A 288358-nucleotide genomic window follows, 5' to 3' on the forward strand; every position below is an offset into this window, starting at 1 on the left:
ACACAGTGTGCAACCAACAGACACGAGAAAGTTTACCTATGATTATTATCATTTTGGCTGTAGTTCATGGCAAATATAAGGTATGGATGGAAGGCTGTTTGTTAGACATCAAAGTATTTCCCTTTGACAACTTCAAAGACACTTGTAATTTCATAGTTTTGTTCATATGTTTATGTCAACCCCATATGAGTAGACTAAGACATAGCCCACCAGTAAAATAATGATTTTATTTAAATCCTATGAGTAAGGTCCCTAGAATTCCAATAAAGAACCATTTTTTCTTCTCCTGGATGGAGAAGCAAGTCTAGACAATGTACAGACTAAAGTTAACCTTTTTATGAACAAGAAGTTTCAATTAAAACTCAAAGACATTTTGTGTTCTTCTTATCACACAATAATCTAGAATATGTTCTTTGCTTCACTGACATATTTCAAAAGTGCTCACAGGGAAACATGAGGATAAGAAACTGTGAGAGCCTAACTAAATCAAACTGTTTAATTCTTTTACTTCAAGCTCAGGAAACCAATTTATTAATTAACTATATATACTGAAAATGGCTACTTCTTCGGTGTAGCTTCTTTTAGGGGTAACTTTTGTTTACTGTACATTGACAAAATAATTATGAATGTGATATGAACTAAGATAATCAAGACAGTTTTCCAGATTTCATTTTGTAATACTCAAGTATTCATACACCTTCATGCAGGAAAAATCCATGTATAGATAGCAAATATGTACATCTCCTACTGCAAAAAATATTTATGTACTACAATAAGAAAGGATCAAGTAATGTTTAAAAGTACATCAAAGACTACACAATATATTTAAGAACTGAGATTTTAATTATTAAAAAAAAAATTCAAGATTTTATTTCAGTAACCGACATAACTGAAATAAAAATATATGAATAGCAAATAACCTAAAGTATTCTTTACCTTTCTTCCTCATAATTGTTTGATAGGTTGTACTGGATGGAAAGGTGATAAAAAACCTGAATCAATTTCTTGGGTGATACTATTCTATGTAGTTACTGAGTGATCTCTGAAGTAGGTTTTGTTGGAATGTACTGTCATTTATATTTATCTATGTAGCTGAAGAAAAGATAGAGCATCTAAACTATTAATTGTTCACATCAAATGATCAATTTAAATATTAATGCAGATTTTAAAATTACTAACATTTATAATATGGCAAGGAAATGATGCAATTCTACTCAAATTAGGCTATATACCTGCATTGACCTAATCAACCAGGAGGTATTAAATGAAGAAGAGATAGCATACTGTCTACGTATTTATTGATTAAAACTATTTTATATGCACATATCCTCATCTTTTAGAGCTTGTAACTAGACATTAAGTAGCCAGTATTCACTACTGATGATTTCATATATATCGCCATAAGAGATGCATTTCTACAGCCTCAGAAATGATGAAAGTTTCATCTGTCCTATTCTACATGAAGATTTTTAGGCTTTTCTTCCTGCTGCCCTTCTCAGCAGATCAGTTCCTGGATAAAAATGAGCTGTCTCTTCTGTTTGCTTTAGAATGGTTTTTGTCTTTTTTTATCACTGAATACTGAGAGCAAAGTTGAGGCACCAAAGAGTTTTCAGTCCAGCTGTTGTGGAATAAATCAATATTTAAAATGCACAGTAGTGATTTTTTTTTTCCTTTGAAAGTAGGACTTGGTGCCCTGAATTCTTGTAGTGTTAAAGTCAGAACTTTATCAACATTAAACACAAACCCTAATATTAGTTTATACTCAGAAACACTATTTCACAGAAAAACTAAACAAAACAGTAACATACTTCACTCATAAAGTAAATATAACAGTAATAAAATTGTTAATTAATGTTTGAGTTTTATGTTTCTCTGGAGAAATTTTCAAGCTGTAATATTTTACAAATGAGGAATTAAAACATTCCAGCTTGAGGGAAATGATTCCTACAATCTTGTTTCTTGATTTCACAAAGAGTTAGTATACCGAACTTTTGACAGCTCATGAGTACATGGGTAAAGCTGGGCAATGCAAACATTACTGGGGGAAAATACAATCTTTTTCATCATTTTCCTAGGGATAAATCTTCTTCTAAAATATTACTTTCTAAGGTAGAGGTGATTTGCAGGTATTCTGTTTACTGCAAACATTTCATGCATGGGGATTCATGAGCTAGCCGTGATACGTAGTTTTGGCCCCATATCCCTCTCCCACGCTTCAGCATAAAGCTTTTAATTCTGTAATTATGTCCCAGATGTAGTGTACTGTGACACCCCTCCCAAGTGGGCAGATGTTCCTAAACAGATTTTTTTCTGTCGAGAAAAGAACCTCCCTTGGGTTTAGCACTGTCAGACTGCATTAAGAGCAGATTTAAAAGGTAAGAAGCAGATGTGTAGTGCTATTTCTGCTTGACACACTGTCCCTCTAGCCAACGTTTTCTACTGGTACAGCAACATTAAGCCAACAGGCTAATGAACGGAGCCTGCCGAATAAATCGTCAACCTGTAACCTTATCCAGTCTGCATGCAGTCTATTACGTCTCTACTCCTATGATTCGCATTTTTGCATTTACTGCTGCCGATGCATTTGTCGTTTCACTTTGTTTTGCTCCCAGTAATATACAGTGATCTCAGAACCAAAATACCAAGGTGAGGAGACCTGCACTGGAGAGAGGAGAAGGAGGCTGTGAGGGATAGTTCGTGACCTGCCGACTTACTTGCACGAGGAAGCATGAAGCATTTCTTTTCCTCTCTGCCTCTTGACACTGATGGCCCCAGCGCACAACTGCGTCACATGCAGGGGAGGGGGCGGCTTGGTGAGAGGGGCCGAGATAGACAGAAATTTGTACATACTGAGGACCTTGACAGCCTCACGGGCGGGATTTTTTTTCTTCCCTCCTACGTACAGTGTATATAAAAGAGCCCCGATTTCTCTCTGTGCCAGCTCTCAGGCTTTGCCATCCCAGATAACGGCAGGCATGGGACTCCGCAGAGAAATGGGCTGGGAAGGTGGGAGGTAAAGAGAGGCTTCCAAGTGACTTTTTCCTCTCTGGTTGCACTCGGTCACGGAGATCTCGGAGACTGAGGAAGTGCCACCTGCCTCCGCTGTGGCTGCTGCTGCCGCCGCCGCCGCTCCTCTCCGGGCTGTAGCTCGCTCTCCCGTTAATCAGACGAGAGCGTTGTCGCAGCCTCCCTCACCCACACTTCCCTCGCAAGTGCCCGTCTCCCCTGAGAGGTGTCTCTCATGTCTGCCTCTTTCTCCTCCCCTTTCCACTGATCTCCGTGCAATTCTCGTCAGCTCTGGACATCTCTCCCTCTCTCTCTTTCTCCCTTCCCTGCTGGGTGTCTCTACCTCCTCTTGGCTCCATCCATCCATCCTCCCTCTCTCTCTGCACGGGTGCGTGCGCGCATCTCTCTCCTCCCGGCGGCTGCCACCCCTCGCCCTACAAGCGCAGCGCTGCCCGGAGGAGCCGTCGCCGCCGCCGCCGCTGCCGGGAGCGGGGCCGCCCCGCGATCCCGCCACCGCCGCCGCCGCCTGGCCCTGCTTGGCCGCCGTGAGTCCCGCCTCAGCCCGCGCCCGTCCCCCGCCCGCCGCGGCACCATGTCCGGCTCCGGCAGGAAAGACTTCGACGTGAAGCACATCCTGCGCCTCCGCTGGAAACTGTTCAGCCACCCCTCGCCGGCGGGAGGCCCGGCGGGGGGCGGCTGCCTGCCGCCCGACAGCAGCTTCGAGCACTGGGGACCGAGCCAGAGCCGCCTGCTGAAGAGCCAGGAGAGAGGCAACGGCGTCTTCTGGAAGAAATCCGCCTCTTCCTCCTCGGCGGCCACCACGGCCAGCCCGCCCAACGGGACGCTGATATCCGCCGGCGGCCGGCCGGCCACGGGGCATGGGCCGGGACCGCCGCCACCTCGCACCGTCTTCTACGTGGAGTCCCTGGAGGAGGAGGAGGCGGAGGCGGTGCCCGGCGGGATGGAGGTGGCCTGCGAGCCCGAGAAGCCCCTGGCGCCGCCGGAGCGCGAGGAGGCACCGGGGGGCTGCGCGGATGGAGGCGGCCGAGCAACAGGTGACGGATGCGGACACAGGTAGGACCGCGGCGGCTTCAGCGCCACCTGCGCGGTCGGTCCGCGGGGGGTCATCGCCCCCTGGCCGTGGGGGCGGGCCTGCCACCGCGGGAGCATTGACGGGGCGGGGGCGCGGTCGGGCCGGGGTGCCGGCGTTGTGGCGGGAGGGTGCGGAGAGGTTGGGGGTGGAAGGGAAGTTCCTCCGTTTGAACTAGCAGGGTTTAGGGGTGGAGGGGCGCCCTGCGGCGCGGGAAGGGCAGCTAGGGGGCTGCCCGAAGGTCCCGGGAGAGACCGGCCAGCCTTATGGCCAAAGTGCCGCGGTCCAGGGATGCTGCCCCTGACCTTGCCCCTGCCCCGGCCTGCGACTGCCCCTGACCTGCCCCTGTCCCGGCTCCTAGGCTGTCCCTGCCCGCGAGGTGGCCCGAGAGCCTCTCCAAGCCGGTGCCCCGCGCTGGGGATCGTCACTACCCAACTTTCTCAGAAGTTCATTAAAAGACTAGCAGGGAGGTGATATTGTTCAGAGTATTGGGGGATGCCAGATGAAAGCTCAAAAGTAAAAACGTTCACTTTCCTGGAACTCGGTGACTAAACTGTGTTACAGCCTACATCAGAGAAAAATAAGAATTAGTTTTACGAATCATCAGCCGAGTGACACCTGAGAAGATGTAAGAGCAAGCAAGACACATCCAGCTTCTTGTGTTTCTGTTAATGTTGAATTGCTTTTCTTTGTCAATCCTGCCCTCCTCGCCCCCAGCTGAAAAAGAAATTAAAATCATTAGAAAAAGGAAATGTAGCTAACGTAGAGTTTTCAGAAACACTCTGATTCAGATAGTCCTGAGGGTAAAATGATTCATTGCTTTAACTCTGCTTGCCCCCACTTCCCCATGGTTAAAATTGCTTCAATTTAATTTCCCTTGTCTTTTTTTTCTTTTAAACTATAGAAAAAAAAAAGTACAGTTCTGTTTCTAAACAGAAATGAAAAAAATTATTTGTATTCTTTATATTGAAAGTAAAACATAAAATAATAAATATTTTATTAGATGGAGAGACAGCACTGTGCATATGTTTGGATTAATACGATTGTAGATAAACGTGCATGTACATGTAAATTTGAGTATTTTAAGTTTTTTCAGAGACCCCCCCAAAGCATATATTCTCTCCTTGAATTTCTTTATTGTTTTGTTAGTTAGCATAGTTTATTTCATAGCAGCTACCTAATTTAAACATGTGGAATAGCTGATAAGTGACTTAGAGTATATTTTTAAAGGAAAAACAATACGGAAGTTTTTATGAACATTGAAAATTATTTTGAGCAACAAGAAGGATTCTATACAAATTGTTATTGAGATACACTATAAAGACATAAAAAAACCCCGTAAAATATCCCTTCAAGGTTTTTGAACTGAATAGAAGAGTTTAAACCTAGTACAAATATAATTTCATTCTATGGACTTTATATCAGGTGTGTCACTGATCTGAGAATCTGTAGAGATCTGCATACTGGCAGAAGCTTACTGAGTTTTGATGGCACTACTTGATTTGTCCATAAAAGTTGACTTGCTAGAATGTGTGTACTCTGTGACAATATGTATCTGATTACTGCTCTTACTGCTTTTGATTTTAATAATCAATTTATTCCATGTTCTTCATTCATTGCTACTGAAATAACACGTCTAGACATCGTAGTTCTTTTGAAGGAACATGCTAAAATTTGTTCAGATTTAAAATAACTAAGGCAGGAGAGACAATTTTATTGTTAATGAAAGTACCTCCTTTCAAGAAACAGAAATGTTTAGGATAGTTTTAGAGTCTAAGGCTTGCTTTTCTGTTTCTCCATCATAGAACCTGTATGAACTTTGAATGCTGTGACAAGAAGCAGTCAAGTGCTGCAAAAGTGGCAGTGCTGTGCTTGAAAGTTCTGTGGGCCAACAATTTTCTACTGCCGTGTCAGGTTATGTCTCACTCCTTCTGTAGAGATTAGTCTTTTTATCAATGGTGCCAACTTCTTTATTTCACTGTGACTATAGAATATGTAAACTACTGTTCAGTCCTGAATGAAAGATACTATCATATACATAAACAGTTGAGTAGGCATATACCTGGATTTTTGGCACAGAGAGTGTAAAATTGATAAATCCTAAATTTCCATAGTATTTTGTCCTGGACATATTTAACAACTACTTTAATATTTTGGGACTGTTTGGAAAACAGTATTTTTCTTATGTGAAAATGTTGAGAATTCAACATTTGATTATGATCCAATATAGACCATGTCGACATTGTTTCAAATGTTGTGAACAACAAGTCTCTGGGCAATATGAGCTAGGTTCCCAGTGGTAGGTCAACCTGAGGAGCAGGTTGACAAATTGGCTTTGATTTTATGCTTATGAATAATAATTTTTTGTTATATCTACTATTGATATGTATGCACAAGAGAAAACTACTTTTTTTTTTGTTTTATTGTCTACTTGGGATCTTGATATTCTTGTACCCCAAAAGAGTCTTGATTGGTTTTTTGCTTGTCTGTTTTGGTTGTGTTTGTTTATTTTTGTTCTGTGTTGGTTTCTCTTTAATGTTTTGTTTGTTTGTTTTTATTTTTCCCAGTTGCTCCCCTCAGCTTGAATTTTGTACTGGAATCCTTTTTCAGCTCATCTTATATGCAGAATTCCTGGTTTTGGCAGGTTTTTTGCATTTTTAGTTATTGTTTTCACATTTGAGTTAAACACTAAGGTGAATGATCTTGAAATCTTAATTTTAATTTTAATATTCTATTAGATATTGTGGGATTTATTTAATGAGAGATTGTGGCTGCATAATAATAAGCACATTCTACTTTATTGATTTGGGGTTTTTGCATGTCAAAACCCCCAAATCATGTCAATTGTCATGTCAATTGTGCAGGTACATATATGCTCAAGGTTCTGTGGATAGTCCCGTTGGCATTAAGAAGACTGAAGGGTTAGACCATGCACATTAAAAAGTACTTGCCTAATTGTTCTATATTCCATATTGTATCCATAAAAACAAAAAAAATATTTTAGAGGTAGCAATTAGTGTTTAAACACTGTTTGATTGTTTGAAATTGCTTGAAAACATGCATATCAAATTCGTTAGAGGTGGTCTGACAAAATTGTCAATAGCTGCAGTGGATAATTAAACAGATTCTGTTTTGATCTTCATTTTCTAAGACAAAGCTGTTAGGAAAAAAATCTATAAAATTAATTTATAATTGAGATTTATAAATCATCCACAAAATGCTTGGAAAACACCTGTTTGAAGATTTGCTATATAGCCATCAGCTATCCTCTCAGTTTATAATGGAGACCTTACATGATCACAATGGCTTTTTTTATGTGACGTGTTAATTAACCCTCAACATGAATGGTATTCACCTAATAAGCAAAGAGTCAGTATTTTAATCCCTCCCTCCTCGGTGAATGGTAGCATGTTTTGCTTGATTTGCATTGTCCAAATCCTGTGAAGATGTAATTACTCAGGAGCCCTCAGCACTGTTTGCCACTACACTCAGTATGTGCTTCACAGACTAGTAGGTTTATCTTTACAACAACCCTATTTTACAATAGGGGGTAAACCAGAAAGAGAGATAAAAGTAAGAAATAATTAATTGACTGGTTTCAGAGAATATAGCATTTTTCTTCTACTACTTTCTATGTTGTCTGTTGTACCCATAAATTATGACACTTTCTGCAAACCAGTCCCAGACTCCTCTGGTTGTGTGCAGGAAGAATGGGGAACATAGGATTCAATTAACATTTTCTTTAAGAGACAGCTCCAAGAGGGGTGTGCTAAGATATACCTAATCCACATAAAGCAAGTACTGACAATGCAGAATTCTTTCATAAAACATGCAAGAATTTGAAAATACAGCTTCTGAAAGAAGATGGCAAATCCTTCCACCATTAACGACCATAAAGGAAGAAGTGAAAGGGCTGAGCACTGTGCCCTCCTCACACATCAGAGTCTCACACTCAAATCTTGCTTCACTAGAAAAAATCATGAGGAAAGCATCTTACGCTGTTTCTGTTGAGTTTGTCACCATGAAGTAAAAAATTCAGTGTTAGTGGGAATCCAGAAGGTTAATAAGTGAGAGCATGATTTTGTAATACAAACATTAACTGAGAAATTTAGTTTACAAGTCTCCATGGTCAAAACTATTTATTTAAATTAAATCATTATTTGATAAGAAATAATAACGATCAGGGTAGAATCAGAAACATAAAAATTTGTGTAAATGTGTAAAATATAGTATCAAAGCTTTTGTATAAGCAGTTCTTTTGTATTTTTCTGTTCTGAGCGCACAAATCCTGTTTTGATGGTTTTTGCCCATTAGTCTTTCCCACTTTCATGTCTTCCTTCTTTTCTCCTAGCAACCTGCAACTTTGTGGTTAGCATACTGCTGTATAAAGTTACGAATTTGAAACCTGTCAGGATAAGCAACAATCTCAATGCAGCTTTCTAATTTAATGAGAAAATATTTTGGTCAATTCAGAAAATGTAGATAAAATTATCATCAAAATTTGCAACTTAAGTACTTAATGTACTGTTACATATGTATCTAGACTCAAGAGAGGATTTCAGCCTCTGGTTTCTAAGTAAATGGGGCTTCCCATTTACAGCTTTGATCTTGGTACCTGAGCTTACAAAAATAGAGGAATCAAGATACCTTCCTTATGTCTTAGTCTATCCTGTGAGCTCTCACATCTTTAAATATTTTCACCAAAGATCATGGCTATGGCCTTTCTGAGGTGCTATCCAAATTGGAACCATGGCTTCTGCTGTGATAGCCAGATCCTAAAATTAAGTACTAAGAAGTAAAATTTATAGCTGCTTATGTTTTCCATTGACTTGGCTATCTCATATAGAAGGCTTTGTAAAGAATGTAGTTTAATGCTCAGGGTGGAATATAGATCACACAACTCCACATTTCTAGGTTATGGAATCAGAAGAGAATAAATAATTTCTTTTTTGATTTGATTATGAAACTTTTAACAATGGTTATTTAACTTTTATGCTTTTATATTTTTAATTTTCACAACAAAAGAGGCAGGGTTCCTACACAACACAGGCCACAGATTTGTCTCCTCCAAAGTTCTTATTCATTCTCAGAGGATCTATGTTCTGTGCATGGGATGCAAAAGAATCTGGTGATAAAAATAGTGCAAGATCACATAGCTAGAGACTGTATATATATGTGGATGGCATTAACTAAATTACATAGAAAATCTAGGTCTAGAATTTCCTCACTGTAAAGTTTGGCTTTGCTACTCCTAGAACATTTCTAAATCTGGGTGTTTAGCGGCTTTGTTTGGTGTTTTATTTTGGGTTTTTTTTCTAACAAAAGAAGCAGAAGAACACACAAGTAACTTTATGCGCTGTCATTTTTTTTGTCCACCACGTGGGTGCAGGACTGAAACTTGAGGATTCACTGTATACCCCATTGCCACTTAACTGATAGAATAATTGATAGCAATTTTTATGTGGACAATTACAATGATGATTACATACTCTCTCTGAAGAAAGACTAAGGAATTCAACAGTTGAAGGGATGGCAAGTCTTCGGAGTCTTCTGCTCCATTTAGGATTCTAGTGATAAGCAATGAGTCATGTATTTTCTACTTAGTATTACAGAACTTTCTTTTGTTACATCCTCTTTATGCTCTTTTTGTATTGAATTTGTGTCCTCCTGGATCTTATTCTAGCTTTTTTTCTCCTTTCCATAGTCTCAAAGGATTCCTGATTGCCTTATTCAAATTCTGGGTACCTCACCCAGTGTTACTAGATTTTACTGACTTCTCTTACCATCTGCCTTGTTGATTTACTCAGCAGGTTATTTACTGTCCATTCCTTCCCATATCTTGTCCTAGATCCTACCAGAAATAAAGTCAGATTTCTCCTAGTTCATTAACAGCTTCTTGGACTGCTCATTCTGTTTCTATTTCCTAATCTTTGAATTTCACTATCATTTATGCCTTCCTGTAACTCCTTTGTCAGTTTTAAAAGAATCACCTCAGCTCCCAGTTTTACTTTGTTCTCTGACCTGTTTCATCAGCTGCTGCCAGGTTGATGGTACTATTTGCTATATTTAATGGGTCAGCAAGACACTAGTTTGAGTAATTTGTTCAGTCCTTGATGGGGATTTATCTCATCTCCTTTCTTTCTTAGATGCAGAATAAGGTGAATTATCTTCCAGACGTGCCTATTTTTCTTCATTGAGTGTAACAGTAGTCTAAAGTGGCTAGTTGAGGTTTAAATGTTCAATTTAAATATTTAATATTTGATTAAATTTGAGAAAATGAACATCATTTGAAGTCTACATTGCAAATTCAAACCGTTCTAAAAGGATAGAATAAAAGGATAGCATTAATTGAATCTTGGTACATTTTCATAGTGTAGTAAAGATCATATCTATCTTAGTAAAGATCATATCTATTATCTCAATAAAAGTATGGATACTGCTCCAGAACATGGGCCCATTAAATGCACGAGAAAGCAAGACTTGACAGGTTTCTCGGTTGTTGTTATCCGTGTACTTTAAACAATGTTTTTTTTCTTCTGGACTTTTCAGAAATACTTGCACTGTTTTGCAGGAATATTTCCAAACAATTCAACATGAAGAAAAGATTTGGCAGTGGAAATATCAGTCGCATAGAGAGTGATTAGATCAGTAAAATACCTCTAAAAGTATGGTTCTCTTAAGGGTAACATCAAAGACCATTAGAAAAGGGAAATGCTGTTCGTCCTTTTCATAGTAAAAGTGAAAGCAAGTAGAGAGAAGAATAGCTTATCTTTGGAAAATGCAATTGATACTGAATCTTTATAGATAAGCCTCCAAAAATACTGTTGGCTTGAATATATTTTTTTTCCCCCCTTGATAAAACCAGTTCTGGAATAATAATACTAGAGACATATGTAAGTCTATATGTGTACAAATAAATATGTATTATCTGCATTTCTCTCTTTATATAAACATCATTTCATATATATATATATATATGGAATGCATAACCTACCATTCTTTCTTTTTCTAACTATATCAGTCAGGTTTTCTGGTTTACTATGTCTTATCAACATTAAAATATTCAACCTTTTGTAACATGTTTGTTTGTCTGTCATGGGTTTTTTCCTCCCTCTCACTCTAACCATATGGAAAAAGCATCATTGTTTTGACCTTGGTATCTTTTTGCTGCTATTTAGTGTTGCTTTGTGCAAAACTCATAGGGGAACATAAAACCAAATCAAATAAGGGATCACAAAAGATCCTTTCATCTGAATGGGTAAAATCATGCATGCCCTCTTTGCAGAATGTGGTCCTAGCCCTATTTGGGCTCTTAATTCTTTCTAGTGATTCTTCGGTGCTGTGATTCATACCTATAAATAGAATGCAGAAATATGTAAAGAGACTTTCTGTTCTTAGATAGACTTCTGACTGGCTATGGAGATCTAAGTTCTTTTTATTTTCTAGACCAGTCAGGTGCATCACTAATCAGCTTTCAGACTGATCTGGTTCCCCACTTTTTCTCATATTCCTTGTTATTTCTCTGCTTACAAATTGGAATCTGTAAAATTAGTATAAATCCATCCAATACTAATCTCCACATGCATTGCTATATTTTTATTCATGCAATCAAATTATGATAGTTTGTGAATGTCTGAAAGACTATTTTTACAAAGTTATTTATATTGTAGAATTTTATAGTACTAATCATGCTAAATGTAAACCTTCTGTATGTAGTGTGTAGTGTTTAGTGGCTCTATTTATGCAAGCTGAATTATCTTCTGCCAGTTATTTTGTCATGATTTTCATTATTAACTCGTCCACAAAGATAACCTACTTTTTTATCAATTATCTGAAGTTCAGAACAAAAATACCCCAAAATAAATACCACCTCCACTCCAAAGTAGCAATAGTAAGGACAACTCCAAAATATATGAGAAATTGGAAATAGAGAGGGAGAGAAGAGAAAGAAGGGGAGAAAGAAAGTAAACAATATGAAATAAACAAAAGAAAGTAAACAATATGAAATAAACAACCCAATATATTCAGCTAGTGAGAACAATTTTTTTTTTAATATTTTTAGTCTTTTGTTGATAGACAATGAGAACTTCAAACTACTGTACTATTCAGAAGATTTTTTTAATGGAAAAAGCTTCAATAAATTATTGTTAATCAACAATGCCTTCACCAACATATTTGATGAATTAATCCTCCTGAATTAAGTTTTTGACCCTCTTATTTTAATTTGAAGATTAATGACTTTTTTTTGAAAATATAATACTTTTTGAGAGGATTGAAATGTAGATGAAAGTGAATGCTTCTGTATACTGTTCGTCTGGTATGGAAATGGAATTTATGAAAACTGCTAAGAAAGGGATTGAAGAGGAAAGCCTCGTTCACATGCAAAATTAAGAACAGGAGTTGTATCAGTTGGAATGCGTCATATGTTTCTTTTGCCCGCAGTACTTTCATTCTAGTCAGTAAGGACTAAAGAATGAAATAAAGCATATGCTTCGTAAAAATAAAGATGAAAAAAGTCTTAGATGATTCACCCATATGTTACAGAAGGTAATTAGAATGCACAATAATCTTGGGGAAAAAAAATCCTCTGGAAAAATGAATATGGAATAGTATAACTTGATATCCTGTCATAAGAATAATCAGCAGAGGTATCAAGTAGGATCAAATGTCTAGATAGCATTCTGCAGAAGTGTTGCGCTTAGTACAAAGCAAGTCAAATATGAGTGAACTATTCCATACTGCTACTAAAATTTAATCGCGGGAGTAGATGAACAGATACATAACCTACAAAACAAGATTCCTATTCTCTATTCAGTTTTGGTAGAGCCTCAGCTTCATTATATTGTCTAGGACAATCAAGAAACATATGGATTGTTTCAAGAAATTCTGAGTAAAAAAAATCACTACCATTTTAGGAAACATGTTGTACCAAGAAAAGATTGTCATAGGAAAGAAACTTTATTTTATTTTACAAATACTGATATACAGGAACAGATTTCCTGGGAGGGGTATGGACTATTTGATATCTGGGATTATGAGAATAAGCTAGTCAAATATCTGTCAACCCTAACATGTTTAAGCATGACAGTCCTTTTGCCTTGAAGAAAGAAGCACATCAAATAGTCTCTCACAAAGTGTCAGTCAGTATCTTTCTGTGAAAAGGTTACCCATGCACATGCTGACAAAGATTAAAAAAAAACCTAACCTTTCATATGGCATGAAAAATTTTTAAAACAATCTTTGATTATATCTACTAGAATTTAAGTATCTCCTCTCTTTACATTTTATGGCTTCATCTTGCTCTTCCATTGGAGTACTGTGGTGTGCCAGATCTCATGACTATTCATAAACAAAATCAGTCCCCATCATGTTAGGCATTTGACATAAAGCACATATTCCTATCTTAAAAATCTTAGCATTTAAAGAAATTATGCTAATTGAAAGTAAATGCCAATACTATTACTTGTGGGGGGTTTGTTTTTGGGCAAATTTATAAACTGAAACTGGCTATTTTGAATCTGAGTCCTTAAAGGCATGACCCTATATCTTCATCAAATAAATGTTAGAGTAAAATATATTTATCCATAGTGCTCATAAAAAAATGAAGTTTAAGTGCATAATGAAAACTTGTGTGTTTGGTTCCTCAAACTCTTTTTAATTTTGTAAAATTTAGTGTGTTCTTTTTTGTGCACAATCGTCATTGTTATGTCCCCAGTTATCCCACTTAATGTCATATTTCTCATTACATTATCTTAAAAAGATTATGGAAATACAGTGAAGTTTATTGCTTCCAGATAGTAAATAAGATACAAAATAAAGACTTAAAAGTAGTTGTGTATAGTTTCCTAATAGCACTAAGTAATCTCTTGTGCCATCTCTCCCACCACCATGAAAGTTCTTAGGTCGATTTCAGGTGAAACTGTTTTCATGACAGGCTTCAAACATTACTAAAACTGAGAGCTGAAATAAGATCTTTTTATGTACTAGACTCTTAATCCTCTCATAAGAAGAGAGCACACAGCATTAAAGAGTGTAACTCACAGGATCAAACCTGGTTGTCTAATAAAGGAAATTGCTGTCTGAAATGTCCTGCTTCCTTTATAGTGGTGATTGGGAATTATGTAGCAAAAAGGAGGCAGAGAGTAATTAAGAAAAGAAGGAATGTGCCTTGTTTTATGAACTCTAATCCAAGAAGCTCAGTTCAGAAGGAGAAAATCATTGGAAGGTTTCTTTCCAAATTTCGGTGATTAAGAACTCATACAGATGTTTCTTAAGTCTTTGGTTTGGTGTTGAAATTAATTCCATTGTACCTGACAAGAACATTTGGAAAGTTTCAGTCCAAAAAAATCAAGATACAGAAAACTGAAAAATAGTGAGTTTAATTACTCTCAAAAATAGAACTTGGAAAGAACTTTTTTTTTTTTCCTTCTGCAGTCTAAGTGTTCTATTACAACAGAGATGTATCTAGGCATATGTTATTTTGCAAGGTGAAGTCAAATAACTTCTCTCTTCCCTTTTCATGTAGTCTAAACAGAGCCACCCTGTAATTCCTACAGATTACTGTACTGTAGGAAAAGCTCATTATACTTCAGGATTTGTATTTTGTTTTGCTTTTATATTAGCATATGAAAACAGCAGTTGAAAAAACAAACCCATCCAACAGATGGCTTGTGCATTCTGCTACAAGCAGATGATAGGTTCTCTGTCTAGTTTATGCAGATAACATTGTCTGGTAAAAGTTTTGAGGAAAGTACTATTATGGCAGCAAAATGTCAATATATCTTTTCTCTTTTTACATTAAACGATGCAAGAATCTTCATATTTCAACATATGCACAGTTGTATGTTTCTGTATATATAAATCTAGATAGATAAACATGAAACAATAATAATTTCCAGAAGTGTTGCTGCCTCTCTTTTCAAATGTCATGGTTTGATTATATGTTGCAAACTTTGCTGTTGGGGCCACAACACTGTAATAAAACTTATATGTCTGCATGTTTGAGCATATTGAAATGACAAGTAGATGAGTCTGACTTTCCTCAATGATTTGTACATACTTTTTAAAAAATATTTTTCGTTATTTATTGCAATTTTTTCGTGGAAAAACCCTACAAATAATTATATTGCCTTTTCTACCTTTCAATAAAAACACCACATTGGAGGAGACTCTGGTGGAGCTCAGAAAAGTACAGTTCCCCTTTGAGTGCAGGTGAAATCTAATTTTTCTAAGATTCTTTACTGTTACCGTAGCAGTCAATCCTTCTGTCAGAAATTGAATTCCAGCATCATATCAGAGTAAACAGCAGTTGTAATTACTCCTTTACCACTTTTGAAGAGATTTTTCTCTTCAGGAACAGAACACTGTCTGAAAACATATGTTAAAAAATGCACCAAACTTCTTGTCATGTACAGTAGACAAGTTTCAGACTATCAAAACTCAGTCTAAAGTTGATCTAACTTAAAGATTATTGATTTCTCAAGAACAGGTGTTGTTCCTGATGACTATTTCTGTAAATGTGTTGCATGCCTTGTCTTTGCTGTACAGTATTTCAGAAAATCTTGTAAGGTTATGTGCATTTTTGCCATAACCTTTGTTTCCCAATCCTTGATTTGCTTTATCTCATCCTAATTCATATAATAATGTCTGATTTTTAAGTTTTTTAAGTGAGTCCTTGCAACAAATTTCACATTCAAATGAATGTGTTTAATTGAGCTGAGTAGGACTTTTTATTTAGTAATTTGTAAACTTGTTCATGAAATCGTTCAGGTTCTGACTACATTATTAGAACTTTGGAAAATTATTACAGAATCACAGAACATGCTGAGTTGGAAGGGACCCACAAGGATCATGGTGTCCAACTCCTGGCCCTGCACAGGACCATCCCCAAGAGTCATACCAGATGCCCAAAAGTATCATCCAAGCACTTCTTGAACTCTGTCAGGCTTGGTGCTGTGACCACTTCCCTGGGGAACCTGTTCCAGCACCCAACCGTCCTCTAGGTTAAGAACCTTTTTCTAATATCCAACCTAAACCTCCCCTGACACAACTTCAGGCTGTTCCCTTGGGTTCTATCACTGGTTACCTCAAAACCCCATCAAATGGTTCAAGAGATGGTTGCAACTTTAGTGGAAGAGGGAAAATATATTTTATTATTAATTCTGAGATCACAGATACTGTTTTGGGGAATTTGGCCACCACATGAATGTTTTTAAATTGTGTGGGTTTTTTTGAGCACATAAGTTGTTCCCTATGTATAGTTATCTCACTTCAGTAGTCTTTTGGTTTTTAAAGTCACCTATGTTTATGCATACTTGCTATGTGATTGAAAACAGGCAAGGATTTCAATAACAATAATAAGTTTTAGATGGATGGACTTTAGAGTGTTCCATGCCTTCTGAAGAAATATGCTCAATTAATCTTATATTAAAATTTATAATTTACTATTAATATAATATTTCAATTTTTTTTCACTACTGCTGATCATTAGTAAGAGAGTGTCAAAAGGGAATGAACCTTAGCAGTCTTATATAAGAAACACTGTTTTTGTTAAATGTTTATTAGGGGCAAAAAACCAGTATTATTCTTCTGCTAAACTTTTTGTTACATGCTGTGTATTGTCCCTGCTCTGTGACCTTTTAAAATGGCATTTAATTTTAAATCTCTAAATTGCATTAGAAATTAATTTCTGAGATTAAAACAGCAATACTTAGAATGACAATAAATAGTAAAGTTAGGAAAAATAGCAGGCAAGCAAGAGGAAGAGTACTAGATTTTTAATAAGCCTCTTCAGACTACCGTAACTTTTCTTACTATTACTTTTGTGTATTGGATTATCAGGTCCCAAACAATTCAACAACTTTTCCAAATTCTCTCTACTAAACCTGCAGGCAGTTGATTCCTTATGCATTCCCCATTAAATTGTATCTATCTCAACCCACAAGTTTTCTACATTTTGTGCTTCTGATTCTCTTCCTGATCCTGCTGCTAGGGGAGTGAGCGAGTAGCTGCATGGGGCTTGGTTGGTGGCTGAGTTTAAAACATGACAATGTAAAAAAAAAAAATTATTTATTAGGATAAGTATCTAAAACAATTATGTTCACACAAGTTTTGTAAATCATTTTTGAAAATGACAGCCTATATACCCCCACTAAAGTAATTTGTGGAAGGATAACAAAAGTCTCTGAAGAGATAACAGAAAATCTTTTTCTAATTTGACACAAAGAAGAAAAATTTTATTTTTAAGGAATCAAGCCTCACTAGTTCTGGAATTATTTGTTTGATCTTATTACATTTTTATGTTTCATGTATGCAGCAGAATTTTAACTTCTAATTAAAATGTTAACAGTCAAGTAATGCTTAAAAACTAACTTCCTGCTGTTGATTGTTAGAACTCTAATAGTTTAATTTGTGATAGACCATAAATTACTGTATAATAGGTTTTTTTAGCTGAAAGAATAGATTTAAGAAAATATAAAACAAAACAAATGGAAAAGATAGTTGTGAGAAGAATGTGAACTGTCATCATGGCAGTTTAATTCATTTTGCTTTATAGCTACATCAGTTTAGGAGCATTTGCAAGGAGAGTTATTGTATGTCAGAAGAGAAACAGTAATATTTTAAGATAGGTCAACTTTTTAACTTGCTACCATGTGCTCATATCCAAAGACTAAAAGCTCTAAATCTTAAGAGTTTCACTCTATTCAATAAAATAGAAGAATGAAAGATGTTAATTCTCTTATGGTATCCAATATTCTTGATATACATCTACGTTAGAATCCACATACCTGAAAAGCTATCTGAAAGAAGCTGTGCTTGGAAGGGATTCACTTTTTTCCAAGACTTGGTCTGGAATGAAACCTGAATTGTCTACAGATGATATTTTGTTGCTTAGAAGATTTTCAAGTATGAAGCAGAATATTCATTTTGGTAAAAGAAACTGAAACTTCAGTAATGTGTAAAGAAAAGGCATTTTGAGGTTCTCATGCTACAAGGGAAGTAGGATCAGAATTCTTGAGTGAGATCATCATTGAGGTAGAGTATCTCAATTCATTTTAGCCATTTACATTTAGATTACCAATTTTGGCATGTCTTCCTGTGCTCTGTAGTCAATGAAGAGAAATACGTGCTTGAAGCCATGGCTCAGCTAGCATATATCATATGGCTGCAGTAGTATGGATTGGATCGTCCTTAAGAAGTGCTTAGATTTCTCTGCTGCCCATTCTGTGTTTCCATAAAGATTCTCTATGAATAGAAAAATGGAGACTACACTGGGGCAAGGCAGATTCTGAATTCTAGCCTTCTAATTTGCTTTCATTACCAGGAAGGAAGCCCAAGCCTCATCATCTTATCTAAAATGATAGAAGGAATGAATTAAAAGAAAATAAACATTCCTTTAAAGGTAGAAGAATAATTTGTAGCTGTCTTTCATATATAGGTGGTGCTACTTCAAATTACAACTACTACTGCATAAAAGAACACATTAGGATAAAAACGTAACTCAGAAAGTTCTATGTAGAAGATGATAGAAAACAAGAATTACACAGTACATATAAAGAAAATTATAGAAGCTACTTTACAATGAAAATTCTATAAAGTAGAAAAGCTTATACAAAATGAAAATTTCAGAAGGTAAATACAATTTTTAAAGCTACTCTTGCAATTGAAAGTGTTATTTGCAGTCCAATGCACATTTTTTTACCTATGGAGAAGTAAAAAAACCCCAAAACTTTTTAACATTGCAGCATTGCTGAAACATCTGCATTCATGAATTTGAATTATTTTTAAGTGTGCTAAAGAGCTGGATTAAGAATTTCATATAGAGATACTGTTTAGAGATACTGGACAAACATTTTTGAGTTCGAACAGAATGTATTCAGATTGAGGCCCAACCATAGAGGGCCTAAATCTATTGACAGTTCTGCTACCAGTATTGACTAAAATGCATTTCATCTCTTGTGACCAGTAGTGCCTAATCAAATTTTGAGATTGACCAAGTCTAACTAATTGAAAGTTTTGAAAGAAAGTTTGTAACAATTTCATTTAGTTGGAACTCAAAAGTTTTTTTCTTTTTTCTTCTTCTTATTCATTGACCAGAAATAAATTTATCATAAATAAATGAGGAAAAAAAAGCATTAGAAAAGCATCCCTGTAAAGCACTAGAGCAATAAAATGTATATTTCTTTCCTTTCTGGTAAATACACTTGCTCTCTTTTAAACAGAACTTATCACAAGCTCAACTCTTGTCTTAATATTTTATAACCTTAAACCTTATAAAACTTTAACTCTGATATAAAAGTTTAATACATAGCAGAGGATAGTTGCTGAATAAGAATGTTTTGAAAGGAGTTCTTTAGCACAAAGAAAAAAGCACTGAAGTAATTTGTGAATATTTCATGTTATAAGAACCAGCTTCAATGTCAACCTTCATTTTTTTGACAAAAAAATACCGTCAAAAGGTTAGTTCTAACCTTTGGAAAAGGTTACTTTGGTAATACCAAGTAGGGAAGCATATGAAATGTTTGCAAGCCTTTGTGTTTTTAGTTTGCATGTTTCTGATGTCAATTAAAAATATCACTCAGGGATAAGTGCATTTCAGAATAAGCATTGTTAAAACCTTTATCCTCCAGAAAGTATTTTAAAGAAAAACAAATAGGGGAAAAACGATTAATATGTATTTCAGATGAAGTCTGCAAACCCCGTTTTATTGTGGGAGTTAAATAGTAGCAGTTGAACTAGTTTTCAATCAATTTGCTTGGCTTCGGTGGTCACACTAAAAATAAAACCCAAAGTCATGAATGAAAACAACAAATTTTACATCCACTTAGGGAGTCATGCCTGAGACCAAGAGTATTTGATCACTGCTGGATGAGGTAATCCATTTATGCCAAGTTCTGCCAGCTGCACGTAGGCTGCTTAAAGCTGTGTTTGGTCATCCTGTATTAATAATTTCCTGCTCAGCTAGTGTGATTGATGGCTATCCAATGTTTTTGTGTCCAGTCCGCAACTCAGAAATAGCTTCAAGGTGTGAAATGAGGGACATTTTGTTTTGGTCTGTCGTTTCTTTGCTTCCTCTCCATGCCCCAGTTTCTCTGTAGTTTACAGCACTGTCATATGCAGGTCACCTTACCTTACAAGGTGTGGCAAGCATCAGTGTAAAGGAGAGTTGTATTCCGAATAAAGGAAACATCTTCACAAAAGATCTTCCCTTCTTCCTTCCTTTTTTTCTCCCTTTTTTCTCCCTTTTTTCTTCTCATTCCATAGCACTGAGCTGCATTGCTGACATAGCCTTGTGGAAATACTACTTTATAAACTGCAAGCATAATAAAATTGCTGGTCATGACGAATGTCTGAAGTCAGTCTGTCCTATTAAGTCGATGTAATGGCTACAGTATGTACTGTGCTGTACTGAGGAATAAGACTATAGCTTTTGCGAGAACTATACTACCAGTTTTTCCCACAAGTAAATCAGACAACGACAAATTGTCGTCTTCTTTAGGAGTATTCATAAAGTCTCTACTGTGAATTTTTATGGAGGCAGAATTTGCCCAGATTGCTGGAACTTTGCACAGATTCTGTGTACTAGTTTTTCTGTTATTAAGGTCTGTTTCTAATTTCATTGCATACAAATATTCTTGGTGACTTGGAGAAAGTTTGATTCAATAAAATTATATAAAACTGCCTCTTTATTTTACATCTGTAAAGTGTGGAGTTGGAGGACATTACCAATAACTGACTTACTAAAGGAATACACAATATAGGAAAGACAGAAGGAGGGGTAAGATGCTTCCCAAGGTCTGTTCTGCGTTATCTTAAATCTATGGCATGTGGTTCAGTAGATGATTTTAAGACATATTTCTTTTACATACAATCAGTGTGGTGGAATGTTATGCATTCTAGAATATACATAGGCATATATGCAAAGAGATGAATTTTCCATTCTCATAGAAAAAAAGATACTGAAAAACTCTTTGAAAGAAACTGCCTGTATTTTAAATTTTGAGGAAAAGAATGGTCTTTATTAAGAGAATGTTAAAATAAAGAGGATTAAAATTAAATTACTATCAAATCACCTCTTTTGAGAAGTTAAAGACAAAAATTCCCTGACAGAGCATAGATCCCAACATCTGACTTTGAAAGTGGCTGCTAACATATATTAAAATACAGAAAGAGTATCCAGTCATATACTGTATTTATTAATACAGTATATTAATAATTGTATATTGTGGATAATTATAAAATTATCCACAATGAATCCAGAGTTTTCTTCTAAGTGGTAATAGCCAATTTTTAGTCCATTTAGAGTGTTTTATTTCCCATGCTTGGTGATTCTTCCCTCCTCTCCTTGATTCTGCATTTATCAACACTGAATTTAATCTACTTTTGATAACATTCAAATTTATTACTCGATCATTCAGAAGCATGAGATCTTTCTTGTACTGCTATGATCAGGTTAGATTTGATTATCATTAATAATTTAAATAAAATATTTTTCATACTCATTTTTCTTGGGTAAATAATTAACAACAAACCCAGCACACAGATAGTTCAGGGATGCCTCTGTGGAGATCTCTTCATTATGAAAAATGACCATACATTTCAATCCTTTTCCATTCCAATCTTTCAGCTGATTAATAATTCATTAAAGATCTTCCTCTTCTTTTAAAACAGAATGGGTTCTTTCAGAGGCTCTGAGAGGAGAACTTAACAAAAGTATTTTTGAAAACAAAGTGCATATCTTATATTCACATAGTTTCTGATCCCTTTACATTACTAAAACTTGTAATCTCTGATTTCCTCCATAGAAGCCAGTTTGATACTTCCAGATCTAACTTATGTGTTCATTTGCCTATGAATCATTTATAGATTTATTTATAAATAAATCTATATTTATATATAGATTTATATATATATTTAGATATATATAGATAAATATATATAGATAAATATATATATAGATTTATCTATATTTATATATAGGTTTATAAATTATATATATATATATCATTTATAAATTTATTTTGTTTTTATACCATATTCCTTTAACGGAGGTAAGACAATGACTAGTCCTCTTTTTAAAGTTGATGTTACACCTATAGCTTCTGTCCATTGTTCTGGTACCAAAGATGATTTAAGTAACAGCTTATACCAAAGCAGATTGCTGTATATTTCATAGAAAATTAGTGGATGAATAGAAAATTATCTAAGCAATTTATTGTTTTCTATTTCAAAAATTTATTCCAGTACATTTTCTGTCAGCAATTTCATTTTGTGACTACCTGTCAGATTTTGTTTCCAGTGAAAAGAAGACATCTAGTCAGAGAACCTACATGTATACCTCTGTGACTTAACTCTGTTGTAAATAGAAAATGAGATAGAATAGATGAAAAAAACAAAACAAAACCAAACTGAATGAAACGTGGAATTTTTCCATATTTTTTAAACCTTGATAAATGGCATATTTTTATGCAGTTTCTTTCCAGATATGATACATTCTTTCAGTCTGTGGTACTACAATATTTCTGCTATCAATTTCTTGTTCTTTGCTAGAACTATCATCTTTATTTCAAGGGAGTCTCAAAAAAATGGAACAGGCTTCCAAGCACATAAAACTAAAAGATTATTCTTTTTTAGAACCTTCATTCTGTCAGGCTTTTTAACATGCATCAAAAAATACCAATTCATAATAATAATAGAAAAATAGAATGGAAAGAAAGATTTTTTTTTTCATTTTTTGTCATCATAGTCACTATACAAGGCAAAGTGAGAGTTATGATAAAAACTTAATTTTTAGTAAAAAAAACCAAAGACTCATTTTTTTTAGAAATGCATACTTATGGAATTAATTATATTTACTTTCTGTTATCAGATGGCTAGAAGTGACTGTTAAAATCTCAGCAAATAGCCTTCTACCTTTGTAAGTACAAGGAGATAATGTGCCATCTCACACATAGATCACTTGATACTCAGTGAAGCTCATTTAAGCTACGAAAGTTTTACCATTTATTTAGAAAAAGGAAAGGATTATCTTCCTCATAATTTTACATTATTCATACAAAACAAAGCATCTTTTGGAAAGGAAGAGAAGAAGGGAGGAAAACAGGAGTAATTTAAATACCATTTAAATGTTCTCAGTATTTGGTTATCCTCCACGTGAAAGGTCTACTGAAGTATACTGGCTCTGAAGATAAAGACCAAAGTTCAGGAGACAGTCCAAGCCCAGGACATGAGACAGAAAATAAGCATGCCTGATACTGAGTAGGGTGAATGTCTAAACTCTCTGGGTTTGGGGATTTTTGTTTGGTTGTTTTGTGGTTTTGTTTTTTGTTAATTTCTAAATTACTTGGCAGAATAAAATCTGCTTTAATGCCAGAATTCTGATAAATACTACTATTGAACTACATTGCCTCTTGAGTATTCTGGAAGCTTCTAATTTTTCTTAAAAATGAAGAAAAGTGGTACAAGAAAGAGTTTCTCACTTTGAAGATATCACTTCAGCTAGTTTGTTTATTAATCTTTCAATGTCTATTTTTGTACAATAACTGATAAATAATTGCAGAAATACAAGAACTTGCAATATGATGATCAGTTAAACTGGTAATGAATTCTGCGCGCAAGATTTTCTTGTGATAATTTTAGCCAAATTAAACTTAAAAATAAATCTTCAATAAAAAGCAATCACCTACATTGGAATTTTATTTCTTATTTTGGGGAAGCTTGAATGTATCTCTGAATTACTTGTGAAAGATTGTCTTTATTCTTGAAAGGGTTTTTTTAATATTATTTGTGCTGACTAGAGTATTATAAAGGTCTTCATAAACATAATAGACTGGATTAAAAGCATAGTTGGGAATTATATAATCACATCTCATGTCTTGCTGACTTCTAAATGCACCTGCTAGGAAAAATTCAGAGTAACTTAAAGCATGTGGCTAACATGAAGCACAGGCAATCTCATTAATATAAACATTTTTTAGGTTAGTTATATACATATATGTGTGTATATATATACATATGCATATACATATACATATATATTCAATGATTTCTCAGCCTACTCACTGTTTCTTAGTTTAAAAGCATATGAATTGTTCATAGTGACTTGAACAATATTAACTTGGATGAGTCTGCACCACACTGTTCTGTGCTGCATAAGCAAACACACTTTGGATTGCTGAAGTGGATATAATTGGACTTTGTTTCTCAACTTGTTTAAAAAAAGGGCAATAACTTTTCTAATTGTCTGTAGTCTGGAGATATTCTTGTGTTTTGGACAGGCTCAGAAGCTGCAAGTAAAACCCACATTTCTTCCTCTCTCCTAAAGAATATTTGCTTGGTATTAATATTAATTACATATACCTTTCAAATCCATCGCTGAAAATAAATCAGAAACCAGAAAAGTGCTCTGTTTGCCTCTTTCTGAAATCTGTGTCTTCATCTAGGAAATATCTTCCAGAAAACTTAATGTTTAAGTCCCACCAATTTAAATAAGAATGTATTTGCTTTCCTTAAGATCTTACATTAATAATATCTTCATTTTGGTTTCTCTTCAGTACACAGGAAAAAACTAACACCTATCCATGATTTCTTCTAAATGAGATTCTTACAAAGCAGCAGTAACGTTTTTATTTTTGCAACTAAAGTAGCAAGTAAAATTTTACTTGCAACTTCTGACTGCTGAACCAAACAGAATTCAAAAAGCCAGTCCTCTTCCTTCAGGAAAGCTCTACAGAACAGTAGTGTAAAAAAGGGAACAAATAATTGATAGTTTAACTTTTTTTAATAGATACTAATGTTCAGAATGCTCTCTAAACAAAATAAGGATTCATTGGAGAGGCCTCATGAATATACAGGTTGGAGTCCTTATTCTAAAAACGACTAAGCTGTTAAAAATTACCAGTAGTTTTCAGTGTTGTCAGTGAGTAAGATAAAATGTTTGTGTGAGTTTGAGGACCAAAAGCATGGTTGATGTTCCTTATTCTGCTAAGCAGGGAAATGAAGGCAAAAGATTTTTCCCTCCCATGTGTCTTCCCACTGTGTTCACAAAGGAGCCTTCACAAAGGCTCTTAGCCTTGACTAAGCACACACCTAGCTTTAGGCATCTAATTGAGATATAAAAGTGAGGAATACGAGAACTGCCTGTAATGGTAGTAGAAAAATGAAAAGTATTCCAGGTAATCTAGTGCATTTGATGTCCATTAGAAGCAGCTAACTCAGTGTGATAAGTTAAGCCTTTCCTCATTAGCACCTTCAGCTTTGTGACTTCTTGAAAGAAGGACAAGAGAAAAGTAGGGGAGCATATGGTAGCATTATAAAAGAGTCAACCTCCATTTATGGAGGTCAGGGAAGACTGAGAAGTTGCTCCCAGCAGGCACTTCTTAGTTTGTTCACTCTAAGCAATTGCTCTCAGATCCGTATTAGGCCATGAAATGTTAGGGAAACACACTTGCATACTTCCATGAGTCCAAGATTAACCTAGAAAATTAGATTTGCTGTAGTAATAAATATCTTGTAGGCCTCTCTTGTCATCTTCCCTTTGTTCTGCCTTCAGATGAACCTATGAATACTAAAGGAAGATGCAAGTAGAATTCAATATCAGGCAAATTAAATGACATTTGGAAAGAGCTTTATTTTTATTCTGGACAAAAATCCAAATAGCTATGGATTTTTAAGTTCTAATTTAAGAACATAAATCTGCTGATCTTTAATGAGACTGTTACTGTAACTGACTGTTGAGATTTCAAATACTCTTTTGAAAAATGTGTGAGATTTTAGAAACTCAGGAACAATCATGTATTCCTCTAATAATTAAACTGAACAAATTTGGTGTGTCAGCCACATTTAACTGTGTGTCACACATGAGAAAGTGTTCCAAGGATTGACACTCTAAAAAGGTATTCTTGGATATGTACTAAAATGTTGCACTGGTTATTTCTTGTATAAACACGGACTGGCAAAAAAAAAAAGTATTTTTAAAGCAAGGAGGGGGTCTGTGGAAACTTAAATGTTACTGAGCTAATAAATCTAAACTAAGTGAATCTAAACTGCCACATATTGGAAATCCTTGAACAAGAGCTATCCATTAGTGTCTTAAAATTTCCTATTCATGGGTTGAGGCAAATGAACTCTCCCTTCCCTTCTACTGTTTTGTTTGCCTTAAGGATTGTTGATTGATCTATCAATCCACAAGTATTGCGGATACCTCCTTAGAATGAAATTTGTAAGTAAGCTTGTTATCCTTCAGCATTAAATGATAATTGCACACTGTTGTACTTAGCCAGCTAAATGTCAACATGATTCGTTGGTAAGGCATTGATCCATCTAAGTCTCTTCCAGCATCTCTGCTAAGAGACTTTAAAAATAGCAGCACTAATATTTCATTCAACAGCACAAAATACTTAAACTTTTATTGCTATTCTTTCATTTCATATGATTTTCTTTTAAGCAAGAGAATCTGCTTTACCATTCTGATACAGAGATTATACTTTAGAAATCCTGATTTATGTATCACTCCCATGAAATGATGAATGGGAAATCATAATATTGTCATGTGCTTGTTATATAAGACAGCTGATGGTTTCCGTGTCACCGTCTACCAACTATATACAAATAACTGTTGAGGATGACAGTTGTGGTACTCCCACTTAGCAGCTTTGGTGGGACCCTCTCAGCTTTAGCAGAATGTCTTAAAAGAACATTTGTGAGATGTGAGCAGTTAGGATAATATTTATCCACTGACTACCCTATATATATGGCTTTTTGATCCCTATACTCAGCAGTTTCCTTAGTTGATGAAATGGGGAATTCCTTTTTTCAGGCTTTACAGAAATCCCAATCTCAAGCTTATATTTAATTATTTATAACTCCTATTGCATAGTTGAGTGGATGTACTGATCTACTTCAATACTGTTGGGTTTTGTTAATCCTATTAAATGTATAATTAAGAGTGAGCTGTAGCAATGTAACTATTAAACTCAAGAAATGTAAAAAAAAAATTTTTTTTTCATTTAACAGTCAAAACAATACCTACTGGAGTTCCTTCTTTATGCAATTTTAAGTCTTTCTACTGGCTTTTCAGGAGCAGACTTTAAACGGGGGTTTGTTTTACTTTACTTCAGTTCCTGTAATGTATACATTTGAATGTGGTCGAGCGATTGAAATACATGTTATTAGAAGACAAACCAAATAGGGCGTGCAGAGAGCTGATCATCTCATCGCTAAAGTGAATGCCTGTAAATGTCCAGATGAATACCTCTCTAGGCTCCAATAACAGCTTAGTTCAGTTCCTCATGCATAGATATCTAGTGTCATTTGGCATGCTCTAAGATGTCTAAGATATGTTCCATGGGGTTGACAGATACTATGCTAGATGTAGATAAGACCATGCTTTATGTAATGCCATCTGAAGACTGGACAAGATACTTGAGAGCATCTTAATAAAGAGTGCCATAGAGTTATACCTTTATGTTCAAGGCATAAAGACTTTTGTCAATAAGGACTAATTTTAAATGTACAGACATATCTTGTTCTATATTCTACTTGGTGAACGTAGACTGTACTGTAATTTGGTTTTGTCTACTGTAATTTCCTTTTTGGAAAAAAACTCCACAGTTATGGGTCATATTATATTATGATTTATGCACACATAGCAGAACTACAGTAATGAAAATCCATGCTAATTACCAGTATTAGGTACAATGTTTCAACAGAGAAAGACAAGTTGTTAATGGTGATGGTGAGGAAAAAAAAAAAAAACTAAAAATATTTAAGATTCAAATAACACACCTGTTTCCATTTCTTATGTTCTTACCTATCTTCTGAAATGTAGAGTAGAGAAATGAATTAATTTTTGCTGTAGTTCTTTACATGTTCTAAGTTCTTCATCTTAAATTGGTTACTCCAATCTGACTGAAGTAATTCATTCTATATATTCATTTAAGACGCTTTGAGATTGAAAATCTAAGAAACAATTTTCGTAGGATCCTTTCACTTTCAAGAGACACTGTACAAAGGTTTATTTAATGAGAAATTCATTGGAAGGAGTACTGCCTCTTGAAGGGAGTACTGCCTCTTGAAAGGATTACTGCCTCTTCGAGAGTTTGAAAGCAGTGAAGAAGTGATAGATTTATAACAGTTAAATCAAGAAGGGACCATTACATTGGCTTAAGACACATAGAACACATACACAGAATTTCATTCGGGTACCTTTATGCTCAGTAAATGAACACTGATCTTATAAGATTGGGATCAAGAGATAAAACCTATCCTCCTATCACCAGTATTTGAAGAATAAATCATGTCTAACCAATCTCTTTGTTAGATTTACTTTCCCAATGAATTAAAACCCAGGAAAGATTTTGGTACTTAAGCATACTGATAAATGAACTAATGATATATGATGGAGGTATAATCAGCCTCTGTAAGTGTTCAACTGCTTAAAATCAATCGTAGAATAGTTTATTAAAGACTTGTTGTAAGCTGAAAAGACATTTATTACAGTTATGTCCTAAAGCCAGTTTGATTCACGTGCTTGAATAGTGAAATTTAAAAAAAAAAAAAAGCATACAAACTGCAGGTGAAAGTCAAAAGTGATTACAAAAATGATTGTAAAAATAAGTCTGATCTCCCATTGATTTTGAACCATTTGGAAGGAAAAAGGAAAAAAAAATTGAATTCTTGATGTTGAAACACAAGGCTCAGACACTCAAGCAAATTACCCGTGGGGACTGCTTTAATAATCACAGATGTGTATATCGCACAGCAAATGCAAGGTAATTTGAATTAACTTATTTCTCTTGTAACAAAGGGTAAGCTATTTCAGATATCTAGTTTCTCTGGTTAAGAATAGAATTTTTGGTCAGCTCATGTGTACTATCTTTTGGGACAGTTTGTTTAGCTAGAGAGAGAAACACTTATGATATCTCTGAATCTCATTCACTGAAAAGTTTTGAGTTTTGAGAATTACGCAGACATCTTTCAGTAATTGTCTACATGTGCTTAATTCTTCCTAGGCAGATGGATAAATAATTTTTCTAGATTTATTTAATTTTAATATTTACATCACTCTTAGCCTTCTTACTCCAGCTGCAGGAGGCATTGTGGTTGCAGACTTTGCAGCCTGCTGGGGGAATCAAGCCACCCTGACATCTACTGGAAAAGCAGCACAGTGAGCTGTAGGCAGTCCAAGAGACTCCTGGAATGCATGGAGGATAACTTCTTAAGCCAGGTAATAGACAGCTCTGCCAGGGAAGATGCAATACTGGACCTGATGGTCACCATTGCAATTGAGCTAATCAGTGATGTCAAGAATGGAGACAACCTGGACTGCAGTGTTCAACACTGGTGGAGCTTGGAGTCTTAAGGGATATGGGTCATGCAAAGAGCAAAGTCAAGACTCTTAGGAAAGCAAACTTCCATCTATTCAAGGAGTTAATCAATAGGACCCCTTGGGAAAGTGTCCTGAGGGGCAAGGGAACAGAACAGACCTGCCAGATCTTCAAGGACACTTTCCATGGAGCCTGAGTGTGGGATCCTCAGGCACAAGAAATTGGGCAAGGAAAGCAAGAGACTGTCATGGCTGAATCAAAATCTGCTGGTAAACTAGAGGGCAAGGAGCAAATGCACAGGCAGTGAAATCAGGGAAGAGTATAGGGATGTTGCTTGGTTGTGTAGGGATGGGGTCAGGAAGACAAGGCCCAGATGGGGTTGAATTTGTCAAAGGATTCAAAGAATAATAAGAAGGGCTTTTACAGGTATGTCAACCAGAAAAGGAAGGCTGGAGAAAGCATACCCATCCTGATAAACAAGGCTGGCAAACTGGTAACAACTCAACAACTTTTTTGCCTAAATCCTCACTGACAACACCTTTTCCCACACCTCTCATGTGGATTAATAGCAAGATGGGGACTGGGCGAGCAAAGTCCCTCACACTGTAAGAGAAGATCAGGTTTGTGAACAGTTGAGGAATGTAAACATACATAAGTGTATGATGAGATGCATCCCAGAGTCCTGAGGGAATTGGCTGATGTAGTTACCAAGCACCATAATATTCAAAAACTTATGCCAGTCAGGTGAAATTTCCAGGAACAAGGGAAACATTGCATCTTTTTTTAAACAGGGTAGAACAGAAGAGTCTAGGAACTGCTGAGCTATCAGCCTCACTTTTGTGCCTGGAAGAATCATGGAACAGATCCTCCTAGAAGCTATGCTAAGGCACATGGAGGACAGGACAGCCAGCATGACTTCACCAAGGGCAAGTCCTCCCTGACCAACCTAGTGGTCTTCTATGATGGAGTCACTACATCAGTGGACACAGGAAGAGCTGTGGATGTGATTTATGTGGAATTTGGCTGTCAGGCTTTTGACACGGTCCCCCATAACATCCTTCTCTCTGAATTGGAGAAATACGGATTTGATGTGTGGACTGTTTGGTGGATGAGGAATTGGTTGGATGATCAAATCCAGAGGGTAGTGGTCAGCAGCTCAGTGTCCAGATGGACATACTGACAAGTGATGTCCTCTGGGGGTCCGTACTGGAACCAGCACTGTTTAATATCTTCATCAACAACAGTGAGCTCAAGTGTGCCTTCAGCAAGGTTGCTGAAGACACCAGTCACAGTGGTGCAGTTAACGTGCGTGAGGGTTGGGATGCCATCCAGAGGAACCTAGACAAGCTCGAGAAGTAGGAATGGGAATCTCATGAAGTTCAACAAGGTCAAGTGCAAGGTGCTGCAGCTGGGTCAGGGCAGCCCCTGGTATCAATAGAGGCTGGGGGCTGAACAGATCAAGTTTGAAATCATTTGGTTATTGCTAAAATTCACGGGGGAATAAACATATCCAGAAAGTTGTCTCGGTCTCACACTTGAAATAGTCATGATGGTAGCTTCTGGGATTTGCTATGGTTTTGGCACTTAGGCTATCACAGGAGAATGGCAGGTCACCAAGCTGTCACCACACTGCTCGAGAAGTTGTGACTGGATCTGTTTCTATACTTTCACCTTGACACCATTTTTGGTAACTAGTGTCTCACTAATTAAGGGATGGGATGAATGGAGATGGCAGTATGAATTAGGACAGCTCTTTGTTTTGTTATCAGTAAAATGACACTGAATGGTTGTCGTTGGCTTTTCTGGCTCTAGATGCTTTTCAGCTGTACTAACATTTATATATTATGTATTCACATCTTTCAAATGCTAATAGAAAGGAATATTCAAACAATCCCCTAATAAGCATATTGTTTCTCCCTTCTAAGTTAGGATTAGATACAGTTGTAGCTAGACTGCCTAGACCTTTACGTTGTCAGTGTGAGGATTTGGGGAAATAAGCAGCAGGAATAAGAAAACTAATATATCTTCATAATATCTTTTAGGAAGAAAAGCAAATGGAAGAATTATTTACAGTTTAGCTCCTCATCTGCTATATATCATATATCTTCCTAGTACAGTTAATATAATGAACATTTCTCGTTTTCCTTGCTTGGCCAAATGCATCCAAATGATTAGCACTTGTGTTCACCAGAACCTCTCTGACTCACCCTGAAAATGCTCCCTCCCACCCTCATGTAATTACAAAGTGCACCAGGAAGACCAGGAATATGAGTGTCACCCCTGTCACCCGTTTTCTGAATTTGTCAGACTACTTAGTGTGCAGTTAAACTAATCTACCTAAGTGACATCTGCGTACAAATACTGTCTTGATACTGATGTTATTCGAGAGATATAAAGTCCTCAGCTTCCCCTAGCAAGCTCATGCCAGGTCTCCTAAGCAAGCTGCTATGAGTCATTTACTCTACCCTCACCTTCCATTAACCTTCACGACCTGCTGTCCAAGGACATTGCGAGTGGTGTATTTCTAAGGTGGTCCCTCCTGGTGCACAGCTAATGTGCGTGTATGTTTCCTTAGTAATCTCAGGTCAATTTAGCATTGTTCTGCTTGCTGATAGTATCATTGCACAAAGAAATGGGCTTCAGCAATACCGTGTGTGAGAAAATAAGGAAACAAGATTGGCAAAACAAATTAGTATCTTAATGTAACTTTTTTTGGGATCACAATAGCAGCCTTCCTCTGTTCCATGTCTTTTCTCATCTCTACACCCCAAGTCACATTACACACTAGTTTAGTTGTTTGGTGTTGTGAACATTCCACAAGAATTTATCCACAGCTGTCAAACTCACAACTATCATTATTTTTATTAGTCATCTTCCCTTCTAAAAAGTCAGCATCTTTCCCACAGGCTCATCTTTCTCCCTGCCTGACTGTGTACTTCTCAGGATTGTAAGCTGGTACTCAGTTGTTGTCTTCAGTAACACTGGGTTTCTATGTGCATTTGCCATTAACTGCATTGAAAGGAGCAAGAGCTCACCCTACTGAGCAGGACCCCAGACGCTGGAACCAGCTAGGAAGGGAAGAAGTGATAGAAAAATATGTGGTATTGTTATTGCCAAGCTAAAATCCTTCCACAGAGAAGCTCAAGAAGGAAAAGTGAATTTTTACTCAACATTTTTACAGTCCTAAGGTCACCCTTAAAATTTTACCCTCTCTTCCAATTTAATGTGCAGTTCTGCACATATGCATACATATATGTGTACACAGAAGTGTGATGCAGAGATATTCTTGCAGTGCAAGTGCAGTACAAACCATCTTGGCAAAAATTACTATCTACACCTGCATGAGGTCTGTACTGTTATGAATTATTTCTAAAGAAAGAAAAAATAAACCTAGAATTAGATTTTTTCTTTAGGAGTTCAGAGCACTCTGACAAAGCTATTTACCATAAAGTGAAAAACCTCTGCTGCAATTCTGACAGTAAATTTATTTCTCTGCTCATATGCTCTCTCATTCTGTAAAGCGAGTGAGGATGAAACTTATTTATCAAGAACATACTGAATTTTTGTAGTTACCTTTTCTTATTCATTTATATTTTTCAGCTTTGTTAACATCAGAGTGTTCTTATTTGTGGTGGTTTTTTTAATCCACATCTCTGAAATCTTTGGAAAAAGCAATCCTTTAATAAACATATAGGTTTTCTCCTTTTTAGGATACAGCTAGATAAATAAGTAAACAATCAATCTGTGGATCAACTGTTTTCTCAGTTCAGTGTATTTGCACAGGAATGATTCCTGCCATAACTGTAGTTAATGAACAAGTACCTCAAAGTCCTTGTTTTTATTGTTATTTTGGCCACTGGTAAGCACACTATTGCAACTATTAACTGTGGCCAAATCTATCAGAAGGAAAAGACAGTCTATATAGTTTTATGTAGTCAGCAATGAACTTCACAGAAGCTTAAACTTTTTTTTCTGAAAAAAATCAATTGCATTTTTGCTGTATTTTTGCTGCTGCTGTTGTTAGATCTATGCTGAATAACGATCATCAGTTAAGAATGCAGATATCAACCAGGAACTGTTTCATGTAGTATAAATGCAATTTTGCTTTAAAATAGGTTATAATTTTATAATTAGATCCTATTAACAAATGTACATAGTAATAAGTAATTTATGCTACTGCTTATCATCATCAAACTCATTACTTACAGAGTCTTTCATCCCTCTCCCTAACCAGCAATATAAAATTCTCCCAAAAGGCCCTCCTCATATATATTCCCTTTCCAAGCCTCACCACTGAAATTTTCCTACAGAAAAGTAATGAGATTAAACTTACAGGATACAATGAAAACAAGTTGTGGAGAACAACCTCCAGTTTTCAATTGCCATTTCATCCAAAGTAGTAATTTCTCAGGGTCAAAACATAATTTAGGTGTATGAAGTTCCCTGTGAAATAGCAATAGAGAACAGGGGAGAGTACAATGGGAAGGAAAAAAAATAATCTTTATTGAACATTTTTATAGAACTGCCTTTTAACTCAAACAGGTTATAGCCACAGGTTATCTTAAAATTTTACCTTACTTAACTATGAGAAGGGTCTTCACGAAACGTCTTACTGTGAAGGTGTATCTCATATCTTTGGGAGAAGGGAAATCAGGGACTGCTACCACAGGAAGGTGAATAGTGAGCAGAAGGAGACAGCTGATGTATTGTACAGCTCCACAGCATCTGAACACAGCAGATGGAGCCCAGGGCTGTTAGCTGGGAGACAGAGCCAGGATGCTTCCAGGGGATCAAGAATATAAGGAGATAAGGCCAGACACAGAACTAGAGATAAGGCTACAATATAGAGAGTAGTGGAGTTTTACTTTTAAAACAATTAAATTTCCTCTTCCACTGTTTTAAAATTATTTTCCCGCAAGCCTACAATATCAGCAATAACTCAGGAAACAAATCAAGCCTGTATGACCACCAGCCTCTGAAGACATTAAAAGGAAGAATGTTGCCTTCCAGTTTCAATTCCCCTGTGGAAATGGTCTTGAAGTGCTTGTGGGTCCTTCAATTTATATATAGTTAGAGACACTAGAAAACTGCAGTCAGGACTGTAGGCATATAAAGGACATTAAATATATCCATGAAAAATTCTGAGCAGGACTAAGAAAACAAGAATACATTCTTTTAAATATTGGGAAGAAACATACTTTGCTAATGTCAGAACTTGATAGGCAGGGCATACTGAAAATACAACAGTCTTATGCCTTATATATGTTGCATTTATAATTTTCCTTTCACTGAAATGCTACCTGATTTGGTTTTAATTTGTGAGATGTTAGTAATGAACTATTAAAAGTAAATAATAGCAGACATAGTAAAAATAGGTCTAATGTGTAACTAACGAGGTCTAGTAACAACTAAAAGTGAACTCCTTGATCAAATCTTTGAGTTAGTCTTAAAAAAAGAAATAAAAAAAGAATGTCAAAGTATATTTAGCAGTCTAAGGAAAAGTTTGTTTCTTCTAATGTTCAAAAAGGCCAACTACATGTTACAGGTGAACTAGTCTCATGTTAATCCTAGGAAGATAATAGGGAAGTTGATATGGTAAACACTACAAAAGAATTGATTAAAAACAAAAGAGCTTTATGGAATATAAGTTTTATCAAATGAATTCATTATGTTTGTTCAAAGCAAGAGATGGGTACAATGTAGAAGCACACTACTACATTTTGACACTTGAAAGGTTTTATATTAGTCTTTCATAAGATTCTAATTCAAAAGAAGAGTTGGGTTTTGTTTGTGGTTTTTTTGGGGTTTTTTTGTTTTTTTGTTTTTTTTTTTACCATACTTGCATTGAGTTAATTAATTTTCACCGCTCTAGACTTCACGCTGTCAAATATGCATAAATATACAATTGCTCTTAAAATATATAATTTTTTTTATTTAATTTTTAAATGATTCTTAAATTATGGAATCTTACATAATAATTACAGAGTAATACAGTCAGCATCAGTGCTAGTAATGGGATAATCCAAAGAGAATCTTTCGAATACAAGCTATTACAAGGTATACATGTTTATCTGCTAAGAATATAAAATATATTCATAAGATAGGAAATAGCATCCTAAAAGATAAAAATAATTTAAAGAGAGGATCAACAAATTTTTTTGAAAAGAAGAAAAAGATTAAGTAAGAAAATACATGGCAATGGTGAAATCATCACAAGAACTACACATCCTATGCTGGTTTGCACTTTGAAGAAAGTATGATCTGAAAACAAAACTAAGAAAAAACTATAAGGAAAAAAATAGAATAATCTGGTAATTAAGCTTTAGAGAAAGTTAATAAGAAGGGCAATGTGTAATATGTACACTGGAAGACTTTCTGGGTTTCAGAACTGATATTTGAGTTGTCTTATAAATCCTGAATCCTTTCTGAACAAGCAAAATATATAGGAATATTATTCACTTGAAGCATATGTGTGTTTCTACTAAAGTCAATTGCATTCTTCTGTGTGTTTTTCTAGTTGACTATAGGGAATTTCATACTAGGTTTCTGCATCATGCCCTTCTGCATCATGTAATGTGTTTGCATATGTCTTCATCTGTGCTGGGACTGTTGCTGTCAGGCATATTGGTAAATATGCATTTAATGACAGCCTACTGTACCTTTGACTTGGTTAAAGTGTTTCTTCTGGGGATATTAGTAACAGTTCGGACTCTTGAACACATTCAGGGTGGCGTAACCAAGGAGGCTGGTCTGAATGAGCTCCTGAGAAATGTGCATGTTAGATAAAGAAGATGTAGATTAATAAATGTTTGGAGATAATAGTATTTTTTTTATTTATTCTTTTTGCATATTGTGGCAATCTCTAATCCAATAAATGTATTAAGTGAAGGAGGAAACAACGTGAAAAGAACACATGCTTTTTTTGACCTTCCATCCTCCCCAACTCTCCACCCTCCCCAACACTGTTGACCTACAGTCTTTTTTTTAAAGAAAGCCAGGAATTTCTTTTGTAGAATTGCTTAAATAACATAGTTAGACTGACTGGTAGAGGTATGAGCTCTAAGATTTATTAATGTTATCCAGTTCTGTCTTTTCTCTAGAGAAACAAAATGTGGAAAGGGAAGGAAGAAAAAATAGAGGACAATTTAGATTCTCATTACACATTTACTGGGAGACCATAATTCTAATGAAAAACATGAGTTCCAAGCCACCTTAAAGGTTTTACTTCAGTGATTCATGAAAAATATTTAGCTAGGCTTACTTATTCTTACTTGGTTACAGTTAACTTTGTGAAATACAAGATTTACATGATAAGAAAGGATAGTTCTGTCATTGAAACATTATATTAATACATAGGAGATTTAAGTTCAGGTTTTGGCTTTACTTCAAGCTTTCCATGTAATTTTGTGGACAAGTCACTCAATCTCAAGGTTTCCATGTGATCTGTAATATAAAGATATTCTCATTTTTCTTTTTATTATGTTTGAAGGATGGTATTATTCTATCACCAAGTGCTATTATGCTCTTCAAGAATAGTTTTTTATGTACCAAATAGGGCAAAAGATGTAATTCTATATATTTGTAAACTCTTTACGTTTTGGTAAGCTGCACTATTACTTAAAAAATATGAGAGGCAAAAAAATTACTGGAAGAGGATAGTTGTGTAAGAAACAAGGAAATCTGATAGATTCTTTTCATATCAGAGGATTTCGGCTATGATGATCTGTTAGAACTTGTTTTAAAGAGAGGGAGAACTTGAATCCATAGGCTCATAGAATCATAAAATGGTTTGGGTTGGAAGGAACCTTAAAGGTCATGTAGTTCCAACTCCCCTGCCATGGGCAGGGACACCTTCTACAATATCAGATTGCTCAGAGCAATTTATTCTTGAGGAATAAATCTGCTTGGATTGAGAGAGATGCTTGCAAACATTGACTGCTTATAATTCCTTTTCATCATCTAAATTTTTGTTTCCTTTGTTAAAGGATTTTCTTTGTTAAAAAGATAAAAGACTGGTTTATCATTTTGGTTTACAAAACTGTTTTTTAATCTAAAAAGACACATTTCAATCAATGGGGGAACATGCTCCTCCAAAGAGCAGTGTTTAGCTCAATCTGATGAAGAGTGGTTCATAAAGACATGGAGTCAGACATTCATAGAGATCATGAAGAGAGGAGATGCAGCTCTGCTGAAGCATACCATTCAACATTTATGCCAAAGCATAATTGTATATTTAGACTATCCAATTAGGTGTTAAAACAGAACTTCGGATTATTTGCATTCTACCAAGGAATATTAGGATTTTGGAATGGTTAATTCTAAACAGTAAGCAAGCAATGTGAGGTAGTTTAAAAAAAATAAAAGAGAATAATAGAGAGATGATTCAGCTGGGCTGAAAAGTGAATACTAAAGACATATCCGTAGAAGGGCAAATAGGTCTGAAGAAAAATAATTGGGGAAAAAAGTGATTATGATTAAAAGAAATAATATATTTAAATATGTGCGGTATGTTAAGCAATAAATGTGTTTTCCCAATTTTGTAAAAGTAGTGGGATTAATTTTTTCTGTCAAAGATGTGCTTGCTATTGACAAGATGGTACAGAACAGCTTAAAGAGCTTTAAGAGATTAATTATGAATATGAGTTTGAATCCTTTAGAATACACAAATCCTCAGTACATGTAAAATGTATGCTCAAAACAAACATATTTTAAAAACACATAAAAAGCTCGGGGAAATTAACCCAGTCAACTGATGTCTAAGTCTTTATTTCTACAAGGCTTAAAAGTAGTGCAGGGAGGCTGGGGAAGGCAAACACTGTTTCAGGTCCTTGGTCTTGAAATGAAGCATCTCGAAATGTTATTGTAATTAATTTTTTTTCCTGCCAACATTAAGCTTGGCATTGTATACTTTAAAATCTCAAGACAAATTATAAAGGCAGAGTTGAGAAAATGCACTGTAGTAACAATTTCATTAAGAATCCTTCAACAATATGTTTAAGAAGGAGAACTTCTGTTGACTTAAGACAATCAAGTGATTATGGTTTGGAAATGTATAGTGAGCAAATGTGATATGAAGTACACTGAAATAGGCTTTGTACTCTTTGTCCGTTTGTAAAGTAGGAAAATTATGAATGGACAGCAATATAAGATCATTCCACAGAACAGATGCTGTTGGATTTTTGTTGAGATAAATATGATATCACCTATGCATAATACTACATATCAAGCTTAGGAATAAGCCACTGATGGAAATTCCTTCTACACAATCTTCTCTAAAGCCATAAGTAAGACATTTCAGTTACATGGTGTAACATAGTCAATAGTCAAAGTCAATGGCCAATGATGGCTAGAGAGGACTTCCAGTTCAGAATAGTGTGTAATCAAATCAATAAAAAGCTTTTGTGGTCTGGACAGCTATAGGTACAGAACCCAGGGTTCTGGGCCCAAGACCCAGATCTCCCACTGTCTGAACAGATTCCTTTTACCCTGAACCACTAAGACTGTTACTCTTAACAGTTGGACTCAACGGTCTTAAATGTCTTTTCCAACCTAAGTGATTCTGTGATTCTTCCCAAAGGCAAGTAGATGAATGTCTGGAATGGTTATGTGTCTCTTCATCACTGTTTTATATTGATGTTGGTCTGCAATCATGAGGCAATCTCCCTTATACTGTTATGCCTTTTCCAATCTTACAGCTGTAACACTCCAGTTTTAAGCCTCACACTTAATTGGGAATATTACTTACATTTAAGACTTTTAAGTTTGCTTACCAAACTTTTGAAAAACCTTTAGTTTGTCATTACCTCAAATTCATGTCTGGAGAAAATGCTATGTTTTCTCTAAGAAAATTTCTTTTGATTTAGTGAGAAAATGAGATATTTTGGCAAAAGATTTTACAGGGATAACCTATAACCAATGCAGAAATATTTCCCCAAACACCCAGCAAAAAGATCCAGTTCACAAAAGCACCCACCACAAAGCAATCAATTTTAGTAAAACACAACTTACTGGTTTTAAGTTACCCACAAGAGAAAGAAAAGAGTAAAGGAAGAAAAGAGAGTTAGAGAAAAGAAAGAAGTAAAGAAATAAAGAGAGGAGGAAAATCAGGTGCGCATATTAATTTCATTTCTGGAATTAGTAGGCATTCTGTAATGAATTCTAATTTAAGCTTATATCCCTTGGATTTTGTTCACCGTGCAGCAGATTTTACCTGGCATTATTTTCTTCCCAACTGTAGCCCTCTTCAACCAACCAAGGATGAACTGATGAAAGGTTACAGTATGTGCTATCTTGGTTCTTAAAATCTGCTGGGTCTCTAGTTTTACAGTTGAATCAGCCTGTTTTGTTGTACACATTTGCAAAATTTATGTAACAGGCAAGTCACTGCTAAGACAGTATTTCCAGGAATGAAGAGAAAGGGTAAATTTATGTTTGTTTCAGGCATTGACAGGGCATGGCAATAAACACCTGTTAAGATCATTAGGGGTCATTTGATATAACATGTTTCATCTGTGAATTACTATCCATTTAGGCAGCATAATAGAGCTTGATGAGGAGGTTGTATTTACTCTTTTTCTGTGTCTCCTAGGTTTAAAGGGTTTAAAGCTCTAAACTAGAGTATAATAATTTGGAGTTAGGAATTTAGCAATGAGAACTGGAATTGAATTAAGGTAAAACGTTAATCATAAAATATAAATATACTCTTTGGCTGCATTTGGTTCCAGGAGTAGAATATCTGTATGTTATCAAAACAGCATTAGGACAATAAGAACATTCTCATGCTAGGCAGGTTTGGAGTTGTTTTGTTTTTGGTTTTTTTTAATGGAAAGGATAAGGGTTAGATTTCAATTGAGTTTTTTTAATTGCTTTTTTCCACTTAACAGCAGTAGCTTGTATTTCCTTTTTTTTGTTTTTTAATTATAAAAGCTACTAGCAATTGAATGCACATCCATTTTGTCTGAGAGTGAAAATGTTTTGTGTATAATTCTTTTTTCATGCCAAAATCTTTAAATAGATTAAGTAACTGTATCATCCTTCTAAAATTAAGTAAAATCGATTTCCAAGGATACAAAATTAATTAATTTTAAAAGAAAAATGTACTTGATAGTAGTACAAAACCTTATGTACCCCAAAAGTTATCCTGCTAGATTTGCAATTCTGACACAGTGGAATTTTTTTTGTGTGTTGATATTACAGTTATGCAAAAATCTATTTGAAGTCTACCCTTTCAAAATTATTCCACAAATCTAAATGCAAAATATACCTGTGCTAATGAGTAAGCGCTGACAGGGAAAAGTGGATGTTGGACTGCAAAGAAAAACCTTACTAGATGGATTAACATTATGATTTCTGTTAAGATAGGAGTACTTCCTTTCCCTTTGCTAATTATTGTAGCATTCTCTTTTTCCCTTTCCTTCTTGGAGAACCTCCCTGGGTAAAGAATGACAGTGTGCTTGTAAAGAATTTTGAATGCTTCAAGTATCCGGCCATTTTTACCTATGACAAAGTAAATAAAATAATCTAAATCTTTTAATTATTTAAATGCTTTGATTTTTTAAAATATTTTTTCTATACATTGTATTATTGTTCTTTAACTTAGTTCCTTGGTTTAATGTACTTAAGCTGTTTGCTTGTGGGCTTTGAAGCTAGTTTGTCTGTAACTCAGAATAATCTGCCAGTATGTTTGAACACATGGACTTTCAAGAATACACAACACAACAAATGAGACAAATCCTTTTCCTTTCTGTAAAAGATCCTCCAAGAACTTTCAAAATACAATCCATCCAATCAATATACCAAACACCGTTGCTTCTCACCTCAAGCCATGCTGAAACACAAAAAAGGAATCAACTCAGTGGTCTTAAGTGCCTTTTCCAACCTAAGTGATTTTATGACTCTATGTTTCAACTATTGCAAGGCTTTGAAAACATGATAAATATATTATTCCAAATAAAATTAACACATATAGAAGTTTTAATATAATTATTAAATTCAGCAAAAATTATGGTAAGAGAATGATGGTGTAATTAAAGATAAATTAATGGCATTTCTTTCAATTTTTTTTTTTTTTTTTTTTACGAAAGCATCACATACTTGTTAGTTATTTGTTTCTGGGATCTTTCATTTAAAATGTTACTTGAAAATTATGTTAAAATATAAAGGCCAATTCAGTAGATAGCTTTTTGTTTTCTGTGTGATCTGTGATGAACTTAGGATTCATTGGGGATTAATAGCATCTGGCTTTGTCTGTATTGTAAACAATACAGACCAAGGCACAAACTCAAGCAGCCTCCTATCCACCTACGCCATTTAGCTGCAGGCAAATTTCATGATGTAGGTTTGTCCCAGTGTCTGGGCAGGATCTAAAAAATAGCACAGCCCAGGGATAGTTCCTGATACAGAAAATCAGCATGCTTTGGGGCAGAAAGATTTTAGCACAATGGGTATTAGCTATGCCAAGAACAGGTTCTGATACAGTTTTTTTACTAGTATGGATGAAGCTATTAAAATGTATTACATTTGGTTGCCTACATTAGATTATTTACATAAACCACGGCGTTTTGCTAAACTACAAACATGATCTGGTTAATTCTGACATTTATTGCTTCATTTTTTTCTTGACCAGGTAGTAGATTTTTGGAAATACCACTTCATATGCTGATGACGCAGTTTCTCCATTACTAAAATATAGTTAATAATACCAGCATTCTTTTAAGAACAGTAATGGTGACTGTGCAGAATATATCTAGATAATATTTGAGTTTAGTGGAAATATTAGACTGGTAAGTGTAAATTAGCATAAAGGGTCATATAAAGTCATGCTGTGCTACATTGGTGTTAACCTTTAATCCATTTTAGTTTCATGTGTAAGAAAACTAAAGCAGTCATTTGCTTTATTTATATGACCTTCCTAAATGTATCACATATGAAAATACATTGTAAGAAATTATTTTTTTCATTTTTCAATAATAGGTGAACAAAAATCTCTTGTTGAGAATAGTTTGACATAAAATCCAATCTTGATAATGCTACCATGAGTTCATTAGCTGAACTCTGCTGAACTGATGTACAGTGAGTGGATTACTGGTATCTTTCGACAACAAATGTCTTAACCATGCAATCCTTGAGACCCCTAATAGATCTTGAACTGCACCAGGAATTCAATAGACAAATGATGCAGTTTGCAATGCAGTCAGGTCACAATGCATCCTTGGAAGTTTTTTCTTTCCTTTTAAAGCATTGTTAAGAATAGCTTATTACAGCTATCCAGTCTAGAGGAGGTCAAAAAGCCATGCTCTGATTATCAACTGTGGTTGTAATTACTGTGCAAAATGCATGTGAAGTAGATGAACTTCACAGTGAATCACTTGAAGCTTCACAGATTATCACTGACCTTACTAAATTTCTCCTACATGTGTAACTCAATAATACTGCTAGCACTGTTAACAGTACTTGATAAAATTTTGCTTTCATTCCTTCTTTTTAATTGCACTGATAATTTTTTGTGTTAAATTAAAAATTAACATAATAATGTGCAATGGCAATGACAATTAAAAAACAAAGTGATATGCAAAAATTCTTGCTGAGCAAATTGTATAGTCTGTCTGTATGTATATATTCATATGTACGTACATGCAAATGTATATGTAAATATGAAAACTCACACATACCAAATATATATGTATTATGCACAAAAATATATAAACAGACATTTTTACAATTTATATAAAATTAAGAACAAATTCCTAGTAGATTAGAGTCAAAGGAGAACCCAGAGGAGAAAACGTTCAAACACACCAGACACACCAAGGTCTGCTCTCTCTTCATTCAATGTTTTTCTGAAGTGTGGAAAATGAAGGTAAAAGATTAGGTTTCTACTTTTCTTTTAAGAAAACGGAACCTGGAGTTTTCATGTCTGAAGACACCACCAAAGGACTGTAAGAACAGTCTTAATGCTGTATTTGTAAGTTTTCCTCTACTGCTTTATATGAAGAAATCTGGCTTAGCCTGAGGATTACTCATTATTTCCTAAGGGAGAAGCACACTTTTGTGGTCCTTTATCCACTAATAGCTGTTGACATATTTTTTTAGTAACTTTTTTGTGTGTCTTATGTTAAGACTCTTTGGACTGGTGAACTGAAACAAATTTCTTTGTGTATGAGAGAGAGGGGGTCTGTACCAGCAACTGGAGTGGCCTGTGACCTTGGTATGTCCAGCTACCATCAGCTGGGTAGAATGGGGTGTCTGAGCCCAGCTGCTGGAGACATCCACCTTGTCATCCAAGTTGGTGCCTTATCAGTGGTGGTGTTTTAAATAGGAAAGGTCTGTCCAGAAAGAATGACTAGTATTTTGCAATCTGTTGCAATTACATGCTATGATTGAGAGATTTCATATCATGCTAAATGAATCTCTCTTTTTGACAGTGAGAAGAAAAAATTATGCGAAGCACACAGGAAGAGCTTCAATGAAATATGAATCTTGGAAATCTGTGCCTGTCAATAGCATAATGCATACTTGACAGATGACCAAATACAACAGATGAGAAACCCCAAAATTAGCATGCATGCACATATCAACATTTTTAATTGAATCATAGCAAAACTTGGCAGAAATCAAAATCATTAGCAGGTATAGTTCATTAATAAAAGTCAGTCTCATACATAACTGTACCTAATTTCATGATATATAGTATGCAATGATTGCAGTCATCCAACAAAATTTTATTGATAGCTGGTTTAATATGGTCACACACAGCCTACAGAGGAGATATATGTTTGTTATCCTGTTTACTAGTAACTCTTGTTTTAGTTTCTGACTATTGAAATATAGTGATAATTAATATTCAGATTGTCAAAATAATTTGGAAATAGAGACATTGTACTCCACTGTAACATAAATCAAAAAGTACAGGTGTGCTGCTTTGGTCTTTCATTAGTGAGAAGTTAAAGATCTTCATCTACTAAAAAAAATGGGTTTAGTTTAGAATTTACTGATGTGGGGTAAAGTTTCTTGACTTTTGATTGAAAATGCCAGTGTTTTATTCATAAACTGTGAAAGAAATGCAGAATCAATAATTATTGTTAACATTGCTTCTTGTTGAAAGAAAATATTGCATAGCATAAAGTGGTAGACAATTTATCTTCCCTTTAGAATAAGATTACCAGAAACCTTTGTGTTTGTTTTACAGCACTCTTAATGAAAACTGGGACTTGCTTATAGGGATTGATCTATCTGCTATGTTGGGGTATGTAAGTTGCTCAGGTGTAGAAAGAAAGCTGACAATAAAACTCTTATAGTCTAGAGACATCTCTGGCCAAGAGACTCAGCTATAACATTGCCTAATTGTTACATTTTGCCCTTAAGATAATTTGATGTACTCCATTTATAAAACTTTTTAATGGAATTTGGATTTTTAAGTGACAGCTAAAAGAAATTAATTCCGCAATTAGGTCTCTGTAATTATACATTGTGTAAACTACTCATCTCAGGCAGCGATTTCAATAGTGAAAAATTGTTGCACCTATATCATTCTTAGAGATAGGCTAGTAATTATGGCATTAATGCCTTCTCTTTTGTCTTACAGCTGCCAAAAATATGGAAACATTCAGTCATGACTGGGAATGGCTTTTCAGCAAAATAATCTCAACCAAATAAATTTGTATGACAGCGGATAATGCTTGCAATAGCTAATGAATATTAGGTGTAGAATTGAATCAGTAATGAACATACCAGGGCAGTGCATGGGATTAGAAAGACATCTATACAAATCATAGAGCTATTTAAACTGTTTCAGGTGAGAGCAGTTACCTGTAGTTGGGGTTCATTTTTTTAATCTTTTTTTCCACCTTTTTTAAATTTTATTTTATTTTTTTAGCTCATGGCAGGTTTTCCTGTTAATTTACATCTTCTCTCTCCCTCAAACTTCTGATATGGAGGAATATTCTGGCAGCAAAAATGGTAGCAACAAACCCTGAAGAGCTAAACTTGCCAGGTCACTTTTACTGATGTGAGATTACCCTAGAGCTATTCAAATTTAGGACCAGAAATGAACAGTCCCAATGACTTTACAGGTTAAAAGATTTCTCAGAGATACCCTATGCTAACACACTCATCTGGGCTCTGTATGAAACATGGTGAGGCCAGACATGCAATAGGACTAGTTTTGTTTAGCCAATGTGAATTCATTGTTATAAATCCAGTTTTATAGTATTATTACTTCTGAAGCTTGACTGGTGTTAAAGTGATTGAAGAAAAATCTTAGTTGAGCCTTTGTATTGCCGTTCTATAGATTACTATGTTTTACTTGTTGAAAAAACAAATTTTGTGTAATTCTATGTATCTTGCATATGTGGAACATTTTTTCACTTTTTGAATATTTAATTTGTTTTAATTTGTTTAATTTGGTTTAATTTGACAATTTTGAAGGTGTACTAGAAAACACAGGTAAAGACAGCAAATATGTATATAACTTCTATTTGAACTGATGTAGTAAAAAAAATTCTAAATATGAATGCAAAAGACTGTAGTACCTACTTGGAGACATTCTTCATGATTTTTGGCTGTTTAAGCCCAAAAGGATGTTGGTTGTAGCTTGCTCGTGTCTGAGACATAGAAGACTGCTCTTTACAGTAGTCAGGATTTACTATACCTTCTGATTCATCTGAAGGAACACCACTAAATACATTCTTAGCGCTTTATTTGTCTAAGCAAGATTACTTTCATCAAAATAGGCTTTAAAATGTCATTTACTACTGCATTTGGGTAATGTCTACATTTTAGTTAAAAAAATAAGTTGCCTTTAATACTTTTATTTATTTATTTTTAAGCCACTCAGATGTTTGCTATGGTATTTGCATTTAATCTAAAGAATGACAAAGAAATCAATGAAAAATTTTCTTTCTTTTTAATCTCGAGTGCAGATGTAAACAGCGTTACAGATATTTTTATAGTAGGTTGATGAAAAGCACATTTCTAGTCTCTATTTTTATGTTAATCTTCCCATTTCCATTGAATATTAGATTGATCAATAAAGACTAATAAGTCGTAGTATTCAAATGCGCTGCTATGATTTATAACATTATTATAATAGAATATAATTAATATATTTTGATATCTGGTATTGTGATGAAGAGAACATTCATGACTTAAAATTGTACAAGATATAATTGCTCATTTTCAGATATTTTTCTTCTAACAAGTTATATAACTAGAGAAATAGGTAAAGATATATTCTACAATCAGTGGTCATTTTAAAATATCTTTCCAGAGAAATTAAGTCTGATGGATATCACATTATTTGTGTTGAATTAATAACCCACGATAAAACAATGTAATTGATTCCTGAGTGGTCTAAAAAGTTTGAGAAATTGTTCAACATTTCACTTTGGTAATCATCTTGATGCTGTTTGATAGCTTTTTAAACATTTCAAGGGTTCTTAAAGATGTAATATTTTTAATCCATTTCTTTTAATCCATGTGAACTTTAATCTTTTGTCTTTTCAATTATAGTTGAACTAGAATTTTGTTTCTATCCCAAAGTTAAAGAAATAAGTAAGGATAAAAAAATCTACTAATCTCAGGTTTTAACTACTATTAACTACAGCTACAGTATTCTATGTACACTGAGTTTGCTTCAGATAGTCAGGAAATGGAAGGCTCTGCAAATTTGTCCATATCCACTGAAATTAACTTGACATTTGAAGACACATTCAGAAAGCAAAAACAAGCACTTGCAATAAAAAAAATCAAGTAGACTTCAGGTTTGACTAGACAGGAACTTTTTGAGATGCAAACGGTGATAATATAGATTAGCCTGGTATATAACAAGTCTGACTAAAATAAATCTTATTCTAGTAATTAATTCTTAATTTCGAAGTGATATGGTGTTCACTGAATCTAGTTGGAAGTGCACGCTTAAAATTCTGCAGACCTGAGAAATTAAAGGATTACATATTTTGTTAGAGAAGCAGGTACTTTTAAAACATTTGACAAACTTATGAATAATCCATATGGATGAAAGATAAAATGTAGACAAGTAATCATTGCTAACTGTTTTAAAGGTGTTCCGAGACAGTAAGAGAATTTATGCAATTTATGTCCAGTCATCAAAGATATGCAAAAGATGTGAATAGCTTTTATCTCCTAATATATGACCTGCAGTTTGTTCCTCTTGTTCTCTATCTAAATAAAAAGTGGAAAAGAAAAAGAAAGAGAGTGGCCTCAAAAAAAATTGCTGTGATACAATAGCCTAATTAAAAAATCAGAAACATAAGCAGAAATCAGTGTTGTTACAAAATACTCCTGGGCATCCCTCTTCGCATATACCAGTGTTGCATTAAATTGAATGTAGATAGAAGCATTGGTCAGAAATCTAGACATTCCTTTTGTGATCCCTGGAGCTCAACTTCCAAAGGAGACTGTTGCTGCCGTGTTAAGTACTGAAATGCCTAACACTGAGTTCCTACGATTAAAAAAGATACTCAGGTTCGTTAAATGTTTAATGCAAAAGCCTAAGTACCACAAAGCAGAGATGCATCATACTGAGAGTCCTCATAAACTAGCCAGTTTAGGGCAGGTGAGGAGAAGAAATACCTTTCTTTAAATCTTGCTTTTTTTTCATATGTGCTTCTGGAAGTATCTTCATCTGTTTCGAAGTACCAGGCAAGACTGTCTCATATCTGTATCTCTTTAAAGAAGTTAAACATTCACATCTGTTTTAATACCTTTGTGTATGCCCTGTGCAAAATGCCTGATCACAAAGGTCTGGCTTCTCTGTGTTGTTTGCAGTTAATTATGTGGTCAGGGCACTCATGCTCTGCTCTTGATTATTCCTCCAGTGAAAGGTCTTACCTAATTTGGTAGTCTACTGACTAGTCTGTGAAGTAAAGGGAGTGAAAGTGTTTCATCTACTTCATCTTTCAAGAAAAAATAAAAGGCAGAGGGGTACAAAGAAATAGCTTTCCTTTAATGGACCAAAAAAAAATCTGAATTCTAGGTTTTGTTTTTATGTTTGTGTCATGCTTTGGATAAAAAATGTAAAACATCTTCAAATCACAAACAGTAACATGGAAAAGATAGATAGAATAGATAGTAAATAGTGGGGTTTTTTTCTATTCTATAACATAAGCACTAAGTATACCATAGACTGTCCTGTAATTCTCTGTAACTGTACATAATATTGAGGCTTTGACTGGAGGTTCCATACGTACAAGTTTGCAAATTAAGGTCAGTATTTAACTTGGATATGTGTGTACCAACCTTTTTATTTAATTCAGTCTAGCATATCACTCTTGTTACCTGATTTCAGCCTCTGTAGATAGTAATTTTACAAATACTGTGTTAAACAAAAGTAATATTAATGGCTATTAATATGCATACATATGAAAAATTCATTAGACCTTTTTCATATTGATCACAGGATGAAAAGCATGACTTGGGTATGTGGTGGGTTAATGAGTGGTGGCTGTTATGGAACAAGTAGTCCTTAATTGCTTGCTAGTTAAGTTCCTAGGGTTGTAGTGATCCTGCAGTGTAGAAGCTGAAACCATCAAATTTGTCTTAGTCAGGATTCACCAGATTGTCAATCTTAATTGCTGTTTTGGGGATTAGCAAATGAATTCAGACTTTAAAACAGCAGGGCAAAATAACCTACAGTTTATTTCTTTATTTCAGACATAACTTTCTGATATGCAGATTTGCAGATGCAGGCAGGCATGTCAGGGCCGTGAAATTCATGAATGTCACCAAAAGATATATGACACTCAATAGATCTGTAATGAATAACAGGAAGAGATTGTATGCTGCTTGCCACTGAATGCTGTGCAAGCTCCCTAAAAGCTTGTCTTGCAATAGGACATGGGTTGAATCATTCACACGGTTTACTGAAGGGCAGGGGTGCATGCATGTGTGTTGTGATCTCCCACCTCACCAAGTATAGTATTTGACTGAACCAGAATTTTAAGCCAAGAATTTTAAAGATTCAGCTTACTGTGGTCTTTGACATGATTTCCATTGCAGTCATAATGTGTTTCAAGCTCTGACATGCTACCTATGCTGTGGAATATCAGCATGTAATAAAATAACCCAGTGAAATTTTATGCATACTAAACACAATATTCATAAAATATTTACTTGTCCTTTTTTGAATGCCATCACCATCACTCACCTTTATGATTTCTGTTTACATAAAGTCCCTATATCATAAAGTAAATGCTGGAAGAAAATGTCTCCTAATAAAAGAGAGATCTGCGTTCTTGTATGTATTTGTGTACACGCTCTGAATGAGTAACTGTGTCAGCTAATTTACTTAGTTTATCCGTATAGATACGACCATTTGTCATGACAAAATAGTTAACACATGACACAGGCACCTCTCTTAGGCATAATTCAAGCCATCCATTCAGAAAATAGAGCACTGTTACAGAAGGATGTGCAAACATCTGTGGAATGGTCAGCTGGTGCTGGGATGGAAAAGCCTGTGTGCTGTCACACAATGGGAAGCATACCCTATAGCTTTTCTCTTCCCTCTTTTTTTTTTTTTTTTTGGTGGTTTTTTTTTTCCTTTTTTTTTTGTTGTTTTTGTTTTTGGGGTTTTTTGTTTTCTTTGTTTGTTTGGGGATTTTTTCTCCTTCTCTCTCTTAACCATCCCACTAGTAAATCCAGCACCGCTCTTTTATAACCCATGATTGCATTGTTCATAGAGTAGTATAGGACTAAGGTAGAAGAGAGCTCCTGTGTCAGTGACACTGGCACTGGTTGAATGGACTTTACAAAGTTGCATTTGTTGGAGAATTACACACTACTGATAAAGGAATTACAACCAGAGCTGTCTGAAATATATGAGACTTTTCCCTCCATGGTATATTAGAACTTTCCTGTATGGTGTTGGCTTCATCAGTTTCTGAATGTACAATCTTTAATGTCTGTATTTGTAAAAATCTCATTTTGTGTGGAAGTATGTGCATAAAGAATGGGTGGTGATAAAACCATAAGTTATTTTATGTGCATCACTTCTGCATTAAAATACTATTTGATCTCTATTGATAGATCTTTCAACTACTTATTGTACCTAAGTCTGAAACCATCCTCTAATTGTTCTGCCTAAGTCAGAGTTCAGAATTCCACTGTTCTATGTTTTTATCATGTATCCATATAGTATAGGAAGTAAAATATTTGACATTATTTTAATGATAGAGATCAGCAAATCAAGTCAATACATTTATCATAATAATTTTATAAATTGAAAAAATAAAACTGTCAGTGATTGTTACTTGTATGGCTGTTAAATGCTGTTAAGTCCCTATTATGAAAGACAGTTAATGTCTTTTAATTTTTAGCCTTTTGCCTTGATGTTCTTTCATATTCTATCCACTTATTTGACTTACAGAATCACAGAATAGATATGATTGGGAGGGACCTCTGGAGATCATCTAGTCCAACCCTCCTGCCAAGGCAGGGTCACCTAGAGCAGGTGACACAGGAACGTATCCAGGTGGGTTTTGAATGTCTCCAGAGAGCAAGACCCCATGACCTCCTGGGGCAGCCTGTTCCATTGCTCTGCCACCTTCAGTGTAGAGAAGTTCTTTCTCATGTTGAAAGAGGTGAAACTTCTTGTGTTTTAGTTTATGGCCGTTGCTCCTTGTCCTATCGCTGGGCACCACTGAAGTGAGTCTGGCACCATTCTCTTGGCACTTGCCTTTGAGATATTTATGTGTTGATGAGATCCCCTCTCAGTCTTCATTTCTTTAGACTAAACAGGCCCTTCTCCTTCAGTCTCTCCTTATAAGAGAGATACTCCAGACCCCTGGTCATCTATGTGGCCCTCCACTGGACCCTCTCCAGTAACTGCTTGTCTTTCTTGTACTGAGGAGCCCAGAACTGGACACAGACTTTAAGTCACACTCAGTGAAACTTTGAATATTATCTATGACTGAGTGAATTTGAATAATAATAAAAAAATCAGTGAATAAAGATTATAATATAAGAATCATTCTGAAATGCTCAGCAGAATTCTTCATTTATAAAATTCATCAAAGTCCATTCCTGTTAATTTTAATACTGCTGGTTTTTTCACTGTGAAATAGTATTAATCAACCATCAATTTAGCAGTTTCTAAAAACAAATACTTTGTTGTAACCAGATTCACCAGAACCTTATTTCTATTTTTGAGAAGCACATCTGATGCCAGACACGACCTGAGTCTCTTTGTAGTCCTGGAACGATAGTATTTCTGACTGCTCACATTTTTTTTTGCCTCTACAAGGGGTACAAATACAGATCACAGTGTTTGTTCACACTCCTCTTCAGGTTCAAGCTCAGTCCATTTTTTTATAACTGAGTTATAAGATTCCAGCATGGTGTTTGTCACCTGGGAAAAGGTGGCACTGGAGAATAAGGGAATTATTTAAATTATATAGGAGAACTATTTTGTCATCTTATATTTGACCACTTAAGTAATTCACAAAGACTCAGTGCAGTTCATTGTCTAGAATAAGCTGTTACATCTGGACAACTGGACATCAAGGAAACTGAAAGTCTATGCTTTATGTGAGTGTGAAGTCTGTGTCTACCAGCACCACTCAGTTCACAGTGGTATTCAATACATTGTCATAAATTTCTCGAGCTCTTATTTCCACTGTGGCAGTTACTTCTTGGTGTTCTTCCTGTACCCGTCTGCTTGTGGCTGCTTCTCAGCCAGAGGAATGAATAGTCATCATGAACACCTTACCTCTGCAAGAAGACAGGGAAATACATCTCCAACCTGTTGCATTTAACTACTCAGACCGGTAGTAGTATTCTCCTGTACAAGAGTCTTTGTCTCAGACTTCTGAGATGATAACTTCCGCTGTCTTCACTAAAATATGACCCAGCAGCTCTGCTTTCCTTCCCTCATGTCATTAATAACAGTAATTAATTCTAGAAAAAAATGGGGGAAGACTGAGGGAAGGGGCAACATTTGTCATGAATGTAACTGAACTCTGTAAGTAGTTGCTTTCAGAAAATGAGATTTTTTTAGTAATTGTCCATTAATTGAATTAATTTTATTTAATCTTTTGTTTTTACAACAGCAAAGTCAAAACCAAGACATTTTTAAAAGAACTGAAATCTAAAAAATCCAAGTATTTTGGGAGACTATGAAATCTTTATCTATGTTGGTTTATCACACTGACAATAGCGAGGTCAGTGCTTGGAGCTTAGGTTAGGTCATTATCTGGTGAAGGGTCATAGATAAGAAAAAATCCGAGTGTATTTTGAACTCAACCAAAACACATGCCTTGATTTGTGTATTACTAGTAACCTGGAAAAATCATACTGCAAACAAACTCTTCCTTCTCTAACTGTACTGCCTTTTTGTTGAACTGCCTTGCTGAGCCTTTTTTTCCTGTCAGCAACTAAATAGGGCATATATTTCTTCTCTCTAGAAGCAGTTTGGTGTAGTGCAGTTGTCCCTTCTCATTGTCCTTTCTGTGTTTCTGAAGGGCTGCTTGAACAATTTGTCTGAAATCACACAATAAACTGGTAGCTAATATTTTGTTTCTCAGGGCTGGTAATATTCTTAAGTTATACAGAAACACAGAACAACAGAGGATTCACATGTATTTTTCCTAGGCACACAGATGGCCTAGTGACTGAATTTTGCCTTATGGTGTCCAAAGAATGAGTTACATTACAATTATCTTGATCCACAAATTGCCTTTAGGAGAAAACATCATTGTAAAGGATACATTATGCAGATTTATCTATAGAACAAGAACAAGGGGTTTATAATGTGCACTGGACTCCATTTTTTCTTTTACATGGGAAAAGAATCCCTTAGACAGCGGCAATGCATCTCCGAGCTAACCACGTATAACTAAAAAGTCCTATTTGATATTCCCATTATATTTTTATCTGACACTTCTACCTGCTGAAATTCTAGGCAGAGCCTGTAGTTGCAGATATCATTGCAGGTAACAGAGTGAAAAATGTAGCTTTTGTTCACAAGCAGAATTTTAGCCTTCCTGTTACTGTAAGAAAACTTTTTTTTTTTTCAAGTGATCGCTAATGAGAGCCATGACTTTTGACAGTTCATCTTAGTTTGGTAATTGCAATTCCTCAGGCTATTGATTTCTAACCATTCAATAAGCAATTTTTAGAGAAAGAATTGTGTGGATTTTGTTCACTCATATATGGAATATTTCTTCTGGCTTTGCAAGTTATAAATAGCAAAGTAATTTTCACTGAAGAACTGGTTATGTTTTTTTCTTGACTATGTGTTTTGGATATGTACCCAGTAATATACACTAAATTACATTGAACAGGTTTTGAATAAGTTTGCGTGATCAATCCTGCGTAAGTGAAAACTGAAAAAAAAATTTAAATAAGAGCAGGATTTGATATTCCAGTAACAATGAAATGATATGATATTTTCTGATTAAAAAGTTCTTTATTTTTGGCCAGGACCTTCAGTGAAATGAAGGATGTGTTCCCATTGAGTATTTAAAATACCTAGGTACTCTGTAAAGTACTTTGCTATATACAGTGGTATGAATCTGTTGTTTTCTGCACCTCTATGAATATAATTTCCAGAACGGAAACATTTCTAAATCTAAGCCTCTGGTTACTCAGAGAAATGTAGTATAGTTTCAAATCATATTTCATACTACTTTTTTTTTTACTTTGATTTATTCAGGATACGGTTTAACTACTGATGTTTGTGTTGCTGTTTGCAAACATTTGCAGCTTAAGTGTGACAGTTTTACTAACTACTTAACAAGACCGATACAGGTAGCTAAATTTATATGTAAGGTCCTCTTTTTTTCTTGGCATTTTCTCTTTAACTCTATAGCGTTACTATAAGATAAAGGTTTTCATTTCTTTATTTTTGTTCAAATCAATGTGCTTTTTCTAGTAAAAGAGGAGCACTGTGGAGTCAGATGTTGTAGATTCTCTAAGTTTTTATTTCTATTTACACTATTTTAAAATCTGTAGAGGCTCAAAGACTGGATTTTCTCAACACCTTTGGGCTCTTTTTAAAACATTTCTCTTTTGAGGGCAAAAAGTTGTTCTTAATGTTGAAAATGAGTCTATACAAACTTGCTAAGGTGAATTGTTTCCTTTTTTTTTTTTAAAGACTCAGGGAATTTTCAGTCAAATTTGTGTCAGGAGTTGCTGCTAAATGCAATCAACAAGCATCTCACTGCATGTGTGGTCCAGTTTCCCTGCACCTAGGCAAAAACAATATATGCAAAAAGAAAATGTGATTTTCATATCTCTAATTGGCCCTAAGTACCTATACGTGCCTTTCACAAACTGGTAGAAAGTAAATGTTATTTGCTTTAAATAATCCCTACTTGAACAAGGTGCTATCTACATTTAAAGCATTGATTGTGCAGACAGAACTTTTGTGATAAACAGAGGTAGCTCCTGAATAGGATAAGGAGCAGGCTTTTAATCTGGCCTTTCTTAGAAAATAAATAAAAGATTAACTTATTGTCTTCTACTAAGCTTATTGGTTGCTATTTTTCAGGATAATAATTTAAAATATGCTGAGCCTTTGGGGGCTTGCTTTTGAGCAGTCATTTACTGACTTGGTAAGTGACAGATATACTGAGTTAGTAGAAAGTCTTGTTTATAAATGGCAAACAGGAAAGAGGGCAAAATTTGTGGCAAACACTATCTAACAATTCAAGAGCAAAATAGACTAAGCTCATTGCAGCCCAATCTCACTTCATAAGACTAGCATAAATTCAGTCAGGGTACTTCTCTTTTTCTGACCTGGAAAAGACAGCATTTTGAATAGCCAAAAAGAGTCAGGACTAGCATCCTATCTGTTCAAATGTAAACTGACTTAGACCTGCTTTCTGAATTAACAAACAATATGAACCCATTAAATCTGCTCATTCCTGTTATTTTCCTTTCTCAAAATTGCTGTTGTTGTCACTTCTAGATTCCCCAGGGGAGAGGAAGAAATGTGTCTGTTTAACCCTAGCAACCTCATTTATTAGGAACTGATTTATTTCTTGTAACTTACTTGTCATTCTAATTCTTCAGCAACAAAACTAAAGTTTGAGTAGGGCTACAATCAAAGTGAAGAGAAGGAAAGAAAGAAAGAAGGAAGGAAGGAAAGAAAGAAAGATAGAAAGAAAGAAAAAGAGAGAAAGAAGGAAAAAGAAAGAAAGAAAAGAAAGAAAAGAGGAAGAGAAAAGAAGCTGAAATACCTACCCACTACCCATTCTAATGAGCTTAGCTCTATCATTAGAGGTTTTTTTGGGAAAGCATTTGTTGATCAACCAAATATTTGAGAATAAATTTTGATTTATGATCAACATGTGTGGCACTCCAGATTAGATAGGAACACATAAACAGATTATACCACTCACAGAATCAATGTTTGTTTGATCGGTTAGGAGGAGATATCTGGCACAAAGCACTTAACAGTACAACAAGATTAACTATAACAGAATTAAGGAAATGTTTCTTTCTAAATCACCCCTTTGTAACTGTTTCTGTTGAGGAATCAGGTTTAATAACATTTTGCCAGTTCAGTTTCCTATAGAAAGGCTCACACATAACCTTTCCAGCATAAAAATTAATTTAAACCAATTGATGACTTTTCAGGATCTGACTTAATGTTATGAAAGTGAATTTACTTCTTTTAAATGAAGTTTAAATAAAGTGAAATTACTTAATTTTAAATGATGACTCATTATGTTGAATTAGTACCTGTATATGGCACTTAACAGCTGGTGGGATGAGATCCTAAAGTAACTGTGTCGGTTCCCTGTGAAATTATCTGCATGCCACCTTCAATTATGCAGGCTTCCAGATACTTTAAAGGAATGCTGTGAAGCCTAGAGATTACTGTGACAGAAAGATGGAGTAGTCTTTCCTCCTTAACCCTATTGAACCTCATACAATGACTGTAGGAGCGGAACACTTTTGGACAAAAAATAATTCAAAAGTAAATCACAAGCATATCTCAACATTTTTTTAAGTTTTTTTTTTTAATAACTGCATTTAATTTTAATAACTGACCTTTAAGAATTTAATTTTTTTCCAGCACCAGGAGTTTAGACTGCGTTTTCTTATGGGTCTTTCAATATCATTCTGCAAATATAGTACTTACTGAATTCAAACCTTATGTAATGAAACTGTTGTATTATTACTATAAATAATCAACATTTCTTATGTACTCCTTAATATTTATCTTTCAATAGAATATATATAGAATTAATTTGGTTTGAATTAATTTATAATATTGTTTCATATGGTGGACTAAAATATGTCTTCTATTGCTCTTCTATTGATTATGTAAACTGTTTTCTATATATCTAGTTGAAGAAAAAAAAATCAGCTTCATCTGTGAAATCCTTAATTTTCAGCACTACAAGTTACACATCTATTTATCTATCTATATAAAATCTTACAGCATTAATTTGAAACTATCTCATTGCTTATTTTTAAAAGTTGTTCTGAATAATTTGGAAATTTAGTACTAGCTAGACCTGACACTTTTTCTTATTTTCCACTACAGCACTGCACTGAGTAACTTTGAACTACAAATAGGTGGCTATATAAAGAAAAAAAATTACATTTTCACCTGTTTGTCTTTTCTTTTCTTCTTTTTTTTTTCTAATATAGACTTCATTATTTTTGCATGCTAAATTTACTTTCTATTAATGAGCCTTTCAGTTGAAAAGTAGCTATGTCATTTATTGTTGTGGAAATAATCACAATTCTTTACAAATTAAATCAATTAGAATTTTATTTTTCTTTCCCATGGGATGTAAAATGAATGTGAATTTGAGAAAGTACACTAGAGTAGACCCTCTTTGAAGCAGTGGAAAGATAGGATTGCTTTTTCCATTTCTCTCCCAATGCAGTAAGATTTTTGTACTTCTAGGGATGAGAACAGGGAAAGGATGCACTGATTACTTGTATCAGATTGTAGAAGCCTGTGATGAAGCCTGGTTACATCTTATCAATGGAGAGTTTCTCTTGTGGTTTACAGACTGTCGGGAGCCAGCCACTCCTTGCCACCCCACTGTGACATGGATTCGTGTAGCTCCGAGGAATTCTACCAGGCTGTTCACCATGCAGAGCAAACCTTCAGAAAGATGGAGAGCTACTTGAAGCAACAGCAGCTCTGTGACGTTATCCTGATTGCTGGGGACCGCAAGATACCTGCGCATAGGTAGGAAATAAGCATAAAATATGGAAGTTACAAAAGTAAATGTTTTGGGTATGTGTATTTGTTAGAACAGGGTCTTCTGTTGCCCCTTATACCTGCTTCTGTCTTGCTTTAGACATAGCTATAAGGGCTGCAAAAGGTGTATTTGAAGGTTGGGGTTTTGAAGGCGAGGGTTTTTTGTACATATTCCAAACGTTCAAGTAGCGCTCAACTAGCAGACTGATTGTGTGACAAACAATTCTCCCTGCTGTGATTCTGTTCATATGTGAGGACAATGGAAATTTCTGAAATGAAATGCTGTATAGGTACACTGAACACTGTGTAATTTCTAGTTTCTCAGACACTTATAGAGGAATACTGAAGGCTTTCTCCTATGACCTGTAATTTTCAATGAATTGAAAGACGTATTTACTTTTAATGATAATTATTGATATAAAAATATAATTACATTATCATTTATAAAATTCTATACGATTATCTGGTATTAAAGCAAACCAGTATATATGAAACTATGCTTGGTTTTAGATAAAAATTAGAGTTTAAAATGGTTACTCTTCACTGAGATTTTGGTCTTAGCGATAGGCTTTGATTTAACAAATGCAAATAAAAATCAAATCCTAGAGTTTAGATTAAAATACAGAGAATAATTCAGAATTTTCAGGTGAACAAGTATTTTTGCATCTGAACTGTGCATAAGGTTGCGAACCAAGGGTGATCTATTTCCTGCTTGTGTCCTGATTTCTCTGCTGAGATACCAAATTCAGAACAGGACTATGGTTTCCCAGCAGAAAATCGGAAAAACAGCCAGTGGATTCCTGAACTCATAAATTAATTTTCTGGTGTAGAGGGGTACTATGAGATCATCTTGGCAACTTGGACCTTACGAAGTTGCTTTTACCCGAAGTGAATAAAGACACAGAGACTATTCCTGTTTAACAAAAAACGTTGGATATTTTATGTTGCCATAACAATAAGTAAAAAAAAAAAAAAAAAAAGGTGCAGTATGCAAGACTGGAAAGCCAAAGTTATTGTCCAAATGGTAAAAAGTAAAACAAGACAGAAACCATTAAAATATTCAAATTACCACAATAATTATAATAAATGGAAGCATAACTCCACTTAACAAGCAGTAACAGATTGATCTAGGTAGATTGCAGCGCACATGGAATGGAGTCCCCTTCAGATTGGTAACTGTAATAGATACAGAAATATTTCTCTTCTTCTTTCAGCAATTTTCATTCTTAAGTCTTCGTTTCTAGTCTTCTATCTTCTAAGAGCTGTCATTTCTCCTGTTCCTCCCTTACCTGTGTGTATTCAGGTTTCCGTTAGGTCCTTAGTAATTTCTACCCAGCGACCTGGCACCTGATCCAGCTTCTGTGTTCCAGGCTTTTTGCCACTGTTAAATGTATTATGCATCTAGCACCTTATACACCCCTGGTAGCTGTGGTCTGGTGCTATTTTCATCTAAATCGCCAAGATCTTTCCTTTATGGGTATATCAAGTACAGATGTAATAACATTAAACTTTAGACCTTCTATCCATCTGCATTTATATTGTTCCTACAAGAGCTACAAGATTTGCCTTAAGGTGCCTACCATCGCAAAGAAAACTGTAGGCATAATAACCTAAGGTCTTCTAATTTGTGTCCAGTTTTACATTCCTATATATTACTGAAATAAATCTTTTTTTTTTTTCAGAAATAATGGGAATTTTATTGTTCCTTCTTAGCAGTTACCAGTCCAGTCTTTGCTTTTCACATTTTTCAACACATATAAGGTGAAAAAGTAGAGCAAAATAAATGACTGAATCTACATTCTTAAAATGACACAAAAATACTTATTAGATACATATAAATATTCCATAATTGGTATAATTCACCCTATTTAATATGGACAGTACAAAATATACATTTTTTACCAGTATACTTTTTGCCTATTTTTATTATTTTGGTAACCTGCATAGTTTGTAGAGTAGGAAACAGAGGAAAATATAAGTTGTTTGGTTTTGTTTTTAGTTAGTTTAGTTCAGTTCCCCCACTATTTCTAATACAGATATTCATACTTGTATGCCCACCTTTCAGCAGTAAATTTAATTTCACATTTGTCATTTCAATTGAACAGTATATGTAAATCAGTCTTGAGCTGGAAAAATACCCTAATAAGAAGACTGAACATGAAATAATAGCCAGAGTCTTATTTAGATTTTCTAATAATCCTTCAGAGACCTTTACATTTAATTTTCTGCTTCTCGGTGGTCTGCAGCTGAAAGTCCAAATCTTGAAGAACTGGAAAAGTCAACTGTTGAATTTCGTAGAGTTGATAAGACAAGATAAAATGAGGTGAAGGGTATTCTGAATTTTCTTTCTATTTTTATTTTTAACAATGTTTATTCTATGTTGTTTTAGACCCATGTGGCTGGACAAGCACAGGGAGCTGCTTATTTTTACTGTGGCTGTTAAAAAGCTAGAAATTACAGATTCAACCCTCCCTGCTCAAAGCAGGATCAACTACAAGGTTAGGTTAGACCATTGAGGTCATACCTGGTTAGTTTTTAATATCATCACTTGCAGAGGTTACTCTCTTCTTAGTTGTTCCAGTTTTTTATTATCCTCACTGTTTTTAGTGATCCAGCACATGGCGTCTAGGCACATTTGCTCCATGATCTTGGTGAGGCAAACCAGTCTATAGGTGTCTACGTCTTTCTTCTTGAGGATGGACATGGAAATTGACTTTTCCAGTCAATTTCAAACCTACAATTATCTGATCCATTAAAGATAAGAGAGAGTGGCCTTTCCGTGACATTGTAGATCTTCCTCTAGCACTGCGCCTTCAACTTATCCTCTCTGCTCTGAGGACTTATATATGTCCAATTCACTTAACTGCAGCCTAAGGACATCTTCCTGTGTTGTGAGTTATACCCTCCACAGAACCTGCCACTGGGAGGTTTTTTTGTTTTCCTTTTTCACCTACTTTCTTTTTACATTTGACTTTCCTCAGGAGTCACTTCAAAAGTCCAGGCTTGTAGTTTGCTCTTCATTTTACAAACTTTTCTCAGGATCCATTGTCTAAAATTTCATTGTCTCATGGTCACTGCAGCCAAGTTTGCCAACATATTTCACAGGTGCTTTCTTTTCTCTCTCCAGATCTGTCAGGAACAGATCCAGTAAAGTACCTCCTCTAATTAAAGAGATTCAGTAAAGTACCCCCTCTAATTAAAGATTTTGCGATTTAGGCTAGATAATACATACTTTACATTCCTTAGAACATATAAAAAACCTGCTTGCAGAGGACAATGCAAAACCGGTATTTGTGGTGTTTTTAAATGTGATACTTATAAAATCATAGAATTAACCGGGTTGGAAAGGACCTCTGAGATCATCAAGTCCAACCCTTGATCCACTACCACCGTGGTTACTAGACCATGGCACTAAGTGCCACATCCAGTCTCCTCTTAAAAACGTCCAGGGACGGAGAATCCACCACTTCCCTGGGCAGCCCATTCCAATGTCTGATTACCCTCTCTGTAAAGAATTTCTTCTTAATATCTAACCTAAACCTCCCCTGGCAGAGCTTAAGACCATGCCCTCTTGTCTTACTGATAGCTGCCTGGGAGAAGAGACCAACCCCCACCTGGCTACAACCTCCTTTCAGGTAGTTGTAGAGAGTGATGAGGTTTCCCCTGAGCCTCCTCTTCTCCAAGCTAAGCAGCCCCAGCTCCCTCAGCCTCTCCTCATAGGACTTGTGCTCGAGTCCCTTCACCAGCTTGTTGCTCTTCTCTGGACCTGCTCCAGCACCTCAATATCCTTCCTGAACTGAGGGGCCTGGAACTGGGCACAGTGCTTGAGTCCAGGCACAGTGCTTGACCTCACTAGTGCTGAGTCCAGGGCAAGAATCACTTCCCTGGTCCTGCTGGCCACACTGTTCCTGATCCAGGCCAGGATGCCACTGGCATCCTTGGCCACCTGGGCACACTGCTGGCTCCTGTTCAGCTTCCTGTCAATCCAAACTCCCAGGTCCTTTTCTGCCTGGCTGCTCTCCAGCCACTCTGTCCCCAGCCTGTAGCGCTGCAGGGGGTTGTTGTGGCCAAAGTGCAGGACCCAGCACTTGGTCTTGTTGAACCTCATCCCACTGGAATCAGACCATCTCTCCAGCTTGTCCAGGTCCCTCTGCAGAGCCCTCCTGCCTTCCAGCAGATACACCCCCCCAGCTTGGTATCACCTGCAAATTTGCTGATGGTGGACTCAATTCCCTCATCTAAATCATCAGTAAAGATATTAAACAGGACTGGGCCCAGCACTGATCCCTGGGGGACACCACTGGTAACCGGCTGCCAACTGGATGCAACCACCACTCTCTGGGCCCTGCCCTCCAACCAATTCCTAACCCAGCAGAGAGTGCCCCTGTCCAAGCCGTGGACTGCCAGCTTTTTCAGGAGTATGTTCTGGGAGATGATGTCAAAGGCTTTACTGAAGTCCAGGTAGACACATTCGCAGCCTTCCCCTCATCCACCAGGCAGGTCACCTGATCATAAGAGGAGATCAGGTTGGTCAGACAGGACCTACCCTTTCTAAACCTGTGCTGGCTGGGTCTGATCTCTTGTCCATCCTGTAGGTGTTGTGTGATTGCACTGAGGTTGATCTGCTCCATAACCTTACCAGGCACTGAGGTCAGGCTGATGGGCCTGTAGTTTCATGATAGGTAGGAATTTGGTAGAACATCCACTGTGTAAGTTTATAAAATCTTATCTTAGATAAAATGAATCCTCATTTTAAAATCCAATTAAAACATATTACAAGCCATAGCTTATACTGAATATGTAACAAATTAAGAAATACAAAAACCTCAAAATTATTGCCAAAAAGTAATGGTCTTCACATATTTTCACTACTTTTTAAGAGAATAACTTTAGAAAATGGATTAGATTTAATATACCACAATATATTACAATAAAAAAATTACTTTCAGAAAACCAGAGCCAAACTTTCTACATCTTTTAGCAACAAGTACAAATGTGATCTTTTTCTTCACTTTTCTTTGATTAAAACAAATTAAAACAAAACAATAGTGTAAAAATCAAGTACAGAAAAATGTTTTCTAGTTTGTTTTACATTTTTTCAGTTTTTTATTTTTTACATTTTTATTTCTCACAAAAGAAATACAAGAAAGTCAAATTATATATTACAACCGTGTTTTATTGTTTGGGTGTCTCAAACAGTTTTAATGTGCTTAAGCTTTTTGTTAACTCCTGAACATTACATTTGTCTAATCTAATATTCCATTAAACAGGTTGCAGATGTAATATTTTGCATGAAGGAATAGCAAAAGGAAGAACAAAAGAACCGTGTGTTGTAATAATGAGCAAGCAACCAAAAAGGGTACTGAGAAAGTAGGAAGACCTTTTTAGTAGGCATTTCAGAGGGAAAAGTAGCTGACATTTAAATAAATTTCAAAAATTAAGTAAACCTCATCTTTTTTTTGTTATATTGCTATAACATGTAAAAATAACAATTACATATAAAAATGTAAATACCTTAAAGGGAGAAAGAATGCTAAAATAGTAATTTCCTTTCATTTAAGCTGTTGTACTGTTAGCAATCCATCCTAATTTATTAGGATGAACGTGAACATGGAGTTTCTAGTTTCTCCACTCATTCTGGAGATACATGTATATATATTTTTCTCATTTTCTGTGACTGTCATTTATAATATAATATTTAAATCAATTATTAAAACACTTATATTAAAGCTAGAAAAAAGAAATAATTATTAACTAGAGATTGATGTAACTCGCCGATACCAATGTTCTTTGGCATCTCTCTTTCTCTCAACCTAGAGAACTATCCTTGAGGGACATCCCAACCCAAGGGAGGAATCTCCACTCACACACTCCAAGAAAGGCTATGTTACAAGAACCTGACAGTGTGAAAGTCCACTGGACCTTTACAGTATAAAGTGATTGACTGACTCTGGTGATTACCTCAACATCCAGATGTTAATTCAGGGTTGAAACCGGACTGGTTTCAACATTGCCAGGCCTGGGGATTGGAGCCACCTCAGCCCACCACTGGTATATTTGCAAATAGGTCGTTGTCTTGTTCACATTTGGGGGGGGGGAATATCCTGCTACAATGAGAAATCTGAGTTCTTATGCATTTTTATTCTTTCTGAAATTCAAGATAAGGGCTAAGAGGGACTCTTATCATGGTAGAAAAGGTAGTACAGAATTCTTAGACCATTGTCCCTTACATGTGAAACAAAGAAGTACTTTAGTAAGTCTACGGTTCTACAACTGGTTGGATGAAAAGTCAAACACAAATTTCAACACAAATTTAAAATTTTCATTACAAATATGGAAACAAGTTCAACTGGAGCTTTTTTTTTTTTTTTGAATGCTCAGTTCTAAAATAATACATCTTTTATTTACTATCACTCTGATAAATTTAATAAAAATCTTTCAACAAACTGCAATTAGTTTTGTCTTTTTCAGTTCTCTGAGTAGTGGTACCAACTGTTTCAATTTTGAATGCTACTATTAAAGAGACAAAGTTTAAAAAAGTATCAGTAAAATGAGATAAATTAATGGAGAAAGGCTGAAAGGCAAGGTGAAAAGATAAAGAAGCAGGAAGAGAAGGAAGGACAGTTTAGAGGCAGGAAGTGAAAGAAGAAAAATGCACATTAGTCCTAAGTATTGATTTGTTTTCTGGCAATAGTAGCAGATGCATGTGGAAAGCACACAGTAAAAGCAGTACAGCCAGTTTATTCCGAGATATCTGTAATTAAGATTTGGGGAACTTCCCACATCAAACATTGCATCTGAAATGTGTTGTTTAATACTGTCCATGAGTTTAAAAACAATTTATTGAAGTAATATGGTTGGAACAGAACAACAACAGCAGCAAAGATTCCTCCTACCAGAGGGAAAGCAGCAAGGCACTTTAGATAAGCCTTTAATATTAACTTTGATTGATAATCTTGATGTGGGGATTTGGGTTGGTGGCAAGTTGGGTATGAGTCAGCAGTACCCTGGCAACAAAGGGCCAACTGTTGGGGGTGCATAAGGCAAAGCATCACCAGCCAGTCAAGGGGGGTTATTGTCCTGCTCTACTCTGTGTTGGTGAGGCCTCAGCTCTGGTACTGTGTGCAGTTTTGGGAACCATGGTTATAGGGACATCACACTGTTAGAGTATGTCCAGAGGAGGATGACTTACAAAGAGTTGCTGATGTCACTTTGTTTGTTCAGCCTAGAGAAAAGGCTGTGGTGACCTCATCATAGTCTACAGCTTCCTTAAGGGGAGAGGGAGCAGAGGGGGAGATGCTGATCTCCTCTCTGGTGACCAGTGACAGAACATGAGGAAATGGAATGAATCTGGGTCAGAGGAAGTTCAGACTGGACATTACAAAAAGGTTCTTCACCAGGAAGATGGTGAGTTACTCCACCAGGCTTCTCAGGGAAGTGGGAGGAATTCAAGGAGCATCTGGATCATATGCTTAGTCTTATGGTTTATTTTTGTTTTAGTTTTAGGTAGTCCTGCAAGGAGCCTTATGGGTCCTTTCCAACTCGAGATATTTTATGATAGTATTAAACCAGAGTACTAATGGTATTACTTTATGGAGTGGAAGCAAGTGCAGTGACTGAACTGAACTTTGAAGGGTGAAAGAAACAAGGATGAGATGTCTGAAAAAGAAAGTAAAAAAGAAGTGTTCAGCTGCCTAATCTCTCCTGAGGTGCCTTGAGTGCACTGTCTGGCTTCCATCATGTGGTCCAGAGGGGGACAGGGTTTTTATGGGTCAGCACCAGCCTATGTTGATGAATTAGGTACTTTGAATTATCTGAAACTGGCTCTGACATCGATGTTTAGGGGATTGATTCCCCTTTCAAATTGATTGTTAAAAGAAAATAGAATGAGGGAGAGGCTAAATGATACAGAATACGAAAATAAAACAAACGAATTCAGATATATGACAGACTGACAAAGAAGGCCATATAAGAAGTACTTGGGTCAGGAAGATGTGACAACCCACCATCAAAAAAGGGACTGAAAATCACACACAAGGATTTGACCAAACCAAGTTCTATGGAGGAATAGGTTGTGAAGATAAAATCATATTGATGCTATATTGTGTAATTTTGTAAAAAGGAGTTCTAAAATAAAAGGATGACAAATGGACTTTAAAAAATCTAGATACTTAGGCAGTCACTTATTGTAATAACTTCACAGATCATTCTCTATACTTCCATCAAACCTAACATTTGTGTTTCTGAGATTTCTGCTGATAGTTCAAAGGAGGTAAAACTGGACTTTTCCTTCTCCCGTGAGCTTTTTCCCCTTTTTCATCGTGGAGTTACAGTGAATAAAGGAAATCATAAAGCCCACATATTGAGTATCACAATTGATTGTGTCATCTTTCTACAATCAAATATGTATGCTATGTCTGAATTGTGTGGGTATTCTGGAGAAAAACACTGAGCTCTGTTTTGTATTTGCATCATAATGGATCCTCATCAGCTCTTATCTTCATCCCTGTGACATTTTGCTTGTCTTGCCCGTTCTCAAATGTTGAGAAGTTAACAGCATAGAGTTTCAAATACTGGCTGCAGTTGCAGGTATCTTCAAAATTGACACAAGACCACAAACACACTGGCAAATGTGTTGTCAAATGTGGCAAATGTGATATATGCATTACTTGCAGTTTCTGAAGAAAACTAAAGCTCTGGTAGACATTGTGCATTTGTTGGAAGTGTTGATATTGGATTTGTGTAACATTCCTAAAAACATTGAGACAACATGAGAATATAATGGAATGTAACCTTGTGTTTCAGTTTGTAGAATAGAAGAGATAGACGCATTTACTGTATTTACACTTTAGTTTCTGGAAACAGTGAAAGAATTAAAAGAAGATGAATTAAAGAAAGAAGAGAACGTAAACTCGAAAGACATGGTCCTCAGGGAAAAGAGGGAACATCACTTAATGTAGATTACTGGTGTCACTTGTAGCTATGTGTTGTATAAAAAAATAAAATGGAAGGAAGCTGTTTGAATAAAGAGAAAAAGTAAACTTTCTTGTTTCAGGCTTAATCAATTCTCTTCAAAATTCAATCTGCCTCTCTAGTTGACTTCCTTGGAGATATTATTATTATTATTATTATTATTATTATTATTATTATTATGTAGTTGTTCTTTAAAAATTCCCTTTATGAATAGGCTAGTTTATAAAAGTTATTGTGATGGTCTTGGGGAAGAAAGTTTATCACATAGTTCTCTTCTATTCTCTCATAAATGGGTAAGCACACAGAACACTGTCAATATCAACAGTTATGATGAAAAGTATGAGAAAATTCTCATTAATTTAACTGTTACGTACTCATTGCTTCTTTACCCAATAAGTGTGGATTTCTGATATGATAATGAGCTAATCTGATGTTCCTGGATTATGAGCAAGATGATTGCACTATGATAATGGTTCTGAGTTAATACTTATTCTAAGACTGTCTCCTGTTTGTTAACTGCATAGGAACACCTTCTATTTACAAAATTTTGGAAAAAAATAACAATATTGAGAATTTTACCACATGACATTTTAATTTTCACTTCCTTTTTGACAGATACAATTGTGAAGTATGCATATATATATCTATGGACTCACATATATGCATTCACAAATTATTATTTTTTTGAATATGCGCTTTTTAGCTCTGAATTCTAAAGAAAATCGAATTTTCAATGAACGGTGGAATACTTCACAGAAAACATGTTTTTGAAAAGTCAGTTGGATGCATGTTACAATTAATGCATATTACTTAATGGTGCTTTTGTGTACCATTCAGATGGCTACTGTCTACTCTCTTTTTTTCTTGAAATCATTTCAAGGGCATGCATGGATACATCTTAGTATAGGTTCTGCAAGCCTTAAAATTTATGAAATCATGGAGCCTTCTCTATACATACAGAAAATGTTTGTCTGCTGCAAGAAGAGCTGTAAAGCAGATATCAGTAAAGAGCTATCAGTAGAGCTTTATTAGTAGTAAAGACACACAGTGTCAGCTGGTGTCCCCTGCAGAGCAGCAAATCACATCTTAAAGCAATGAGTCATGGAATCAATGATCAGTTATATTGATTACTATGAAACAAACCAGAAATATATCTGGCTGAATTTAGTTGTAAAGGCAGAAAAGTCCCTTAATCTGGAGAAAAGCTTTCTGGGTCCACAAATTCATTTACCTGCTATGAGTTTCAAGGATGAAAGTTTATTATGTATTCTCCCTGCCAGATCAGCAGTTAAAAAAGGTGACATCCTGAGACAGCTGACCTTTCTTGATGAATAGGTCAACATGCCTTTAAACCAAGATTTAGGGATGTTCAGAGCCTTCTGATCTACAAAAAGCAGCAGATCATTACAAATTCATTGATCTCTTTGATTTCTCACTTTTCATCTTCTATCTCAACACTGGAACACAATTAAGTTTTACAAAAGGTGTCACCTTTCAGAATTAAGTGTAATTAGCAAGTTCCTCTCACTTCAGTTCAACTTTTGGAGCACTTCCCAAGGTAAAAGTTAGTGTCTTGAAATCAGTTAACTGTTTCGTTGTAGTTATATTGATGAAGAAGCTGGTTCATTATTTCTGTTAACTATTGATTAACATAAAGTACTTAAAAAAAAGAATCCTTGTACATCAAGCTGCTACATCACAGAGCCTTTCTACTGAGTTAAGCCATCTTCTTTAATAGGTGGTACAAACTTCTAAGTAAAATGGGTAATGCTGAGGACCTGACATCTGTATTATTTCTTTTTCATCTTTTTTTTTTCACTTTGGACTGGATCTTGTCTGGTCCTGTAGACTGAATTCTCCTTTGCAACTGAAATCCGTTAGATGACTTTTTTGACTTTCCTCACACAAATTATGGAAAACCACACATTTTTATAGGAGTTTGTGAAAGAGATGTAAGCCTTCTGTTATTTATTTTCTGTTCTCCCTCTGTTGTTTGGTTTGGGTTTTTTTATATTTGACAATAAGATTATATAATAAATAATTCATGAACATAAATGATGTAAATTGAAATACAAGTTACTACTGATTGAAAATATTTCCACTGATCATTAACCGGTGTATTAAAAGTTCATTCGTCCATTACTTTTGATGCAGCAAATGGTTTCGGCTTTGCTTCTAGCAAGTGACAAAGTTGAAGACTCTAGTTGAATTTAAATGATGGTTAGTAAATCTGAAGCAACAGCTTAAGCAAAATGGTCTCAAATGGAAATCTCAATCACATACCTAAATTATATCTTTGCTGAGATTTTATTTCATAGAACATCACAATGTTCCATTTTTTTCTTTTCTATTTTTTTATTTTATTAAAGTATCTGTTAACAGTAAATAAAGTCACTTATTTATAAGTGTTCAAAAATTATTTGAAGAAGAGATTTAAAGATAATAAATAAATAAATATTTAATTAAAATAAAATGGAAACAATGAATAAACAAACAGAAGTAAATGTTCCTCAGTGATGAAAAAATAGGAGCTTCTGGTGGCAGCACCAAAGTATGGGGTTTTAGCAATTACATAAATATAAATGTGAACTGTTTATGAATTAGGATGTTTACTTCTAAAATTCATGATTGCTAGAGTTGAGAACTACACAAAAATTGATAAAACTACTATACCTAATTAGTCATTTCCTATCATTAGAGCCAAAGTAAAGGCCATATATATGTCTTCAAGCTGCCATACTTGCAGTAAAATATAGTAGCTTAAAGCACTGTAAAATTATTAAGCCAATTCAAACTTTCCTACTTTACTGTGCTGTTGGAATGAGCTAAGAGAGCAAAAGGAATCTTACTGTGCTGGCTGATAAACATTAACTCATTTATCTTTACTATTTCTTTTTTTTTAATTTATAATTTATTTCCCTTGAACAAAATAGTTAACAATATACTAAAGGCTAAATATTTTTCTTGGTTTCTAAGTTCTCCAGATGTGATTCTTGTGTCTTTTATTGTGTTTATATATTATAGTTTCAAATTAATCCAGAAATTTGACTCTTTTATGGAAGCATGTGGTACACTATTTATAGCTGTACCACATTTCTGTCTCAAGATCATCTGGGAATATTCACTCCTAACAAGATCAGAATTTCACTGTAGATGGTATTTAGAAGAATTCCTAAGCTTAAAGCCCCAGTAATTACAATCATACCTGATACTTCCTGTGTTTTGATTTATCTAAATCAGATACTTAAAGAGCAAGCCATGCACATTTTGTAGGTATTTTGAAATTATTTTCCTTGGAAATGTTTCTTAACAAAAACATTACATTACACAATGATTCCATTTTTTTTCTTTCGTGAATAACCTGTTAAGCTACCAGTAGTTTTATTGAAGATTGATAGATTGTCTAAAGTCACATGCTGGTTTTGAAGTTTATAAAAATAAGCCTTTAAGAACAATGAAGAGTACCTCTGGAGTATGAAATGTGTTGGTTTTGATACTGAGAGGTTATCTTGTTAACATTTGAGATATCTGCACGATTGGAAGATTATCAGAAAGACTGAGCACTAATTTCTGTGTCGGTTTTATAGTCATATGCCAAGTACCACTTGGTTTATATCACAGGAGGCAAAACCAAATTAGAATGAAATGTCATGCTGTATTTCGCTGCCTATATGCACTAATAATATTGCTCCTGGTAATTTATAACTATTCTGAAAATATGTTTTTTAAAAAGTTTACATATATATGAAATTTCTAATACATATATCAATGCAAATTATACCAGTTTCTAACTTTTTTGCAGACTTGTCCTCAGTTCTGTCTCTGACTATTTTGCTGCCATGTTTACAAGTGATGTTTGTGAAGCCAAGCAAGAAGAGATCAAAATGGAAGGCATAGACCCCAATGCACTGTGGGATCTTGTTCAGTTTGCATATACAGGTATTGTACTGCATACATTATCTTAATCATCCAAAGTGCTTCTTTATCATTTCTAGGGCTGAATTCAGATTATCTCTTATCTCCAAGTTGTTAAATATGTCAGACTTGGCAAATGCAATAGGACAGTCAAGAAAATTATATATTTTTCTTGGTTTTCAAATACTTAAAAAGATTGCCTCATGTGCACATAATTCAGATTACATAAGATCACTGAAGGAACTGCTGTATTTTTTTAAGAATAGCCCTATATTGCTGTCTTAATAAAATTTAAATTTAAACAATTGGATAAATTTTTTAAAGGAACTGGGTATTGTCACTTTCATTTCCTGTTATAGGGTAGTACTCTGTTGTATAATATAAACTTATGAATAACAGACAACTCAGAGTTAATAACTCAAAGCTTTCTTCTGAATAGCTTTTACATTTTAGTGCATTATAGATTTGGGCAACTTGTTATGCACAATGTAACCGAAGTGCATTAATAAGAGCACTAATGTTACAAAATAAAGTAATTAGAAAAGAGGAAATGCCAATAAGAAGATTTGTCTTTCCTTGACTTGAATCATATAAATATAAAATAGATGTTTTCTATTTGTTTCCTAAAAGACATCCTTATATTGTTTAAATTAACAGTAATTTATAATGATGATTCTATTGTATATTTGATTTAGCTTCAATTTTAAATGGATACCCCAATCCCTGCAGTTTTAGTTTTCTATAAATACACATATAATAATTTAATCACAAGTTGCTGTTTGCTTTGATATATTTAATCAGGATGTATGCTGTGTTTTCCATGACATAATAGCTTTACCATCTTAAGGGGAAACAGAAACTGCAAATAAATACAATTTAAGTTAAAAATGCTCTTTTTGAGAATAACATTTGACAAATACATGTTCTAGGAATGTCCAACAACCATTTATGTAGTACTCTACATGTTCAAAGGTTAGTACCTATTCCCTTCAGTTATAGTTTTGCCATTCAGGAATGTACATCATCCCAAGGGTTTCAAGCTAGGGATCCATGAAATGAAGAACATGTAAGTAGTTCTTAGGAAGCATAAGAAGGATACGATCTGATTCCTTGGTACGAGGCTAAAATCTATGGCAGAAGAATACTGGGGCAAAATCAAGAATACTTTGGCACAGAATACAAAAAGACCTTACTGGTAATGTTAAATCATTCTGTAAGAGGAAGGTAAAAGAAAGAGGAGGCAAGAGGAAGATGAGGGGCAGTGTTGTTCCCCTGGGAACTGTGGAAATATTAGAGTACTGCATGATTCTTGCACCTCAGTTTTCACCGAAAGATCTAATGGAAACATACAGCACAGGTGTTATTGGCAACAAAAGACAGCATGTAGGTTTAGATTAAGAAAAGAAGGAGATAAAGTAGAGAGAAAGAATAAAAAATTAACCATTTTCAATATGACTGAAGCTATCTCAGAACTTTATGGTTATCTCTGAGAACTTTTGAGACTGGATGAGGCAATGAAAAAGTAGAAAAAGTGAACTGCTTTCTACAAAAGATAAAGATTTTCAGCCACTTTACACTCCTTGATTTGTCTATGCCTTGTGATGTACTCTATTTTTTGAGGTGAATAACTTTTGGTGTTAGGTAAATAAGGATCAACCTTCACAAATGGATGAAAAAAGAACTCCTCAGCTAGCATGCTTCCCGTTTTCTAATTTGCCTCATGTGAATTTGTGTCTGCAATATTCTTTCATTTATACAGTCACACAAAGTCCAAACTATGTGAGAAATGGCAACCTTATGTGCTATTGTAACATCACTTTGAAGAATTAGAAACTTAAGGTGATAACCAAGGTGTCTAATTTCTGTCACTTGTAGTGGTAATACACTATTATCCTTTTTTTTTCCTAACCTCTTTTAGAGACCAAATAAGACTCAAAAAATATATTCGTAAGTTTACACTTGCAAATTTCACAAATACTTGCTGACAATAGAAGCGTGATGAGATTGAGGAAATGTGAAACTATTTTACATGTTAAAAGAGTACATTTATTGGATACCATGGACCATTCTGGTTTTGATTACTCTGTCTTGCATTTCTGTTCCATTGGGTTCTTTGTCCTGACTTATTCTGATTTATCCTTATTTATTCTTAGCTTGTGTCCTTATCTCTTGAAATTCATGTTGGTTTATTTCTTTCCCTATTCCTTTTCTCTGCATCAGATGTCTTAGCAGGCACCTAAATTTCCTAGCTACAATTACGCTAGTAAATTAAACAGTGCTAGGGAACGTTTGAAGGCACTGGAATACAATTATCTATATTGATCCTGGCAGTTTTAGCCAAATCCATCTAGCAATCTCTCTAACAAATGTTGGCTACAGCTTGGATACACAGGCTTATCATTAATGCTCATCAGAGCCTTGAAAAGTGCTATGGAGAATTCAGTGATAACTCACATGATCAGGTAATTCCTAGAAAATGGTCCCAAACTTATTCAGTTTATTGAAACTAAATACAGTTTTTGCTTCTCAGTTAATCATTCTATTTTCCCTTGACCTTACCAGATCAAAGTCATATTTTTTCCCTTCCCTTTCATTTCCATCGTTTCTCATGATGTATCTCATGATTTATCTACCGTCACAGTCAAAACAGTCCTGACTTGGAAAAATTAATTTATTGCAAATCAAATCAAAGTGGGAAAATAAGAAATAAGAAAAAAAATCTTAAAATACCTTACCCCACCCCTCCCATCTTCCCAGGCTCAACTTCACTCCCCATTTTCTCTACCTCCTCCCCTTCAGTGGCACACTGGGAACAGGGAATGGGGCCTGCGATCAGTTCATCACACACTCAAGGAGAGGACTCCTCACACTCTTCTCCTGTGCCCAGCATAGGGTTCTTCCCACAAGAGAAAGTCCTCCATGAACTTCTGCAATGTGATTCCTTCCCATGGGCTACAGTTCTTCACAAGCTCTGACATGGGTTCCTCCCATGGAGTGCAGTCCTACAGGAGCAGGCTGATCCAGCATGGATCCCCCTGTGGGTTCGCAGGTCCTGCCCCGACACCTGCTCCAGTGCAGCCTCCCTGTCTTCACAGGTCCACAGGTCCTGCCAGGAGCCTACTTCTGCACAGGCTTCCCATGGGGTCACAGCCTCCTTTAGGAATCTACCTGCTCTAACATGGGGTCCTCCATGGACTACAGGTGGATATCTGCTCCCTCCTTGATATCTGCCTCCACGAGTTGCAAGGGCACAACCTGCCTCACTATGGTCTTCACCCTGGACTCCACTGTAATCTCTGCTCTGATGCTTGCTGCACCTCCTCCCCCTCCTACATGTTGTTGGTGTATGCAGGGCTGTTTCACATATTCTCATTCCTCTTTTCTCTTGCTGCAATTTTCTTCTGCACAATAACTGTGTTTTCCTTCTTATATATATTATCCCAGAGGTGCTACCACCATCACTGATGGGCTCAGCCTTGGCCAGCAGTGAGTCCAACACGAAGTTTGCATTGACTCTGTCAGACATGGGGGAGACTTCCAGGAGCTTCTCAGAGAAACCACCCCTGTTGCTCCCTCACCACTACCTAAAACCTCACCACACAAACCTAATAAACCCTACAAAGTAAAGACTACATTTATTTTCAAGATGTCCTATTTTTTATGATAATGTGGTGCATGTTTATTATTAAGAGCAATCTCTTGTATCGATATTGAGCCTTTACAAAGCCTTAACAAGTAAAGAAATAACTAAATAATATCTCAATGGGAGACCAAGTAGGTAGGTAGCAACTTCGGCAAATGTAATTTAGAAAAACAAAACCAAACAAAACCTATCACAAAAAAGGGTGTATATTGCCTCTTTGCCAATTATGTGAAGTCAGGATATTACTTACTTTGCAAATGAAAACAAACATTTTAAACTCTAATCAACTTCAGGAAGAGCTTGCCATCTTTTAGAAATCATCATATTAAATAAAGCCAGTCATTTTTTGAGGCTATTTATAGGAGTAAAGTTGGATGAATGGTTAAATAAGATACAATGGGGGCTTTTTTTTCTGTTTTTTTTTTTTTTTGTTTTTTTTTTTTTTGCTTACTTGACTTCTTTTCCCACTCTTTTACTTCTTTTAAAATAGGTAGTATTTTTTGCACCTTTTTCCTTCTTTTTTTCTGCTTAAAGAAAATACTACTCTGTTAAATAAAGGAGGCACAGTACTTACTTACATTATGGAAGACTTTATACAATGGTAAATTGTCTTTCTTTTATCTCTTAAATATGTAGATGGCAGAGTCATGACACATTGATGCTGGACTGTGTTCAGTCATGTGTAAGCAAAGAGACTTCTAAATAATTGGCAAGATAGAGTTACATGGTGATCAGCAGAGCATCAAGTCCTGTATAGCCTTCATAAGAGCTGCTCCTGAGTGAAGGCAGCTGCCCATCTAAGAGTAGTAATAGGAAGATAGAAAATTAGACTGCCAAAAGCACTGATTTAAAGATAATAAAAGGTGTTGAAGTTTCTGTGAAGATTCAGCATGACTAATTATATAAAGTTAATGTGATAGATGTACCTATAAAACACAATTTGATTAAAGATTAAAATGTCTTTAAATATGTACTGGAAACTATGTTAGATCAACTTTGAGGTTCTTTTGGTGGTTTTATTTTTATAGACAACTTTTTTAAAAAATAATAAGATAGTGACTGCATATTATTTTGTCTGAAATAAGCACAAAGTTGTCTAACGACATAAGCTAAATTATAGTGTAATTACAACTTGTATAATTCAAATTATATATATGATGTAAATTTATTAGTAAAACACTCTATCAAAGTTATGTAGTTCTTGTAGTTTACATAGGTCCACAACGATAAATTGAAATTGGTTTCCCACTGTTTTTTTGTGAAGGAAATATTTGACCAGTAAAAAAATATGCAACTTCATTAATCTACCCACACTTTACTACATTTTCTTGGTTTATTCAAATAGACAAAGTATGTTTTGTCTGTGATATAACAGAATTATGACTTAATGGGAAAGAAAACTTCCTCATTTGCATGCCTGCTGCTTGTGAGCCAGCTGAGGTAATCTGAAGCTGACGCTTACATACAATGACTCTGCAGAAAGAGCGTTTCATTTCTCAAGCAACAAGATGATTGATAGCAAAAATTCTAGGATTGAGTATACTGGCTTACTGTCATGGGACACACGGATAGGTGTTCTTTGATCTTTTAGAGTTCAGTATAAGCAGTAATACAGAAGAGTGTTTCTTTACCTGATTTTCTTAAGTAATACTTCTTTCTTGGTCTTAAAACTTGGGGTTTCATCATGTGCAATTTTGCTCAAATAGTTCAGATATTAGTGGAACTAGGGATTGATATTCTGGTGTTTTGCTGCTACTGGTAACTCTGGGAGCCTTCCTTTGAAGTTACAACAGAGCTGTGAGGTTACTATAGATCTCCTCATACTGTATCAGGTTATCTAATTAGCATGCGTTCCCAACTGTGATCAGAAAGGTAGGCTGGTGCTTTCATACTATTACTGAAAGTGAAAAAGCAAAAACTATTTAAATAATAGAGAACTAAAAATCCTTGATTTATTGATCCATATCTGAAAAAAGAAAAAAAAAAGAGAATAGATCATACATGGAAAGGGTTCAAGCCCTACTGAATAGCTTTTAATTAGATTTTATTTGGAGGATTCTTTAATTAAAGTACTGTCAAGTGTTTTTGTCAGTGTTATAGCTAATAACACACACAGGGCAGACAGCAGGGGTGTGGCAAGAAAATGCCTGTAAGCACAAAGACCTTAAGTTCCTGCAGAACAGAAACTGTATTATTTAAACATCGCAGGGAGGTTTGTTTCTTGGGTTTACTTTGGGGATTTTTTTTTTTAATTCCTGAACTCAGTTGTCTGTATGAATAAACAGTGAGAAAAAGTCTTAGCATACTTTTGGCTTGTGCCAGTTAATAGTGTCATAGAGTCCAGAGGTTATCACAGCCACAGGATTGTTCTACAATGTGCTGTTTGAATGGAACTACTGTGGTTTGAGGGATGACAGCGTTTAGTGTATAACTAAGACCATTTCATTCCCATTAGTCTCAGTGATAAAGAGAAGTCCCAGAAAAGCTTAACTTGGTAGGTATAACATAAGGCTTATGATAAGACAAACAATCCCTGGCTTTTAGGTGCTGGTAACCTGTTTGCAGTGCTTCAGGCTACTCCCTCCTAGTAGATACTGATCACGTTGAGAATTGGAGTGACCCCTGATACTGTGTATGCTGTGGAAGTCCCTGCCTACCTCTATGACATGTTGAGTTTGTTCAACAGTTATTTCTTCTGTACCATCATGTTAGAGATGCCTGTAAACATGGACCATGTCTAAAGAGCACTTTTTGCAGGAGACTATTACCTGTTGCTGTCCCACTGCATTTGCTCTACCATGTACTTTATGGTTGACTTTGCACTTTCAGAGAATAAGCCCTTAAATTTCCATTCATTTCAGATGGGCGATCATTCGTTCCAGGAACTCTGGGATGAGTGATAAAAGAACAAATTAAGGTAATTGGATTGATCTGGAAGACTTTAGCCATTGTGTAATGGAGAGCACAGAAGAATGGTCATGAATCATATTAGATGCTGGTAGACCTTGAATAAACTTAATTTCTGGATATGGAGGATCCGTTGTAAAGTTCTCGTCTAGAAGCAGATACTTGTTATAAACTCCTTTTCAGAGGTCAATAAAGAGGGAGTTGCAAAGAGAGCTATCCAAAGAAGGCTTTTTTATCAGGGTTGCTCCAATTTGGGAAGTAGGAAGTGGAAGTAATCTCATGATCTTTAGAGCCATTGTTCTGATATGTGTCATGGATGTTCTGCATTGACTACCCTTCCAAGTTCATATGTACCTTTGCTCCAGTTGCATTTCTTACTAGTGCTAGAGCAATTTACAAGATTGACATTTTCAAATAGTTTCCTCATAAAATTCTTATTTATGCATCGGCAAAGCCTTATTGCAACACCAAGGATTATTACTGAATTGAACTCTCATCTATACTGTCTATGTGTACAGTGCCAGAATCTTTCAAAGTTTCTCAACGTAACTGTAGGACTAGATTGTCATCTTCTTTCATCTATGGATGCCAGCCTGCTTGGAATTAAATACCTTGCTTCACTGAATATCTTTCTGATACTAAAACAAACTGTGGACTTTCATGTAATTCAGTTCTGTAGGAAAAAACTTCAGAACTGCAGAAACTGACTGACTGCTTCTTTTTTTTTTTTTTTTTTTTTTTTTTTTTGAGCAGTCCCTACTCTGAGGATCTTGTTTCCACCTGGAGCAGTTGTTTTCCATTCCTGTCACTGAAACACCAAGTCCTTGCTCATTTCTGAAGTTATGCACTAAAACAAATTGTTATTGTTCCTCTTTTTTCCCAGGATACTTCATTAAGGGATAGAACTGGCAATTATGTATTAGGAAGCAGTTGTTCTCTCATTCTTTTGGCAATGTATATGAGAATTGCTTGGAAAAGAGCTCTGAACTGGATATCCATAAATTTTAAGTATTCAGAATGATCTTGAATATTATGGGGAGATAGCTAGTAACTGTGTGTCCTCGTACTGTGGTGCAATCTGCTGCTCCTGAGAAGTTGGTAAGAGTAAATTCAGGGAAGCCGTGAATATGGAGGGGGAGGACAGTTAACTGAGTGCACTGCAGGGTGCATTTTAAAGCTGTCCCTTGCTAGGTTCAAAGTTCTCAATCTCTAAAGAGAGATTAAACCGAGTACTGAACGTTAAATACAGACCCTGAGCGTTCCTTTGAGTGGAGTGCCATCCTTCTGTGTTGTCATCTGGCACATGCTAGGCTGTTGCCTAAATAGCATCACTGAAGTGATCAGACAGGCTGCTGTAGCATGGTATGCCTCTTAAACATGCTTCTCTCTGGAGATCCTGCAGTGGAGATGTGTACCTGTATCCACTCTGTTGAGCTCAGCTGCCTAGCTGTGTGTCCACAGTTCCAAAAGAAAGCAAAAGAAATCTTGAAAATTGCACTTGAAAAACACCTTTCAGGTGTTTTTCTGCTCCTGTCTCTGCATTGTAAAACACCTTCACTCCCTTTCTATTCCATGCCCATCTGACAGCATCTGTGCTGAAATGTACCCACAGAACAGGACATGACTGTAGTACTCACTTCTTCCGGAAGTGCAATCCAACCCAAAGCAACACATTAGGCTGTAAGGTGGAGTCATAAGCAAAAATCTTTTCTTGGCAATTGGTGCCTTCATTTCTGTAACATTTTGTTCTCTAAGTGTGGATTCAAACTTATCTTTGCTACCATAGCACAAGCTGCCAAATCATCACCTAAGAAGTTAAGAAGCTTATTCTGGCAGAGGTGAAGTGTTCCTGCTTCTGAGCTGGCTTCAGATCTGCAGAATAAAATACTGCTCCTTCAAACCTGAAAGCTGAGCTCCTTTGTCCTTGAGACATTTTTCCTTTTTTTAAATTTTTTTTTCCTACCAGAGGTCAAGACTTGATTGATTGTGTTCAGTGTAATAGAAAGACTGTACCTCTTCAAGATATACCCAGTATTTGGTACAATTCTTTTTGAATGAAACTTGCCCCACTTCTCAAGATGAAGTTTGCTTATGTTTACAAAAGTAAATTCCTGAAATGGTTTTCAATGTGTGCTGCATGATGAGCTGGACCTATATTCTGGAAGCAAACAGAAGTATTGAAGTCCATTGACTAAAAATACTTAAGGGAAGCTAAGGCCTTATGTATGAAATGAGCTTTTGGGAATACTTCTTGTCATCTCTCAGCCTATTTTGTGTATGAGTACAAGATTTGTGCTGTTTGAAATTTAGTTAGTAAATGCTGTTTAGATTTGTGTATTTTTTGAGGTAACTCTTATATTGTTTTTTTCCTTCGTTTGTTTTAACCTGTGAATTTGTATTCCTCTATTTACGTATAAAATTAAGGTTAAAATTTCCAAATACAATGACTGTGTAGTAGTTGAATTATTGTATTACTAATATAAAAACCATCTATGCAACTACAAACTAGCAATATTTAGCACATAATGCCAGCAATGTTATTCATATTTTAACGAGTTTTCTATAACCAATGGAAAAACATATCTTCAGTCTCATGGTGCTAACATATCTTTCTTCACAGTTGTCAAAAAGGTTTTATGAATATTAGACTCACAGCTAAATGATTTATTGTTTTTAGTTGTGTATATTTTACAGGTCACTAAGTTAAACTATAGAAAGTGAGATAAGGCACATGAATGGCAGTTCCTTCATGAGGAAAAAAATAACATCTTAATTTCTCTTTCTAAAAAGCTGATGTATATAAGTCAGTGGACAAATTTTCTTTGAAAACATGACATTTTAGTTATAAAACAGAGATGTTGTGGTTTGTTGGTTTTTGGTGGGTTTTTTTTTCACAAACCAGGAGATGAAAAGGATAATTTTGGGTAATTTACTTTTCTAATCTTTAGCCAGACATTTGCAAGAAGTTTCTTACTCAGGGTGGATTTTTATTTCTTAATACCATTTTCTTATTGCTCTGCAATCTTGTAAATTTCCATGTCATTTAAATACAGTGGACTTTTGGCAGTACTGACGAATGATCATGTGATTAGTCCACTTTAGTCCACTTACTTAAAGATATAACATGATTAAGGTGTAAATAATTATACAGTATTTTAAAAGAGTGATTCTACTCAATTTATAATAATTCCCATATTACTGTGATGGAGGCTTTTTAATTTTTGTCAACCTACATATATTTATGGCTCTGGAATAACTGATGAAATTATTTTATACATAATAATGCTTAAATATAAATTTAAAATTCATTTTACATTACAAATTTCATAATTTTGAATTTCATGCTTGGTAGTGAGGAGACTACCAAATAGCAACATAGCTGGCAATGTAATCGACCATTTAATCATAGTTGAAATTATATATCTGAATCAAGTGAATGCTTTTCTGAGCATGTAGTGACAGGACAGACACTTCAAACTGAAGCAGAGCAGGTTTAGATCAGATAATAGGAAGAAATTCTTTACTATGAAGTTGGTGAGGCACTGGAACAGGTTGCCCCATCCCTGGCAGTGTTCAAGTCCGGGCTGGATGGGGCTCTGAATAAGGATGGGGCTCTGAATAACTTGGTCTAATGAAAGGTGTCCCTGCCCATGGCAAGGGGGCTGGAACTAGATGATCTACAAGGTCACTTTCAACCCATACCATTCTATGATTCTAAATAAACACAACCTGTCTTCCTCACTTGCAACTGATGAATATGGTCTGCAGCAAATAATTAATGGAAAATTAAAAAAAGGTTGATCAGGAGAAACCTCTGCAAAGCGAATATATTATGTCCTGTTTTCTTTTCTGAAAACAACTTCACCTTTATGATAAGTATGGAAAATGATACAGTGTAGAGTTTATCTTTCAAGGCATAGGTCAAAATCAAAACCTTAACATTGCCTTTAGAAATCACCTGGAGACTAAAAGATGATCTGCTAAGGGAAAATACTTTTTGTAGCATTCTTCATTGACTGATATTCATGAATAGACATAAGAGGTGATTTTACACACTATGTCATTACCAGGAGTTGACAGTAACAGAGAGAACTGATCAAACCAAAGAGCATTTCATCACCTGAAACCTGATGATTTTGATGATTCAACTATTGTGTTTGGGAGCAGATGCACTGAATTCATATCAACAAATATAAATATCAGCAGTGTCTCAGTAAGTCAAATGAAGGTGCTCTTTTTGTAGCTGAAAACAAGAAATAGCCATCAGAGAGTGATTCATCTCATTCTGAAGTACATGACTAAAATAGGACAGGTGAAACACCTCATATTTCTCTCCATGGACTGTAAACGGAGTGATTAGCTCAGGTGGCTACCTGACAAGTATCTAAGACTTGGAAAGATTAATGATAAGCAATGGCAGAAAGGCCTATTACAGCAATATGAAGTATATTACCATTTTTTATAAACTTTTTCAAGTGTTCACTGGCATTTGATGCTTCTTCAAAAAAGTGATTTCTTGTAGTCATAATTGTAAGCAATTTATCTACTATGCAAAATCTGAATAAATATTATCTTGATACCATTTACTGCCTTTATTTTTAAAAAAATAACACCTAATAGAGAAGCTGCATTCCTACAACTGGTTAGTCTATGGAAATAATTCCATTCAGCAGCACTTCAGAACTGCAACACAATTGGTCAAGACACATGAAATAGGAAGGTAAAATTTTAAATATCGGATTACAAAGAATTAGTTCTAGCCTTTGTTTCTAATTCCTTGACACTTCCGATGACTTCACTGTTACACCCTTACTCACAGGTATCCTAATGTTGAATAGTGTTGCTATGAATGGATGTGTGTAATTACAAAAGAGAAAAAAAATTACTGTGCACATGAGGTAAAATGATATTATGATGTGTTAAAAATCTGGATGAAAATTTGTTGCTTATGCACAGAGCAAATGAGCAATACCTACTGAGTGGTCCCACCACAGGTCCCATCTATTGGTCAATAGCTGTGGAACACTGCCCTTATTAACATCATCCAAGGGTGGTCAGATGTGCAGTGATTCCTTAGAAATAAAAAGAGTTCTAAAGTGTAGTCAATTGTGTAGAAGATAGAATAAAAGCAAAATAAAAATTTAAAAAAATACCAAAACTGTCCCTGAACTTGGGAAAAGTTTTAACAAAAGAATAAGAATATCAGGGAATTTTTTTATATTATCTCTGCTTCACATTTGGTAATGAGGTAATAAAATTTATGCATTCATTATGAGAATGCATGTTAAAGACAGGCATTTTAATTTCTGCATAAGGAGCGCACATAAAATTTGTCACAAATAGAACTATAATTTACAATAACAATTCGAATACATAAAAGTTCTTTTGATTGTTTTTTCCTCATATTTTTTTCATCTTAATTAATTTAATACAAAAGAAGATTTAAGGCTCTGGTTAATTTGTTTTTCTCAGACTGACGCACTCATGTAAGCTACTTATTGCATAAAAATATGAGGGGGAGGTGAATTGAAGAAGCAATAATATTAATGCCCCCTTGAATATCCTATTAAGCATTTTTAAATAGATACTTGGATCTTCTAATTGCCAGTATGAAACTGTCTGAAGATTGTATATTCAGAGCTTCCTAACAGCTTTCTTTTTTCAAACTCTGACCATGCTAAACACTTGATATCCCAGAACAATTTGCATAAAAATGTCATAGCATTCTTCTGAAAAAGTGAATACAGCCCTTGTGAACAAATTTATGAAGGTATCTTGATGTTTAAAAAAGAAGATAAAAGACTTGGAAAATATTTAGATGGATTAAAAACTTATCTATGATTGAAACCTAAAGAATGAAGAATAATAAACCCTTTAACTCATATTGAGTGTACTTTTCTTGCTCTTATCATAGTAAATAGTAAGCAGTAAATTAGTATTTCTGAATTTATTTAAAAATAAATCAAGCTATAATACCTAGATACCCCAGAAACCATTGTATATTTACATCCTCTATTAATGTGTAAGGCAGAAATGTGTTCACACTCTTTCATAAAAATGTGAAGGATCTTCTTCAAAATAGCCATGTTGGTTGCATATGTAATTTATACAACAGATAATGATTTTTATTGATTTAAACTTAGTTTAATTCTACTATTTCCCAACTAGAAGCCTACAGGACTAGTCTACCTTAAAGTTAACAGAAAGTATCTTCAATTTGAAAACAAATAGACTGATTCCTTTGGGCTCTTCTCCTAAGGGTAGCTACATTCAGTGATAAAAAGCCGAACTATGGTAGCTATACCAGTACCTTTCCTCAAAATGATGGTCATTCTTTCAATACTTACATCACTTTACAAGTGAGATCTGGATCGGTTTTGTAGGACCAGAGACTTTATTGAGCTCATTGTTGAAAAATAAATAACACATAAGTAAAGGATATTGAGGACTCCTTTATTTTTAAAATTTTTTTCCATTTCTCAGTCCATCTACTTTTCACAGGTGTTTTGCAAATTTTTAATTTTCTTACTTTTGGTAGCGGGGTGATAACCTGAAAACAATATCTGATATATTCCACTTGACGCAGTGAAACCATCTTCGAGATAGTAGATTGTATGTTGAGCTAGTCATTACCTGCAAGCATGTAGCAAATGTGGGAGTGTCATTGCTAAATTTATTGGAGGTCACCCAAGAATCTACTGCTGAGTGTGCTTTCTGACCACATTGCATAAAGGTGTGGTGGACAGAAATTCTGAGAAACTGCCAGATAACATAAAGAGAAGCTCATGTGACATTAATAGAAGCATAAAAATAAGCAGAGGAAAACCACTGAAGTCAGGCTGTGCACTTGATCCAATGCAAAGGATTGCAAAAGGATGTATTATAACTACATCCAGTAAAATATAACTTCAGTTTCCATCATGTATTAAAAGCTCTAGATAAAGTGAAAGTAGAAAAGATCAGATGTGTAGTGTTAATGTTACTGTATTTTGAGTTTGGTATTGCAATATAAAGCAGCTTTTCAATGGCATACTGTTTAGAACTCCTTAGTGCCATGAGATAGAACTGTTAAGATTTGTAGGTGTTTTTTTTTTTTTTTTATGTGACAACAGATACAAAGTTTGTGTGGAGAAAAAAAGTTTATCTGAGTGTTGAACTATATCACTTTGAAGAGAAAGATCTATATACACTTAATCCTCTTATAGTTTGAGATGATTTGCCCAGTACAGCAAAATAAAATCAGAAGTGTTGTTTACAATTTATATTATAATTGCAGTTTTTTATTTTCCAGTACTTTTTTTTTCCAGTTCCATGAGTCATCCTTGTAATCTTTAATTTATGATTATTTAAGTTGTTAATGCAAGAGATTTATAAGATACTAATGAAAAAAAAAAAATTTTGGTTGGGAGGGAGCATTATAAGAAAAATTACATATTTCTCAATAAAAAAATAATTTTTAAAAGTTTATTTTATTCTATTTTACCTTTTATTTGTTAAAAAGTGCATCAATCTGCAAGGTAAAGATACTGACTGGTGAAATTACAGAATTAAGTACAATATAAGTATGATTTTATGGAAGATAAGTATTAGGCATGCATATATGTACTTTTCACTAATATAAATTATTTTAGAAGAATGATATGCTATGAGAAGCCTACCATATGTTTCTCAGATAAAATTAACCCCAAAGTCACATTACAAATAAGCAACATCAAGTTGGAAGATTGTAAGCCTTATTTGAAGATATGTGGTCACAGCACCAAGCCTGACAGAGTTCAAGAAGCATTTGAATGATACTCTTGGGCACATGGTTTGAGTCCTGGGGATGGTCCTGTGCAGGGCTAAGGGTTGGACTCGATAAACCTTGTGGATCCCTTCAAAATCAGCAGATTCTGTGATTTATGGGTTTATTCATACTATACTAGGAAGTTATTTCATTCTTTTCAGGGAAGTAAATTATTTTGAAGTTTACTCTGTGCCACTGAACATAATACAAGTTTTATCACCAACTTCAGTGAAGAAACACAACAAAAAACCCATCCACAACCTGGTTGATATTCCTAAGTCTTCTGTTCCATTCCACACTGTACAGTCTCTCTTTGTATGCCTATTATATAGTTGAATTAATAGAAGTTTAAAAAGAAATGTTTTTAATACTGTAATGTTCAGGTCCCTGAGATGTTCAGTCAGGGAGACTAATCCTTCTTTTCTTCACTTTTTCTGTAGATTTATTTATATTGAACTATGATTATTTTTAAAAATATCTTTTGATACTGCATGTTTTGTAAATACCAAGTAAATAAGTTTGCATGTGTTACCAACCCTTTTTTTTAGGCTGCCTGGAACTGAAAGAAGATACTATTGAAAATCTTCTAGCAGCTGCCTGCCTCCTCCAGCTTCCTCAAGTAGTAGAAGTTTGCTGCCATTTTCTAATGAAACTTTTGCACCCATCCAACTGTTTGGGAATACGAGCATTTGCTGATGCACAAGGATGCACAGAGCTTATGAAGGTGGCTCACAACTACACCATGGTAAGACAGTTTTGGAATATCTAAATTATAATCTTGTGAATCCTATATATCCTCTGTAAGTAAAAATACCTTTTTTGGTTTTGGCTTGAAATTATTCTGTACTTCCATGGAACTTTATTCATAAGTGGTCCTTTTGAAACCATAGAAATGGTGATTCCTATGAAGTTCTCATAACTTCACTTCCTAGTGAAGAATTAACCTTCTATGATGGATGAATACTTTTTAATCCCTTTCTTTCAGTTTAGCTTTAGGAAAGCTTTGTAATTGTCATTGTAACGCATAGGAACAATATCAAGAGAAGTTTTGTTGGGTCGTGGTTTTTTTTTTAATCAAGGATTATCCCTCCATTTAGTCATCTGTGAAGTAGATTAAGACAAAGAGTTCTAGAAATAAGGAATTTTATCTGATAATAGTTAAAATTTTTCAAGTTTTATCTGACAGTGCAGGTATGGTATTAATACTAAAAATTAATCAGAATCAATGAAGCAAAATATGCTACTTATTCAGAAATTAAATCATATTGGTAGCCATTTGATTCTTCATACTTTGACAAAATTAAAAACATCTGGCTCATGAAATTCAACTTGCAGAAATAGTCGATTACTTATCATTTCTGAGAAATAATGGTCCCTTAAGGTCTATACTGAAGTTATTATTGAAGTAATAGAGCACTTTCATTGAAGCTACTTCTCTTGTTCAGCAGTTATGTCCTTATTTTTTTTATTCTTTACAATAGCTAATAACATGTTGTATTTCACAGATTTAACTGTGTTCTTCTTACCACTACAGTTCAGGTAGTTATACCCGTCTTGCACTTCTTGAGCTTAGTTCTGTGGTTTCTCTGTATTTATTCATTTAAATTGTAGTTTTCCAGATCCAAGCTAGTCAGTTTAACCTTCATCTGTCAGTGGAGAGAAATAAGCTGTCAGAACATCATTCATCTGATCTACTTTGGAATGAGATTGCATTAGAATTGAACAGATACGTTTTGAAAGAATTCAATCTTTTTATCATTTTTTTATATTTATAGATTACTTTCATATTTTCAGATTTATTTTGGGTTTTTGTGAGTGAAAAGCAGTATAATGAAAAACATAAAAAATAGACAAAAACATTGATTTTTAAAAAATCTTGTTATTCTTTAAAACAACTTACTGAAATGTTTTTTTGGGTGAATGAAATTACTCATTATAATACATTTGAAGACTTGTGACTAATACATATCTGATGTATCACAAGGTCCACAAAGATCTGTGCCCATTTCTGAGATATTAGGCATATAATCTATTATTCTTTTTAATGCTCAGATCTAAAATCTGAATTATGTGTAATGAGAAAATCATCTACAAAAGATGGCAGATCCAAAATGAAGTCAGTTGTAATTAATAAGCAAACTGTGATTTAACTGCAATGGCATTTGCAAGCATGCACAGTAGTCATACGTTCTCTTTGCATGAAAAACAAATCCATCTAATCAGCAGTGAAATGACAATTTTTTCTGACCCAATGAAAACATAACTAACAGATAAGCTTCGTAGTGCATGACATTTTCATAAGGCATCGTGTTACTTCATTTAGGTGTGAGTCAGCTCACGTCTATTTGACTTACTGTTTTGTGTTAGAGGGTGCAGAAGACCAGTTGGGAGTGGGGAAAGAGTGCCTTACTACCTGTCTTGAGTACAGCACTCTCAATCGGGGGAATCTACATATGAGAAAAGTGGTTTCCTGCATAGCCAGGAAGAACTTCAACAGTGCAGGGAAGATACCTTGGGGAGGGTGATAGAGGAACAACAGAATCTTTGGATGTGAAGAAAGGATAGGGAAGTGACGAGCACAGGCAAAGAACAGATGCATAGTCTCTGAGGTGATAGAAACCATTATTTTTTCCTTCGGGCTCCAGGAAATTAGTGTAGACTGTGATGAGAGCAAACATTAAGTAGGGAAAGAGGGAGTTTGTTAACAAACTCCTCCTGTCTTATGCAAAGGATTTGAGGGGAAACCCTCTTTTAAAACAGGATGGAAAAATCACATTTCTTTTTTAAAAAGTTCTTGTTCTTTCAAAAGAAGTTTAAGGCCCCTTTTTTAAAACTTTTAAGGGTGCTTTCTTTAAGAGTTGCAAGTGATGTATCTCAAATTCTTGTTCTGTGAATCCTCTTCCAAGGTGTCATGACAAAAGCCTACTGTGAATAGGAAGTAATAGTACTTCCTTAACTGGCATACTGTGAATTGTTTGCTTGTAAAAATTTACCATTCTTTGAAAGCTGTAAAAAATAAATAGCTTAAGAAGTTTCTGCTATGCAAGCAGAGTAACATATTCATGAATGCAGCTTTCAAAGTTTCAGGGTTTCCGTTTTCAAAAGAGAAACTTATTTTTGTCTTTGAAAATGTGAAACATGAAATGCATGAATTGAATTTTCCTTGGCTTACTGTCTTAAATATTTACTTAAAGTATGTATCATATTAATTGTGGAATTGCCAGGAAATTAACATTTTTGATGTTAAAAGCACTTATTGGGAGAAAACTTGGATGAAGGGAGAGCTCTGACAGCATTTGAGAGGACTCTATCAGCTTTTTAACAGTAAAATAATACTATGATTATGAATGCAGTTTTCCAAATCATTAGAAAGATTGAGTTACTTTCAGGATATTTAGCACTGTATTACCAAAATATTTTAATAATATATCGGTTCATTTAATAGGGATTTATAACTTACTGACTTAATTGTCAGTTCTAGAATGCTAATCTTCATAACTTTTTTTAATAGAGTACAAACAACAAAGCTAAATGGAGTAGATATAAGGGTCCCCAAAGTAAAGAAAAATGAGGGTAATGTCTGAAATTGTCTGCTTTTCGTCTTGCTCTTTACATCTACTAATATGTGTACATTAAGTTTTGACCCCATTGTATGTCTCTTCAACATTGTAGCCAAGAACTGTCAAAACCAAAAATAATACTCTTTATTCCACTAACCATAATTTATTTCTATACAAATAGACCTGACCAGAAATAAAAGTGCTGTACCATAATGTTTTTTGAGATAAAAATACTCAAAGAAATAAAAGTTCTACACTGGTGGGAAATGGAGAGCAAGACAAAGTTTTTCAAATAATCTTGCAAAAATAGATTTATAGGTGTAGCTTATGCAATCAAATGTGTAATAATATTAATATATGACTCAAATCTCATCTTTGAATAATTTTACTTCATAATTAATTACATAGCTGAAAATAAATTCATTGATTCATTAAAAAAAGGAGCAATAAAACTATAGCTCTGTTATTGCATTGTACCTGGCAAATGTCTTACAGCTTTTCTCCACCAGTTCCTTTTAAGTAGAAAGTCATTCACAGTTGTCTTCACAATAGCATTTTAATGAAAATCAATATATTTTCATGGAAATAGTTTGCTTCATTGAATCTCCATAAATGTTTTAATTTTCATTTTTCAAAAGAAATTTCCTTGCCTAGTGTCCAACTTGATATAAGTTCTAAATTACACTGTTGTTCATTAAACAGAAAAAAGAAATTATATACATATATATATATATATATAGTCAACTTGCTTTGTGCTTTCGCATAACTTGTTACAAGGGCAAGACATTTGAGCTTGGAAATTTCTTTATATTGAAGAAGAAATAGCTTCTAAGGAGCAGATAACTGAAATTAAGAATCCTGTTGACTTCAGGAGATATATTGTTTCCAACACTAGTTTTCTGTCATATTGAATAGCTTCAATTTCCTTCAACCATGAAATCTGTGGAAGCAATGAATACAAATTGTTGTTGTCATAGTTGTCAGAGGTATGTCAAGAACTGATTCAAATGTGACAATTTTTTTTCAAAATGTAGTCATTGCTCATCATGAAGAAAGTATCTAATGGAAGTAAAAATTGTTCGCTGTACAGTTATATATCCCGTCCCATGAGCAGACTTGTAATATTCCCTGGTATTTACTGGGATATTTAGATTCAGTATCAAATATCAAATTATTATTTTGAAATTCAAAATCTAAGAGAGGAATATAAGAATAACAGTGAAAGAAAATCAGATAACATTTGAAAAATCTTTAGAAAATACACTTGCCATATAGCAAATTATGAGGTTGGTGGAAGAAAAGAGGAAGGTAGACTTCATAAAAAGTTAGTGAACAATTAAAGTTGGAGATTGCTATGTTTGCATTCCCTGTGCTTTTTAGAAATGGAACTTACATAACAATGTTTCAAATGAAAACACGAGGAGGAAGAAGTTAATAATAAGACCAAAAATGTAAATTTTCATTGGTTTCTTTTTTAGGCACATCAGATTTAATGTGGTTTGTTTTATTCCTGAGGTATGAAATTGTCCTACCAGTGTTTTATTGTGTGATTTTTAATTTTATTTTTTTTTTATTTTTAATGAATCTGCTAATTTAAATGGCAACAAATATCCATGTCTCTTGATTCAAGATTTCTATACTTCTTAATTACAATCTGGGTTATTACCAGCTTGTCAGTTTCTGAAAACTTTCAATCTACATCTCCATATGTCTGATAAGTTTAATTTTCTAATTTACTGCCAGTTACATGATAATAGAGTGAATTGCATGTGTGATGTCTTTTTTTTTTTTTAAAAAAAGGCAGCAAAATAGAACATATCAATTAGTTAAAGCAAATGATTTTTTTCTGGCAAGCATTTTTAGTGACAGATCTTTATTCTTCTAGTTAAAAGGGGTTTCATATATAGATAGTGCTTAGAAATTGAGAGTGTTACATTCCAAGATATGGTACCAGTTTCTTCATCTCATTATTATGCCATTTGATTGAAGCCTGACTGCTTCCAACAGAAACTTGAGATACTTCATAGATAGAACTATTAAATCTGTCAGTACTTCACCTCTCAGGAAACTTCACTTAAACCTCAGTGATCATTTTGCATCTTGAAACTGCAGTTTGAAAGTTGAAATGATAGAGCTTGTTCTACATTTTTATTTCATCATATTTCAAGACGAATTACTAAACACAAACTTGTAAAATCTTCGAATTACTTTGATACACTGAGCAGGAGAATGGCCATAAGTAAAAATTTCTGAATGATCTGAAGAACATAAATGAGTAAAGTGATTGATGTGTCTGTAACCCAATCATAATGTTAGCAATATAAAGGACCCTAACATATATTACAATTCCAAGCCTGGGAGATGCAGAATGTTTGCAAATGGTAGAAAGTGTTTAGCTTCTCATAGATGCAGTTCTGTGCTTCTCACTGCAAGGGTCATTAGTCCTAGCACAGCAAAACATTATTCAAACTAATTATAAGCCCTTAAGTAATCTCAGTGACATGTACTGACTCTATATGGACTCTTTAGCTTGCTGAGAATCCTGATTATACTGCAGATGGAGCAACTGTTTCATTTATGTGAAGTGTATGCCTTATGCAAATTTTGTAATGATCTTTTATGGTGAAGAGCTTCAGTGATCATGTTATTAGTTATGTTTATTATCTAAGTTACAAAATTTCATGGTTAAAGCTTGGTGGGGTGAGTGGGTAAGGAGGGATATATAAAAGCTTTACTATCCAGTTGCATTTACAATAGCTCATCCTGAGTATTTTGAAATATTGTAATGTTACTCCATATTCAAATTAAGGAAAATATTATTGAGATACTGATAGATGGTGATAACAGTCATTGAGCCGTGGTTGCACATTCCGACATCAGGGTTTATTTCAGTATTAATATGACTTTAACTAAGGTCGGATAGCAAGTGAGGCAAGAAAACTGCCTAGTATTGTAATTTAACAGTTCTTCAGTGTCATGGTAAGACTGGTATTCTCCAGTTTTTTAGTGTTCCCACTAAATCACTCCAAACCATGTGCCTCTTGTTCACTCCCCCCTTGTCCTCCCTCTCCCCCTGTGGTGGGCTGGAGAGGAGAATTGGAAACAGAAAAGGTAAAGATCACGGATTAAGAACAATTTGCTGCAGATGGTAATGAAATAAGACAATGAACAGAGGTAAACGATTCACATGCTCACCACAGGGAAAAACCTCAACAATACCTGACCCCTCCCACCACCATGCTACTCAATACAGAAGGGAATTCTTCCAAAATCCCCATGAAATGACTTGAGGTGTTATAGAATACCCTCAGGGTCCTAGCCACATGCCCTCTTCTGGCTACTGCAAAAATTGACCCTGTCCTGGCCAGAACTAGGACATTTAGCATATGATACTTAACTTTTTATTTACAGGGTCATCAGTTGATGACTATTTCCACTATTTAATATACCTGACCAGATGCTACTCAATAGACACTGATCAGATAACAGCTTTATTAACTTCATATTGTACTTTCTTTTGGCCACTTTGACCTCCTTATCATCACATTGGTAACATATGGATAAATATATAATGAGATGCATGGAAGGCTGACTGGATAGACAGACTCAGAGACTTGTGATCTGTAGTAAAAAGTCCAGCCAGTAAATAGTGATGTTCCTCACAAATTATTTCTGGGTCCAGTACTGTCTAGCAACTTTAATAATTATCTAGATGATAGTATGGAGTTCTCAGCAAGTTTGCAGATGTTATGAAACTAGCAGGGAGAGACAATCAATATGTTTGAAGACAAGGCTGCTATTTAGAAAGCATGCTAGAGCAATGGGCTGAAAGCATAAAATCATAGAATCACTAAAGTTGGAAATGACCTCCATGGAAATGACCTCCAGTCAAATCCAGTCTTTGACTGGATACCACCATACCAACTAAACCATATCACAAAGTGACAATGTACTTCTTTTTTGAACACTTCCAGGGATAGTGACTCCACCAGTTCATTGAGGAGCCTGTTCCAATGCTTAACCAGTGAAGAAATTTTTCCTAATATCCAACCTGAACCTTGAGGCTGTTTCCCTCCTCTTGTCCTATTGCTAGTTGCCTGGGAGAAACCGCCAAACCCACCTCAACATAAACTCCTTTCAGGTAGTTGCAGAGAGAAATAATGTCTCCCCTGAGCTTCCTTTTCACCAGGCTAAACCTCTCTCCAGAGCTTTCTTACCCTTCTACAATCCTGCCCAATTTTTTGTTGCCTGCAAACTGACTGAGGTTGCACTTGATTTCCTTGTCCAGATCATTAATAAAGGTATTAAACAGGACTGGTCCCATAACTGAGAAACATTGTGAAGTTCACTAAAGGGAAATGCAAAGTCCTGCTATCTGGGGACAAGTAACCCAATGCATTGGTACAGGCTGGGGAGCAACTGTTGAAGAAGCAGCTCTGCAGAAAAGGACGCCAAGTTGAATGTAAACAGCAATATACCATGGCAACGAGAAGACCATCAGCATCCTGGGGTGTATTAGTGAGAATGAAAAAATTGAAGAAGGTGATCCTTCCCTGTTTGGCACCCATGAGACCAAATACAAACTACTGTGTCTCCTTTGGTGTTTCTTAGTACAACAGAGACATGGATATATTGGAGTTAGTCCAGTGGAGGTCAGCATGCTAATTGGATGCTGGAACACAGAGCACCTGAGTGAAGTCTGGGGAAGCTGGGCCGATGAACCTGGTATACTGAGGGAGATGTTACTCTTCTCTGCATCTACATGACTGGGGGATACAGACAAGAAGGTGCCACACTGTTGTTGGAGGTGCAGATTGATAGGCAACAGACACAAATTAAACTACAGAAAATCCCAATTGGATTTTAAGATTTTTTTAAAAAACAATTGGAGTAGTTAAATGCTAGGCAAACAACAACGAATTGAATTTTTGGGATCTGTTCTTGACTGAATATGTTGCTGAGTACCCTGACCTAGCTGAAACATGTACTGAGCAGGGAGTATGACTAGATGAGGTTACTTTGAACTAAAATTATTCCATGAGGCTTTGATATATATTTCCTGTACATTTTCAGTTGTCTTAGGAATGAACTATGTATCCACGGATGACATGAAACAAAAGTTCAGATGCTTTTTATTTTTTTAGTTTTACATTTCAAGCACTGTGAAACAGATGGGTTTACCAGAGCTAGCATTTAATTGGCTTTTATTAGCAATAAGCTATTGGTAGCATGTTAGCAACAAGTTAACAGTAACACATTGAAATTTTAAAACATTCAGCAATTTTCTTATGCTTGTGGTAGTAGCTTGAAGCAAAAAGTTTAATTATATCTCTACTTAAAATGACTCCTAGATCTACATAGAATGATAATTAAAGAAAACAGATTCCTATTTAACCATTTAAATTCTGATTTTTAAAGTTGTTATTTTGACACTCCAGCTGCTTGTGTTTTTGTTTTTTTTTTTGTTTGGGGGGTTTTTTTGTTTGTTTTTTTTGGGAGGGTTTTGTTTTTGTTCAGTTGGTTGGTTTTGGAGGGGTTTTTTGTATGATCCTTTCCCTCTCTGGCATCCCTTGACAAGTAAAATTAAGTTGAAAATACTCCAAAGAAACCAAAATAATTGAAATAAATGATGTTACCAGAGATACAGAGATTAAAAAGAAAAGCATTTTGGATCTGACTGTATAAATTATGCCTGATGGGGAAGTATATATTTTGAGGTTTAAAACTTTCTGGTTTACCTTTTAAAAGCCATACTAGTGATACCCGAAAGTGAACGTCTTCAACGCTGCAAACACAAACAAAAGTCCTAAAATGCTTGCAACTTTCAAACAAACCACAAAATTTGATCTTTACATACAAAACTAAACTTAGACTAGGATATTTCTCTCCATAGGATGACTTTCTTAAAATATTTCAGTGTTGGGGTTTTTTTTAAATCATGACATTTAACTATTATGAGTATTATTATGACCCTTATTACCTATATCTTTTTCTTTTTTTCTTCTTCTTTTCTTCTTTAAGAAGAAATTTTTCTTCACAGATCACTTTTCTCACTCAGTATTTTTAAGATTCTTGTTTGAAAGTAATAATCAGTACTTGGTGCTTTTTTTTAAGTTCTCCTTAGTACAGCTGTGACATAGCACATTACAATACCACTCCATCAAGACACAGTAGGAGAAGAGGAACATAAGAGCATTTCAAGAACTAGCATATGGACAGCAAGATAATTAATAGAAAATAGAAAAGACAACTGCTGATAGTAAAATGCTGTGAAATCTACAGGAAAATAGTTAAGCAAATAGTCTATAGTGAATTAATCACAATTTGATGGCTTCTTAATCATCAGGAATTTCAATTTGGTTACCTAAATGCCACATTAAAAAGGTTGATATGGCAGAATGTTGTATTAATCCTAGAGAGTGCTGGTCTGAAAAGTAGCACTCTCAGATGAACAATCTTTTTACATGATTCACAAGACTCAACAGTTCCTCTGGTTTTAATTTGTTTTTCAAGTTTTTCTAGTTCCAGAAACCTAAATATTCACCAGTAATGTTAATATCCCATCAAACTAATATTTTCTATACTTCAGAGTGCTATCAGAAGTAGAATTGTGTATTAAGGGTGTTTTGATACATCTCTTCTTCATCATATCATTATTGTTTGTCTTTGAGATCAGCAGATGTACATCTCAATCTCTTAAGTGAAGAATATATCAATTTATAAATTCTACTTCATCTCACTGAACTGTAGGCAACAATAAATTACTGCCTTTAATAGGTTGCTCAGGACGAGCAAACTCTTAACCTAACAAACATTGGTGAGTACCTAAAATCAGCATGAGTCTGTCAGTACATACAGAACTTCAAACATCATATTGAAAAAGCCTCCAAAGACAGTGAATTTTGGAGGATTTTCTTGGCAGTCATGGAAAACAATGAAGATGAGAATCAAGGCAGCTGAATTTTGTAGCTGTAAATTCAAACCTTTGAGTCTGCATACTAGTGTAACATCAGATACCTGAATTTTTTGCATGTCTACTCTCTTATATGGATCTGAATCATGGGTCATCTACTGCCACCACCTGCGACTCCTAGAACGCTTCCATCAACGCTATCTCCGTACAATCCTAAACATCCACTGGTCACATCATGTGACCAATACATCTGTTCTAGAACAAGGAGCAATCACAAGCATTGAGGCCATGTTGCTGAGAACACAGCTGCGTTGGGCAGGGCACGTCTCCAGGATGAAGGACCACTGCTTCCCTAAGATCATACTCTATGGTGAACTTGCCACTGGCTGCTGCACGAGAGGAGCCCCAAAGAGGAGATACAAGGACTCCCTGAAAAAACATCTCAGCCTTTGCTATATTGATCAACATAACTGGTCTACTCTGGCCTCCAGAATAGAGCTCTGGAGACACACAATCTATAATGCTGCTGATGCCTTTGAGAAATCACACAGGATCACTCTCAAGGAGAAAAGACAATGCAGAAAGAATCGTGTCTTGCCGAATATACCACCTAAGGAGTCTTTCTGCTGTGCCTTTTGCAACTGAATGTGCCTATCTCGTATTGGCCTTTTTAGCCACCAGCGTGCTTGTAACAAATGTGGGTAGAGTCCTCCCCAAATCTTCGTTTGCAAAGCCCAGCCACGATGATGAAATTCAAACCTTTGAGTCTGCATACTAGTGTAACATCAAATACCTGAATTTTTTGCATGTCTCAGTACTGGGGATAAACTTTCTTTCTTTGTTTTCATGAAAGAGCATCCAAGTGTGGATGAATACAAAACCCTTCAAAAGTACTTAGATTGTGTATGTAGAAAATTAGAAGTTGAGGGCTGAATTCTCTGAAAATGTAGTATGTATTGAAGTTCCAATTCAGGGGTACCAAGAAAGCATGACATAACCTGTGAGTGTGTTTTCTGTCTGCTATTCCCAATACTTTAGGATTGAGAAGAGGTACTTTAGGGTAGAGAGGTAACTAGTGATTTCTGTGGGCTTCTCCAGTAACAAAGAATATAGCCTAACTGGAATATATAGCTGGCGGGAGGGGAAAAAGAGGTAACATTGGACAGGATGATTGAACTGATACTATCATGGGGAACTCTGTTAGGAAAAACAGAGGAAGGGAAGATACAGGAACGAGACATGGAAGAAAAGTGAATCTTAGGCTATGATTGAGAAAGTAAACGGAAGAGTATATGACCAGTAGAAATCTTACTCTCTAGAAACTCCATCACCAAGATTTTTGTTCCTAGTCATTGCTCTGCTTTCTGAAATCATCAGGGGCTCATATTCTTAAAATAGCTTAAGAATATTTGGTCTGATTTTATCTGGCAATAATGTTTTCATTATAAAGCAGGGCAGGTAGCTCATTTCTCTGTTGACTAAGTCATAAAGAATTTGGTGTCATTCAAAAGTAAAGACAATGAAATCTCAAAGAATAGTATCTTTTTTGATATGCCAGTACTGGGGGAAAAAAAGTTCACAATAGAGGTTAGCCCTACTCTTTCCTGAAACAGTATGAGAAATTGAAACTTTACAGTGTTCTGTCCATGTGCAGGGACCCTTCAATACAATAATGACAGATGTTAGAGAGTCATAATACAGAGATACTGGGGAAAAAAACGTCATCTGCAAGTATTTCTTCCTAAGTGGACCCAGGGGGACAGAAGAGTGCATGTTCTGACTTACACTGCCTATATTAAAAAAAATATTCATTGTTAATAGACAAGACTTTAGTCTTTCCATTTCATTGACATGTTACTCCATCCTGAGCCTTAAAGTATGCTGACTCACATTTAGAACACTTTTTGTGATATTGCAAACTTTCAAAAAGTTTTTCTGTCATGGGAACATCACAACCTTGTGCTAATAAGGAGTTGGGTGACTGGATATAATGAGCTGAGTTGGGTGACTGGATATAATGATGTGTAGCTGACAATACAAAGCAAAGATAGACTGTGGTAAGCCTTGGTACAGCAAGGAAGAGAAAAACAAAGCCTGAAGCTGACAGAAAGTTACATCATATCATCATGGATTGATTTTATTGGTGGCCTGTGTGACAGCTCCTCAGTAATAGAGACTGGGACCAGAGGAAGGCGGGTATTGTGCAGGCATCCAACATTGAGCTGCAGAAAGTGTTGCATTTCCCCAGGCTTCACTGTGCCAACTCACATTTAGGGCCAGCTTCAGTAGCTGGAAGTGTGTGTGGGTTGTATGTGTGGGAGCATGAAGTTTTTCCTGACACAGCTTACCCACTGGTTTGGTTCAGTTATTAAATTGAACTTTGCAGCATTACACTGTCTGGTGCTCTTTCTCCCTGCCTCCTCCTCATTGTCAACTGTTCATTATGTATTTCTTTCTTGGCACGAAGAAATAACATATCGTCTCATGTTGACTGGAAATCATCCTTACAAGAAATAATTTTTTTTTTTCTTTATGGAAATATATAATGTAAAAACTGTCACATTTTTATAACTCATTTAGACTTAAAGGTGTTAAAGACATCTGTATTAGGGAGGGGTTCGAACATACTGAATCTTGAAAACCATGACACCGTTGCAAGCTCAACAAAATTGATATTTATTACCAAGAGGTGACCAACAAAACAAACAAACTCAAAAGGGAGGAAGGAGGAGAGAAATAAGCCCCCAGCAAGATCTCACCAGTCACCCAGCTGTTGCCCATAAAGTTATCTTACTGGCCTAACATACCTATAATTACCCATAACAGAAGCTGCATCCTTGGAGAGTCAGTAAGTTCACAAACTGGCAGGTGTCCCTGCCAAAAGGCAACGTTGTCCTTGTTGTGAAGCTAACTGTCTTCCAGGAAAACGCTATCTGCTTTTATACAATCAGTGTGCACCTCTGCCCGGGGAGGTGTGGCCAGTACTGCCCCGCCAGAGGTTCTCAATCCCACCCTCTTGGTTATGTAAGTTCATCCCTTCAGCGCATGCGTGAAAACTTTGGAAATCCCCTAACGCACGCGCAGTATGCTTTGGGGGTCTTTTCTAATTGAGTGGGTCGAGCTTTCCTCCCCTCCTCTTCAATTTCTCCTTCAAATGCCCTTGGCAGACAATGAACCAATAGTAGAACACCAATTACAATAGTTTATACAGAATTTCTCCCTCCAAGGATGAATTCACTGTTTTATCAGTGAACTTGTCATGGAGAATATAAACTACGACAGGTGTCTGGGGCCGAACACAGACCAAAAGTATCAGCATAAATTCAGCTTGCTAAGGACATTGTAACAGATAATAGCTACAAAAGAGGACAATATAATATAAAAAAAATAAAATATTCTAATCATGTCCTTTTATATAAAAATAAAAAAAGTATATTTAAATTGTTGTAGAAATACTCATCAGCTACATTGGATATGCTTTTTTCATGTAACCTTTTCTGAAAAATAAACAATAAAACTATACAGCACCAATAAGGTATGCTTTTTATATGATCAACATCTAAAATGCATGAGGCTAGACCAAGAAATATAGCTATATCTAATGAATTATGTAATTTCATTTTTTACGTCTTGCTATCTTTCACAATATGATTAACTTCTTTCACTTTTCTCTCCTCTTTCTTCTCTCTTCCTCCCTTTGTCTCTTCTACTCTCTCTCCTCCCATTTCCACCTTCCCTATGTTCCTTTCCCCTCCTTCCCTCTTTCTTTTCTTGCTTTCCTGCTTTCACACTCTCCCTTCTTGCTACCTGCTTTCCTTCCTTCTTTCCTTTCCTCCTTTCCTCCTCTTTGATTTCCACTCTTTACCATCTTTCCATATGTACTGTATGGATATTTCACCTCTTGGTCACTTAAAGTAGACACACACCTTAATAGTTGTCTGTAGCAATTCTGTGCTACACAGTGACTATGTAATGGAAAACTTAAAATTAAGCTGGAAAGGCAGCAAATATAGAGAAATCAAAAAAGGATTACCAGAAATGACAACAAATGTTAGCTTCACTCTCCAGGTATGCTGCTCATTCATTTAATCCTCTCCTTTTCTTCTGCTCTTTATGGCACATTTTAATTGCCTCCATAAATTTAATGACTATTCCAAATTAAATCAGAGGGATTTTTCAGGTATCACTCAAGACTAATGATGGTTTCTTTGGAGATTTTCTGGGCAAGTATTGATCTTCATCATTGTTTACAACTTGTAAACTTAAAAACAAATAGTATTATAACCAATTGTTAAGTTACTGGATCTCCCCATTATATAATAATTATACTATAATGATATATTTTTGTAATATATTGAATGTGTATATATATAATATATTTTATATTAAATATACATTATGGTAAATTGTATATTCAGTTATATTGATATATAATTATGTACTTATGTGATATATAAGTTATATTATATATATAGTTATAATGTTCAATCTAATGTAATTATAAAGGACTTGATGATGTGTAAGCACTGCTCAGCAATAACGAAAACATCCCTGTGTTATCAATGTTGTTTTCAGCATAAATCCAAAAAATAGTCCCATACGAGCAAGTATCGTATGGGATATTTCTGTTACAAGTATCAAAATTTTCTAGGGTATGGCAAACTTCTATCAGTTAGAGATAGCTGCCATTTCCCTAGGTAGAGAAGACTTTTTTCAATTAACAGTTATAACTGATCCCCACTCCTATATCTGGAGATTCTGTCTTTTTTTATGATCAGACTCATCACTTTATTATCCCCCTTATATGCGACCCCACTTTTGTATCATCCAGTGTACTTGCAGCCTAAAGACTTCTAAATAGTCTTTAGAATAAGATGAACAACTCAAAAATTAAAAGAAAGAAAAGAAGGAAGAAAAGAAGGAAGGAAAGAAGGGAAGAAGGAGAAACGTGTTTATTTGAGTGATTCCTTTAAATAACTTCTAAACTTTTGAAATTGCATTTCCAACAGCCTGTCTGAAGATGACTGCTTCTGAATTACTTCAGAAATTAAAACATACTTCAAAATAAGAAGAATCAGTTTCTTCTTAGAAGGAAATAACCTTACTTGATTTTGCAATCATTATTGCGTCTAGTACATTAAAAGGTATTTAGAGTAGCAAAAAATAATCTAACTTAAACTGAAATAATTTCGTTAGAGTCATTAAAGCTAATGCTCATTTATACCAGCTGGCAAACACATACACTTGTAGAATCTCCCTGTTGAGATTGTTTCAACTTTTTTCAGGAGTACTGTATATTCCTTCGTGATTCTTCTTATATTTTATCTTTATTTGTAACCCCTGAAATTATTTGTTCAAAATGGTGCCATATTAACATCACACTTGATATTAACCTGTTTAGCTAGCGTGCTTTACAGGTTAAAGCACATTGGTGTAATCTGAGTGTCTTCCTTAAGGAAAAAATTACCAAGAGCTAGATGTAGAGAATTGTTTGGACATTTCTTGGGGCTTTTATGTGGGATAAAATAGTTTGGGAAATCTGTCACTTAGCACTGATATTGCTAAAAAAAAAGACTTGTAAGGATATTCTGTAGCACTGAAGTGCCCATAATAAAAGACTGGCAGTTGACTCAAGGCTAAATATGGTTTTCTTCAGTAATTACTCAAAAATACTCATGCTACTGAAAATTAGACTCAATATCAAACAGCTGCATTTCATTCTCCTCTATACCAGTGTTCTGGAACACTGAAATTTTCAAATTCAGTATGAATCTGTAGTTACCAAGCTCTCATTTTCTTGACATAAACTTGACTAAAAATTTTAGTATTCAACAAAAAAGTGTAAGTATTTAATTTTTTTTTCCAAGTGTTTATGTTTGTTGTCAATATTTCTATTTCATTCATAGAACTCCCTCTGGTGGATTATTTAAAATATGAACATACAATCTCTAAAGAATGTAGCTCTAGAGGCTAATTTTATGACTTTCAGTACTAAGAATATTTCAGTTAGCATTTTATATTTTATATTTTACATAGATATTATTTATCTTGATAACAGTTGTATTACTTACCTTCAGAGTAATTCTCAGAGTATATCTGAGGTTTTTTGCCCATCTGTAATGTTGGTATCTTCTACCATGCAAAGGAGAGTTTATTAAAAAAAGAACAACACAAAACACAACAACAACAAAAAAACTCGAACTCAAACAAAACCCAGTTTTAATAAATTGAACGATCTAAAGTTTATCAGTGATACCAGGGTTGGCAGGGCAGTCATGAGAAACACCAAACATGGAGAACTACCTGCACTGGTTGCTTAACACTAACATTATTTTTTAATATGCCCACAAGTGAGTTAGTTGTATACCTTAGAGCAAAAAGATGAAAATGAAGAGTCTGAACTTGAAATTAAACTCTGAGCAAGAAGGACCAAGAGAAGAATGCTACGGCACAGGAAACTAATGGACAAGATGCCATAGTGATATGTAATTATTTATGTACTCATGTTAAGACAGAGCAGTTAACTAGATGAGTTTTTAGTTCATATGTGAAACTTGAGTTTTTACAGGTAGCAACAAGCTGATTATCGTGCACATCATCCACAGGTATGAGAAGATATGGCTTATTCATTAAAGAAAGGAAATGAAAAGTAGTAGTGGTAAATGGAGTGGCAATCAGGAAAATAATAAAGATTAGCACTTATAAAACAGGTTCTGACAGACTGAAAAGAGAAGAATATTAAAATAGAGAAAAGTGTCTGTTAGAGACCAGCAGAACTAGATTTGTAAATAGATGCTTTTGTCTTTCAAGTTGTAAAAGTGAGAGAGATTACGAGGGATTGTCATAAAAGATTTGAAGATGTAAAAATGTAGTAAGTAAATATTTCTAATAAAAGTAGGGGCTAGTAATTTCTGGATGCCAGGTTTCTTTACTAAACAGTTACTAAGCCAAAATAAATTCATGATGTCATGACTTGAGAGTATCATTGAAACACTGGTTGTCAAAAATAAAACTGATTCATGTGATGATGAGCAAACTTTACTTAAAATGAAGGATAAAGAAACCATGGGTAGCACTTCACAATCTTGACTGCAAAAGCTAAAACAGTTATTATAATAAGTTAGTCAACTTCACCAAATAGATTAAGAACTGAGATATTGAGGAGATATAGATCTTTAAAATCAAAGGTATAACATAAACTTAGGTATAAAACTACCTAGATTTTGTATTTCCAAAAAGAGGAAAAAAGCTTTCAGAGAGGATCCTCACCAAATAAATAACTGGCTCAAACACAAACCCACAAAAACAACTTAGAAATGAGATAGGAAAATACATGTAATGGAAAAAAATCAGTATAGAAAAAATAAAAATCAGTAAATACAGACATGCAGTGGGAAGCAGCAAGAGCAGATTTAAATTATTTTGAACAAATACAAAAAAAACCCCCTCACAACAACTTAGAGGATTTTAATTGCTAAATCTAGTGGATAACAGTGTTAATTGCAGTGCAATAGTGAGGGTAATTACCAGTAATTATGTAAATGTTGTGAAACTTAACAGAAACCTGAACTTACTTTTAATAATTACACTGATTTCAAACATGTAGACAGCAGGATGTGCTTAAAAGAATACTGAAATTCTTGAAAGGAAATTTATCACAATTAAGATGAAGGTAAAACTCAGAGTCCAAGATGTATATTACTGATACACGTGCATGTATATGTCTTTGCACATATATATATCTTCACATGTCATGTACATATATGGAATAGATAAAAAACCCTCTTCTGTGTCAGTGTGGTACTGTGACAAAAAAAGGGCTTATCTTTGGATTCAACACTGGATTTTTGCATATTTTGTGTAATCCTCATGTTACCACTTCTAAATAGCACTTGACATTTGGAAGGTGTGAAAAAGGGAGACACTGGATTATAGAACAAGAGAAAATGTCTTGCAATAAATACCTTAGAGTGCTCAGGCTGTTTCAGCTTATTAAAAAGAAGAGAAGACGAGGTACTTGATGACAGTGTATCTCCACGGGGAGAAACTACTGTGAACTAAAGAGCTCTTTTATCTAGTTGAGAAACCTTCACAAGAGCCAATTCAGTTTAGATGGATTGGAAATAAGGTACACTTTTCCATCAACAAGATTGCTTAAACACTGGAACAAACTGGGATAGCTACAAAGAAAAGCATTGAATTCTCCGTCTCTAGATATTGTCATCTCAAGATTGAATACATTTGAATAAAATTTAGGTAAAGCAGAAATTATTCTGTCAGAGGGTAATTGGTGAACTGTGTATGCAGAATATATTTGATATATACAAAAATTAGATTAATGATCTATCCGGTCTTCTTGGCTTTAATTCTAAATATCTATGTCATGCTAGTCTGGTTTTTTCCTTGTTAGTGCTTGATATGTCCTGTTAAAAAGGTGCAACTGAAGAGCAGGCTACCCTTTTGTTAAGTCATGAATACTGAAAACTGAGTAAAGTGGAACTGTGTGGGACAAAGGCTAAATTCTGCTTAACAGGTAACTCAGTAGGGGGAACATTTTGGAGTTTAGGGTGTCATTAGAGAAATTTTGCTAAACAAGGAATCCACAGTATCAGGAAGGGTAGGAAATTCCTTTGCTCAGGAGGAAGCAGATAGTCATCTGTTTTGCTTTTATTAATGTCTTTATAATAGTCCATCTGGAGCTGAAAAGCACTGTAGAAAATGAGACATTAGACCAGCAAAATGTATTCCTATCAAACTCAAGTCATCTTTCTGAACCTTCTCTCATCAGTACATGTCCATCTATGTGTTATTTTTTACTTTTACATCTGTATTAGAATTCTGTTGTCTTCCCTGCTTGCAATGAGTTACCTAGACAAGGCTGCCCAAGAAATTTATCTGACATTTTATAAAATAGATCCTATCAAAAAGACATGATATTAAAAATCAAAATATTTTTCACCTATATTAAATGTTTTAATTTGAGGTCCTGTTAATTCTGGCATGTTATTTTAAACTTCTTATGATTTAAATTTATCCTTCTAAATACAGGGTTTCACAGGCACACTGTACCTTTTGACATAAGTACTGGTGTTCTTATGTACTGATGATTAATAGAATTGCAGAGAATCTTTTCCATTTGTGAAACTGAGGTACATGTGGGCCTTTTATGTATCACTTTCTATTGCAATTAAGGAGTTGAAGTATGATTTCTGTTTATGGTTGTTAACTTAAAAAAAATTGAAGTTATTTAAATTAGCAGAATATATTTGGTTAAATCTGCAGTTTCTCAAAACCAAATTGTGTCAGTGGCAGTCATGTTTAGTATAGCCTAGTGCAAAGTCTTAAATAGGTCTAGACTTGTCAGGTTTTTTTATTGTTGTCAGAGCAATGTTTTGTGCTTAACAGCAACATAATTTTTCAGAAGGTCAGTGCTGTGCACTGCTAATATAAATAAAAGAAACATTCCCCCCTTCAAACACTTTCAGCGGTTATATCTAGCAGTGTAGCTGCTGTTGCAATAGGGTTAAACAAAGTATAGAAAAGCTTTATGATGCTGCTATTACAGTCAGGCAGGTATGGAAATTGCTTTTTCCCAAAATACAAAGGTTAATGAGAATTAATAGTTTCACTTGTATTTCATTAAAGACTTTCCTACAGGTAGTATAGTCTAATTCCCTGCTTCTGTATCCTACACAGAATTAGGTTTTTAAGACTTTTAGTTAAAGGTTCAAAACTGTTGTTCAGACAATTATATCCATTCCATTTTCTTAATTTTTCAGTCTGTGCCAAGAAGGTGCTGACACCTCATTCCCCCCCCATATATTTAATTTATGCGGAAAACCTCTTAGTTGGCATACAGTAATATTGTAGTTTGCTATGAATAAATTCAAGCTAAGCCAAAGCTCAGGTGTTTTATGTTGTTTATTGTTGGGTTTTCTGTAGTTTTTTGGGGGGAGAGTTGTTTGTTCTTTCTTTGTTTTCACCTGGAGTGCTCTGAATTTTCTGGAATGCTTCCAAAGGTTAATCAGTGTTCCTGTTTCACATGTTGGCAAAATATACCAGATTTGATTTAACAAAAAGATATTATACAGGTCTTTATGTTGTCAAATGGAGAGTAGCACACAGTCTACAGACAGTCTGAATGACATGCAGCCCAAGTCAATACTATCAGTTTTTAACTGTTAAGGCTCTCTACTGAAATTATTGAAAAGATTTTCTTCTGATGAAGTTTTGTGCTGCATCTGTATAAAGACTAACCATATACTCAATTGCATTAGCCAACAGATTGAAGGAAATTTTTATTCCCCTCTACCCACGATTCATGATGCCTTAACTGGAATGCATTTTCCAGCTGGTGTCATTTCAATTGATGAGCAAATTGAACCAGCTATGAAGCTGAAACAGGAAGCACATAGTATATGAAGAGAACATGAGGGGGCATTCATGAAGAAAAGAAAGCTAAGGGAGACAGTATTTTCAGTTTCCTATCAGGGGTTGTAGAAAGATAAGATCATTCTTTTCTTGAAGATGCACAGTCAGAGGACATCGGGCACCTGTCCCAAGTTGCAGTTTTCAAGTGAAAAACATTTCTTCACAGTAAGAGTAGTACTCATTGTAGCAGTTTTCTCTGAGAGTCTGTGCAATCTCTGTGCTTGGAAATATTCCAAGCTAGACTCATCAAGGCTGTGAGCATCCTGTTTCATCAGTCAACCTGATGCATGAAGTCTAAATTTGCTACATTCCACTGCTGTACAATCAAGGGAAAATGTAATAGTCACATAATATTCAGATGTAATTATTTGTGACATTCTGCAATTTTCAATTTTCTGTAGAATTTTCATGAGATAGAGCTATCATTCAGATCAGATTCAAAACCCTGTGGTAGAATGTCTTCAGTATATGTTTATACATATTCATGCACATATACACATGCACCTGTGTATGTCTGTATACATTTGTGGCATTACTGACCAAGTTCCAGTTACAAAAAAAACCATTTAATCAATAATACCTGTAATTTTGGACTTGCTGTTCATGTCATTGAAATGAAGATAATTAAGAAGAAAAGTGGAAATTCTTGTAACTTATGACTGAATAGTATCCTCTAGACAAGTGACTTTATATACTAAGCATATTCTGCAGATGAACTTATGTTCAGAGAAATAAAAAAGGAAGTTTTTTTTTTATATCTATGGCTCAAAAAGCCAAAACTCTCAACCTAGGAGTGTAACTGTAAATTCTATTGCATTACTATGGTACAGCTCTGTAATGGGCTTACTGTGGAGTTAATAAGTAGAGTTTCACACAGAAATCAAACTACATATTTAGAAGTTAACAACTTGTACATACAATCTCTCCACATAAAAGAAAACTGTCAAAACTGTGAAAATCACTAGCTATGATGAAACATCTGCTTCTACTTGGAATTGGACCTCTGACAAGGTTCTATTCAACCACAATCAATTTTCCATTATTCTTTTGCTTTTCAAAAACACTGAACATACTGATCATTTTGATTCTAAACATGAGCCATGTACTGACACACAGAGCAAGAACTAAAAGTATTGCTAAACTTCTCTGCTGTAGTTTTGAGGATCAGTATTTTAAAGACATACAAACTATTTCTTTAAGCCAGTTTAATTCAGCTGTAAAACCTACAAAAAGTTCGTTCTGATGGTTGTTAAACTGCTTTGCTTAGGTTTAGATGAAAATCTGAGGTAGAGTTGTGAAATTCCTAGGGAAGTTTAAAAGTTTATGTTAATTAGAATTTGATTATAATTTTTGAAAGGTATGATCTAAGAATTTATTCAGAAGTACACCTGAGAGTTTTCTTATTTGTAGTGACTCTTCAAAACGTATTGCCATGACTTTCTCATGAAAGTTGTTGTGACAATGTGCATCCACAGAAAGGATTTTGCAAGTCTCTTTTTAAACACTTGTGTTTTTCTTATTACAAATTTCATACATATCAGCATAGATTAATGAATTCTGTAGAATAAGTTCCTGAATTAAAATACACTTCTTTTATTTTTACTTTTTGGTAGCTAAATTGCCTTTGAATATGTAGTGAACATATATTTTCAACAATCTTAATCTCAACTCTTAATCTGTTATATACTTCAGGACCTCTGAGATGTATTGCAACTGACTTATTTATTGGTATATATTGACTTATTTACTCGATAAATACCTATTCCTTTTAAGAAGTAATATCCAGAATTTATTTTGGAATTGCATTGCATAATTCAGTACCTCTTAAAGATCTCTGTCAAGTACCTGCTGGGAAAAGTAACTATATGAAAATATAGATACTTTGACTTTTTTTCATTCAGGATGTCCCTGTACAATGTGCAGAATAATATCTACTGCTGTCTGATTTTATGTTTAACTAAAACTGAGAGGGGACAAGAGCAGCCAGAGTTTATCAACACTTTCAGCTTTTCATTAAAATTCAAAGTTAACTGAAAATTTCCTTATTTTAAATAAGGTTGTATTTACTAAGTACTTTCTCATTAAGAGGAATTAAAAAATTGTGCTTGGGAGAAAGTGACAAGTATGAAATATCAGTGTTTATTTTACCTTTATCTTATTCTTGCTCCTGTTTCTACTCTTCCTGTATTTCTTTTGTAAGCAAAGCAGTATACATAACATGGTATGTTACAATGGATATTACTTCCAAGCCTGAACCTTGCTTCCTAGCTCAGAGAGACTTTTTTCTTAGTGTTGCTCACAAGATAAAAGCGTGCTATTAGCTTATACTATGTGTATATCCTGTGTTCATGTGCTGAGGCAAATTAGCAAATTTAAGTTGAAATGCAAATACCCCAAAGTTATTTGGAGGAGGGATTGCAAAGATGTGATGCAAAGATGGGAAAACACAGAACTCAAAGGCATATAGCACAAGTGCATCACATTTAGTTCATTGAGTGGACCCCGTTTAGTCTAATTACTAATATATTCTGCACTCTCCATGCCACTATCTTCTGTCCATAGGAATTAAAGCAGTTAAACCTGAATCTTTTTTGATCTTTTTTTGTTGTTCACTGACTTAAAAGGGCTACCATTAGAAGGAGTTTTAAATCCAGTGACAACACATGATCTAAGATTTGAAAATTTTAATATCCCATCGGTTGTCTTGATTGAATAGTCAGTCCAGTATCTGGCAAAAATGTTGATGAACAGAAATATGTTCAAAATCATCTTCGTAGGGAGTACACTAAATAATGTCTTGTTCATGAACACGTAGAATATTTTCTTGGGAACTGATGAAATTAGTCATTCAAAATGAGGTTTGTCTTATGACCTAAAATTTCTCAGGTACATATTTGAATTATTAAACTGTTTGAAACACAGACATCATACTACTGGTGCCCCATATTTTGTGGCTGCTCTTCCATGGAAGATTTATACTCCAAGGTCCACAGAACCATACACCAATTAGCTTGATTTCCAAATAAATTGATTAAACTATAATAAAGGAGAACAAGTATAAAGATGGGTTAAAAAAATGGAAAAGAAGTGAAAGAAATTTTGGTAAGGCAAACCCCCATATTGCAGTTCTATTTTGTGCTGTGTACTGTATTTAGAAAAGTCCTTTGATAAGCCTCTGATTAGCAACTCTTAAAGAAACATGTGATCAACAACTAGGAAAAAAAGGATGAAAATGAATATATAGATGTCACAGTGTAAAAAGTAACCAATAATAATCAAAAGGGATGTATGATGTGAATCACTCGATTAAACATTCTAATGAATTTTATGGAAAAAGAGCAAATTATGAAATCAAATGGCCTTATGGACAGTAAAAATTACTAAGGACAGTAAAAGCCACAGACTGTCTCTAAGAAGTTGCAAAGAGATCTTGTAAGCATATAATGCCAGATAAAATCAAATAGCGATAAGTAAAAAATAATGGAGCTGGAGAAATCATCTGTATGCATTTAATGAGGGGATCTCAACCGGCTATCTTTATCAGAGAGCGAAAAAATACAGGCAACTTTTATTTATTGAGTTCTGCTGTCTGCTTATGAGAATGTTTGCTGAGCACACAGAGTGGTTGCAAAAGAAGTGGAGCTCTGAGGAGCATTAGAAAAGGAACAGAGGATAAAACAGGAAACACAAAGTCTTACTGTGCTCCATGGTTTTTGTTTGCACCTTTCATACTGCATGTAGCTCTAGTTATCTAATCTCACAAAGAATATATGAAAATTAAAAATCACTGAAAAAAGGATCAGTAATGATTGCACCTAAGTGGATGTGTGAGTACGTTCTACAGAGTAATCTGAAGTCAGAATCTTTTGCCATCCAGTTCAAATAAAAATCCTGCAGCTTAGGTTTTCCTGTTCATGGGAAGAAGCTTGTGCGGTGAGGCTGGTGAATGTACATCTCTCTCCTTGGATTACTGTGAGTAAAGACATGATGGAATGGCACTTCCACAGCATTCTGTTTAGTTGTAGCTAAGGATAATCATGGAATAATAATCAAAAATGTGAGGAAGACCCCTCCTAAGAAAAGAGATGTTTGGGGGGGGGGGGGGGGGTGTTGGGTTTTTTGGTGGTGGGGGAATTATAACTGCTGGAGAAGCTGTAATGGACACTTCAGACATGAATGGCATGAAAAGAGAAAATAGGATATTAGTTTCCTCAATTCAAGAACTGAGCTTCATCAAATCTATTTCAGCAACAGATTTAAAGTAAAGAAAAAGAAAAGGAAATATTTGCCTTCTACAGGCATGTGCTTAAACTCTATAGTGGACTGCAAGGGATTCTAGGAAGACAAAACCTAAATAGATTCAAACTACTATTAAATAAATTGAAGAGAAGTCCAAAAAGGTCTTCTAAACATGTCATACAGAAAATCCCTAAAATCACAAATTCCAAAATCTGTGATACACAGACAAGATAGAACATTCACCATTTAAACTTCCTCTAATCATTGTCAAAATTACATCTGGTCACTGGTCGCAGATGCACCTCTTCTTGCTCTAAACCCATACAGCTGGTTTTATGTCCCATGAACACTTAAGCACTCAGTATCACCTAGATACCTAAATTCTGTGCAAGACTTTATCAGCTATCAATAAGCTTATCTCAATAAATACCATATTTTTAAATGCCATGAGTACCTTCTAAAGCATAAGGGAATCCGGAGTTCCATTCCTAAAAGTTGAGCAAATCCCCATGTTGTTTCAAATTCTTCATTTTAAAGAAAGAATGTTTATATCTCCATTCTACTGTGTTAGGCAGCATAATTTCAGGTGTAAATGTCATCTACTAGTGTTCTGTTTATTTCTAGAAAAAAATTATGTGTTTATTTGTACCAGGTCCTGCACTTGGGTCACAACAATCTCATTCAGCAGACTTGAGAAAGAGTGGCTGGAAAGCTGCCTGCCAGAAAAGGACCTGTGGATGCTGGTCAACAGCTGCTGAATATGAGCAAGCAGTGTGCCCAGGTGCACATGCCATGTGCATGATGCAGTGGCATTCTGACCTGTATCAGAAATAGTAGTGCCAGCGGGACTAGGGCAGTGATTGTCCCTCTATGCTCAGCATGAGTGAAGCCATACTTTGAATACTGTATTCAGTTTTGGGGCCCTCAATACAAGGATACTGAAGTGCTGAGGTGTGTCCAGAGAAAGGCAACAAAGCTAGTGAAGCATCAGGAGCAGAGATCTTGTGAGGAGCATGTGAGGATAATAGGGTTATTTAGCCTGGAAAAAAGGAGGCTCAGGGAGGACCTTATCGCAGTCTACAACTACCTGAAAGGAGGTTGCTGTGAGGAGGGGATCCATCTCTTTCCAAGGTAAAAAGGGACGGGACAAGAGGAAATGGCCTCAAGTGGCACGAGGGAAGGTTTAGATTAAATATTACAAAAAAAATTCTTCACTGAAAGAGCAGTCAAGTATTGAAATAAGCTGCCCAGGTAAGTGGCAGAATCATCATCCCTGAAAGTGTTTAAAAGATGTGTGGATGTGGCACTTGGACATATGGTTTAGTGGTAACAGTTGGACTCAATGATTTTAGAGGTCTTTTCCAACCTTAGCAGTTCTGTATTTCTATGAACTTGAACACAAGCTAATGAAAAAGACCATCAAAACAACCAATAATGAGACACAACTATGAAGTTCTCTTTACTTCCTTCCCCTTCCTAATAAAGTATTTATCCTAAGAAATGAATGCATATCACAGTTAGTTACAGCATAAGATTGTTTGATGTTAACATACAGTCTTGGAGCGAATAAAACAAAGTATCTGTTCCTTCCAAATTTCTAATTTCCAAAACACCAACAAAACAAGACTAACTGTCAGTTTAATCAGTACTATGTGCAGGATGACAAATGTTTTGCAATTTCATTTCAATCTGAAATTTGGCTTTTCGGATTTACATAGTAGGTTAATATATTTTCATCATTAATTTAATAGTTTTTAAAGTGTTTTATCAAACAACTTAATGTGACAAATCTTCAGCAGCCTTGTATCTTGACAACCACTTAAAAGCTAAATACAACAGTTCTTTTAGATTATACCATTATTATTAGTATATACCATTATTTTTTTGGAAAGAGTGTAGAAACCACCATTGTTAATGGTCAGACATCTTTTTGTGAATCATTCTATTTTGTGAAATATTGTGGAATACATTTCAGTCATGTAGGAGAGGACCTATTTCAATTGACTTCATACCCTAACTGCTCCTTTAGCATTAATATGGGTTTAATAATGTGCTTGAAGTTTTTAAGTGCTGTCACAAAGTAATAACCATACGAGTTCCTTCAAATTTGCTTATAGAGTGGAAGTCTGTGGAAGTACCCTTTCAATTGAGAGGTGGTCCTTTCCCACAATTCTTCCTGTATTTTAATGTTTGTCTAATTTGAAATATATTATCTTCTTTCATAGTAATTAAAATTCTCAGGAATGCTTCAGTTTGTGCTGGATGTTAGGTGAAAGGTGGATCAGAGTTTGACAATGAAAAACAGAGTGTGTGTGACAATGATTCAGGCATACAACTCAGGCATTTCCTGAACTTTGTATTTTCCATATTATGGGCTTTTTGTTTTCTGTAGTGCTCTTGGAAGGTATATGCTTTTTCAGTGCAGTGATTTGCTATAATTTAATCAGAAATGCTAAAGTGTTCTTATGTCCCTGCTATGATACTTTAAATATTTGGATTCAGTTGAAATGAATACTGAATCTGAAATAGTAATATAAACTACCATTTTTAAATGCTTCCCTCAAACAAAACTAACTAAAACATTCTCCAGCAACAGCATACATGATGTGACACAACATGCATATGCTTTGAGATGCATAACGAAGATAAAAGAAACAGAGTTTTTGCAAATCTTTTTAGTGTGGAGAGTGATAGAGCAATTTATGATCTTGCAATTCCCTGTGGCTGCATTTTGATTTTAATGGCTAAGTAGGGTGAGGATAGGTTAGTGAATGATTATGAGATTACCAGCATATTTTAGGTTTTATCAAAAGAAAAAGTGTTAATGATTAAGTATCTTACTTTCACTCCTGATCATTACAATCTGGTGTTATAGGACACAGTACTGTGAATGAATTGTAAAAGCAACACCATAACCACTCAACCTTTTTGTGTTATTAAAGATCCAAGAGATCATTTTGAGTTTTTAAGTTTTGGTGCTAATGGGCTCATTAATCAGAGTGAGAAATTTATAATAAGAGTCAGTATGTATGAGTAGAAAACGGACAAGTTCAAATGGGATATTAGACACACATTTTAATGTTCAGATTGATTACTTCTGAAAGCTACTGTGAAAGAGGCAAATTATCCATCTCTAGATGTCATTGAGATGATGCCTTTATAGGAAGCAATCTTCAGTGAATCAGATGTTATTAGGTTCAACAGAAGGGTAACTGGGTTGAAACAAAACTGAAAGGGATTCCAAGGCAGTTTCTTGCTCGGGAAAACTGTTCAACACAAAACTGGGAGAAGTGGCTAATACCCCAGGGTGCTGTGCAGCCCTTCAGAAGGACCTTGAAAGGTTGGAGAGATGAATAGAGAGGAACTGTCTGAAATTCAATGAGTGCAAATATAGGGTCCTACACCTGGGGAGTAATAACCACATGCACCATTACAGGCTTGGGGCTGACCTGCTGGAAAGCAGCTCTGTGGAGAAGGACCTGGGAGTCCTGGTGGACAACAGATCTCCGTGAGCCAGCAGTGTGCCCTGGTGGCCAAGAAGGCCAACAGAATCCTGGGATGCATTAGGAAGGGCATTACCAGCAGGTCAAGGGAGGTGATCCTGCCCCTCTGCTCAGCCCTAGTGAGGCCACATCTGGAGTACTTTGTCCGGTTCTGGGCTCCTCAGTAAAAGAGGGACATGAAACTCCCAGAGTAGGTCCAGCAGAAGGCTGTGGAGATGATTAAAGGACTGAAGCATCTCTCTTATGAGGAAAGGCTGAGGGAGATGGGACTGTTCAGCCTCAAGAAGAGGTGACTGAGAGGGGACCACATCAATGTATAAGTATGCAAACGAAGAGCATAAAGGGAATGGAGCCAGGCTCTTCTTGGTGTTGCCAAACAATAGGACAAGAGGCAATGGGCCTTTTTCATCAGAAACTGATGAAAATATCTCCCTCACTGGAGATATTAGTGAACCATATGGACACAATCATGTGCAATGTGCTCTAGGATAACCCTGCTACCATGCTTGAACAGGGAGGGTGGACTAGGTGATCCTTTCAACCTTACCCATTCTCTGTTTCTGTGAAGCCACGCCATGTAATTGCTTTTGTAAACTGCATCCTAAGTTATTACACTGGTTCTAATCAACCTGTTCCTGTCCTATCCACTGGAAATCTGTTCTGGAGCTTAATGCTTTAATAGCAAGATTACTTTTTTTTGTGATTTCCAGTTTTCTTTTAATCAAATTTGAGTTAGATGAGATTCCTGATAAACTTGTTACCCTCCATCTTTTTTATTTTTCGTTTCTGTACCTGTAATCAATGTAGCCAAGTGCTTCATTAGTATATAAAAGTATGTGATCCTTTACATAAACCAAAATTATCATAACTCCAACAGTTATCAACATTATTGTCATACTGAGTCCAAACTACAGCACTGCACCAGCTACTAAGAAGGAAATGAGCTCTATCACAGCTGAAAGCAGTACAGTAGGGAAGAAAGAAAAGTCATTCTAGGAGAGTAAGAAAGTGAGATTGCCATGATGAATACTTCCCTGGAGTGTTATAATTTAAACCCAGAAAATTGTCCTTCTGCTATCTACATGAGAAGGGTTGCATTCCTGCTGTGTGAACAGCACAATTTAAAATGCTGGGGCAACTCATATTTTCAATACTTGGGAAGTGCTGAGGGTAAATCTTATACAAGTAACAACAAAATAACACAATCACCAGAGTCAGTAAAAGTGTGTGTTCACACTATACAATACTACACCATTTTGATAGTTTGCACTGTGACTCTATATTTTTACTACTTTTAGCCTTTTCAGTCCAAAATGCATCTGGATGATTCACGGTGATGATCTGTTTTGCTATTTCCTTGAAATTGTGCTGAAAACCCTTCCAGTGGCAAATATATCAGTCTGGGCCTATTGAAGTGACAGAAGACAAACATTCCAGTTTTTTTAGGTCCTGAAGTGCGCTCCCTCATTCTATTAACTTTATTTTGGGAGGGTAAATAATCATTAAAAAAGACATCTCTCTCTCCCCCCCCCCCCCCCCCCCCCCCCCCCAAAAAAAAAAAAAAGGTGGAATAATGAATAACAAGAAAACTGGTTTCCAGGCTACTAGAGTTCTATTTTTCCTAGATACCATGCCAGGAATAAAATGTTATGCATGCACTGAGGCTTAACACTGAGAAGTTCCAGGATTCGTAGGATACAGGATCTTCCAGAGCAGTGTTGGAAGATTGTTTCAATCAGGGCAAGCAAGATGTCCTCATCCATCTAGCAAGTTGTATATTTTTTGTGTACAGGTTTAGGCTTCTTGAATCTTCTTAGATGTGAAAAAGAGTAGTGCAGGATGTGTAAGACAAGATCCTTCAGGAATAAAGGAAACAAAAATTAATCATACTGACATTGCTTGAAAGTTTTAACCAGTTTATTGTGATAAACTGGCATATCAGCAAATATCTATGAACAACTGGTTCTGAACTACATTTAGATCATGAAATCTCACAATACCACATTGAATTAGACTGTAGTATGGCTAATTCTGCGGCCTCATATCCTAAGAGCAAATTATTTTTATTTTTAAAAATTAATTTAAAAGTTACAAGTAAAATATTTAGATTGTGGAAGTCTAACTTAGTTATCTAGAAGTCTCTATTAAGATTTCAATATGCTGTGTGAGCTGGTGTCCATAGTCACAGTCTCTTCTATCCTCCCAAAAAAGCAGCACTTGCTGGTCTCTCTTCCCACTGACAAAGTTCAGAGGAGCATACACATATACATATGATTTCTTTCCACTATCTTTTGAACACTCTAGCCTTTATATCCCTTCTGTAATGGTGGCATCGGGCTGGCATCTGGTGCTGGAAGAAACATATAGCTCTTTGGATTACATAGGTCAGATGGAGCTCACTCTCAGATAACATCTGAGATTTGGCTAGAGATTCAGGTTCCTAGATAGAATCTGGGATTTGGCTAGAGAACCAACCCATAAACATATTAATAAATATTGGTCCTTTGTCTAATGGGAGATCAGGAACCTGAAAAGCCCATTCTCCTTAGGAAAGAAGTTACACAATAGGACAGGAGGTGTAGTCTTGTATGATACACAGCAGATATGGAAAACTGAGCATAAAAACAAGAGGATTGAATTCAATGTAACACACTGAAAAAGTTTGAGACTTGACCAAAATCAAAATTTGCTTCTATGTCTTTAGCACTTCAGGAAGTATACCATATGATTTAGATTGGAAATCAGAGTTACTATTTATTAATTTATTTAAATGTTCTCATGAAAACTTAGTGTCTAAGCTAAAAGCTGTGTGGGCTTAAAATATTCATGAACATTAGTTATGTACTAATTAAGTGAAAGCCTAGTAGCTGGATAACTTTTTTTTTTTTCAGCATTAGTTTATGTGGTTTTCATTTTTGCATTGGTAAGGCCACAGCATCAAAATCATATAAATGTAAAATATTTTAAATAAGACCCTTGCATCCAGAACAAAAAAAACTACTAAGCATTTTACTTCCATGGCAACTCTGATGTAACAGGTTCTAAATAGCACTCTCAGAACATGATGTTGTTTTTCAACATATGAAATTATTTAATATTTTTCAGGTTCTTCCTTACAACTTATACATGCTGATTAGTGAAATCAATGATGTAAACATCAATGAGAACTAACTTTTGCAAGATAATTTAATTCCATGTGAAATAGTGATCATTACAAGTCAAGATTAAAAGAAAACAACCCTAATTCATTTGTATTAGTGACATTTTTATAAAGATACATCCTATTAAATTTCATTTGGTAATAGTTTATTATGTTCCTATGATGCACAATCTATTAGATACTCAACTGCTCGCTTATCTATCTTTAAATATAGATATGTTTTGTTTATGTAACTTTACTGTTCTAATACTTCATGGTCATTTAATTCTAACACTGTGTGCGACTGAAAAGGTTTAAAAGTGAAACAGCTCAATCATGGAAATACTATAACCCCAAGGCAATGGTTATTGCATTGTCATTTTTGTGAAAGTGGAAGAGCAATCGAGTGACACAAAACTTTCTTCAAGCAGGTTCAGCGACTTTCATACTTTCTATTGTAAGTTACCTTTTCTGAATTAAAACCAAAAATCCACTACTCCACTTAATTACAACGTTACAGCTTTTGCTGAAGGGAAAGGCTAAGTGAATGACTCATGCAGAAGAGGCATTAGTTACAGCCCAGTTGATCTTATGAGACTTATGGGACAGTGAAGACCAGATCTACGAAGCTTCTTGAATATCAGAGTCAAAAATTACAGGTCCTGAAAACTCGTCCAACACTGTCACATAACCTAGGGCATGCTTTAACGTTCAGCACCCTTACTCTTGTAATTATTTATCAGCCCATGAGGACCTAAGCATTCCTGAAAGCATTTCACTAGAGCAGGATGAGAGGAAATGGCCTCAAGTTGTGTCACGGCAGGTTGACATTGTATATTAGGAAAAATTTCTTCACTGAAAGGATGGTCAAGCATTGGAACAGTCCGCCCAGGAAAGTGGTGGAATAACCATCCCTGGAAGTGTTCAAAAAACATCTAAATGTGGTACTTAGGGACATGGTTTAGTTGTGAAGATGGCTGTGTTAGGTTAATGGTTGAACTTGATGATCTTAGGTCTTTTCCAGCCTTAATGACTGTATGATTCTATAACTGTGCAGCTCAATTCCTATCTTGCACCATAATTAAAATTTATTTAATTTATTCTGAAAATTGTAATGAGTAGATCACAGACATCTGTTGAATCCTGTTCCCTAAAGTGCAAAAATGAAGACTTGACACACTAAAAAAAAAAAAAGGTGGATATTTTTCCACAATAAGCATAGGAGAAATTATTTCTGTTATTATAAAACAGCAAGGCATTGAAATATGCTTTGCTGCTCCAAAAGAAATTAACCTCAAGAAATTACAATGTTATCTAGCAAGTTTTAAGCATTCAGTAGTCAATTTAGGAAATGCTAAGGACTTAAAGGAGAGAATTTTTAGCTCTGAAGATCAAGAACCGGGATTTTATTGCTGCTATTTACATATTTTATATATATATATATGAATATACCATATACATATAATGGAAGTTATATGATTATGTAAAGAATTTTTATTAAATATAATTTTCTACAATACTCATTCCTAAGTAATATGAAATTAGAGTAAGTTTGCATGTTTGGAAGAAGAGATTTGAGCTTGTATATTTTGTCTAAAAACTTTCTTAATTCTACTTTCAGTCAATGGTCAATTAGTACAGAGGCTGGAATAAGTTATTTTTAAGCATATATACAAATAAAAAGATAAAAATTATAAAAAATCTTAATAAAACCTAAAATTATTATTCTGAAGTTAGAGCTCCTTCTTTGAGTGTTATTAAAGTTGTGTGAGTTCATTAAATGTGTTCCACCATCACAATGCTTCTCTATAATATTAGGTCTTTGTATTAATATGCTATTGCAAAGTTTGATGTTAGTTCCTATTAAGAAGTAGAGTAATATTTTTTTCATAATGAAATTTAATGTCAGTTTAACCAGGTTTAATTAAACTTTGGCTTATAAATCATTTTATTGAGAAGTGCAATGAAATTTTCTGAGTTTTATGGCTTTTTAATTAAAATTAATTAAGCCAACTTGTGGTTAAGTGCCTGCAAACTAGTTCCCTTACATTTCCAAGCTATCGTGCAATGTTCTAGTCACACAATTTATCAGGAGTTAGTGGATTAAAACACCATTACATAAAAATCTATTTTTTTAGGGACATATTGACATTTAATCAAGTAATTTTAAAAAAGAACTGACTCATGTTTTAATCCAATTATCTCTTACGTTAAGATAATTTAAGAGCGTGGTTAATACAGTCCATGACCACATGAACACCTTTGACTGTCTTTGTGTCAGCATCCTACTTTGTGTATATATGTAAAGTTAAAAAGTAACTCATTGAAAGTTTTACATATAAAAGTATTTACATTCATAGTAATAAGCATAATTTTTGGCTTTATGTAATTTATTCTATCTGCACTTATGTATTTCATCTGTAATTACATTACATATTTCAAGGAACTTCTGTCTGTCATGATTTTGTTATATCTATGTCTTTGTTATTAATCTCTGCTACCTTATGTAAAATAATATGCAGTTAATTTTTAATAAATTCGTTTAAGCAGTAAATTTCAAAAAATTTAAAGTTGGAGAATTGAAATAGGAATTTCCTTCTATTGCATGGGATGGAGGAGGACAGCATGTGACACACTAGAGCCAGAGTATAATTCTGATGTTATAAATCTTGCACCTTTTTTTCCTGCATTTGTTTTAATGGCCCAGACCCAAACAAGCAATTATAGACAGCATTGATTTGGATTTTGATATGCTAAGAATGGAATCAAGTGGGTGTAGCAGTCAAAGTATCCACTGAGTATCCCTGAGTTTTGATGTTCTTACACTTCATAACTGAAGTTTGTCATTCCTTCCCTGTTTCTTGTCTTACTTTCACAAAGTCTATCCAAAATAGCATGAAATTCATTATTATATTTTATCTATTGGATGCTATAACTTACTGCGCCTTTTATTACTTTTTGAATTTTTTTTGTTTTTATAAAAAATAAGGGTTTTTTTCATGTGCTTCCAGTCTGGGACTACTTCACATTCATCTCAAAATTGTCTATGAATCAAGAATTTTTATTTCTCCATGGAGATTAGGGACTTTAAAAATATGTTTGGAGAAAAATACCCTGCAAAACTGTGATTCTATTGTGTCCTGTTAATGTAGAGTAGGTAGTTCAGAGAGTGATTAATTCAATCCTTGGGATTCTGTCAACCAAATGAAATTTTTTTGTTTAGTTTATAAGTTTTATGTAACTTATATAGTTTTTGTTTATGTCTATCAGCCAAGAAAATGTTATTTTTTTGCAGTAGCCTGGAGGGGGCATAGCTGAGAAACAACGGTTATTCTGTACCACCTCAGGTCATTGCCAGAGGCAGGGCAAAGAGAATCTCTTGAGAGGAGAAGGGGTTCCATCAGTCACGTGAATGAGGTGAAGGGAACTGTCCAGTATTGTCAGGGGTGGGAGTTCCTTTCTTGTATCTTCTCTCATTAGTACTGTTGCTGTCCCTGTTCATTTTCTTACCTCATTACTGATTCCAATAAATTGTTCTTATCTCAACCCCTGAGCTTTACCTTTTGTGCCTCCAGTTCTCCTCTTCAGCCTGCCCCAAGGAGGGGGGAGAGGGGAAAGGCGAGGGAGTGAGACAGCAGCAAGTGGTTTGGAGAGTCTTGGTGGGAGCACTGAACTGCTGAGTACCATTTCTAAACCGTGATGGTATTATAAATTTTAATACTGTGAGACCTTAATTGCTGTATACATTTTGAATGTTAACTGGATGTTAACAATCTGTTCTAAACAAGTTCAAGAAATAATGCTAAATTCCGGTGTTTGATCTTCCTCTCAGCCTTGTCATGTATATAAACTGACATCATCTGGATATTGATAATATAACTGTGTAAGATTGACAAGTTTTTTAAGAAATAGATCAGACAGTGAAAAAGCACAGGAACATATAGTATGTCCATATAAAGATTTACAGTATATTGATTGTGTTGAATTACAACTGAGTTTATAAAAATTTCAAACAATAGCCTTTACTAGTTCTGACAATTCTTAATTACAATATTACCATATAGTCTTCATATTTTTCTCTGAATATATTTATATATGAGTTGTGATTACAGCTGTTGAACTCATCCGTGGTTTGTTTTTCTCATGAGCTGTAAGAATATGGCACAGCATACTCATGTCCGTGTATGGCAGATACAGGCTAATTCTATGGTCTTATTAGCTTTAGCATCTGTTTTTATTTTCTGAAATATTACTGAATTACTGAATGTGAACTACTTTCTTCTTCTCAGGAGAATATAATGGAAGTTATAAGAAATCAAGAATTTTTACTTCTACCAGCTGAAGAGCTGCATAAACTTCTTGCTAGTGATGATGTGAATGTTCCTGATGAAGAGACCATTTTCCATGCCTTAATGATGTGGGTGAAGTATGATATGCAGAGGCGATGCAACGACCTAAGTATGCTGCTTGCTTATATCAGATTACCACTCCTTCCACCTCAGGTATTTTTACAGTTATGTAATAATAATAATAATAATGATAATAATAATAACAACATTTTTATTGTGTTATTGTGAAAACTGTCATCAGTTTATAATCTGCAACTTCTGAATACTCTGTGTGTTTAAAAGAAAACCTGTTCGGAATTAGAAAAAATTATTGATAGCCCTTAACCCTGAGTGATCTCAATAAATTTGAGGAATGGGCCAACAGATATGCAAGAAGGGCAGAGTTGTGAAACTGAAGAAAAGCAACAGCAGATTTCATAGCATGCTAAGAATGACAGATGGAATAGCAAATATTCTCAGAAAAAAAACAACCAAACAAAAAAAATAATCAAACACATGAGACTTATGATGGATACCAGGCTGAGTATGAGTCAACCATATGAATGAGGAAAACTGTATTTTGTTCTACAGCAGGAAAAATTCTGTCAGCAAGCCATATGAAGTTATTATTCACATAATACCTGGTACTGCTAAGTCTGCACCTGGAATATTGTTTCCAGTTTTGCACTCCACAATTCACAAGGCATAGGAACAAATTGGAAAAGGTGCAGAGATGGGTTACCAAGATGGTATATCAGCTAGGAAAGGAGAAGCTGAAGAAATGGAAGGGAAGGTCATGGAACCAAATTCTTGAGAGCACCACATAATGTAAGAAGAGGCAAACACCCCAACTTGTAGCATGGACAGTTCAGGCTGGACATTGGCTTGAGGGGAATCACTTGGAATGCAGTGAACAAATGCAGCTATTTTTTCAAAGTCTAAGTGATCTTCTTCATTTAAGGTTTTCCTGAATTCCTAAATCCAGTGTTGGCACTAGCCCTGATTTGAGTGAGAAGTTTATCTAGTTGGCCACTGAGGTCCTTTAGATCTCCCTTCCTATGAATGCTTCCACGAATCTGTGAGTCAGGCTTCAGTTTCCTTTTTTTTTTCCAGACAACTAAATAGCAATTTTTTTCCATGTTTCCATACTATCATTCTCCTTCCAGCTAGTGTACTGGGTCTGGCTGGAGTGGAATAAACTTTTTTTATGGCAGCCCCTATGGTGCTGTGCTTTTCACTTATGGTTAAAACAGCGTTGGTAATACACGTTTTGGCTATTGTTGAGCTCAGAGGGTTGAGCAGTTTTGTTTTGTTTTACATTGCAATATAAAATGTGCAAAGGAAACAGTCAAATATGACAATTTTAAAGGTTTAATTGTCAAAAATGAGTTTTTTATTTTTCAACATCTATGCCAATTTAGAAGGTCATGCACAACACTATACATAATCGCAGCGTTCAAAGTGGTTTGTTTTTTTTTAATCTACCAAGCACTTAAAAAAAAAAATATCTTAAGTTGTTCACACAACATTCTCACCTCTAGCTCTTATTGTGTCGAATGATCATGAAAACTTTGTTGGTTACTGGTCTCTGCACTAGTTCTGAATAATAATTTTCTTTATAATAATATAATATTCTTTATAATTTATAAGTTTCTATATAATTACTATCTTCAAGATCTACCAATAAGTTAATGAGTTAAGTGAGGCTATTGACAGTAGTCAGATGAAAGGAGTACAATGGTTTTGTCTGTTCTGTGAATTGCTGAAAATTATGAAAAAATTAAAAAATTTACTTTCCTTTTCAATAGTCTTATGTAAATTATCAGGTTATGTATGTATGTATGTGTGTAAGGAAGGTAATGGCCTCATTCTTATCTAGGTTCCCTTTCTCATGAAAGGCTGGATGAGAAGATCTTTCAGTCACTTCCAACCGGGGCTGTTCTGGGCTTCTGTGATTCTATGGTTCTGTGGTTTCACAATATCTGTTGAAACAACTTAGAGGCGAGATTTCAAACTGCTTTTATATTCATAAGCTTTAAGCCTGCTGCAAATTCTAAATATATGGCTCACAAATTTAGCTGCATTCATCCAATCAATAGGGATTTTACTACATCTAGACATGCCTTACTTTGCTTACCCCTGAACTGCTATTTGCATGTAAACCAGTGATCCCAAAATTACCAAACTGAGTGTTTTAGCTCTTTATCCATAATGTTAAAGGCAATTCCCTGTATAATTGTTGTCTCACATGATTGACACTTACCTATACACTCCTAAAACAGTTGTGTTAACCTGAAAATTAATTCCATTGTGTATCTTTCAGAAAATTTCTCTGTCATTTTCATTGCACTGAGAAATAACTGAATAGCTCTCTGGAAAGAAGCCAGGTCAAAATTAGCAGCTAATGATTGAACCTTTGAGAAAAAAAAATTCGAGTTCCTTACTTTTGAATTCACTAAAAAAGATGAAGTCATAGTCTACAAAGATTATTAAGTTTGGAAAGATTGTACTGAGATCCTCTTAAAATGAATGTTTAAATCTATTTATAGCCTGAATTTTCATGATACCTCATTTCAGTCTCCAGGTGCAGTAAGTATGTTGGCAATGTATACTTAAGCAGTACGATATCAAACAATGTAATTCATAATTCAATAGCAGAATTATCAGAAGCTAAGCAGTATTAACATGTTAAAAGGAAAGTATCATGAAGATGAAAATGAAATAATAGAACCTGCCACGTTACCATAGAACTTTTTTGCTCCTTTCATTTGCCTGAAACAATCTGCTGAACTTAAACAGTTTATGTTTCTTCATTCAAGTCAAACTAAGAAAGATTGGTGGCTTGACCAATATAAGAAATTGTTTCACATTTAGTCACTTCCTTCCAATAGGCATTGCAGATATTTTATGTTGGTCCATACAGAAAACATATCTTAATTTATGCTTTTTGCACTTTCCTTGACTTACTGACAATAGTTTGTCTAATGCAGCTCAAGATGTCACCTGTCTTCTTTGAGACACGGACACAGTACTGGCTCCTGTTCTGACAAGCTACTTGTGGCTACTGGTGGCCCCCAGCCTATATTAGTGCATGAATATACATACATATACACATGGACATAAACATATACATTTATTTCATTCTTTTATAGTAGAATGTTCTTATAAACCTTTTCCTTAGAGGTGAAATTCCGCGGTTGTGGAGAGATATATCCATTAAGGTCTGATTAGAATAGCCAAAGGTGTTTCCACCTAGCTCCCTGATGACATGTGATATAGTGATTACCGTCCCCACACCTCAGGGAGCAAAACAATTCATTTAAACCCTCACTAATTCTACACAGACAAAAGTCTAACCTTGTCTGCACTTGAAACTAAAACATTAACTTCTGACCATGAAGGCAAACAGTGTAGAAGAGTTTATATCTATTCAGCTGTATTTTCCTTATCTTTCTCTCTACCTTTTCCAAAACAGAATAGTTTCTTCTGTGTTTGTATTTCCTATTCCCTGACTCAAACTGTATCTGGAAACATTCAGTGTAATTCATCAGCATGTTTGAGTCTCTGCCTATTTTGATTACTAATGATGTAATCACATTTACTAAGATGAAAGCTGGTTTCTGCTGTTTGTCTATACACAGTGCAATGTATCTGTTAATGTTGAGCCTACAACACAAGCCAAAAATGTATGCAACTTCTATTGGGCAAAACATTATTTCATGGTGTTTTTTAAGAGTGGAAGAAGTTGCTAATGACACTTGGGCTGCTGAAGGAATTTACAAGCAAGAGTTAGAAGTTAACATATAATACAGAGTACCTAGAATAACATGACAGTAAAGAGTGAGGATGTTACACTTTGGGTTTCAGTGTTTCTCAGCAAAGATGTGCATGATATAAAGACCACAAGTATTTCCTTGTAGAAATGGTTAAGTTAAAGATAACTTGTACTCCACCAGTGTGCTATGTTTATAATGGCTGTTCTTTGCAACTGTTTGTAACAGCAGATCACTGATTAACTGGGAAACTTAAAAATAGCATAGGGTAAAGCGTAGGTGTTACTGCCTTTTCCTCTGCAACACTTTAAATGATATCACTTTCAGAGGCTTTGCGAATCACATCAGTAGAATTTTGCATAGTCTTTGAGTGCTGTGACTGTGGCTCAGATTCAGTAAATCTAATATAGGCATCTAAATTAGATTCCTGCCCAGGAGCAGAAACAATGCAGTCCTTATAAAATGAAGTACTTAAATACCCTGTAACTCACTGGAGAGAAAGTGAATGGGTCCACATGGGTCCTGTTCTTATTTATACAGAGATGCTGTAGGTAACCTGTAGGAAATGCTAAGCCTCTAAATCCCCTTAGAATGCACACATTGCATCTGACTGTACATGATTTTAAAAGTGTATATGAATTTGCATGTAGTAATGGTGTAGAAGCCCTTTAAATCCTAGCTTGGATAACTGACACTGTGAGGTAAACTTATAAATTCCTTCTCCAGCTCAGCTAGCATTTGGCAAAGAGGTACTGCCAAAAAAAAAAAGCAAATTTACCAGGCAGTTGTCAAACTTAGGTTCATCGAGTTCTGACCTTTTCAATATATATTGAGCTAGATGAAACCGAAAGTTCCTTTGCTTAGCAAAAATGGAGGGAATCATTCTATGTCAATCAATCTTTAAATTTCTTCTTCAGAGCAGTGTGATTGATAATATGAAATGAGAAACTTTTTCAGTTCTCTAACCACCTCTCGCATCACTAGAGAAGTGCAGCTTATAAGAATTTTCACCTGACTAGAGTTCTAAGCTTTTTAGAATGGTTCTTCCCTACTGGTCTGGGGTAAATGCGAAGTATGTGCGTATATTCAGTCATACTCTACAACATTTTGTGAATTCTTTCAATCATTTCCGGATGAATTACATACCAGTAGATTATAACTTGAATCCGAAAAGACTAAAGGTATGATACAGCTTCTTATTCACCTTTGTGTTTCCACATCAGCTGGATTCCTAACCTCCCACTATAGGCAATGAAGATCTAGTGCACTTTCCAACACATAGGAACAAACCTGTGTGCTGATTTGAGAGGTTCCATGATCATGTTTTCTGGGTCCCAGAAGATTATCTGGAAACATTCCTTCATAAATCCAGTGCTGTATTTACTGGCCCTGTGTGGATTCTTAGATGCCATGTGGCATGTCAAATGGTGCTAAATGCTTGGTTTTGTGCAAGTGGATTAAGCAATTACTCAGTTTGAATGTCAGCCTCTATCGGAATAATATAAATTTGGGAATGTGAGGAAGTGTGACAGTATTTTTAAAGTAATATATATGCTTATTTAAATAAAAGAAAAATTAATTAATTAAGAAATAATAAATTCTCAGTCCATAAAAAATGACATTTCAGAGAAACTTCTAGGATAATCTCCATATTCCTCTATTAACTTATCATTGTAGGGGAAATTTGGGCCCAAAATTTCTGTTGCCTATGAAGTGACAATTAGTTGAGTATGGTCAGTACAAACAAGCTAATCTGTTATTTCTCTACTTTTCTTAGATAGATCATACAGTAAAGCTAACTTATTCACTTTTTTTATAGCAGCTTCTCTGCCTGTGGATGTAACTTGTCAGAGGATACTTTACCTGAACAAAGATATGATAGTTCAGTGCAGTGTGCAGATACAATCCAAAGGGGTTTGTTTTGTTGTTTTTCTTTTTTATCTTCTAGCTAATTCTAAAATTGTCCAGAAGTCCTATCAATATGGCTGGTGTTTCTTGTGTAGATAAATGACATGTGAGCATTTGTAAACAGTGAAAATGATAAGCATTCAAGACAGTTATGGGTGATATTCATTTCCAAATGCATTTGTCTATCAGTAAAGTTTAGTGAATACCAGTAAATATCGGTAAAGTATCACTAAATGCTTTGGAGCTGTCATGGGGTACTGTTCAAATAAAAAGTTGTGACAACATAATTCTATAATACTATTTATCTGAAACACAGGAAGCTTACCTGACTTTTTATTGAGTGTCTCATGATATACTGGGCATATGGTTTGCTGCTAAATATTTTTGGGGTATTTTTATATAGTGGAAGAGTGTATTTTCACTAGTTAAATCACTATTGGAAGTGATCATAAAATACTTGAGGAATGATAATGATGCATAAAAAATACAAACCTTGTCTCTCTTCAATTGTACCTCCACAGGTCATGCAAATATAACTTATTGAATGTAGTGAAGACAAAGATCAATCATTGCTCTCAACAATTGTTAACAATGGGTAGCTTTAAAAGCATAAACCATTATTGTTGTTGACTTGATTGAAATCTTTTAAGCAAAGAAGGAAAGAAAAAGGGAGGTCTAAGACATGAGTTGGAATAACCCTCCATAATATTATGTCTCTTTTTTGCACTGTAGTGCTGTTTTTTGCCTTCTTCATTCTCACTTAAATTGATGCAGCATAATAGGAAAGCACATAATAAGAAGAATTTTCTTTTCTATTTCTAGTTGAGCCATCAACATTTTGGAGATTATGTATGTCCTTAAAGAATTCTTCATATTGGTAACATTTAAACTTGAAATACTATCTGGAAAAGGTGCTTAAATAGACAGTTCCCCTTCTTTGTGAGTTTTTCCTGTCCATCCTTTTTGCCTACTTCTAGGACATGAAGATTATATTTGAATAAGGAGAACATCATTTATGGGGGAAAAAAAGCTTCTTTGATGTTTCATTTCTTTGTATTTATTCTCTTATAAGAGTTTTATGAAAGTGACATGAATTTTGGTAAATTATAGCTAGCTGCAGATAATAGGTAATTGCAGTTAAAAATAAAAAGCCAGTAATTTCCAGTAATTTTTAAATGTAGACTATTAGTTTCTATTGGCTGAATAACATTTGTGTTCTATTTGTTAGCATCTTTCATGCTTTTACTTAATCTTCTGTTTGATTTATCACTTTCAGAGAAAAAAATAGAATTTTATTCAGAAGCGCTTCAAATAAAGACCTTTAAACCAAAGGAGACCAGACAATAAAAACATTTTGTCAAAGGCCTTGTCTTTGTTGGTTAGGGCATTTTTTATATTTTCTCTTTTTTTTAATGTGATTTTCTTTTTGTTCAACTTCCTTTTGAATGCAATTTGACCACTAGAACCTTTCTTATTTCTTAAGAAGTATTTTAACACTAATGCAAAATGTATATTGTTCTCAGAATTACGATCTTAATTTTTTATCTCGAGAAGTAGAGAAGAAAGGATTCCAAGGTATTGGAATTCTATCTAAGAGATATCCATCCCACCTAACTTTCAATAAATACTAAATAATTACTAAATAAATACTAAATAAATAATTACTAAATAATTACTTTAAGAAGGGACTGTTTTCCTAAACTGAATAACATTTGAATCATTAATACATCAGGATGATAAGTAAATTGGTCAAATTAGTACAAGTTTCAAAGATAGACGCAGTAGTACTTGTAGTTCAACAAAAGTCAGTATGTGTGACAAAAAAGTATGGGCATATTAACAAATTAAGTTCAAGTTTGAACAGCATCATAGAAGAAAACAAGGGTCCACTTATGGAAAATAATACTGAAGATTTAATAAATGGTCTTCATAAATCATAAGCTTTGGGGAAGAGTTAATTTGAAAGTGATTTCAACACCACAGTTTAATTACTTGCTACAGATGCTACCAATGAATATTCCAATTCCACTGCTTAGTTTATTCAAGAGGAGGGGGGGGAAGTCAGTTTCTTCATTTCTGTATCAAATGTACCACCTCAGAGAATGTATGTGTAAATGGTTGATTTTTTTCTCTAATATATTTATTAGGGTAATGTAATGACAGGTTAAGGAAAACAAATTTCAACTATGCTGTATTCTTTTTGGTCTGGGTTGGGTTTTGTACCCTGATGTGAGGGGAGAATAGGGAGGACTCAGGATTATAACTGAAGGGTAGAAAGCCAGTTTAAAATTTCTTCTGAATATGAAGTTATAATGTGTGTGCAAAAAGGAGAAATTGCAAATCAATTAAAAAAATCATAGAGTTACAACATGGTTTCAATTGGATGTGACCTTAAATATCATCTACTTTCAACCCCCCTGCCATGGGCAGAGATGTCACCCACTAGACCAGATTGCTCAAAGTCCCATCCAACCTGGCACTGAACACTACCAGGGATGGGCATCCACTTCTCTGGATGACCTGTTCCAGTGTCTCACAATGAAAAAAAAAAAAATTAGATTACTTAACTCACTATTATCTTTATCCCGTAAGTTCAAACCTTTTTAGGTAAGAAGCTTAAACATTATTAAACAATAGTCTTTATAACAAGAGCATTTTTATCTGGTAGAAGTAGCTCAGAATTTATTTGTTTCATAAAAAAAGAAGTAGCACTTTGTGGGGGACTTTTTTTTTCCTTCATGTTTGCAGTGGAGCACAAATAACCTAACTGATATTTCTTAAAATGGGTATATTTATATATAGTTCTAATCAGAATAGCAATTAATTAAGTTGAAATCCTCAGTTACAATAGTATTACAGGCATTTCTTGCAATTGTATTACAGACAGAAAACACGAAGTGTCAAAAACTTATTCCTTTCACCACATTAGGCAACTGAAATGCTTGCATTCATAAGCCAATATTATGATGTAGAAATAATGACCTCTACCAGCTTTAGACAGATAAAAAATTCTACTAATTGGAGCTTTGTCCATAGAAACACAGTGTTTCCTAACAGCTAGAGCAGTGTAAGCATGGTAGGACTTTGAAAGTATAACTAATCTTATAGAAAGTTTCAAATTAGTAGTTTTCTACTTTCCAGAAATTCCTATGAACCCTTTATTTATTTTTCATTTGTATCTCTACAAAGAGCAACCATGACCTTACCTTTCAGAAGTCTCTATCCTTTCCTGGTAGCTACATTACTATGATCATCAACAGTAACCAGCCATAACAAATCTGTACATGGAACAAGACTCATAAAAGGGACATGATGGCTAATCAAATATCTCTCTTGAAAACCATTCAATGTGCAAACTTTCAGATTTTTCTTTCATGTGGTAATCTGTTTCTCTGACTCAAGGTTGTCAAGTGACTTCAGATGTGTTTTGGATCAAGAAAGAGACTTATTGGCTTTGTTAAATGAAATGTACCATAAAAATCCACATTTCATTCATTCGCAATTCATTTAAAGGACTTTAAACTTTTTGTTCTTCTCTTACAATTATTAATGCTATTAAGATAATTCTAATCCTCTGTTCCACATGACATTGGCATGTAAGTTTCTAAGGGCACAGGACTCTTTAAGGTTTTTCACAGGGAGAATGCATCTAGATACTGGGATGGTTTTTAGAGAACTGAAAGTTGCTTTCTGTCTGTGATAAAATTAGTGATTGAGTATGAAATTTAATACTAATCAGGGTATAGAATAATTATATGTTCTTAAGGACTATTCAAGACTATAAGTCATAATAGATAGACATGGGCAGATAGAGACCACATAATGCATAATTTGCAATGATACTGTCCCTCTTTTGGCAGCAATTATCTGTTGGATTACAGATTAAAAATTTTGCATGTGCTTATTCTTTAATTTTGGCATGCAGGGAGTATTTTCTCAGTTTATTTTATAGCCCTGATATCTGTCCTGGAGGAAATACCCATGTTTTTCTTTTTAGTGGTAGGAATCCAATGGTGTTTCATCATCTCCCCTTTTGGATAATTACTGTGTCTGAGGCACATACCTGGGTGGTGGAATTTGAGGTTTAGTTCATCCTGACTAAGTGAATATTGCCACACCTTGCACTTTTCACAAGGTAGAAAGCTCTATCTAAATAGCCACGAATTGTTCAGTGTCTCTTCAGAAGTATGAGGTTACTATGAAGGTTTTTCTCTAGTAGTGGCTAAATTTCATCCTAGATGACACATGTTCAACAGGGTAGAAAGGGACCCATCCTATTTCTCAGATGATCGGTTATGCAGAGTGAGATTTTGCTTAATATCATTCGAATCAACTATTCAAATCACCTCAATAGCTGGAAATCACTTTCATAACAGTAGGCTGGGGGAGATCTGTCAGGAAGCAGTAAATGCAGAGATGCTCTCCAAGGAAGGAAGGTGGGAGCTGAGAGTAACAGCAAAGCAGGCAGCAATCAGTGAAGTCTCATGGTGCACCCACTGTCGGTCAGCGTACCAAAACTCCTCCTTTTGAGCTCATTAGACTTGACTTTCCTTTTGGCAGTACTTGAGTACTTTACACTCCAGATCTCCAACTGAATATGCTTCACTGAGTTGAAACATGCCAGCTCTCTGCAGCATGGAGTTGAAAGTAATTTGGAAGTACATCTGAGAAAGCACTTGTTCAGGGTTTTAGCTAGGAAAAATGAGAAACATGATGACACAAAGTTACAAAAAATTCTCAGGATGTTGCTAGTCTGAGAAGTTCTAGCAACGCTAAAATTGACTATGCTGGAGTAGCATTGATATGGATCTTCTGAGAAGTGACAGCTCTGTGAATTTCCACATGTTACAAAGTCCAGCAATCTTCATTTAATATTAGATACAATTCTCTTTTAATGAAGCATGTCATAGCCATGGAAGAGCTAGCTGAACATAATATAGTTTTCAGGGAAGCATCCTTATTAACTGAATTTCCTGATCAAGTGCATCCTGATTTAATAAAAATATATTGATTATTCTGATATAATAAGGAAAGATAACTATGGAGTAGAAAACATTGAAGCAGATTATTGAAATTTAGACAGCATGACACAATTAGCTTTATATGAGTTCTGGTTTCTAAATAGTAGCTTCAATTTCAGTTTCTTCTTTTTTCCCCTCACTCACGGGTTTAGTCTTAAGGAGATTCAAAAATACAGTGTTTATCAAAAGTCAACCCATGTGCTGAAAAAAGTGAGTAGGAGGGATAAATGAAAATTTTTCTTAAAATTATTGTTCCCGTATCTTTACGGTCAGGAAAAGACATTGGAATAGTATGTTTTGCATTATATGGTTGATTCTTTTTTTTTACTGTTATTTTTATAGTGAGTTAGAGTAGGCTTTTTGACAAAAAAATAAAGAAAAAGGTTTTTATGATTTGGACACTGAGTACATTTTTTTTTTAGGGAAATGAACACAGGTTTCTGTCTGCTTGAATTTTTTTTTTTTTCCATTTCTAAGGTGAATTTCTAATTGGAAATAAAAAGAGATGCAGCTTTCATTTGTGCTTGGTGCATGAAATCTCAGGATTTTGGGACAGAACGGTGTTTATGGATTATTACTTCTTTATTTGAAACACCTGGCAATTCAGTTGAAAGATCTCAGAAATAAATATTTGCTTTAAGAGCCTAGGCACAGATTGGAATCTCTGAATAAAGAAGTAGCAGTCTAACAAGAAATCACGAATATTATTGTTGGACTTTAATCCTCACTGATATAATAAGCTTTCCATAAAGACCCTTGGCATCAATTCCATTAATTCCATTAATTCCATTAAACATTAGAAAGTATATATAACTTAATATTATCTCAAATTTGTGCAGAGAAAACTGATAATTTGATTTCTTAGCTCTCTTGTGCCTGTATTCTGCTAAGTTAATGTAGACAGAGTATACTGTTCAGTTCAGTAGTCCTAAATGTACGTTAAATCATCTTGCAAGAGGAGGCATCATCCTGCTTAAACTCTGAATATGGTTTGTCTTCAGGTCTTTGATTTTCTAGTCTACTGACAGTCTGCTGAACACTTTAGAGGAAAAAAAAATCACAAAAAGAATATGTAAAAAATGTTAACAGTATGAAATAAAAATTAAGCTAGTGTTCTGAAAAATGCTCAACACCATTGCTTATTAGCATACTTTAATATTCTTATTTAGTAACATTAATTGCATCCTAACCAGAACAGGCACACACAAACACACAGAAACCCTTATCGCACAATCACAGAATCATAGAATGGGTTGGGTTGGAAGGGGACCTTGAAGATTATCTAGTTCCAATCCCTCTGCCAAGGGCAGGGGTACCTTCCGCTAGATTGGGTTGCTCAGAGCCCCATCTAATCTGACCTTGAATATCTCCAGGGATGAGGCATCCACAACTTCCCTGGGTAACCTGTTTGTGTGCCTTGTCACCCTCACAGTAAAGATGTTTTTTCTAACACCTAATCTAAATCTACTCTGCTTCAATTTGAACCCATTCCCCCTTGTCCTGTAACTATAATGCTTGTAAATAGTCTTGCCTCATCTTTCCTGTAAGTTCTCTTTTCCAGGCTGAACAATCCCAGCTCTCTGCCATTCCTCATAGGAGAAATGCTCCATCGTTCTGATCATCTTTGTGGTCCCCCCTGGACTCACAAAGTTTCATGTTCTACTGTGCTGGGGACCCCAGAGCTGGATGCAGTGCTCCAGGTGGGGTCTCACCAGTGCAGAGTAGAGGGACAGAATCACCTCCCATGACCTGCTGGCCACACTGCTTTTGATGCAGCCCAGGATACGATTGGCTTTCTGGGCTGCGAGCACACATTGCTGGGTCATGTCCAGCCTCTCATCCACCAGCACTCCCAAGGCCTTCCTGGCAGGACTGCTCTTGATCTGTTCATCCCCCAGCCTGGATTGATACCTGGGGTTGCCTCAACCCAGATGCAGCACCTTGCACTTGGTCTTATTAAACTGCGTGAGATTCCCATGTGCCCCCTTCTCGAGCTTGTCTAGGTCCCTCTTCATGTGTGCCATCCCATCCTTCAGGTGTACCAGCCCCACCACTCAGTTTGGTGTCATCTGCAAACTTGTTGATGGTGAACTCGATCCCTCTGTCTATGTCATTAATGAAGGTATTAAATAATACTGATCCCAGTCCGGACACTTGAGGGACACCACTCATCACTGATGCCCACTGGGACTCTGAGCCTTTGACATCTACCCTCTGGAAGCAACCATCCAACCATTTCCTAATCCACCTAACAGTCCACACATCAAAACCATCACTCCAATTTGAAGAGAAGGATGCTTTGGGGGACCATATCAAAGGCTTTACAGAAGTCCATATAAATGACATCTGATGTAGTTACTCCATCAAAGAAGGCAAATAGGTTGGTCATACAGGATTTTCCCTTGGTGAATCTCTGCTGGCTGTCTCAAATCACCTTCCTGTCCTCCATGTGCCTTAACATAGTTTCTAGGAGAATCTGTTCCAGGCACAAAGATGAGACTGACAGGTTTAGTTCCCAGTGTCATCCTTTCTTCCCATTTTAAAGATGTTTCCCTTTTTCCCGTCCCCTGGGACTTCCCCTGACTGCCATGACTTTTCAAATATCTCAGAAAGTAGCTTGGCAACTACATCAACCAGTTTCTTCAGGACTCTGGGATGCATTTTGTTGGGTCTGATAGACTTGTTCACGTCTATCAGGTGGTCATGAACCTGATCTTTGCTTAAAATGGCAGAGATTTTTCTCCCCCAGTCCCCATCCCACTGTCCATCCACTTGAGAGGCGTGGGAAGAGAGGTTACCATTCAAGACTGAGACTGTTAACTACCTCAACCTTCTCCTCGACTGCTATTACCTGTTCACCTTCTAGCAAACAAAATGCTTGCTTTTAATTTCTTGATAATCAGAAGTTTTGCAGCCCTTCCATTGATATAATGGGTGACAAGATTAGAAGGATACACTCATTGGAAAGTTGTTAAAAATAATAGCTTAAATACCTTCCTGAGAACTGTGTTTTCCTCTACATGCTAGAGAAGGTTAATAAATCTGAAAATTAATTGGGCTCTAACCATAGACTCAATTTTCTTGATACTCAATTTAGATTAAGAAATACTGAAAAAAAATCCAGTGATTATTCTACTATTCTTGTACTGACTCTAACTCATTAAAATTAAGTGTAAAAACATATAGAAATTCTATATTTTATGTAATGCCATTACAGTCTGTGTGAAAACACTGAAAACCTATGAGAGAAGAGAATAGAATCTTGATATTTAATATAATGAAAATAGATGCGAAGATCGCTTATGTGAGAGCAGAGACATTTTAAAGCACTTCTTGATAAAATTTTAGGTGACTGCCTTTTTGGTTAAGAATAGTAGACTCTGGGAGAAGACCACTTTCCTGTAAAAAAAAAAAAGAAGTTAATATAAAAGTTTAAGAATATTTTCAAGTATAATTTATTTTATGTGCAATTTATTTACAAACATTTATATCAAGCTATTAACCTCAACCATGTATAGTGACCCCTCTTAAAAATATTGCCATCCAGGAACACAAATGTCTCTGGTTTTTTTTTTTTGGAATGTGTCTATTTATGTTCTGTCTGTGCCTCATACTGTTTTAATAAAACTCTTGACAACCCAGCGCCCTGAGCCTTCAACCTCAAAGCACTTATATTACAGATGGAAGTACATATTGTTTTAATCTGACCACAGTATTAAAGCCTCTTCAGTGACTTCGTTTTCCAAAAGCGGCTTTTTCTTGTTAAAATTGTCCAAAATCTAGATGCAGGCAGGTGTGTTTCTAAGGAGTAAGACTACAACAGATGATAATTTTGTATATGATATTGACTCCCTCTTAGTGAATTTCTGTGGTCAAGGGAATATGGCCTTGGAGTATATAGATCAGTAGAAACAAATTAGTTTAAAAGATACATATATGTTAGGAACAAGCCAGAATGGAAGTTGTGACAAATTTAAAGGAGCAGCAGTTCAAATTTCACATCTTTTCTGTAACATTTCTCTGAGACTGAATTCATATTAGCCAATCTAAATATTTTTCTTATTTTTACAGTCAGTGCTGCTATTTCAGATATTTTTTTTTTAGTTTCTTAATACAGTAGTCATGCACATTTATAAAAATGAATATGACAGATACTGTTGTTTTATGAGAAAATAATAGCAAATACAGTTTTGGAGAACAAATATATGGAGGGATTTATATATATCTCATTTTCCAAGTAAGATGAGAAAAGTGCTTGGTTCACCAGACATAGAAAGTTGATATGACAGTTTTCAAAAATCTAATCTACCTAAATGAAAGAAAGCATATGAGCCATTCATTATTCATTGGGAGAAAAAACTTCAGCCTCATGCCTTCATTTATTGATACATTAATCCAGGCTTGGTACTTTGACAGCAATTTATTCAGAGACCCTGAAAGATATTTGAATTTCTCAAAATATATTGATATTTTCAATGCCTTTTTATCTCATCTGTCTTTTTCTTTCTTGAATTTATTTTTACTTTCATGATCATGGGATCATTTGTAGTTGGTGCATAATCTATTTGAAAACCTGGACCACATTCAATGATGTTTTCTGAAAATATTATTACCAGAGAAGATAGATGTCTTTTGTTTTCATATTTTCATTCTTTTAATATTCTTGTATCTTAACTGATAAAACAACACCATTGTGTTTAGTCCATAGGTTTAGTGACCAAAAAAAAAAAAGAAATTTGTTTGGTTTAGCCTTCTTAATTATACATTTGTGAGATAGCATATATTCATTGGAGCATTTACTTTCGTATCTAAGGACAAAAAATGAATATTAGGATTACTCCAGTGAAGAGATTTAAGTTTAATATTTATGCAGTCCTTGTGCAAACTAATGGTTTGCAAACCCATGGTTTCCTTTGTATTACCTATTCCTTCTGTGAGAGAGTAGAATAGAACAGAATAAAATAGAATAGTTCAGCTGGAGGTGACCTACAAATATTCTCTAGTCCAACTGACTGACCACTTTAGGGCTGACCAAAAGTTAAAGCAAGTTATTAAAGGTATTGTTCAAATACCTCTTAAGCACTGGCATGCCTGGGGCATGCACCAGCTCTCTAGATGTAAATAAATGCTTCCTAATGTAAATTCTACTGTTTTCTATGAACCAAGGGTCTTTGTGTATTGCTATGTTAAATTATCACACTTTTGATCTTATTCCTCCTCCCTAAAACTAATTCAATTAATTTGTGGTGAGGTCTCTTTGTACCTTTTCGCATTGTCTTCTACTTTCTTTTTTCCTCTCCCATTTTTTTTTATACCCCAACTTTTTTTCCCTTTTATTATATGGATATGTGGATATTTTATGGTTCCAGATATTCGGGAAGTTGGGCAGAATGAAACACGATGCATACTGTCATCTGAAATGTACCAGAGGTTTTCAATACACAATAGATAGCTTAAAACTACAAATCTTGTTATCTAGATGCTAATGCTTTAATAATGTCATTGCCTGGAATGTCATTGACATTGAACATTGGTGTGACGCAAACCATCCACAAGTTTTCTCACTCATGGTTAACCCATGGAGGACACCTCATAGTCTTGGTAATTTGGACAGCCAGCTTTAATTAAATGGAAGACATTTTTAAAACATCCTTTAATATCTTCAGCTACAACTTGTGGAATTTGTATTAGAACATAAAAGAATGAATTACCCAGTCTCCCACTGCAATACATATTCTTGTCAACTTAGATGAGAGTTAGTTCTGCAATTTAATAATAGAATCAAACTTTTGGATACAAGAAATTTCACTGACTTCCCCAAGACCTACAAAAACTCAATATGTGAGTAGAATTTAAATCCCTAGAATTTAAACACTTCAGAATTCCTAATAACTTTTGCACTTTTACAATTTTAATGTAGATAAATTTTATATAATCTACCTGGAGAACAAACAATAATTGAAAAAAAAGTCAAACAAGAAAATAAAGCCAAAGATTAAGTTCAAATTTAAAACCATAGGTTCTGGATTGACCACTTTCATTCAGGAGTAAAATTTTGGGTCTCTAAAATAGGAATTTCTGGAAAAGTCAGCTTCTGACTTTGTAGTCAGTAGATCTGCAGTGGTCAAAAATTCAGAATCAAAAGTTGCAAGTTGTTAGAAAAGAAAAAGATAACAAAACAGAGCACATCATTTTGCCACCACAAAAATTCATGGTTAATAATGTGTGCGGTTCTTATCCCTTCACAAAAAGAATCCAACAAAACTCAAAGGTTCAGAAAAAGTCAACAAAGGTGATAAAAGATATAAATCTTCTTTCATCTAAGTAATGACTGAGAAAGCTGAGGCTTCTTGGTCTAGAAAATACTTGACTAAAAGAAAATAACAACAGAAGTCTAGAATATTCTAAGAAACTTGGTACATCAGTAATTCATTTTCTCTTTCAACAGAAGAACTAGAGGGTACTGAAAGAAAGAAATGTATGAAACAAATCAAGTGAAAGCAAACAAAGCAACCAGAACCAGGTTTGAAAAAAAAAGGAGGGAGATAAACCTTCATATACAGTGAGTAATAGGCTGGGTACATTGTGGATGCAACAAATTTGCGTGAGTTAAAAGGAAGATTGAACTACTTAATTGTAGATAAGGTTCCTGAGAATTACAAGTTGCATGGAAAAGACATCCACCTCAGAATGTGCCTGATCTGAAAGTCAGACATTGGGTGAATATTAAAGGAAGTTACTATATATTTGAAAATAATTTCATGGTTTGCTCCCTAGACATTGACGTATGACCACAGTTGGAGACATCTTTTGTCTAGGCTAGATGAACCTCTCTGTTCACTTCTTTTAACATATTTATTTAAGCATATCTATTAAGCAATTTAAGCATATTTATAATCTTAGGTTGTCAGCCATGAAAAAGAGTTCTGGATCACCAGCTGAGATACTGTAGCCTGCATTGCCTTTCTTTGAACCTGAATAGACTCATCTCATCATAGACACTTAAAATCAGAAGCAGGACACAACTGTCTACATGTGCAAGCTATTAATACTTAGATGTCACAAAAAACAACAGATTGACAAAGGACATTCATACATTCTTCAGCAGCCATTGAAGCCCAGATGAAATAGCTGAGAGTTCTTACAAGCAGTCTAACTTCCTGTTTTTAGGCAACTGCAATACTGTTTGCATATGTTTGCATATATGTGTCTGGGTGGAGATACATCCTCAAACTTCTGGAACTAAATTCTCCTGCTTCCTGGCCTTCAGCTGCTTCTCTGAAAATTATTTGGTCTCCCAGTCATATATTCTAGGAGATCTAAAAATTTACCACACTGTAAAGATATGCTGTCATATGCAGTTAAAACCTGCTCTAATATGATGGTCAGCGGAATGTAGGGATCAGCATGTAGATGTAATACTCAACTGCCTAAATATAAATATTGAGAGTTTGACTGAATTTGAATACCCTAGTATATCTGGCAGATATGGCCCGAAATCTTCATAAGCACTGCACTCTTCTGACCTGACATCAATGAGATCACAGAATCATTCAGGTAGCAGTAGAGGTCAGGAGGTTTGTAGTCCAACAGATCAAAGATAGGTCAGCTGCGAGATTAGCCCAGGTTACTTAGTTCAGTGGGATCTTGAAAACTTATGGGGTGATTTATTACTTCTCAAAAGCTGGTAGATTTGTACATGCAGGCAGATGAATCCAACACTTAACATTTACAACTTGCAACCTTCTTCTTTGGAAATGTAATATAATAGCCTTTCAGCTGTATGCATGATATTGCTTTTCTAGGAATTTCTAGCATTTTTGATTCACCTTCATGTCATTCACAGATATTGGCAGACCTGGAAAACCATGTGCTTTTTAAGGATGACCTAGAATGTCAGAAGCTTATTCTGGAAGCCATGAAATATCATCTTTTACCAGAGAGAAGAACTCTCATGCAAAGTCCAAGAACTAAGCCTAGAAAGTCTACAGTTGGGACACTTTATGCTGTTGGAGGAATGGATAACAACAAAGGTATTAAAGGATATTTATTGCTTTATAAAAGTTATACCTTGTATTTTCTTTATCAGCAAATGGTGAAATATCTTTCTATTCCAGGATCGATGTGGGGATGTCTAATCAGTCAAGAAATGCTGCCAAGACTTTAGATCTAATAAAAATCTGCTGATATTTAAGGAAAAGAATAATACTGTTAGAGAAAAGAAGCTGAGGTTTTAATTCATTCTTTGTTAAAAATTATTATAATTTTCAGAAAGAAATTTAACAAAAAAAATTGAATGAAGTTAATTTACCTTAGTTTTAGATTTCTAGAAATTATGTTTGCTCTATAAGTGAGTCAAATACTTCTTTCATTCTTTTTTAACAAATGAACAAAGGCAGTTGGCAGTTTGATATGCAGTATCATTGATGTGCAGGTATTACATCCTTAAATAGTTGTCTAAAATATTATGGATGATTCATGGTCTTCTAATGCAGAAATTTGTCTGTCATTTAGAGAAAAAACCTAGATAAATAGCTTAAACTAGATTACTACTTTGTCAACAGATAATGGAAGATGAAATTATCCCCATTTTTCTGTGAGGAAAAGTAGAAGGCAGTTGAAATTTTATTATAGTATTTTGTTGTTATTTGTTGGGATAAGAATTACAATTACGTACTTTCATTTCTGCTAAGAAGTCTAATCCACTGATTTCTTGAATGAATTAAATAAAATATTTGAACTTAAAGCTAGCTGTGTTAAAAACCTACATACTCAAAAAAGGCTTTTTTTTTTTTTTTTGGTGATATTCACTGACAACTCCACATTATCTTAAATTTTAATGTCTTAAATTTAGACTGAAGATTATGCCTTCAGAAACACTAGTTCTCATATAAAATAAACTGTACTTAAAAAAAGTATAAAATGATATCTTCAGGATTTTACAACTTTCTGTCTAGGGTATAGTTATTGCAGTTGTTTCACTAAATAGCTTTGGCAATATCATATGCAAAATCACATGGCATGCTTTTCCCATAAAGTTACACCAATGAGAAGGATGTATGACATTTGTGCATATGTGAAAAATAAATGGGCAGCATCAAGAGAAGTGTGACAAGCAGGTCGAGGAAGATGAATGCTAACAGTTTCTGTTAGATATCAGAAAAGGCTTTTCACAGATGGTGGTTGGGCACTGGAACAGGATCCCTACGGATCCTGTGGTCACAGGGCAGTGGTCACAGCACCGAGACTGTCACAGTTCAAGAAGAATTTGGGCAATGCTCTCTGGCACCTGGTGTGACTCTTGTGGATGGTCCTGCCCAGGACCAGGAGTTGGACTTGATGATCCTGATGGGTCCCTTCCAACTCAGCATATTCTGTGACTCTCTAATTCTGTGATTTTTTAAAGTCCCTTCAAACCCAAATTGCTCTATGTTTCTATGATAATAAGAAAATGCTGATGAAAGAATCAATATACATATATTCTTATTGTAACTGTAGATTATTTTTGTCCATTTAGCATTTATAAGCATTTGTACAACCAAATGTGAGGCATGGATGTGCACAGAACATTGTCTTTGGATCATAAAATACCTAAAATACAAATGTCGTCTTACTTAGAACAAGTTACTTTGAACACAAGTATTCATTGTGGGTAGGAAATAAACCCAATTTGGATGCAACAGTATCTGTTCTCGTTTACTATAAATGTCTGTTCCTCAATCGAAATGTAGAAATATTCAGGAAGAGAACACAGAGTGTAGCACCATTGCAGCATCGACAAACAGCCTATTTTGCAGTTTCAGGTCAGGCAGAAGCAGTTTTTTTCTGTAGCAGCAGAAGAGGACACAGAGCAACAGAGGTTCAGCCCTCTGTTGGTGAAAACTCTAACTGGAGATAACCAGGACTTTTATATATTTACAGCAGATACAAACTGCTTTGAGAGGGGGTCTGTTTTGGCAGAGCAGCATGTGCACAGTAGGAGCCTTTGTTACAGCTGATGTAATATGTATTCCCAGTAACTCAGGTTCTGCAGCTGTGTAGTCTCAGCTTGCATCTGTTCAGCTCATCCCTCTTGTGACTCTTGACTGGCTTTTATGCCCTGTGAGTCTTGTTTCCACATGTCAGTTCAAGAGACCTGTTTGCTTGTTTTGAAGAAACACTGAGTTTATAAAGCAAGCCTGAATATTTAGGCGGTGAGATTATGCTGATACTGTATCATCTCTCCTCAATAATTAATAATTTATTTTTTCCCCCACAACTCTCTTCACTGAAATGCTGACTTGGATAGTTGCAACTCACAATGATGTATTTTTAATGCTTCCTGTCATTTGCTACCAAATATGAAACAGTTACATATAAGATCTGGATGAGCTAATCAAATTAGCAATTTATTAACTAACATATAAAATAGTGGGTAAGTACAAATATTATGAAAGTATTTGAAGGTTATGTGGCCCATCACATAAAAAGCAGTCTAGCATGCTAAGTTTGTTTTAAAATCTCATCTGTGGTTATCTTCCTTTCCATAAAAAAGAAGTGATAATTAAACTCCAGGAAACAACAACTGGAATTTTGCCTGATGTGAAAAGTTAATGCAGCATAGTTCTAGATGGATAAAATTGAAAGGATCAAAGTTGGATAATTTTGTAACTTTATAATTGTACAAAACCTCATTTAAATCTCTGTTTCTACAGACCTGTGGTTATTTATTAATTTAATTTCAGAGGTGCATGTAAGAAACACACTTTCCCTATACATTTGCATTACTGAAATGAGATGTATTGATAGATTGGGGGTATATACTTCTGACAATGTTCCATTCACTTTACCCGTTAATATTGCCACACTGACTTCTCTAATTTGGATTAGCAGGATTTAATCATCTAATAGTATACAAAAGCTGTCTCAGTCCACATGTAAAGGAGGACAATAGACTGAAATGAGTAATTACAAGAAGTGGACATTTACCAATTTTAAAGAATGATTAAACACTGACTTCCTGCAGCCATCTTGGAATCCTAAATGCAGAAAAAACCCATGTGATAGAACATGATGTATATGGTCTATGTTAGATGGTGCTATGGAAAATTATGAGCAGGCAAATATACTTGTATTTTACTTGAAGGAAAATATAGCAAGAGGAGATTGGTATCAATAATCAAACAGTCTTATACGGGTGTCAGAATACTGATTGATGTCTCATGAAGTGTCCTAACCTAGCTGACTCACTAGCTAGCAGTTAGAATAATAAGGGAAAAGTTAGAATAGTAAGGGACAAATGTCTTTCTTGTACCCAGAAAGACATTTCTCGCAGCAGACTTCACTTAAACCTTATTTATTTTACTTTTATATTTTTCATTCTCATACAGGCATATTTTTAAAATACTGAAAGAAATGTTGGAAAACCTATTGTAAATACTGTAAAGAAATGCAAAAATAGGGAAAGATCATGTTTTTCATCTTAGTAATTCTTGCTTTTTGAGATATGTGTCTGAGATATCTGTAACTTGAAAAGCTATCTGACTCTTTCCTCTTCTGCTTAGTGAAAATTTGTAAAAACAAGAAAAAAAAAAAAAGAAAGTTAAATGCATCAAAATTGTTCTATGGCATTTTGCAAGTGGTAGAAATTACTACAAACCAGTTTGTTTTCACATACGTAAAATATTTGACAACATTCATTATCTATCCATTTGATGCACATAACTATCTTGAGCAAGCATCTTATCTTTATCTTACTTGCATTTTCATTCAAAATATACAGTGTACAGTAAATGAGTTTAATTTTCAGAATGTGAGTGCTTGTAGTCCTGTATTTGTATAATACACAAAAAAACACCCTACTCAAGATAGAGTATTTTTCTTTAAAAAAATAATTCCAATGTGTTTATTATTTTCTATTTCTCCCTGGTGTGCTTTTGGAAAGGTTTTATGTAAGTGTGTGTATATATATATGTGTATGTATGTATATATGTATGTATATATTTATAAAATCACACATATAAATTATTGAGGTCTTCTCTTAGAAGTTTGAGGGTGTAGCATAGTTAAATACCTCAACCTTTCTGTTGTACTTCACTCTTTCCTTAATCCAGCCTGCAAATGAATTCATGGCTGGGGCTTCCTGCATTTAATGGTAGATAGTGCTCCTAATATATTGCTAATATTTTATTGTTATTACTATTAAGAACTTGGTATATTTTCTTATTCCTGTTCGGATATTAGAATGCAAGAAATAGTCTAATGCTTACAAACTTCTCAGGAAAGTTGGAATAGCTCCTGGATCCAGCTGCCCTGACCCAGGACCCTCCTGTCCAGCTGCTGGAGCCCAGCACGGTGCTCCTGGAAAACCAGGATCTCTACTCCGTCTGAAGGATGCTTCTGCCATTTTCCCATTGGCAGGTTCAACCAGTAGTGAAGTTAAGTATGTGTGCCGCAGACAGGCTCAGACACACACAGATACACAGAGGACACAGATAGGCTGGTCACACAGACAGTCACAGGCAAAGTGCTGCTCTCAGCAGCCCCCACATTTGGGACTCACACCAGACACATTCTCCCTCCTCCTTTTGGGCTGGCAGAGGCAGAAGCACACCACACTCTCCAGGTTCACAAGCACACACACATTCGTGGATCCCCTGAACACCAGCATGGCTCTGCTGCGCTCCTCACTCATACTTGTGTCCCGAAATAGCTGGTTTTCATGAGGACGCCCCCAGTGGCTGAGGTTAAAGACCTCACTACTCCCAGTAGCTGGCACCACAGACCAGACTCCAGGAGCAGCTCTTGTCAAGCGGGAATATAAACATACTGTCATTACTTATGGTATAAGTAAATGTTCACAAAAGAACTGACAAGTGAGAAATTGATGGTCCCTTTTGCAATCCTACTCCTTTTATTGATAACATCACATATCTGTCCTCACCAGTCCTCTGTATGAGTTTCTTCTGCCTTTAGTGCTAGTTTGATTTCACCTGTGTTTTCAATGAGGACATTTGCTATGTTAAAGGATTATGTAGTTATAGCCTTGAAATATCTCAGGAGGACAATAAGCCAAAATAAATTCTGTCTCTGAACTTTGAAGCAGCTGTCTGCATACTGCTTTTATTTAGATAAAAAAAGATTTCTCTGAAATCTTGTCTGCTCTATTTTAACAGCCAAAAAACTCCAGTGATTTCAAGTATTATAAGTGAGTCATTTTGCTGAGATAGATGGTTGTAATATGAAAGAACAGGCTCCTGGAGTTGTTTAGCCTGCAGAATAGGAGGCTCAGGAGAGACCTTTGCACTCTCTGCAACTTGTAGCAAGGTGAGAGTCAGTCTCTTTTCCGAAGTAACAAGTGATAGGATGAGAGCAAATGACTGCAAATTGCATCAGGGAGGGTTTAGATTGGATATTAGGAAAAATTTCTTCACCGAAAGAGTTGTCAATTATTGGAACAGGCTGCCCAGGGAAGTGGTTGAGTCCCCATCCCTGGAGGTATTTAAAAGGTATGTAGATGTGGCACAGAGGGACATGGTTTAGTGGTGAACTCAGTAGTGCTGGGTAAAAGGTTGGACTCAATCATAAGATCTTTTTCAACTAAAATGATTCTATTGTTCTGTGTTTACTAATTTCCACGTAATATATTTCAGTATTCTTTTTTATAGTTCCTGGAGTTCATTTTTCCAAAAAAATTACACATTTAAGGTTTGGGTTTTTTTAAAACATAAAATGTATGTTGTTATAATCCTTTTTTTTCTCAGACATTTAATAGCTATCAATGGTAAATAATTACAGCATAATTTACCTTAATTGTGAAATGAACTAATAAACAAGTAACATTCCATTAGCTTTAGGTCAACACTGAGTACCAATGACCAACTCTGTTTTCCTTTTTCACACCTTCTGGAAGACTAAATAGGAAAAGAATAATGGAGTATATAAACAGGAACAGCAACACAGAGAAGTGTCTCTCACTGGAGTCATTAAGACAGCATAGTAATGAGGTTGTCATCGTGGTGAGTTTTCTTGAGAAAATTAGAAAGCCAAAGTAAGAGGCAGGCAGGCTATGCAGAACGGATAACAGAATTTTTCAGTCTCTGTATTGCAAATGTGCATTGAAACTTACTTATCCTTTTAGATTTCTTAAATGAAACAGACATAAGTTACCTGCTTGAAAATAAAAAAATAGAAATCCACTACTTTTTAAAAAAGAAAACAAGACATTTTTCCCAACTTTATGGCAAATCCTTACTGTATTTTAATACATTATTTTCACTCAAAAAAAAGCAATATTCCTTTTGTGCACATGTCATAGTTTTTTGAAAAGTTTAAAGGAATTTCTTGCAGCCTGACTACAGAGTAGTGAACTGCTACCCTGTGTTACCATTTTCTCTATAGCTCATTCGTTACCAAAATATTCTTCTTGGTATCTACATCAGTAACCTGCTTAGGTCACATATGTTCCACTTGAGTAACTGTCTTTTCAGTTCAAAATGTAATATTGCAGATCACTAGATCAAGGTCATCATGCACCTACTCACAGCAGCATCTCTAAATCTTGAACAAAATTATCAGAGCACCGGTCAGCAACAACTTTAGCAATAGCAAAATCAGCAGAAAGTCTTACCAGGGAAAAAAAAGTAGAAATGTTTTTATGATAAATGCAGAATTCCTACCCTTCTTTATGGGTTTAAATACCAAAGCATTCTAACAGAAAGGAAAAAAAAGATAAGGTACCTTTATGGTGGAAATGTCTACATTGAATAAAAAGGTGGGGTTGGGGACAAGGGGAGATTTTTAGGATTTGCATCTGCTTATGAAGCAATTTTCACTTTTTTTTCATATCAAAATTCCTGCATTTAGACCTAGCTAAAATAAATACACTGCATCCATAGTACCAGACAACCTTCATTATTTCATGTGGTCTACATCAACTTCTTCAAAAATACTTAATAACATCTTTGAAAGACAGATTCTAGATATTTCTGCATTTGACTTAAAATATTTGGTTGCAAACAATATTGCTATACATTTATTCTTTTTCATGAAATGTCCTTGTTATACGTCTAGTCTTCAATTATCAACTATGCAAAAAATATGAGAATGAAAACCAACTTTACACAAAATTCCTCATTTACAAGTTATTAACAAGGAAATGAAATATATTTAACTTCAGAAAAAGATGAAGTGTAATAGAAGATAATTGGAATATCACTTGAAAGGTTTCATGAAAAAAAGTCACAAATAAGCTTACAAATGGTAATTAAAGCAAAAAAATAGAAATTTATATTGTGCAATGGAGTAGTGTTCTCTAGATAAAGGTAAAACTGCGAGATCTAGTACTTTATTGTTTCACAGAAACATGGGATGGTAGGATCACATTCACCCCTGCTGCACACACAGAGGAGTTGTCAGCAGCAGTTGAACATTCATGCAACACTACCCTGATCATCTACGGTATTTATTTTCTAAAGTTTTCTTTCTCTGTAAGTCTCTCATTACTTCATAGACCTCGATTAATCAGGGTTTATAATGCCTATGAACGTATGCACAATACACAAAACTAATCTCATCCAATACTCAGTTGGATCACAAGTAGAATTTAGGTTAGAAAAGAAATATGTTGAAATGTATCCAGAACATCAAGAAACATCCTTATCTCTTATTGGAAATCACTTGTGCTGCCGTAGTCATGGTATAGGTTTTAAATTTACTACACACTTTTTTTAATCATACCAATAGACATTAAATTATTCTGTTTCACCTCTCTGTGTCTTTTTCATATACTCTGTCTTCAATGCTACAAACTGAAATAACTCTGTTTTAGAGCTCTGTCCATCTGAAAATAGGGGATTGTGCACGTGTGTATGTAGAGAGGAATTGCCTGGATGTGTAGCACTTTTACTGTAAAATCCTCAAAATTCTGTGTATTTGTTTTTGTTTAATATTTACAGTTTCATATCCAGTATCTTAAAGACAGTCTAATAAGTTATGTATTTCTTTTCTAACCATTAGACAACTCAAAAACCAGTAGTGATACAGAAGTGAAGGAAACTATAATAGAATACATTTTTAAATGTAATTTCATGTAAATTTTTATATAGCTATCAGTATTTTTGTTTGGGTCTATGTGTGTTTTACTTATGCTATGGCATTCCAAGTTTTGTTTTATAGGAAAATATGCCTATCTCTGCATAATAAACATGTATGCTGTAACTAAAAATGAATAATGAATTTTTGCTTTATTTATTTTATTTGTATCTTTACATTAAAACTGTATCCCCAATTTCCCTAGGAAAATATACCATAGTCTCTTTTCAACTGCTTCCTTCCATCCTCATGTTCTTGGGAAATTGGATTTTCTGGTTTTCTGAAACATCAGAATTACTCTGGTTTGTTCATGGGGATTAGAATAAAGTACTTGTCTACAGATTTCTAACATTGCTAAGACATCCTCTCACAACATTTATAGACCAGGGTAAGCACTATTAACCAACACTGTTCATTTCTTTGAGTCTGAACAGTTTGGAAGTTACTTCAGTTAGGATTTGACTCTGCTGACTGCCATCTACCAGTAACAGCAGACAGGAGAGGACTTTCTTATCTCAGCTGGCATGTGATTTTTATCTACAGAACAGTACTCTATTGCACAATATAAATTTCTAATTTTTTCCTTTAATTACCATTTGTAAGCTTATTTGTGACTTTTTTTATGAAACCTTTCAAGTGATATTCTAATTATCTTCTATTACACTTCATCTTTTTCTAAAATAAGCAATTTTGGTTGTCACTGGAACCAGCATCTGACTGAGTGACTCCACTGCACCACAGCATGGTGGTTTAAAAACTCTAGATACTGACCTCACCTTAGAAGTGGTGAAAATGAATGGGGATCAGGTTCCATCCCTCTCTCTGCTAGTTGCATATGTCCAAGGATACTCTGTAGTCCCTCCAGATCCGGTGGCAAAGAGTGGCTCATTGTCCTGCGATGTAATCATTGATTATATATGCGCTTTTTCAGAGTTAATGAAATAGTGTGAGGACTGTGTCACAGACAACTAGAATGGTGTTTGTATATCAGGGTATGGATGCTTAAAAAGTGTAAAGGTGCTTAACCATAGAAAACCTGCTGAAATCCTTATCAGTACTGCAGGATGGAAGAAATCAAATGTGCTACATTCTTATCCAGTCTACCATTGTGGATTGGACCCTGAAGTGAATGCTACATACAAATATTTCTTCCATTTTTATTTTACTGCTCCCACTAGAACCTAGTAAGGCACAAATACATATGAAATATAAACATTCAGGGTCAGGGAACAAGCTGGGGGCCATGCTGTTCGGCAGAACAGATGCTTCTTAGTTTGTTATTTGCACCTGGCTGAAAACTTTGGAGGTAGACACAAGGGCAGCGCAAGCAATCATATAGGAATTGCAGGATAAACGTTCTCCCTATACCCTCCCTGCTCCAGAATATCAAACATTCCTTTGCGAAATAAATAAACAAATTAAAGATACAAAAGTGGTGTTTTTAGAATGGGTCCTGTAAATTCAATTCTTCACAGACATGGTTGGATTCAAACCTTTCCTGCTCAGGAGCAAACAACAGAAAGACATGCTAAGATAAGCCTAAGAACAGTCCTATTTGTGTCTTCTTCTGTTCCCTGCAACATCCTGTCTTTATGTCAGTACAAAATTCCTTATTACATCTTTAAATTATGTCAGTCTTGGACTTCACATTACAATGTGTTCTCTTCATGAACTAGTGACAATCTTTCCTCTCAAACTTGTGTTTCTAAATCTCCTATGTATTATCCCACATATTTTGTCCCTCAGTTACTTCCATTCCTTTGCATGTTTCTCTTCTCTGACTTTCTCCCTCCAAACTATTCTAAAAAATTGCAAGTAATGTTTGAGTAGGGTGAAGTGGTGCTGTTATTTTAGAGAGTGTAGATAGAGAACTTCAAAGCAAAATAATTGCCTGCCAAATTCCTTTTTTTCTGTCTTTTATTTTCCCTCCCCCACAAAGAGGGGCAATTGCAAAGGCTGCTGTAAAAGGCAAAATATTTAGGGCAGAGTATGTAAAGAAAAAGATTTGAAAAGAGGTGAGATAGTCATGTACAACATATGGTTATATAGTTTTGGGACCAGTATTTATTCAAACCAAAGGGATTTGCATAATTAAAAAATTGTGATACAGCTGTGGGTCTGTAGTTTATGGAGAATCCCTCTCTACAGGCTGTGATAATTTTAAGTAATGTTTATGTTAAATTGAAGGCCATATTTCCTTATAGCGGGAGTAGAACCATCAGTAAGTTGGAAGTAAAAGAACTGCAAAATATTAACAAGTAAATTTGAAAATATTACTCACGCTCTGTAAGTTGTATACTTTAAAATTTAGGAGTTATTTAGTCAGTACTCAGACAGCAGGGTTACTATTTTAAGAATAACAAGTTCTTTATAAAGTTCTTTATAAAGCACTTTCCAAACACTTTGTTAGGTTCTGGGAATGAACAGTCCCTTGGCCCCTGGCTGCATTGGTGAATGGACACTACAATGCATATATACAATCTATAGTTGGAACATTTTACTTTTCTAAACTGAATAAATATACCTCCTTAAAATTTACATATTTTGAATACACATCTTTATATTTTTCTGATTTTTCAAGGAAAGTGCACAGGCATAATTATAGCACAGGAAGAGGGAACAGGCTATGATAGCAGGGAGGCAAGGACCATGGCAAAGAAACATTTTATTGTCACTGTATCTGTTTCAAACAATAAAATGAAAATCTGCAAGTGCTAATAATAAAATCAGTTATTATAATAAAATAACTTAGATAAGTTGTAATTATAAAATGTTATGAATACTGAAAGAAACTTTAAGAAACATAAAACAATGATACTGCATAAAAATGTTGTCTAATAATTTGTACTTAAAGAGCATTTAACCTTATTATTCACATTAACTAAAATGAATCAGAATTCTAGGAAAAAAAAGTGTTCTGTTGTTCCTGAAATATGTTATATATGGGAAACCAAGTTATACCTGAAAGTTGAAGACTGAAAATAGTTATTGTGTCCTAAAACTTTTTTTTCAGAGTATTTATTGTTGAAAACTATTTTAAAGTGTCAACACTGTTTTATCTATATTCTCATAGAAAATAAATATAATAGAAAAATTGCCTGCAGTCTCTTCCTTTATCTTGAATTGCCATAACCTGCATTACCAAAACCTATATGGTGTCTCCCCTTTCACTCTGCTATATGAGATATTAACAAATGACGTAAGAACTAGAGTATGGTTCATCTAAATTTTAGTGTTTACATTATACATGTCTACACCTAAACTATACAGTCAGTGCTGAACATAGTCAATACTGATGCAGATAGTACACTTGGTCTAGTCAAGACCAGCATTTACTACACAGGAGAGATGTACAGAATCCACTAGGACCACTGACCCTGGGAGCTTATACAAATAGCTCAAATTGCAGATACTTATATTTTCATGTTTAAAGCTGTGTCCATCCCCTCTCCTGATAGAATGGACTGAATCCATTCCAGTTATCAAAACCAGTCAAGAAATTGAACAAAGGAAAAAATTGCGTCTGTTCAGAAAATACTGTAGCACTGTGTCTGTAGTGAAATATCATCACTCTATTATTATTGTTTAAATTCATCTTTTACCGCTCTCTGTGTTTTCATTCCTACTCTGTGAAAGTATTTGTCTGTTACCATCATCACATTCTTCCCACCATCTCACTTTCATCTTACTATCTGCTTTTATCCTTTTTCTTTCATATTTTCCCAATTATTTTACTTCTACCTACTTAAATTTCATGAATAAATATATGGTCATAGACTGAAACAATATTTGATGCTATCACATTATTTATTTCTATATGCCTTACTTCTCTTCTTCTACCTATGTGTGGTTTTTAGTCTGTAATATATAAAGTTGATTTTTACTTTGATTTTTGCAGTACCTAGCATAGTGGGACATATTTGTGAATGGTTCTTTACCTGCCACCATATGATTAATAATGTAGATTTTTCTGGCCCAGAAATCTACAGCCTATTTAAATCAGAAATTTATTTGTTTTATTTAGCTATATCAAAGGTAATAAATTTACAACTATTTATAGTTCTAAGTGTACCAACACATTGTTATTAATACAGTAAAATCACATCAACATTGCAGTAAATTCAACAATAAACTCTTTGTTAATCATTTCCATTTCCATTTGAACACGTTTTCTCTTACATGTAGTGTTGAATCAATTTATGTCTCTTTCTTCTTTCTGCTTCTTTTTTCCCCATACTTCTAACAGTTTTTTGTGGCATCTGAGAAAATCATAGCTCCGTGAACCTGTGGAACAGAGGCTTAATATGCTATCATGGGGCATCCAACAGAACTGTCATTGTAATGTGTGCTTAAGTTATTTAACTCTACCATGAAAAGACTCCTATGACATCATAGATAGATGAATAGATAAATAGACAGAGATATATGTATAATGTTACTGTGAAAAGTCTACAGGGAAAACAAAATTATAAAATTTTACAATTATGGACACTATAGACAAGTCAAAACATTTACAGTCTCTGTTTCAGTAATGTTTCCCATTTCCTACTTTCTTTCTGATATCATGCTAGTTTAATGATGGACTTGCTTATTTATTCTTTTTCCAGTCATGTAAAGATGACCTAAAATTACATCAGCTTTCTATTGACAAGGAGAGAGATAGAATATCAATAAGAGATTGAAGTACATACAAAATTTGAGTATTAATTACTTATTGATTACTTTCTGTAAAGATAGATGTACGCCATAATCACTTTGACCTGCATAATTCCATAATACCCATAATATCAATGGCTACCTAAAGTCAGTAGGTGTCCTTTATTGAAAATATGTATGAAAAAATGTCTTTCACAGCAAAATGATGTACTACCTATCGAAGTTCATATTTATCTGAACTTCTTACATTGTTTTTACTCACATAAATACATTTGCAATCTATGATTCCTGTCCCACTACACTAAGTAAAAAACTAATATTTTATAAACATCTATTATTATATTATTGCCTAAAGGTTATTATGAAAACAAGTTACACTGTCATTCGTGATGAGAAAGACAATGACTTGGCACTTTATTGTATATTTAGGAATGCATTTATGACTAGTATACTTTCCTGGAGCTTTGTGCAGTGAGCTTTTGTTACAGTTTTCTGCATTTTGACAGTCAATTGAATTGATAACTTGCTCCTTTAATCCTGTTCATCTTGTTTCAATAACTCTAGTTACTCCGGTATCTCAGGGACTAGACACAAACACCCACTATCAATTCTGGCAGAAAAAAATCATAATCAGGAATTGCTTTTGTGACATTCTTTTGTAGGAACTCTTATACTCCCTGATATATTATTTAATTTCTCTATCTCTAAAATAGAGACTTAAAGATAGACACTATATTCTACTTTCCCAGGCAGGTTCTGCTTGGCTAACCTGATCTTCTATGACAAGGTGACCCACTTAGTGGATGAGGGAAAGGCTATATAAGTTGTCTGCTTGAAATTTAGTAAAGCCTTTGACACCATTTCCCACAGCATTCTCCCAGATAAACTGGGTGCTCATAGCCTGGATGTATGTACTCTTATCTGGGTAAAAACCATCAAGATGGCCAAGCTGAAAGAGAGATGGTAAATGGATTTAAATCCTGTTGGCTGCCACTCACAAGTGGTGGTCAGGATAGTACCATTTAATATCTTTACCGATGATCTGGATGAAGCAATCCTGTGCACCTTCAGGCAGTTTGCAGATGACATCAAGTTGGTGGGAGTGTTGATCTACTGCAGCGTAGGAAAGCTCTGCAGGGGGATCTTGGACAGGCTAGTTGGATGGGCAGAGACCAGTTGTATGAGTTTCAATAAGTTGAAGTGCTAGGTCTTGCACTTGGGTCACAACAACCCCATGCAGCACTACAGGCTTGGGGCAGAGTGGCTGGAAAACCACTTGGTGGAAAAGGACCTGGGGGTGTTGATTTACAGCCAGCAGAATATGAGCCATCAGTGTGCCCAGGTGACCAAGGAGGCCAATGGCATCCTTTCTTGTATCAGAAATATTGTTGCCAGCAGGACTGGGAAAGTGATTGTTCCACTGTGCTCAGCACTGGTGAGTCACACCTCAGGCACTGTGTTCGGTTCTGGGCCTCTCACTACAAGAAAGACATTGAGGTGCTGGAATGCTACCAGAGAAGGGCAACAGAGCTAATGAAAGGTCTGTAACACAAGTCTTATGAGGAGTGGCTGAGGGAGCTGGTGTTTAGCCTGGAGAAGAGGAGGCTCAGGGGGGACCCTCAACTACGTGAAAAGAGGTTGTAGCACGGTGAGTGTCAATCTCTCCTCTCAAGTAACAAGTGACAGGAAATGTTCTCACTACAAGAGGTTTAGACTGGATATGAGGAAAAGCTTCTTCGCTGAAGATGTTATCAGGCAGTGGAATTGCCCAGGGAAGTTACAGACTCCCCATCCCTAGAGGTATTTAAAAGATGTGTAGATGTGGCACTTGGGGATACAGTTTAGTGGTTGACTTGGCAGTGCTGGGTTACTGGTTGGATGTGATTCTATGATCCACTTAGACTCCTTGGTGCAGCTTTGGTCCATTTCTGTATGTCCTAACAGTGGATACTGGGAAGAAAAGCTTTGCACCTCTCTCTCCACTTTGACTCCTCAGCAAGCTGTAGAGAACAATGAATTGATCTCTCAGCCTCCTTTTCCAAATTAGACAACCCCTAAAGACCCCAGCCTCTTCTCACAGGACATTCTTACAGACCTTTCACCAGCTTTTTTGCCCTTCTCTGGATGCATTAAAGGAGCTCCACATCCTTCTGAAGTTGTGGGGCCCAGAACTGCACACAGTACTCACGTGAGGCCACACCAGTGATGAATACAGTGCGTTATCATTTCTTTTGATCAACAGACTGTGCTGTCTTTGGTGCACCCACCCCTGGATAATTCAGAGCTTCTGCTTTTATTTTGTTTCAGAGCAAATAAATTAGTTTTAATATTTGTGATGTCAACATTTGGAAATGTAATGATACTTTCTTTCTGAAAGTATTATATTCAAATATATTCAAACCATAAAATATATGATAAATGAAAAATCAATATTCTACCATGTTATTGATTTTATATATCCAAAGGACCTGATTCTTAAAGAGCTAAACTAATTTGTCTATTATAATCCTGTTGGAATTAATCAAGGTTTTGCCTCCTCTTTTAGGTGCAGAATATCCTTTTACTTGCAAGATCAAAACAGTTGAGCTAAACAAAAGAATCTATTACTTTGTCAGAAATACCCTATTTTCTTCCTAGGTAGAAGTTTATTCCCTTTTATAATCTAAGTTGTCCTATTACTTGTCCATTTGTATGTGAATGAAGAAGTTCTCAATAATCTGCAATTAAAGTTATCCTAAAATCTCTGTTGATGTTATCTTTCAGCGATTCCACCACCTTTTTGTTGAAAGATTTTTCCAGTTTAACTTTAACTCCAGCAGATCCATTGCAATCAAAATAATTTAAAACAGAACAGCAGTAAGACAAGACAGGTTTTTTTGTTCAGTTACATATTTGTTGGTTTGGGTTTTTTTCCATTACAAGTACCTAATCAGAAAGAATTATCTGAATGTCATTAAACCAAATGCAACACTATGACTTAAATTAGAAATATCTTAATGCTAATTAAAAAACTATATTTTTGTGTTCTCATAACCAATTAAATTGGAGAAAGTACATTCAAAACAGTACTGATGTCTAATATGTGGGGTAAATTTTCCTCCCTTCAATTTAAACAGAGGACTTCATGTAGTTGGGAGTGAAAGCTGGCAGGAATTGTTAAGATTTTAGTTCATAAATATGTATTTTTTTTCCTGAATAGTTGTTCATATAAATAATATATAAATAACAAGAAATTCAAATAAATATGGAACATAGCAGGAGATGGAGAGGATTGCAACAGTCTTTTATTCATATAGTACTTGATTCACTATCTTAAGTGGAAGTGTTTCATATATGAGGTTTTATCTTGTTGAAAGTTTTGAAAGAATCATGCCTAGGAAAAGAAACTGGTGGCTACAGTCTCCACCTCAGATCATGCAATCAGATTGCAAAGGGCTTCATGAGGTCTCTAGTCCAACTTGCTTCTCAAAGCAGGGTCAGGTATGGGATCAAACCATACCCATTTGGGTCTTGAAAGCCTTCAAGGATGAAACCCCAATGTCTATGGATGAACTGTTCAATTTGTTTGACTGTCTTCCTGATGAGGACATAGCACCATTTTTAAAAATTTATTTGTTTGTATTTGTTAGTTTAGGCAGGCTTGTATCCAGCTGTATACTGAGACTGCTCCATAACAGGACTGATATATCAACAGAATAGGAGATAGTGGTTCTTTCTGTGGTTGGGGCTATAAGCAGAGGTTACATCTGCTTCTCCATTTGCTGCAGGAACAGGGGAGAGACTGTAGATGTTTTCTACACAGTTATTTAATGTTGAGGCTCTGTTGTGTAGAGCTTCAGCTGGTGGATTAGTTGAGATGAGATTTACTCATTTTACAAATTGCAGGCTGATCACCCATACTGAGAGTCATGGGTGATGAGATTTTTAACTTGGCTCAGTGTTTTTTGAAAACAGTCTGGAGAATGGAAGACTGGTGTGAAATTAAGCAGCTGGCCTGACTAGAATGATGACAGGCACTAAAAAGCTATAGTGACAAATGATAGGAAATTCTAAGGCCTAGAGTTCTTCCTATAGGAACAGTCATCAAATAGTGTTATAAAGATGTCACTTCCACCTTCTTCATGTGATCTTGGCATCCATAGAGAGTCTATGGGCATACCTGTGCTGAGACAGAACTGACTGGGCTGCATGAAATAGAATTCAGCCAAAAAAAGACTAAAACTATGCTTTTATGCCCATCAACAAGATAGCTATATTCTTTTAGCTGATTCTATCATCTCTTCTTTATCTGTGAGCTGATTTTATCTAAGGACTATGGTAATTTAAGAGATCTTTTTTTTTTTTGTCTGAAATGCAGTCTAGAATGTATTATATGTACTATATATGTATATAGTGTTCCTGACACTAAAGATGATTTTATAGGACTGAAACCTATTTCACTTTGCATCGTTGTTTTTGTTATTGTTGCTGTTGCTGTTGTTGTTATTGTATCATCCACATCCTTATCGTTGTTACAGATTAGCAAGGCACCTTATTGGATAAACAGAGTTCAAGCACTCCAGAAACTCCTTGATTAGATGCTCAATATGTAATTTAAGAAAACATTGTGGCAACTCAGACTTAGCCAATATTAGAAAATACATAGCTGAGCATAATTCAAAGACTCTATTTGTTATGTAAGCACTATTTTCTGAAATCAGAATGGCAAAACTTTTGAACTGTACTCTTTACCGTTGAAGTAGACAGTATTTCTCGCTTTATGGTGAACTTGCCAGCGGCTACCGCACGAGAGGAGCCCCAAAGAGAAGATACAAGGACTCCCTGAAAAAACATCTCAACCTTTGCCATATTGATCACCATAACTGGTCTACTCTGGCCTCCAATCGGGAGGTCTGGAGACACACCATCTATAACACTGCTGATACCTTTAAGAACACATGCAGGATCACCCTTGAGGAGAAAAGACAATGCAGAAAGAATCGTGCCTTGCAGAATATACCACCTAAGGAATCTTTCTGCTGTGCCTTTTGCAACTGGATGTGTCTACCTTGTATTGACCTTTTTAGCCACCAGCTTGTAACAAACGTGGGTAGAGACCTTTCCCAAATCTTTGTTCGCGAAGCCCAGCCATGAATGAAAGACAGTATTACAAAACTCATGTGCTACAGTTCTAGCTTTTAGCATGAATATATTCCACATATAAAAAATTTCCAGCAGTACAACTTTATTAATATGCATCATTATAACATGCCCTGCAGCACCACCAAAAACCTGTATCAAATAATCTGTGTATTTTGTTCTTTCAAACCTGAGGATTTATGCATTTACAACTCAATTTTAAACTAGAGTCAAAAAGAGAAATAAATATGTCTCTTTGAATCAAATGCAAAATTTACTTCATATATCTTACGGCTTCATAAAACTAGAAGGGGATTTAATCCAGTTGTTTTGTTGTATTGTACATTGTTGCTGCTCTGCTACACTTAGATATTAATTGAATTTAAGTTATGTCTTTTTTAGTTCAATTAACAAAGCTATTGCTTTCATGATGTTTGTTTGCACTCAGTTCATTGCTCTTTTGTTCCAAAGAATGAATGAATCCTGAAATAATTAATTCCCATGGCATTCTAACCTTTTATTATAATCCAAATAGCTAGTTGGTAAAACTTAATAATTATGTTGATTTTTTTCTGTAGGATATTTAAGCTTTGGAAGCACCATTATGTGTACCATTAAGATAAAACACCAGTCACATTTCAGATGTATTATCAAGTCACCCTCTTAAGGATTAATTTAAATTCATCTATTATTTAGATATTTGTAGTTCTGTTTTAAATTTTTCTGCTGTCATACTACAGTAAATGGAATACATGACTGACATTCTGGAATCTAGTTAAGTTAATTATGCTTCCTTTATCCCTCTTTTTTTGTTAATAAACTCTTCATTTCTTATAAAATCTTTGTGATATCTTGCATATTACGAGCGAGTTAGTTTAAACAGTAGAGGCTTCTTAATGACATTTTCATTACTAAATGGTAAGTTATATTACACATAATGATCTGTATAGTTTTTTAATTAATATTTGAAAGTAATTCAAATTACTAAACTCAGAAGGAAATAGTTTTGACTGGATATGGAAACATTCTTGAAATATTTTGCTTCAGATTGTAAGTGTAGCATTGTCTACTTCCAGCAGAAGCATGTCTGAAAGAAACCTTACACAAGTATCTAAAATAAGAACAAAAACATGAATGCAAATTAAAATACAACTTCTAATCTTAGATGACAATATACATTGTATGGAAGACTGGAATCAAGTGAAAAAAGATTAGTATTTTATATAGTTATTTCACTGAACTTTAAAAAATCATAAAGTTAGAGCATAGTTTTATTTGAAGTTGTAATATTTTGTTTCTATAGCGACCATTTAGATTTTCTTTTTTTTCATGCTACTTGAAGAGGTAAGAAAGGTAATCTATCACACACACATGCACATATTCAGGGGACTATTTAAAAAAAAAATTTCAAGATGTACATCTAATCAGAAAATATTATCAAAGTTTTAACACTTTTAGGGGGAAAAAGAGAATAAAAAGAGAAACATTGCCTTTTTTAATACATTTTTATACATAATTCTATTATTATTATTATTCTATCTCATCAGGTGCTACAACTATTGAAAAGTATGATCTCAGAACAAATATATGGATTCAGGCTGGAGTAATGAATGGCAGGAGGCTTCAGTTTGGTGTTGCTGTCATCGATGACAAGCTGTTTGTCATTGGAGGCCGGGATGGCTTAAAGACATTAAACACTGTTGAATGTTACAATCCAAAGACCAAGGCTTGGACTGTGTTACCACCTATGTCAACACATAGGCATGGCTTAGGTAAGAAAAACATTATTTTTAAATGATGCCTCAGTTTTCAGTTATATAATTTGCAGTGAAAAACTGAAAACTCAGTACACTTAAGATGTCATAGCATTCTGACCAGTAATAATAACTTCTTGTTAGATCATTATGTATATCGAAGGTTAAAGTAAATTTTTATTATTTGACAAAATAATACTGGAAAAAGAAACCCCAAACCAACAAATAAATGGCAAAGGAACCCTGAAACTTACATAAATTAGTGAGAAATGTATGCATTGATTTTGAAAAAGGGCATTTTTAATTTTTCAAGCAGTCAAGGGACTATTTTTAATCAGAATTATGGGTTTACATTTATCTATTATGATAGGATATAAAGGTTATGAAGACTGTGTCAATGAGGGACTGATATGCTTTACAAAGTATTTATAGCAATAGTTTCATCATAACTGAAAGGATATTTTTTCCTCAAGTATTTTCAGATAAGTTGGGTTTTGTTTTGGTTTGATTTTATAATAGTATTATCCATGCCACATTGTCATCATTAATCAAACCACACTGTATTCCTCTTCCCTATTGTTTTTTTAAATTAAATAAAATACAGTTTTGTTGCTTACTTGAAAAAAAAAAAAAGAGTCCTATTATATATCTCATATATATTTATGGTAGGAAAAAAGTTCTAGTTTATTCAATTACATAATTAATTTTGTGATGTTTCAGAAATATTCTTTTTATTCTTAACTGTATAATGATGAGATTTTCATGCTTAAATAAAGGAGTTTAGAATCTGTAAGTCATACTACATATACCGGAATACCCACCAGAATATAAATTTATAAGGTATGCAAAACTGAACTGCTCATTATCTGTTCTAAAATCACTTGGTGTGATAGAGTTATTACAACATCATGAAAAGTAGAAATGGAAAAGAAGTGTTAGGAGGAAAGGGTAAAAAGAGGATGAATGGTGACAAGGATGGTAGATTTGCTCAGGTGACCTTGCAGCTGGGAATGCCAAGGCCTGGAGAATAACAGGTGGGGAAACCCCATATATCATGCCTACTTCTGTTTATCCTCTGTTTTGAGAAGTAGAATTTATGTGTAGAGATAATGTAGGTGTTTGGGGAGACTTGGAGGCACTCTGATGGACATACTTGAGCTCCCTCTTTTGGGAGAGAGATCAAAGCTCAGAGATCATAAAAAGCACAGGGGAGATCACAACAATGTTGTAAGCTACGTGTGTGCATGTCCTTGATAAATGGGTGCCAACAGCAGGCTGGCACCAGGATAGTCTGAGCCTGACGGTGCCTGTGTTCCCACTTGTGTGTCTCTGCCTGGGTGTTACTTTGGGGTCATCTGGTTAGCAAGGAAATGAAATAGGTTTACTCTTTGCATTTCAGCTGTGGTTTTGTGGTTATTCTGGCTGCCTGCCTGTGTCGACTCGCACAACAGGCTATGTTATCTTGTCCATTCCCCTGAGTTACAATTAGCAGCAAATCCTTTAACGTACTGTTGGGTCAATATTGCACAAAATGAACATGCTTTCCTGCTCCTTCAGTCACAGCTTTGGACACTTGTAATGCATACATACTGCTGCTGTTAAACAAGTCTTAACATATAAAATAGTGATGGGAATCTATATCAGATGGCATCATGACACTAAATAGCTCTGTGATTTAGAATCGTTTCCTAAGTTTAAATTTAATTATAAATTAGAAAGTACATGAGAAAATACATAAATTGCATTCAGAAATACATGTAATATCTCTTTTACCAGTTTTCCAAAATTTTACAGAACCTGTTATTAGTTTCAGTACTGTTCCCAAGTGTAGTAAAAATACAATAACTTCAGCTATAACAGAGGAAGGTATTATTAAAACATTATGGAATTCTTGATAGAGAAAAAACTTTTCCCAATGACAAAAGAGGTGGATCCATGATCAGAAACCCTTGACGACCAGTTAAAAAAAATAATTTTGGACCAATCATTTTACAGATGCTTTTGGTCAATAGATTTAAAAAATACCATTATAATTTAAGTTGAGGACAGTTAAGGTTATGACTGGAGAAAAACTGGTACACTTTCTATAAGAAAAAAAAGAACAGATGAGGCGTTTGAACACTGAATGGTTTTTTTGGTTTTCTGTGGAATCACTTTTGAATTTCTTCTTTGTTGAAGAAATTCTGGCTTTTTGTAAACAATATGTAAAATGAGGAAAGAAGCATAAAATGAGGAAAGAAACATAAACTGAGGTGATTAAATGCAGTTGTTTGGGAAGCATTAGAGATGTGCTCTTTATTTGGAATTGTGTGAGAATCATGATATATTCTTCCTGAGAAGCTTAGTTAATAGAATTTAATTGCTTTATTTATTGCAACTTTTTTTAAGTATCCCATAAAGTTATTAGTTTAGTAATGCCCTTTGTAATGAGAAATTAGTCTGAAGTAATAAATCTTTTTTGTTAGTTTTCTAAACTATGTGCTATGTTATATCCATGTAGTCATAATGCTAGAGCTGTTTGAATTGGTTTGTATACAGGATTAGAAATAAGCACCCATCCTTTTCATGAATGTCTTTTTGTTGACATAGCAAAAAATTTTCAGATGTAGCCCATTGTAACTAAAGTCTCAACCAGGTAATACAATACACTTTATCCTGTCTTCAGATCCATGTATATATAAGTTAATATATGTAGAAATGAGGAAATAAAAACTGTCAGGTCTTGTAGTGAAAGTACATAGTGTAGGAAGTCATATGTTAGGCAGTTTCAAAGCTGCCATTGAAAGATGAGGGAAAACTCTGGTAATGGTAGTGTTTGCAATAAGTCGTGCTTAACTACAAAAAAGAAAGGGCAGACTGTGAGATGCAAAATTATTATTTAAAATAATAGTGATTCTAATATCCCTGTTGAGTAATCCATAAAACAGAATGGAATATGAAAGAGCAATAAGACATCAGAAAGGCAGTGAAAGGCAGAAATGAAATGTAAAATTGATTATGGTTTATAAATTCAGCAATTTTGTGAAGCAATTCTGCATCCACTTTTCCAGTTTCCTTGCTGAACTTAATAGTCTACACAGAGGAGAAGAGAGAAAGGAAACCAATGATAGACTAATTAAAATTTTAGATATCAAATCTAGTGAAACCATGATTTAAAAAAAAAAAAAGAGCCAAACAAAAGATTGGTACTGAGCTTGTCTTTCCAAAATAAATGATTTAGTACCACAATGAGAAAATTAGGCTTCCGGTATAATTAAGGGAGAACAGCAGGCTTTTCAGGTAGGTGTTCTAAATTGTCTTGTTCTTTCCATGAACTATGTAAAGAGTGTCTAAGATCTTATTTTAGGTTTTGGCTGTGTAAATATACTGATCTCACTATCCATAGTCAAACATGTATTTGCAAGATGATCAGTGTGGGAAGGATGCTAATGGGGCATGGCATTACCTAATAAAATCCTGTACAGCTTAGAGTGGAGGCAAGTTAAATATTTTTCCTCCTCCCCTCTTGGAGGAGAGAATTTTGGCAGTTGTAATCATCTGAGTGAAAATGCTATAAAATTATTCATTACTGATAGGAAAACCTTAGATTTACTTATACAGGATATAGGCCTAGAGTAGATAGGATTCGCTCTACAAAAATATCTCTGCCTCTGAGTAAAACTTGTTTATGGTATCAAAGAATATGGTATATATATGGTAAGAGGGCAAAAATTAAAGGATTAGCATAAAGAAGGACCCACACAAATCATACTGACACTTCAGCATATAGGGTTTGCACTACAGAGTAGGGCCCACTTAAAATTTGGCCACTATCATTCGCTGAAGTATTGAATCATGTAAGTTATATTCCTTTAGAGCCAAGCTAAAGTCTGAAAATAAGCTATAAATCTTTTGGTTCAGAAGGAGAATATAAGTACCAATAGTATGTTTATAATCTAAAATGTAATTCCCAAATCAAATCATCACAAAAAGGATCATATTTGGACAGTTTAGTTCCATTTAGATTTTTTTTATAGGAACATATAAGAACATTGCAAACTAGAACCTTAGAGATAAAATTTGGGTACCACAGCTTAAATTACTTTTTATCAGCTGTACTTAGCAGTGGAAAGCTCTTTTTTTTTTTTTTTTTTATTTCAGGGAAAATTAAGACATAGCATAAGCTAGCTTTATGTTGTTATACTAATGTTAGGGATCTGAATTTGTACAGAAAAAGACTCAAAGCAATGACAGTTTCCAATAGTTCAAATTTGGTCATTAGGCCATTGACTCTCAAATGTCATTTTCCACTTTTTGATTTAGAAGTGAGTTTTGCCTCTAATGTGGGTGAACAGAGCAAATACACTAAACATAGTTGCAGCATCTTAATGAATGTTTAAATTTTTTCTTTAAAACACAGAAGAAAACACTCATAAATAATTTCTTCTTAACCAAATGGGACAGAATATTCTCAGCCAGCTCAATGTAGTCCTGTGTAGTTGCAAATGTTTAGGTATGCCCTAAAGAAAAATAATATATGTATTCACAAAAGAATTAATAAGTCTTGCTTTCCAGTCAGTAATCCACTTCTAAGAAACAAAGCTGAGAACCATTTTTCAAATAAATGTAGAATTTGCAATTGGATTTAATGTAAGGACATATAGAATCAGCCTATTGCTAGCCTTATGTTGCTCTTTATTCAGCCTGAAGTGCTAATTTGGACATATTGAATTTCAGCTTCAGATGAATGGAGGAGTTTTCCATTAAATAGGAGTAGAATAAAAGCTTCAGAGTTAACCTACAAAAGAAAGCACTCTTTTGGAAAAAAAAAAAAAAAAAAGGCATTGTCTTCTTAATAGGAACACTTTTAATGTTTTCTATCATAGCCGAGTATAGGAAAAATTGGAACATTATAATTAAGCACAAATATAAATATTTTTCAGTCTAGGTACATTAGGTAGATTGTATTTTCCACATCTTTACAGGTGATTTAGCCAAGAATACTCTACTGACAATATAATTTTAAAAGCCAGTTGTATCTGTGGTAATGCAAATATAGCTTAGATTCCAGTTGCACTTGAAGTTAGAAAACCAAAGAAGTTGTATTGAGTGTGTACGTATAACTTGAGAGACATCAAAAATATATGATCTTGAAAAACTGTTTAAGACACAAAACTAAAACAAAAATTATAGTAAATTTGTAGGAATACTTCAATTTAAATAAAACTAACATAGTAATGGAGTACATAATATCTTAAAGGGCTAGTAGGTAGTATCAATGGAACTGCTTACCAGTTTAGTAATTTCTGGTAGAATTATTCCTTCATAAAGCAATAAATTGAAAAAATATTATATATAAAAAAGTTTCTATATATAAATATTGTCATGAAGCAAATATTTTTAATCCCTTTGCTTTCCATTGATGAAGTAAAGAAGGTAATTTTCAACAATAGATTTGTAACATTTCAACAGCTTTTTAAAATGAGCCTTCAGTGCAATACCAGAAAAAGTATCAGATATTAACCTTAATAGATCTGTAATAGCAAAACAATATATGATTACATTGAAACAAGTAAAGGAGAAAACAAATCTAACACAGATTTATAATGAACAAGTCATTACAATGAAAATTACAAGGATTAAATATGCAGTTTATGAAGTCAATAAAGTCTACTTTACTTTATGTCAGATAAAGTTTGTTTGTAAACAAAGCCTTTAAAGAATGAGTATTACTAAGAGATTTTTTAAAATACTTTGACCAGGAAAATATATGCCAAAGGATTTATGAGCACAGTTGATCAGGTACACAGCAAAGTAGCAAAACCACTAAATGTACAGGCTGTCTGAGTTTTACCTTTTTCATGAAATATTGTAAAACATAGATTATTTTGAACACTGAAATCTAATGATGAATGATACTACTCTTTAGACCTAGTTTGAAGGATAATTTTCAAGTCAATGAGAGTTGAACTTTCATCTTCCATTTAAAAAACATTTGTCATAGCAGTTAAGCAATGGTGTTATTTTAGACAGTGGTTAAGCCCCAATAAATACGTGCTTGTGTATGGAGTTCCAATCTATGTGAAAGGCGTGGTAGAAACCGTTAAAGTATACTGGGAATATAAATAAAAGCTTGGTACAGCCTTAACACTCCCATCCATGATAACTGTAAAATAAACTATAAAAATGAGGATAAAAAGAATCTTTGTTCTTCTTTCTCCACTAAGTTGCAGGATAGCTTTTTCTTTTTATGTACCACCATTGCTACCAAGGAGGCAAAAATGACAAATTACATATTCCATAGAAAAGAAAATAAGTAGGGTTTTTTTCTACGTTTGGATATATTTTTTTCTTTTTGAGTTTTACAGCAAACTAAATCTAAATTTCATGTATGTTTTGTGTATGTAAAAGAAACCAAACTGTGGAGATTAAAAAGAACCAAGGTAAAGAGACAGATCCATGACAATCTGAGATTCCATTCTGGACATCGGGGAAGATATGAACCTACAGTGTCCTTATGAACTAGAGGCCAGAGATGAAAGGCAGGAAGAAAGAAATGTCAGTAAAATGAAGACAATTGAATTAGCATTGAAACCAACAGATTAGCTCATACCCTATTGGTATGATTAAACTGTAATTTTTTATGATTAATTAATTTCCCAGAAGTGCTGTAAGCAGAGCAATTATTTATACATAAAAGAATTCTTGAAAGATATAATCATATTTTTTGCTGAATGTTTGTTACAGTGCAAACCAGCTAAAACAGTGGATAAAGGAAACTTTTCCTGTTACTAGTTTATGAAAGCATATTGACAACTGGAAATATTATACCACTTCATACTACCACACATATAATACTAAACAAATTCTACTGCACTGGACAATGATATTCCGTATTTCCAGATGTATGCAGCAGTATTTATATACTCTGAGGAAATGACCATGATTGTTCAATTGAAGCTTAAATCAACAGAGGTGTCATGGATGCATCTCTATATGTCAAATCTGCAGCATACTCTGCTAGTGCAGGAAATCTGAGGTGCTTTTGGACCTTCATATATTGGCAATCATAAACAATACTTTCCATCATGAAGATCACATTCATATATTGATTATGTGCTTCAAGAGTAGAAAGAAAAATTTTCACTGCTTTGTTACTTGTGCAACAAGAAGAAACAGTTTCCATGTTGTGATTTAACCCCAGCCAGCAATTTAGTCCCACAGAGCTGCTGGCTCTCTGGCCCCTGGTGGGCTGGGGAGAGAAGAAGAAGTACAAAAAATGAACTTCTGGGATGGGATAAAGGCAATTTAACAGGTAAAGCAAAAGCTGCACATGCAAGGAAAGCAAAACAAGGAATTCTTTCAGCACCTATCATCACCTGAGCATTAAGTAGAATAGTTTTTCAACAGATCAGCTTGCCAGATCAGAGAGTGCTCTGACACAGCTTATTGTTTACCCTTTCAGAAGCAGGTCTTAAGAGATTAGTTTGAGAAGCTTTCTTTTATGCAATATTGATTAGTAATGTGTACCTCTATGTAGTTAAATTATTGTTATTTTTAATGTGAAAATCTCAGGAGAGATATATCATTCTGGCTGCTTTCACTGTGTATTGGCATAAGGCCTAAGTATTTTTTCTGCAATATTGATTTGCATGTATATTAGATTTTTGCTTTGGATTTTCCTCCTAATCATGGGGAGCATTATGGAGATTTTTTTTCAGAATTATTAAGTATATTTCTATTGTACTTTACACCTTCAGTAAGTAGTAGATCATGACCCAATCCACTAAAGAGTTACAAATCATAACAACAACACTTATAATAATTTCCGAGTCATGTTCTCAGGGTAATAGTGTGGCAGTGTTAAGAATCTAGTGTCTTATCTAAAAAACTGAATGTAATGAAAGAGTACACAAGCAGATCTTTACTTCTATAAATTTGTATTATATTAATATGTTAGTATAATATCTTTGGCCCAAGAGAACAGTGATATTTCTATAATTCTTTAAATCAGCCTCAATACTCGCTTGTGAATAAACATAGGAATAGGTATTTTCAACAATGAGTCACTGAATATTCACTAAGGAAGGTAGGACAGGTCTAATTCTCCAGTTAATCACCCACCTAATTCCCACCTTGGCCTATGGCAGTCTTATATGCAGCATCTGAAGAATGATAATTGTGTTTCACACCCAGTTAATATTATGGTTGTGAGAACTAAATATGAGGTTTAATTCATTGATGCATAATTTAAAACAAATTAGACTTTACTTTCTCTGACACCACAACTGTGGAAGAAAAGTGGTTTAAGACTTAAAGAGGGCAAGAACAGAGTAAGGAAAAGCAGCAATGTTAGTTACAATTAATACAGAATTGTCTAATTATGCTTCTGTGGATGTGGGTAAGAAAGGAGATTGTTAGAAATGTACTCCTACTTGTAAACTAAATAAATGCAGAGTTTAAAAGTGTATTATTCAATCAAGTTTAATATTTGGATAACAAATCACTGATTGTCTTCTCACCTTCAATGTCATGATGTAGTGTCTGTCTGTGATGCTTTTTCAAATTTCAATCTGTGAAATTAGATCCATTAGGCACATAATGAAATATGGAGTTAAAAATACAATAGGCAGTGTTCCTTTATTTTGTAACATCAAAGAAAAGCAATTTAAAAATCCCATTCCAGTTTTTAAGTATAAATAATGGGAACTGTACAGATCTCAGCACCTAATTAAACATAATAGGCTTTTTGCTGAATAGCTTTGTGAAGGCAAGCTAAAGGAAAATGCCTGCCATTACACACTGGACAATATTAATTTTTTAGATCTCAGTTTGAAAATTACACGGTTTGCTTTCATAGATTCCTAAGTCTAAATACTTAGAGGAATTATTTTCCAGGTACTTCTGTTTGTTTGTTTCTGTTTTAGTTCGGGAATCTGGCAGTTTCAGATTGTACTGACAAACTGCAATGCATTGAGACATAATTTAGCTAGGACACTTTCTACTCAAGACTATATATATTCCTCCAAAAGCATCTTTATTACAGGAGTTCAAGTTTAATAGATACTGAACTCTTACTGAGTAAACAGCAAACACTGAGTTATTAAGCTTTTCAGAATTTTCAGGGAAACAGTGAGGTTCCTTTGCACTGTAGTTACTGCACTTAACTACTCAATGTAATACTGAAAACATATCTCCTCTTAAGAAAACAAAGTGTTTCCTTTCCTAAAAGAGATGTTCATAGTTGATTTTCTAGTGTCAGCTACCCATCAACTATCTGTATGAGGACTAGCAAAGCCAAACTGTTTATAGAGTTGTGAAAATAAAAGTAATTCATCAAAAGATGGGTAGGACAAATTAGTCCCTCAATGCCAGAATTATTGTTTTCTACAAATTAGAGAAGTAAGATCTGATTCCACCAGTTTCCAGTTTCTTTGTTCAGATAAATAATAATCTTAATTATTTTTAATGTCATTCTCTTACAATAAAATACTCCTTTTCTAAATGTATTATTGCTTTTCTCAGAAAAGAACAGAGCACTAGCATTGTGTGAAACATTAAATCCAAGAGGATTTCTTCTTTTCTTGTGCCTTAAACTAGTTCTGCCAAATTATTGGAGATGAAGTACAGGAAGAAAAGCTGTGAGGGCCTTGTGTCCTTACTCTTCTCATAGCAAACTGTCCTGGGAGAACTAACAGTACTATTCTTGTGTGCAATTTGCTTAATGACAGTCAGACTTCAAGTGTCAGCTGAAAATTATTTTTCTCATTGAGGAAACAGGAAAAGCCTGATCTATATATTTTAATAACAACATCTACGTTCTGAGTGTAAATCTAGGTGAATGTTTATTATCTAGTGGAACTAGATGACAGAAAACAACAAAATTATGTACTCTGATGTCAGTTTACTGTAGGACACATAATGAACATGAAAACCTGTTTCATGAAGTCAAAATGAACTCTCATCTTCTAACACACTGTTCAGTATCTTGACTGCAAAAAGGGGAAAAATCATATCTCAAGAGACCATGCAGAAATTTGCTGCACCATTTAGAAAAAATAAAAGGTATATAGAGTTCAGTCCCTTTGCTCTTTAAGGAGGAGGAATTATACAGTGTGCTAATAGGATTGGAACTCTGACATTTCAACAGAGACTATTTTAAATAAATTTAATTTTTTTCCTATTAAAACAAACGACCTGGAACATTCAGAAAAGTGAATGGTCTTGTTTCATCAATTTTACTGGAAAATATTTTGCTTTGTGGTCTTGGCAGAATGTATCCCTTAAGATTTTCATTGTGGTATTTCCATTTGCAGTTATCATGGACTGTTCAGTAACTTCAGTACAGGTTGACACAGAGATGAGATGTACTGGAATCCATCCATTCTGTATGATAGGGAGGCTAAAAGCAACACCTTTGGGACCACCCTTTAATTCTTATGTACAATATAAAAATCATGTAGAAGTTCTGGCATCTAAGCTTTAAACGAATTCAAATACATGAATTCAATACTTGAATATATGACACAATCTACTGTAATATAAAATGTGTATTTAATTATTTTCTTGGGGGAGTTGCTTACATTATTATTACTACTCATTAAAATTTTTTGAAACATATGGTACAAGCACTGCCTAATGGTGAAAGAAAATACTTCTTCGTTGCTTAGAGCTTTTCAAACTTGGCTTCTTAGAAAACATAAGAATTAGACAGTGGGGCTTCATAGATAGGTGGCTTTGAGCACAGGTAATAGAAGCAGGCAAGAGATGCAACAGTTTGTACATCAGCTGCCACAAAATGGAGCCAGAACTACTGAGGGCAATATATTGGTTTCTGCAATGGTGGCTGTGGGAAATATATCTCCGAAGAAAAGAGGGACCAAGAAGAGCTGATAGATTTTTCAAGGATCACTTCCTTTAATCTATCTTGATGTGCAAAAAATCAGTCAAGAAGGTAGGAGGATGGATTGAGAGCTTCTGATTAAAGTAAAACTGAAAGAGGAAGTGTGCAAGTGGTGGAAAATGCACAAGTGACCCAGGAGAAATATGGAGGTGCTGGATGGATCAGCTTAGGAAAGGCAAAGCACATTTTGAGTTGAATTTGATGGGTGACTTGAAGGGCAACAAGAAAGGCTTTCTCAGGTCTTTAAACAGCAAAAGGAAGACTTAGGGAAAATGTGAGCTTTTTTTCCTGGTTGGGGCAGGGGGCCTGGTGAGAAAGACCACAAAAAAGGATTAAATACTCAATGCCTTCTTTTGCCTCAGTCTTTAACACTGGCTTTGAGAGTCCATGTCCCTGAAACCAAAGAAGGAAATCTGGAACAAGGATGACTTACCCTCAGTGGTGAGGAAAAATTTAAGGAATATTTAAGCAAGCTGACCATGGAACCTGAAAACATGTGCCTGCAAGTGTGGAGAGAGCTGACTGATGTCATGGTGAGGCCAGTGTCAATTATCTTTGAAAGGTCCTGGTGATCTAGTTCCTTAAGACTGGAAGAAAACAAATGCTACACCTATCTTCAAAAAGGGCAAGAAGAGTCTGCAAAGTTACAAACCGGTCAGCTTCCCCATGATCCCTGAGAAGGTGATAGAGCAAATAATACTGGAACAGTTTCGGTTCATATTAAGTTGACTGGGAATATAAATTTGTAGAAGAAAAGTAATTCCTGACTAACTTGACTAGATGAACAGTCAAGGTGAAAGAACTGTAATCAGCAGCACAAAGTCCAGCTAAAAGCCACTAGTGATGTTTCCCAATGCCCAGTGTGCTCATCATCTTCAGTGATAACCTGGATGATGGGAAAAAGTGCATGCTCAGCAAGTTAGCTGATGGCAAAAGCAGTGAGGAGTGGTTGATGGTTCTGCTGCCATCAGATAGAACACAACAGGCTGGAAAATGAGCTGATAGAAATTGTCAAGCATCACAGAAACTAGTATATTCCTAAATTCATAATTTAAAAAAATCCTTGCCATCACTGATTAAACTACAAAATTCCCATGTTTAATTTAACAGGTTACCAACTCCAGTCACTAGCTTTTGTTATTCCTCTCACAGTTAATCATGCAATCTGTTCTTTATGTGGATACTTATATACCATGATTAGATTAACACTTGGAAAAAATTATCTTGGTATGCCCTACATTTCTTACAGAATTTCTGGCAGATTTTCCTGATTTTTAATGGTACTTTTTCAATTCCCTCTGAAGTTGTTTTGTACTATTTACCTTCTTTACACATACTACATCCACACCCACTAGTTCTCATGTCTCTCAATCTGTTCCATTTTGTATTCTCCAAGCAAAATAAGCTTCTAGGTTTCCTTATTGGTGTATCTGTGACTATATTCTCAGCTTTTGGACACTTTTCTAACTGCAGCATTTTTTTGTGTCAATGTAAGATTAATTTGTGTGGAAATGGAATTGAACATCATGATAACAAAGTACGTAGAGGTTATTCAGTAAGATCAGACAAGTTCAGAGACCACCGATAAACTAAGCCAGTTGAATTCACAATATAGCACCATTTGCTACATGCAAAATCATTGGGGAAAAAATCAGAAGGAAATGTGCATCTCACAGGGTTCTACATGCATTATATAAACTCAGAAAAGTTCTCATTAGAAGATCAGAGAAACCAGTGTAGACTATTTTCTGTATAAAGCCCAGTTAAAGAGTATGACAATAAATGGAGAGAGAAAATAACATTATTTTAATGCCATGAGCTTATCAGTTTTCAATGTCATTAAAAAAAAAAGGGGAGTGATAAAAATCCATGAAAATGCAGGAAAAATGGTATTTTGATTATGGGGAAAGCAAATTTCCTTCCAAACAGTGACTGAAATAATTGCGGTGCCTTAATTTACAGCAAGAAAAAGATGAGAATTAAACTCAAGTATGAGGTACTTGACAAAAAGTATGAAATAATGAATGAGATTAAAAGAATAAGTTGAAAACAACTCTTTAAATCATAATGGAAGTACAAATAAGCTATTTGAGGAAGTGAAAGCTGGATGTTTTGACATCCATCATAGTTTCCCTGTGAAAATCACTGCATAATAATACAATTCTGCTTAATTTTTTAGGCGAAAGAGGGTTTGGGCATTTATCTAGATAGCAATTATGTATGTGAGTACCTGTATAGAAACATTCACGCACCTAAACTTTCTCTGAATATGACTCATTTTTATCCCAATAAGAATTTGATTTTCTATTTAACTTTGCATTAAATTAAGAGCATATAGATGAAAAGCTAAATAGTACAGTGTTGTTATAATAAATCATAGCAAATACTTTTTTGACAATGTAAACCTGTTTGTTTTGGATTTAAGAATATTTAAAAATATTAGATATTAGAATAAGCAAAAAGCTCCACTCGCAAACTACATATATTTTTCAGCCTATTATGCCCTAATTTTTGTGTGAACACTGACACACATCTTCCTACATGTGTCAGTGGTTGCATTCTGAGGTAAGTCATTGAGATTTATATATCATGACTTCAATTTAATATCCCCTTTAATATTCTGGAAAAAATATAACTGGAAGATCTAATTGAATAGAAAGCATTTATAAGCAAGACAATAAAAAACATTGGGGAATGAGTTGGCAGAATGAGAATGAGTTTCTACAGAAAAATATGAGGCTCAGACTTCATAAGCAGAAAAAGTTTTGTAAGGGTTAGTAGGACTTTCTAATTATTTTCTTTCTAAGTTAAAAAATACCAACAAACCAAAACCAACACCCAAAGTGCGGGAACACTTTCTGTGAACACTGAGAGGAAACATATTCAAACTCATTGATAAATATAATTTTAAGGTCAAATAATCTTTTAATGAGTGACTTTTCTGAAATAGAACAACATGTTTCTACACAGAAAGTGGAAACTTTACATTATTTTAAACTAAAAATGGACTTTTCTGCAAGAAAAAAAAAAAACAGTTCTCTGAAACTTTAATGGTCTACTGTTTTCTGACTTTCTGATGAGTTCAAATCATGTGAAATGGAGTGGGGGACAAAAAAAGATATTGACTTAGGAATAGAATTGTACTTAGCCCGAGATTTTTCAGAATGATGCTCATTTGGGGTGATGGATTCACAGAATAGAATTACTGAGCTCACTTTCTTGTAACAAATGGTACTTAGCTCTAACTTATCTTCCAGAAACTTCTAAGCTTGACTGAAGATACAGTGAGAGAATTGATCAATTCCTTTAACTGGGTTATTAAAACCCCTCATAGTTAAAAATCTGTTTCTTATTTAAATATTTCCTTTTTAAATTTTCGTGCTTTACATTTTGTTTTTTTTTTTTCTTCAATAAATAAAAGAATCCTTATATATACAACATTATTTTCCTGTGAAGGTATCTGGCTATTTCTTCTTTTGATAGGGTAAAACTGATGAACCAGCTAAATTTCACAGTCTAAGTTACTTGCTCAAGCCTTTAAATGTGGTTTTTTGATTCTGTACGGATCCATCAAGCTTTTTGCTAGTGAAAGAAAAGTGTATTTTCTTTTACGTAATTGACAAAAATACTAAAAAAAAAAATCAGACTTCTTTCCCTTTCCTGTGGGACCCACCAATACCCCTTAGGTTGACAATAATTTAAGATCTGTCAGCTATCCAGTCCATACTTTTTGTGCTTTACTGCTATTCTAAAGAGCTAATTCATAATCAGAATGTTATGAGATACTAAGTCAAACAGTTTACAGAAATCTAAGAAGCAAACACTCTTCTCAAGGAATGAAATTAAGTTTGTGTGACAAGACCTGTTTTTCATAGAAATGTGTGGAGTGACATTATTTTATTCTTGTTTGTTAATCCTTAATTAATCAAATCTCAAATTGGTTCTTCCATTTTTACTTTGAATATACAAGTTCATTTGTTGGTTGTCTTTTGGAAAACTTTTTTAATTTTTACTACTCATAGAGAAAGCATATTTTTATGTTCTCTCACTCTCTCTTCCATTTTTAGGAGTTACAGTGCTTGAAGGGCCTATTTATGCAGTGGGAGGACATGATGGTTGGAGTTATTTGAACACAGTTGAGAGGTGGGATCCTCAAAGTCAGCAGTGGACATTTGTGGCAAGTATGTCAATTGCCAGAAGCACTGTTGGAGTAGCAGCATTAAATGGCAAGTGAGTAGGGTATGCTTACACAATTGAAACACTTTTCATAGAGGGATGAATAACTCTGGTACACAGTAGTAACTAACTTTTAGCATACTGAAATTCAGGGTGTCTTTTGAAATAAATGTAGTCACATTTGGGCACACCCTCCTATATCTAATGGCTCGTACGTTGATTTGAAATAAGTATTATTTTATGTATATTCTATATTATTTTTGTGTAATATTCTTATCAATGCTTTAGAATATAGACATTTCAGTTTGTATTCAGGACAAATTGTAGTTGACTCATCTGACTTTTATGTGTTGTATATGCCAATTCCAGTTAACCGAGTTTATCTAATTGTCCTAATTCCAACCACGAAAGGGTTAATTTTTGCAGTAGCCAGGAGACAGTACTTGCTTTTAGCTAAAATATTATGGCGTGAACTGAAATAATTTATAGGTGGGGAAGAATTCATCACACCTAACTTCAGATATATTTCTTTAGACATTTACTACTGTTCCAATCATACTAAGCTTCCTTTATGGTCAAAAGAAATAGGAACTTTTAGGATATTGTTTGTCTTACCTATTTTAGACATCTATGTTCAGACAGTATGAATTGTGCTCTCTAAGTACCCATTTTTCTCAAGTAACTATATAGGAAACCTAAGGACTCTGTCTCAGATCCTGACTTTGAAGGTTTTGATATTTAAGCAGGAAGGTATGTCCCACTGTAGAAAACTGAACATAATAGGGGGCAGTCAGTAAAGAATCCCTTGAAAATAGTGGGAGCGATGGAATAAAATTTTTGGAATATTCTTTTCCTCATACTTTATTGCTACTGAAAAAAAGGAGGAGAGGATGTGAAACAGCTGCAGTTGTGGAATAGAATGAAACAGTAAATGCTGAGGACATTAAAAAAAATTAATAAAAGTTTAGATAAAAAGTATATAGGGATAAAAAAGGACTTATTAAGGCTATTGTGTTTCGTGATAGACTGTGCTATTGCATAATTCAAGAACCCACTGAATTTTGCCCACCCCATTTCTTCCAACTGAAAATCACTCAGTTTTGATTATACAGTTGTAAAAATCTCTTACAAATCCTTTTTACTAGATTTTGCTTATCACACCTAAGATACAGGCCTGATATAAATGGGTTGAATTGATTTCTGGGATTGTCAGACTCTTCCCACTGACTGTAAGTCACTGAATATAATAAAAATCAAACAAGAAGCTTAATTTAGCCCTCAAACAACTATCTTACATTAGGAAATTGTGTACCTTTCTGTAGCAGCAGCAGGAGACCTGACAGAGTACTCATAATTCCATCATTATAACAATATACAGGTTGCTTTTTTTAAATTTATCTCAAATTAATTAAAACTACTGGCTTTAAAGGTCTTAGTTCATTTGGTGAGTTTTTCATATTGCAGTTATGTTCTATTAGCATAATGACTCCAATTAAATAGACTTTATTGGATGCATTCATTATTAATATTTTATTATTTAATTCATGGTATGAATCAATGATGATCTTTCAAATGATCCACCTCTCATCCATGATGCTAGGAGTTCGTTTTGTGTTGTGAAATCATTTGAAAACCAGTGAAGCTTAATTGTCATTGCTTTGTCTTATTAAGTCAAACTGGCATTGAAATGTTCCAGAGTATATCAAATGGACAAAACTGCTTTAATAACCCTGTTGTTAAAAAAGAATCTGGTTTCAATAATGCATAAGCCATGAAGCAAACTAGCAGAAACAAGATCTAAACAAATAACTCCTCAAACATTGATCTAAAATCATGAAGACCTGCATATAATTATGTATATATATTCCAGGTATATTTCTTTTGCACAACTGAACATATATCTAATGCTTCCCAGTTATAGGATACTCAGTTGAATTTTGCATGACTTATATCACATTTAAAATGAAAAGAAATGTTATCTGTGTCCCAGAAAAGTAGAATGGACATCACTGAAAACTGAAAAGCAGTGGTGTCACTGAAAGAAATGGAAATATATTATTGATTTATTTTTTTTTTAATCTCAATAACTGTCTTCAAAAACTATCCCATTTTCCAAGAACCAATACTTGAAAACATATGTAAGAACCAAATCTTTCAACTCCCTGGTGCTATTCTTACTACACTGCTGTTCCACACAACTGACATATGCTGCATTCCTCAGAATATTGGAAAGGGATATCTCAATGAGCAACAAGATGTTGGATTTATCATTCAACAAGGGAGAAACTATTTTGGTATGGAAGTTCTGAGGAGTTTTTTTCCTGGTTATTCCCTATGTTTCCTTTCTTCTGCACTGAATTAAATAATTATGAAATGCATTTGACATTTTTAAATTTAAACTGAAAATTTTATTTCAAAAACTTTCCTAAAAATTGAAAAGGTTTGTGTCAACATGTACATCATAATCTAATCTGAAAAAATATTTAATTACTGAAGCCATAAAATCCTGCTGAATTTCTCAGAAATTCAGAAAAATAAGTATTTGAAGTACTTTTTTTTTAAACTTAGTCCATTTCACAAGGTTCTTTTGTATAATCATGTTGCATTATTACATTTTTAAGTTGCAGTACTGTTTCACCCATAAGACCTTAATGGAATATCTTCCTGTCCAAGCACAAAGGTCACCTGGTTTGTTAACTTCAGATTTCCCAGAGGAATAGGATACAGTAGTCACTATCCATCAATAAGGAACACAGGCAATATTCATTTTCTTAAATGTGATCCTACATGTAGGGAGCTGCTAGAACAACTGATAAAAGAGATGTGTGGTTTTCTAGATAAAAGAAAGACACATGGCAGATTTATTTCACCAGAATTTCAACAAAGCAGTTTATCTGGTGTTACCTAGGAAATAAGTAGTTACAGGCATTTGAAGAAGAAAAGTACTTCTAGTTGTTGTATGCAACACAGTTACACCAGGAATTCTTTAAAGATTTGCCTTGGGATAAAAGAGTGTAACAGCAAGAGCACAATAGTTAAATTATCATTAGACCATTCAAAGTGTCACCAAAGGGAACAATATCATATGGGTCACATTGGGCTATTCTACGGAAGTATTTGGATAACCCTAAGAAGCAACACAAATAGGATGTTTAATAGTATATATGTGAATTGACAAGTCTTGTGTTTGAAGAAATTTAATGGTAGAAAGTGAAAGAAACCCAGTACCTTGTGAGCACAGGAAAAGAACAGTAGAAGAAATCTGTGGACAAGGAAAAGGAAATGCTACTGAAGAATACATAAACTGTTGCTAATAATGGAAATACTTATGTTATTTGGATTACTGTGTGGAAATCTGGTCATGCATATTGAAGGAAGTTTAACTGAAAGTGCAAATATTATATAGGGTGTACCATGACTATCAAGAATACCTGTCATACCAAAGAAAAGTAACAAAACTATTATAGTTGGCAAAGGAATAGATGCATAAAAATAGCTAAAATTCAGGTGGGAAAGTAGAGATGGAATGAAAATTATACAGACACAACAAGAGCATGTACACAAAACTCTAAATGCATGTTTATTGGTTAACAGAAAGGTTTATGTATTTTCATGCAACACCAAGAAGGAGAATTTTCCTTTTCAGTAACATTTTTGTTTTTCCAAATCAGCAATTGGTTCTGTGTACCACTAATAATGTGTACTGAGGCTTTGGAGATTCCATCACCTTCATCCTCATGTGTTTCTTATAATCAAACAGTACATATACAAATATAATTATTTATTGTTAATTTGATGTCTTTATCAAATTTTAACACCTGGTAGGTGTTGTAGGACTTGCCACCGTAGAATATCATGGGATGAAACAGCACCATCCTTTCCACCTTGTTAACAACCTGTTGCACAGACTGGAAGAGAAAGAGTGCATGAACTTTCTCAGATCAGCAATAAATATGAAATATTATTATATATATTATATGTAATATAATTATATAAATATACAATAAGTAAAAAAAGAAATTTGAAACAGATTTACACTTCGAAAAAACTGTGAGGATGCTGCTTTTTATGTGCAGATAACAAGTCAAAAGTTGGATGATTTATTTGAATTTCTCTTTGGGGCTGACATAAGTAGTGTATAACTAGTATGCAATGTATACTATGTAAGACTACTATTCTACAGTTTTCAGCAGATAATACTGAAGCAGTAGTACTGTTCTACACTGTAAGTTAGAAGCAAGTATGAGTATGAAAAGTATGAAAAATTCCTATCTTTTCCAGAAGCTTTTAAAAATTGTCACGTACTATTTCAAGATTATGTCATAATTTCTTTATTTTTAAACTAGAGAAAAAAAATATCTAGTTGACACTTTCATTCCAATAGGTACTAATCTTTAAAATGTAGTTGCCTCCAAGACTACCATGGTTATTTATTAGCCTTCTATAAACTCTCTAATACACAAAACATACATTCCCTAAGAACACTAAACCTTTACACTAGTCTAATTTAATTTAATTTCAGAACGTTTTATGCTAATATTGTAATTCTAAGTAAAAATGAAATTAATTTTACACACTTTCCTCAGGAATATATACACCTCGAAGATATGCTGTGTAGCATACAGATTTGTGTTATTCCAACTGTTTTTGTGACACTGCAATAACTGAAATTTTTCTAGATTGTCCCATTATATGGCCATAAAAACTGCATTACAAAAAACATTCCTCAATTTCTACTTCTGTGTTCTAAATTATCAAGATTCTTTTGAAGCAATTGTAGCTTTCATGGCAAACAGTCTGGCCCTTTACCTTTGATCTCCTTAACAAATATCAATAAATCTGTGTTAAAAAAGGATGAAATACTCAGCTGTTGATCTGATCTGCAGGTTGACTGTAAATGATAGAACATCACAGCAGTACCTTAAGTGTCAAAAATAATGACTGTGACACACACTGGCAAACAGTTCAATCTCATGGTAACATCTTGTGGAATCCAGGAGAAGGGGGTCCTGCCCTTTATTGATTGCCACATACTCAAAGATGTGCTATAGTAAACTTGATATTTCCACCTACTGCTGTTGTTTTTATTAGATATCACACACTATTTTCTATGATAGATGACAAAGAACAAGGAGTTGTTTAATCTTAACTTTTAGAAATAGAACTGTTTCAAGTACTCTTTCAAATAATGCTTTACTCTTATTTGAGAAAAAGAAAAGTTTTATAAGTATTCAATGTGTCTGAAGAACAGTAAAAGAGCAAGGAGAAATGCTGCAAGAGAATATTATTCCTCATCAATATCTATCTGACTTATATCTGATTCTTTCAACAAAGAGGAATCAATGTATTTTTACTATTATCATTAGTATTAGTATTTCTATTACAGTTATTTTTATAGTCACCTTCTGCATTTAGGCACTGTACAATGAGAGAAGGAGAAAGGGGATGCTGTGAACTTGCAGTTGCTTTTAAGTTATTATGGTGGGTTAGCCTTGGCTAACAGTCAAATGCCCGCCCACCTCCCACTCCTCTCCTTCTTTAGACGGGGGAGAAAATAGGCTGAGGAAACCCATGGGTTAAGATAAAGACAGCAAGATCACTTACCAGTTACTGTCACAGGCAAAACACACTTGTCGTGGTGAAAATTAATGCAATTTATTGCTAATAAAAATAGATTCTGGCTAGTGAGGAGCAAAAACAAATTTTAAAATGCCATTTTTCTTCATCACTGTCTCAGACTCAACTTATGTCTTATATAGTCCTATAACCCCACTCCTGACTGGTGCAGGGGGATGGGGAATGGGAGTTGTGGTCAGCCCATAACTGCCTTTATCTGCCACTACTTCTTCCTCATGCATTTCCCTTGCTCCATCATGGGCTCTCCATGGGCTGCAGTTCTTTGGGAAATAACCTGCTACTCCAATGTGATGTCCTCCACTGGCTGCACTGCCTGTGACTGGTGATTATTTTAAACAGGGAAATTAAATGCAAATGCTATAGGCAGGATGCATAAATTGACCCAGAGATATTTTCTTTTATAGGAACAAAACCCTAAACATAGGTCCTCTTAATCCAATCCAACATCTTTAAAACTGGAGTTGTTTGGAAAGCCTCATCTTTCCCCATCAATTATGTTTCCATCCTTTTTCGTGTTTACCTTAGTGATATGTTTTCATATTCTTTTTTTCATATTTTTGTTGAAAGACAGTCCAACATTAAAAAAAAGTTATTTTGTGGTTACATCCTTTATGAAATTATTTATTATCAATTGGTAGTGCCAAATTTTGTCTCTTGCTTAACTACAGCAGATAGAATTCAGAATGGTTTCTACATTCTATTAATTCTATTTAAACATTCATAGAAGTTGAACATACTAATGATATTTTTTTTATAAAAATGCATCTGTATATACATATTTACTATTTTTCCCTTCATACCCATGCAAATTCATTTGTTACGTTTTCAACTTCACTTGTGAGGTGGAGAGACTTTAATAACTATCTAGCTTGGGGCATTTTTTTAATATTTGTTTATTTATATTCAGTTACATTCATTCACTTCCACCAGTTTTGCAATAATTGGATTCCTTTAGTAATGGATTTTCTTTAATTGGATTATTGTTTCAGCAGTGCTTTTCCAGCTATTTTTCTGTTTCAGTTTGAATGGGAAACAGAAAACTGACCAATAGAGATGTTGGCATATGTGAAGTGGAATGTTTTGTTTTCAGGTCATTTAATGAGAAAAGCTGAAATGAAACTTGTGTTATTTATATCAATATCGTACCTATGGTAAATAGCAGTTGCTTTAGTTTAATATATCCCTTATGATTATTATGCACTCTTACAAAGTGACTATCAGAAAATTTAGGTTGCTGAACCTTCATTTTTAAGAGAAATGGCAAAATTCAAACCAAATTTGTGTGTGCACAGGAAAAGTTCTCACAATTTTCTTGTAGTTAGTCACCCACCAAGAATATATTTGCTGTGTACTGACCTTGGAGAGGCAAAGGTTAATAATTCCACAAAGTCCTTAATAGCATTCAGTGTTTGGCACGAGAGAATTAACAATGTATTACATTCATATAACCACTTACAAAACTTGATTGCGTGGCTGATTATAACCTCCTCCAGGAGTTCTACTTCTTTGCCTTTCATGCATCATATAATAAACTATCGGCGGTATTTTCTCTTAGCAGAATCGTTAAGGCTTATAACTAAATCAAAGTGCTGGTCTGATCTTTTGTGCTTTTGCACACAAATTCATATGTCCTACATAGGGGTCCCATGCAGCTCAGTGAATGTACAATTCAATTCAAAGTGCAACATATTCTCTCCTTTTCAAGTAAGATTTATCTTGGTATTTTACATCCAACCTGTACCATAGGAAGTAACCTACAGATGTTTACTTCTTTCTGTGTGGTTAGGCTAGCCCTAAGAAGACACAAGTTAGATAAATACATGTGACCCTTACAAGAGGACAATGAAAACTCATGACACGTTACAGTAAACCCACTATTCTTTGAACAGTCCAAGGCAGACACATATGCACCTAGGATGCATTGCTCTTTAGAACCTAAGTGATTGTTAGGAGACATGGCAGGTGCTAAAGACATTGCTGAGCTGCAAGGTGGGAATTTGATCAACCTTTTTTCCTCGTGATATACTGTGTCCAAACTCCCACATGCTCAGACTACATTTCTGTTTTAAATGTTTACTGCTCATCTACATCTTTTAGTGTGCATGCCCCCAGTATGCACTTCTCTTCATCCATCACCCATACAGCAAAACTTTTGGACTAGCTTACTGTTCACTGTTATGCAACTAGCATGACTGTCATTCAGTTTTTGCAATAAGAAACATTTTGTCTATACTACGTAGTTCTTTTTTTTTCTGTAAGTTTTGTGATGAACAACAAATTCTACATAGATAATGCATATGATATAGTATGTATGCATTTATTTGGACATATATGGGTACTTCAGACCAAGCAAACATAGTGAGTTAACTCACTCAATCCTAATACCTGGCAGGAAAAGGCAGTAGGGTCACTCCATCTAACTTAAGCTTTTAAATGTAATGTATGCACCAATCTAGACAGCGGGAGGCAATGTGGATAATGCCTAGAAAAATTCACAGCCTATTTTTTAATTGTGCAGCTTCCAAAATTAAGCACAGACTTTTAAAAAGCATTCAGCCATCTCTTGTGGTCTAGACTACAAGAGGTGTTAGCATCCTATATTCTGGATTATTCTGAAAGTCTGACTTTTCATTATTATCTTTTAGTGGGAGGTGAAGTATATACACATATGCATTCATATGTGTATTTTCATGTGTATGCACATACTTCCTTATTTCCACATATGTTTAAATCTGAAAGGATATTTAAAAATATAAATCTTACAGAAATTAAAGAAATCTAAATATCTAATTTAATACTCAACTAGGTATCTTTATGGGCAACAGCCCTTGCAGCTGTCAAATATCTGCTGTACTCAGCAGAACAGAATATCATGCCATCTCCACTCTTAACTTTCTATTTTTTTCCAGTTTGAAGCTTGATTACCTTCTTAATGACTAATATTGGGGTAAGATGAAATTCCTTTTGACTCAGTAGACCAACTTCAGCTGAATCTTACATTAGTGGTTGAATTCGCTGAACTGAGAAGGATTTGTTCATTGTGAAGGTCACAGACTAAATGATCTAAGACTTTTTTGCGAGTCATCCATATAATTGCAATGCATGGATAATTTTCATACTTCAGTAACAACTAGGGAACTGGATCAATATTATTAATTAAAAGAGGTATTATTATGCTATAAATGTGATTTTTAAAGCTGAAGTAACACTTCAAAATTTCATACCAAACTACCAAGATAAGAAAGTATGACTGAAACTATTATACTTCCCATCTATGCAGTTTTTTTCTCATGGCTTTTGTTGCTTGAGGTTTTCTTTGCTCTTGTACCTTATTCATAATTCATTTAGTCTGGCATACTTAATTGCAGTCACGTAAGGAAAAAAATGTATGTTTTAAACTGTGAGCTTTCTACCCACAATATTCTCACTGACTACAAGCAAATAGTTTTAAATCAATATTTTATGAATGACATGGATATTTTGCCTGATGCTAAAATACAGCAGTGCTTTTCCCTGTCAAAAAATTCATGCCATCACATGTCTGCTTCCACCCCTACATCATGTACCTAACTGTAGAGTATCTCAGATTTATCTTAGGAAGTAATTAGCTACTATTAATGAATTTTATAAAACTTTTTTGCAATAGAAAGAATAATAAACATATTTCAAAGTCTAACTCACAAGTTATCAGCCTTAGAATTTTTCTGTTGAAAGTTTTAAAATCTTTTCTCTGTTCTTACTATGTTTTACTGTAAATGTACTTTGACCTATAAATAAATTTATAACTTAATTTAAATCCTGAGAAGTTATTTCAGGTTCTTTTATGACCATTTTGATGCTGCTGATATTTTATGAATATGCTGTTTATTAACTGCTGCTTTTGATTAAACTCTTTTTTCAGAAAGGCAATTATTCTGCATCCCACTATAGGGAAAATTAGACAAATGTTGAAGTTGTTCTTCCTTAACTGTAGAAACTATAAAAAGATGTAGATATTTTTTTAATATTTTAGTCAAAATCATGCAACAGATGGATACTGAGACAGGACAAAATGCTATTATTAAACTCACAAAGAAAATTAATATCATAAACACACCTCAATCTACCGCAAAGTAATTCTGTGGATTCAATAAAAAATTCTTATTTACTGACAGATTCACTGTCTGTTTTTTAATAAACAAGAGAGCAAATAAAGGGCTTTATGCACATCCTGTAGTAAATGATTAATTTACAGAGACTGTTTTACCTTACCTATTCTATAGCCTGATAAAGTCAAGAATGTGTTTTGGCTGGTGGAATCTGCATGCTGTCAATGGTCTTGAAGAGATAACGTAGCCCATATAAGTCCAATTACAATTAAAATTGCTTGGAAGAGGTTCTTCCTACTAGGAAACAACAATTTCTAGTGTAGGAAATCAAGCTTTATCATAACAATATTATCCATGGAAAGAGTGTTTTTCTCTCAATATTTTATATCGTAGCATCATAGAATGGCTTGGGTTCGAAGGACCTCAAAGATCATTTAGTTCCAACTGCCCTGCCATGGGCAGAGATACCAGCTGCTAGATCAGGTTGCTCAGGACTCCCATCCAGTGTGTCAGTAGTTAATTTTATTGCACTTATTTTTATTCCCTTTTGGGTTTTTTTTGGGTCCAACTCTATATGTTTTTACTTCACTACTGTATTACGAGTGCATGAAATGCCCTTCCAAATTTACACACAAAAATAAGACTTCATTAATGCTTTCCATTCAGAAAGTTGTTGTATTTTCAACTTTTGCAAGTGAACTACATTGTCTTAACCAAAGCAATGTGGATAGATACCTTTCATCTCCTACAGTCTGATTCCTAGGTCAGGTATGGACTGATTCAGCAATACAGTAGCCCAGCATTTCTGAAAAATATTACGGTGCCTTCACTTCTACAAACAGATATCTTTTGTGGCACAGTAATTCTCTGCTGCTCTTTCAGAGACACTGAAAGGCCGGAAAAGGGTACAAAAGGGCCTAAGCAAAAGACTGGATAAGGTCTTTGGTATCCACAGTGAAAGAATTTTGAAAAGCAAAACCTCATTAAGAAATGCAGCAAGGGCATGATTCAACTGTTTTCAGCCATACCACCTGACGTCAAAGACAGTCTGGTCTTTTGAGGTTGGCTTGTCAAACTGAATTTAAAATTGGCTCTTCCAAGTAGTTATCAAAGGTTTGTAATGGCTGAACTAAGATAAATGCTAAGATAAAAGCTGGTCATGATTTCTCCTAGTGTTTCCTACTTTGAAACCTCTTCCGCATTTTGCTAGCCAATTATACATATAGTTATATGTATACAAATGTTCATGAATCTCTTTCCATCTTAGTACAAGAAGTGACAAAACCCTGAAAAGACAAATTTCCAGCTCAGAGGAGGCTGAGTTTGGTCCAATTTTATATCTATGCACAGTGTCTGAATCAGCTGAAATGTAGGACACTTGGGAATAGAAATCCATAACATCTTCACAGGCAGAACTTTTACTATGGAAATAAAATTGCTCAGTACTGAATGCTTTCTTTTCTATGTTCATCTTCCTCTCTAAACAGTGATATATCATTATTATTATTATTATTTTTATAATTTCGAGAGTTTTGATGGGATACACAATAAAAGCAATTCAGCTAATTCAGAGAATTACATTATACTTTCCTCTATAGAAATTTTACTATAAACTGTTGATGAGCAAGACAAAGCTGAAAAAAAATGATTAATTTGAAGTCATCTAACAAAATAGGACCCTGAGGACCATGAATGGAAGTAAGACTACTAAATATCTTTGGTTATAAGTATTCCAAAAGTTTCAGTTAGCTGTACAGTATCCTGAATATCCAGCACTTGTTTCAGAGTTACTCTGCATCATTTTAGGTCTTTGTGAATAAGGACTTGGAAATTTGGCAGAAGAATGGAAGGGATTCTTGACTGAAGTGTTCTGGCTCAGCCACAACCAGAGCTTTAAATCAATTTCTTGATTTTCAGCTTTTTTGTCTGAACTAGACTCCTTTATGACATAAAAAATTATTTTTATTTTTATGAACTATTCCTTGATGAGATAGAAACACAGTCAAACTCTAAAATGACAATTCTAAAACCTGGTTTGGAAATTAATTTTGTTCTGAATAGCATAGAGCATTTTAAGAAAAGCTAGGTGGTCCCAGTCACTGACTGAAACTTTTATCAGCTACTTAAGAATAGCATTTGTTGTCTTTTTACCGGCAACTCTGGAATGCTTTCAGCCATATTTTATTAGCAATAGAGGAATGAGAAAGTGTACTTCACAGTCAGCATGGAAATATCAGCTTATAGATTTATTTCGATTGAAAGACAATGGAATAAATGAGAACTTTTCTTGCCAGAAGAAATAAGTAAAGTGGTGGGTATTTAGACTAGGGAAACACAAGATTATTTGCACTGAAGCCTGCAGAAGTGTTGCTGCATTACATTTTTAAAAATTATGTGCAGTTGTTTAGGTGTCCAGATATTTACTTAGAAATCTATTTGTAAATCTTGGGTTTGTTAACCATGGTTTGTTTATATTTTTAGGTATCAATTCACCTATCTACATGTAATTGTCTACTGCCATTTAAATTGCTTCAGGGTAGCCTACTTGATCTCCAGCAGTCATGCAGGTTTCTCCTGTGTACTATTTGCCATATCTCTCAGCTCACACAGAATGTCACCATACCTTATATGTCACAAATAAAGTTTTATCACTGTGGGTAGCTGAACCAAGTCAGATCTTTGAAGATAAAGATAACATCCTTGCAGGCACATACATGTAAATGCTTATATTTACATTTATATAACTGTAAATGGTTTTGATCACATATTTAAAATTTTTTTAGTGCTGTTCTGTATGTCTTATTCTCAGCTGAAGGAAAAAAATATGGTTGTGGTTGGTGAACAAAATTGTTCTTTAGGCTCAGCTGCTCTGAGCACAACAGCAATTTAGACACTGTAGACATCCACAGGTTAACACCTACATATGGGTTTCTTAATACTGATTTCATCTGTCGATATCTGATAATCATAAAGAAAGTTAAATGTATTAGGACTAGATCCAAAGAAATAGTTGCAAAAAAAAATCTACTAAAAAAATGTACTTGCTTTAATATCTCTCATAGAGGAGCATGGATTCTCCTGTGTACTTCAACCAGAGCACAAGCATGTCTATCAGAAAGGACTGACATGTTCTCATGCTTCAGTGACATATTTATAATGGTATGGTACTTCCTTATTTATCAGCATCCATACCAATGAAATGTAATGGTAAATGCACATTTAAATAGCTCTGAATTCATGGAGTGCTTAGGACAGTAAAAGCTTCCAAATGAATAATTGCTTCACACAGACAGCTTTCACAACCTAAATTGCTTAGTGGCTGGACTTTAAAATAGCGTTTGTTTTTATTAGTTAATCTCCAGGCACTGTAGGAAAGGCAACAACATACAACAGGATTCATATAAGAAATGAATGCAGTACAGTATTAGTGGGAAAGAACAATCAGAATTGTTTCCTCCTGGGAACCATTATAAAAAGTAGAATGTAACAAGTTTCTTGCCTGAAGATAGTTACAAACACAGCATATTTTTTGTTAAACCACATTTTTGTAATTTCAAGTTTAAAATACTTTGCAGAAGTTTTCCATGACTTTCCAACTTACACTCACGATAAATTCTGATGAAGAAAATATACAGTGCCTCGGGGTTATAATTTTCTTACTTGCAGGTAGATCTGTTACTGTTAGCATGGGCAAGACTTTTCTTCAATATAAGCAAGATTCTTGAAACTGAGCTAGTTCTCTTTTAAAAATCCATGTCTAAAACAAAATGTCATACTCCTACTGCAACACATTTCATATTTGATATCTACTATATTGTATGTGTAAATTCATTCTGAACATGAGCTTGATAGATTCTTTTGTGGAATTTGTCAAATATCAGTTTAAAGACTGACTACAATTTTCTATATCATTTGTATTTTAGAATACCAAGTGCCTCTTTTTTTTTTCTTTTTTCAAGAAAGGCAGAGTAGAAGCTTGTTCTTCTAATTATTCTGATTCTATTCTGACATTGAATGTATTCAGTAGTACTATATAAGATAAATTTTAAAATACAGGAGAGCAGTTGACAGGGTGTTTCTTACTAGTTTGATGCACAATAAAAACACCGAGAAACTATAATAAATGGATTGCATATTTTTTATGTTACCTGGATTACCAATTGTAAATTAGCGCTTCCACTTTCGTCTCACAGATGATAAGCTTAGGCAACAATCCTGCTTACGTGATTTATAAATCTATAGAGACATATCTGCATGTCACTTGTGGCACCCTTGACTATGTATGCAGTAATGGAAGAATGAAAATATCCATTACAGAAAGAAATATCTTCCTTTCTATTCAGGTGGGCAAAGAACTAAGTATCATGTGAGTTTTTTAATAATATCAAAAACATCTGTTTGTTCGCTATATAAAAATCAAATTATTTTAAAATGTTGTATTTTTTCTTTTTTCTGTTGGCTGATGTCAGATAAAAAAACACATACTCCTTGTTTTTATTTCTGCAGTTCTGAGCACTTGTTTTATTAACATTCTTATTTGTGTGGACTTTCTTAGGTTATATTCAGTTGGAGGCCGGGATGGAAGCTCGTGTTTGAGTTCAATGGAATATTATGATCCTCACACAAATAAATGGAATATGTGTGCTCCTATGTGTAAGAGAAGAGGAGGTGTAGGAGTGGCTACATGTGATGGGTTTCTTTATGCTGTGGGAGGCCATGATGCTCCTGCTTCTAACCATTGTTCTCGACTGCTTGACTATGTAGAAAGGTATCCAATTATACATGCATTTTTTTAATAGAAAATAATGTCTGGTAGCATAATTTTCTTATGTTTGTGATGGTAAAGTTAAACAGACTTGCTTGAAAAATTCTGAGGGTTTGCAAAAGATAATTTCTTTGAAATTTATTGTCTTACCTTTTTATTCACAGTATTATTATATATTATCATGAACACGTAAGTCCACTCTTTTCACATAGCATTTAAGTAATCTGTTTTTTAAGGCACTATATTACACATTGCAGTTATAAACTAAACTTTGTAGAGATCAAATTTTTTCCTTGAAATAATTTTGTTTAGAATTTTTGTTTAAATTGTGTTTAGAAATACTTTGTAACTCTAAAAACATAGCTAAGCAAAGAAGAAATAAACAATTGCTTAAGTGATGGATATTCATAGTACAATATATTGTTTCCTTTAGTAACATTGCCACTTTCTAATGTGTTGATATAAGCCTTATACACTGTATTTACAGTACCCTGAGTTTTGCAAGTAGATATTCTACAAAGTCAAGAATATCTAGTAGGGCAGTATAGCACAGTTGAAGTGATTATAGCATTCTATTTAAAGGTATTCTTCAAATGTTTCATGAAGGTTTGACTTTTTTCTGTTTCTGTATACTATAAAATAGAATAAGGAAAACACACTCTCCAAATATGTACAGGTTGCAAAAGTTAAAGTAGATATGTTTGAGTAGATGGTTTATCTTAATGCACGAGTAAGACTGCTGCTGGGAGAGATTTATCTATTTACTGATGAATCTTAGAGACATTACCATCTCTACTGTATATGTAAGAAAAGATCATAGGCTGCCAAATACTTTACTTTCCATCTCCAGCAGATGGACAGTTAATAAGAGAAATCCCATGATGCCTGTACTCTACAGACTATCTTTGTGGACTTTTATTTATAAGGAACAATAATGAGCATTTTCAGTGAAATAAATTTATATTAAGACTACTAGTGACAGTAGTATGAGATCTTTTCAACTACTTCTGCTTATTGGTACTCATAAGGGAGCTCTTCTTTCATTTTTCTTTCCCTGAGAATAAAACCCTTCTGGTGTTGAAGATGAACCATCCCATCACATTTTTCTTTCTCAGGGGAGACTGTAACAATGAGCTAAACCACATATCCTTATGCTGTGTTATGTACTGGTGTTGGAATGACATTATACTGTGTTCCTAGTCTAGGTATTTTTCCACTGGTAGAAAAAAATGTGGATAATGTACTTAGTGAATAGTAAGCTTCGAGACTAAAAGTTGGGACCAACAACTCATAAGACTATTGGCTTATGTAGAGTGGATGTGAATTAATTGGTGGACTCCACTAAAATGGGAAAAAACTCTCCTGGCCCTTCCAGTGGTTGATTAGTTTATAAGATGGCTGGGATGTTATTCTGTGTGTCTGGTTTTTTTATTCAAAAATTATACATAATTTTCAAAAAATAAAAACATCTCAATAATTTAGGAAGACAAAGATTAGTGATTACAGTAAGGTTTTTTTATATCTCTCTTAAAGTTTTACTTTCTGTAAAAATCTAAGACGTGTTTTTTAACTAAGTTTCTTCTTCAGTCATTTTGTCATTCTAATACAACCTGATAGGATGTGCATTATTCAAATACAATTTGCTCCTGGAAGACTGTCAAACCAGACATAATACTTTAAAATAGACAGACATAATCTTTGAGATTATGCAAATATAGTGACAACAGATATATGGTTTTTAAATGCTATTGCTAAAATTCTGCTCAATAGTAATTAGGACTTCCAGATTAATCTCTTCTATGGATAACACAATTTTAAAGGATTTCCTATGGATTCAAGCATTCTGATATAAAATAAGAGTTATGTTTTTCTCCTCTTCACAAGCTGGAAAAGTGCAATGTTCTATTCCTTTTTAAAGGTAAAACAACTAATTCCCTTTTAAGAATTATACAATTTTTGAGATATTTTGGCATATTTCATAAAATAGCTTTCTTTTTCAAATGTTACTCGAAACTTGATGGATTGTAAAAACATAAACATTTAATCTATAGTTTTTCCCCTTCATCTCACCTTGCTTTCAAAATTGATTTCTTTCCACATTTCCAGTGGTGACTTTCACTGGATGGGAAATAGTTTCAGCTAGAGGCATAGAATGCTGTTGTTGAAAAGCTCAGCCTTTGAAAAAAATCCATTCAAATTTTCTTTTTCTTTTGCTTGTTATATATTCAAGCAATGTTTGAAAGTATTTTCCTCTGAAGTTATGAAAGATAATATATCTAGATATTTAACTTCAAACTTCTTAAGTAAGGCTAGAAAAATGAAAAATTTTGAATAATAAAACTAATAAAAGTAAGAAAATTAGAAGAAATGAAAATAAAAATGTACAATATGATCAAGGTTACAGGCAATTCTTTTATTGTCCAATGTAAAGGTTGTGTTTATGAACCAAAAGGCTGTTACAAGCAAAGCACTGTAACATTGCTGTTGCAGTACTTTGTTTGTATTAAAAAAAAAATAAAATAAAATTTTTCATTGTTCAAATATGTGGGACTTCAAATAGTATCCCTGCTAGTTGCTTAATGAAAATGTCACAGACTGAAATAGTAACAGGTGCTAGAATTTTCCTTTTTTTTCTAAAACTTATGTACTTAGAGCTTTCTGTAAGATTATTAACTCCTAACTAATAAAGTTTAGACTATACAAAAATATATTGAAAGAACTTGCCTCTCCCCCCAAAAAGCTAAACTTACAGCTAATATTGTCTCATAGAGCTGAAGGAGAAAGTGTCTCGATACCTAATTTTATGTAACAATACAGTAGTTAGAGGGCCTGTAAAGAAAGAAAACATTAGCCATTATAGAAGAGTTACGTCATTATTACTTTAGAGAAATCATCATGCTCAAAGTGTGACCTACCTTACACTTTTAAGCAAGTTGATAAAGTTGGGCAAAGGATTTGTATTTTCTCCACTGATAATCAAGTGATTCTGCTACGTAATGGTTAATGTCAGATTAAATTAATTCTATCGTACAGTGATATGGTATTCTATTTTAGTAATATTTGACATCTAAACATGAGGTATCTAGTTTAACATAATACTCCAGACATCCATAGTAACAAACTCTCAAAAGATATTTTATTTCTGCTTTATGGATGTCCAAAACAGATACAATGGAATGACTTCTGAAATTAAATAATTTTACATTGTTAATGAGTATCTAAATTAATAGCTAGGTTAAATGTTTAATTTTTAAATTACTGTCATTATACAAAAGGAATTTTACCCTCAGCTTTAAACATTCAGTGGTGATTATGCCTTAAAAACAGTATTACTTTCCTTACTTGAGCAAATGGAGGAAAATGTAAGTCCTATGCAGTTAAGTATATTCCCTGAATACCTGGGAAGGTTTTCTGGCTGTGAACATTGTATAGTATAATTTCAGAAATTAAAATATAGTGAAATTTAATTTTAGAAATAATGTTTTCAATATGGTACAAGAAATATCCTACTTAAAATGTATACATAAATATATGCATACATCCAGATATTGATCATATATCTTTCTCAAATCTCTTTATGACACATTATCCTACAAATAGCTTAGTTTATTTTAGAAGACTAGCTGAGCAAAAGTTTCTAATCAACATTTGGGAACACAATAAATCTGTATCTTTTCTTTGCTGTTAGGAAGAGTATTTTTGAATAGGATGCTAAAGGATGGTTTTTTCCCCAGGAGAAAAAGGACTATATTCAAGTAAAAATCACCATATATTGATACTTATCTTCTCCCTCCACATCCAGTTTCCTTTCTCTTTTCTCAGGTATGATCCAAAAACTGATACATGGACAATGGTGGCTCCACTAAGTATGCCTCGAGATGCTGTTGGTGTCTGTCTCCTTGGTGACAAATTATATGCAGTAGGTGGCTATGATGGTCAAACATACCTGAACACTATGGAAGCATATGACCCTCAAACTAATGAGTGGACACAGGTAATCATAAAGTCTATTTTTTATATTATGCTATATAAATATTATATACTATTATGTTGCTACCTTTCAGACAAAATTCTTGTTCTGATCAATTTCCTTATTAAATTAATTTTTTCGTCTTTCTTCATGCAGAAGTAATATCATAAAGAATATCAAAATGGTTCTAGAATTTTAATTGGTAACCAACTTGTCCTGAAGATCCTTTATATGAAAATATGAATTTCGTTCTTCTAATATCATTTCATTCTTCTATTCCATTTTCTTCTGTTTGACAGATATTTTGAAATGTTGAACTGTATGTATTTCTTTAATTTTGAACCATAAAAGAATTAATAGGAATAATAGAAATAGTAATATATGCAAGAAGCTGGGGGCAAGTGATTTGGTTGTAGAAGGAATATACTTTATGTCACAGTTTGCTGGAAAGATTTTAATTCATTGCATAGACTTAAAAAGAAACAAAAAATTATTTCAACACTTTTTGTTACTAGTCCTGTTGCAGACTTGCTGAAAAAGTAATTTTTTCCACCATTGTAGATGTTTACATCTGAATTAGTCGTCCTAAGTTCTCTTTAAAGTTAGTGAAGAAAAGTGCATGCTTTGAAAGCATGATCTTATCCTAAAATAAGCATTTACAATAGGTGTGATATATTATACTCAAGAATATTTATTTCTTTTTGAAGTTGTAAACGGAAGCTTCTGTTGAGAAGCTTAAATGTAGACAGACACATCGAAATCCCTTGCATATCAACAGTTCACAAAATTAATGACAGCTCTAGAATTAATTCCTCTTTCTTCTGTTCTCACACTTGTAAGATGAAAGATATCAGGTAGGAGTAAGTAATTTTTAAAACTACAATACTAGAGCAGTGTGGTTTGTATTTATTTTTAGTGGTTTTGAGCATTTTAGAATAATGTTGACACAGCACTTTGGCAATTATTGCATGGCTAGTTCCTGTTCAGTTAATTTCTGTCTGTTTTTCTGCAGATGGCATCCTTAAATATTGGAAGAGCTGGCGCCTGTGTTGTAGTCATCAAACAACCATGACTTTGTCAGCACTGCTTAGGATTTTACTGACTGTGAAATGATTATTTTTCTATGAGACAAAGAGAATGATAATTTCACAAGAACAAGGTTTTACACAGTGAATACTCTGTTGATCAGAAACTTGAAGTTTGAAAGTGATAAAGATTAAGTATTTATGTCCTATAAAAACTGTTCACAGTCAGTGAACAAGAAAAAAAAAACCAGAGTGTGTAGGCGTAAATATGTGAGTGTGGAGTAGTAAGCTCAAGTTCTCATGAATGTGTCCTGGAGAACTGGATTACCAAGGTAAAGCTCTATACAAGGAGCAGAAAGGCATATGAAAACAGTTTTTGTGGCTGCAAGAGAACTGGAGAAACATTAAAGTACATTTAATAAATTTGAAACTGTGGTTTTTGAAAAAGAAAAGTTGATAGTAATATAATTTTTTTCTGTCCACAAACCTCAAATGGGTTGTGGCCTTCTCATTTAAATGAGCTGTTTGATTCTTACTGAAGGGAAGAGTTCAAATGGTCTGGATATTCATAATGACTGAGCTGTCACTCTATAGTAGGAATAAAAACAAAACTAAAAGTAAACTTGTTTTGTATCTTCAGATTGTACCTCCTTACCAATTTTAACACATCTTATAAATTAATCTATTGAATGGGAAGACTGTGTGTTTAATCAAATAATACATAAAGCAATCCTGTGGCTGCACTGGGGCTTTGTTGCAAATATTGGAGTCAAAAGAACAGTTTCCTAATTCTTTCTTAGTCTTATATTCAGTATAAGCATGTGGGCTCTACTCTCTTTTTTAATGCATTCTACTGCATGTTAGAAGCTCATGACAAGCTGGAAAATTGATATTGTTCTTTAAGTGCATCATGTATCAGATGAACCCTGACCAGAACAGTCTATAGAACCTCCTCTAACATTTCAAGAGGGAGAAAAGTCCTACATTTTAGTTCTTTCTAATGCTTGCAAATTTTGCCTAATTAGAGCTGGCAATTTATGACTTTCCACTTACGACTAACTGAGAATAACTCCAAGTAGGCAATTCAGAATAAATGCAAGTGAAATAAGGAAAAATATACCATTTGATCTAATAAAGTTCATATGGTAAATATACTAGTGTCATCTGTGCTTCCCTTTAGGGTTGGTAATTTCTGCCAGTAATGATACTTTGAGCTTTTGCTTTGAGAGTAGATTTAACACTGATGCTTTCTGTCTGCTCAGCTGAATCAGATCGTAAGGCCACTAATGGAATATGAAATTCTCCTATTCAGGGAGGCACAGTTTCTGGGAACAATTCTACCAAGTATACTTCTTTAAAGCCCTGCTGATCCTTTAGGAAACATTTCATGGTCCAAAAGCAGAAACCTCAAAATCCTCTGTCACTAGCAATTTTGAGAAGTAATTCTGGTTGCACTAAAACCAGTTTTCCAATGGAAACCTTTGAAGCCATTTGAGATGAAAAATTACATACAGCTTCCAGGTTGAGACATTTTATTTGAAGATATGTCTTTCTGCCTAACATCATCAGCATGCATGGAGATCGTTGTTTACTGATGCAAACTGAACTTCAGTTCTGAAGCCTAAGTATACTGTATTAAATCTTTTAAATACCTCTCTGTACTAATTTGAAATCAACCAAAAAATCTTCACATTGGTTTTCTACAGCCACTTGGCTTTTGAATTGCAATTAGTCTTCCATAGGCAAGCATGTCCATTTTTCCAACCACAAGAAGCTGTTGAATAAAAGATGTTACCTCTCTAAAAATTTTGCTTCACATAAACACAAGCTTCTAAGACCAAATGAAGAAGATTCTAGCATTATAATTGTAATATTAAGTATAGACATTGGTATTTGGATCTCCTACACAGATACCTAAAGAATTTAGGAACTGAATTTTAATTCTATTCCCAGAACTTTCTTTTGATTACATTATGTCCATACACAATAGAAATATGATTGTTCTACCTATATATTGATCTTCAAAATTGGATTATTTCTATTGATTGTATTCTGTGGCAGATTTGTTTTCTGTGCCTTGTTCATTCTTATCCTCAATTTGTCTTCTATTTTATTTTTGCTTCTCAATTTCCTTTTTACATTTTTTCCATTTGCCTTTATTTTGCCAAAATGGAACATGATTCTCATGTGAAATTTTTCAGACTATTCCACTTCTCTAATGCTGAAAGAATAAAATTTTTATTTGTTTTATTTAGGTTATGTAAAATCTAGCCACAATAAGAGCCAAAATTGGTTTTTGTATTCTTTTTATGCAACTATATCAATATGCTCTGGAGTCTCTTCTAGAGAGAATTTGTGGATAATTTTTTTATTAATTTTTTTTCTTACCATTATGTTTACTGTTATTGAAAACAATAATAATCTTACCTTTATTTTCACAGGGAATACATTTAAATTGAAGTAGTCTATAACTGTAGTCTTGGTTTCTGTGATTCATTAAGACCTATTTTTTATTTATGAGTTAAAATCACTTCTGATACACTGAATTGTGCTAAACAATATTACATTTACAGGAAAAGCTGTTGTCTTTTCAAAAAACAGATAATCTCATTGTTAGTGATCTAGCATGGTTTCTTTTCTCTCACATAATTTTGAAATCATACTTGAAAATTGATTTCAAAGTATGAAAATAAGAGTGGAATCAGAACTGCAACAAATATTAGTTTCAGTGAAATCAATAACTGAATTCCTCAAAATGCTGCTTTTAAATTTTACAGTTTAATAGTCTAAGTATGGTCTCAAATGTTAGCTTTTTCTCTATATTTCCAATTTTTTTATTCAAGACCGTCAACCAGCTTTATTAGAAAGTCCTTCCCCCCAGGTGGGGCTTTCAGTGTACCAGTGGTTAATAGCCATTCTGAGGCTGGACTAGAGGCTCCAGGTGGTGGGGTGTGGAGCAGTGCACTGTCCCACCTTGGCTGAACTTGTCCTGCCCCCCCCTGCCCCCAACTTTAGTCGTTTTGAGCCAGTAATCATTTTCTCCAGTCTCTCATAGAAGGGACCTTAAAATCATCTAGTTCCAATCTCTCTGTCATAGGCAGGGAAACCTTTTACTAGGACATGTTGCTCAAAGCCCCATCCAGTCGGGCCTTGAACACTTCCAGGTATGGGGCACCCACAACTTCTCTAGGCAGCATGTTCCAGTGCCTCACCAAGCTCACAGTAAAGAATTTCTTCTAATATTTAATCTAAACCTACTCTCATTTCAAAGCCATTACATGCCCTTGCAAAACACCCCTTTCCAGTTTTATTGAGGCACTTGGAGGGCTGCTTTAACGTATCTCTGGAGACATCTCCAGGCTGAACACTCCAACTCTCTAGCCAGTTTTCATAGCAGAGGTGCTCCAGCCCTCTGATTATCTACATGGCCCTCCTCTAGATTTACTTGAATGGATCCAGGTCCTTCTAATGCTGCCAACCCCAGAGCTGTACACAGTACTCTAGGTGGTGTCTCACAAGAGCAGAGGGGAATAATCACTCCTTAGACGTGCTGGCCCCTCTTCGGATGCAACCCAGGATACAGCTGGCTTTTTGAGCTGCAAGCACGTGTTGCCAGCTCATGTTGACTTCTCATCCAATAACACCCACAAATTTTTCTCCTCGTTGCTGCTCTCAATCCATTCTCTACCCAGCCTTTATTTGTGCTTGGGATTGTCCCAGCCGAGCTACAGGATCTTGCACTTGGCCTTGTTGAACTTCATGAGGTTCATATGGACCCACCTCTCAAACCCTCTCTAGGCTCCAAGTCTCTCTTTCTGCCTCTGTCATTGAACTGGTAGTGGTGAGATAGATTGAGATTTTGCCCCCTGCCCCCCAGAAACTTTAGTTTAAAGTTCTTTCATTCATGACCAAATTTTCTTCTTGGAGTGCTTACAGAAGCAATACCTAAAAGACAAAATAAGTGCCTTCCCCAGAAGAGGAAATTCTTATAACTGTGGCAGTGCTTTTAATATTTATTAATAAAATTACTAAAGAAATCATAGAAATTACGTTTTTGCAGGGCTTTAATTAGTTATTTAACTAAACAAAATCAAGAAAAATACCATAGCACATTATGTCTCTGTTTTTCAAATTGATTAATATTTCTGATTTAATTCCTTTCAAAATGCTAGATAGTAAAACTTCAAAAATAATTCTCTAGACAATGTTTGAGGCTGTATAAATATGGAATATAATTCAAGTTGAATCAATAGAAAAAATAATCAAGAAAAATAGGTAATTTTTTTCATGTGACACTTTTGATCTGTTTCTACAAATATTGTAGTATTAAAAAATCCATTTTGCAAAATAAATACTTGTGATCCCCTGTTCCTTCTGGAACTGTTGGTTACTTTGCAGTTTTGGACCCTTCTTTTTAGTTTTATTTTACATTTACTTTTCATTATTGACAATGATAGATGGTAGAAATATAATCCCCATTAGAAAATATCTACATAGAAAAATGTCATTTACTAGCTAGCACTTTATTATTGACATTATGTGATCCAGTTTTATTGAGAAGTTTTGCATTGAAATCAGTCACAAATAAGACAATAAAAAGATCTGTAGGTAAGAATGTTGTTGCTTTGGCTTTAATTACAACTGTTCAATACATATTTTTATACATGTTCTTGCAATCAAAATACTAATATTGTTTATAACCAAAAGTAAATTTTAAAAAATCCTTTTACATGTAAAACAGTCTTTTATTCATATGAAACTGGTCAAATTATTACGGCAATTTCAGTATGCTTTCAGGGAGTTGCCTGTCTCATAATTTTACTACATTAAGCTAACATTCATTGATGTAAGGGAATGATTTTGGCATAGACAAAGGATCTTTTCCTTGAGTAACATTCTCTTCTACAGAAAATTGCCATCAATTAACCATTATTTTAAATCTACATATGTTAAAATATATCTAGAAAGCTGTATATATTATTCAGATAATTTTTATACATTTAGAAGGCTCAAATAAATTCCCCTAAATATATTTCCCAATGACTTAAACATTTTAAATTACTTCAATAAAAATAACTCACAAATTAATTTGAAGTTATGCAAGTTTTAATGGCTCAGACCTTGATGTCCATGAGCAAACACTAGAAATACCATGCATTGTGATTATAAATGTAATACAGTTTTTCCAGAACAGAATTCACATCTTGGAAGACTTCCGTATTACTGTACTCACAGTGAACTGGGCAAAACAAAATATGACCTATTATCCATGACTTTGCCCTAGGTATTTCATGAGGAATAAGTAGAGAAGGCATTTCTGCAAAGACTTAAAAAAGCTTTTGTAACTGTTATCAGTAGCAATATTAGATTACATGAATAATCCTGTAATATTCTTCAGCATTATTCTAAATCCAGTGTAAAGCTGCTCAAGTTGATATAACCTTGCATTTCATTCCAAATTCCCTTATATTTCTGCTTGGGGATGTATGCTTATGGACAGAGAGACTGCTCAAAATCAGTAAATCAGCAAAAGTTTGATTTCCATGTGTAGGACTTCAGCTGTTGAAAATTAAACCATAAGTTAAGATACTAGCACAGGTAAGAAATGTAGTGGCAGGGAACAATATAACCTCAAATCACTGGCTATCCACAGCTTCACCTTGGGGAATCTGTGGAGCTGCCAAATCCATCACCCTCTAAGGATTACAAAAGTAGTCAAAGCTGAGGTATAAGCAACTTCAGCTTCTGTAACCCCATATTTTCCCAGATTTCCTATGATCACATGATGCTTAAAATGCATAAAACTTACAATAATAATAATAATAATAAATCCTCCCTTGCAGAAGTCTGTTACTCCTCAGAATTAGGTCTGTGAACCAGGTTCATGTTCAGTCTTCTTCACTTGGAAGGCTAGGTGGGTGTGTTGTCTGGTATCTTTACTAAACTGTTTCTGATGTAGCTAACAAAAGTCACTGAAGAGGGCTACCTTTGATGGTCTCCAGGAAGAAATATTGTTCCAAAGGTGAGATATTTCAATTAAATGGATGAGCATTCAGTTTAATCGCCCCCACATAAGTGTCTAATACCATCTGAGATGCCCAAAATTATCTGAGTCATCCACATTGGGTTGGCAAGTATGGCACAGATGAAGTTATGAAGGGATAACAGAAGTTCAAAGAGGAAGCTGTAAAGTATCCCAGATGATATTAGATACTTTTTTTGTAGATGAATGATTTGGAGTGCAATTCTGTAAAGATTTGGGTTGCATATTTCAATCACATAGTGGGAAACCTCACATGTAGACATAGTGTGGAAAAAGAAAACCTTTGGTTTGGGGTTCTGGGTTTTTTCTTGATCCATATATTTTCCAGGACATCAGTTAGTTAAAAATGGTCATTTGTTCCATTTCAAAGGAAAAAGAGAAAGAAGACTTGCAATAGCAGCATGAATGAATAAATATCCATTTCATAATATAGAGTATATAGGTATCTACTATGTAAATGTCCACATTAGAATTATACATCAAAAGCTTTTCCTTATCACTAGAGTAGCAAAATCAATATTTCCAGGACACGATTCATCTCATTCTAAAGGTGAAATAAATCACACTTTAAAAGAGTGTTTCTCTCTATTGACTGTAAAAGTGCCTAAAATTACTAGTTCAGACAGAAATAAGTTGGTTAAGATGAATCTCTAAACTCTGATGTGAATGCCTAGAAGGAACTGGCCACACAAACATTTATTTCCAATAACTATGACAAGAATTTAATTTAGAATATAACTGCAAGACTCAACTGACCAAAGGAGCACTGAACAAAACCAATATCCCTGTTCTGAAATTCCTGTTATAATAATTTTGAGCATCCAGATGACATACAAAAGAAGTTAAATATAGCTCTTTGTTAACATAGGAGAGAAAGTATTCAGAAAATCGTAGCTACAGGTCCTGGTTACCTAAGGTTTAGATATCCTAGGTGTCAGGGATAAGGGAGCAATTTAATATTGTAAGCTGAAAAACATGTCTATATAATTAAAATTTAGAAGCCTTCAGAACATAAAAGAGGATTATTTAAAAGCATAGGATTGCTGTAATCATTGGGCATCAGTTATTCCAGGCCCTTGGGTAGGAAGAGAAAAACTGGAGAAGACACCTCCCACCAGATGGGTCATCTCATCCAAACACAGACATACAAATAGATCACCTGCTTGAAATGCATAGTTTTCCTCTTTGATTTATAAAGGTGCCTATGAGACTAACCCAGATTTAGGCACCTAAATTAGTAGAAATTCTAACAATGAATTGTAGAAAAATGTCAATAGTATGATCTGTCCGAAACTGTAAATCTGCTTGACTTTCTTACAGATTTATCACAAATAGTTTATACCATGCTGCATATTCATTGACAGCTCTATAAACAATTAAAGAGATATATTTTTTTAATTAAATGCAACTTTTGAAATAACAGATCTATTGTACAGCTATTGTAGGTAAATTTATTTGTGGTTTTATGCAACTTCATAATCTCTCTTTGTGCAGTTCTGAACAACCAATGGATTAATTGTTCATTTCATTACAAATTGTGAATGTTTAGCACCTTTTAAAATCACAAACCATTTTCTTTGCTCTTTAAAATCAGATGTTTATTTTTTATTCCATTTTGAAAAATTGTGGCTATATTTTATATGACACATTTATGTAACACATGTTTATGTGTCTGGAACCTTGCAGAAAAATACGAATCAGCATTCTGCTGGAATGAGGTTACAGAGCACATAATCTTTTAAAAATACATTTTCTATGTCAGGAAACTAACATATCTTTGGTTATATTTAGTTGACTTTAGGGAACTGACTAAGAGTCATTAAAAAATATATAAAGAAAAAGAAACTAAACTTTTCACTGATTTTACTTGCTTGACTGCTGTCTTTCCCTTCTTCCCTCCTAAAAAAGCAACCACTAAAAAAGCAACCAAATAAATGCACAGATAAGTTCTCTGTCCTTCTAATTTCAGTGTCCATTCATTAACTCATACTGTCATAAATTCTAAATAATTGTAAAATTAGAATTAGACAGAGGAAAAGCTGCAACCAAAATGGCACAGAAGTAACTGTTAGACAGAATTTCTTAACTGGGGGGAAAAAAAAAAGTAATAATTTTTCTAGAGTGGTCTAATCAACACACAGTGTCAGCAGATTTATGCTAATGGATGACTCATTCCTTAACTAAAAAGCTTCTGCCTTTACCTTGCATACCAAAAGATCTTGTATCAGATTATGACTGCTTGCTCTGCATAAGAGACTGGAAACTGAGGGCTGAGTCTTCACTGCAAGTGGGACATAGTTAAAGCAGTAATGATGTGGTAACAGCATGTCATAAATATGAACGTTCCAGTGCCATCGTTTGAAAGTGCAGTTGTTTGTGTCAAATTGGTCCAGTAAGAAGTTTTGAAGGTTTAGTTGAAAACAAAATTAGTATTTAAGAAGTATCTTAGGATGTTGAGGTATGAGTATATTTAGTATGGCAAGGAACTACAGAGCAAAGTAAGTGTACAGTTGTTTGGAATGTAAGATAATATATACATTAGAAAAATATATAAATATTGTTGTAAATACATTCAATTAAGCTGTCCTCAGTTTTGCAATATTTGCAGAGCAGTTTACTGAATGTTATGCTTTTACTGTGATTCTGTTATACCTTGGACATGTATGTATAGAATGCAGTTGAAGACAATAGAGCACAATATTAAACTCATAACCTGACTTTGTTCGACACAATTTGCTTCAAAGTTTGAATCTTGAAAATGTCACTGTACAAAAATAAATATACCTGGTTTTATGTGTTGCAGAGGTGATTCTTTTACGTGGATATGGTGACACAATTAGGAGTTTAGCTTGCATATTTTAAACTTGCCCATACACAATTTTCCCAAAAGGCAAGAATCTTAAGACTCTCATAAATATTAATATTTGTCATTTTTTCTTTTCTAAAGTCAGACAATAAAGACTATAATGGAATGACAAATAATATCATCAACAATTCAGACTTTCAAGGTTTTTGATCTCCTTTTATAGGAAACATAATGAAAGAACTTCTTTCCCTCAAAAATTAAAAATGTCTACATAGACAAATATGTGGTTCAGGATTTAACTAGGGTAAGAGACCTGAACTGCAAGTGAGTCTGGGTGCTGTTTAATATGATGATCAATAAAAAAATAATTTCCTAGTGGAAAGAAATATACCTATTCAGGCAAAACAACTATCTTGAATCACACACATTTGGAATGGTTTAGTACCTAAAATGTTAACCTGGGATATAAAATAAATCTGTGTTATAAGACCTATGAGTAATTCATATTTCTTGAGCCCACCTGTACATTCCAGATTTATTCTGAATTCATCTTACAGTGAAATGCAGCTGCACTCTATCGTATGGGTAGACAGTTCAGATTGACTGAGATTCAATCTATTTGTTTCCTCAGTTTTTTTCTATGACCTATGAGAATCATGTATTCCTTGTTCTTGAAATCCATTCCCTCACTCTGTGAGTATGTAGGGATCATACTGTATACTTAACACACACAGGATTTATGAGAAGATACACTAAAATGTGCTGAGGAAGATATGAGAGGGATGCATGACAGGTTGAAGGTTCTTCTAAAGTCAAATTTGAATAGAGACTCTTGAAACATGAAGAATGCATGTACTAGAGTTTTCATTAAGTAATTTCAAACTGCTTAGAGAGACAAATATTTTAGACATGAGTGCATCAATAAGCACAAATTTTGAATAACTGATATCAGACTTTCTGCAGTGGACAGATTAAATGCAGATGCTTTGCTGAGAACATATTTTTCTTTGCATTTATCTAATGTATTTTAGATGAGGGCTGAAGTGTCAAAATTCTCCTTTATAAGATATGTTAGAAAATATTTAAACAAGAAATTCTCTTTGTGTTCAGCTGAGTTTAACTTTTGATACAATGGACCTTTGCCATATAAATTACTTTTCTCACGGTCTCAACATTTCTCTTGAGTAATATACAGTCAAACAGTGGGTAATTGTTTAGAATTCAAAGTAATGAAAAGGAGGTTGCCAAAAGTGGCCATAAGTTATATTCTACATAGTGTTAATTCGTGTAATTTTTGATCTACCAGTAAAGTACATTGTCAAACCTGTCTGACATGCTAACATAACTTTCTAAAAGAAATACAATGAAGTTTGAGCCCTGATCACTGTATTTCAGATCATAAATAAGGTCATATAACAAGTGTCTTAGAATCAAAAAACATGCTTTTATAGGAGAAGAGGTTTTATTTATTAAACAGACATATTGAATTATTTAATACTTTCTTGTGCAGGATTCAGTTTTAAATCCTCATATGAAAATGTAAGACCAGGAAAGAAAATACATCTCTACCTTTTTACTACTTACTCTTTTTATGCTTCTTCCCCACCTTTTTTCACCCATGTTTCATCCTACTCTCACCTACAGCTTTCTGTCCCAATCATATGATCATTTTCTTCCTTCTAATAAGTGATGCTTGTTTCTCTTTATCTTCTTTTCCCCATTTTCTTCTTATTGTTGCATTCTACCAAATCTCTGGAAACCTAATTTTTCTTACTGATTCTTTATATCAAGAATTGCAATATCTCCTTCATGCCACATTTAGCTGGAGTTTTTCTTCTTCCTCTCAGTATATTTCCTTCAGCTTCCTCTTGTTTGTGTTCATATACATCATCAAAAAGTTCTACTTACATTGTATTGGAAAGTGTTATATTATAGCCATCTATCCTTTTGAAGTCTTTCTTTTTGTCCTACTATAAGCATTTGGAAATTACATTTAATGTTAAGAAGATTTTTTTATTAGTAGTCTTGACACACAAAAAAGAAAATAAACACTAATTATACAATCATAAAAGCTTTTTTTCTTCACACTGTCCAGATGTAAATGACCCATGCTGCACAACACACTGCATCATTTCTCTGTCATAAAATTTCTGTGTAAAAAACAAACAGTTATTACTATATCTGTGTGTTTTCCTCTGATCATCTTGTTCAATGAAGTATTATTTCCTGCTGGATCAGTTGCAAGGCGATGGACAGGATTCAGAATCCACAAGGGATCATTGTTAAACACAGTGAAATTAAGAATGAGACAGACTACGACCACTAGCTGCAAAGTGAAGTCAGGAAAAATTGGTAAAAAATAAAGATAAAATAATTATCTAGACGATCATACTAGTCGAGTAAAAAATACATTTTTAGTAGTTAAGAAAAAAATGTAGACAGTAAGTAAGGTGTTTCAGTAGGAGAAGAGTAAATTATGGAACTATTTTTAAACTAGAATGATTAGAAGTTAACTGAAAAATTGATTAATAGACTCAAAAGGATATAAAACATACATTATTCCTGTCTCAGATCATCTTACTCATGCTACCACATTTTGACTAGGCCCTCAGTTGTCCTGAGAGGACTCCTAGCACTTTGCAAATTTGAAAAATAAATTATGGAAATAGGAGGCACCTAAAGCTGGTGTCAGTCTTTACAAATTGCAAATGTAACTGAAGAACTTCAATATAATAACACCTTTTCTTGCAACCTCCACAAAGTTCTCTGTTGTCCTCTTTTCACAACAACATGTTATTTCTGCTTGAAAAAAAGCAGAAAGAAACCACAATGGTATTTTTTTCCACAATTTCCTTCAGCCTAAGGATTGAAAAAAGTATTACTTTGTGAATTCATGATCGTCTCTGTGACCTCATGTTTGAGTTTTGCATTTGCTACACTCATCAACCTTGCACCTGGTGCCCAAACTATGATGAGGCGATTTCATAGAACACAATCTCCACACTGCTGCAAATGTGTCATCAAGCATCAAGGAATGAAAGGTCTACTTCTTCTGTACATGAAAATGAGCTGGATATGATAAGTCTGATCATAATCTTTTCAATAAATATGCTTACGTAAAAAATCATAAGACCATAGTATGAGCTCGTATTTTCAGAATTTCAAGATCAGTTTCTTAAACTGAATAGTAAAATGTCGGACAGGGATATATGTTGTACTACTACAATAGAGAAAAAATCAAACCTCTCATATTTTTGGCCTGAGAGTGAGTCTGATGGATCAAACAGAAGTCTTGGTATTAGCACAGTTACTAGATACTTTTGTGGAAACTGTAGGTTACCTCAGAAAACCAAAATTCTATCTGTATGACATTTTCTTAAGACTGTCTGAGTCTTCCTTGAAACACTGTGTTGATTATAGACAGTAAAGGAATCACTGTAGGAGTAACAGTGAGCTATAAGGAAATGTGGTGATTTAAAATATATTTTTAAACAAATTAATTCTTTTTTTTAGACCATTTAGAAATGTTGGCCATGGGGTACTGCTTTTTACAGACTAAAAAAAAATGTTCAAGGAATAACTATAATGAATTAAGTACTTAAAAATGTAAATTAAAATTCACGTGGTATTTTATAAATTATGAAGTTCTACAGTAAGAGTCCTATTGAAGAAGAAAAAGAAAAATGAGTATACCAAAAAATTAACTGCTATTGTTTTATTCAATGACTATCTTTCCTTCCACTCCTTAAACAACTTTCAATAGATCACCCCTTTTCACAGCCCTTCTCAATCCTTCTCAGTTCATTATCTCTTAGGTTTTCAGTCTTCTATTCTTTCAGTCCCTCCTTACCACTAAAGGGAAAGTTACTGTATTCAAATTCCTTCTACTAATATTCTTCTCTGAAACTCCATGTTCCAGAATAACCCTCCCTTCTTTTCCTGTTCTTTTCTCTAGTGTTTCACTTTAACTCTCTTCAACCATATTTTAGTTCATTAATTTTAAAGCATGGAGTGAAACTATTCTTCAAAGCACACTACATTTTTAGGCTGAAAAGGAAGAAAGAGTACTAATATTTTATAGGATCTAGCAATGTCTGAAGGCTGTCTGAGGGTGATTTTTTGTGTTATGTGAACTAATTTAGATAATTAGGGAAAGAGGAATAAAGGGAGTCTAATTAAAGAAGCAGCACAGGTGTGATGAAGGCAACTAAATTTTAGTAAGATGAAGACTGCATAAATGTCAACTTTTATCCTAAGTTTCAAATTTAAAAACAACATAGTGGCTATCTTTAATAATTTAATCTCTTAAATTTGACAGCAGATCTCTTGACTCAGAGCAGCTTCTAATTTCAATCATTTACAGTAATGAAAACTGACAGTCATAAAATTAGTCTCCAGAAATGTTCGTACAGTAAGATAATGACAACTGGAAATTTACGTGCAATGATTTGTAAACTCATCTTTCTATGATTTATACCCAGTATTGCTCTGTCCTTGATATTACTTCCAAGCAATGAATGGTTCAGCTGCTCCACTTGGAGGGCAAATGTTCCTGATGAAAAATTTTTCATAACAACAAAGTTTATTACATGAGAATGGAGTATTTTACATAGTAGACATATACCTTAAAAAATAAAACTAAAACATAGTATTATTACATTTCCATAACAGGGACATTGTCTTTTATCTCCTTGTTACAGAAGGGATGAAGAAAGTTCCTTTTTCTTGTTGTAAGAGAGACATAAAAAATCAGACTTCTTTATGAAGAAAATCTGCATTGGCAGAGACAGTCATGCAAGGAACAAAACTGAATCTCCTTCGGAAAAGGAAGGAAATTATGTCTAGGACTTGCAAGTGAAAACTTAGAAGATGTATGAGATCCACATAGGTTTTGAAGAATCAGGATACTATTGTTTTACTCCAGGAAGAAGTCAATGATTGTAAACTAAAAGTTTTCAGTTTAAAAGCTTTGTCCCTCTTTGGAATTTCAGTTTTGATTATGTTTTTCACAGTTTAAGTTTTCACAAGGAGAATTAAGATGATAGCCATCAGGAGAGAAGTTAAAGCATGGCTACTCATCCACAATAGACAGATGAGAAATTTCTTATGTGAAGGTGTCTGAAAAGCACCTGTGGTGCTGTAATAGCCTCAGGTATTCTCCCCACTGCTGTAATATTACAGAGGTTCACAAGACCAGAACACCAAAAATTCTGTGCAACACAGTGCCAGAGCCTCTCCTGGCTGTTTCTTCAGTAAAACCTTGAAATATTAGTCAGATAAACACTCTCTGAAAAGGTGAAGAGGTCAGAACAGGTGTTACTTTGGATTATTTTTGGTTTGCTAACATCCCTGAAAACAAACCTAAAAGCAAAATATTGAAATAAAAATAAGTAAAGAAGCAATTTGCCAAATTCAAATGCAGATGGTATAAATAATTTTCTAAGATGAATGCAAAGGTATGTGAGAAAAAGAACATGCTTAAATTTGCCTACACTTTGGATTGATCCAAGTATTGCAGATTTCATAAATATTTTTCCATAGTTAAATCTTGGTGAGAGAAGACTCACTTTTATAGTCAAGATTTAGAAAATATTTAAATGCAATTTTTGTAGGTGTTTGTTTGTTTTGTATAGAACTACTCTTTATACACATAGATAAATAAGAATATGGATGATACTCATTTCACATTGCTGGCTGAAACTTGAATAGCTGTAGATGTACTTCCAAGGTAGTCTCACATGACTACTTATGTCACTTTTGAGGGTTACCATGCACTAACGTGCAACAGCTCTCCAAATTTCACAGTCTCCAAAATCACAATTAAGAAGGCAAATCACATTTGTCATCATTTGCGGGTTTTTTTTGTTGTTGTTCCTCTCTAACATCCTGAGATAGGATGTTGTATCTGTATCAAACATTATCTGAAGATCAACAAACTCAGGAACAGCACACACAAAAAATGAAAACTTCCTAATGTCAGATAGGAATACTATAGTTCTGTGTGACTCAGAGAAAAGTGTATTGTGATAATTACACTGAAGAGTGCCTACATGGCTTTCAAAAGTTGCATTGAAATAAGGCAACTGCTAGAGTAATATACTTCTCAACATTAATACTTGATCTGTAGTTATGATGTTTATTTTATGAATTTTTCTGTCCCTTCTGCATGTAATTATTCTTAGTAAATGCTTGGAAAGAACTACACTCCATAGGAGAATAGCTTGCAAATAGATCATGTTTTCAAAGTAAAAAACAGTGAAACCAGTGTAACTTGAGTTGGAGAGTGCCTTGCAGCTCTGTCTTCATCTCGTTTCATTTGCTGCCACATAAATTTTCTTAATTTTACATTTTATTACCTTTGTCCTTCATAACCTTTACTTCTGGAAAGAAGCACATTCTCCATTAATAAGGAGTAAAAGTTGAATACAGTCCCTGTGAGTTCCTGATCATCCTGGGCGTAGCCGTACATATAAATATGGATTTAATACTGCTGCAGTTCACTGAACATTTGAAAAGATAAATGTTCCTTACATAGACTACTGTGACGACTTTGACATTGCTGGACATACATTTCCTCAGTAGTGACATTCACTGAGGAGACAAAAGAAGGATTAAACATTATAATTGTACTTTGACAAGAACATATGACTTCTGGGATTGATTAATACTCCTGCAGTGGATTTTACTACTATGTCTGACAATAATACCTCATGAACTTTTATTCTGGGTACTTTTTTCTTTTGCAGTAAAATGATGCATGAATTGCTCTGAACAAACATTTATCCCTATTCCAAGAAAAATATACTGCAATTTCGTGAAAGATTATCTAGAGTTTTTCACTGCTCAGCAGAATTTGGTCATCTCATTTGACCTTAGAGCAGGTCATAGATTCTTACCTTTTACCCTGGGTAATCTCATCTTCTGCCTATAATCTTGGACAACTGAAATTAAGGAGGGTTTTTTTCCTGCTGTGTAAATCTGAATTGCAGAAATACATATTAGACTCCATTTAGATGGTTTGCCAACCTACAGGTAAGCCAAGTTTTTCCAGGTATAATAATTATCTTTCTTCCAAACCCTTCCAGGTGGCCATATTCATATTTTCCAGAATAGCAACGCTGCCTTCAGTGATCTGCCTTGAGTGATTTCAATTGGATCCTTATTTACCTTTGAAACAGAACTGTTTAGACTCTTTCTTAGAGAAGTAGGGCAAGATTATAAAAAATGTTTTAAAACAACTCAAACAAAACCCAAACAAACAGCAAAGCAAAATACAATAAAAACAAATAAAAACCCCCAACCCTTCCTCCCCCCCAAAAAAAACCCAAACAAACACACAGAAAGTCTATAAAACATTCTCTTTTCACTATATTGTGGGAAGGCAAATCACAGTTTCCAGACTAGCTTTGTGCTTAAGGTTAGTCTCTCAGCAGCTCCCTCAATGAAAACTGACTCTACGCAATTCCACTTGGTTCCTTTGAAACTATCTTCTGTTTGTTGTGACTTCTTTTCGAAAGCCCAGTTGTCTGCTCTCTTCCTTTTCACCAGTGTCTTAATCTGTGTATGATGGGCAAACTCTTTCTTCTATGCTACAGTATCACCATTTCTTCTTTCACTGTGCCTGGAAAGACCTTTTCCCCAAGCATCTTAAAACAACCATAGAAGTTCATCAGGTTCCCTTTAAAAAATCAGGAGTTCCACCTGACCTTCTCTTCTTTCCTTAAGGGAATACAATACAACACAAGGAGAGTAAATAAACTGTCATATTGATACTGCAAGAGTGCTGGTCTCTCCAAAAAAGGTGCATATAGGAGTAGCACTACAAATCCCGGTTGATAACTTTTGAACTTCATGGAAGTAACTAATACATATTTTACCTCAGTAAAAAAGTATTATTAGTAATTTGTGTATCTTCATATATTAAATGGTACACACAGGTAATAGTGGACATCTTGAAAGTTGCATCTCTGTCTCCAATTAAGTTCAGATTGATCTCACCCACTCATTTCTATCTTGCTCTGGATTTCAACTGAATTTGCAGGAATCCTGGTTGTATTATTTAAGTAGTGAATTTAATTGGGATAAATTTTTGGTTTATTTTATCAATTGAACACTTTCTTGTGTAACCATACAACTATGTCCCATTGTAAAAGCCATACAAGAGTATTTTATAAACTTTGTTGCAAATTAAATAGTGTACCAGGATAAAAGAAAAATAATAAATTTGCCCACTGAGACTAGTACACTGTTTAAATTGCTAGATATTAAGCCTTAAAAATAAAAAAGCACCAGAAAAGCACTCTACATTTTTTTCCTGATCAGTGATTATGATTTTTTGTTCTGCATATATATGCAGTATTGCATTTTAAATGCAACATTTAAAAATTTCCTTTAGCAACATGAGGATTTCAAACTATTGAAAACTGGGGCAATTCTTAAAACATCAGCACTTATCTGATATTTCCTAATAAAATCCACTGACTTTATATGAGCAGTTTTAAGTAAATCCCTGGATAAACCTTACCCTCCACTCTAAAACACCACATGAAGGAATGGTATTCAGCATTGGTGTGGCCTCCTCTGCAGTACTGTGTGCAGCTCTGGGCCCTACAGTTTAGAAGGACGAGATAGTCCTTGAATGTATCTAGAGGGCAACAAAGTTTGTGAAAGTCATGTCCTGTGATGAGTAGCTGTGGACTTTTGTCTAGTTTGGAGAACAGGAGGCTGAGGGGCAACCTCATTACTCTGCAGTTTCCTGAGGAGTGGAAGTGGAGAGGGAGGTGCTGATCCCTCCTCCCTGGTATCAAGTGATAGTATGTGGGGAATGGGTCAAAGCTGAACCATGGAAGGCTTAGATGGGACATTAGGAAGCATTTCTTTACTAAGAGGATGGTCAAACACCGAAACACGGTTTCTAGAGAGGTGTTCAATGCCCCAAGACTGTCAGTGTTTAAGCCACATTTGGACATGCCCTTATGTTTTGCTTTAACCTGTCAGGCAGCTAAAGAGGGGTTAATTCCTCTATCCCGGTAGGATGGGGGAGACAATTGCAAAAAACAGTCAAAACTTATGGGTTGAGACAAAGACAGTTTAATGGGACAGAAAAGAAAGGAAAAATAATAATAATGATAAAAGAGTATACAAAACCAAGTCATGCACAATTCAGTTGCTCAACATCTGCTGACTGAAGCCAGCCAGGCCTTGAGCAGCAGGCTTCCACTCTACGCCTAACTCTTCCCCAAAGTTTGTGTGCTGGACATACTTTATATGATACGGAATACCTCTTTAGCCAATTTGGGTCAGCTTCTAGTGCAGCCTCCTCACTGGCAGGGCAGTATATGAGGAACTGAGAAGTTCTTGACTTGGTATAAACACGATCCAGCAAATAAAACATCAGTGTGTTATCAATATTATTCTCATCCTGAATATAAATGACAGCTACTAAGAAGAAAATTATCTCAGCTTTAAGTATAGAAAAACCTTCTGGAAGATTTATTAAGAGGAGATGAGGGCTTGGTGTTCTTTTGGTTAAGAGAGCTTTCCTGCCTGGAAAGAGCCACCTTTCCCAGAGACAGTTTTTTGTCCTCCTGCATTCCAGTGGAGATAACTCCTGGGTACCAGAGAAGATAAATGTTTGAAGGCCCCACAGCAGGGGGCTGAGGGTGATAAAAGGCCTGAGAAGAACAAAGAGGTGTGTCCTTCCTAGGTCCAGTGCAGCCTGTGAGAAAATATTAAATGTTCTTGGCTTTGGAAATAAATTCTCCTAAATTCTTCCACTACCTGGTATTTTGGGAGTACCTGCGTGTAATCTTCCTTTTTACCAGCTGAAACCAGGGCATGTTAATAACATGCTTTAATTTGATCAGCCCTGAATTGTTCAGGCAGTTGTAATAAATGTTCATTACAGGTCACTTTCAACTGAAATATTCTAGTCCAGTCTAGTTCAGTCTAGTCTAAATATGGCACTAGATTTCTCAACTACTTTTCTTGAGTAATCAATGGACTGCACTGGTGTTTGGTGTTTCTTTTCTTGAAGGTTGTCCTTGAGGAGTAAACAAGGTTGTTGTCAATGGAATTCTGATGTTAATTTTTACCAGGACCTGTAGTTATAAGCCAAGGGGCAGTGGTTTTAAATTAAGAGAGGGTAGGTTTAGACTGGACATAAGGAAGAATCTGGAACAGGTCACTCAGAGAAGATGTGGATGCCGCATCCCTGGCAGTGTTGAAAATTAGGTTGGATGAGGCCCTGAGCAACTTGATCTACTGAAGGATGTCCCCAGCTGTGGCAGGGGGTTTAGGACTTTGAGGTCCCTTCTGACTCAAGCCATTCTGTGATTCCACGATTCCACAATTCCGTGATTCCATGATCACTTGCCTCTGACTCATGCTGGAAATGAACCATTCGTGCTTATTTACAAAGAGAATTACAAATAAATGTTTGCACAAAATTTTCTCTTTTTATGTTTCCGTAATTTTGTGGCAGATATTTATGAAGAAAAAGATATTTTGCTGAATTTTTGGATATTTGTTGGTCTTCCTCTTCTTCATAGCATTATAAGTATTACAAAATCTTTCTAAAGGATCTTGAAAATTGTCATAAAATTAATTAAGAATTTCTTAATTATATTTCTGAAAATATCACTTTTCTGTCACTTTAACTGTTTGAAGTTATTCAAACTCTCGTTAATCAAACACACACACACACACACACACAAAATCATCATTACAGAATGCAATTTGAATAGTCTCAGGATTTCCCAATAGATGATGAATCAAAGCTTTCAGACATAACTGGAAAACAAATCTCTGATCACAGAGGAATACACCCACACCCATGCCTCAGGTCTGTTTGAAGGAGATACTTTGAGAGTCATAGACTAAAAAAAAAAAATCATTTCAGCTGTGCAACTTCAAAGTTTCTCTAACATAAATCAGGTCTTCACAAATACTAAAGACCCAAAAGGCAGAAAATGCCTTTTGGCAGGGAAAATTTATCTCCACCTTGACAGATGGAACTAAAAATAATAAAGTTTTACTTGTTAAGCAGTGATATTATGGTGGTGTCCCCATGGACAGACTGACACTATATTAAAAATAAATTATTTATATTAAAACAGTATATATGGTAGATGGTTTTTTTTGGTTTGGGTTTTTTGGGGTTTGTTTGTTTGTTTGTTTTGGGGGGGGTTGTTCTTTTTTTTTTTAATGTGAAAATTTGACTAAATGACAGACGTATATGTGTAAGCACTCACCATATATACATCACTTAGGCCACAATTAGCTCTTAGGATCTACTTGTGTGATTAGGTACACCAGCAATACATGTTGTTATTTAGCAATCCAATATTGTTAAAACTCAAGACAATTTCTAACATGTTCTAAGTCCACTTAAAACTGAAAAATTGCTGCATAATTCAATTTATTATGAATCATTTGTATTTAAACACCTTATTTCTCCATCTGTGGGGATTGGAGGAAATAAGAAACCCAGCAAGAAACTAAGCCTTTTTTTAAGCAAAGCTCAATGAGATTAAGAAAGGGAGCAACTGAATTGAAAGGAAGTCAGATATTTTCTTTAGGTGATACCAGGACATAAGTCTTGAGCAATGCCCCAGCAACACACAAGACCAACAGCATCTTGAGCTGCATAAGGACAAGCATTACCTGCAGGATGAATGAGGTAATCCTTTTGCCTTGGTGAGACACAGCTTGTGCCCTGGGTCCAGGTCTGTGCACCCCAGTGCAAGGGAGACATGGACATACTGGAGCAGATTCAATGAAGGGACACTAAGATCATTAAGGACTGGAGCATTTGTCACCTGAAGGGAGGCTGAGCAAGCTGAAACTGTTTCTCCCAGAGAAGAGAGGGTTCAGGGGATCTTATCAATATGTATGAACAGTTAGTGGAAGGGTCTAAAGAAGGCAGAGCAAAGCCGTCCTCAATGGTGCCCAGCAACAGGACAAAAAACCAAAGGAAATATAATGAAATATAAAAGATTCCACCTAAAGATTCCACTTGAACATAAGAAAAAAAATTTACAATGAAAGGATAGTCAAACATTGGAACAGGTTGCCCAGTGAAGTTGTGTATGCCTCTAAGTTGTCAGAGATAATATTTTGCTACCTTACTGATTTGTATTCTCTCTTCCTTTACCCACATATGCAGCAAGCCACTCTAGGCATTTCTTAATCGATTTTCCCCAGTATAGTGATCTTTGTTTTCTGTAAGAGTCATTCAGATCTGAATTCCTTCCAATCCCTGCTGTAACTGCTGAAAGTCACAGTATTGAGGCACTCACTACTAATCACAAATGCGCTGAAAAAAATATTCTGCTTCTATCAGATCTCACCCAAATTGAGTGGAAATACCTGAATTAAATCTTTCTGCAGCTCATTTTCTACTCTGTAAAAATAAAAATAATGTTATTACAGGATGACACAAGAGTGTTGTTAAGATATGTTAATAGATTCTAATCATGTGGGAATGGCAGAGACAGAAAAATTCAGAACAAAATTTGCAATTTAGTTTTTTGAACAATTTCCATGGAAAATTTGGACTGAAAATGTTATATGAAATTACGCTAATCACTAATCAGTGTGACAAAAAGAAAATAATGAATAGTTCATTCTGAAGCCATACTACCCTTTCATCTGCTGTGAATGTATTGGGAGCTGTCTGAAGAAATATAGCCAATTAAGTAAGTAAAGACTACATTTTAATGCAAAAGTGAAAGGATACTAAACCAGTGAATTAAAATTTCACAAGCTTTCACATTTAACATTAATTTTGGTATTTCATATCTGTTAAGCTCTTGACCCTATGAAGTAATTTAATGTTTGTTTAAGATGTTTCTAAAATGCTTATACAATCTGCAACAAACTTACTTCCTTATGTTACTTTCAGTATTTTATAAACATTTCCAGACATGAGGGGCTTTCTATTTCTTGCTTTATTATCAGCCTGATTTTTTTTTCCTTATCTCTTGTTTCTTTAGGTGTGGTATTTTTTTTTAATTGACAATTTTTGTTTGTTTGTTTCGTTGCTTGTTTTGCCTAAAATATGTATCGTGTATATCTCAGGATAGTTCTCGTCTAATCTATTCATCTTCTTTGCATCTGTAGTAAACTGAAAATGCACATAAGCAGGCTATCACATATAAAAAATAGGTTTTATTTTCTCAGCTACTTCATTTTATAAAGTAACTGGAAAACCAAAATACTAATATTTTTAATTGGAAAATATTTAATAACTTTGAAAATAGAGTGTTTAAATTAAAAAAATCTCTTCTTACTGCTGTTAGAATTCATTTCCATGACTACATACTTTTGATCAGGATTTTATCTTCATTTAACAATGGAAATTCTTACCTTTTTGAAATAACAGTAATAATAGATGTTATCATTATTTTTCTTAAATTGCAAGGAGTAGCCATAGAAATAGTATGTAAATCTTATTTATATATGTATAGAAATACAGACATACATAAACCACACACGTATGGTTTATATCACGTTTGTTAAAATGCTTAGTAAACTGTAAAACTCCAGTATTGTTTTCTTCATTGCTTGTGTGGAAATTATCAGTTTTTCAGGAAAAGTTAGTGATGCATGCAGCAAGAAAGGCTGAGGATAGAAGAGACTTACTGTACTAGCCATATTAAAGAGTGATGTAAAAGGATTTGCTATCTCATTTCATACCTGTCTGCAGTGGCTTACAAACTTGGGACTGTGGACACTATTAATGACTTCTAAAGGGCCAGTGAGTGTTATTGAGAAAGGTAGGTCTGCAAGAGGCAGGTTAAATTCTACAAGGTCTGAATTGCCACTGGTTTTTGGGGGGGTTTGTTTGTTTGGTTTTTTTTGGTTGTTGTTTGTCAGTTTGTTTTTCAATGGATTTGTAAAATAAGATTACCTTAAAGTGAAGAATTTGGCATATTTTCAATATGTATGGTCCCTCCGGATATTTTTTCATTTCATCTCATTGATATGTATTTATTGATGTTATTTTTAATTTAAAAGTCACTAAGACAGTGAAGCCCATCAAAGCATCAAAGCTCAGCAGGTTTCACAGTCATAAGTGAAAGTTTTCTTCTTTATCTCATCAGAATTTATCTGTAAAAGTAGTGGTTGAACAACCTTAACAAAATATGTTCCAATCCAAGCCTCAGAAGGTTAGGCTTTTATTTCTTATATCACTGCAGCTTACTATATCTAGGCAAAAATTCTGCAAACCATTTTGATTAAATGTAATGATGTACATTTCATTGCATTATTTTAAATTATGTGGATTTAAATATCATATTTCATAAGGTAATATCTTGAAAAGCTACTATTTTTCTTCCTAGTACTTTAAACTAAAAAAGAATATAACATTCTGTCCTGTATATCCTGCTTTGCAAAATAGGGCATTTTTCAAGTTGTTTTACTGCATTCCAGACAGAGCATCCCTCTATACTCATCACAGAATAATTATACTGAAGCGTATTTTTTAGGAAAAAATGCAAAATATGAAAAATTTCATTGTGGTAAGACATGTTTACTTGATGTAGTATTAGTGAATCACAAACTGCTGAATATTTACAAGTGGATTCATGTAGTTTTGAGATAGACACAAATATGATCAAAAGTTCTCTTGTTTCTACTATTACATGCCATGAACTAATTTTTTTATCTAGTATTTCTGTTTATATCATAAAGTAAATATTTCTGTATTGAAATATAATTCTGTAATAACAGAGATTGCACTTTAAGTACATATATATCTTTGTGTACATATCTATAAACCCAGTATTTAAATAATGTAAAGAAAATCCTCACACAAGACATGCCTTCACTCATTTTTTTCTCAACTATTTTTCTCTATTTTCTTTTATAAAATTGAACACCCTTTCACAACTACTCACCTTGCAAAAAAATTGCCCCAAAACTAAATAAAAAAACCTATCCCTTGTGATCAGTTTTTCAGCAGTTTCCAGTTCTTCAGTAGCCTCAGTTTATTAAAACTTCATTCCTAGCTAAATTTGCATTAAAATCAAGTTGAAAATATAGCCAGGTTAAGCCCTTTAAAAAGATATTTTGTATTTCATACAAGGGTGAGTATTTACTACATATTTAAAACATTTAGCATGAAGTTTGGTGCAAAGAAACTAAACCGACAATGTTTTCTTCTATTCTATACCACATAGAAATATTTTAGATTGCATAAAGATATGATAATAAACATGGGATATTATGATTTCTCTGCTACTTATTGGAGCCTAAATGTTAACAGACTGAACGTAAAATGCAGCACTTCTGTGTCTGAATTGACTCTTTTTCTTTGTTCCAAGAACACTCAGTTTTGTACAATCGTGCTGTATCATTTTGTTGAAAAGGATCAGTTCAGAGGGCATCTCTACAGAAACTGGCAGTAGCACTAGAGAAGGGAACCTAGCCTTATTTTGAAGAGTTATCTAATCCAAACAGAAGACAATATAAGCTGCAAAAAGAGTGGAGCTGTGTTCATAAGCTTGCCTCAGGCAAACCAAATGTTCAGTTCACATTTACTCCTTATTTGCCACAGAAAGGAACTATAAAAGCTAGGAGGAAAAAAAGTCTTTGATCATATTTTATTCCTATGGGACCTCCCTGTATCTAAAGTAGTATGATCTCTACTATTTGTGATGGGAAGAGTGCTCTCTTGAAAATATCAAGTCTGTTCAAACCCCCTGAAGTGAAATTTTGGATTACAGTACTTTTGAAGACACATCTCCGTTGGAAAACCAATCCTCTAGAGTACAGCTAAGATTTAGCTATCCTTTTGTTTAGGCAGCTAGTTTTAATATACTTCATCTGCTACTAGAGGGGGGCAAAGCATGCTTTTATTAACAATGTGTCTTCAGAAGTTTTCTTCTTGATTCTTGGGAGGAGTTAGAAACAGCTAACCCTTAGCAGGGATCTGTTATGTTGATTGAAGCACAGATCAGCTAGGAAAAAACACCAACATTATCAATAAAAAAACCTCTTTTCTTTGACCCCTCAAAAGCAAGGCACAAAATAAAAAAGTTGCATGATTTCAAACACGCAATAAATGGACATGGATTATTTGTGCAGTTAACCTTACTGTGATTTTCCCCATCATGTTTGCACTGCAGGTAGAGAAGGAGCTCAAGTGCAGTCTTCATTTAACCTCTTCTGCTACCCATTCTGTCAGTGGAACAGCAGGTAGCGAGTGAAACAGAAAGGGGAGGGAAAAGGACATGACAGGTGAAGATAATATTGTTAGGGGCAGCATGACTGCGTAGCTGTTGAATGAAAACATGTTCTGTAAGTGCGAGAAGATTTTGAAAGGATGAATTGTAATAAAATTGCATATTGCCACAAACAAGAATTCCTACAGCCCTAGATTCTCTAGTAACTCTGGATACAAGGCAGGCTTTAGCTAAGCAGCTCAGAGAAAATGCTCAGATTTCACCACCTGGACCAATGTTGACAGAAGAATACATCATGACCAAGTCTGAATAGTGAATAAGGCAGCCAAGTGGACCTCTGGTGAGATACTTCTATCTACAGCAAGTTCCCTCTAGCAACTGACAGGTCTGGCTATATTTATGGCCACATAGAAAATTAGTAGAATTCGGAACCATTTGAGGAACTTTTCTGAAAAGAAATTTTTCTTCCTGTCCTGAAACTGTAGTGTCTGAGTTATCTGAGAACCCATAGCTGCCCACTTCAGAGACCAGGAGTCTAAGGGCTGGATACTGGAGGGACAGACCAGAGGTCCCAGCCAGACAGTGACAGGACACATGCTTGTGTATGTGCCTTAGGAAGTGCTGAGTTCCGCTAGCGTGCTCTGACCAGGCAGCAAGTAAGAGCAAGGTCAGGCCATTTCTGTTGTTCACACTGATGTCAGCTATGTTTGGGTGTAATGTGCTACCAGTACTGCTATTTATTAATCTAAGGCTGAGATGTATGTGCATGTATGTGTGTGGTAGCACACATACAGGTCCTGCAGTCCATCGGATTCAGTCAGACCTTAAGGATTTACACAAATGTTAGTATCTGCATCTGCATACTTAGACCAATGAGTCAGAAGTGATGCTATGATAGTTAAAAACAGCTACTGCAATCCACAGAGAAAAGAGAGGCATTTAGATAGTATCTGGAAAGTATTTTAATAGAGTAAAAGAACCATAAATTAAGGATAAACAATGTTTTTTGAGTCAGTAATGTCTTTCCTTCAACAGATGAACATACTTAACTCACCAACTGTACCAGTGCGAAAGAAATCTTGTGACAAAACACTTTCATTGGATTAATATGTGATATAGTAAATATAGATATTACCATTTCCATTGGATGTCCATTTTTCATTTACAGTAACAAAATATAGAAGTGCATTATGTAGAAATATAGTCTGGAAAACCAAATTTTCCTGTGACAATAGTGTGCTTAATTGCTATAATAGCTTTTATATTTTCAATGTTTTGGTAGGATCATGTGTCAAGATTTTATACAATTATTCTTCAGGTTTTCAAATGCAGAAGTTACTTTAGACTAGGCTCACTAGTGATAAACTCTAATCCAAACATATTAAACATTGTGGTTTGTTATTAAGCTAAGTAATATTAACCTCATTTACTAGATGAATTTAGAAATGAAATTTATTGCTATTGGTTTTTCATGTCAAGCGTGATTAATTCTCTCACACAGATAATTAGTTATTTCCATTTCTGTAGAGGTGTAACATGCAGAATATACTCAGCTCGTTTTAATTCAGTTTCAATTCTCTATTTCAAGAAGCCTCTCAAATTAAGATAACAGAATATCTTAACAGACAAAATCCATCTGGGTTAATATGTATTTGAGAGTGGTGTATTTTAAGATTGCAATATTCCTTCTAGATGACAAAAGAGCTGTTGCTGCTGCTGGCACCTGGATTATGAGGTAAAATGGCAAATCCAGATGAAGTACATATGGCCCAATGTCAAATACATATATGCAAATTTTCATCTTTCTTATTGTAAAAGAATTTTTATGTCCAAATAATAGAATTTCATAAAAAAATAATAGTTTTAAAACACAGAACATTAGTAGGTATTGATATGAAATAAAATGTCATAAAAATTAAACAAAATATATTTTCTTTATAATTAGATGCTCAAAATCTTAGCAACTGCATCAAACATTTTTTTAGTCACTAGGCAATGCCCACTGAAACTCTGTAAATACACTTTTTTTTCATCACTAACTTTGGCTAGTTTATATCAAGTGTCTTTTGTATAAGATTTATTTTGTTTGCTGGGTTGCTTGCTTGCTTGCTTCTAACAGCATACTTTAATAGCGTACTTTAGGTTTTGGAGAGACAGATGTCATAAGATCAGGCCTGTTCAGTAAATGAAGAAAAATCTTGCACTTCTGTTTCCTTCAAATTCACTACCTTTGTACTTTGAGAGGAGAAATGACAACCTTGGACCAATTTGAGGATTTTGGATATATATCTTGTAATACCATAAACTTGTAAAATATGAGTATTTGACTGCAATTCAGATGCTAGGTATTTCACAGCTCAGTTTTTAATGACATAAGGTTAGGTGCTAAATTTCCAAAGAAATCCATGGGGATTTATTGGTATTATTACTGGATTTGAAAGCAAGTCAAAGGCTTCAGCCCTATGTACTCCTCTGTTTAAAAATAATAAAATAAATCTATAGAATTCCAAACAAAGAATGTAACAAATTTTAACCTTGAAAGAAAATAGAACAAGCTTGTCATCTTATGTTTGTGTTATTTTAACAGTATATCTGGTTTAATCTGGTCACCATAAGATGAGCTGGACAGAGCTGGCAGCTTTTTAAGGACATTATTCTTGGAGTGCAAAGGCTCTATATTCCCACATGTAAGAAACTGGGCAAGGATGAAAGGTGACCAACATGGCTGAGTAAGAACCTCTTGGTCAAACTAAGGTGGAAGAAGGAAATGTGCAGGTACATATGTTCTGGGAAGACTATAGGGACACTTCCCAGATATATAGAGATGGGATTAGGAAAGCTGAGGCACCGATGGAGTTGAATTTCACAACAGATGCAAAGAATAATAAGGGCTTCTAGAGGTACATTGGTCAGAAAGGGAAGATTAAAGAAAATGTACTCCCCTCCTGGTAAGTAAGGTGGGAGAACAAGTGACAACGAACATGGAGAGGGCTGAGGTATTCAACAATTTTTTGCCCCAATTTTCAATGGTAATCTCTTTCCCCATAACTCTCAAGTCCCTGAACCCCAAGGCAAGGATAGTGGGAATGAAGTCTCTCCCACCATAAGTGAAGAACAAGTTCGAGACCACACGAGGAATCTGAACATATATAAGTCCATGGGACCCAACAAGATGCATCCCAGGGCCCTGAGGGAATTGGCTGATGTAGCTGCTAAGTCACTCCATCTTAGTACGTCATACCAGTAAGGTAGTCACCAGTAACTGGGACAAAAAAGGAAACATCACAACCATTTTTAAAAAACATAAAAAGGAGGCCCCTGGGAACTACTGACTGGTCAACCACCCCTCTGTACCCAGTAAGGTCAGGGAACAGATCTTGCTGGAAGAAATTTGAAAACATAAGAGAGACAGGGAGGTGATAAGAAATAGGCAACATGGCTTCACAAAGGGCAGTTTGTGCCTGAATCATCTAGTGGCCTTCTAGATAGAGTGACTGCATCAGTGGACAAGGATTAACTACAGATGTCTTCTCTCTGGACTTCTGTAAGGCCTGTGACTGGGTCTCCAAAAATATTCTTGCTGCTAAGTTGGAGAGATATGGTTTTGATGGATAGACTTTTAGATGGATAAGAAATTGGATAGGTGGCTGTGTGCAAACTGTTATAGTGAATTGCTTGATGTCCAAGTGGAAACCAGTAATGAGTGGTGTTCCTCAAGGGTCCATACTGGGATGAGTACTGTTTAGTGTTTTCATCAATGACATAGATAGATGTCATAGATGGGATTGAGCATATCCTCAGCAAGTTAGTGGATGACACCAAGCTCAGTGGTGCAGTGGATTCATTAGAGGGACGGGATGCCATTTACAGGGACCTTGACAGGCTTGAGAAATGGGCCCATGTGAATCTCATTAAATTTAACAAGGTAAAGTATAAGGTCCTACACCTGGGTCAGGACAATTCTCAGTGTCTGTACAGACTGGAGGATGAATAGGGTAGTCCTGGAGAGAAGGACTCGAGGACACTGTGAATGAAAAATTGGACATTAGTCAGCAATGTGTGTTTGCAGCCCAGAGAGCCAATCGTATTCTGGGCTGCATAAAATGAAGTGTGGCCAACAGATCAAGGGGGGTCTTATGGAGGACTCCACGGTCATAAGACCCCATCTGAATATAAAATATAAAAGGGACTTGTAAGACAGAGGAAAAGAGATCTTTTACTGCAGTCTGTAGCGAAAGGAGAAGGAGCAATGGATTTAAAATGAAAGAAGGTAGGTTTAGATTGGACATAAGGAATAAATTTTATATGACAAGGGTGGTGAAACACTGGAAAAGGTTTTCCAGAGAAGTTGATGATGCTCCATCCCTGGAAGTGTTCAAGGCCAGGTTGGGTGGGGTTTTGAGCAACCTGGCCTAGCTGAAGATGTCCCTGCCTATGGCAGGGGTGTAGGAACTAGATGATCTTTAAGGTGCCTTCCAACCCAAACCATTTTATGATTCTATGGTATAATAATAATAATAGTTATAGATTCTAAAATTAAAAGGTTGAGGGTAATTTTTCTTCAGTCATTGGGGGAAAAGACCCTTAAAAAAATGTGTCAAAAGATATTTAGAAATGGAAGCATTGTTGTTTTGCTGGGGTTTTTTTGGCAACATATTTTCAATCCCTATAAGAAGGTGGGATCCCCTCTGCTAAAGAAATTTCTTTGCACTAGGTTTCCTGAAGCAGAGTCTCAGACATCTGATTCCAGAAAATAAAATGTTATATTTGAGTGGTGCAGCAATAGGAACAGCTTGAACTGGGTGCCTTCAGAGAGGGACTGGGAACAAGGAAATCCCTGGACCTTTATACCCTCACCGTCTGATCCTCACACACTCTTCCTGCACCTTACATGTGATTCTTGGTCCAGTGGTGAGTGTTGGGCTGTGGTCTTCTTTGTTCCTTCGTGGATTCTTTCTGTGTCCTGGCAGATGTGTTTCTTATCTGGACAGGTTGAGGTTCTGCTCACAGTCATGGTTTCTTTATCTCCTTGTTTATATTAGACTCAGGACTTCCCTTTATGTAACATCTCAAGATAAATTGGTGGGAGTTGGGAGCTTCCTGCCTAAGCCTTCAGCTACTTTACCATCACATGCCAAGTAAACCTACTCAGACAAAAGGATACAGTTAAAAGAATTCAGTTAGCTAAAATAAATTTACAGGTCCTCTGTGCACACCCTTCCTGTGTGAGTTAGGGGTGCTCTGTTTTTAAGTGCACCCCTGCTGCTCTCATCACCTTGCTGATGCATACACCAGCTGAGAAATCACCCCATGGGCTCATGTTTCCACACTCGAAGTGTGGTCCCTGTAGTGTCACCCTGAGTACTGCTCCCTGCAGTGCTACACCCCTTGCCAGAGCACAGCTGCTCCCATTGCCCCATGTCTGCTCTGTCCTGTATGGGGGAGGGTGGGGGCACTACGGGGTGACTTCCAGCATGCTCAAGACAGGTTTGACTGCTGCTGCTTCCCTTATAGTGTCTCTGACCTTGGATTTCTCTTCAAGTTTCCTCCTTCTTTGTTTAAAAATCTCTTAGTAATTCCCTGGTTACTGTTTAATCCAGTGGATTGGTCATCTTTCTTTTTCACATGTAAAAGCCTGTCTTTGGGCAGACACTCTCAAGAGAGTTTTTGTTTAATTCACACCCTATTCTGTTACCCTTATTTCTGCCTCAAGAACTTTTTCAGTTATTGGCTGTCTGAGCTTCCCTATAAATGCTGTTCTATACTGCAGTGATGCCAAGGGGATTGTATAAAAAAATATTTTTCAGCCTTGTTAAAAGGTCATTTAATATTTTGGAAAGTCTTTTCCGTAAGATGACCAGAACATGGATAGGCTTAATTTGAAGCAATATTTTTCAGAAGCAATATTTCAGTAATGCCTGTAAGAAATATTTTTTGAAAATTATTTGAACTTCATTTTCACTGAAGGTTGAATATGCATATAAAAATTTCTTTAATAAAGAAAATATTGTCTTTAGTGGTTGTACTTCATGTAGACAATTCTTCATACCTGAAAAAGTAAATTAAAAAAGTTTCTTATTTCACTTTTTCATAATCCCAGAAGATTCAGCAATCTAACAGTCCTAGAAATCTTCTTCACTGATCATGAGATTTTCTGGTATGAAGGAAATCTTAATCTTTTGAGGAACTCTGAGAGCTTTTATCAATTCATTTCTGAGTTACAGGACTAATTCTGAAATGTATATTCGAACCATTCAACAAGTGAAACGTGTTGGATGAGAATTCCTTCTATGGTCGCTCTCAGTGCTGGAAAGGGATGTAATCATACTTTATTTGCCAGCATAAAGTTAATATCTTCCTCCCCTCTGAGTGATGAACCTAAAGTGAGAGGGAAAGTGTTATCATTTCTTATCCCATAATTCTGTTGCAGAAGGTGATAAGCACCCAGAAATCCTGTATATTTCAATACAGTATAATACATTAAGTTTAATTACTGTTTAATATTATATGATTTTTCTTAGGCAGTGTTTCCTCCTGAGGTAGTTTCCCTGATTTCCTCTTTCTTCAGCAAAAGCAAATGTGCAACAGCTGTAGGGCTTTGGCTAGCATTATTAAATGAAAAATCACCTGCATTGCTCTCGCTCCAAATAATTTTCTAACTCTCCCTTGAATATACCCATGCAACAGACATCAGTACTTTCAGTTCAAATTAATACCTCTTCTCATTATTTACACCTCTTTTACTCCTCCCTTTTGCATAAGCAGTCACTATTAAGTCTGTTTTGCAAATGAAAGTATCTTTTTAATGAAGTACCACTAATAGAATATGACTCGTGTATTTTAAAGTTAGTAGAAAATCTTTTCTTTTACACTTACTTTAGAAGTTAGTGCCTGCCACTGACTTGTGTTAGAGATTATAAGGTTCATACCATCTAATTTTAATCATGCAGTTGTAATATACTGACACTTCTGTTGCTAATTCTCTTTCACTCTATTAGCTACATAGGGAATTAAGAACTAATTTCTAAGTCTCAATCACATCTCAGTTACACGTTTTAAGTACCCAAAGCAGATACTGTGAATAACCCCTTCAGTTACCTGTTTCTGCTACCACTCAAAATATCAGCTATCATAGGTTGACATTTGGCTTTAGTAGAGAGGGGGCTATGGAGGAGGCTTCTGTGAGATGTCTGACAGAGCCAATGCCAGCTGGTTCCAAGACAGACCTGCCGCTGGCCAAGGCCAAGCCTATCAGCAATGGTGGTAGCACTTCTGGGATAATGTATTCAAGAGCATGGAAAAAAAATGTGCAATTGCAGCAAGAGGGAGGACTGAAAATATACAAGAGAAGTAACCCTGCAGGCACCAAGGTCAGTGAAGAAGGAGAGGGAGGAGTTGCTCCAGGCACCAGAGGTTCCCCTGCAGCCCATGGAGGAGGGAGACCATGGTTAGGCAGGTTATCCCCCTGCTGCATATGGAGGTGCATGATAGAGCAGAGATCCACCTGCTGCCTATGATGGACCCCAACTCAGAGAGAGTTGATACCTGAGTGAGGCTGCCCTTGTCTCGAACCACAAATGTTTAATTGTATTTTTTCTCCCCTGTCCAGATGAGGAGGGGAGGGACTTTGGTGGTACCCTGTCATTCAACCAAGGAGAACCCACCACGATGATGATATAATACTGGTACTGTGGGAGACATAATGTAATCAGATAACTAACAGAAATCAGTTATGGATTCTGCTTTTAAAGGGTTAATCTCAAATAGACAATAATCCTTTTATTTGAAGAAAAATATTCTTTCACCTATTTTACCCTCCATGTAAGTGTCATTGAACAAACTTTTACAAGTTGGTACATGCTAGCATCCAAGTAACTGGGCTCTGGTCATTGCCATGTCCCAAGCAAGCAAACAAACACTGTTCACTCAGGTTTAGATCTTCTGCATTAGTACACTGACAGAACAGGGGAACATTTCAGGGAAATGTAATTTAGTCATATATATTTTGGGTGAAAGTGGAACAAACCTTAGATGGTTTTGGATTGGAACAACTAACACTCTCCCTGACAATTACTTGGTATATCTTAGGAGCTGTTATGGGCCAGGATCATCTTCTATATTCAGTTTGGATGTTGCCAATTTGTTCCTGAGGTGAAGACAGTTTAATAGAACAGATATGGGCTGTTGGCCCCAGTGTTAGAAAAAAATCTGGGCATATTTAACTTACTGACAGATGAAGTACTAATTTAGATGGACTAAATCACCCTCTGGAGGTCTTATCTCTCTCATAACCTCATTATAAATGTATATGTGGAACACAGCTGAATAATATGATATTTTATGATTCTATGAATATCATAAAACCAAATAAAGAATCACACAGTAATAAGCAGAAAGATTCTGTGTAGAAAAGAGAGAGAAAAGCTTGGTGGAAGGTCAAAGATGCAGAAGCCATTGTCCAATTTAGTTCAGGATTAGCCTGTATCAATATAATAAACTTATCAAAGATTGGCAACCTTTATTTGCAGAAACAATTGGAGCTTGAAGTTGCATTATACTCAACACAGAGCATAATGCCTATGCCTCACCCAGGCATTCCAGAGTGAGGAATCATTAGTAGCACTCTGAAATTTAGAATTATAGAATCTTTTGGATTGGAAAAAAACCTCTAAGATCAGTGAGATGGACCGTTAACCTAGCACTACCATGTTCACCACTAAATCATGTTGCCACGTTTGACATCCACACATGTTCTGAATACTTCCCAGGATGATGATTCCAGTAGCTAGCCTTGGCCCATCAATCCAGCCTGTCCAGATCCCTCTGTAGAGTTTTCATACCTTCCAGCAGATCAATATTCCTGCCCAACTTGGTGTCATCTGCAAACTTACTAAGAGTGCACTTGATCCAGGTCATCAATAAAAATATTAAACAGGACAGGCCCCAATACTGAGCCCTGGGGAAAACCACTAGTGACTGGCTGCCAACTGGATGTGTCTCCAGTCACCACCACTCTGCATCCAGCCATCCAGCCAGTTTTTTACCCATCGAACAGTACATCCTTCTACACCATAGGAAGCCAGTTTCTCCAGGAGAATGCTGTTGGAAACAGTATCAACTGCCTTGATAAAGTCTAGTTGGACAGTGAAGTCACTAAACTCTTTAACATTAGTAACATTAAGGAATATTTATGGAGAACTAGCTTAACAGAAACACTTAAAAGTAGAGATTTGTTTACTTTTTTCTAGTTTTCAGATTATAAGTAATAATATAAAACCCTGTGTAGGATTTAGACTATGTCACAGAAATGTCATAATTTTCTGTATTTTTCATTTTAGTGAATGTAGGTTCCATATATAATTCATTTTAGGTTCAATGTTCTTCAACATCTTCATAAATGTCTTGGATGCAGAACTTGAAGGTATACTAAGTACGTTTGCCGATAGCTGCTTGGGGAGGGCTGAGCATCAATCAGCAGGCGGTGAACAACTGTACTGTACATCATTTGCCTTCCTCAGGTTTTATTCCTCTCCTGTTCCTTTTCATTAACATTATTATTGCTGCTGTTGCTGTTGTTGTTATTTTTATTATCATCATTAGTGTTGTTATTATTTTTGTTTGTTTGTTTCAATTATTGAACTGTTCTTATCTCAACCCAAGACTTACCTTTTATCTGATTCTCCACCCCGACCATGGAGGGGGTGGGAAGTGAGTGAGGGGCTGCACGGTACTTATTTGCCAGCTGGGGTTAAATCACCACACATATATCCTTGTAGTCCTTTCAATAATTATTTCTTTTTCCTTAGCTAAAGAAAAAGATGAAAATGAAATGTTCTCAACTGTTCTGGACTGGAACATTTATGACTGAAAAGGGAAGTGAAGAACGATATCAAACTTCTGAAGTTTAATTTTAGCTTTTATGAAATTCCATCTAACACCTCTTTCCCCAGACAATAGCAATTTTGCAGGAAGAAGTTCAGATATTGCTTTCTTCTTAGTGGAACAACATTCTTATGAGAACTGCTGTGCATATGAAATTTAATGTGAAGTGTTATCTTGGTTGACATTCTTAAACAGAAAAATCAAAGTGGTTTAAAGACGATGGCAAACAAAAAAGATGATCTGCCTAGAACATCAGTGAAACTTATTAGAAGAGCTTTTTGAAAAACAACACTGTCAGAACAAGTGGATGCCAGCTGTTTTGTAAGTTAGATATTTGATAACTCCAAAGTGTGATACCTTTAAATCAATCAGTTATAAGTAGACTTGAACAGAGAATGGCTTTCCATGCTGAGAGAATTTTTTGCAGTTTGGAAAAAAAAGTATTTTTATTGAAAAAAACTAAGATGTTTCAAAGTATTGTCATGTAGCAGAAATAACAGACTTGGTATTTAGACCCATGTTTGATTCACGGCTCTTAGAGAGGCAAACTGTGTTTCTAAAGGTGGGTTTACCATATCATAAGCAGCATAGCTGTGTGTTACTGGTTATTCCAGTTTCTCCGTATGGTTGGTTTTAAACAGCAACAATGTTATATGTTTAGTAATGTTTTACCTGAAAAAGCTTAAGTGCAGCTGATATGTTTGTGAAAAGCAAGGATGATTTATTCAAAATTTAAGAAACAATACAACAAAGAAAATAACCCAAAACCATAAAAACACATCTTTTCTCCCCTAAAAAGGGCTTTTGAAAGAAGTACTTTGCTTAAGTAATAAGTGTTAGATTTTAGACAAATTAACCACTTTTTGGACAAATTTACTGATATTAGAACCGGTTTTTGTCATGTGGCTTCACCTCATAAAAAGTTTAAATGAACTTTGTCTCTAAAGGTTAAATCATAATTATGAATTGAGAGCTACATCTCAGAAATGTTTACTGACTATGTACATGTTCAAAACTCCTTTTGAATGCAAAGTCAAAGATCATATCAGTACCGAAACCTGTTTAAACTAACCTTATTCTAAAGAGGATATTCAAATTATTTTATGCAGCTGACAGGCAATTTAAACAATAGTTCTTCCTTTCTGTTTTCAGCTGCTTATTTACAATATGTTAGACATCATGTTATTTCCAGCTCATTTGCCTGACCAAACTACATAGAGAATCTTAAGGTTAATTAAAGTCACTTGTCCTTAAATGGCTTTTAAGCAGGATCAAAAATTTGTAATAGAAGGGCCAAAAAGCCTAGGAGTTGTAATCATCTGAAAGGCGAAAGTATTTGAAACAAGAAGAATTGTATACTGAGAGGGAAGGATATAACACAAAAAGATAAAAGTATTTCCAGAGGCAGAAAGAGATGGCGTATGAATGTGAACTATACAGATTAAAATTATTTCACTGTGTGGAAGTCCTACAAGCAACTGTGGATACCCAGGTGATATTGTGAGTGGGTATCAGTGCTTCCATAAGTCACAATAATAAGGCATGTTAAGTTATTGAGTAGGTACCACTTATGTAACAAGGCTGACATAAGAGGTTCACAGTGTGGCCTTCAGTATGTTGCTATATAGTTGTTGAAGATATAACTTCTATTAGATAAAGCACAACTAGGCAGTGTTATGGAAAAAAAATAGAAAAAAAATTTAGTTGGTAGGTGAAATGTACTTGAAAAGTCAAAGTTGTGTACATCAGAAATTACCTCATAAGTTACATACTTTTTTATTTATCTGGGGCAGTTCTGTTAAACGGCTTTATCAATGATCTGGGCAAGGTGATTGAACACACCCTTAGTAAGTTATTTTGCAGTTGACACCAAGCTGGATGGGAGTGTTGATCTGCTGGAGAGTAGGAAGGCTCTGCAGAGGGATTTGTACAGACTGGATCAATGGGCTGAGACCAACTCCACGAGGTTCAATAAGACAAAGTGCCGGGTCCTGAACTTGAGTCACAACAACCCCGGGCAACAGTACAGGGGAAAACGTGGATGGAAAGCTGCCCAGAGGAAAAGAACCTGGGGGTGGTGGTCAAGAAGCATCCTGGCATCCTGGCCTTTAGCAGCAATAATATGACAAGCAGGACAAGGGCAATGATAGTTCCTCTGTATTTGCCACTGGTGAGGTCGCAGCCTGAACTCTGTGTTCAATTTTTGAGCCCCTCACTACAAAGAAAGACACTGAGTCACTGAAGCGTGCCCAGAGAAGGGTAACAGAGCTGGTGAAGTGTTTGGAGCACAAGTTTTATGAAGAGCAGCTGACGGAGCTGGGGTTGTTTAGCCTGGAGAAAAGGAGGCTCAGAAGGGACCTTATTGCTCTATATAACTCTCTGAAAGGAGGTTGAAGAAAATTTGGGTTCTGTCTCTTCCCCCAAATGATAGGAAAAAAGGAAATAGCCTCAAGTTGTACCAAGAAAGATTTGGACTGGATTTTAGGAAAACTCTCTTCACTGAAAGGGTTGTCAAGCATTGAAAGAGGTTGCCCAGGGAGGGGGTGGAGTCACCATCCTTGGAGTATTTCAAAGATGTGTAGATGTGGCGCTTAGGGACACGGTTAGTGGTGGACTTGCACTGATGGGTTAATGGTTGGACTCAATGATCTTGGTGATGTTTTTCAACCTAAATCCTTCTATGATTATATAATTCTATATTGGAGAACCAAAGTTGTTGCCTAGCAACTTGCAGCAAGAACTAAGAGTGATCCACCAGCTAGCAAAGATTAACCTCTCTGGAAGATGCTGTCTACTTCACAAAACCCATCAGTCCCAGCCCAAAGTGGAGCATCACGACTCTAATGTTGAGGACATGACTGTGGAGGACCTCTAAGACCTAGTTCCCAGTATCAAATTCTAATGGCTGAAGCTGCCTGATGTACTCATGTTCTCTGATTCTGCAAGGAAAGGAGAATTCCAGCAAAGCCTTCATGCTGTAAGATCACAGAATATTCTGAGTTTGAAGGCACAAGGATCATCAAGTCCAGCTCTTGAGTAAATGGCCTGTAGGGTGATTGAACCCACAACCTCGGCATTACTAGCACTATGCTCTAACCAACTGAGCTAATCTCAGGGTTAACTAGAGACAGCCACTTTTCTGAAGGTTTGTAGTGTTATTTACATTATTAATCACCTGTCACAGTGGCAATAAGTAGGCAAAGTCCTTCACATAGATCCAGTTATTGTACAGCAGTGTGTTTAGTTTGTTCTGACCTAAAGTACAAACACAGAGGTAGAGCATATGTTTTGAATTATTACTGAGAGATAATCATATTATGACAGTATGGTCATACCTTCTAACTGTTACAGTTCTGTATGTATTGCCTCCATATTTTATTTTTTTCCTAAGTAACACATTACACATAACAAAAAGGTGGTAAATATTTAGTCATTTGGTTTATTTATATTTATTCCGACTCCTCAGGAAAAAAAGTATCTTTGAAGCAATTTTTTTATGTGGATACTGTAAAAAATGATGAAAAATATCTCGATTGTGGGCCATGACTATACTAGTTAATGTTTGAACTTTGATGTTTGTACAAGCCTAAAGTATTTTGCATAAAACTTCCTTAATTTATGCTCTTTGTCTGATTTATAAGGTTTTGTCTTAAAGAATATGAAATTAGGCCAGTGCTACTTATCAAATATATAATCGAATATGAATATTCTAATTGCATTTATAAGTGGATGAAATGATTATTCACAATAAGACGGCAATTATAATCAAACACTGGTTTTTACTACACAAGGGAAAGGTCTTCATAATGTTAAGTATCAATTCAAATAGAAATAATGTAATATCAAATAAATTATACTTCATGGACACTTGATGATTCACCTTTAGAAGATAATAGAAAATTCAATTATACCTGGAAAGCGTTCAGAGTATATTAACTTTGAATTTTTCTCAACAGTCAAGAGGAAAAATTACTTAGGCAAAGATGGGGTTTCACTCATCTAAATGTATTTAGCAAAAAAAAAAAAAAAAAAAAGAGTTCTGTCTCTGAATAGGAAAAAAGAACTACTAAAAATTCCTGTCCCTGATTAAACAGTCCTTGCATTTGTAGGTTTGAAGTAAGCAACTAACCTTTAAACAGTGTCTAAATTAATTCCTTTTTGAGGATATGCAAGAAACTTCCAAAGTTTTGGTAATACACCAGGACTTTTGCAAAGACAAGTAGCCAGTAAACAACAAGACTATGACTAGAGAATCCTTTCTGCATTACCCACCTGGTGTTCTTACCTTAGGAAAAATGACATCGCCCACTAAAGATGGTGGAAAGGGAGAGCGTATGTGTCCGTGCAAGAATGCACACAAAGAGCCGACTATCTTTCAGCGCTGTCACAAAGACTAAACATAAAATTTGCCAGGGTGACCCTGTATGGTAACCCTTCTTGGAGAGTGATGTCCAAGGTGACCTCCTCAGGACCCTTCAGCCCTCTTGTACAACCCTCAGTGCTGAGAACACACTCATTTTCAGGTTTTTTGCTTGGTGAAGACAAATCATACTAGAAATATTACCCTGTATTTCCATTCAGGATGCCCCAGATCCACCTTCACAGAGAATGTCTGCTGGAAAGAAGCTCTTGCCTGTGCACACATACTTTGCAGTCAGAAAAGCAGGAAATTGTGCAAAGTGGGAATTTTCTGCAAAATATTGAGAAAATAAAGTACTAAAGTATACAGAGTGTAGTGTGAACAGAACATTTAAGCCCACAAGGAAGGGGAAGCCCAAGAAGTCATGAAGAATCAGAGACATGATAAAAGCTGTGTTAAAATAAAATGAATACACAAGAGGCAAACTAAGAAAAAAAATGTCGTGTATCTAATTCTTTCTTTTTTTAGCTTTTATTGACTGATACAGGAATTGATGAACTGTTGTGAGATATGCCTTTTCCTTTTTAATTGAAAAAAAGTTAGTAGACTTACCTAGTAGAAAGCAAAAAAAAGTGACTTAACTTTCTCATAGTGAAAGGTAGATGGTAATTTTATAATCAAATACAATCTACTTTTAAGGATAAAATAAATATTTTTAAAACTTAGCCATTAGGTCTGTTTTACTATGGCCCTTTCATCATTTAAGATATCTCCTTCTTTTTCCAGTAAATACTAAGTATTCTTATACTGAAACTTGAGCAAATTTTTAAGCATTTTTTGTGATTATTCCCTGATCATAGAATAATTTGCATAAGCATGTCCTAAAATTCAGAATGGAACTCTGCTTTTATGAAAAGTTCACTGCAAGTAAGAAGACTTACTGTTTTATCCATCTATGTTCATGACAGGTGAATGGCGTAGGTGTCTTTAATCTAGCCTAGGTCATCAGGTAAATTGTTCTTCATCACATAAAGACCTGTTTATTTTCATGGACATTCAACATATTCTATGAAAAGGAAGTCTTTCTGCAGTTCAAGGAACATTTTGGGCCGAATGACCTCAACAGTTCTCATTAGTGAGAATAGAGATCAATTATCCTACAGCACAGACACAACACTTTTAAAAAGATACCTAACAGAAGGTCAAATTGTGCCCTTCTGAAGCACAATATAAAAGAGAGGCAGAGGTCTGACTTATTTTTCTCTTTTCCTTCATTGATATGCTTTTCTAATTTTTCAACTTCTTTGTTAAGTGTAGCTATTTCTGCATTTGTTTCTATGTGCATTTACCCAATAACTCCCAATGTGTTATGCCTCTGGACCTTTAAGGCGGCTATGGTACATACAGGCTACAATTTAAAATAAGTCTAGATAGACAATAGTTTGATCAGTAGAGTCTTTCTATTCCAAATTGTGTTAAATTACTGTTGTCTTAATGGTTTGAAGAATTCCCTATAGTGCTTATTTCACTGAAGAGTTTTTGGAAATAGCTTTAGCCTCCTTTTATAAAATGTGCAGGTCGCTGTCTTTTCCAGCTGAATTGCCACAGCTCATGGCTTTTCTTTCACTTGTACTTTTCTAGGATAATATTAACCTATTTTGAAGACTTTTGAAAAGTAGTGACAAACTGTCAAAATCACAGAAACATCTTTAGTAGATTGAAATCTGTACACAAATTTCATTAAAACAAACAGGACAAATGTCTATTTTAACTTTGATGAATTATAAGTAAAAAAAATAAATACATTAAAAGAAAATACTGCATATGCATACCAATCCAATTGTTTCTCCCAGGAGGAAACTAGCACTTACTATACTGCTTCCACTATGGTGTCACACAAATCATAGAATCAGCCAGGTTGGAAAGGACCTCTGAGATCATGAAGTCCAACCCTTGATCCACTAACACCGTGGTTACTAGACCATGGCACTAAGTGTCATATCCAGTCTCACCTTAAAAACCTCCAGGGACAGAGAATCCACCACTTCCCTGGGCAGCCCATTCCAATGCCTGATTACCCTCTCTGTAAAAAATTTCTTTGTAATATCTAACCTAAACCTTCTCTGGCACAGCTTAAGACCAGGCCCTCTTGTCTTACTGATAGCTGCTGGAAGAAGAGACCAACCCCCACCTGGTTACAACCTCCTTTCAGAGAGTTGTAGAGAGTGATGAGGTCTCCCCTGAGCCTCCTCTTCTCCAGGCTGAACAACTCCAGCTCCCTCAGCCTCTCCTCATAGGATTTGTGCTCCAGTCCCTTCACCAGCCTCGTTGCTCTCCTCTGGACCTGCTCCGGCACCTCAATATCCTTCCTGAACTGAGGGGCCCAGTTGAAGCATTTAAGTCTTGATCCAGTACCTCATGTAGTTAAACGTTAGTAATTCAGTTAATTCCATTTCTGCTATAAAAATCCATTTCACTTGACCCTAACCATCTAACCTACGATACAAAATTAAAATAAGTAAGAATTAAATAGGAAGGTAAGTTCTTACATTAAACGCCATCAAAGACACCTGCTTCTTCCCTTTGACTATATTGGCAAGTTAAGCATTTTTTAAAACTTTTTAAACTTTTTCTAAAGGTCTGTACTTAAATTAGTCCTACTGTATTCCACCCAACTTTTGGAGGACATTTCATGGATTTTCTAATCTTTTCTTGTATTTCTATTCTTATGTAAAAGTGTCAGATAAGTATGAAAAAAACTTCAATTTTGTGGGACTAGGTAAGTTCCCTTTTTGCAGTTAAAGTTGAACATGTAACATGAACAGAAGGTATAAACATTTAACAGCTTCTGTAAACAAACTTGAAACTACCTGAGTCATATACATGTCTCCAAAAGAATTTTCATATCCTATTCATAGCTAATGGATAAACAAGAAATGGGCTAAATCCCCAATTAAAGCTCTTATGTTTCTGCAAATAATGTCAAAACTCTCATTGCCATTAACAGAATCAGGAATTCAATTCCAACTAAGAACATTGTTTATGACATCTTTATGTGAATTATCTGTGCTACATAATACTGTTGTATTAGAAAAGGAGTCAGTGCCTTGTAATGTAAATTCCATTAATCTGCTGGAATAGCACAATAATTCATCTAAATAGTCTGACTAAAATTGCACTCTTCTAAAAAAATAAAATTACTTCATGGTGACATTTTACTCCTTTTAAAGTTTAATATAGTATTTTGGACTAGACAGGGATAGATTTACAATATACAAATAACAATTTTTAATACTATAAATACATATATATAAAAATAAAAATCCTCCATTTTTGCTTTTAAAAACTCTTAGAGATAAGTGTAATGTAATGCCTATGTAATTAATCTTTGGGGTTGGATTCTGAAAGATGAAACATTTGACTTTTCTTCCTTTCTCTTCACACATAACTAAAAATATTGCTAAATTATCATTTATGTATATATCATCAAAAGTAGTTAGTACGGACTAAATCATACATGCAAACTTGTGCATGCATATGTAAGAAAGTAACTAATAAATCATTACATAAAAGCTCGTATTGATATTAGTAAACAAAATAGTGTGTATATGTAAGCTTTCTTCAGAAGATGCTGATGCTATTCTATGTCAAGAGAGAATAAAGTCAATAGAATAACAGTGCTGTCATTGGTTCTAAAGAGACATTCTAGAGAGTGGAAAAGGAAACAAACAAACAAACAAAACCCAACGCAAACCAAAAAAACAAAGAAAAAAAAAAGCTGAGATTTTTCTGATTTAAAACTGAACACAAGCTTATAGTTTTGAGCTCTATCTAACAAAAACACACATGAATGTCACTGATAACAAAATAAAAAGAATGCTTCCAAATTATTAACTTCAATTTGCATTAGAGTGAACATTTTCCACATAAAATAGGCTGTTTTCCAGAGAACGGCAGCTGAGGTGCATAACAGTCCTTTAAACTCTGTATATATGCATCCCCCATGCATCATAGATTCAATGAAAAGGTAGTTGTTTTTTATATATGACAATGTAGTTGCTTTTTATATTCTCCACTTTTCTTATTTCTACTGACACAGAAGAAGAAGAAAAGCAAGTTTTAAAAGAACTATTTTAAAAACCTATTACCAAAAAAAAAAAAAAAGGTGAAAATCAATGGTTCCCTCCATAAAAGTCATGCAGGCAAACAGAAAACTAGAATACTTTGTGAGTGACTGTACATTAGATGGCAAAAATCAATAGTTTCCGTAAAGAAGGTATCCTTAGGGATAGAAAGCTTCAAGGTATGAATAGAATAGTAGCTTCAGTGCTTGACTTCTGCAGAAGTGATAATATGGTTTCTAATCCCTGCCCAAGAGTGGGTAAAAGAATACAGTGTTTCAAAGTTTTAATGATCCAGGGTGAATTTATTATGCTATCTTTTCTGCTGAGCTGCTTGAGCCCTACTTTACCTGAGGGATATGTTGAAAGACCAATCAAATAATTCAGAAAACCTAGCAGCTCAGCCAGCAATGTTGGAACAATGCTGGAATGATGTTTACCGTTCCTTTTGGGTCCCTTAATGTCTGCTGAAATCTCAAATACTTACCTCAGACAGTAGCTTAATATTTAGTAGCAAAGACTTTAATGGTATGAAAGAAGAAAAACAATTATGCAGTTTTTGTAAATCTGTTTTGTGCATTAAGTTCACCTTGAGGCACAAAAAATACCAAACAAACACAGGGCTTCAGGTGGCTGGGAATAAGTGTTGACACTGCCTGATAGTGTCCTGACTCCACATCTTCATTATCCATTTCTCTTTTCCATGTTCCAGATTCCATAAAAGAAAAACTAGAATCGCAAAGTAATGGTGTGCCCCAGTTAATAATATCATATCTGCTTACAGGGAACTAGGGGGTGATAACTTTAGATATATATTCACCATCAAATTACTTGTTAGCAATTGTGTTTCGTGTTGATGTCAATCCAGCATCCATACTGTATCCATGCTAGTTTGCTGTCAGACAAAATGAATCTCCAGAACATGACTTCGAAGACATTTCACACCAAAAATTATTCTCTAAAATAAGCAGAAAGAAGTTCAAGCTGGTGTAAGCTCTTTCTCCTCCACAATATTATCCATTATTTCCTAGAAATACATTAAGAACAGTCATTAAGAAAAGAAATGGACTTACATTTAGAAACTGCCCCAGAATATTAAACATATTCTTTGCCTCTTAAGCAAGAGTGCTGTGCAGAAAGAAGGTAAGGAACAACAGAAGGTAAGAGAAGAGGATGAAGGGAAGAAAGTGTAACAAGCAGTCAGACGAAAAAAGAAAAAATGACAAGAAAGATTGAAAGAAAAATAGATGGAGAGCAAGAAAGATGGAAAGAAAAATGGATGGTTAGAAAGACAGGCAGATGAGCAAATGGAGAGGAAGTAGGAAGGCAGGGAGGGAGGGAAGAAATGTGTTGTGTTATTTCAGACATTTTAAACTGAGGAACTTACGCCTTTGAGTCCCAGGAATGCCACGAGGCTGAAAGGACTCAAGACCAAATGTTCGGGAGTTTGATCTTCTGACTTTAGAGATTAAACCTGAGAAATGTGTCTGGAAACCATTCTGATCTGCCAGGGATGTGTCTGTGAGGGGAGAGTGTGCCCCTTGGGTTCATTTAATTTATCAGTACAGATGTAGCTATAGTGAATATTGCATAGGGACACTTACTAATATACAAAACCATTTAAAGAGATTATTTCAACAAATTAACTTAAGCAAGGTTTCCCTTAGAGATGTATAGGTTGCTACTCCTTATCCATAAAAGTAGCAAAGACAGAGATGACAGTCTTTGAGGGGAGTAAGTTATCTGTCCTTCAGATGTTCTAACCCCTGTGTGGGGAGACAATCTTCTATCACCAAATGTAAAGTAAAGAGTGCTTCTGTCAAGTCCATTAGATATACAGAGGTGATATCTGTTCAACCTGACTCTTTCATCCCAATAAAATGAGAATTATTGAAGAAGATCCTTACATCTCCGAGAGGCTCCCTGCTGAGGAGGAGCTGCAGGTGTCAAGCAGCATGGTTAAGAGTTCTAAAGCTTTTAATGTTTCAACTGGTTTTTTTCTTCCATCACTGTAAGTCATTTCATACTATTCATTTCATTATGATGCTTAGCAAAAAACCCCCAGATTTGACACATTGCAAGTAAATAAATTATATATAATCTAACCATACAATAAGAAAATCCAGAAAGATCTCAGGGTTGCACTGTAATGGTTGAATGAGTCAGATTTGTCATGTATTTGACATTTTCCTTTTTGATTTAATTCGTATAAACTTACTACTGCAATCTAACATTTTCATATAATTTAGCATACACAATAACTCTCAGTCCTTATCTAGTGTTCTTGTCATGTCAAAAAATGTACACAAAAGAACTAGATAAGCAAATATTGATGTATACCTTCCAATTATTCTGAGGGCTGTATTGGGTGATTCTTATGTGCAGTGCTATTTTGCAGGTGTTATCTACAACAAGCAGGCTCATCTAAAATTTAAAAAAAGAAAAAAAAGGCATTATAATTTTCACATTTATCAGGTTGAGGTATGGTTTTCATTTGGAAAGAAAATCTGACTATATTTAAACACTACATGTACTGCCATGTCTTTCTGAGGTGCTTATTTCTCTATTTTCAAAATACATTTGGCAATGTTACTAGCACTGTAATTGATTAAGTGACTGCAAGGTATGGTGAATGTTTATCATACTTTTAGGGAGAGCCTTCAGAAGTTTTCCTGCTCTACTCCTCCTGCTGCGTTGAATAATAATTTGACTTTGCAAAATGAAGGTAATAATGATGAATCTTTTTGAAATTCCTCGTGGCTGTTTATTTAAGCAAACCCCATGGTTATTTAAAATTTTAATATCGTAATGCCAGAAGAAATAGTGACATAATTAAAAGACTAAATTATGTCTAACCTTGCAATGTAAAAGTTGCTAAAATTCTCACAACATGTTCAAAAAGCAAATGTAATTTCATAATATAAGGAAGCATTTTTTTGTTACATTTTCTTAACACAATTCATAAATTAGCAGTTTTGCTTTCTGTAATCATGAGTTTTAATCTCAGAAATGCAACTGTTTTCAAACATAAATTATGATACATACCTGTCAGGATACTTTAATACCATTCTTTCTTATGGTGAAACTTAAAGACTGGAAAAGTACAGGAAAACATAACATAGTAAAAATAATAGTATTCTAAATAATTTAACTAAAATTTTATATTACTTCATAGTGTTTAAAGGAAAGAGTATATCTTTATTTCTTAGTACTTGAATACTTCATAAAAGAAATTTTAAAAAAACTGTGTTTCTATATTCAAATTCAAATAATTCTTCTGATCTCCAGTCCAACAGCTGACAGTCAGTATTTCCATTTGTTTTGTAATGGGATCTTTATACAGTTTCAGAATAACCCCATATGAAACTTCAGAACATGGCAGAAACCAGATGGGAATGCCAGAATTAATGTCATTTCATTCTTCAAGAATATTGCACAGAACATGCCAGTGACAAAGGCTTGGATTCAGTCTAGACATTGAAGTTCGCTCTGCTAAAATGACAAATTGATCAAAGTTCAAAGAAGGAAAGTGATCTCGACAGCAGAACATGAAGGCTCAAGGAAGGCAGAGCCTGACGGATGCAAAGGCACGGACCAGAGAGAGACTTAAAATCACATAGGTAAGAAGAATCACCTGGGGCTAAGCCAGTTTGGGAGGGTGTTTGGTCTGCAGCTGTTTCTTGAATATTGAGTGAACATGTAAAAAGAGACTGTAAGTAAATTATTGACAGAATTTACTGCTTGCATGAGAGTGCTGGGAAGTGTGGTAGAGTAAATGTAGACAAATGCTAACCTCTCACAGCCTGTTAAAGTGCTTATGACTAAATAATTGCATGTTGATGGTAGACTCTCCTTAGAAAAGGTGAGAATTAGGAGGCCTTGCAACACCTGGAAGCTGAAGAGTTTGAAAAGTATTCCCTGCTTGAGGTCGCTTTCCTCAAGAGAAGTTGGAAGCATTTCCCCTGGGCCCCGCTGTAGTAATGTTTACTTTGCAGTTGGTCAACATGCCCAGCTGCCCCACAGCCCGTGCTGCTGCAGCTTGCTTGCTGCTGTTTGCCTCAAGTTAAGTCAGAATACTTCTAGTAACTGCAGTCATGCATTTACAGTGCTTTGAAGAGCTACTGCTGACCTGACTGCTGGTCTGAAATGAGCTAGACCATTTAACTTCAGGTGTGGAGTGATATTACCAGCAGATTCCACATCCAGCAAGAGTTCATCTCCTTCTGCAGAAAGGGAGACATTGAAAACATTGCTTTAGCAAAAAGCAGGTCTACTCTTCGCACTAACACAAACATATTGTGTTTGTGTTAGTGTGTGTAAATGTGTGTAGTTTAGGAATCTGGCAGATAGACTGATAACTCACAGACTGATTTACTGTTACCTGCAAGAGTGTACAGGTACTTGGAAGACTGTGCCCAGCAAGCAGGACTGGAAAAATTTTGTTTCTTTCTTAAATCAGGGAAATACTTCATTATGCAGTTGAACAGCTCGATGAACAGTATAAAGAAAAGTAGATTAAAAAATACCCAGGAAAATGGAGGCTAGTTAGCTCTTTCTTTTCTACCACACCCCTCTCAGCTATGATCTTGCAACTGTTACTTAAGTTTGGTCATATGAAAATGCCATTTCTTTTCCCAGTAAGAAACTAAAGTTTGTTTATAGCTTCTCCCCTGAGGGCTTGTGTGCTCAAGACTCCCCTATGTGCCCTTGGCTAATGCAACAGGCAGGTCATAGGAGCATCCAATTCTTAACCTCTAAATCCCTATCCCACAGAGGTAGATAACTTATGGTTCAACTGGTAGGGTGCAGCCTTCAACAATGCTGGAACACTACTTTAATTCATGCCCCTTGAGCTATTACAAACATGCCACTACAGTCCTAAGAAACATATTTATGTATCATAAATAAGGTTAAATGTTATTTTAAGAATTAACACTGAGATACAGAAGCTTCATTGCAGCTTTCTGTCTTCACCTGTCTCTTCATTTCAACTATTTTTAGTTTGCAGTCGTCATTATGACTGTGAACTCAAGGAACACTTGGACAATAGGTACATAAATAATTATGGATAGGTCTCCAGAGCCTTAAACATTAGCAGAGAATTCAAGTTAAATACTGTCTGGGACTATTCAATGGCTTGGAAATGTTGCTCGTGCTTATATATATTGATACAATTTAATTTCCCATGGTGAAAACCTAACCTGGACATTGGCAGTGGTGGACTGGTCTGCACAGAAACTGTGAGAGTTGTAAAGCAATGTATAACTGAACACAATTCTGCAGAATGAGCTGGAGCCATCTTCTATGTTTGACTGCTTACACTTCACAACAGTGACCTCTGAGAAATTTATATAGGTTAAAACTGATTAAAGCTGTGTTATTACTCATTTAAGAGTTACCCTGCCTTATAATAAGGCTGCAGTGTCGCTGAAACCTGTTTGAGATATTAACTGCTAGAGTTGTCACAGAAAACATACTGCACATCTGCAGACATACCTGAGAGTAAAAAGAGATTTTTACTGTTTTTCCAATTGATATTTAAAATATGAGTTAAAAAAATAGCTTGTAAGGATAAAAGCTAAGTGTGTATCAAGGGATACTACACTGCTATTGTTTGTGATACAAAAATGGTAACAGTGAAGAAAACTTGTGTAAACTGAACCTTTTTCAGTAACTTGCTTTTTCTGCATGTGTTTTTCAAAGATAACTCTTTTATATTAAGATGCTTCTTGAAAAAGTCTCTTAGGAAGTATTAGTCAAAGGGTGCAGAGAAATAAGGCTTTTATGCAGAGATATAAAAATATGTTTTTAAAAAATTGAAATCTGTATTTTTGAAAGCACTAACTATGCAGACATTGATAAGAATGGTAAGAATGTTGCAAAATGACCATGTAGATTTTCTCTATTTGTTTTTATTTCCTTTTCAAAGTCTTTGAGAATACTTTGTTTTGATGTGTCTTTGAAGGGCTGGGTCATGCAGGACAGTAACATAGAAGACTTCCACCTCCCTGGGTCACTCCTGCAAATGCAAGGGTAGGAAGAAATAGTAAAGGTTAAGAGTTCACTGAAATACAAACCTATCGCTGCAAATCTATAAAGAGAAGAGTGAGGACAAGTTATGCAGAGCACTGCTTTGAATGACAAGCTTTGGTGATCAGAGAAGTTGTCTGCATAGCCTTCCGTTCCATGTTGTGACACTGTAAAATTAAGTGGGGGCTCTGGAATACATCAAGAGGCAGAGCCAGGACTTTCTTGCTTAGTAATTAAAGGTCTCATTTTAAGAGGGTAAAAAGACCTCAGGTCTTATCTAGGTTTAAAAAAGGGGGAATTTAAATTCACACTAGAGACGGTGACTCCACCACCTCCCCGGGCAGGAGGAATACGCGGCACTGCGGACAGACAGCAGAATTCCGCCTTCCAGAGTGTCCGACTTCTGCAACTTGCCGGGTATTTCAGCCACGCAGAGACACAGCGACCTCCCAAATGGTCACCGCGAACGGGCGTTACCAGGGCATTCCCCAAGGCGTCTTTATCCCCTCCGCAAGTCTCCGGACGCCTCGCTCGCCCCAAGCCCCGCAGCAGCGCAGCCCCACCGGCTGCTGCCCGCACGGCTCCCAGTGCCACCCGCACTGCCCCCAGCCTGAGTCAGCCCTGCATGGGCCAGCCGCAGCCCCCGGGACCCCCCGGCAGGGCCAGGACTGCCGGGTAGAGCCCCCGCTACGCGGGTGTGGGCAAGGGACAGCTCCGCGCATCGCCCCCGCCATCCTCCGGGGTCGGAGCCCCCCGGGCCCGCCGTGAGCACGGTGCGCGGCTCTCACCAGGAGGAGGGTGGCGAGGGCCGCGGCGGCCACGGGCAGGGAAAGGGACAGGGGCAGGGACAGGGACAGGGGCAGGGACGGCGGCAACGCCGCCGCCATCGCCCCCGGCGGCGCGCGGGGCTCGGTCGCGCGGCAGCAGCGAGGCGGAAGCGGCCGCATCGCCGGGAGCCGCCGGCGCCCCCCCGCGGCCGGACCCCGCCAGCGCCGCCGCCGCCAGGGCCAGTCCTCCCGCAGAGCCCGCCGGGCGGGCCGGCCGTCAGGGGGCGCTGCATGCGGGGCGGCGGTGGTGCCGCCGTGGCGGCCGCCTTAAGTAAGTGCCGGGTCTGGCGGCCGCAGTCCCTCCCGCCCCGCTCCGGGGGTCCCGCCCGCGCGCGAGGATCGCGGCAGCACCGCCCGGGCCCCCCCGCGCCACTGCGCGCGCGAGGGGAGCGGGCTCGGCGCGGCCCCCGGGATGGGGTCGGTGCTGAGGGGGCTGCGGGGCCCCGACGTGTGCGGGGGGCTGCTGAGCGAGCAGGGGGTGTCTTGCCGGGAAAGTGCCCGACAAACCGCGGAACTCGGGGTGGCCCGGAGCTACCTGGTGTCACCGAATCGCAGAGTATCCCGAGTTGGATCCACAGGGATTACCGAGTCCAAGTCCTGGACCTGAGCAGGACACCCAAGTCACACCACATGTGACGTCTCACATCTGAGAGCGTTGTCCAAGTCTTCTTGGACTCTCTCAGGCTTGATGCTGTGACCACTTCCCCGGGGGAGCCTCTTCCGGCACCCATCCACCCGCTGGGTCAAGAACCTTTTCCTGATATCCACCCTAAACCTCCCCTGACACAGCTGATAGAATTACAAGGAGGTTAAAACTGTAGGAAATTCAGTGGCTTCCCATTTATAACTACTAGTTGTAGAATGGTAAAATGGTTTGGGTCAGAGGGGATCTTCAAAGATCATCTGATTCCAACCTCCCTGCCGTTGGCAGAACACCTTCCACTAGAGCAGATTACTCATCCAACCTGGCCTTGAACACTTCCAGGGATGGGACATCCAAAGCTTCTCTGGGCAGCCTATTCTACTGTTCTTGCTTCTGTATTTATGTCTTAAATGCACAAAATACTGTTCAGTAAGTGCTTTTACATGAATTGGAAGAGAACAGGCCTTGTGTTGGGCTTCAGAAAACCAGTAGTACAGGACCAACATATGTGGAGCCAACAGGAGCTAATTCATGCTTGCCATTTGTTTGTGATATCTCTATATGTTAGTTTGCATTTGGAAAACTTGTTTTTCCCTTTTATCTTTTTTTGTTTTTTTTTTTCCCTCCAGAAATACTATTTTAACAATACTGTGAATGCTTTGTTTAAGTGTTAACACTTTTATAAAAAAAAGGTGAGGGTTTTTTTACATTAATGATCTCTGCTTAAAATACTAATACACGAAGACTGTCAGTAGTATGTAATTAATAAGGAGCATTAATTATTTCTCACTTGAAGCCTTGCACAAAGCATATTTTGTAATTTTATATTTTCTCAAAGATTCTAAGAAAAATTGTAGCATTTAAAATTTTTTTATACCATTTTGTACATCTGAATGTGGTCGTTGAACTAACATATTTCAGACACAGTTATAACATTATGCTTTCTGCATTTCTTGAAAACCATTCTATACCATTCTATCAGTAAACACTTCTTTTGATTTATAACTAATATTACTGAGGTGAAAGCTTAAGAGTTTTTGTTAGGTATATGTGCAGGTAGGTTCCTTGTAAGGAGGAGGCATTTTGGAACTGAATGTAGGAAAACATCTTAGATCAGTTCAGAGTTTCCTCCTCTTTCTGTAACCATATTGCTAAGCAGCTTTGCCAGGCATCTTGCTTCTCAAATTATATGTCATTGTGGGTTAGTGCTTGCTTATCTATTTTTTTTGCTGTCAGTTACCTACTGAAGAGCTTGCAGGTGAACTTCTCTTTCTATTTGTTTTAGAACTGTGGAACCATTGGAATATTACAAAAGATTTTTGGTGAGTAAAATGTGAGATGCTTGTATAAATTGCTTATAATGAATTTTTTTTTCTTGTGGTTCTTCAGATCTAACATGATGGAATATTATTTTAATTTCTGACTTAGGAGTCCAGTATTGTACAGCTTCTGCCTGATGGTATTTGAATGTTGCGGTTTTTTGGGGGTTGTTTTTTGTTCACTCTCTTTAGAGCTCCACTAGGTGGGGATGGAGAAGGGGAATTGCCTACGAAACCTGAGCAATGCAGACAGGTGGAAACTCTCATTTTAAGTTACCAATGGGTACTCATTCTTGGATGATATTCTGAATCTAGCCTGTAGTACTTACCTTTGAGACAATAAATCTATTGTTATATTTTCTAAAAAAATTATAATAAAGAATATAATAAATTATAATAAGGGATTTTTTTTTTGCAGGCCTACAACCACAAACTACATATCAGTTGATGAAAAACCAGCTAGAGTGTGACCAAGTTTTCCCTAGCATTTTTGAGGCTGCATATTTCTGCTAAAAAGAATATTTTATATCAACTCCTATAGCATAAATATTACTGTATTATTTAATAAAATATGTTTTCTAATTTGAACTTTGTAATTTTTGTTTAGAAAGAGAACTGTCAACCTGATGGAAGGGAGTTAGGTGAATTTGGGGCAACCACTGTCAGCATAGGCAAGTGCTTATTTGGAATAATAATAATAATAATAATGAGGGAGGTATTATTAATATCAGGTTATAATAGTGACCTTAATGACTTGCTTGGTTTTCTTGGTCCTTGCTTTGAAACAAGGAAGAGAAAGGATTTTTATTTACTGTTTCAGCAAGCGTGAAAGAGAATGCATGGTACAGCAATATACTTTAACATTGTTTTCAGTCCCGATCCTAGGCTGATGTGCACAGTGTAATTACTCAGGTCTGCTCCTGTTCAGGTACATGCAGCACAAATTAGGTGGTTGTGGAATCTTGTCTTTGTCTCAAGTCAGCAGCAATATGTTATAGATGCGAAAGGCAGTGTCAAGGCATACGCTGACCAGCACAAAATTGATGCCTGAGCATCTTGGGACACTGAGTTGTGGCTTCTGCTGTGTTCTAAACTTGGTAGGCAACTGCCTCAAGCAGAGGCAAAATGAGCCAGTAAAGTGCCCTTGCTGCAAAGAAGCCAATGCTATGCTGGGCTGCATTAGGCACAGCACTGCCAGCAGGTCAAGGGAGGTGATCTCGCTCTCTGCTCAGCACTGGTGAGGCCATACCTCGAGTGTTGTGTCCAATGCGGGGCAATGTATATAAGGGGGGTGCAGAGAAGACAAAACCGGGTTCTATTCATTAGTGCCCAGTGACAGAACTTAAGACAATGGGCACAAGCTATAAGACAGGATCTTCCCTCTGAATATGATGAAACACTTTTTTACTAATGGAGTGATGGAGCGCTGGCACAGGTTGGCCAGAGAAGTTGTGGAGTTTCCTTCCCTGGAGATAATCAAAAGCCATCTGAGTACAGTTCTGGGCAACCAGCTCTAGGTGGCCCTCCTTGAGTAGGGGTGTTGGACCAGATGAGGTCCAGCTGCCCCAGCCTCAGCCATTCTATGTGATTGTCCCACTCTGGATTTGAGATGTTGCTTAGCCTCTGTTTAGTATAAAATGATGGGACGTTAACAGTTTGTGAAGGCAGATGTTAATAATATTCTTTGAATGAAAAATAGATTTTATTGAACAGTACTTTTTCTCTTCAGGTTCAATTACAACTGCAGATGGTTCTGCCCTGGTGAAGTTAGGAAGTACCACGGTGATTTTGGAGTGAAAGTAGTATGGTTGGCTTTCATTTTAATTTATCTGTTAGCTTAATTTGTGCATTGGTGTTTAGAATGAATTGCCCACAGAGTTACAATAATGTGCCAGTCAGACACAATTACAGTTTTTCACCTGAGTTACTTTCAGACATGAAACTTAATATAGAATTTAATTACCTAATCCTACCTGTATAGTCTGAGAACATGTATTTTTATGGTGCCCATCATGTAGGGGGAAAGATGTATACAAATATAAACTCTTTATTATTTCTAGATAAAAAATATATAATTGAGAAGTTACTGAATATGGATCAATAAGTGCACTGGAGATTAGATGGCTGGACTGTTACATGCTTTGTAGCTTCAACTTTACAGCTGGCCCTCCATGAACTATAAGCCAAGTCACTGCATGACCCTGTACTGAATTTCTCCATAGAAAATTTACAGACAAGGACTGATTAAAAATGGCTTTTGTAAATATCATTGTAATGATAACTAGCAAGAAAATGGCTATTTATATATAGAATAGCTGGAAAATCTCATCTTTTTTGTTTCTCCAGGAACTTGCTGCACCTGCAGCAGATTCTGCTAATAAGGGATATATTGGTGAGTGTTTCAGCGTGGATCTTGCTCAGGTCTTGTATTGTTTCAACTAAGACGCTGTAATGACAGATTGTGTTGTGAAGATTTCTTAAGAGAATGGATTTGGTAAAATTATATTTTCAAATTGACATCTAGGCAGTGGTACTTCGAAAATTTTAGAATTCCCTCTGCTCTGCTTGTGAGTTTTCCATGTAAAAGTACTCTTTTATGGCTGATTCCAGGCCAGGTTGGAAACAGACCTGCAGCAGGGGCAAGTGTATATTAAGAGGGGGAAGGTAGTTAATCTATAAAAGATTGTGGCATGAAAGGTTGTGCAAAGGCACGTTAACTCCTGTTTAGAAGTCCCAGTAGGCAAAAAATGTGACTCTTAAAAACACTGAAATAAACCCTGTTTATTTCTCAGAAAACTGTAAAAGTCTTGGGAGTACCTCCCTGCTCCTGTTCAGAGTTTCTTTGGAAATAAAATAGTTCTGTGGAACTGAGAGGTTAGACCAAATCCCTTTTTTGCAAGGCATCTCCAAAGTATGTTGTTTTCAGTGACCTTGGGTTTTTTTCACAAATGTTTATGCATGTTTTTGCTTCAAGTCTAAAGCCTCAGTTTTTAATGGATGATGAAAAACAGATAGCATACTGGTCAAGTCAGGCAGTGGGATGAAAATACTGCTGTTTCCTGATCTACTGAAGAGTGCCTAACACTTCAAGAAGAGTTTGTGTGGGGTTTGTGATAGTCATAGCAGGATTCTAAATAGAATATTGGTAGTTAGGATTATATATTTTTCCATGAAATATATAGTTTCTATATACAGAGTACTACAAGTTCTTTAATATCAACTCATGCATAACTTTAGTTTTGAAGGGAGTAGGGAGGCTTGATTGAAAAATTTTTGGTCTTGACTTGCATTTGAAGTACATAAAATGGTATTAAGAGTGACTGTTGTCTTATATCTGTTTTTGATATCCAGTTGCCTGCTTTTTTGATACCTAGTACCAAATGTAGAACTGCCATCCCTCTGTTCAGAGAGGTTTCGCTCTGGACCACCTGGTGCTCAAGCAGCGAGCCAGTTCATTGCAGATGTGATTGAAAAGTAAGAATCATCTTAGTGCATTTAAAACACAGACAACTCTGCAACACAGTTTTCTGTTCCCTGGCTTATTCTCTGATCTTATTTTAGTTCACAGATGATAGTGAAAGAAGATCTGCGTATTGCAAATGGCAAGGTAAGTTGTATATAGAAGTGAAGAGGGGGATACTAACAAGATCTCAGTAATGAGATGTAAAAGAAGGTATCTGGGGTTATAGGTTGTTCTGTTGTTTTGCTTTTCAGTCTTCATAGCTTGTTTTACATCTGAAGTGTAAAAATTGCAAGATAGAAATCAGTATCTGTATTCAATGTGGCCAGAATTTTCTTGCATATTGCACCATTTGCTTAGCTGCTGTGATATCTCACATGTGCAAACCTTTTTTGATAGCTTGCTTGGGTGTTATACTGTGATATCATATGTCTGGACTATGATGGAAACCTTTTGGATGCCAGTGTCTTTCCTTTGTTAGCAGCATTAAAAAATGGTAAGTCTTCCTTAGAGCAAGAGACATGTTCTGATTAGTGTTGCTTGGAGAAATGCGTTAGTTTTGAACCATGATTAATAGGTACCTGGATCACAGTCCGTTAGGACTGTTTCTTTCCTGTCATTTGAATGCTAAGTTACTAAAACACAAAGTGGAAAGGATGGTATGGGTGCCACAGGTGTGTAACACCTGGAGAGACTATATTCCTGGTTTTTATATGTCCAGTAGGCTTTTTGGGGAAAAAATACTTTTTGTTAAATATGACTCCAAACTATTTTGATTGTATGGCATTTTGGAAGTAGAAAATGCTTCTGTGCAAGGAGAAATGCTTGTTACTTTGAGGAGAAAATTCAAATACTTCCTTGAACAGGTAGTCTTAAGCTAAATACTTTGCTTGAAATCAAGAGTACCATTAACATAGCCAAAACTCTGATTGATTTTTGGTGGGTTAAAAGGACAGCTTAAATATTTCAGTAGTCTTGGACATCTTTAGGCCTGCTAAACCTAGCAATGTTTAATATTAGACCACTGTAATTTTTTTATCTCTTCAGTACAACTGCCACCGGTTATTATAAATGAAGAAACTGGTTTATCAGAAGTGAATTTAAAACAGAAGACTCCTTTGATTATCAGAAAGCATCCAGTTGCCACATCATTTGCTGTATTTGATGAGTAAGTTCCTAACTGTTTTGTACTTATGGAAACAACTGTGTCTGTAAAAGTTTGAGTGAAAGACAGAGGATGCTACCAGTGATGCTTCTGCACTTCTAGTGATGAGTGTGCAGCCTCAGGCAGTGCTGTTTAACTCGTCTTAAATCCAGGCCTCTCTTGTTGAACTGACCTGTAGTTCTGTGATATGAATGAGTATGCAGAACAAAACATATATAGCTTCTTCCTGTTACTTGAAGCAGAACTGTTCCCCAACCTAAAAGATATGCTTAAAAGTACGAGGTAGGTATTGTTTTAGGTTTTTGTAGTATCCATGAAATGAAACAATGTTACCAATGCAATTAATATTTTAGAACCTATGTAAATAACTGATATAAAAGATGGTAGTTTTTGAACAGCTTATACTAATGATGTAGTCAACAGAGCAAGTAAGAAGTAACAGTCCAGTTAGAACATAACCTCTGGATAACTGAAAATATAATTACCCAAAATGAAGTATGACCAGCATTCTTAAGTCACTGTTTGTATAGGAAAATAATCGAATTATGAGATTTCAAAATAATCACATCTGATAATTTACTCCTCACCTGAAATTGTTTACTGGCTCTTCATTAGTCCAAGTATGTTCAGGATATTTTCTGCTGCTGTTTATAAGAAATGCAGTTATTTCTGGTGGCATCCATTTGAAAGCAGAAAATGACAAGGACAGTGCTCACAGTACTATGTAAGATTTAGCTCTATTTAGAGATATCGGTGATTTATGGCATATTAATCTGTATTCACAGAAGTGATTAGCAGGGCCTTTCACTCAAATAAGAGATAGGCTGGGGAAAGCAATTAACTCAAATGTTGACCAAGTGATTACCAAAATGAACCAGAACATGATTTTATCAGTACTTTAGAGTGCCTGTGTTAATTCCTTTAATACCAGTTCTGATGGGTCAGTAGTTTGATGTAGACTGAAAGTGAAAGAGGTTGGGTAACATACCAGACAGACACACAAATCACACTTACTTACACACAGATGAAAAAACTGCCTTTGTAAGAAAGCTTTCCATGCATGTCTCGGGCTTTGTTTCCTTCACTGAAATCAACTGTTGCATCAAACAAGCTACTTAAGTCTCCCTTTAGCTCCTAAAACTAAATATCGAGGGGGTGTGTGCCTATGTTGTGTGGTCTGTTTAATTCTCGTTTATTAGTTCTACAGCTGTTGACACAGCCCTCTAAATAAAATGCTTTACATACTCTGGCATTCAGAGGCATTTTTATTCTGTATAAAAGCCCTCCTTAAACAAATAAAACTTGTAGGTTACTGCATAGTGCGGCCATGGGTGAGGAGCACTGGTGCAGAATGTGGTGCAGCTCCACAGCTGGCTCCTGGGGTGTTGACTTGTACATAAAAAATAAATGATGCATTGAACTCTTCACATCTCCCTGCATCACACAAAGGGCTGATGTGTCACAGTGCATGCAGTTAGACTTCAAAAAGCAGCATTTTTGAACAGCGTAGCTAAGGACTTATGTTTTTGTTACTACTGCTATTAAATGGCAATCTGAAATATTGGTGAGGTTTTAAAGTTCAGCTTTAAGTTCAAGTTTTATTTCTTAAACAAAGTTGGCTTATAGTTAGATCCTCTTTTTTTTCCATTGATTTTGCTCTATTTTTAACTTAAATGGTTCAAAAATAAGAGTATTTAATCTCTCAAAGATATGCATCATGTGATGTATGACAAGTTTATTTTGGATGACTTAAGGACAGTCAAACACCCTGTAAATCCATTTTTTTAACCATTCCCAGGCTGAGTGATATTAGAGTTCTCTGACAAGAAACTGAGAACTCCTTTGGTGAACTTACCATCAGAAATGAGTTTTGCATTAAGGTGGAGATTAGTGCAGCCTACACCCCGTATCAGTCTTCGTGTAACTACAAAATAAGTGACTGCATCCTTCAAATGGCAGTTTAGTGGCATTTTCCTGCAAGACACGGATGTCACAAATCTAGGAGACTTTAGGCATAAAGCTGCATTTTCAATAGACATAAACACTTGATTATGTGGAATTTCCCATATTTTTTGACTTTTTAATTTTTTTAAAATTGGTGCACTTTGCTAAGAAAACAGGTAAGCCTGGGCACTAAATCCAGCTGCAAGTATTTTGTAAGACTACAGTAAAAATTAATGTTACGTGTATTTTGCAATAATGTTAATGGAGCAATATGTACAAACATGTCTGCACGTGTTTTGCTTTCACAAGCACAGTACTCATTGTTGATCCAACTGCTGAAGAAGAAGATTTAGCAACTGGAACAGTAACCATTGTCACTGATGAAGAAGGCAGATTATGTTCTGTCCATAAACCAGGTACTTCCAAACTTATTACAAAGAAACCTATGGAGATGATAATGTTTAGGTCAAGAAAACACTATGTACCTGCTTTGTTTTGTAAGATTTGGGTGCTTTATAGTAATGGAGTGTCTGTTCAAATACTCATTAAATTACTTGCTCTTGAAATTAGTTTTTAAGATGGTGGCATGACTGAAGTTCAAAAAGAAGTCACAGCTTGACCTACATACAGCAGAGGACAGATATTGAGCATGTCTCCTGTTACAGCTCTAGTTTGTTTCTGTTATCTTTGCCTGAGGCTAGAGCTGGGAAAGCTGCATGCTCCCTATGAAAGGTGTTGCTCATGAGAATTACTGTATTAATACTCTTATTTGGAAATCACATTTAGAGATACATAACTGAAGTATAAGTAGAAAATCAAATTGTTCCCTTTAATTTTTAGGTGGAAGTCCTCTTACAGGAGCAAGCTTCAGGACTGTATCACCAGAGCAATTACAAGACACAAAGAAGTAAAGAAGCTGATAGACAAAGTAATAAAAAGTATAATGCCCAAGTGAACAAAAGGAGAGAGCTTTTCAAAAATGGATTTGTAAAAATTGTATTTGTTACAGTGTTCACAAACCTTTTATACTAAATAAACAAATACCAATACTACCTTTACAAAGTTCATTTTTTCTAAAATGTTTTTCACCCTTATTCTATGTACAGTGCTGTTGAGTGGTAAAAAATACAAGATAAAACATTCTGTTAAAAAATTGACTTAAGGAAACCAGATCCTAGCTGCTTTATAGATGAAATTTCTAGGTTCTGTAGGGCTAGCTTCCAAAATCGGTTAATTTTTTTTAGTGTAATGTCAAAAGTTAATTTTCCCACCAGTAATAAAAAACACTGATTTAACTTTAAGCTTTCTCCTTATTAATCTGAAAAAAATCCCCTTTGAACCAATTTTTTGGGGAGGAGGCAAGTCTCATGATTTTGGAGGGGCCGGTGTGCCTCTTTTCCTTTTACTTTTTGAGTGGCTGCCTGAATGCTGTTGATGACGTAGGTGAGCTGCTTGTGCTGCTGCCGTTGCCATAGCCATTTGATGCTGCAAGAATCGCAACTGCTGCCACGAAGGAGAAGGGGGAGAAAAAGCTTGTTAGTGTTGACTATAAAGCTTTCATGTCAGGAAGAATGAGAGGAAGGTGGGGGGGAGAGGGGAAGGTAGAAAAATGAGGAAGCACCAGGTTGATGAAAGGAATACACCATGTACTGGGGCAGTGGGTACAGTCAAGCAGCACCAGTGGCACAGAAGCCTGCTGAGGGCACAGCTATCATTTTATATGTGTATGTGCCCAGCCTTGTTTCTTTGCCCTTTCTCTCCATTGCAGTAACTTCAGTAACTCAGCAACTTCTGTGAATATTTAGGTCACACAGTACATTTTTAACATATTACCTTCTCAGTGTATGCATCATATGTATTTTCTGTATATATTACAAAGAGGGGACTGTGTGCTGAAAAAATATTAAAATATTTTCATAAAGCATCTGGATGACAGAATGGTAAAAGGAATGCTTCGTAGAGCTGTTGCTTCCACATGCTGATTGTAGCAGTGCTGCATTTGAACTTGCAGGTGCTTACATTCATGCCATTTTAAAATCTATTGGCACCTGGCAGAGCTGATTTAGATACGTGCCACAAGCACCCCTTGAATGTTTTTGTATCAGGAAGGTGGATGGCTTAAATGAATAAAAATAAATTCAGTGCTCCAAGCTGAGAGAACCACAGATTATAAATCTTGCATGATGTTTTGCAAAATTAATGTTTGTTTGTTTGTTGTAATTTGTGAGACCATAGTGACATTAGTTAAAGAAGTCAAAAGGGCAAGATTTTTGATTTTGGAGCCAAGAATTGTATTTTTAGTTTTTTGGTTTGTTTGTTTGTTTGCTTGTTTTTTAAACACAGAGTGAAGTTGCTGGATTACTTGTATCTGTTGCTGCTGCTGCTGCAAGGCTTGTTGTTGCTGTTGCAAGGCAGAAGAGAGCTGGAGTCTCTGCTGAGGAAGGCTTTGCCCAGGTCTGTTCATGGCAGAGCCAAGCTGAGACAACACTGAGAAAGGAGAATGGGAAAGCAGGCAGGTCAAAGAGGTCAGGTTGAGTTTGTCAGGGTTGGGGAAGGAAGACATAGGAATACAGTGTAACACAGGAATACAGAAAAGGGGCATCAATAGAATTAGTTTCAGAGTCAAATTGGAAACAGTGCAGAATAAGGTATACATGCTATACATACTCTGTTAGAACATAGTTAGATTATGAAGTGCTTGTGGAGGCACAAAGAGGTTTCTCACACTGGATGTTAAGCACAGAGTTAAAGAATTATTCCTCAATGAAGTCTGGCATGGAAGTTCCCTGCATTTTCTTTTTGTATTAAGTGTAGCTTATTTTCATGTGATACAATCAATTGACTGCACTTAACTGCCAAATAAAATAGAGAAGTGCATGCGTTAAAAGTCCAGTATTTCTTGTGTAATTCACATGCTGATAATCATTAAATTGTTCTGATCTAACACATGACTTCTTTAAGACCAAACTTCATTTCAGTGTGAATTTATCAATATACACATTTAACTACAAAAGGAGGCTCAGCAAGCACATACCTGTGGCTTGAGGTTGCATAAAATTCCCTACTCCAGTCAGGTTAATTACAGCAGCTTGTTGGGCAGATAATGCCTGATCTTGATTGGATGGACCTTGGTCAGACCCCTAGCAAAAATGAAAAGCTTGATCCTTATTACCAAACTTTGGTATCAATGAATAAGCAAACAAAGCCAGTGTGAAGGCAAACTTTTGAAGTGCCATTTAAAAACATTTAATGCTATGTCATCCAGTGCATGTAGATGTAGCAGTCACTACAAGTAGAACAGATGCTGATTGCCTCAAAACAGCTTTGTTTTGGCAGAAATGGTACTGCACCTGTTACCCTGCAGAAGTCCCATGTAGTTGTCAACTTCCTTCCCTGCAGTCTAGCAGAGACTGCACTTTATGGTTGTAATCTTAGGACTAATTTCCTATCCCACTCCCAGACCCAGAGTCTTCAGGTGACCCTGAAACCATCCATGTGCAAAGGTCCTAATCAATCAAAGTGTGCAAAGCCTGACACTTTACTTTCCCATGCTCATATTGTGCCACACACTCCTTAATTTCATAAAAAATACAAACCCTGCTTTTAAAATTATATTTTCAGAACAGAGTAGTTCTCAAGTAATCACTCAAATGGAGTAAGTGGAGTCTGACAGTATCTCCTGAAGTCAAAGAGTGCTGAATAATGACCTCTTCTAAAACTTAAATTATGCATTGATATATAACATAGGGAAATAAAGCATTATATTCACAATCCAAGCAAGCTGCATGGCTTATCAGTTAGATAAAGAACTGGTGCATTCTAGGATTTGTGATGCTTCTTTAGTATAACCATATGATATAATGCCACTAAGATCTAAGTAAACCAGACCAAAAGATTGCACATTAAGAAGACATCATCACCTCAGTGATGACTAAGACTTATAGAATCATAGAACCACCGTGTGGGGAAAACCCTAAGAATGACATGAGAATACATATATTCTGTTGGTAGCCAAGAAAATTGTTGGTCTTTCTGGGCTTAGTTTGTTTCCACTAAGCACTATACACCATAAAACATCTGAGACAGGCATCTTGTTTATGAACAGTCTACAGGAACACAAATGAAATTATTATGACAAACTTCAGTATCCAGTAGAGAATATTTGGTAAGCAGAAGTCTTGCATGTCTGGGAAGATGAACACAAAAGCAGAGCAGCTAGTTTTCCCAAATTGCTGCATCAGTGTTGGTAAAGATTTTTTAGTGCAGGTAGAACTAACCACTCAAAATTTGTCATTTTGATAACACGTCTCGAGAACAAGACTTTAGACGTTTTCAATGCTTAAAGCCTTTAACACTAATTACAAGCAGCAGTAGAACAAATACTTTAAGATTACAGCATTAAAGCCAACTGATACTTCCTTTGGTGCAAAGAAAATTCTGTTGAAGTACAGCAGTGAGGATTGTAAGCCAACTCACAGCAGTGTAAGTAGGAAGTTTTAGTTAACTCTGCAAAAATCCTGACAGCATTTTTTTCTCTGTTCATCTGATGTATCTGCTAGTTATGATAAACGTTAACACTAAGCTGATTTTACACCACTCATACAGTAGGCTGGCTCTCTTCATGATAAGAGTTAGACAGTGCTCAGCCAGTTGTTTTGTTACAGCTCTTCTATATAGGATACAAATAAAGGAGTATAACCCAGTTAGCAACAGAGCCACTGCAGTCTTTGCTGTTTGAGAAGATTTAGGAGGAAGACTTTCCTCCCCCTCTGCAACAGATCTGTTGGGTAAAGGCTCATTTACTTGTGAAGATGGGGAGAATAGGAGAAACAGTTTCATCCATGCACCCCAGACTGAGGGGGGTTCTCCCTGTTGCTGAGGACTACAGGTTGTGGGCTGCTGAGATTGTTGCTGTGGAGAAAACTGTCATAGCTGCTGCTGGAGTGGGTTAAAAATAAGTGAACCACCTGGAAGCTGCTGAAGATTAAAAACAAAAGGCATAATTCAAACTGCTGTGTTTCCCACTGTTCTAGGATGAACATAATATTGATAATGACATACTCCCTAGAGGTTTGTTTTTTGTTTTGTTTTTTAATTCCTTTAAAATCAATAAGTTTACAATTGCTGCTGTTTGTGAAAAAGTCTTATGTTCTGAAAACAAACCTGCGTGCAATTATAGTAAGATATGTCCACAGAAAAATATATTTTAATTATTCTAATTAAAACAGTATTGTACTGATACTGAAAATGTAAATGTTAGCCTTCAAAAGCTCTGCATATTGTTTCCACTTTCAGAACATTCCACTGGATTTTAATAGATAGTGAGATGGCCTTGATTCCTCTCCCTTACCCCAGCTTTAACTGCACTGATTTCAGTGAAATATTCTTGGTGTATATGGATGGCAGAGCTAGCTTGAAAGGATGTACTTCAATGTGGAATCACGCAAATACAAGCATTTAGATCTATAGAAGAGCTCTACTCTGGCATAATTGCCTCCTATGCCTCCCTTTTCCATGTTTCTGGAGTATGTACAGGAGTGGGAGAAGGAAGTGGCAAAGCTACAGCTGTTCTTTCACTGGTAATAATTTTTTGAAGCATGGTGCAACACACATGGAACACCGTAGCTACAATTCTGCACCTGTAACTGGCAGCTGACTTCAAGATCCGGGAACTCCACCCAGTTCCACAAACAGTCCCTGTTCTGCTTTTAAATGCAACTCTGACACAATAAGCAATATTCTGCTCATGTTTATATTTGTATGTATGCTTAGTGGAAAGAAAGCATTTACAGACATTCTAAACTCCCTATCCCACATGAGCTTCTATTTCCATTACCAGAAGCTAGGAATATAATTTCCACCTAGTATCTATGGATGTAGCTTTTTCACTTATTCTAAGCATTTTAAATAACCAATTAAAATTTACAGTAAATGGTCTAACCAACTGGCTCCAAAGATCTGTGTGGGGCAGTGCAGTAAACAGGTCTCTATAGAAAGATAAGAAATTATCATTCTTATTGTGTCCAAGTATATCAATTACCTGTAGAAGATTTAAGGGCCGAAGATTTGATGTATTTTTCAAACCAAAGGGGCTGCCTGTTAAAGAGAACATCTTTTCATTAGTAGGGAGGCTTTACTCAGTTATATTTGCGAATTGCAATATACCTTTCCACTGGGACTATTTCCTAAACATTTAGAAGTTGGAAAACTGGCAAGTGTGAATTTTATACTTAATACAATGCTGCATTTTCCATAATGTAAAATTCATAGTTATTCAGACTCAAAGTACAAGAGAGCTATATTGCTACTAAACACTGCACCTTGTAACCTATAACTTGTTAATGCATTTAGACAAAGGTGAATGGAGAACCCTAGCAGTTACTCTTCAGTGATTCTTATTCTGCCTTTAAAAACTTTTACTGTTTGTGCAGTAAATGCAAAAAACTCCATGGTCTCAATCAAGTAAGACACTCTCAGTTTATCAATCTTTAACAGAAAACAATCCCACACAAAATCTGAGCAGCTCTCCAGTAAGCCAGCAGCTATCAAGCAGAATCCCTGGAGGTCTCACACAGACCCAGCTCAGTTCACTACTCCCATCTGTTGTGTGGGCGACAGCACAGCATGGAAAAATCTGTGACACCAAAGTGGTAAAGGTTGGTAGTGCCTGAAAGGGCAGAGTTAGACTAAAAGTGATCCTAGTGAATTGAACAAATGGTCCAAAATTCAATAACACTGAATTTAAAAAAGACAAATGAACAAGTACAAACTTGTAACTAGCTTTGTGTCTATACAGCAAGAAAGGACATGAGAAGTTACAATAAGTCACAAACATATCCAAATCATCCATATCACAAACTACAGAGCACACAAAAGAAAAGAACCTCTTCAGAGAGTTTACATTTATAAAATTCACTGTCACAAGATGCTGTAGGTTCCAGAAATATAAATGGGTTCAGAAACCAATTAGATAAATCCACAGACTAGAAATCTAGCATGGGATATTAAGCACAAAGATCCATGTGGATATTCTTCAGCTTAGAATGTCTCAATGCTGTAGATTGCCAGAAGAGGTACAGTTGTAGAGAAGGGATGTTTTACTTCACACTTTTGCCTTATCTTAAACTCTTTCCTCAGTATCCTCTAATGGCAACTGTCAGAGACAGAATATAAACTGGATGGATTTTTGGCCTAAACCAGTAAAGCCATTCTTATGTTAATGTAATGCTGTTGCAAAAAAATACAGATAAAAAACAGGCAGACCTCATTTGGGGAAATGTTAACAGGAATGTTGTAAAAGAGATGAGATGCATTTATTCTGCTGTGCTCCACAGTGGTAAATCAGCCAAGCTCAGGCTTGTGTCCAGTTTTGGTTATCACATTTTAAGAAGGATGTAAGCAAATTGGACAGTCTAGAAGAGAGTGACAGGATTATGAAAGGTTTGAAAAATACGACCTATCAGAAAGAGAAGACAAATGTGGGACATGACAGCATGTTTGATATTTAGAAGGTAAAGAGAAAGGGTGAACGATCATTTTACATGCCTGAAAGGTATAGGAGAAAAAAGATAACTTGCAATTAAGGAGATGCACTGTAATTAAAAGGAAACTATTTACACGGATAATAAACTACTCCAAACAGCTACTGAGGAAGATTGGAATCTTCTTTAGTGAAGGTAAAGACAATTTAGATAAACATTGGTTCCATATGGTTTAGACAGATTTGACTGTCTTAGCATAAGGGATGGAGATCTTGAAGTCTCCTATCATTCTCATTCTATAATCATACATTAGGGTTTTTTTGTTTATTATATGTTCAGAAAAAATAAACTGAGAATTTAAATCGGGCTTTTAATATTTATACAGTCACATTTGAAGGCAATAAGGAATTATTTAATTGTTGTACTAGAAGAAAGTAGTACCAGGGACAGAATAAAATGCCTCACACATTTAAAAAGTGAGGCCTCTTTCTAAGTTCAGTCATGCCCTTTTTCTGGCAGTCATCATTATCAAAGTTGCATTTGAATTTGGAGTTTCTCTCAAATATCCTACTGAGCATACCGAACAATCTGGGTTTTGAGTGTGTATCCCCCAGTCTAGCTTACCGAAAATCAACTTCAAACAATCTCCAACATAGTCTATACTTTGAATGCAAAAACACATACGTTATTCCTGAGCTCCAGCCATCAAATCCACAATCTATTCCCACAATGCCACTTCCGTCCATTTTTCTCACAAAATGTTCCCACACTGTCCCTATCTGAAGGGTGGCTTTTCAACTGAGTCACACTGACCTGCTTGAGAGGCAGACTGCATTGCAGCGGGCAGCGCACTTGGTACCAGACCTCCTGACGGTAAAATGCCACTCAGATTTATACCCGCAGGGGCAATGGCACCAGTGTTGCACCCCAGCATAGGGTTTGAACCACTCATCAGTGACTGTGCTCCACTGTAGAAGAGGAAAGACAACAGATCAAACCCAAGTGGCACGAGTGAATCTGAGTAACTACATTTTTTCCCTCTGTCTCATGGCAAGTAAATCAATTGTTTGTTGTGAATGGGATTATGGATAAAGCATCAATGCAGCATAAAAAAAAACTGTTTTGCCTAGAGCATAACATATATGTTCCATATTCTCAGCATATACAGGTTTTTTAATTCTATGGTATCAGCTAAAGAAAGTAAACCACAAGCAGTTCTTTTATTCTAGAAATACTAAAAGATCAACAGTCTTCAAAATGGTTGTACTACCATAAAAGCAACAGGTCTGCATTTTCTTTTTGCCCTATAGAAAATATCCCCAATTTATCAATAGTGATCAACTGCTAAACACCTTAGATGAATAATTCAACTGTCTGATACTTGCACTGGCGCACACTATGTGTCTTACACTGACTATCTGAATTGCAGAATTTCATTTAGTCTAAAAAGCAGTTCATGTTATACCACACAAATTATTCTTAACAGCATTTATTATTTTCTTTAAACCACAAAGTGAGTTTTAAGGCCTGAGGAATGTTTAACCTCAATGTTTGTTTAAATAGATCAAAACAAATCTGTTTCCATTTTTCATTTAAATTGGTCTGCATACGGTATTCTACCTCCTCTCTGATTAATAAAAGCTTTCAAACTTTAAGAGCAAAACCTCAGAAATCAACCGAGATTAAGCCTTAAGAAATATGACTCCAAAAAGATTAACGTAATAAATGTCTTTCTTAATAGATCTTTTCAATATTCCAATAGTAGGTGCCTTCTATTTGAGAAATAAAAATAGTTTCTAGTGGCTCTTCACTTTATAATTAAAAAAAGTGAGTGAACTTCTTGTATTGCAGATCCTGAAATATATCTACCCTAATGGATGGTGGACAGTCCTGGACTACTCTCCCCCTCCCACCAACCAACCAACGGCAAATTAAGAAACCATCATAATAAAAGACTTACCACACAGAGCCCACTACATTGATGAAGTTAAGTCCTGCAGGGTTTGCCATGACCTGGGTGGAGGCTGTTCCTGTAGTAATGGATGTTACCATGGTGGAAAGAGGAATGGTCATTACAGGCAGTGCCTGGCTCAGAGACATTTGCTGCTGAGCAAACGGGGTTAACAAAGTGGGCTGAGGGGTGAAGCCTGAATCTTGGGGAGTAGGGGTGGCAGAAGGGGTAATAGGAGTTGAGCTCTGAGCATCAGGAGGGTGTGGGGTCGATGAAGGGGTGTTGGTTGGAGTAGGAGTAGATGGTTTAGGAGTTCCAGACCCTGCTCATTGAGAAAAATAAAAAGTGCTAGTTTGTTATAAAAGGCCAATCCTTTTTGTATAATATGGTTAATGGAATCTTACTTAGCACTGACAATTTGTTCTGTTTTTTAGACTGCAAGTGTTCTACATGGCACGAGTGTTGCATCACGCACTCATTGTTAAGGATGCAGTATAATCACAAAGAAAACCCGTTCTCCATGCTTCATTCCCTATGGCATACACTGATTTGTATCCTCCTTTAAGGCTTCTGTAATTTATCGTACATTAAGTCATAACTCCATTCAGGAATACTTACAACAAGTTCTTAGTGCCACTTTAACCTAATTAATGTTTTTGTCCTGTACTGTTAAATAAATACTATATATGCACTGTCTGCACAATAGCATAGTGTTAAAAACATATGGAAAACGACAGAGCCAACAAAGAACACGTACTATTTCCATCATCATGGGGTTGATCTAAATTTCATCAGATAGTTAAACTGCCATTTACCAAATCTGGACCAACTAAAAAGCAATTATTTAAGAACCAGAGGATAATACTGCATCTTTAAAAGCTACTGGGTAATTCCTTCTGCTTGAATGTAGCATGTACAGTTGTATTTCTTGTGGATACAGTAGCCAAAGTTTATCATTAGAAAAACATAACCCCCCAAAAGCTTGAGCTGGTTTTTTTTGTTTTCTTTTTTTTTTTTTAGCTTTCATGTCCTGCAGAAAGAAAGGAAATAAATGTGAATGGTGACCAGAGCCTTAACATAACAACTGTGTGCAGCAGATTTACACAATTCATAGCACTAACATAAAACCAGAGTCAATATGTTAGAAGAAAACTTTTTATAAGTTTTCTTTTTTTTTCTTTGTGCAAAACAAAAAGTTACACCTTTTGAGCTACCCAGTTTTTAAATTATTTAATGCAAAAAGCATATTATAATACTGTGCAGGATACTGAAACGTGCAGTGTACAATTATTTGTAAGAAAACAGAAACTGCAGATACGGTTCCCTCTTTGTATAAATCTGTTCATGAAATGGCTCAAGACGCATACGTATTTTAAAATTTTTTTATGATCTATAGCTATGATTACAATGAACCTGACAATGTTAATGAAAATACTTAAAGTGGGACATCACTTTTGATTGAAATTTGCGTTTTAACACCTCAGGATATGGTGCTATTATCATCAGCATCACCACCACACTTGTAATCAGCAATGATTTGTAAAACAGTGTAGGAGTGTTTTTAAAAAATCATCTTATTGTTTATTGTATTATCACCTTGGGACTGATCAGATTATATACATACATAGATACACAACTGCACCAGCTCCTATAACATTTAATAAACTAGATGCTTAAATTATGTAAAGGCAAACTGATCTAACATACTGTTTTTACATTGGAGGAAAAAAATCTACACTTTGGAATTTTATCTCATCACATCATCTACCAGCCTTTCATATATGAGGAGATCACACTAGTTGCATAAAATGTATTAAAACGTATACACAGAGGGTGCATACATATATATATACAGAAAACAAACACAGTTACAATAAACAGAAATTACATACAGTGAACAAGAGACCTGCCTAGAGCTGCACAACTTATACAATTTAGGGTACACTGTACACTTAAGTTTCATCATTCCACAGGTTAAGAAGTTTATCTCGGGAAGCATTTATACAAAAGCCTAAGATTTAATGGAGAATTTAGGTCGTGACTCACTTTGTGAAGAGCTCGCAGGAGACATGGCAGCTGGAGAGAGCATGCTAACTTGATTAAGATCCATAGATTGTTTCCGAGAAAGACCAGGAGGCTTAGAAGGAGGAGGAGGAGTTGGGGATTTTAGATGGCCACTTGACTGTTGTGAACTAAAAATATTACCTGAAAAAGCATAATTAAAATATATTGTTGTTCTGTGAGTACAGATTAACTCAAATATTTGTTAGGGTACAATTTTGTAACCAATATAATCAGAAATCAAAAAAAATATGCTCTTCTCACAGATAAGACACTGGTATTTTTTTATTAAATCTTTACTAAAGGGATATCCTGTAATTTTACAACAGGCAGAACATGTAAAAAGGAGAGGCTTGAGTCAATAAATAATTACCTGAAGAACTACTTCCTGAACTTGAAGGTAATTTGATAGGAGGAGGTCGGTGTTTTACACCTTTCCCCAGCACTGAAGACTGAACAGAACCTGATATGCTTTCTGGCTGCTGGGAGGAAAGAGAAATTAACACTACCACAGCAATGATGTGAGCTTCCACACAGTTGGCAGAAAAGACAATTCAGTTAACGTGTATTAAGACACCTCAAAACTATGACAAAATTCCCATCATACATTTCAGATTTTTATGTATTTATTTAAAAAAACATAACTTATGACCAACTCCCTTTATCTAAAGTGTTTACTATCAAGAAGCAGCATGAAAGTGCTGGCAAAAATTTAAACTGAGCTAATTAAAGTAATTAAGGAGTTTCACTTTTCTCCATAAGTCTGAAATCCTTCTTAGTAATTTTCACAAATTCAAGAGTGACAAATGCACTTGAAGTAAAAGAATACTTTGGTTTTACTTGAAAAATTGCATAATTTCATTCATTCTCTCTGTATACACCTGCCATTTCCAACCAAGATAGATTTAAAGAAAGGGATCAGAATTCCTGATTCTAGGAGTAGGATTTTAAATACATTCAGCAAAATCCTGAAAGCACAGAAATCAAGACACATTTCCCCACTGGCTTCAGTGGGATCAAAACTTCATTCATGTTTTTAGAGGGAAGATGTTCCCTTTTTATTTGTTCTTAAAATCTACTTATCAGGCTATCTGAACATAAATTAACTTCAGCTACTTGAGTCGGTAGTTTGCAGTCACTCACAACAGACCAAAATCCATAATTCCAATAGCTGACACTGTCAAAAGACCCAAGAATGAAACGTATTTACAGTTATATATAGTCTATGTATTTTTACCTATAAATTTTTACCTATAAAATTTTTACCTATGTGTATTTTTCCATAAATGAAACTAATGACTAAACAAACATAAGGCCCACAAACAGCTGAAACTAGAAAACGAGGCTGTTGACATGGTGAAGGGAATATTTCAATGCTGGAGCCTAAATTAGATGTGCATGGGTTAAGAAATCAGATCATTCTGCATTGTGCAGAATCACCCTTTCTGGTAAGCTTAGCTTCCACTGATTCTCAGTAATGAAAGAGTCCCTCTATGTGTTTCTAATTGCTTGCTTATAAAAAAGAATCTTATGAGGAAAATTTTAAGGACTACCTTTCTCTTCTTCTACTAAAATCCGCTTTCTTGGTTTTGAAAATAAAGACTAATGCCCCATTTCAAAGGTAACAAGATCATTGAGTACAGTTAAACCGAGTAACTTTGGTCCAGATTTTGGTGGGGGTTTGCACAGGCAGACAAGATGACTTCTGCAAGTACCCTCCCACCCCAAGTTATTATATGATTTTAATGCATATATACATGTGCATGTACATGTCTGTATGTGTATACACATAAACATTCATATCCCTTTTTGTATCTGTTGGCCTTGGAATGCTGCTGGTCTGGCTGACACCAAGAACTACCTCTTTCACAGCTATGTTGCTGGAGTTTAAAACTAGGTGTTTAGGGGAGGATGTCACTAAGGAAATAGCCCAACAGATACAACTCTCATTTACTACTTGATCCCTAAATACAGCTCACTGCTAAAGTACTGAATCTGACCAACAAAGCCAGAAGCAGAACATAAAACAAGACAATGCCAACAGGCAGGAAAATTTGAGAATGTAAGAATTTATACTGGAAAGGTAGAAATGTGTGTGCATGCAAATATACACATTTTAAAGTTCTTGGGGGGGTTTTGTTTGCTAGCTTTTGTTTTGGGGTTTTTTTTTTTTCTTGTTTTGTTTTACGTTTTCCTCTTCAAAGTAAAGAGAAAATAATTTTAATTTCTACAGGTAAAAGAAGTTTAGCTACTCCATCTCCTTGTGTTTACTGACCTGCAAAATAAAACACATACCTGCATTTTACTATACTGCTCTGTGAAAGGTTCATCTGAACAGAGGAAAATGCTAAAACAAAACCTTGGAGCTAACTACACTATACACAGCCAAAAAAACCCCAAAACATCTAGAAGACAGCATTTGAACACTGAAAACATAAATGCTTTCCTTTAACTTTTCCAATGAATGATCGTGACCGCAACACATTTAAAAATTCGTTCACGATGACATTTTTAGGTTATTTTACTTTTAAATGTCGATAGCAAAGAGAACCTTGAGATTAGCTCAGCTGGTTAGAGCACATACTAATAATGCCAACGACACAGGTTTGATCCCTGTATGGGCCACTCATCTAACAGCTGATGATCCTTGTGGGTCCCTTCCAACTCAAAATATTCTTTGAAACAAACAAAGCAATCTCTGAAATTCTAACAATTCAATAATCAAAGGCAAATAAAAAAATGTGTGGCTTAATAAACTCACTTCCATTTCCTTCCCTGGAGAAAGATGACTAAGATTGACTGATCCACTTGAATTATGAAATATTTTCACAGGACATTTAGCTTCACTTTGTACTAACTCCTGATACTGGTTCACCACCCTGAAACAAACAATGAAGACATAAAAAGATTAACAACTTTTAACTTCTAAAGTAGATACATATATAAAACCACATAATTGCATATATTATAGTCATATATTTTATCTATTATGTAAGCATATCTCTACATAAAATAAATATGCAAATATATAAAAATATTTATATCTCTATGTATCTTTCTACATTATGTTCCTGGGCTCTTAGGTTTATTCCATTTTAACTTTTAATCCCAGTCTTTTTTTTCCTAATGCAAAATACAGTGTAAGAAACACCCTTCTGGAGGAATATGGAAAACAGTAGATAGAGCAGTTCCCTTCCTGAAAGCAACTGCAGGTCTTTGGGATGTCAGTCAATGGGGATCCCATTCCCTTCACACAGGCCCAGAATCTTTTATAAAGGTGTCTCTTCTGCTTATGCTCCCTGTGGAACAGTCAACCCCTCCTTTAACTTGAGGTGTATGTCAGATGACGAGTCTAAATGCAAGGGATGAACAATCACTCCTCTTTGAGCACCATGACAGACATTTAATAAAGCACCAATAGCATCAGGCAAACAAATTTAAAATACTGTTCTATCAAATGAAATACTACATCTCTACTAATCCAAGACAACCAAGTTGAGGGAAAACTGTTTCACAAACAGTGAGCAGAATATACAAAGTGACCTTGCTGACCTGAAAAATCAAGCAGAAGTGCTGTTGTCACTTACAGACTGAATCTCAATGAAAAACTGCTGGAATATTTCTATTACCTTACATCTAAACGTGATGAACTACAATTTATTTTGGTATAGCACTGATTCTGTAGTATGCTGTTACTTGACTAATGCAGACCTAAGCAAGGGCCCCGAGATACACAACAGAGGAAAGGGTGCAGTGTACTTTTTTCAGCAATTAGATTTCAGACTGACTTAAAATTACAGTGGAATTAAGAGCAGTAAAATGTCATGTACTCAAAAAGGTGGTCCTGACCTCTTATATTGTTGCATCTTGTCCTAGTCCCTGAAACCCAACTGCTTATTCTGATAGAAGGACTTGTGCAACTAAGTGACAAGCAGGATCAGGAAACCAATCCCAGTTACAACTAGGCCCCTGTATTATTGCTTTAGTTTTCAGCCAGTCAATCCCCCAATTCCACTTACAAAACAAACAGAAAAAGTATCAGCACAAAGGATGCAGGAGAGAATATAAGCAAAGGGTTTCTTGATCAAAACTGCCTATTTAAAAAAAGAACACGATTACTGATTTCTGATCAACTCAAATACTCATTTCCCTGCCAGGCACATAAGATAGGGATAAGAGCTATGGCATGTACATCAGCTCAAGGTATCCTATGGAAGTATAAAAACACAACTGGCTTTGACAGAGGTTGATTTTTAAAGGTTCTGTGTTCATATGCACAAGTATCTAATGTGATGCATGCAGACAAACATTTGAAAAAACAGTTATTTTGCTGCCTGTTTCCCTGAATTGCTACTCCTACTCATTCTATGACTAAAATACACTGAAAAACTTTTTAATTACTTGCTTCTCTAGGAAAGCTGAATCAAGTAAGGCACAGCACAAGTTGTATAAATCTTAAGTCCTAGATTACACTTCAAATGACAAGTTCAAATGTACCATTTCCATGACTGGTAATTTACTATCCAAAATGTCAGGATGAAATTCCTGCAAAGTGCTCTCAGAATTCAGGTAGCACAACAAACTGTACTCACATATTTGATTTCCTCTATTCTTTCTTGCTCCTTAAATACAGAAACTACACACTATATTCTACTTCTCGTTATGATGATTAATTCCTCTTATTGCTCCTCATCTCTTCTGCATCTGTTTCCATAATCATAACATTAGCAGTCATAATGGCTAAAAGGAACAAAATTCATTATTTGGCATCAAACCAAATGGCTGTACATACTATATTAAATTACCTTTCAGCATCAGTCTTCGAACCAATAAGGAACCTAAAATGTAAAATACATTTTCAGTCATGAATTAGACTAAAAGATCATATTTTTAAAATTACAAGACTTCAGACAAATGTCAGTGCTACCTTTTTTCCTGACTTGCTCAAAATACAAGTGATAATATATCCATTCAACGGACTGGGTATTATTCAGTACTTGAAATACATACTTGACTTCCTATCTGTATATACGATATACACACATGGTCTAATACGGTCTCCTTTAAGAGTAAATAACATACAAAGAAAAAGGCAGAGTATGGAAGTCTGGGATTTTATATTTTCAAAAAAATGGACATAACTGCTACAGAATTGTAACTGTAAAAAGTACAAAGTTATGTATAAATCAACAACATATCAATATGCTCACACTGAAATATAACTGTTCTGGGGGTATGTCAAAAGCAGCCCTACCCATAATATTTTAGCAAATATTTAGTTTCCATTGTTTGATTTCACTTACGCAAATTCCAATTCCCTCTGATTTTCCAGCCCTCCTAAATAAGTATTTTTCTTTTGCATAACACTTACAGCTTGCAAACTTATTACTGCAGTTTAACACCTTTTTCCTCTTTCTCCAGCTCCAAAAATAAAAAAAAAAAATGTAAAAAACATTGTTTTATTTTACTGAACAACTTTTATTTTGTATGACAGTTTGCTAATGAGGAATTATCCAAGTTTTGATGAACTTCAATTGGCAATGTCTTAGCAATGAATTCCAACCTCCCCTGAGGCATCTAATACCTCTAAATCCATTTAATTCCCAGTCTTATTACACAATTCTAAGCTAGCACTGCTGGTTTAGGAAGACAAATTCTAAGTATGTATGCTGGTTTTGGCTGGGGTAGAGTTAACTTTCTCCATAGGAGCTGATATAGGGCTGTGTTTTGTGCTGAAAATAGTTTTAATAATACATGGGTGGTTTAGGTATTCCTGAGCAGTACTTACAAAGTTCCTTTTTGTCTCTCACCAGCAAGTGGGCTTGAGGTGCACAAAAAGATGGGAAGTGATACTGCAAGGACAGCTGACCCCAAGTGACCAAAGACAGAGATATTCCATACCATATGGTGTCATCAGCATATAAAGCCAGTAGAAAAAGAAAGAAAAGGGGGAGCGGAGTACTTAGGGTGATGGTGTTTGTCTTTCCAAGTAACCATTAGACATGATGGGGCCCTGCTCTCCCTGAGACAGATGAACACCTGTCTGCCCATGGGAAGTGGTGAATGAATTCCTTGTTTTGCTTTGCTTGCATGTGTGGGTTTTCCTTTACCTATTCAACTGTCTTTATCTCAACCGACAAGTTTCCTCACTTTTACCCTTCCAATTCTTTCCCCCATCCCACTGGGGAGGCAGGGGGAGGAGGGGCAGAGTGAGTGCCTGCATGGTTCTTAGTTGCCAGCTGGGGTTAAACCACAACAGTATGGAAACAAACTGTAAATAGCTGAAGTCTATGGATAAAATATTCTTAATACTCAAGATGTTTTACGATTTGGATAAAAAAATAAGAGAAGAGTTACATACTAGACAATAAAAATAATTTTCATTAGCAAAACTAAAAAGTTTGCTCAGGTTCACTGCTCCTTGCCTTACTGAAATTTATAGGTTCTACTCTGCTGCACAGGTTCCTCCACACAAGCAATCTAGTACATACAACAAGAAGAGCCAAGAACAGAAAATCTTTGTAGAACCACAGCCAAAAATGGCATATTCAAAACAATTCAAAATTAAAAAGCTTCTTAGAAGCTTATGTTTCCTTTCATCTATTTAGCTTAAATTTCTCTATCTAAGGGTAAATAGAATAAAGTCATGTCTTAAGCTTTCACAGCATCAGGAACATTTTAAGAACAATCAAAATTCTGAATAACACTAAAAAAGAGTGCAACAACATCTCATGGTGTCTCCACAATTTGCATGGATTGTGTTTGTGGGAGATTGCTTTTAACCCCAATATATTTTCAATGTAAAAGAACATGCAAATTTAACATAAAAGCACATTAAAGATATGATGGTGGTTTGAACGCATTTTGTTTGGTATTGTTTTTTGTTAAAAACTCTTAAATCAGATTTTAGCTCTGGAGTATTTTTATGACTGAAAACAACAAGCAATGTTTGTATTCCTTCATCTATCAGATCACGGCACAGTTTAAAGAGTATGTAACTTACTGTGATGGAGTTAATAGGTTGTCATTTTCCTCATCACCTTTGAGTGTCTGAATTTTACCATAGTACAAGGGATTGCCAAGAGACTGGAAAATGGTCAGTTTTGTTTTTTGAAGCTGATTACCAACTTCACATTCAAATACATAATCATCTTTTATTTCCTAAAATGACAGAAGAAAACAACCTAGTAAGTCTTGAACAAGTGTTAGCAGAACCAGTGAGTAAAACAGACAAGCTCTATATACAACATAGTAAAAAACATCCTATAAGTAACTCTGTAAGTAAGTAAAACTCTATAGGAAGGAGTGCATAATATGAAATTGAAGTGATTTGAGAGTAAGTTATCTAAAAGGATGAAAGGAAAAAGACTTTATCATCTCTTAAAAAACACAACGATATTGTAAAAGCTAAACAATCATGTTAGACATGGAAAGGCAGATGGGGTAAACATATATAGGAACAGTTTAATATAAATTATGACAAAGTAAAAAATGTTTAGAGTAAAATGTTGGGAGTGAAGATTAAGTTCTCTGGGAAAGTATTACTTTTTTCCAATATGAAACTACTAAGACATCATGATACATGCTATTAATAAAGATAGTATCTTGCCTCTAAAATTATAAAAAAAATTAATCAATTATCTATGGCTGATTACATTAAATTATTACTTCCTATCAAATAACATAATTTGTGCCAAAAATCTTACAGTTCAACTTACATATTGCAGAAAGAGGTTTTTGTAAGAGGCACTTAATACTAACCTCTTTCAAAATTTAACATTTTGATTTTAACTGAAGCTCTTTTCCATCAGCATTCAAGTGTCTGAGTAAAGAAAGCAATTTGTTGAGCAGGGTACTGCTCCCTGTAAATTATTATGCTTTCTTTGCTGCAAGTTGCTCTTCCTTGTATTTCTGGAAAACTTGAGGAAATTACAAGACTGATCACATGCTTGCTGTACTGTAGAAAATTACAAGTATCTCTGGTAATCTTCCCATGTCTATATAACACATGGAAGATTAATTAAATTGGGGCAGAGAAAATTATTCCTACATTACTTTGATTTTGTTGAAATAAGAGGCATTTTAACTAGAGACAGTGAAGTTTGGCCAAAGGTCTAAACTACTCACATGTGCTGGCCAGACAGTTGGTTGTGAGTCATCAGGCTTGATAGACTTTTCCACTTTGGCATATTTTTCCACCTTAAAGAAAATAGAGAGACCAGAAAATAAAGAATCTCCTATTTTATGCATTCAGAAAAACTAAATCAGAGAATCTTCAGAACTTGACACTTATAATGTTACACCATATTTGCTAGGTTAAACAACAAAAAAGTGAATGAAACATAGCTTAAAACTACAGATTGAAATAATTGTCTGCAATGTGGAATGATTAAGAAGTTGAAGTGACAAAAGTACAAACTTATACCATCATTTCATGTGTAATGCACATTCTTGCCAGCCCTATGATGTCCAAAGCTACAGTCTTGTCTAATCTACAGAGTCTTGCAGAAGACTCATTAGACTAGAGAAGACTTGTGGAAAGGGCCCTGGGGGTCCTGGTCAAAGACAAGTTGAATCTGAGTCAGCAGTGCCCTTGTAGCCAGGAGGGCCAACCGTGTCCTGGGGGGCATCAGGCAAAGTATCCCCAGCTGGCTGAGGGAGGGGATTGTCCTGTTCTGCTCTGCAATGGTCTGGCCTCACCTTGAATACTGTGTGCAGTTTTGGGTGCCAAAATATAAGAAGGATTTAAAGCTATTAAAGAGTGTCCAAAGAAGGGACAAGAAAAAGGTGAAAGGCCTTGAGGGGAAGCTGTTTGAGGAGCAGCTGAGGTCATTTGGTCTGTTCAGTCTGGAGAAGAGGAGACTGAGGGAAGACCTTATTGCAGTCTACAACTTCCTCGTGAGGGGAGGAGGAGGGGCAGGCCCTGATCTCTTCTCTGTGGTGACCAGTGACAGGACCTGAGAGGAGGTTAAGGCTAGATTTTAGGAAAAATTGCTTCACCCAGAGGGTGGTCAGTACTGGAACAGGCTACCCAGGGAAGTGTTCACAGTACCAAGCCTGATGGAGTTCAAGTGTTTGGACAAGACACTTGATGTGATTTTTGAGGTTGTCTTGTCCTGCAGGACCAGGAGTTAGACTTTTGATGATCCTTGTAGGTCCCTTCCAACTCAGGGTATTCTATGATTCTACGAGTCCCTTCTGTACACTGGTACTATATGTTTTGTCAGTGCCAGAAACTAAGAACACAAATATCCCTGAGAGAAGAATGCACAAAGAGTGATCAAAAGAACTCTCAACTAGAATTCTCTGTATAAAAATCAAAACTTCTCAAAATATTAATGTGCCATAATATATCAAAAGAGAGGAATTTGCACCAACATGAGAAGTGACTAATCTTTAAATAATCCACAAACCTCATTTGTTTTTCTGGTTTTTGTATTATCAAACAACTTCAAATAGACATGTGGTCATTGAACCCACAGAAGAAAAACAGTAACAGCTGTACTGTTTACCTCATACAAACTATTCTGTTACAATTACAGAGTGGTTTCATGCGTGTTTATACCTTATGGTATAGAAAAGTAATTGTAAAAAGTAAAGTTATCCCATTTTTTCTTTGATACCAGATACTTTTTAGTCACTTCTTCATATAATACAATGTTCAATACAATTGCTAATAATTGCTAATGATAACAACTGGTCTTACGTCTACTTCAGAAGGTGCAGTCAAGTAGCAAGGGTTCTGTTTCCACATATCTACGCACTGGAAAATGAAAAAGCAGGATTAATGTGTTAAGTGGTCTAATTAAATAGTTAGAAGCATATGAAATTACTTCTCAGAACACTTACATTTCCAGCTTTAGAAATTTTGAGGTCATACTGCTGGGCTGCTTTCCTCTCCTTCCTTTTCTGTAAGTAGTCAAGTATTCTGAGCTGAGGTGGAGCTGAGTAGTGAGCTACTTCCTGCTGTCTGTTCAGAGAGGACCTTGAGTACCTTTTGAAGCATCTATGGAAAAATGACACAAGCTTGTAAAACCATCAACATTAAATTCTCCACTGCCTGTGTACAAACACAAAAATATGCAGAGAACTCCTACTTAAATTGAGACTAATAGGTTTTTAAATATTAATTTAAAATTGCTTTTTTGGGTTACACTGTACAACTCTAACTTTTTATTTCATATTTATAAAATATACTAGTATTCTGTTCATGTGTTTGAGCAGTAAGAATGGGGTTATTTTTTTAATGCATAATTGAATCGAACATTATCAAACTCGTTGTTACAGTAATGCTGTTCCAGATATTCATTTAACCTTTGCCTATTTTTCTAGTGGAATATTTGTTGACCACCAAGCTTTAATTTCAAGGACAGCTCGATCAATTTCGCTATTTATACCTTTAGACATTGCCACTAGTTTTACACTAGCACAGTATTTCAATACAGATCTAGTTTTAAATATTGTGGTAATTTTGAAAGACCATTAGTACATTTCCCTTCTACAGAGCGAATGCAACTCTTGTAGCAGGACGAATATGAGCTATTTTAAGCTTTTGTGGAAAAAAAAGTGAATAACCATGCACAAAAGTGAAATGAATCTCAACTTTTCCAAGATTCTGATATGCTTACACTTCTGTTTAGCCTGAATGTCAAACATGCAAATAATTCCTTTGATTTCCTCATTCAGGATTAAGCTTATACATAGCTTTTAACAAATCAGAGACCAATATGCAACATATCAATTTATATATTTTACAATACTAAGCTGCCATCTGACTCAGCCTACACATAAATTATGCAAAAAAAAGGCAAAATCCAAACTGCAGTATAACAGATTACGTTGAGAAAATATATATATACACACTTTCCTTTGATATACAAAAATAAGCATACTACAGTATCTACTACCAACTGAAATACAGTACAATATTGAGCACTTTGAAATAAGATATAATTTGACTGTTCCTCACACAATCCTAATATTTCAGTAAGTATTTCATATGAGTACCTAAATTTTCACATAAAGTATTACTTATATTTTTCTTTGAAAATGTTTCACACTGAAAACTACCGTTTCATTGGGCGAGTGTTCATCTTCTGCTTGTTGTACAGGAGTCTGTTTGTAGTACACGTCACTGCTATTGAAGGATCAAGACACAAAGGCTCTGCTGTAGCCAAAATAAGTTGGCTCTCAAGTAGGAGTTTGTCCTCCTGTAATATACACAGCTATTAATAAATGTAAAAATATGAAAACTTTTACACTAATTAAGCTCTTATATACCTATGCACATGGACATCATTTTAGAGAAAACTGAAAAAATTGTGTGTGGATAGTCAACAGAAGAAACCGTTCAACAATTAAGTATCCCTAACCACTATTATTAGTTACAGAGCTTGGGTAGGGTTTCCAGTAGGAAAAAAACAAGGAATCTGCTGAAAAGTAGAGGTCATCCTCTGGGGTTTTTTTGTGTGAGTTTTCTTTGTTTGCTTGCTTTAAACACAGTACTAGTGGCACTGAAATCCATTTTCTGTCAGTGATTTACATTGATGTATTAGCAATCAGTGCCATAAAGATGATCTACTGGGAATTAGGTTACAATTTGAATTAGACTTGAGCATGACTGTGGCTCTGAAACACAAAAAAGAACACTGAGTACACCATGCTGTTCAGCAATTCACTACCTATAACTGTACTACTGTAGTTACTTTAGATTCTGTTTACTTTAAAAGTATCAATAGTAAAATAAAGGTGTCATTAGATTGCCAGTGCTGTTCTGGGGCTGCACACTGATGATGAACGAAGTAGGGTAAACTAGCTAGAGTCATTCCAAGGCTGTCAATTTTCACTTCAAAAATTAAGGTCTGACTCCACAAAATCTTTAGCAAATCCTATTGTATTCTATGGTATCTTGTGGAAAGATGGTATTAAGTTGGCAGCTCTCTGAATCATGTACCATGCACAACTATACACACTGACAGTTTGAATTAATAAAAAAAGAGTCAGTTCTATATTTACTAAACAAATAGAAAATTTTACATAATTTCATTTTTTCGTGTATTTATGACATCACTGTAAAGTTTTTAAATAACTTCTAACCCACCTGTGTCCATTTGTGGTTGTCACTTGTTATAGAATGCACATCACAAATTAAAGTCTGAGGAAGAAGACATAATGGTAATTAGCTTTCAACTGAGTAATAAGATTTCTTAATATATGGTCTGTAATAGTATCTGGTCTAGGAACTATGGTAACACTGAGAAATTACTTAAGCCACTTCTTACCTGCATTGTAGGACGCAAAAGAATGTGCTTGCTTTGGTATGTTGGAGATTTCATGTTACCAGACTGTCTATAGTCACGTATTTCTGCTATGACACATCCACAATGAAAAATATTAACCTAGTTGAAAGAAGAAAAAAACCCCAACTTTTAAATAAACAAATATTTACCAATCCACCCCTGCCTCAAAATAGAAGTTTTTTATATAACATATAAAATTCAGTGAAACTATGAATAAAACTAATCACTAATTTTTTCAGACCGGTGCTCTTTACTACATGCCTAGACATACCTAAAATACAAGCTTAAAATGTAGTGTTTCATATGCCAGCAAAGTAGTTTCAAAGGATTCCCATGCCAAACATTGTCATTATGACCAAGAACAAAGGGCATTTTGCTAGAGCACAGAGCTGAAGTTGTTTCACAGCTATAACCACAGCAATCTCTCTTCTATCTCTTTCTCCTCAGTATTTTTTTCCTAAAGAACAATAAAATATTTATTTGAGGCTTTATATATTACAGTTTCAAATGCACAAGTGTCCTGTGATTAGAATCACCTATGTGAAGCATTCAAAAAAATCAAAGTCTATCTGGGTAAAAAACGTAAGTTCTTGTCGAAAACAAAACTTTCAAACCTGTGATTTTTCCAAAAGATCAACCAAAATAGGTGGTAGTTCCTCTGCATCCAAATATTCAAGCAGTTCTGCTTCCTCATAAGGCAGACGAATGGTCTCAGAATCTGAATTTAAACAAAACATATTACTTTTCTTTTGCCTTTCAAGTTCCAACTTTAACAATGAGAAATCTAAACCAAACTTGCTACAGGAAAAAGCAGGGTTGGCAGAAACCTATCCAAACAGACCTTTTTTTTTTTTTTTGCACAGTATTAATTTTCACATCTCTTTCTGTTTCTAGAGCTTTATTTTGCTCTTACGGTGCTAATAGACAGAATTTTTGCTCCCAGGTGACACACTGTATGCTCTTATTGCACATCACAATACCAACAGCAAGGAAATACAACCAAACTGGAACAAATATGCCTTCAGACAGACCTAGATATAGGAAACAGCGAAACAATCAATCTGACAGAAGGAACTTAATATAAGAGAATCTTGAATATGCAACTCCAGAAACTAAGTGGAAATAAGAGAATGAAAGGCTATCAAAAAGACTCATATCTACAGATTTACACTGCACCTCACAGCTTTATGTAAATTTTTAATTCAAGCACAGTTGTTTGTTCTCCCTCCACCCGTCGCCCCCAGAATGATCTTAGAAGTGGAACAGTTAAATGTAAGCAACAACACATTCTAACTATTTATATAGCATTCTGAGTGTTTTTAAAAATTAAAGAGCAAAATTATTACCTGAACCATTTTTTCCCCTGAGCATAAGTGAATAACCCTCATTTCCTGGATAGAGGTTCACTACCAGACATGACAACGTCTCCTGCATAACCAGCTTCTCAAGTAAATTCACATTTCGTCTCAGCTTCTGCTTTAAAAGTAAACATTGCTCATGAACATAATACAATGAAATAATTAGTAGAAATAAAAACAATTGCTAGAATATGACTAATATTTTGATTAATAACAAAGTATACATCTAAACAAGTCCAGTTAAATTTAATTGTACTGTATTCAACAGAGTAAATATGTTATGTATTAGCACACATACTTATATACACTGATTTTTTTAAAAACCTCCACTCATTTAAATCACAAACCCTAGAACTGAAAGTTCACAGACAACAGAATTAATGAGGTTATGTTACGATGTTATAAATCTACAGTGGCCCTATTTTTTTGTATAATTTCTATGAACATCATTTATCCTCTACACATTGTTTGATAAAAACAACAAAATATTTAGTACTTTCAAATATTCCTAACAGAAGCAGATATTTCTCTCCAGGATTAAAATACTTAATTACAGCATTTGGAAGCTTTAATTGCATTTTCTTGTCTGTATTTGCTGAAATCTGATCCAGCAGCTGCAGACACTATTCCCTTATTTAACTATAAGAATGATTTTTCCCATGTATAACAGATTTTTAAAATTACTTGGTACGTTTTAAAGACCTCATATATATCCTATCAACTGAAACATTTAAAGCCCCCTTAGAACTTAAAACAATGAATTCTAAAACTCAGATAATTTAATACTTTCTGGCTGGAGTCCAGATTTCATATCTGAATACCAGCCCTGAGTGGAGCCATTAACTGGGAGTTAAACTGAGCTCTCTACTAACCCTGCCAAATAACTCATTTCACACACACACAACTAAGTAGTAGTGGGCTATCTTTTTTTGAACAAATTCATCTTTCCATAGATATTGAAAAGAGGGAAAGTAGGATCATAACTTATTGGGGAACAAACTTAGAGAAAAGAACTGAAAACAAAACCTCCAAATCCCACAGTAATACAATTAAAGAAAGAGAAAAGGGAAGAAAGTATTTTCAATTTCCTGCTATGTAGTTTTAGAATCATTGCCTAAAGTTAACTCTTCCCCATGCATTACGAATGATGGTGACTACATCTCACTGGCTTTTACAGTACAAAAATAGTGGAAACTAAGAAACAGACAAAGTAGCTCCTAAATCCTTTTAGAATTAATGGGAAAAGAGTGGGGGACAATGGGGGAAAGTATGTCATAGCAACAACAGAGGTAAGAGACTGGTGAGGAAAGCCAATTTCTCATACAGGATGCTGGAGATGCAGCATGTTAAGCAAAACATTCTTCAGCCAGAACTCCTATTAACACCTCCACCATCCACCAAACACCAGGAGGCTGCATGTGCGGTGCTTCAATTTTCAGACACGTCCCTGAGTAGAGGATATAGCTATTGGGCTTTCACTTAGACATAGCAGGAAGCAGCCTGAGGTACAGGAAATGTCATCTGAGACCAAAGTCAGCACTCAACTACTCTGACATCCTCTTTTTTAAAAACTGAGATACTGTCATGTTTTGATGGAAAAGTTTTTGAGTATGTTCCCCTGTGTTGGGTAAATTAATTCTTTCATATTTAGCTACGCACTGGCACTAGGACAGAAAGAAATATGAGAATTCTGTAAGGTATGTAAAGAAGATTAATTAATTACACTAAAGTTATATTTAAAAATAACAAATAAAACAATAAAAAACAATTCCATTCCTCTATCATTGGGATAGAACCAATACAACTTCTAGAAGCTGTTACTGATAATACTGTTAACAGTTCTAATCCAACTTTGCTATTTTCAGGAGCTGAAGAAAAAGGATCATTCAATGAATGGCATTATTCCATCCAAAATACAGGCACAGAATAATTTATACTAACTAGTAACCACTCATGGAATTTCTAAATAAACAATATTTTTTTCCTAAATATTTGTCTATGTATGCAAGACATAGACATGAGATTTATTTTATGGAAGGCTTCTGCTCCTTAAACATCTCAGAAGTAAAATATATATCATGGTAATTAAATTGCAAATGTAATAAAATTCAGTTAATTGCATCACTCTCTAAATTTATAATTCAGTGTTAGTTTTATTTTTTAAGTTTTGTTCAATAATTGTTGGCCATTCATGGCTTGGATTTTTAGGTTGTTACATTTTTTTGGAGGCTAGGATGATGAGGGGGAAAAACAGGTAAAGGAAAAAGGAGAGGACAATCACATAGGCCTGAGAACATTTCTGACATTGCATTCGTATAACCTCAGACTTTAAAGACATATTATAAAAACATTTTAAAATATAAAGCCTTTCCAAGACATTGGAGTAAATTAGTGTTTTAAGTACAAACATTTCAATGTGTCGATAAAGTTACATTTCACTAAGCATGAAAAGTTTTTATGTCTACAAAAAATACTTTTCTCCTTTGAGCTGGCACTCTGAGATACTGTGTCAAAACTGATATTAAGCATTAGCTCAGGTCTTGTGTGTAAAGATTATAAAGATCAAGGACTGGCCTGAGGTGTATTATGTTGCTTTATACTACAAGAGTTCAGATACCAAGCCACCAGGACAGCTCTACTGCTCTGTTACATCAGCTAAACCTCTACCCTCTCTGATTTCACTCAGAGAAAAGCAGCACTCCTCCCTCCTGAACATGCACTGCAGGGACTGTGTGATGGATGGGAAGCTGCAAAGAGAAGACATAGGTGCTTCTTTCTCTTCCTGTGAATTCTGATGACTACCACTGAATAAAGAATACTTAGCACTCCTGCCTAACCAGACTGAAGTAGTGATTTTATGTTGTTTATTACTCCTCCACCCTTGGCTACAAGCAAAATGTTAATTTTAATACCTACTCCTCAAACAGCGTACACAGTATTACACAAAATTATTATGTTATCTTTATCATGGCTGCTTTTCTTATTCCTCACTGTAGCATATTAAACTGATTTTCCCATCTACCTTTATAACTGAAAAGTTGGTCAAAAAGCTTAAAATAAACAGATCAATCCCCCCCCAAAAAAAGCACTACTTCATGAATGCACAGAAGATGCACCTTGAAAGGAACTGAAGTGACTTTCATTAACAGTGTTCTGAAACTCTGTTTACTCCAAGATGTTTTTCATGCTTGCACACTGAAGCTATCACGTGCAGCTGTCAGAAGACACCAATTGAGAATAAGCAACTGATCAATGATTTTCCATTTTTTTTTAAATTTGTTTTTGTAGCAGAGATCTTCAGATTTACCTGCCTTGCAGAAGGCATGATCTATGATCCTAAGAGTCTATGATCCTTCCAGTCCATAGGCCAGGTGTGTTTCCACATTTGTGTTTAACACTGAGTCCAAAACTATTTTGTTTGTTTGTTTGTTTTTTTATTTCAACTTTTACATATGGGAATGTTGCACACTAGAGGCCAAGTGAAGCCAACTGTTTCATTAGACAACCACCTCAACACAGTTAGTTCTCTCTTGAGTGTGCATATGCAGAAATAGAAGAGACCCAAAAAGCAATGAAGCTGAGCAGACTGGAGTAATAGAGGAATAATAATTAATTAGGGAGAAAGTTAAGACTGAAAAACAATATTCAGTGCTAATTTAAAAATTGCTTCTGAGTGGACAATCTAATTACAACTTGTACCATCAAAACAGTGCAATACTGGAATACAAACTTAGACAGTTCTGTACACTAAAACCTTTAAGCTATATCCAAGTCATTGATCAAATTCTAGTTAGAACTCAGTTCAGTTTTACTTTGCCAATTAAGAAACAAATACATGATCCTATGCTTGTGGATGAAGTTTCACAGTAGCATTATCTTTTAACCTTTGTACCTTGATCTTTGAGTTTCTCATTTTCAATTGTTACAATCCCTAACATAAGACCAAGGTATGTATTAACTATGCACATCTTAGTTCAGTGAATAAGGGCTCTACGTACAAACTTGCCTATCATAAGCTTCCAACTCCTCAATAAAGAACTTACTTTTTTATTCAAATCTAGATCAGCAACAATCCCTTTCACCTACTCTGATGTTATATATGCTAAATACAATCAACCATATCAGAATCCCCGAAAGGAATTACAGGTGCTCGATAAGTAACATCTCACATCCATTTAGCTTCTCATTTGTTTTTATTTCCTTGGAAGCAGCAATACAGCAGATTCCACAGCTTGTTCTTCTTGTTCCATTTGACATTCATGGTTTAGCAAAGTAACTTGTGCCTTTTTACAGCTTATATTTAGCATTGCTAAGTCTGCTTGAGCTTCTTTGCTAACGTTATGAAAAAATTTCACAAACTTCTGAGTTTACAAGCTGTTAGAGAAATAAATCTGACTTTACAGCAAAGCATAGAGTCAAAAATTATCCACATTTTTTCCTACGGCAGTCATTCGAAGCAATTGATTCTGAAACAGTGATACTGACAACCATGCACGTGGCATTGACACCGGACCTGAACTTGACCTCAACTGACTTCTGTGACACAGGATTAAGACAGAATGAACAGGTCACTCAAGCCAGTCTAGGCCTTACTATTCATATTATATCATTCAGTTACTTTAATAGTACTGCTCTCTAATAAACCTGTTAGATAGATCTGTCCATTCCAGACCATTCTTTTGAAATTCTCTCTTTCCATATAAAGAAAAGCATCTCAAGAGTACACTAAATACAATCCTCAGCAAGCATTCTCCTTTATAACCTCTAAAAACAGATTTAGGGTTACCAGTTACCAGGTAGTCATTTGCCTTCCCATTACCTTGTTTTTATTTCAAACTGGACTAAGATGATGCTATTAAATTACACAGTTTAGTCCACAAAACTCATAATAATTGTTTCTGCTGCAGTCTTAGCCTTAGGTAACTACTACAGTGGGAAGAGTTTATTCTTCTTTTAACAAAGAAATTAACTGAAATAAAAAAATGTATTTTCTGAACTTGCCTGTTTAGACAGCTATTAAAAGCTTCTCAGCAATTTCCACTTACCTTTATCTCGGGCTCTTTTTCACATTCTTCTGTATATAAATCATACAGTTTTTGAAACACAGATTTTCTGCAATTAAAAAAGCTTAACATGTAACCAAAATTAAATCAAAAGAAATGCTATTTAAAAACTGAATACTGAAACTCTTAATACCTTCCACTGGATAAATATTTTCTTTTGGGAGGTCTCTGACGGGCACTTTCAATGATATACTACAAGAGAAAAGTAAACAAAAAAAAATAACATACATTACAAATAAATTTAATTCTACCTACCACACAACTTTAGATCATTACCAGACAGTGTTCCAAATATACAGAAAGTAATTAGCAGCTATGCTACATGACAGTTCCAAAAGTGTACTGAACACAATTTGGTCTATGTTATAGTCATCAACAAGAACACAGCTCAGTTTAGTTGTCAAAAGTAGCATTTCATGGCTATGGCATTAGTTGCACACAAAGTCTTGATTCTGCATTCATGTTTTTTAATTACAGCAGTAATTAACACTACTGTACTTCGCTAACATTACTGAAGTTAACATAGTTAACACACTGACAGTAATGGGGTGAACATGCTAAGATATGACCAAATTTATGCATACTGGCTCGACAACATCTACAATCAAGTACTAATTAATCTACAATCAAGTTCAAAACTAATTTCAGGAAGTTTAGTTTTCCCCTTGTCTTTTGCATTTACATTTGTTTTCTCTATAGAGCTGTGCATTATAAATACAATTCACATTCATTAAATATTCCTATTAAAAAATAATGAGAGATATCATCCTACATTAAATATGATTTATATTCTAATAAGGTTTTTCCTAATCATTGTTCTTTGTCTGAAGTATTTTGATTAACAGCTTAGTTCAGAGTTTCAGTGAAGAGAGGATTGCCCACAGAAACATTTCCCATTACAGGAATGGTTCAAGGTAACGTGTCACGTGTCGGCATGAAAAAACATGAATGTGAAGACACTTGCCTCTTTGTTCTAACTGGGCTATCCTTAAAAACAAACAGGATTTTACCATATATTTCTGCCAGCTGCCTTGTAGAGCTCTGCCTATTTCACAGTACACAGATGCTAGTTTAAAAAGAGAAAACTGAAGTCCTGCATAGTCTATCACCATCATACTTGATGTCTGTAGGACAATGGGTAAGAGACAAATACATGACAACAATTGTAGTGAGAATTTTGTAAACTCAGTGTTACATGTATGGGTGATTATTTATACACATACCTATATTTACATAACACGCTTTTCCACTGCTTTTCAGACAAAATAAAAATATAACTTGTATTTTTATAACTGTGAGATGAATATATTATGTACAAGCAAGTAATTTAGCTGCTTCTTACCTCAGCACGATCCAATGCCTGTTCTAAAGCTTGTTGCTGCAAGAATCACAAAGGGGTTTTTCAAATTACATGACTTGTTTAAACATCCTCATGCATAAAAACACCACATATGGACTTATAATTAGAAGATGTGCTCAAACATTCTTTGGCACATACTAAACAGCTGAAATCTCATGTAACTGTATCACAAGGTTTGGCTAAATTATGTAGCCTTAGAACAATGAAAGGCAATTGAAATTAAAAATAGGAATAGAAATTACACCTAATAAAAGCCGTAACAAATATTAACCAAATATTAACCAAACTTAGCGATGACAAGTAGATAACCTGTTCTCCTTTGTTAAGGTGGTCACTGATTCAACAGAAAGCCTAAGCCAAAGCGTCCCTCAACAGTCGTCCAGGAAGAAAACATTTTAACTTCTAGATACTGGTGCCAAAGTATTAATACACAAAATGGAAATTAAGATCTTGTGTTCAGAATGTTACTTCTGCACATGATACAATTTGAGAAGAGTTTCTTATGATATGCTGTTAGGTGGCTAAGAAACAAAACCAGCTTCCACTCCAGATTTCCTCTAAAGTAGGCTAAATCTGGACAACTCTACCAAAACACAGCAAAATCTGGAAAAGCTACTCTATATCCCATTGTATAGTATACTCAATACCATTTAGTTTAATGAATTTAGCTCCTCTGAAATGTCTTTCACATCAGTATACCTGCAGCCAATATTCCTGTATTCCAAGAAGATCAAAAAGAATAATGAGTTCTTGGACTAAAATTTAACAAGTATTTAAATCCGGAATAAAAAAAAAAAGAAAGTTTTCCTTGGGGCCTAACTTTCCTCCTCTGGCGCTCACTTTAGCTCTGATGCCTCCTTTGCATCCTTTGCACAGGAATAACATGCAGCTGCTAAACGCACTAGACAATGAAACTGATTCGGGGCAGGGAGGAGAGAGAGAACAATACTAAGAACCAAAGTCTTGTAGGAGAATGCTTGGGACTTGATTCAGCTCCACGAAAGTCCAGAGAAGCAATCCATTAATTTCAGGGACAGGTGGATAATGCCCTTAGGAATGTATTGTAACAAGCTCTAATATTCAGTAAAGCTTAGAAACATTTGTAATAGATATCTCTTCCCACATACATATTTATGTTATTTCCTCAGTTTAAACCATCCCTATCAGCTGTTTGTGAAAGCAAATACCTTTACCTTGAACGTCAAGGAACAGAAGGCCCGTGAGCCATGTCCAATCCAAGATAGCACCAGTTATTTCACAGATAGTAAATATTTCATATTTTGTTATAACAGAATTCAAGGAAGAAAAACATTACACAATAACAAAGTAACAACAAAGAAATATACAACACAATCACTCAGGCATTTTACCATTCATCTACAAAATACCTAACACAAAATTTCTTACCTGTTCACGAAAAAAGCCATCTACTTAACATGCTATTACTTCTTAGAATCCACCACTACAGAAGATGTAAATTTTCAAGTGTCTAGGTGTTTTAATGAAAATGTCTAATACTCATGCTTTCTATTTAAGTCTAGTGGATAACTGCATGATTTCAGATATTCAGTTTCCTGACTGCTTAACATTAGGTAACAATCCAAAGCAATATTAGGACTAGTGAACAGAATACTATGTGGAAGCAGGATTTATATACACCCAACTGTCCATCAATTGTGACTGAAAACCCACCACTAGCTTCATATTACAATTCCTATGATGCACTGGTCAGTGACTAAGCGTTTAGAAGCATTCACAAGCTAGGAAGGAATGAACATACCCCTGAAAAAAAGAATGTCAGAGCCCAGAAGTGACATGCAAAATAATGTTTTTAAAGAAGATGTGAAACATTGATGGTATTCTCCTCGTCAACCAGACAGCTAGCAGGCTAGAGCAAAAGGATCTGAAAATATATTATCCGAATTGTAACTTACCATTGTAGTTGAGGCCACGCGACCAAACTACAAAAGAAGTACTTAGGGAGTTTGGTGCAGCAGGGAAAGAATCATATTTTATGGTCACACTTGAGGTACTGAAAAAAAAAAAAAAAAAGAGAAAAAGTATCACTAAGAAACTAAATGAGTATTTTATTTAAATATAAGATTTTTTGTAGCTAATTGTACTGAAATGTCATTTGCATAGTATTCTTTCCTCCAAACGTAGAAACAAAAGAGTTCCATTCACTACTAGTGTAGAGGTTCTCTTTCTAATGACTACTACTCCTCTTTATAATCATTTTGCACTAGTTACATTAAATAGTAATGAGCATGTAAGTAAGCTTACATAGCCAAGTACTCTTCTCTATTGCAGTAGTCTGCCTAGACATCCCACATATCATATCCTCAGATGCACAGAAGGCTAAAATATTTAATGACAATCAGAGCGCTTAACGCACTCCATCAGTTCTTTCGTTTTGCTTTCGAGCAGGTGTTATTCCCAGCCAACACCTCCACTAGCGGTGTCTTCCAGCACTGTTTTGCGATGCTAGTTGAACACTGACTCACGGCAAGCGTCTGCCGGGGCGGAGAGCGACCGAGGGCAGCGGCCGGCCAGGAAGGGCCGGGCCGGCCTAAGACGAGGGCGCAGGACGGGTCCCAGTCCCGACACCTCCCGCCGCCCCCTCCCCGGCGCGGTCGGGGGAGCGCCATGCCCGGGGGACCCCCGCGCCCCGCCAAGCGCAGCTACCTGTGGGCCTGTCCCGCGGAGCCCCCGGTGCATCGGCCCCGCCGCCCGCCCGACCATCCACCCCGCCGCTTCCGAGCCGCTCCGGAAGGGGCGGGAGCGGCGCCATGGAGAGCGGGCGGGCAGGGCGGGGAGAGGCTGGCGGCGCTGTTTGGGGGCGGAAGTCCGGAGGGTTCAGTGGTAAAGAAAGAGCTGGGAGAGTTCTTCGAGGCGGAGGATTAATTCCGTTGTGAGGGTCAGAATAGATTTCCGTGTGTCTCAAGGGTGCTGTAAGGATATTTGAAGGTTTTTGGTGTGTAACTCTCGGCCAGCAGCACGTCGTGGAAACTGGTTTCTTTTGAGAGCAGAGAGGATTCAGAGTATCCTGAGCTGGAAGGAACCCACTAGGATCATCAAGTTCCTGACCCTGCACAGGACAACCCCAAAAATCACACCATGTGTCTGAGAACATTGTCCAGACACTTATTGAACTCTATCAGGCTTGGTGCCACGACCACCTCCTTGGGGAGCCTGTTCGAGTGCCTGACCACCCTCTGGGTAAAGAACCTTACTGTAAAATCCAACCTAAACCTCCTACGACACAGCTTCATGCCATCCCTTTGGATCCTGTCACTAGTCACCTGAGAGAAGTCCCTCCTCTTCCCCTCACAAGGAAGTTGTAGGCTAGGATGAGGTCTCCGCTCTGTCTCTGCTTCTCCAGGCTGAACAGAGCAAGTGACCTCAGCTGCTCCTGATATCGCTTCCCCTCAAGGCCCTTTACCATCTTCTTGTCCCTCCTTTGGACGCTCCCTAAAAGCTTAATATCTTTCTTACGTTGTAACACCCAAGACTGCATGCAGGACTCGAAGTGAGGGTGCACCAGTGCAGAGAGTAGCCAGACAATCCCCTTGCTCGACTGGCTGGCAATGCTTTGCCTGATGCCCCCCAGGACACGGTTGGCCCTCCTGGCTGTCAGGTCACTGCTGACTCATATTCAACGTGCCATCGACCAGGACCCCCAGGTCCCTTTCTGCGGGAAACTTTGCCTTGTGGCTAGTGTGATAGCAATTCAGGGTCAGAGAGGGATAACCTGGAAAAGGTACGGTGGGCACATGGCCGGGGCAGCTTTGCTTAGTATAAACTCAGTGATTGTAAAGTTTACTCAGTCTTAATGCTCTGTATTTTCATAATTCTTGTTTGAGGTACACAGGAATTATGCTACAGAATGAAACTGGGAACATTTAAGCCTCTTTTCTCTGTAATAAATTATTGTGTTTTAGCAGCTACTTCTGGGCAACTTGCTAGGGCTGCTGGATGGTTCATCAGATCATTATGTAAACATTATGCCATCAATTTGAAGTGATAAAAGCTAATTTTAAAATTTAATTAAAAGCCTGCTGTTTGTAAAGTGAAAAAAATATGACTGCCTGGTTTTTGGGGTTGGTTTGTTTATTTTTCCAGAATGTTCAATTTTCTGTAAAATCAGACAAAATAGATAAAGGAGAACTTCACAGCAGATTTGATATGTTCATGTACCTATTGAAAA

The 288358-nt window shown here is 35.4% G+C and overlaps 3 protein-coding genes across 17 annotated transcripts; 2 read left to right on the forward strand and 1 right to left on the reverse strand.

Moving 5' to 3' along the window:
- Window positions 1–3336: 3336 nt before the first annotated feature.
- Window positions 3337–202630, forward strand: KLHL1 (kelch like family member 1). Of its 3 annotated transcripts, none has more exons than XM_027647106.1 (11): window positions 3337–4080; window positions 57413–57595; window positions 70383–70519; window positions 85380–85576; window positions 120906–121118; window positions 139493–139679; window positions 159039–159263; window positions 174195–174357; window positions 188584–188796; window positions 192616–192787; window positions 193776–202630. In XM_027647106.1, exons 1-11 carry the CDS (start codon window positions 3599–3601, stop codon window positions 193833–193835), a joined length of 2232 nt encoding a protein of 743 aa, XP_027502907.1. In that variant the 5' UTR covers window positions 3337–3598; the 3' UTR covers window positions 193836–202630. The 3 variants fall into 3 exon arrangements, with proteins under 3 accessions (XP_027502907.1, XP_027502899.1, XP_027502917.1); XM_027647116.1 differs by lacking the exon at window positions 3337–4080 and adding an exon at window positions 5988–6010; XM_027647098.1 differs by lacking the exon at window positions 159039–159263 and having other exon boundaries at window positions 3495–4080.
- Window positions 202631–242206: 39576 nt separating this feature from the next.
- Window positions 242207–253640, forward strand: LOC113949952 (exosome complex component RRP43-like). The gene is given in 15 exon segments (XM_027649183.1): window positions 242207–242240; window positions 243535–243881; window positions 243927–244318; window positions 245976–246012; window positions 246617–246680; window positions 247739–247795; window positions 247798–247811; window positions 248356–248401; window positions 249384–249483; window positions 249571–249616; window positions 249869–249965; window positions 250517–250637; window positions 252888–252994; window positions 253419–253436; window positions 253439–253640. Coding segments are annotated over 15 exon segments (1575 nt in total). The 3' UTR covers window positions 253534–253640.
- On the reverse strand, window positions 253559–286948 carry SUPT20H (SPT20 homolog, SAGA complex component). Of its 13 annotated transcripts, none has more exons than XR_003528325.1 (24): window positions 286837–286946; window positions 286086–286183; window positions 284134–284169; window positions 282925–282983; window positions 282774–282840; window positions 277717–277846; window positions 276985–277088; window positions 276353–276469; window positions 276172–276225; window positions 275142–275281; window positions 273921–274077; window positions 273778–273834; window positions 272199–272270; window positions 271075–271232; window positions 268877–268909; window positions 266833–266950; window positions 264445–264553; window positions 264057–264215; window positions 262020–262332; window positions 260873–261027; window positions 258619–258674; window positions 255613–255718; window positions 254941–255430; window positions 253559–254081 (listed from the first exon to the last, which is right to left on the reverse strand). XR_003528325.1 is itself a non-coding variant. In XM_027647135.1 (24 exons), the coding sequence occupies exons 3-24, from the start codon at window positions 286086–286088 to the stop codon at window positions 253981–253983; spliced, it is 2304 nt and encodes a 767-aa protein (XP_027502936.1). In that variant the 5' UTR covers window positions 286089–286183; window positions 286435–286509; window positions 286837–286899; the 3' UTR covers window positions 253559–253980. The 13 variants fall into 13 exon arrangements, 11 of the variants coding, with proteins under 11 accessions (XP_027502936.1, XP_027502937.1, XP_027503013.1 ...); XM_027647135.1 differs by lacking the exon at window positions 254941–255430 and adding an exon at window positions 286435–286509 and having other exon boundaries at window positions 286837–286899; XM_027647136.1 differs by lacking the exon at window positions 254941–255430 and having other exon boundaries at window positions 286086–286174; window positions 286837–286948.
- Between the last annotated feature and the right edge of the window lie 1410 nt (window positions 286949–288358).

Source organism: Corapipo altera, unplaced genomic scaffold (assembly GCF_003945725.1).
Source record: "Corapipo altera isolate COAL_440 unplaced genomic scaffold, ASM394572v1 0, whole genome shotgun sequence".
Lineage (NCBI taxonomy): Eukaryota > Metazoa > Chordata > Aves > Passeriformes > Pipridae > Corapipo > Corapipo altera.

What these genes read in the sequence shown, in the direction of transcription:
- KLHL1 (XM_027647106.1), top strand. Translation starts at nt 3,599, where the DNA reads ATGTCCGGCTCCGGCAGGAAAGACTTCGACGTGAAGCACATCCTGCGC. An exon ending in GGTGACGGATGCGGACACAG is followed by an intron (nt 4,081 to 57,412) that starts GTAGGACCGCGG and finishes TGTGGTTTACAG; the next exon opens with ACTGTCGGGAGCCAGCCACT. An exon ending in CGCAAGATACCTGCGCATAG is followed by an intron (nt 57,596 to 70,382) that starts GTAGGAAATAAG and finishes ACTTTTTTGCAG; the next exon opens with ACTTGTCCTCAGTTCTGTCT.
- SUPT20H (XM_027647136.1), bottom strand. An exon ending in TTCAGGAAGTAGTTCTTCAG is followed by an intron (nt 264,216 to 264,444) that starts GTAATTATTTAT and finishes ATGCTTTTTCAG; the next exon opens with GTAATATTTTTAGTTCACAA. An exon ending in TCCTGCGAGCTCTTCACAAA is followed by an intron (nt 262,333 to 264,056) that starts GTGAGTCACGAC and finishes CTCAATGAGCAG; the next exon opens with GGTCTGGAACTCCTAAACCA.